A 251,436-nucleotide genomic window follows, 5' to 3' on the forward strand; every position below is an offset into this window, starting at 1 on the left:
GTCGTAAAAAATACACTCAAGCATACTTATGCAAAGAATAAAAATAAATGTCTAATTAGTTTGAAAACGACTGAAAATTAAAGCTAAATAACAATGAAAAAAAGTTTGAAACGTTCAACTCAAAATGAAATATTTTAAAGAAAAAAACGAAAAGATACTCTTAATTATCATGTATAAATATATACTTTACTTGATAAGCGTATGAAGGTCCATACATATACATACCATCGAACTAAACTCGCATTAACTATATGGTCACAATCAAACTAGAATATGAAATAAAAAGTGAGAAAACAATAAAGAAATGAATGAATAATAATATGTGTATTGAATTTGCCAACATTTGCCACCAACAACCCCAACTGTCCTTCACCAAAAGAAGAAGAAAAAAAAAGAGTCAATTTTTTCAAGAAAACTTTGAATAATTTCTTCTCATTTAAGATCTCACCTTCCCATTTATTCTTTCCCACGAAAAAAAATTAGTAATAAGCAAAACCCATCACTCAAATGCCTTTTCATCTTCTTCCAAAATTCCGATTCTCCTAAATTCCCTCTCACACCGCCGTTTGCCGGCCAATCTCCACCGGAAAACCGCCATGGCCGCCGCTCTAAAGAAACCCTCGAAATTTCGGCCAATTACCAGTTGCTCCGGCACGGAGTACGAGTCCATCGCCGCCGATCTCGATGGAACGCTACTGATTTCTAGTAGTTCTTTCCCCTACTTCATGCTGGTGGCGATTGAAGCCGGTAGCCTTCTTCGTGGCCTCATTCTGTTGCTTTCGCTTCCTATTGTGATAATCGCTTACTTGTTCGTGTCTGAAGCCATTGGAATCCAGATCCTCATTTTCATCTCATACGCTGGCCTCAAAGTTCGGGATATTGAACTCGTCTCCCGCGCCGTCTTGCCTAGGTAAGATCAAGATCCAATCAGTTATTACAGAAATCAAGCTATTGATCTCATATAGGTTCTTCAGGAAACTGAGCCATGTACTGTTTTCATTTCTCGATCGCATTATACATTTTTCTAACTCCAAATTGAAGGAACCGAAGTTCGATTATAGTAGTTAAGTGTCAACTCTGTTTTGAAGTTGGAGGTTTCTATCTCCGTTCAGAAGTTTTGTTTATAATTCTAAGAATGAAAGAAAATTAAAGATCACAGAACAGAAAATGCTAATATATTTTTCTTAGAACAATACTAAAAATGTGCGATAAAAAACTCTTCGAATTAAAAGTGTATTTCTTAGACTGATGGATAACGGAAATTTTGCGGAGGTTTTACGCGGCGGATGTGAGGGCGGAGAGTTTTGAAGTGTTCAGCAAATGTAAGAGAAAAGTGGTGGTGACGGCAAATCCGACGATAATGGTGGAACCATTTGTAAAGGATTTTCTCGGGGGAGACAAAGTTTTAGGAACAGAAATCGAAGTCAACCCTAAGACGAAAAAAGCCACCGGGTTCGTCAAGAAACCTGGAGTTTTGGTCAGCAAATTGAAGAGATCGGCTATTTTGAAGGAGTTCGGTGAAAATTTGCCGGATCTTGGCATCGGCGATCGCGATTCCGATCACGATTTCATGTCCATCTGCAAGGTATACGCCCCCTCATTACTCCATTTATTTTTGCAGCCCTAACTATATTTAGGGTTTGTTAGCCTATGCATATGATAATATGTGTAATTAAAATTGTAGTTAATAAGATTATTATAAATTTTTAAAATTTTATATTTTAAAATTTAGAAAACACCTCTAAGAATCTATCACTGAATATAATTATAAATTTACTAATCATTGAGTTTATCACTTATCAAAGTATCAACTTTACTATATAAATTCACCAGTTGTGTTTGATTAATTAAATCATACAAACAAAAACACAAAATAACACCTAGAGAAAAAAAACCCAATAACAACATCCTTTTAAAATTATTTTATTTCTGTCTAACTTTATTAAGATTGAACAATTAATGATACTCTCAAAATCAATTTTATCCATCATTTTCATTCTAATTCCTACATTAATTAATATTTTAGAAAAATATTAACTTAAAATTATAGAAACAATTTGAAAGATTCCCTATCTTATTAGCTAAAAAAGTTATAATATTATGTAGTATTTGTTTAAAAAAAGAAAACAGAAATAGAAATGTGAGGGTTCATAAATGCTCGAGAATCATGGAGTTGTAGGCATCGAATTGAATCTTAACGGACCCACCGATGTAAAGTCTGCCCATCCCCCTAATCTCATATCCACCTCATGGGACGCAACTTTTTAACAAAATTGAGTGGTTCAAATTCAAGTCTTCAATACAAAATGAAAAAGACAAAAATAACTTTGACAATTTTTTCTTTTTAATATAATACTTTATATTAATGTAGCCCTGATCTCTATTAATAGATCAACTAGAGGAATGAATGCATACCAACCAAAGTAGAAAGTAGATTAATATTAGTGCCTCAAGTCTTCTATTTTATTTATTTATATTTTCTACCAAATATACATTAAAAATATTTTATTAGTATATGAGATGTAATAGAATTAAGATCAGTTCAAAATAGAGTAATTATAATGCCTTGCCATTTTAGAAATAATAATTAAAATTAGCTAAAGTTTATCTATCAGTAACCTATTTAAAATTTTGCTATTTTCTTTTATAAATATTTTGATTCATTTAATTATGTTTTCTATGTCTATAACTCTATAATATTATTTTGTGATTAACAACTCTAAGAACATAATTAAATTGGTAAAAATTTAGGGTACTAAATTTAAATTGAAGATTATGGGTCTGATTCAGATCTCATCTCCTTAATTGGACAATACTTCATCTCCATAGACCTAACCCTTACTGAAGATTTGTTCTATTAATTCCGTATTATTCAATATATATATATTGCAATATTCAATGGAATCTTGCTAAATATTTAGGGAAGTATTGTTTTTGAATAGCAATATATATATATATATATATATATATATATATATGAACTTTGTTGTGTGTTGGATACTTTTGCAGGAAGGGTATATGGTGCCCCGTAGCAAGACAGCTAAGCCAGTTCCATTAGATCAACTTAAGAGCAAGATTATTTTCCATGACGGTCGCCTAGTCCAGCGCCCGGACCCTCTCAACGCTCTCATCACCTTCATATGGATCCCCTTCGGCTTCATCCTCTCCATCATCCGCGTCTACTTCAATCTCCCTCTCCCCGAGCGAATTGTCCGCTTCACCTACGAGCTCCTCGGCATCCATCTCCGCATCCGTGGCACCCCTCCTCCTCCCCCATCTCCTGGCACTCCCGGCAACCTCTACGTCTGCAACCACCGCACTGCCCTTGACCCCATCGTAATTGCCATTGCCCTCCGCCGCAAGGTCTCATGTGTCACCTACAGCGTCTCTCGCCTCTCTCGCTTTCTCTCCCCCATACCCGCCATCGCCCTCACTCGTGACCGTGCTGCCGATGCTGCCCGCATTGCCGAACTCCTCCAGCATGGGGACCTCGTTGTCTGCCCCGAAGGAACGACATGTCGTGAGCCATTCCTCTTACGATTCAGCGCACTGTTTGCGGAGATGAGTGATAGAATCGTCCCAGTAGCAGTGAACTGCAAGCAGAGTATGTTCTACGGGACGACAGTGAGGGGAGTGAAGTTCTGGGATCCGTATTACTTCTTCATGAACCCAAGGCCGGTGTACGAGGTGCAGTTCCTCGACAGGTTGCCGGAGGAGATGACGTGCAAGGGAGGAGGGAAGACGTCGATCGAGGTGGCAAATAATGTGCAGAGGATGCTGGGGAGTGTGTTAGGGTTTGAATGCACATCGCTGACGAGGAAGGACAAGTACATGTTGCTTGGAGGGAACGATGGGAAGGTAGAATCTATGTACAATGCCAAGAAGTCATAATGTAATAATGTAACAACAAACCATAATATTTGATTTTAGAGGAGGGATATTAATATTGGCAAACTCAACTCAAGTACTGATGAGATGTGGGATTTGTTTGTGTGTTTGGGATTTTGGTTAAGAAAACACTGAAAAATGTATTGTAGGTTTTAGCGATAGACGATATGTTTTTTCACTAAAGTTGGTCCAAGGATTGCACAACTATATCAATGTTTTTTCTCATTGTTTTAATGATAAGTTTGATGCTTTTCTTTAATTAATTCGTTAACATTGATTTTTAACTCTTTTTTTTTTTTTTTTTAATTTAAGTAGGGTGGTTGAATAGTCCTTTTTAACTTTTTAGTTTTTGAAAGTTAAGATTATAAAACTCTATCAACTTTTAGATTTTTTTTTTTTTGCTTGGCTATCTCTTTCCTTAACTATCTTTTAAAAAAAATAAACCAACTTCTAGAATTTTTTAAAAAATGTGTATTTTTTGAAATCTAGCTAAAAATAAAATTTTTATATTTTTAAAATTTTAAAATCTAAAAACAAAATACTTTCCACTTTATTGTTTAACTTAAAATTTTATTCGTAACCCTAAACTGTACGAATCAAACCGTTTCTCTTGTTTATGGTTCCATCATTTGCACAAGTTATTAATTAATATATCAACTCGATTTGTGGAAGGATGAAGAAATGTGAAATTTGGTGGATCATGAAGTTTAAGATAAAAGTGTCTTTTTTGGTTTCTAACGTTATATATATATATAGTCATTTACTTACTTTTTAACCTAAAGATTAGGGATTGAGAGGAGACAAACCTCTTTCCTTGGCTTAGCTTCCTGCCTATTGTATTTCTAAGTAAAATTTTCAAACTAAAGTATTAAAATTAGATAATCTATATAAAATATTATATCCTTAATTATTTACATCAATACAACTATTATCGATGATTTGATCTTTGCTCTACACATTATCTTGATTAAACTTATGTGTGTATATATACTTATATAATTTTAATTTTTTATTAATTGTCGAAAAGCCGTATGGGTAAAAATATATATATTTTTTTTTATCATAATCGCTGACAACGACGAGCATAGTCTTGTTAGCTTAAGAATGAAAAAACACACACAAACCTCGACTCGACATGCCATGTTCTCTCTTTGAAGGAATCCAATGATTCACTTGTTTAATTGATATACATAAATACGGATACAATATACAGAGAAATATATATAGAGAGAGAGAGTTAAAAAGAAGAAATTATATTTAAGAAAGTTGGTAGGGAAGTGTGTGTGTGTGGCCACTGGTACATTACATAATTCCTACTCCCCTCTTCCCCTTATTTAAGGCACCTTTTAATAAAGAGAATACATCATACCATCAAATAATATAGGGGATCTACATATATTGTCCTTATAATTATTTAAATATAATACAATTTTAACTAAAAAAAAAATTACTTCTTTTATATATATATATATAATTTACCTCTAAACTTGGTCGATAGTACAAATTTTGTTTCAAGTTCGTTGATTGTTTTCTTATTTGATGGTGAAAATGTAATAATAGTAAAGTCTTTGAAACTATTTTTTCATTGCAATTTGTCGTTATTCGTTTTCCAAACAATAATACTAAAAAATATCAAGTTAGGTTTTTGGAAACTTCCGAAGAAAAGTTTTGAAAACTTACTCTTGGTTTTAGAAGTTAGATTAAGATTAAGAATTGAAATATTTTGTTTGAAAGGTGAAATATCAATTAAAAATGAAACTTCTATCCACGAGAATTCAATAATTCAATCAACCTTACAAAGAACAAAAAAGTTAAAACTATTTGATAACGTTATTTTTTTGGTCTTATTTTATTTTGTTTTTGAAAATTAAGTTTATAAACAAATGCATACACAAGGAACCATCACATCACTAGATTGACTCAGTAAATTACTTTTATCTATAAATTTCTTTGTTTTGTAGTCCACTTTCTGCCAATATTTTTAAAATATTAATAAGTCTATTGTTTTTTTTTAAAAAAAAAAAACTTGTTTAAAAACCATTTTTTGTGTCTTATTTTTAGTTTTTGAGAATTGCTTTTGTTTTCTTACAACTTCTTCCCAATGGTTTTCATCTTTTTCAACTAAACATTGGTTTTCTTTACCTAAGTTCATCAACAAAAACAATTTTTGTAGAAAAACAAACTATCAATCCATCTATAATTCAATCACTTTTTGATTTTTTGTTAAACTAAATTAAATTTCATCGACACCTATAATTTTGTTTATTTTATTATTCATTTTCTAACCATTGTCTTGAAAGCCAAACTGATATTTTGAAAACCAAGAAAATAAGTCCAACACTTTTTTTACTAAAAAGAATATATATATGTATGTATTTTAAAAGGTTTGTGAAAATGATCCTATAAATTTGAGCAGTAAACAAGTCATTAAAACAAAAGACAAAATAAATATACTTTGTCAAACTTTACCTACATTTTTTAGTATTTTTTTGAACTTGACTTAATTTTTTAAAAAACTAATTTTAAAAAGTATATAAAAGAAATTAATGCCTATAAGATTTAGCTAATATTCAAAAATAAAAAATAAAATAGTTTATCAAATGAAACCATGATTTTAAAAGCCTTTTTCATATTTGAAATTTGACTAAAAATACAAGTATGTATTTGTATGAATGAAGATTAAAAAGAGAAAAACAATCAAAACTCCAAATAAAATCAAAATCAAAATCGAATTTTGACTTAAGAATAAGAATATATATTGTGTAGCTCATGAAATGAAATCATGCATAAATTAATTTCTTCAAATTATACCATTCAAAACTGAAATCAAAATGCAAATCAAGCTAGGAAGAGAAAAAAATATATATATATAAATAAAGACAAATCAGTTGATTAAGTTGATAAAAATCAACATCTCAGTATAGAAATAAAAATTTGCTAAGAACAATTATTACAGAAAAAAAGGGAAAAAGAAAAAACATTCAACCCATTTTGAATAAAACAAACATGAATTAAATGGCTATTTAAAAAAAGAAAAAAAGAAAAAAAGAAAAAAAGAAAAAAAGAAAAGAAAAAGATTGATGAATATTTTCTTCCCATTAATTACCACTACCTCTTCCCCTTACATGACTGACTTTCATCACAGTCATGGTCACTTTATCCTTTTCCCCTTCAATCCCGTGTAATCAAACACACTTTAAATACCTGACCGGCGCGTGTCCCCCATTCGCCATTGCTTGGGTCCACATCATTATATATTATTATATTTTTATAAATTAACCTCTTAAATTTACCGAACCACCAATCACGCCCTTAGCGTTCTACTTCCTTCACTCCGTTACATCCCCCGTTACAGTTCACAACCGCGATTAACGGACCATCTTTCCCATGCGAGTTTCCGTATTTGCCCCTCATACTTTCCACCATTCCCTCCAAATTCCTCTTGTGAACGTTCACCTTCAGCCCGTACTTCATAAACAGCGTCAACGACATTTTTTGTTCCACCTTATGCCCTGCCGCCACCGTCAGCCGGTGCCGGAGTAGCACAGCCGCCGCTATCGACTTCATCTGTAAATACGCTAAATCCTTCCCTAGGCAGATTCTTGGCCCTGCATTGAACGATACGAATTTGTACGGATCATACTGTATGAATTTCTTTCCATCCGCCGTTAACCATCGCTCAGGTCGGAATTCGAGGCAGTCTTCTCCCCATGTAGACTTCATTCTACCCGTGGAATAGATCGAATACGTAACCGATGATCCCGCCGGAACGAAGGTTCCGTCGGGGAGAATGTCGTCGGCGACGACGTGTTTGGAATCTTCTGGTACCGACGGGTAGAGTCTTAGGGTTTCGGTGAGAGCGGCTTTGAGATAAATCAGACGGTCGATCTCTTCGAATCCTAACGGTTCATCGAGCCATGATTGGATGTTGTTGCCACGTGTCTCGAGCAGAACGGTGCAGATCTCACGGAGGATTTTTTCTTCAATGAGTGGGTTTAATGTTACCAACCAGAAAAACCAGCTCAGCGCAACGGATGACGTGTCACGTCCAGCTAGGATGAAATTAAGCGCCACATGGCGAAGAAACGCGTTGGAGTAATTACCATCCTTTTTCTTCATGAACCGCGACAATAGATCATCGTGTGGCGTGGAGTCCTTAGGCTGATTCAGCAACTCGAGCTTACGTGAATCAATCACACTAGATAAATACTCCTCAATATGAACTAAACTTCGGCTCAAGCTGACTTCCATTCCAAGCCGAAGCCACTTTTTGAATTTCCAAAGCACTTCCGGTAAAATAAACCGTTGCAACGAAGCTTCTGTGGCTCGATCGAAAGCCATGGCAAAGCCATTTTCGGGGAAACCTGGGGCACAAGTCATTGGATCTTTTCCAAAAGCCAAACCACAAATATTATCAAAAGTAAGACGTAACAACACGTCTTGAAGATCAATCGGGTGCGAATTCAACTCAGCTTCTTTGAGAATAGGGCAAAATCGCAACTTAATAGCGCGGCTAACCCAACGGGCCATGGCTTGACGAAGAGTCCTAGTAGTAAACTCCAAAGCAGCAGTTTTTCTTTGGAAAAGCCAGGTGTCACCGTCGGAGTTAAAAATGCCTTGACCAAGCAACTCGTGAAAAACAGCTTGCCAAGTGGGGCCTTTGGGGTAATTGTCGAATCGGGTCTTGAGAATATGTTCGAGATTTCTCGGGTCACACGTGACGGTCACGAGGCCTTGCTTTTTAGCGAAGAAAGGGAAAGCCCAGATGCAGGTTTGGTAGGTACCGCCACAGGCGCGGAGGTTGTCGGAGATCCAATCATGTAAGCGGTCGCAATTTTCGATTAAGCCAGGGAGGCTGCCGAGCAACGGCCACATTTGAGGGCCTTTTAACGACCGTGAAATGAAAGTAAACCAAAGAAGATACGCCGTTACTGCTGTTACTATAACTAAAGCGAATCCCACGTCCATGTTTGTTGCAGGATTTTTGTTGTTTTTTATTTTTTTGTTTTTTCTTTGTTTTGCTGTTTGGTTGGTGAGAAAATGTGGAGATAAGATATGAAGAAGAGAAAAAGATTCAAACTTTCTTAGTTGGGAAATTGAATGTTGATGAAGCGTGGGAAAATGGGTTATTCACAAAAATGAAAAAAAAAATTGTAGAGAGGAAAAGAATGGAAGAAGAAGAAGAAGAAGAGAGAAGACACAAGAAAAGGGTTTAAGAAGAAGTAGGTTTTATAGTTGAAATGGCATTGAAAGCCAATTACTAAAGCCAGACTGTTTTCTTTTTTCTTTTCTAATTTTTAGTGAATATAATGAGTATGAGTTTTCTCTCTCTAAGAGTGAGAGAGAGAGAGAGAGAGAGAGAAAGGAAACACACCTAATTATGCAGAAAGGAGGAGGAGGGTGTTAAATTGGAGCATTGAATGAAGAGGCCAAATTTAATGGGTTTAGTTGAGGAACTAAGAGCCAACTACACATATACCACAACACAACACCATGGAAATAAGAGATTTTGTAAAACAAAAGTTAAGTTAACCAACTTTTACTAAACTCTTTCAATTTCTTATTTAACTTAATAAAATAATCACTCAACAACTATATATGTCTCTATGGCAAACCTAATCTGTATATATGTCTAATAGTTTAGTAGAGATGTGAGAATGTAATTATTAATAAGAAAACCTTCCCTGGTTTCATCCTTTGTCTTCCAATTTATTCAACTAAAAACATTATTAGAAGAAATGGTATTCAAGTGCATCCTAAAGTCTACCGATTAAAGAAAACATAAGTCAATTGATATACAAAAATGTTATTGAGGTATGTAGTCCAAATCTTTCTACGTCTATCATATTAAAAAAGAAGTTTTCATATGACAAATATAATTGAATAGAATGAAAAATATAAGATGTAATGCCTAAAAAACACATAAGTGGGCGTTTGGTTGCTCGTAACAAGATGAAATTGTAATGTAATGTAATCCAAAACTAATATTTAGATTGAACTTCTGTAAGCTCAATTATAATATAAAACTTATTTTTGTTTCGAAATTTTTCAAATCCAACCATCATTCTCTCTGCCTACACACTTCACAATCTCATTTTCACTCCTTCAATTACTCACACTTAATTTCCAACATTTCTATTATTCTTAGTAATCTCCATCACATTATTCTAGAGCTCTCCAAATACGCCCTTTACTTAAGTTCAAATCATGTGTTAAAATGTTATAGAATTAAGAAAAATTACTTTCAAGTCGATCACAAACTATATAGCATGAAAATATAAACCCAAAAAAGATAGATGTAGCATAGACTACAAGAACAATATGATTTTGATGTTATTCATATATAAATATAAACAACTATAATTCTTTTTTTTTAAAAAGGAAAAAAAGAATTATATATATATATATATATATATATATATATATATATATATATATATATATATATATATATATATATATATATATATATATATTTTTTGAGTAATTGTAAATAATATAATTATTTTTTTGAAAAAAAAGAATGAAAAAAGTGAAAAAATGAATGGAAATGAGGTTTATCATGTGGGCTATAGGTAATGGTTGGTTGAGCCATAACCCACCAAACTAAAATCAACCATTTATACCTTTACTTTTCCTCGTGAATTAAACTCTTCTTCTTCTTTTTCTTTTTTTATATTAATTTCTTATAAATATTATTTTGTTTTACTTTAGGATATATATATATGGAGGGGGCTATATATCCATTTATTGAATTTCTGTAGATTATTATAATGATATGTGTGGGGCTACAAATATAGTATAATTGAGAGATAAAAATATTATGAATTATTGGGGTTAGCAGTTAGTATGTAGTTATGGTTAAATCAATTATTATATTTGAGTTTTTTTAATTACAAGTTATTATGTTAATTATAGCCTTGGTTATTAATCATTATCAGCTTAGCCCAATTTTCATTATTATTAAGTTAATTGTTTTTTTTTTTTTATGATTATTCTTTTCTCCATTTAATGATTTCAAATATGATATTTGAGGAGGAAATTTTCTAGTTCAAACTCCTCTTTTTAAGTTCAATAATCATCTAATTGATAGGAGCGTTTAAACTACTTATTTTAAGCTGTAATTCTTGGGGTGTTACGATGTTTATCTTTATTTAAAGCTCGTAATAAATATAATTTTTTAAATTAACATTTGTTTTTATGAGATTTTAGTTAGACTTAGTATGTGTTTTTAGTCATAATTTTCTTTTAATTTGCGTGGGATTTGAGGACGATGAGAGTGCTAAGATTGTGTTAGCTAGTTGATATGATCAAGTGCATCTTTAGTTTCTAATCTCGATCACTCACTTACGATTTATTAAAGAAATTAAAGTTATTATACATAGATATATAAATTTAAGTATTTTAAATTGAAAATAAAAATATATATTAAAGACAAATTATTATGGATAGAAAAAAATTGAAATTATTTACAAAATATAGCAAAAAAAAAAAAAAAAACCTTAAATAGGTTACGAAGAATTCGATAGATTTTACTATATTTTGTAAATATCTTCAATTTTATTTTCAAAATATAGGATCTATTACTAAGTGACATGGATAAAATCTGAACTTTTGTAAATATTTTCAATTAGTTTTTTCATTTACAATAATTTTTCTATATATAATAATAACAAACGGACAATCCAACCAAGGTTACAAACCTAATTCATATAATCTGGAACAGTTGAGTTCAAACTAAACCGTAGATTTCTGCAATGGATGTCTTATCCATTAATAAATATTTCATGCAAAAACGAAGGTAGAGGGTTGACTTTGTGATCTGGAACCAACTTTTGAATGTTTTATTTTATTTGAAAAGAGGGATAAAACTGTGTGCTAACTGAGGAGTGAGAGTAAAAAGTCAAAGGGGAAATAAAAGCCAATTGAAAATAGTAAATTTAGTTATTACTATAAAAGCTCGTTTTTCTAATAAATATTTTTCTCTTTGTTTTTTTCGAGGCAGACTGTAATATTATGAATATGAAGAAAAGAGAGCGTCAAACCCATAATATATATATATATATATATATATATATTATTCCATTGATTTTTGCTTTGCATTTGCATTTCCTTTTTGTTTATTCCACGTGTCTGCATGTGCATGCATTCAATTTATAGGTCAAAATCTGTATTCATTACAAATATATGTGTGTGGTTTTTTTATCATAATAATTTATCGTTGGAGGTTGGTTCGATAATATGTTTTATTTCGGATATAATTAAGTTTGAAGTATTTCTATTCTCTAACAAAATTGATGATTTAGAAAAAAAGAAAAATAAGTACATGTCTATGGATACAAATAAAGTTTGAGTATTGCTATTTCTCTATTCAACTTATAAAGAATTGATGATTTAAAAAAAGAAAAAAAAAGAAAAAAAAAGTGCATCTATATGGGTATAAGAAAAATTTGAGAAAAGAAACAGTTGTTTAACTGTCGGTTTGGGTCTTATATTGTTTTGATTTGGTAATTCGGTTTTCAAATAAAGAATAATATTGTGTATGTTTGATCGGTTGCAAGTTTGACAAAAATAATTTGAAAAAGTTTGACATCAAAATATATAGTGAAACGGATAATAAAATTATATATTAAAGATAGATAATATATTGAAATAATTGCATACATGATTAAGTTGTTTTTAACACACCTTTTTAAATTTCAACAAATAAATAGGCACAAATTCGAAAAGTTAAAATTTTGGAGGTTGAAAATGTAATTTAATCCGCAATTGTTGAGAATTTTTGGTATTGAAGTATTTGATACAACCAAGAAAAAAAAATATGACTCTAGAAATATACAATATTTTTAAATTGAGGGGAGCACATAATCCTTTTCTATATCTTTTGTTAATTGATGATCATAGAGCTCAGTCCACGTGTTTTACGTAAATGGATGACCAATGAACCAGATCGAATCGACTAAACCAACTAATAATTTAATTGTTTAAAACAGTTCGACAAATTGCATGTCATGTATGGCTAAAATAATAAATTGACCGAAGTATATACAAACAAAATTATATTTTAAATAAGCATAAATATGGTCAATATATACCCTTTTTCTACAAGATTGTAATAGGTAAGCTAATTAACCTATGTTTTCTTTTTATTTTATCTTTTAGAATATGGTATTTTATATTCAAAATTTCATAGCTATGGCCATGACCATATTTAATTAATTGATATATACTAGTCAATTTAGACCATTGATTACACACCAATTATATTTACTAGTCTAATTTCAATTTAACCCATACACATATTTATTACAATTGTGAGTATTTTATTTCATGGAATTAGAATATTTATTGAGGTTAATTATTTATTCAAGGACCATTACTTATCCATTAATTAAGGTCTAATTTGAAAATTTGAAATAAAAAAAAAATAATTAAGAAGGTTAATTAGATTGGGTTTGATTAACAACCCAAACAAAATTTGACACAAAGTTTGAGTAGAGAAAGTTGGAAACTCCAAATTGATTTTATTATGTAATTAATTAATTGGAAAGTTCTTATTTAAATATTGATATCTCTCTTTTGTATATTAAAAGATAAAAAGAATAAAATAATTAATTAAAGTCAAACTTAGGAATCCAAATTTATTCAGACATTGGTCTTTCGTGCACACAAGATTATTATCCAATTTTGTTGTAAAAGTTAGGTCAAATTTAATCATTAATTAGAAATCTTATAATATAAATGCTTTCTAGTTTTGATTATATTTGCAATTTATAATCTAAAGTCCTCATTGACCAATAATTTCCTTTTAAGAGTAATTACCAAACTAATAAAACATCCTTTGATTTTTCCAAAAAGAGAGAAAAAATGGATTTCTTAGTGAGATATGTTGTATGATTCTTAAGTCCTAAATCAAGAAATTATTTAAAGGTGTTTTCTTTTTTAATTAAAAAATCTATTTATGATGGAGAAATAATAGCAAATAACATTAATTGGTTTTTTTAAAAAAATCAACAACGTCCTTAATTTTGGCTCGTTCTTATTATACGACACTTAATATAGACACACTCATGATCAACTCATAACTATAACTTTATGACTCATGCATCATTTAATTTACGATATGCGTTTTGATACTTCACGTAAGAGATTTATTCATCAAAATTTACTTTATAATTTCTTTAGTAAGAAACGTTTGTTGGTTAACACTAATAGATCATATTATATTGTTTTGTTCTAATATTCAAAAGTATTATTAAATCCAAATACATATTTACTCAAAATAAATCATTTTATAGGATGGAGAAAAAAATCACTGGCTTGGATTAAAAATATTGAAAAAGAAACTATTGAATTTATTTAAAAATTGAATTTTGTGAAAGAAAAAAAAATTAATTGGGAGAAATTGTATTTACAGTGAGACTAGGAAAAGAAAAGGAGAGATTAATATAAGAAAAAACATGTTAGGTAAAAAGCACTTCTAGAATAGAGAGAGAAATTTATTGTTCTTATATTATCATTATTTCTATTGTTACCTATTTTTGATATTTTTGTTACCTATTTTTGATATTTTTGTTTTCATCGAAAGTGGTTTGTATAATATAATTGTTGGCAAAACATTGAGGTCAAAATTATCCCTTGTAAGCACTTCGCATTTGCTCAATTCACTCACATTAAGAAGGTCGAGCTTAATACTTACTGTCTAATCACAAGTTTACATGTGACAATTTTTTTAAAGTGTATGTATGTATATATATAGTTTTTTGTCCATTTTTGATTGATGGAATGTATAAGAGATAGATACACCTAAGTATTACTTTATGCACTTATACATCTTTACTCGAAAGTTGTTCATATTCTTTCGTTCTTTTATACTTTAAAATTGTTTCAAAATAACTTTTCCAACAACTTTGTCGTTAAAATGAAGTCGAATAAGAGGTTTGTGGTCAAAGTGGATGAGCTTAGCTTGGGCGTAATTGACACTCAACTTCCTCTCCTTTGAAATCAGGGGTTTGATCATTCATTTTTGTAATTGTTGTGTAGATATGGGGAGTGACTTGTAAAATTTAGTTGTCGTTCATCAATTATATATCTTCACACTATTTTTCAATTATGGTTTTGATTTTTAGGGGGTAGAATTATGAAATTGTAATATTCCTAATTTAGGAAGGGGACATGAATGAATAGATATCATATTCAAATGAGAGATATTATGAAGGTATGAAAGTATTAGTTAGGAAAAGCTTAAAAGAATATTTAAAATTATTATGTATACCAACAAGATACGCTTTCCTTTTCATTTATTCGATCATAAGAACTTCAAATTTAAGCATACTTAGTTTGGAACAATTCTATATTCGGTGACCTCCCGAAAAATTTCCTAAGTTATAAAGGATACAAGAAAATGTCAAAATCGTTAAAGTGTCAAATTCTCTGATAAGAGAAAAGCCATATTAGATAAATTAATGAAGAGAAGAATCAGCAAACAATAGAAAAAAGCTTTCATTGAAAAAAAATATATGTTAATAAGAGAAAACGTGTAAATGAGGAGTCGATCGAAAACAAAAAAATGAAAAGAAAGAATTCACATATGAAAGAGAAATATCAACAAAAGAAAAATATTTGAACTTTTGTTAATTGATCCTAAATTTCAACTATCATTCTTTTGGTGTTCTTACCCTTCATAATGTTTATATAAAACGGTAAATTTACTCCGATCCTAAATTCATTCTCTACTCTCAAATTATAGTAATGTCGTTTCAAATAAGACGAAGAAAATGATATTTTTTAAAAGATCACAGTCACATCATATTTTCATCTTCATCGTAGTCTAAAAAAGCAATGAAAATTTTAAAATAATAATGATGTACTTAAATTATACCCAAAAAATAAAATTCAATGAAGTAATTAAAAAATATTATAAAGTTTAAAGACATTATTAAAACTTACACTCATTGTCACGTATACACCACTATTTTTATAACTCATTTACAGCATCTTTAATCTTTTGTTATAACAGAAAAGGTCAATTGAAAGAAAGTAATATTACGAAACATATTCAATATATAAAAGTAAAAACAGTTTTAAAAGGTCGAAGGTATTATTGAAACTTATCCAAATTCTTAAAAGACTATTTTGGTATAATCTAACCAATATATTATTTATTATTGCACCAATATCAGAGTTTAGATTATGGTAGCAAAGAAGATGGCTTTAGTGATCAAGAATAAACAATAACTCTTAAGGTAACCTACTTGAGAAAAAGGTTGGATAGACTTGTAATGAATTATTACATATGTCTTATTTTATTTTTTATCTTTTTCTTGAGACAAAAAAAAAAAAAGAAGGAAAAAAAAACTTCTATTTCTTAAAAGTATTTCACCTATTTATTAAAAGTCACATTCATATATAAAAAGAAAATCTGAGTGAAAAAAATGGATATTTGAGAATTGAAGGAAACAAACTATATGAGAATTAGTCATGATGAACATTTGTGTACATTAAATAATATTATATATAGATTCTATCTTTATTTGATTCAAACATTTACTTGTTTCTTAATAGAAACCAAATTATTGAGAGAAAATTCTGCAGACTATTAACCCAACACTAACAATATTCAACTACCCAACAAAATAATATTAAACTAAACATTAAATACTAAAGTAGATCAAATGTTATCATCAATGGTCAACTAAATTCATATTTTCTTTTTAATATAAACAAAATAGAAAATCATTTTAAATCACAAAAGTTTTGAAAATGTTTATAAATATACCAAAATAGCACAATTCAGCTCTTCAACTAAGGGATGTATAATCTCATACTAATGATAATAATTAATTAATTTATTAAAAAAGAGATGTTGAAATATTTTCCAGACAATCCTTTTAAAAGTGAAGGGCTTTAAAAGCAAACAAGGTAGCTATGAATTTCACAAAAATGAAAATATCTACACAAATCAGTAAAACAAAATTGACATTTTACTACCCACAATACAATATTCAATACACTTTAAAACTTTGAACAAAATAATTAAAACCATTATTTCTTCCCATACACAATATAACTAAAGGGCTCTCCCATGATGGAACCTCATTTTTTTTTTCCTACATCCAATCAGAGAAGAAATTAACTTGGGTATCAACATCAATGGCATTAATAGCATTTCATATAGCTCAGTAGTAACAAAATAAAGCAGTTCACAAAAGTACTTCAATGCAAGATGGGTAAAGAAAGCAATGCATTAAATGAAACAGCATTATATTTTTGTCAAAGAGGCAAATGAAAAAATAAATAAAAATAAAAAAAAAAGTTACCAATAGATTTTCATGGACAGTAGGTTCTAAGTTTTGGAAGATGGAGCCAAAAAGGGGGCAACATTTTTGAACAACTGATAATTAAAGTACATATCTACTTCCTTGAAAAGGTAGGTGAAAGTCTAATCTCTCTTCCCATTCTCTTTTAATATATTCTCAACTGCTGCCGACGGTTTTGAGAGCCAAAAGGAATAGAATAGGTGACCTAAGACATTGCTAAAATAATCCACAGTTTTTCCTTTTTCTCATATCTCTCTGTTTTTGAAGCCATACAGCAATAGCTGGTAACTAACCAGCATCAATGATTTTCCAACCATGGAAAGTTGTTTCTAGATGAATATTCAAGTTTTCAACACATGTCATTTTATGGTCTAATGCTCTTAAAAAGAACATATTATACCACCTGCTGTTTCTTTAAGCCCCCCACCCCCCACCCCCCACCCCCCACATCCCACATTTCTAAATTAAAAAAGGAAGCTTCTGAAAAGTATTGTATTTTACGACCTTACTTGACAAGATCTGTCCAGTAGGTTGTACAACTGTTTCCATAGAGTTATAAGAAAGTACTGTATTTTTCTTCTTTTGTGCATTAGATGCAGTCCATTTCTTCTCTCAAGCTCATCATTGAGCCATTGTTGTGCCGTCGAGTTCAGCCGATAAGTTGTTGACGCTACTTGCTGTGAAAAAATGAACCATGTTCAAAGGAGGTTGATAAAGAAGCATGATATTGGAAGAGCTTTCAGTATTACAAATTAAAGTTCCATCAATAATACATTAGGTAACATTTAATGAACCATTGTAAAGCAAGGTGGACAATGGGAAGATTCCATTTATCAATAATAGATTAGAGGACGCGTAAGCAAATACAACAAATTATAGTGAGCTTAGGTACAGATTAAATTACTCAGCATCAATATCACAACCGTAAAAATTGACAAGCAAGCTAAATTTAGAGATCGTACAAGGATGGAATGACCTACTTGGCTCAAATTTCTTTTCCTTAACATCGTTTACTAAAAGATGACTAGTCCATGGACTAAAATGTAACCATGACATTCTATCGTCAGTGGGGGCTTTTGTAAATTTGTAAGTATTACTAAAAAAGAATATTAGTTTAGACTGGTATAAACTTTTAGTTATTAGTCAATATCATTTCTTAAATATAGTTAAATTCCTAGTTAGCATATTTTCTTGTATTACAATTGCGTTAATTTGATCCATTGTTGAATACAAAAACTTTTCCTCCCATCAAAGCCAAGACCCTTGTCGTCAGAAACCCTAGACACTATTCTTTAGTTGCTACTAGAACCCTAGTCCACGCACACAGTTATCCTTTCGACAACGTCAATGTGATCTTTGGAACCCAAGCCAACACAATCTCAAGAACCTGCATACACTTCTTTGAGAACGCCAAGGAAGAATGCATTCTTAACACTTGAAGTTGATAAATCAGGTCAACCTGATTTACAGCTTTAAAAAAACACGCAATATTCAACCTGTTGGCATTGAACTTGGGAACTTAAGGTTTTGTAATGAAGCTCTTTTGGCAATAGGATGAAATTTTTGGGGTGTGGTTTTGTGTGTGTGTGTGTGTGTGTGTGTTTATTTTTCCTTTTTAACTCCTTTTGGAAGTTTATTTCTCAAACTCTTATCATAACAATGGAAGTTGCTTCTGTCAGAAAAAGAGAAGAGAGCCTCAACACACGAAAAGAGAACCTTTTGGTGGTCTACAGCGTTTACGCTCTAATGTAAAACTTGCACAGCAAAGAATTTCACTTCCAAAAAGTCGAAATATTTCCTTGGAATTAAAGTTGATTTTTCTCAACAATGCATATTCTTATAACAACAGAATTATGTAATTGGCTTATTTTCTAAAACAGGAAAGCTCCGTAGATCAAAATCATAGATTATGTGCCATCAAAGAGGGTCCTCCAGTAAATAAGGAAGTTTACCATAGGTTAGTTAATTAGATATATATCTCTCTTATACAAAGACCAAACGTTGTTTATGTTGTGAGAGTGGTAATTCAATTTATGCATAACCCAAAGGAAGTTCACCTTAAAGCAGTGTATCAGATACCTCATGATTTAAAGAACTTCAATGAGAGAGAATTGTTGGTTAAGAAAATCGAGAAACTCAATTTAGAAGTTTATACCTATGTGAACTATGCAGGTTCAATAGATGCTAGAAAATCGAGCTTGTTGGGGCTGTTGTACGTTCCTCGGTAGAAGTTTGGTTACATGGAGAGTAGAATGCAAAAATGTAGTCACAGGATCGAGTTCAAAACCAAAAAAAATTTCAATACCTAAAATTTTCTTTTATTAAGACTGCAAGTTGAGAAAGTCTTTGTACATTAGAATAATCTCTGGTCTGGTTTGACAGGTTTCACAAAGAATCAGTAAAAAGTGATTAAAATAAAATGATTTTATTAAAGCTGCAGTCTTCATGATATAAGCAGATGATACCTACATAACAGTGGATGACTCAAGAGAGATACTCAATGTATAAAGTATGCTATCAACTCAATTGAAATCAAAGAGCTACAAAGTTTGAGATAGTTTTTGGGAATGGAGTGGGAAGACTCAAGGACAGCATTTTAATTTTTTAGAGGAAGTACATCCTCCCAGAGACGAGAAATCTTGGTCTAGACATACTTGAAAACACTTGAGCATCCAAAACCAGTACAACACCAAAGTGAATAAGTTATTCCAGTTTATTAGGGCATGAATCAAAGACCAGTAAGAATGTTAATGTATCTCTTACAGACTAGACCAAACAATGCATATATTTTGTTCACATGGTTGGCCCGTCTATAAATAGTCCAAATGAGCATAATCTTGGGCATTTGAACAAAATTTTGAAATACTTAACCACACTCATTGGATCGTGTTGGATATTATATTAAATTTACACTCACCTATCAGCTTAAGCTTTTGGATCACTTGGTGATTTAAGATAGTACCAGAGCAAGTTGCTTTAGGATGTCCCAAGTTAAAGCCCCTGCAACATTATTGCCTCCCCATTTAATGTTAATTTCCACTTCTTTGACCTTTCTTAATATTTCAAGCCCACAAGTGAGGGAAAGTGTTGGATATTATATGAAAGTTACTCTCACCTATCAGCTTAAGCTTTTGGGTCAACTAATGATTAAGAAGTTGTCATCCAAAAAAACTGATAGAACACTATTTTGGTGTATGTCGGGTCAGAGAAATAACTAATCAGAGATCTACAATCTGCTACCGCTCCAATATTTTAATAACTTGCTTACTTGGAGAAACAAAAGACAGGCAATTGGAACATCAAACACTTGTCTTGGGGATTTTTTTTTCCTTTTAGATATTTGTAAGTGGCTAAGCCAACTTGCGCACACTTTGAGTCTTCAACTAATCTTATGATATAACTATATGACTCTACTACATTTAGTTACCAAGAAAATTTGTAGGATATTAAATCCTTAGTAACCAATATAGTTTAAACATTCCCTATAAGCCCTATATTATTTACATCGACACATGGTAGTTCACTTGCTTTGGGAATTGTGAAAGGATGCAAATTCAGAAGCATTTGAAGGTATTAGAGATTAAGATTCAAAATTTAATCAAAATAGTTGAATATCCCATGAGTTTTTTTGACATCCAAATGTTGTAAAATCGAGCAAATTGTTTGATAAAATTAGTTGAGATACACGCAAGCAAATTGAAATACTCACAAATAGTTTTAAAAAATCAAATCAAATTTGTTTTGTGATAGTTAATTAGCAATAAAGATATCACAAAAAATCTCATACATCACGACAAAACAAAGCACATTGAGATAAATCGTTAACCCACAAGCATATGGACTCAGCGATATCTCCCACCAAATTGATGACATTCTCACTAAAGCATCACTGAAGACAAGTTTTGAAGAATTCAACTTCAAGTTTGGCTTATATTCTACAAACAATCTAACTTGGCTAAGCCAATATCCTTTCCCAATTATAGTTAGACTACTTACTTGAAAATTCTGAAGTAAAATGTTTGATCAATGGCCAGTAGTTTGGTCTTTTCTTGAATTTTCTTATTAAAATAATAATAATAATAATAATAATTCTATTCCTTCCAAAGCTACAACTGTCAGGTGCCTGGAAATCATGCTTTCGTGGAAGATCTTCAAAGAATAACTTAACATAATAATGCAAAGCAAACATACCTCTCGGTACCTGAGAATCTGGAATCTGGATTCTTTTGACATGTTACAAATACATTTCTTTGTCACATTTTATCTTCTGTACATGTACTTGGACAGAGGGAACTTAATACTCCTTGCCACCTGATGATCAGGTCGTACAGAAATAAGATATAAACAAATAATACTCAGAACTAATGAGGAACAAAAAATACTGGCTTAATCAGTTTTTCTTCTTTTGTAGACACATAAACACACACACACACAGATATATATATATATATTACCTTCAAAGCCATATCTTCAGACACTGTAGAGCGATATCGAGTTGACCCTTCTAGTGGGCAACTTCCTCCTTTGACCACAAAGTTTGCATTGCAGAGGCTGGAAAGTTGCAGAAGAACATCAGACATGAGTTCACTATCCTCATTTTGACTGTCCATTGCAACATTTCCTTGGTCGTCTTCAAGTGAGATTTCTGCCACAGATGTAATGCACTGAAATATTGCAAGCAATCGCTCCAGTGGAAAAGTTCCTGGTCCTTTCATAAGCAACTCCTGTTCAGAAATTTCCTTCTGCTCGATTGATTTTTCAGATGGCCTAAAGCATTGTAACAAATTACCTAAGCTATTAAACTGAAAAAAAAAGGCTGTTTTACATGAACTAGATGTATCCAACAAAAAACATAAGAGCCAGAAGCTTCAAGCTTGAAGAAATTTCTGTTAAACATCCAAATAGAACCTCTCCAACAAGAGAGATGATAATCTTCATCTTTTGTATAAGAGAAAAGAAAGTCAACTGGGCTGTAAAATTAAGGATGAAGATTTCAAGGAGAACCTTAACATCATAGATACTATCATAACTGAATATAAGTTCACAAGTAATCCTCACCCAAAGAGTAACAATAAATAAATGATATCCTGCATAGGTTAACTCATTTTTTTTCTAACGTTAGGTTGCATGAGGAAACTCTTGTGAATAAAAGATTGAAATATTACCTCTTCTTTCTTTTTCTACTGCTAGAGCCGCCAGTTGAATCAAACAGTGATGCATCAAGTGTAGCTGGGTTTCTTGAAGCAAGGAATGCTGAAAGAAGAAGATATTTTGCGGAAGTAGACATGTGAAAATCCAAGTGCTCTGAAGAGTCACACCCACCAAACTTCTTACTACCAGCTTTTCTCTTTGCTTCCTTCAAAGTATTAACCTCAGAAGGTGGAGATGAAATTTTAAATATCTGATTCAAGGCAGGGGAGATATGTGGCTGAAAACGACTGAAACGTGCCCTCTTGCTGGACTCGTTGGGAACGTCATTCAGATCATCTGAAGCTTCACAATATATTTTATACAATGATGAAAACGCTATGGATAGCTCATTCACATGTCTAGTAATTCTATAGAATGGCCCCAATACAACACTGTTTCACAAGATACAAAAGCTTGTTTAATGAGAAATTCAGACAATGCAAACTTGTTCATACTTTAGGAGAGAATGGAATTTTTACCTTAAAAAGGAAGAATACATCTCTTGATTGGTTTGATTCCTTATAAAAATTTTACGAAGATCATCTTCTGTGTACTCAGAGAAATACACAGGAATGGGATCCAAGTAACCCATATTTGAATAGTATGTATCAGGAGAAGTATTACTGATGAAGAGAAATCCAACCTCATTCATGTTTAAAACTTCGTGGAGATTAAACAGAAAGGGCAATATGCTTGAACTCTTGTCCCAGTCTCTAACAAGTTCCAAGTTGTCAACAATCAGGTAGATCATATGTCCATGCCCTTGTCCAGTCAACTTCTTGGTGCCTATCTTTCCTGGGTTCCCCTGGAGAGTTTTTACAACTTTAACTAAGGCTTCACGTAGAAAGTTAACAAAATCTGATGTTTTTTCACAGCGTTTTGCACTCAAATATCCATTGTCTGCATCTTTTTGATGAAGTAATAACTGATTCAAGATAGACTCAAATAGAGTTCGCAAACTATAACAAGTACGACAGCTCGAGTAGACAAAAGGACGATTGAGATGACGAAATATTTGTAGAATGACACTGGTTTTCCCCGTTGACGTGCCACCATAGACAAAGAGGGGAAGCATGGGAGAATTCAGGGGACCTAAAAGGTTAAGGAGTTCAAGAATTTGAGTATGACGTCCAGGAAAATTAGATAGGAGATCTTCCTTACTAATGGTATCTTCTCCGAAAACGAGATCATTAAAACTTGGAATATGTGGATCACATTTCTTCTTTATTTCACCAGAATCCCTTAGAACAGCAGCTGAAGAGGACCGGGTTGTCCTTCTGGTAGCTTTGGTGTCTTCTTCTTTAGACATTCTTCAGAGTTCCTACAACAGCAGCAAAAATCTGAAGATTCAAGAAGAAAATTTGAGTCTAATCTTCATCAAACACGTTAAGAAAAAAAAGTAGTGTTTCACAATCATTTTCCCAACAAATTTATAACACCAATGACTAAAAATGTTATAATACTAAACTAAGCACTTCCAAATTATTTTTTTTCTTTTAAGTTAATTCAATATTTCATTCTCTCTCACCATGGGTTGATATGCTCCGCAAGTGCTAGTTATTCTGTATCCTGTAACTAATACTCCTTAGTCCATTATATTGAGGACTAGTTAACTTACAGCGACCCAACTTTATATAAAAACAAAGGTCTGCAGATATACGGTCAAATGTGGAAATCAATTTTCTAGGTATCAAAGCGCTTTCATAGCTTTAAGCTTCAAGGGGACCTAGGGCATAATGGCATCTCCATTTTCTTCATCCATAAACACTAGAAGCAATATAATCTCCTCTCTGACACGTAGAATACGGTAGCCAGCCAATTTGCCAGTCTTTCTTTTTGAAGAAAATTTTGTAGTTTTTGTCTAACCAAAAGGTCCATAAAACAACTCTTATGACATTACACACAACTTGTTAACCTCAACTTCGAAAGCATGCCAAGAAGAAAACTCTTGGAGTTGGTGTTGTTGAGCACAATGGACCAACTAAAGGCAAGCAAACAAATTCTGCCAAAAGAAAGAGGTCACAGGGAAAGTGAATAGTCTTGAGTTTCATTTCTATCTCTCTCCTTCTTCGGGTAAGGGTTCTTCCAAAGCCATTAGCAAAGATTTTGGTTACAGGCATGAAAGTCACTATTAAGCTCTTTAAGGTCCCAACAGTCACCATGCCAGTGAATAGCCATTCTTGTACAAGTTAAAGAGTAATATTACAAATCATATCTATTAGATTTACCTAAGAAAGAGTTTGAAGATCACTTAGGTTTTGTGTACTTCCGAGATCCCATAAAAGAGAGGTTGACTTCTAAATTTTCATTGGTATGAATGATTGAGCGATGGTCTTTACTTTCAGGGATGCACAAACATTAGGAAATATAGAAAAAAAAGGTTCGGTGCCCCAGCACCGGTCCTCCCAAAAATCAAAGTTCTCTTCATTCTAAGATATTTTGGCTCACTTTTATAATAATGATGCTGGTTTTCTGCGGCCTGCACCTATTTTGAGAGATTCTTATAAATTGGCTTGGAGATATACATGTTCAACTATAGATCATATTGCTAGTTGTATTAAAAGGATTGGAGATGACTGTCATACTTCCTTTTGGCATCACCCATGGCTTGCAGGTGGTGTTATTCAAAGGATCGAAGATCAACTGGAGAGGCTTCAATAACGGTCAACCTAACACTATCAGATAAATACTTTCCCAAGTTTTTCGCCAAAGTCCAAATGTTAACTAAGATAGAGGTTGAGAATCTTTGACCTTTGGGTTTCCATTGAGAGGAAGATCAAGGTGAAGTTCAAAAAGTACAACTGGAGAAGGAAGCTAATTCACCTATGCCACAGCCACACTGCAATTAAAGCCTGCTACCACCGTTTTAGCCAAATTGACATCCAATCTGAAGGGAACATAATTCAAAAGTTCAAATGATTTTAAGGAGATTAAGAAGAGAAAAAAGAAAGGATTGTTTCATTTGCAAATTGTTGATGGCTAATGAAGAGATTTGCTTCACTTCCGTTACAGAATATAAAAGCCCAAACCATGATCTTCGATTTTCCATATGCAAACAGAACATAACTATTTTTTTCTTTAACCATTGTGGGTTAACCTAATGGTAAAATTGAAAACATAGTCTCGATAAATAGCTAACAAATAATGAGTTCAATACAAAGTTAATATCTTACGAGCTTCTTTAACATGTAAACGTTGTAAGGTCAATTAGATTGTCAAAGTGCACTAAGTTGGTTTGGACACTCATAAATATTAAAAAAAAAAAAAGAACAACTTATATATGTAACTTTGCACATCATAGAATCTAACCCCAGATTAGATTTCCTATTTTAGCAATTGAAACCAATTTCCAGGTTTCCTTCTTGAACAATGATGGGAAACATGAACCTTAAATAGAGCTAGTAACATGATTTAGATAGTGCATAGACTCACTAACACATCAATCACATTTAAGAAAACAAGGGGAAAATGCAGATAACAAAATGTCAATCAAACAAATCGAGGAAGGGGAAAGACTATGAAGCATAAAGAACAAAAGGCAAGCGAGTATCAAGAGAGCAACAAACCAAAAACATACAACTTCGAGATTACCAGTTCGAGGAGGAGAAAGGAGAGGTTACGAGGGATGGTGGTCCGGTGAAGTTCAGTGTAATGTAAAACCCTATCTCTTTCTTCCGTAACTGCGCCGACGCTTCCTCCGCCTCCTCTATGGCCGTCGGCCGACACACCCGGCAGCCGGTCGCCTTCTTCTGTCCATACAATACGGTATTTGGTCCAAAATAATAATCAGAATGACTTCTCAATTTTTGTTTAAAGGCAATGATTAGATTTCTTACTCACATGGCGGGAAATTTCCATTCACAATTTGGCTTATGAACTAATAGATTCTCCATTCCTAAAGCTTTCCATCTAAATTAGTTATAAAATTTTAATTTTATATCGAGTTGATTTCTTTATATACTTTTCTAAATGATTGTTTTTTTTAAAGAGTATATGAAAACAACAATTAGACGTCTGAGTTTTATAAATCTAAGCTTAAAACGGAATGTCTGAAACTTAACTGGTCGTCTACACCGTACTAAGCGTAACACTGCTCTCTTTAAATTGTTTCTCGACTTCACTCGGAGTGCAAACAGTTATTGATATTGTCACGCCGCTTTCGAGATAAAAGCAACCTAAAGCTCAATTGGAGCAGCACCAAAAAAGATAGAAATCCCATCACTAATGATTTTATAATGCCTCAACAGTCATCAACGTTTAAATGGTTAAGTCAAATTGTGTCGTTTCAACCTAGGGATTTATTACCAATGTCTTAACCAAGTTGTAACTTCCTTGAACTTAATTGGTGGATGGTATTTATTATATCATGTACTCCAATTCAATTAAAGACAATGGATAAGACCAAACAAATAATTGTTTTATTAAAAAATTGGTATAAACTTAAATCAACATTTAACTCAATTGACAACTATATGTATATGAAGACCAAAAGGTTTTGAATTCAAATTCCCCACCTCAAAAAAACATGAATTGTTGAAGCTTTGGCATAAAATATATTTACTTATTTATTGAACAATAGGAATCAACAACCATAAAAGTTATATGGGAATGATAAAAGTTATATGGGAACAAATTGCATGCTAACCTAAACAATAAGATCTTGCAACTCCAATGTGATTTATTAAATACAATGCAAAATAATAAACTCTGTACAAAAATAATTAGACTTTCTACCTATTGGTGAGTAAACAAGCTTTTCCCAATTTTATTCCAGAAATAGAAAAAGTGGCAGAAAAAAAGAAGAGTTATGCCAGAGTATTTATATGCATATACTAAAAATTGGAGAATGAAGGTGAAAATTTTCAAATAGTAAAACTACTATTGTTGAGTACAATAATTCAAGTACGTTACGTTTCTTCCATCAGTTTTGTGGCTTCTATCTTGTGTTCCAAAGCCTCTATGTTGTTAGATTAGATTGTGTCTGTCCCTCCCCCTTCTCGCTCGACTACAAGATCCTTTTCGTGCTTTGGGTACTACAAACTCTACCATCTGAGGTAACACAGGCATTTCAAGACAGGGGACTCGATGTTATTAATTGCGAGTGTCGAAGGAACTAATTTCTTTTTTATATCTAAATCAAAAACTCAAGACTACAATTATGTATTTGGTTCTCGGATAAATCTAAATCATCAGACAACTCGAACATACACAAAACTTTTCCAAACAAGAGTTGGAGAGGAGCACAGCATAAGCTAGGCTGAGACTAGCCGCTCTTTTGCCTTTCTAAACCAAATCTGCGACATCTTCCTACCATGGGACAGCCTCCATCCTGTGAGTTAAAATTGCATTTAGTCAGCATCAATCTGGTGATATAAATGCAAGATTGAGCAGATTCACACTACACCATGCAGGTACCATTCAATCAAATATCAACCATGGAAACTGAAAGGGTAAATTCTCGGTAATGTGAAAACAGATTAAACCAGAAAAATAGGGGAAATAATATTGGGATTTGAGGATGGAGTATTAACTCGGCAAGACATTAGAACTTAGAGAAAGAGCTGTGTTTGCATCGAGCAAATGACTGTTTATGAGATCCGAAGGTGGAAGGGTAATTTCTTTTACATGGTCGGGATGTTTGTTGTGTACTTTCTGAAAGGTTTTACAAACAATTGGTTTTGAAGTATTAGAAACTATAAAATAACCCCAAGAAACTAAACAGTTTTAACGAAGTAAAATAATAAATGGAAAATAGAGCTGGTAAATATATTAAACCAAGCAAAATGAACATAATTCAACCAAAATAGTGCTTATATTGTCACGCTCGAAGTCATAGGTTTGATTGCCCCACCACACATATTAATTCTATGACTTTAAGGACTCTCTGTTGTTTAAAGACCATCAAACATTGTGTGTGTGTTTTTAAGAATCTTGATCAATGTTTGCAATCATTATTTAATAGTTAATTTTTTGTTTTATTTATCTCATGCTTTAGGTTTGTTCTATATTATGGCTTTAGGTTTATTATTTTTTCTTTTTTTAATATTGAGTGCATATTCCACATATCATACATTTCATCTAAAAAAAGTCCTAGTGTCTGTTTGTGCTTCATGTATGGTACGTTCTACCTCATAAAAACCCTTGTTCTTTTTAACCTTATGCGTAATATTTAAGATTCCTGTTATCTTGGTGTAAATTGTCTAAATTATTCCATTCATATAGTTTTGATTCACTATTGACTAATTGGAGATGTCTTCTGTGATTCCTATGGTTCAAGGCTTCTTTCCCCATCCCCCCTTTTCTAATTTCATACATCAATGAAATTGACTCTTACAAAAAAAAATATTAAAAGATAAATAAACAAGGGGGGCTTTTTAAATATAAAAAAATGGACCAAACAATTTCAAGTTCAAAATTTTCTACATTTTTTACAATTCAAATAGCCGTTGATAGAAGTCTATTAGCGTTTATCAGTAATAGAAACTAATACAAGTTTATCAGTGTCTATCAATGATAAAAATTTATAGAAGTCCATCATCGAAACTATTAGTGATAGAAATTTATATAAGTCAATCAATGATAGAGGTTGATAAACGTCTATCAGTTTCTAAAATTTCTCTAAGAAAGAGGGTTGTTTCACTTTACAATTCCAAATTATTTTGCATAGATGACCCAAGTTAGAAATGAAACACATGAAAGGAAAAAATACTACTTTACCTTCGTAAAGAAAACCGAGTAGTAGCCAAATAACAAAAAGGCAAGGAATCTTTTAAACGGGAAAAAAATCACTAAAATAGTGAAAAGAGACTAATGGTAAAAACTTTAATAACCATAAAAGTAAATAAATAAATTAAATTAAATTATTGTTATTCAAATAAAATTGGCATTAGAATGTAAATCCACACCTTAAATTTAAAAAACTTGCTTCTCCTGCACCCTCACGGGAGACTTTGTCTTTTCATGGCCTTCTTTGTCTCGAGGCTTAGGTTTCCCGGCTTGCCTTGATTCTGGTTTCCAATTAGCTTTTGTCAAAGATTGACCTAATAATTCAGCAATATCTGTTGCCATCACCTCAACCTTCTTAACATAAGGAAAAGTTTCTTCCTTAAAGTGTTGGGACAGCCAAAGATACATCGACAATACTTGATGCTTCGTTTCAAGATCCAATAGCTCCGAATCATTTCGAGCAGAACCCTTTGGCATGCCCATTGCAATGCTCACAGGAACATTGTGACTATACGACGAAGCAAACCTCAAAAGATGGTACATTGCCTTCGGATCTCTAACATTAACAGGGGCAAAACAGAAGTTATAACGATCTTCTAGAGATAGTCCTGGGACCTTCTCCAACATGTTTGCAACTTTCTTAATATTGTCATGCCGACACAAAAAGTAAGAACCATCTAGTCGACAATTTTCACTAAATTTTTGCAATAGATCGGCGAATGCAACTTTAGAGATTTGCCCTGCAAATAGCTCAACTTGCTCAAAGGAAGGAAACAGACCAATTTTCTTAACATCATCGAAAGGTTGTTTCAAACATTCAATCAAGTAATCAAGATCATCCAAACTAAATGTGGTTGTAAGTCCATCTGGATAGCGACTTCCTCTGCGCCCTGCTCTCCCAGCAATCTGCTTAACCTGTGAAGCAGGAACGGGCACAATCTTGTCCCCATTGAACTTTGAAAGGGTGTAAAACACGACTCTCCCAATATTAAGATTTAGACCCATTCCCACTGCATCACTAGCAACAAGCACATCAAATTCATTATCTTGATCATTAAACAAAGTTGCTTGATGTCTACGAGTCTCCGGTGGTAAAGATCCATAAATAACACAACATCGATGATTGGTGAATTTCTCAATCGCCAACTTAACCTCAAATATCTCCCTTCTTGAAAAGGCAACAATACAATCACCAGATCTAACATTTTTAAAATCACCTAAAAGTGTTTTAGCTTCAACAACCAATGGCTTAAACCTCTCATAGTGTTGTTCATGCAACTCATCACCAGTTTCGGAACAGATCTTTCGAACAACATTTAGAACACTAGGATCCCCACATAAGTGGATCTCATCAGCTCTCAATCCAAGCAAGGCCCTCGTCCATGCAAATCCTCTACAAGAATCTGACATCATCTGAATCTCATCGATGACAGCAATCTCAAATAGCTCATCTGTTGACACCATTTCAACTGTACAGGCTATATGACTAGAAAATGGTAGAAGCTTCTTTTCTTGACCTGTGAGAAGGCTACAATAGACACCATGAGCATTCACCTTATCAAACACTTCCATGGCCAATAACCTAAGAGGGCTGCAATAAATCCCCTTCTTTGCTTCCATAAACCTCTGCAAAGCATTGTAAGTTTTACCACTATTAGTTGGACCACAATGGTATATAATTTTACGCTTCATTGCTCGTGCGAATGGAAACCAGGTGTGTGGCTTAGTAAGATCAGCTGATTTAACCATACTTTGAAACCGCTTAATCTCATCTGGAAACTCTTCTAAACAATATTCAACAAATATTGGAAAAAGGAATTTGACTGCATCATCTGAAGGGCCAAGAAACACCAAATACTTGACAATGTCAGTAGAACATTTCTTAAAGAAAAAGCTTCGAAACTTACTGACTGCCGTTGGAAAAAATGACATGCCAATGTAAATACCAAGAGCCTGATTGCTAGCCCAACCAGAATGGAGAAAGTACCGAAATATCTCTTGAAGGGTTAACTGATCAGAAGGTTCTACCTTCGAACCACCCATTTCAACACTACGAAGCTCACTGTATAGTTCAACAGGATCACATGATTTGATGTTCTCGTAGCTCCTTGGTTTTGATGACCTTAGGTCATTATCACCATTAACTTCTACCACATTTGAACTGCTTACACTATTACCATCTTCGTTGTCTTTTTCAGGCCCCACAGGGATTGAGATTCCTCTTACATTGAAACTACTAAAAACTCCAAACCTTGAGCTCTGAGAAAGCAATCTAAACCAAACTTGGTTCACAGTGGTTGAGAAAGGACGCACTGGATTACTTTGGAGAATTTTATGATCATCATATTGTCCAACAGAATGTAACAATCGGTTCCCTGTAAAAATCCTAAACCGGGAGGCACGTTTTCTTGAAGAGGAAATCCTTAAGAGAGTAGTTGCAGGGCCTCTGAACATTGTTTAATTCCAAAAATTGCCAATCTGGATTGAAAATTCAAATTTTCAAGACGTAAAAATAAAAATAACCAAGACTAAACCAGCACTGCCATATTTCAAACACCAAAAGAAATATCTCCATCTCATAATCAAAAACTTCGATCTTAGGATCAAATGTCTCAATCTTACCACTTATAACAAATCAAGGGTAGTGTGTATTTCACCTCTTGTTAACAGAATAAAAAGACCATGTTCTTCGGTCTGCCATACATGCAAACAGAACCAAAATAAGCTGGATAGAAATGTTGGGCTCATAACGTTGTACATTAGAACATAACCCAAATTTGATTTCACGTTTTTAACAATTTAAGCCCATTCATAAATTTTGCTTTTCGAGAAAAGACAGGAAAAACAAGAAGTTAAGCTAGTAAAATGATTTAAATAGTGACATAAACTCACTGAATATCGAACTACCAAATCAATCATAGTTCACAGTTAATAAAACGGGGAAACTGCAAAAGTAACCAAAATTCGAATCAAACAAATTGAAAAAGACGGAAAACGGTAGAGAACATCAAGAAAAAAAAATAAGAAAATGGGTACAGAGAGAGCACGAACCAAATAAATTACCAAGAAAAAAAAATCGATTTTACCAATATGTTAAAGGAGAAAGGAGAGTGGATGTCGCGAGAGGATGGTGGCCCGGTGGACTGAGTATAATGTAAAACCCTACCTCTTTCTCCGGCTAGCTCACTCCCCGTCGCTGCTCCTCTGCTTTCTACCTCGACGCCGACCGACGCACCCAGCAGCCGTGTTCTATGGAAACGTTTCGGCACAACCCCGCGTTCTCTCTATTCTCAACAACTTTACAACTTTTTCCATATGTAAAAAGACCGGTTTTAAGTAGGGCTGTGCAAAGCCGGTCCGGTCTATTCTTTCTCCTTTTTTAAAAAAAATGGTTTATTAATTTAAAGGTTGAGTTACAAATTTCATCCTTTCTAATTATATTCTCTATGGTCCAATAAATTTTTCATAAATAGTCTTTGGCTAGTTTATATGATTTCATAGTTTAAATTCTAGGAGTAAATCATTTGGATTTGATTTTAAGTTTTCTCTAAACCACGAAAATTTTGTTTTACTGCCTTAAAAGGGCAATAATAAATTGAACATCTTTTTATTTTTAATTTGCAGACATTCTTGTAACGTACAACAAAATAATTAAGAAAAAATGAGTAAGATAATATTCGGAGGATAATTTTTGTAAGGATAATTCACACTCGTTTACTTCTTAAATTCATTCACTTTGATCAAGAGATCACTAAAATATATATTAAGAGAGGAAAATAGTTACCTCGCCATTCAACAAATAAAATTATTGAGATTCACGTGAGTTCCATCTAGTAAAAATGTCATATTCCTATCGATTTAATAATTGAGTATTAATTAATATTAAACAAAAATGACATACAACATGCCTAGAAATGTCATTGTTTAATTGAAGACAAAGATGTTGCGTAAAACACAATAGTGATGTCGACGATATCATCTACGTCGAGTGCAACTATCTCAACTCGAAATCAATGAATCAAGCTAATAGTCATTCAATAATTAACTCATGAAGGGGATAATCTTATTGATCGATCAACTTGACTGATCCATAAGTTTAGCATGATCAAATTTTTGCAAAAATAATACAAACCAACTATCGATATTGATATTAAGCGTACTAATTACCCAAAGAAAGAAGGAGATCATGCAAAAACCAAGCTAATGGTAAACAAATCTCTCCAATTGACATGGTGTCATGTAGGTAGGTTTAATTCTAGAGATCATTTTCTTGGTAAGGATATGCAACTTAATTGTGATTAACTCGATGCCACTCGACCCACGTATTCGTTATAAACCTATGCATCCAAACATTGTTAGACGAAGCACAATATCTCTACGTAAAAATTCATGCATCAAAGCCGTATTAAGATTTTAGGTAAAACTCTACGTTAAACAGATCACGTAAATTTATTCCCAACAATGAGTAAAATATCTATAAACACATCTCATTTACAAATGGAAAAGTTCAACACTAACATAAGAATTAATTGTTAAATTTGATAATTTTATACTAAAGAAAAAAAAAAGATCTATTAATCTCAATATATTAGTTTTTATTTATTTATTTATGGAAAAGAAAACAAAGAGCAATACCCACTATACACGTGTTGCATTATGGTTGGAAGTTAGAGTAAAAAGAAGGGACCCACAAAGAAAGATATCTTTTTCAAACGAGTTTCTTAGTTTACGATGGCGGGTAAGCGAGAAAAAGAAATAACAACAAAAAGGAGAAAAAAAGGAAAAGGAGAAAAAAAGTTCGAGTCTTCTATCTATTATCCGATCGATTGGTCGGTGAGAAGCCAAGCAGAAGATGGGGGATCTCTATGCTTTGGACTTCGATGGAGTTCTCTGCGATAGCTGCGGTGAAAGCTCTCTTTCTGCTGTTAAGGTTCTTCTCTCTCACTTTTCATTTCTGCTTCTTCTCTAAAACCACTAATTTCACTCGATACGAGTTAATACGACTCTTTTTTGCCAATGGGTAATGATTCGTTCAATTCAATGATGTGGGGTTCTGAGTTATGGATAGACTGGAGGTTTATAGATGCAATCGGTTCCCTTTCTCTATTGTTTATTCTGCAATTGGGTAGGCGTTCGAATGTAGACACTTATTTTTCAAGAGAGTAATTCATGGGTTGATTGGTTGTGCTTTAGGCTGCTAAGGTAAGATGGCCTGGACTGTTCGACGACGTGGATTCCAGTTTGGAGAATTGGATTGTGGATCAGATGTACACGGTGAGTCTGTTGGTTCCCTTAAATTGTTTCAATCTGTGTTTTCTTTCTTCTTTTTTTTAATTTTTTGATATTTTCTTAATCCAAAAGACGCTGATTCTATCTCTTATACAAGTACGTGAAAATTTGTATAGTGGGTTTGATGCACATTTTGTTTTTCTGTTCTCTTATTAAAAATTACTTGTATATGTAGTCTGGAATTCAAAAGTTTTATTAAATTTTGTTGGTCAAAATTTGAAAACTTGAATAAAAGAGAAAAATGTTTCTATGTTTTAAATATAGGTCAGTCTTTTTAAAGATCGAAAGACATAAAAGCATCGTTAATATTACTAATATCCTGTAATGTGGTAGGTCCGCCCTGTGGTTGAAACTGGATATGAGAATTTATTGCTGGTGAGGTTGCTGTTGGAGATGAGATTACCCTCAATTAGGAAGTCTTCGGTGGGTATATTTGGCCACAGCTCTGTTTCAGTTTATAAAATCAATTCTGTTGACATTCTTAGGAAATACTGCGGACACTATATTTATTTTTTCAACTAGAAAGGTTGCAGAAGGGCTCACAGTTCATGGAATATTGGAGAATTGGTCAAAACTCAAACCAGTTATCATGGAAGAATGGGGAGAGAAGAATAGAGATGCTCTCATAGACCTTTTTGGAAAGGTTAGGGATCAATGGATTGACGAGGACTTGGCAACTTGGATCGGTGCAAATAGGTACTTTGGACAGGCTTTTCAAATGGATTAAATATCTTACTTCAAAAGAATGATGGTTAAAGCCACAATAGGAGTTTGAGTACTTTTTGATAGCTTTTGTTTCCTTTATTTGAGCTCCAATGTCTTGTTGTCCAATTGACCTCTCTTTAGCGAGGGGGAGGAAGGCTGAGGTGTTGGGAGTTAATGAATCTTTAAGCATTTAAAATTAACAAAAAAAATTAAGCTGAAGCCACGGAAGACACAACTATGGAAATGTTTGAGTCTCGTTCAATTACTTGCCTCGAGTATCTGTTATTCATCAAGAGGATGATAGACGAGTCTTGCTACCTTTTTTTTTTTTTTTTTTTTAATTTAGTCATTACTTGCTTAACAGTATTCTAGAATAATTTCAGGCTTGTCCAGATGGGATAGTCAAAAAGTTAACTCCTACTCATGAAATCATGTTATTTTACCCAGAATGATATTTAATATATCCGAGCTCTTCTTGAAGCTTCACAGTAAGGAAATGTGAATTTTGAGTTCCAGTTGTTCTACCTTTTCTTTTTCCTCCTGTTATATAAGTTGTGAGTGAATTAAATCATATTGACTCCCTTCATTTCTCTCTAATGAGAGGATCATATCGAGGAAATGAAAGGTCCTGACATATGGGCATTCACTCTTGGTCAAGATTGGCATACTGTCAATTATCATATACTAATTATTTCCACCTCTAGATTTCAAGGCTATAGCATTAACATCCTTTACAGATTTTATCCAGGTGTTTCTGATGCTCTGAAGTTCGCAAGCTCAAGGATATACATAGTTACCACAAAGCAGGTTTGGTCCACACCTGACACGTATCTTTACGAAGGGTGACCATTCTTTTCAGGTTACAGAAATTAGTTCACTGAAGCGCAACCCTCTCATGAATCTCATATTGTACTCTTATCTTTTCTTGATGCAGGGTCGATTTGCCGAAGCTCTACTACGTGAACTTGCTGGAGTGACCATACCTCCTGAAAGAATATATGGTCTAGGGACGGGGTTAGTACATTACTCCAGCGTAATCTTCACTAAAATATAGTTTTTTTGCTACAAAATGTATGTTGCCCTAACTTGTTTGACATATCATGAAAATTCATTCCCTCTTTTCTTCTTGATAATTGCATCGATGATTTCTTTCAGCCCAAAGGTAGAAGTGTTAAAGATGCTTCAAAAGATGCCTGAGCACCAAGGATTGAAACTGCAGTAAGATATATGACATCATATTTTCACCCATTATTCGTAGCATTAGCCTTCACAACTGCCATTATAAATGTGTTACTCCCCCTGATATTTTCTCTCCCTTTGACTAATTATCAAAAGGAAAGTGTTTGTATGCATGTGTGTGAGAGAGAAAACTAAGAATAGTTGTGCTTCGAATATGGCCAGCTTTGTGGAAGATCGATTGGCTACGCTAAAGAATGTCATCAAAGAGCCTGAATTAGATGGGTGGAACATATATCTGGGTACGCCTCTCCTCTCTTTCAGTCTTTTCTTTTGCACATTATGGTACTTTCATTCTTCTCTGCTGTACTTGGTCCCTTTTTTTTAATCCATTCGTTCTTTTGAGAATGTTTTAAGGGTAAGAATCCACTAAGCAGACGTATATAACCAAGAACAAAGGGATGCCACTTACTACCCCTTTAATTTATCCTAGATCTAGAAAATTACAATATTTTGATTTTTTAAAATTAAGTTTATTAACATCGTTCGTGAATAAAATTATTGAATTCTTAGCCAAATTTAAAAAGTAAAAATATATTTTTAGAATCCACATTTTCTCTCTCCAAAACTTAACTTGGTTTTTGAAAACATTAGTAAAAATAGATAACTAAGTAAGATACCTAGAGTTGGAAATAGTGTTTAGAAGCTATCGGACCTAAAATTGGACATCGGCATTCATTTGATGATCAATAATTTTGAGTTATTGCTAACAGTGGACTGGGGATATAACACACAAAAAGAGAGAGAGGAAGCAGCAGGGATTCAAAGGATTCAACTTCTTCAGCTATCTGACTTCAGTACGAAGCTCAAGTAACACTCTTCATTTTTCCCAGTTGATATTGATGTATCCTTCTTGCAGATGAATGCTATTCCTGATTATTTATCTAAGACATAATCCGAATTGATATTCATCTTTAATAATTATATTTCCTTTTACCCTTTCTTATTCTATTATTCTAACAATTCTATCTCTACTTTAGTTAAGGTTATGAGAGTACAGGTATTTGACTTTTTAGTTATTCTACTTCCAAAATTTCTATCTCGTTCGTGGTGGAAGGAAATTTAATATTTATTATTACTTTTAGTTCAATAGGGGAGTGAAGGGATTTGTTCCTCTGTGGCCTTTTTGATCAATTATGTTACGTTAGTTTAGATATGCTAGAGAGAATGGTTTTAGATTTACTTATAGTTTGGTTGGACATACGAGTTTAAGAAAATATACATATACTCTCCTAACCCACTTTCTAAACTTCTATTTCTTAGATCTATACTTTTAAATACCGGCGGACTTAACAAGATCCAGAGAACGTGAACCTACTCCATTTTATATTCTTTACATAATATATGTAAGAACTGTAATAACATCAATACTAGTGCCCAATGATAAAATTGTTTTTCAGCACTTTATAGACCTTAGGTACAAGTTCTACTTCTTCAAAATTTCTGGAACAACTATTGCTTTCAAAACCATTTTCCTTGACTATTAAACTTATATTACATGCTTGACGAGTTACGAAACAAAAACCATTCAGTGTGATATTATTGTCTCATTAAATCTGCAAGGAAAATGTGGCGTTGAAGTTGTTAAAATACCATACTTATGACAAACTCGTTTCATAATAACATGTAATACAAAGGAGTGAATGGGTTGTAAATAAAGTATTAACATGATAAAATCCTAACGAAAAACTTTTCACATGTGAGAGTCCAGTCCACAGAACAATCCTAATCAAACTTGGAGTTTGACGCAAATAAGTACAAAATGAGAAAGTTTGGTCCTGTTTCAATCTTTTTCAGTCCAATTTTGTAGCTTTGCTTTTCAGTACCCATTCTTGAACTCAAAGGCCAACCCCTTTCTCTCCCTCTTTCAACTCAAAGTGTGGCTTTTCTTTTCTTCTTCTTCTTTAGGGACACTTGCAAATAGAAGTATCCATAGAAATGTCTAAATCTAGGTAGTCCAACTTTGAAAATGTCTACCAGTTTGTTTCAAACTCTAACCCTCTATTTCTCCTCCGTATCACTTGCCCTTTCATGCGTATGCGAGAGAAAGAGCAAGTGAGAGAGCACGACAACGAATTAATACACAATTTATTAAATAACTTGCTTATTCTGTTCATGATTTGATCCAGTTTTGTTATATTTAAAAATATTTGTAGTGACCTTATAATTTAGAATAATTTTTTTAACTAATTATTTTATTTTATAAATTAAATTTATTTAAATAAAAGTGGATGAAATTAAAAATTTAATGATGTAATCATAACAATCCCATAATTCGTAGATTCCATTAATTTTAATAGACTTTTTTTGACCGTTGGTCTTAAAAATATCAGCCGCCACCACAACATACGCTGAATGTGACGTTTAAAAAGAAAATTTTAAAAATCGTTTTAAATTGTTTAAAGTGGCAAAATCGAATTGATTTCCACAATTCACTCTCTCTTCCTTGTTTTGTTTGAGAAGGGAAAGAAAAAGAAAAGAAAAAAAAATCTAAATAATTATCAACATGACCATAGGTTTTGATTGTTAAGATGTATAAACTTTCAGATAGATTAATTATAATTTTTAAAAGTTAATGACACCATATCTGTCTCTAATCACCTATTAAACAAAGGATAAGGTCGAAAAAAAAATGTTAGAAAATGAAATAGATTAACAAAAGTAAGATTAGGACAAAAAGTAAATATATATATATATATGTAGACATAACGTAAAGGATGGCCATATGGACAATAGTCAGGGTGTGACTTGTGAGCCGACTCGTCTCCGTTCATGCATCTTCTAACTTCAAAGATTCCTTCCACTTAAACTTTCAAACCCAAATTCCAATTACTCTCTATCATATATTAAAATAATAACAACAACATAACAATTGTTAATTATTGTTTTACAAAATCCCCATCTTTTAAATTTTCCTCTTGTATGTATGTGTTATATATATATATATAAATTTTTAATCTACATGATTTGTTTTATCAATATCTAATAACGTATCGTTCATCTGTGTTCTAGGATATGAGTTGGTTTGAGTTGAGTTGATAATAATACTTATAATCATGTTGGATTATGAATATATTTGGTTTAAGAAATAATTATAATATATAACAATTTTAGAGATTATAATCAAGTATATAGTAATATATTTAAAAGCTTGAAAATATCACAAACAAATATTGGTTCATCTTGTTGTAGTTGAAAACACAACCCAACAAAATACTTGAAATCAATTTTTGGAGATTTTTTTTTGAGTGCTTAAGTGTTAATTATCTATTCTTAATTTGTAAGAACGGCCAAAATGCTCGAGCTAGTCTTCTACCTCACTTCCTTTTTGTTATCATCGACAACTATCATCCTTTATCGGTCAGCTCCAACGACAACCACCAAATACTCTCACTATAGTGAAAATTTTGACAACCATCTCCAATGATCTCCACTAGCAACCAACTCCAATGACCACCACCGATAGTAGTTGGAAACTTTGACAACTATCTCCAACTACCAACACGAACTTCAACGTAGACGACTCAAAACAACTTTATTAATTTATTTATAGTAATTTAACATTAAAAACACTTCTAATACATAGAAATCAAACAAAACTTTAAAAAGCACTTTTTTTTTGAGCTTAGGGCTTTGTTAGACCTATTAAATCTTAAAAAGATTCGAATTTGTTGATAACCCATTAGGAAACTAAAGACCAAAACTTCGAAAATGAACAATTTGAAATATATTATATAATAAAACAATATATCAAACTTTAGTGACAAATAAAATAATAATAATAATAATAATAATAAACGAATAGTGAAAGGGAGAGGCGGCAATGAGAGGGAGAGGATCTCCCCACCAATACAAAAAGCCCGAGAGGAAGCAATCGAGTACCATCACTCCCAATCTCATCTTCTTCTCTCTTAATTTCTCCTAAGAAGCAGCGGTCCTGTAATCCACATCAATGGCTGCCGCTGCTTTAAGGAGTTTGGTGAAGCAGAAGGCAGGGATTTCATCGGACGGTTGCTCGACGACGGTCAGGAAATTGTTCTCCACCCAAACAGTTCTTGACTCTTCTTCTTCTTCTTCTTCTTCTTCTTTCGCTCAGAGACTTAGAGATCTGCCTAAGGATCTTCCTGGAACTAGTGTTAGACGAGATGCTGCTCATGTAAGTTCCTCGATTCTTCTTTCTTTTTACATTTTCGTCCATGAACTCTGATTATTCTTTCTTCCAAATTTTCTTTTGCTTTGAAATTGGAATTTAGTTTTGTACTAACGTTGATTCTTTTTTACTATAGAGAATTGAAATATATATATATAAAAAATCCTATGGATATTTTTTAAAAATAAAAATAACAATTATTTATTATTTATTAAAAAGGAAACAAGGTCATTCAATTAGTACGCAAATTTTTTTTTCTTAGTTGATTCAATGATTCTTAGCTTTGGTGATTTGAAGTTAATTAAATAATAATAATGTTTATGTTAAAAAATACACCGTAAAAGTAAGTTTACAAAAGTGAAAAGTGATATTAATAATGAACTTAGGCTTATGCATATTAAAAAAAAAAATTAATAATGAACTCAGGAGATTAGAGTGCAACGATTGCAGGGGTTGGAATCCAACCTTCCACCTAGAAAGTAGAATGTTATATGAATTATTATGAAGTTAAGCTTACTTTTTCGATTTGTTGGGATTCTTTTGATGATATCACGTGTCACAAACTACGAGAGAGTTTTTTTTTTTTTAATCTTATTTATTGGATCTTGGGTTTTGACTATGTTAGAAATTTACTGTCATTGGAAATTAAACAAAAATAGGTGATAGAGAGATCTGATTCCGTTTTCAGATTCATTGATTTCAGAGAATATATCTCTTGTTCTTCGTCAGAACCTAAGATCTTGTCTCAAAGTAACTATTTTGTTTTTTTTTTTAATTTTACTGGTTTTAAAATTTATGTTTGCTATTCTTTTTCCTATTTTTCTTACTATAGGTTTGACATTTGTTAAGGAACATTTGAATTCTTAAATGAATCCTAAAAGTAAAAACTAATTTTTTTAGTACTCAAAATTTGGCATAGTTTTTTAAAACATTAATAAAAAAGAATAATAACAAAACAAAACAAAGGAGCTTAAGGTGAAATGATGGATGGAATTACAGCTTAACTTTTGGAAAAAAAAAAAAAAAACGAAAGACTAAAGAGAGATAGAATCTTTTAAATTTAAAAACTACATAGACGAAATACTAAAATTTAAGGTAATGTTGTTTAGAATTTAATCTTAGTATCGCAATGCCCATATCAGTAGATAAATCGTAATGTTGTTCTAAATCTTCATTTTCAAACTCGAATTGTCAGCTCATTGGGAAAACTCCATTGGTATATCTTAACAAAGTCACTGAGGGCTGTGGAGCTTACATAGCTGTTAAGCAAGAAATGATGCAGCCTACTTCCAGCATCAAAGACAGGTAGAGCCACTCTTTTCACAATACATTCTCTTATCAATTTCTTTGATCGCTTCCATTTATATAATATGTTCTGTTTCCTTTTGTCATCAGACCGGCCTTCGCGATGATCAACGATGCTGAAAAGAAAGGCCTGATTACTCCTGGACAGGTCAGCTTTATCAACTGATAGACTACAAAATTTTACTAAAAAGTTTTCTTTTCTGAACTTTTGAAACTCTGTTTTACGATATAGACGACTTTAATTGAGCCAACGTCGGGAAATATGGGCATCAGTATGGCATTTATGGCTACCCTGAAAGGCTACAAAATGGTTCTAACCATGCCTTCTTATACAAGCTTGGAGAGGAGAGTTACAATGAGAGCATTTGGAGCTGAGTTGATTTTAACGGATCCAACTAAAGGCATGGGAGGTACTGTCAAAAAGGCTTATGATCTTTTGGAATCCACACCTAATGGTTTCATGCTCCAACAATTCTCAAACCCTGCCAATACTCAGGTACCTAACAAAGTCCATTTTCCTTAGTTAATTTCTAGGCAGTTCTTCGAAAGCACGACAATAAGGCACTGGTAGATATATGGTTGACCTGAAGATGGGTTTTTTTAATTAAAAAAATTGAACAAACAGGTGCATTTTGAAACCACTGGGCCTGAGATTTGGGAGGATACAAATGGACTAGTTGATATTTTTGTGATGGGAATAGGCAGTGGAGGGACTGTCTCTGGAGTAGGACAGTATTTGAAATCCCGAAATCCCAATGTTAAGGTATGTGATTATGTGATGATGTTTTGGTGAACATCGATTAGAGTTTCTTATTAATGGTTGAGGTTTTGGTTCATTACTGAAGATTTATGGAGTGGAGCCAGCTGAAAGTAATATACTGAATGGTGGTAAACCAGGTATGATCACAATATTGCTTTTTCAAGAAAAATTCTCTGACTTCTTAAAAAATGTGCTAAGAAATCAACGATCAAAGATAGAAAAATGATCGACACATATATTTACGTGGTTCACTAATAGTGTTCACTACGACCACGACAAAAGGAGAGTAATTTTATTATTAAATAAAAAAATTCAAATTAAAAATAAAGAAACACTTCCAGGGTTGGAGAGTTTATATAGTGCACTCCACTACAAATACAAAAACAAACCCTTGTACTTGGTCATTCGAAACGCCAAATTAGTCCTTGCAAAATGCCCTGTTTTTACTAATCTAAAAAGTAAGGAAGCTTTTGTCTGGATTAGCGTATCTGTGCTGGTTACATTAACCGTGAAAAATAGACATGAAATCTAATATAAGCCATGTTTTTGAAGAAATTTCTTTTAAAGACATAATTAAAAAATGGAGACGCTTTGTTTCCTTTTGCCCATATTCACGTTCTAATTTTTCAGAAAACAACATGTCATTTGAATTGTATCATGCCGTGTCTGTGCTTCTATTGGGATCAATGTGAAATTCTTTATTGTGGCTTTTATCAATCGCCTATGATTGCTACCTCAGTGGTGAAGAAAACTGATGGGGCCTGGTGTTGTCAATTGGATTAGGTCCTCATCATATTACTGGCAATGGGGTTGGATTCAAGCCAGACATATTGGATATGGATGTTATGGATAAAGTTCTTGAAGTAAGTTACTAAAGTCTGACAACATGTTAGTCAAGGGCCCCTTGATAATGAGACCCTATTCTTACTTTTTACATTCTTCATATATTGTTTTCTCCTTAAAATTACAAATTTACGTATTCTCAAAAAATTTACTTGGCAGGTAAGCAGTGAAGATGCTGTAAACATGGCTAGGGAACTAGCAGTAAAGGAAGGACTAATGGTAAAAAACCAAGCACTAAACTTTTCCCTTTTCCCTTCTAGAATCATCTTATAAACTCTGATTAAAACAAACTTTCTGGCATCATTTCCCCCTTTTGGTTTAAGATTATTAGAGCTTCAATTTTCTGGTTCGTTCAGGTGGGAATATCATCCGGAGCCAATACCGTCGCTGCGCTCAGACTTGCGAAATTACCCGAAAACAAAGGCAAACTTATTGTGGTAAGTAAGAAAAGAAAAAGCACAAAAAACCTTTCCCCTCCTACTTTCTTAAACAATCTCTAGAGATAAATCTATATAGCCTAAGATGATCATAACCAGTTGTGAATATTTTTATAAAGATGACCGAACCGATATCGAAATAAGAAGTCGGTATAACTTGCTATTTGGTTGCATTTTCCAGACCGTTCATCCAAGTTTTGGGGAGAGATATTTGTCATCTGTTCTGTTCCAAGAACTGAGGAAAGAAGCTGAGAACATGCAACCAGTCTCAGTTGATTGAGTCAATTATGGTAGTTGACTTTGATGTTTCCATATGATGGGGAAATTACAAATTCATCCAAGCTTATGTTAGATGAAAGTTTGTGGTTCATCTTGTATTTGCTTGAATAATTTTCCCTAGAAAGTGCATTTGTGAGATGTCTCTTGTAAGTTGTAATCTCTATAGACTAATAATGTGAAATGGCAAAGTTTAATTCCCCTCATCAACTTTGAAAGTGTGCGATAGGTGTTTGAATTTTCCATATAGGTCAGATTTGTAAAAAATTAGTTGATTTATTAGATTGAAATTTGATGTTAAATGAAATTCTAAAAGCTCCTTTGGTATCTCATTCTTTTTCTATTTTTGGTTATTAACTTTTAATTTTAAAAAATCGACCTCTCTAGCAACTAATTCACTTTTTTTTTTTTTTTTTTTTTAAATAAGAAATTTACTTTTTAAATTAAGAAGAAAAATTTTTAAAAAGAAAAAAACCAAAAGTTGGAATGCTTACTGAATCCGACCTAAATTTACGGTTTTGTATTTTATAATTTCGTGAATTAAAAATGCTCACCCGTATATCTTAGTTATTTTAATTTTAGTCTATATATTTTCAATAAATTTTAAATTTAGTTCTTAGATATTATTTTATTGTTGATTCTTTAAATAAATTATTACATTATAAGTAAAAAGGAAAGATTTTAAATACAACAAAATGAACAAAAATATTTATAAAATATAACAAAATTTTAGATTCTTGGTATAATAGGCACGTTTGACAACTAATTTTACAATTATGAAAAAAGTGTAAGAAGTAAGATTTAAAGTTAAGTTTAAAGGTGGATGAGAGAGATTTACCATTGGACTAACTATAAATCCGACAATGATGGCATAGATAGTAGCTAGGTATATAACAACCTATTGTAGATAGATTGTGATGATATATTTTACTATATTTATAAATATTCTAGCAATTATCTCACTTAAAATATTTTTTTTTTTGTTGTTATTTGTGCTTCAAAATATTAACATCATTTTAACTTCTAACAAAAAACATGTAAGGTCTAATAAACTATTTGTTCAAATTCTTAAAACTTTCTCATTACCGTATAAACAATAACATAGCTACAAAATTTCAAATTACAATATCTAAACCAATTTATTAAGTGTATAAAAATCTTTTTTTACAAATAAATCTAAATTTAATATATCAAATATATAATAAAGTTACATCTAAAATATAAAAATAAATAGAGCTTTCAAAAAACAATTAAACTATATCTTAATGGTCGAAATTAATAATGCTTCAATTAAACTCTCACAATTATTGAACTAAATTAGTTTTAAAAATAAATTATAAGAAAACCATAAGATAACCAAACCAAATTCTCGAAGAAAAAACACTTGATTACTACATTGTACGGAACTCAACATCCTAAAATAAATAATGGCACCGGCACTGTCTCACTCTTTTTGCAGTCCGAGCGATTGCCTTCTTTGCGTGGGAGCAATAGGGTTTGCCATCGGAGATGGAGACCGAGACTACGTATGAATAATATGGTTTAGGGTTTTCAGTTGGAGACGTTGTATTAAGGGTATGGTTAATTTAGAGAAAGATTTAATGGCAAAGGGAAGGAATCTATGGTATTGTTTGGTGTTGGGATAGTGGTATGGTTTAGAGAATTTTATGGGACATTTCTTAGAATTTAGAAACGAAAATAATTATTGAATAAGTTTGTTTCTTAAAAAAAAAAACGAAGAACAAAAATAGAAAATAGGAACCTAAATGTTATTAGACGACTCCATAATGGGTCAATTACTCTCACCCTCAAGCTCTAGAAGCAACTCGTTTTACTTCTTTTACTTTTACATATATTTGATGATGAAATTTTGATTGATTTAACTGGGATAATCGTTTTAAATAACAAAATTGGAAAAAATATTTTTAATAAAACAATATATCTTAGTCTATTAGTGATAAATATCAATAAACATCTATGGGATAAAATTGTAGTTGTCAATATTGAACAATATACTTTAGTCTCTATCACTATTAGTAATCTATCTGTATCTATAACTTTCAGTAGTCCTATCAGTAATAAAATTTTGTTATATACGTAGATATTTTGATGTTATATATATATATTTTTTTAAAAAGCTCATTTAATCATTTTTATTAAATAATTTTGACTAAACCAACTAACTTGCAATTTAAATCACAATATTTTTTTAAACAAAATTGAGGGTGTGTATTATCTAAATTGAGTTGTTTAACACCAAGTTGTGTAGGTGGTGAGCTAAACAACCAAGCACACTCTAACCTAAATCGAAAGTGTCTGGTTCACAACTTAAACTGATAAAATCTATCCATTCAAGATTCAATCCCTCCACTCTTAAGTTGATCTATGCCAAACTTACTTTAATTCACCTCAATGCTTTATATATAAATCTTTTATTTCAACTCAACTTCACATTCCAACATAAACTACTGAACTCCAAAATCATTTGTAACGAACTCAACCATATTCTATGCCCTCTAATGCTCCCTAAGTAGGCATCCATAACAACACATATCTTCGAAAAAAAAAAATCCAAACCACCATAGGGTTTAAACTGTGATTATAATCTTTTTAAAGGGTCATGCTTGCACGTCTTTTCACATGTCAACATCAGCGACAGCAAATATACAAAGATGAAACTTTAGAATGAACAGAATGGCATCCCCTTCGCAACTAAATCTATTTGCCTTCTTTATGAGGGCCTTGCGACCAAGATCCTTATCGTTTCTAGGAGACAAATTCTAGCAAAACAATTCATCAACACTTCAATTTGATCCAAACTGAACAACACAACCCAATACCAAAATTGCTTGAGCCTCTGAATCCAGCTCGTTAACGTAACAATGACTCAGTAAATCATGACGCCTCCATCCCCTTAGCTTTCCATTTAGCAATAGGCTACAACTGCAGCTTTCCATGTAACATCACAAAAGAATTTTCCATATCCCACTTGACAAAAATGATTAATCAAAAATGCAGATTTCCAAAATCAGAATCAACGTTATCAACATTGGTACTCTATCAAAATCTGTTTTCAAGCGATACCCCAAGCTTATCGTGGCTTCTTAGGAGAATAGAAAATGATACCCCAAGCTTATCGTGGCTTCTTAGGAGAATAGAAAATGGAGCCAGGTGAATTATGCACTTCGTTTCCAAATCTAATGGTTGCAGTTCCGGATTCTGATTCCTCGTCACTGTCAATTTCATCTGGTGTAACTCGATTTTGGTGTCCTCTACGACGCAAAAGAAAGACATTATAGTAGTAGCTAACAAGATCTGCCTTGCTCCTAGAAGGAAATGATTCAATGATATCTTCCCAATAAGATATCCCGAGGGACGGAGGGTTTGATGACACTATGTCCTCGAACTTTTTCTCATCCTCCACCGTCCAAGCTAACGTAACATCCTCCCCCATCTCATCAAATCTCCATCGGAGGAACGCGTCGCCCAACTCAAGCTTCAATCTCTGCCTTTTCTCAGAAACGTGAAATTGGACACAGCCAACCGAATTGGCGTCCATGCACCCACAAGGGTCTCGCCTTCCTTTTCCAATGGGATCCCTTTCAACTAGATATCTGTTCCTTCCTTTCTTCAAGGGCCAGTCTTGGGTCCCCAACCACTTTAAATCACTCTCGGATATCACACCATTCCATTCTGGGACTCGAGCTTGATAATCTGACCCCAGAAGAACGGGCTTGTAATCATCCAATGAATCTGTAGGTGACGAATCATTCGCTTTAGAAACAGGTTCTTGAGAAACATCCTTTTTATCCAAGCTTAATCTCTTCCTAAGATTGTATATCGGAACTGTATCATCATCGTACATACAAGGATGCATCCTCTGATTTCTCTGCAAATAGAGAAGATAAAGTGAACCAGACAATAATAGACTTTCAAGCTAAAGTAATAGAAATGATGCGGTCAACTTGGAAGGAGAATAAATAGATGGAGAAATAATAATCTGATCATTATGTCGTTTACATCTGTTAAATACCTTTTTTCTAAAAAAAATATATACCTACGTTAATCAATTTTTCCTACATAGAAATATTAACTTTTTGTTTCATTTATTCTTCCTTTCCTTTGAATTTAATTCGTTTCTATACACAGTATAATAAATTTTCAAACACCAATGCAATAAGAAATTATTTAAACTCAACATCAATAAAGGAACTAATATAAGTTCTCAATTTTAGGGCACAGAAATGATTTTAATCTTATTTGATCCCGAAACTTCCACAATCATTTGCTTTCATTGTTTTGTTGTCATTTCTTTCATTTGCTTTCATTGTCTTCCTGTCAATTCTTTTGTTGGTCCCTAGACTTTGCATACTATCTTTCTTTATCATTATTTAATTTCTACGATGTAATACACCTCTTATGTAGTACACATATAAAATTTAGTATTAGGACTAGAAATGTAGCCTAAGATTTAAGTGTAAAATACATTGTGAAAATTAACAAGGAAAAATCATAAAATAGTACACGTTCTCAATTGCACAAATCATGAAGGGCATTCTCCAAATTATGAAATCTCGAGTTCTTCAATGGTCGGAATCAAATTAAAGAAGGATAAAATGATCAAAATGGTCAACTTTTCTTTAATGACCTTTGTAGCTACTATGATTGACAGAGACTATCTTTAGTTGGTATTAGCTTTTGTGATAGCGATAGGTTGCTATTTAACTAAACTTTGGGTGCTTTTAATCTCCTCAATTTTGAGGCTAGATTTAGATATTTCAATGGTCGGATAGAAATATTTTTAGTCTAGATTACAAACCATCATGGATTGGTCTAGTTATAAAAAGAAAATAAAAGACAAAAAGTCATAAGTTCAATCCATGGTAACCATTGATTAAGGTATTAATATGTTGTAAGATTCCTTGACATGCAAATATTCTAGGACTAGGTTGGTTGTCCCGTGAGATTAGTGTGCACATAAACTGATCCACTCATGGTCATCGAAATGAATTCTTAGTCTAGATTACAACTGTCTTCTTTTTTCCTTTTTTTTTCTATTTTCTCTTTTAAAGGAAATGAAAATATACTTTGAAAACAAAAAACAAAGAAGGATTTTTGTGTAATTGGAACTAGACTATAATTACAAAATAATATTTTGTGCTTCAAGGCACCAAAGAAAAAAAATAGAATTAGTGTTTGTTTACCAATTGAATTTCACATAATTAAGGTAATTTTATCCAACAATAAGGGCTAGTTATGAGATTTTTCAAACCACAATGACTATTTATGAGTTTCCATCGAACCATAAGGACGATTAAGTTTTAAAACCACACAGCTTTCTCCAAATTATAGGGACCAGTTACTTTCTAGAAAGAATTCTAATCAAATTTTACTAATTCACTAGATTAATATTTGGGAGGCTCTAAGGGTATCTTTAGTTTAAGTTTTCAATTATTTAATTTTGAAAATGAAAAAAATTTAAACGCTGAGCAACTATTCAAGATAGATTTTGAAACACTTTCAAAGTTTATTTTAAATAGTTTTTTTGATGAAAATTGGCTACTTACCTAAGAATTAGTTTCCTACCAAGTTTTCTAAACATCAAAATGTTGTAGAGGCAGATAGATTATCCCATGAAATTAATTGAGGTAGGCTTAAGTTGACTTGTACACTCATGAACATAAAAAAAATAGTTTTATCAGAAGGGGTTGTTAGATAAAAATGTTTTTTTAAATGGAAAAAATTGAAATGTTAAGCAACCATTCAAAATAGATTTTAAAACAATTTCAAAGTTTATTTTAAACAATTCTTCAGGTGAACACGGACTAGTTACCTAAAAATTAATTTTCTAAGAGTTTTCTTGACACCAAAATGTCATGAGATTAACTGAGGTGTGCTTAGGTTGACCAGTACACTCACGAATATTAAAGAGAAATTTCAATAGGGTTTTAAATAGAGTAATTATAATAGGTAGCAATTTTTAGAATAATTATTAAGTATGTAGCAATATTTTAAAAAAATTGTAAATATAGCAAAGTCTATCGGTGATAGACTTCTATCGTTGATAGACTCTTATAATTTATCAATGATAAACCAACATTTCCTACCTGATCTATCAGTTATAAATCTCTATCATTGATAAATTTTGACAGATTTTGCTATATTTGCAAATTTTTTAAAATGTTGCTATATACTTAATTATTTTGAATATAATTGCTACATTTGCAACTATCCCTTTTAAATAAAAATGACTTTTTAAAAAAACACTTTTTTCTGGTCCATCGAATCACCCTAAATGTTAATCATAGTTATACTTTGGTATTTTATTTAGTGTAGGTGATGCATGTCCTTTTGGGTTAACTTGACAATTTTGAATACCTCATAATACATCATTTTGGAAAAAAAATTATAGTTTTAGCAACCATTGAAAATAGATTTTGAAGCACTTTTAAAGTTTATTTTAAACAATTTTAACAATTTTAATGGTGACCCCGACAAGAATTAATTTCCTACAAGTTTTCTTAACACCAAAATATTTTAAAATCAGATAGGTTGTCTTATGAGATTAGTCGATGTGCACTTATGTCTGCTAGAACATTCTCAGACAAAAAAAAAAAAAAACAGTTTTATCAAAAGGGTTTTAAATAAAAATGTTTTTTTCAAAAACTTTCTTCTCTAGTGAATCAAATAGGCCCTAAATGTTAATCCTAGTTATACTTTGGTATTTTATTGAATGCATATGATGCATGTCCTTCTGGGTTAACTTGACAATTTTGGATATCTGATAAAATCTTAAGAATTTGTAAATACCACATTGTAGCTACTATTCTATTTCATATTTCTAAAAAAGGCAAATATTCTACATTTCTTAGGGTAAAATAATTCCAAATTAATAAAGTTTTTTTTTCTTAGCGTTTCTATTAAAGTACTTCCTGTCAGAGTACTAAAATCATTCACGAATCTGCAATCAGCCAACCTAAAAAATGTGCTCAATGCATTTTTGATACTCTTAAGAACATTTTCAAGCACACTCTGACTAGTGACTACAAGCAGATCAAAAATAAAAAATGGCGGCTGAAGCTTCAAGCTATTGACCACAACAGAACAAGGCTAAATGAAATCGATGTCTTAAATAGTTTAATTTTCTTCTTAATAAAGGAACCACTATTTTAAACAGCTAATCCTCCACGTATCTTCTTAAGGAGACATAATATTCAGAACTGATAAGATGGATTCTTTAGTTTTATTTACACACAAACATACAAGGTCATGGAACCATAAAAACAACATAAAGAAAGGCCACTGCAGAAGTTCCTAAAGACTAAAGAGGGGCTCATAACATTAAAAACTAGCACGATAGATATTATGGTCAGATAAAGAAAAAATAATTACTGCAGTGATTCAGAGATAAATTCTAAGATTAAGTCTTAGCTTCATTTTGGCTTTCACAATGAAGATCTTCAGTTTACAATGACCAGAACATTATTTAAGATGTAAATATATACTAATCAAAATGCATGGTATGAAAATCATTTCAAGATGGACTGATAATATGAAAAAACAAAAAAAGACTAAAGCAGCCTAAAAACCACCACAATCAGCTTTATCATGAGACAAACTTCATACATGCACAGAGATAGACATTTTTTTTATAACCATGTCATGCAAATCAACAATTTTAAATGAGTAAAGATCTAAATGCAAACAACATGAGCATGCATGTAAAGTACCTGCACGGAAGATTGTTCGCTACTTGAATCAACTTGTCTTTTCACGAACATTTCCTCTCGAACCACCAAAACCTGTTTCCAAATCTCTTCATTTCCATATGATTTCCATTTTGACTTTTCTGGTAATGAAGATATTGAGGAATCGCAAGGGTTTCTTGCAATAACTTTAAGCCAATCAAGCAATCCCAACATTGGTTCCTGCTTACTCTTCTCCTGGACAACATTTGTTTCCTTGATTAAAGGTGGATCAATAATTTGTACGTCCTCATTTTCAATATTGCGATGTTCAATATCCTTGAGTTTCTTGCTTCTGCGAGGAAATGCATCCCCAGTCTTCATCCTATCACTCTTCATATCGAGTATTCGCTTGGAAAAATCTGAAATGGAATTCTCGTCAAAGGCAACACAATTCATGAACTCATCTGACAACATGACTGCCGTTCTCTTCTGGTTTCAACCCAACTCTCAACCATTACGAGACACTACCACTCCTTTCGCTTAATTTTCATACAATAATTCCTAGTTGCTAGTTCCATTCCTGCCCCACCGTCCAAGCACTACAACACGCAAATCAAACCTAGATGTAATCGAGAACCCCTGAACTCCGCAGCCCTCTTTCAATTCCTGTCTTGTAACATCCAAAGTTCAAACTGCAGAGTATTTTTTTCACACAACTTTCCCCAACTCTCTAAATCCAAATACTTGAGTTAAAGTAACTTCAAAACAGAAGAACATTCATTCCCGATCAAGAATCTAACAAAGTCAATTCAAAACAACCTCACCCTTTTATCTGTCAGAATCACTATGTCCTTGGCCAAATCGACGAGGAAATAAAGAACAAGCACCGTTGATGTGGAACAGAACGATAAAAAAAAGAAAACCCAAGCAAACTTTCGAAAAGGATACCAAACAGATCTTCAACACTACAACCAATTAAAACGAATCCAAGCGATACCCATTTTGTTCAATCTACTTCGCAGCACATTCGTAAGCTAATTCAGACCCATCAGCTAACATCCAACATCCTGCCATAAATTGGAATTTAAACCCTAAAAATCAGATGCAATACTAAAAAGAAAAAACAAAAACCCCAGGTGATAAAATTTCGAGAAGACGAAAAGACATGACACAAATCAGGTGGATGAAAAGAACAACCACTTGGTTACCACATATTGGACTATCATCAATTGGGTTTCGACGATCAATGTTTTGGCGGGAAAACAAGATTGATCTAGGGTTTATTTTTGAAAACAAAAAGTTAAATATCCAATCCATCCCGCCATTGGCGTCATATTTGCAGATATATTGAAATGTCATTATACAAGAGACAAAAAGCGAAGATGAAGTATTTCTACTTCCGTCCCTTGACCATAATAAAAGAGTAGAATTCAAAGTGTATGAAGAAAATACAGAGACCCCAATTCAATGCAGGGAAAAAGAAAGAATATACCGCCATTTTTAATGGTGATTGGAAGAGCGAAAAAAGAAAAAGGGAAAAGAAAAGAAAAGAAAAAAAAAGGGTACCTGTTAATAATTCTTTTGTGTGTGTTTTTGGTTTTGGAAGGAAGCGTTTTCTACGCAACTCTGTCTACTTCTACTACTAATCTACCGCCACACATCCTTTAAAGCTTCAGTAGTTTTGGTTTTGGCTTTGGTTGGTCCCTCTCTCTCTCTCTCTCATTTGGTCATTTCATTTTTAAATGTTCTTCTCTTTCTATAAGGCTTATTTTATGAGGATCTTGGAAAAGAAAGGAAAGATAAAGAGAGATTGGGATTTTGGAAGGATTTTTAGTTTCTAAACCAAAAAAGAAATAGTGATCTTTTTTTTGTTAGGGTTTTGAGGAAGGGCTAGAGCCTAAGAAAGGTCACCCTTATTTATAATCAAATTGATGAGCTAACCTTGGTTTGAAATTAACCTTGTGGTTGAGTTAAAGGTAAATAATGAGGCTTGCTTCTTTTTTTTTTTTTTTTGTCAAAATACCATTTTGGTTACTTTAGGGTTCATTTCATTTTAGTTTGATTTTTTTTTCTTTCGGGTTATTTGAGCCTCTAACTTCAATTGGTACATTTTAGACCCAAAAAAAATTAAGTTTTTTATCAGATGGTTGCAAATATAATAATTAGATTCAAAATATTTGCATATATAACATGGTTTTAAATCCATCAAAGTCTATAAATGATAGAAGAGCATCTCTGATAGACCATGTTGAAAACATTAATCTATCATTAATAGACATAGTCTATTAGCGATAGAAGTCTATCACGGATGGACTTTGCTTTTTTTTTTTTGCAATTTTCTTAAAATGTTGTTATGCCTTTAATTATTATTCATAATATCGCTACCTATTATAATAAAAAAAAATTGCAACCACTCAAGATAGATTTTAAAAAAATTAGTTTATATGATAGGTTAGTGTATGATAAATTATTGAAATCAATTTGTAGAAAGATCATTTAGAGTGTTTATAGTTAATCTCTATTTAATTTGTATAGTTCTTAAAATTACCACAAGACCAAAAGTAATCTACCTCACTATCATAAAGTTCACATGACTACCAACCCTCTTTGTTGACTAACTGTAGTCATTGTCACATTGGGCAACTAGGACAACTACCTGGAGGTAGGGGTGTAAACGAGTTGGGTTGGGTTGAGGGACATTTTCAACCCAACCAATATTTTTGGGTTGGTTGGGTTGACGACCCGAATAACCCATATTATATTCTCAACCCAACTCAACCCAGCCCTTAAAATATGGGTTGGGTTGTCGGGTTGTATTATTATTTTTTTATTATTGATGTTTGTACGGTTTAAAATTGTTTTACGACGTCGGTAAACACTCGTATCCAAAGTTTCAAACATCTAAAAATTTAAAGTTTCAAATATCCATAAAAGTTCAACATTTTAAACATTATCCATAAATATTAAATAAATAATAAAATATCTATGATATATATATATATATATATATATATATATATATATATATATATAAATTATTAATTCGGGTTGGGTTGGGTTGACCTGAATTTTTCAACCCCCAACCCGAGACCCAACCCAACAAAAAAAAAAAACCAAAATTTTCAACCCAACCCAACCCATATTAGTCTGGGTTATCGGGTTGTTCGGGTTATTCTTACACCTTTACCTGGAGGAGCTTTTTTCGATTACCTTTGGCCATCGTCACCGGTCAACTTTGGCTACAACAACTAATGGCCAACTCCAATGACCACTTCCATTGATTCCGACAACCATTATTTAGAATTACTAATTCATGGAAAATTGTCAAACTTAGCATCTAAAAGTTTTTATCTTTCAAAACTAGCACTTTTTTCGAAATTTTGTGGAAATAATTTTTATCAATGCATCTAGATTGGGTTTGACTATCGAGGTTTTAATAAAAACTTAATTTTTATCTCTTATCGATTGGTTTAGATTTTTTGGATAAGCTCTCTTGATTCTCTTTTAATTATCTAAAATTTCAATTTTCTAAATTTTCAAGTGGATTTACCCATTCTCTAAATCGATTTTCCAAATGGATTTTGCATGCAGTGTCATTTAAAATTTTTCGAGTTCAAATTAATAGTAAAAGAAAAATCGTCATAGATAGAAAAAATATTTACAAAATATAGCAAAAAGAAATTTTTTTAATTAGAAATAAAAAATTTAATAATTTTGTTATAGTTTGTAAATAGTTTCAATTTATTTATCATATTTGAAAATGTTCTCTTTTCAAATGAATCTTTCAATTATCCAAATTTCCAAATACCAAGATTTTTCACATGATTTTTTGAAATATAATGAATCTTTCCAAATATTGTACGAAAATGGTAAAAAATAAGGCATATGAGGTTTCACTTTAAGAAACTAGTCCACACCTTAAGGGCCGTTTGGGGAAAGGGTTGAGTTATGAAGGATTAGTGTTATGATAAATCTAGTTTTAACCTAACATGTGTTTGGGGGAAGAGTTTAAAAAGGTAGTTTTATGTAGATGTGTTTAGTGGAAGTGTTTAAAAATGTAGTTTTATGGGGGGAGTTGAAGAGAAAGAGTTATGGGAAGTTGAAAAATGTTTAAGAAGAGGAGAGAGGGAATAAGGTTTATGATAATCCTTCCCTCAAACAAGGGTTAGATAACCCAACCCAATAGTGATATTATGAATAATAATTAAATATTATAACAAATTATAATGTAATTTTTCAAATCTTTAGCCATTTTTTTGCACCAAATTATATGAATTTCCAAAATTTTCAAATGATTTTCCAATTATCAAAATAGATTTTCCAAATTGATTCAACATTTTAAAATTGTGGAAAAGGTCAAATTTTGCATATCTTGCGGTTAATCTTGGTTGAGATTTCACCCAAAAAGCTCAAATATATAGAATTTTGGCATTAAATATGCCCAAAATCTCATCAAAAAAGTCCAAATATATAAAATCTCGGTGTTATTTTGTTCAAGATAAACACTAAAATTCACAAACTTTTTTTTCTAAATTAGAGAGATTGTGGTGATTTGGATGTTATTTGTATTTTGTGGGCACCAATATAACAGAATTTGGATTTTTGAAAGTTCGTAATTTAGAATTTGGATTTTTGAACTTCTAAATTAGGATAAAGATTTTTAAAAGATTAATTTTCATAAATATAACATAAAATATTTATGGTTCATATAATAAAACATATAACCATTTTTTAAATATTTTCTTTCTTTCTTCTTTTGTTGCAATTTCTTTCCATTGTCTTTTTTTTATGTGGTTTAGATTATAGTAATCAAATATAAAGATCAAAGAATCTTGAAAAAAAAAATCGTTTAGACTTGGCTAGATTGGAGTAGCAAAATCTAAATGATCGTATAAAAAAATAAAGTGTAGACAAATCTAAACAATCTTTAAAAATCTTGAAAAAAAACAATCTAAACTATAGTGTATAAAAGAATCTTGAAAAAAATATTTAGCCAAATCTAAACGATCGTCTATCCAATCTAGACGATCAAATCTAAATGATCATGTACCAAATAATAGCCAAATCCGAACAATGGTGTATTAATTTGATATAAGCTTTAATAGAGAGTTAAATTTCAAGAAGATTTGAAAAATTAGTTAAGATTTATATGATCCGGTATAATTTCATTTTTTTTTTGAAAAATTATAAAATTCCAAGGTTAATATTGGCGAAGATTTCAAAGAGAAAGGCAAACGAATCGATGATATTGAAAAAGTTAGAGGTTTATCTCGGACAAGATGTATCGAGAACAACTGAATTTTCCAAGAAATGTGTTAGTTTTTTAAGATGAAAACTTAACTTTAAAGGTTGATCTCGGGCGAGATCTACCAAGAATAACTATTGTAACGAGTTTCTAAGGAGTGTGCTAATTTTTTTAAGATGAAAACTTATGTGTGTTATTTTTAGGGCTGATAAGAAGAATAGCAAAATTAGAAGTTTTACTTTGGATAAATGACAATTTTATTTTTAAATTGAAAAAATAGCAAAACATTTATTTTTTAAATAATAAATAGGAGAACAATGCCTTAAATGCCCCTACCTAATTGACAAATGTGATTTTTAAATACAATTGTAACAAATATCACAAATACCCTATAATTAATACAAACTATGCACCCACACTTGAATATTCTAATTTCCCCTAAAGAAAATTAAACATCTTCTGCATGCAATCACTTCACATATTGTGCATTTACTCTCCACTTTTGAACACCCTATAATTTTTTTTTGTGCATCTCCTTTCCTTCATATCTTTGTTCATTTAGCATTTTCGTTGCTTCAAATCTTCGATTAGCATCTTCGTTGTTTCAAACTTTCGTTCGTGCGGCCATCTCTGTTCTTTCCTCCGTTATGGTGACTTTTAAGATCGCTTTCCACCTGCCTTCGTTCAGGTATTCAACCGTTTGTTTTGTCTTCAACCTTCTGTTCGTTTTCAACCTTTTATTCGTTCTTCAACCTTCTGTTCTTCAATCTTCTGTTCGTTTTCAAATCGGTGAGTTATTCTTTGGATTTGTCTCCTATTCGTTCGTGCGGCCATCTCCGTTCTTTCCTCCATTTTGGTTGATTGTTAAGATAGTTTTCCACCGTTGCTTCCAATTGAATCTTTTAATTTAGTTTTCCTTAATTAGTTAATTTTTATCCTAATAATTAATTATTGCATTGTATTTGGTACTATTTTAGGGAGGGTTGAATTTTGAATTTAAACTTAACTAATTTATGATAATTATTTGTATTATATTTGACATGATTTCAGGAAGGGATTGGTACGACGTAAAAAAATTGAATCTTTGAAATTCTTTTTCGTTTATTTCTTAATGTTTATCCTAATAATTAATTATTGCATTATCTTTGACTAGATTTTAGAGAGGGATACAATTTGAAACTAATTTGTTGATTTTTATAGTGATAATTAGGGGATGTTGAAACTAATTGCATATGTTTAGGGATTGTTGAAACAATATAATAAATTTTTGATTTAGTTAATAATTAACATAAGTGGGTAAATACACTTATTTTGTTTGACTTTTTGATCTCAACAAATACACTATATATGGACAATTGTCATCCGTGGAGGGGTAATTTCGGGCAAAAAAGAAAGTGGGAAAATATTTATGGCAGTTAGTTTTGCCATAAATCAAAATAATATAACAATTTGCTATTTTTCTTTTTTCTATTTTCAGCTATTTTTCTTTTTCCTATTTTCATATTTGCTATTTCCACGTATATTTATAACCATTTCCTTACCAATTATTTACTTTTTTTTTGAATTTTTTTTAAAAAGAAAAATTGAGTAAGATCTGGTTATGTATCTTGATCCTCAAGGCCCACCAAGAAAGCTCAAAAGAATCAATTACTTGGATATTAGTCGAAAATGTTAACTTTTTATACAAATATCAATTATCGACCAAGACGCATAAATTAACGAGTTTTAAAAGTGATGCTAATCGTGAAAAGGGATAAACTTAAAAAAAGTTATTTCTATCGATTTTTCATTCTATAATCCCCATTTATAGTAAATTGATATCAAAAAAAAAAAAAACTTTAGGTATATTAACAAACCAAACCAAACAAATTTGTAATAGAAAAACAGTATTTTTTAAGCTAATCCATGGAAGATGAATTTGATGGCCCTAACAAGGAAATTTGAGTTCTTAATCTTTTACTTAAATGTGAAACTGCTCTTGTATCTAAATATGTAATATAATATACAAATTAAGAGACATTATCCTAATTTTAATATAGCCTCTTTTTTTTTTCAACGTCGCCGACGTATTATATGTCAATTGAACTTTTGCTCGTTTTCGTTTGGAATGTTTTCAAAATTTTAATCTTTACCTTAAAAATTTCATTCAAATCTCTACCTAGGGAGAACAATGAAATGGGGTAACAAATAAGCAAAAGCTTTAACTAAATTTTTAGTCTCAACAATCTGACCATATGAGAAAAGAATATATTTGCAACTGAGGACCTATATGCAAATTTACAATGTCAAGGTATACCAAAAAGGGAAAAAAAAAAAAAAAAAGAAAAGAAAAAAGAATTTGAATGACTCTCCCAAGGGGTTGGCCAATGTTCATGTTGGATTAGGGGCCATTGTATCATCCTTTCCCATCCACCTTTTCATTCTTTCCGAGGTTTCCTCCACCTGATAAATTTTAGTAATCGATTTAATAGAAATTACAATAATTGATATTTTAACACGATATAATAAAATTTTAGAATCTATCAAAATATTGAACAATTAATTTAATAATTACCATAAAATTAAATAATAATACAGTGGTAAACTCACCTCTTTATTCCAGTTGGTTTTAAGAACAATTAACATAAGAATCATTGTTTGCAAGAACGTCCCACATATCATACCAATCCATATTCCCTAAAAGAAATTTTAAACAATTAATATAAACTTTAGGTTAGACGACACATTAAAACGTCATTAAAAATGTAAATCTAATCAATGAAATTAGGGGGGGGGGGGGTGATTTTACCTCCACTCCTAAACTTGTTTTGTAGCCAAGGAGGAAGCCAAAAGGAAGGCCAACAACATAATAACAAAACAAATTAATGTAAGCCACCAAAGCTTGCCATCCTCCTCCAACAGCCACACCTGAAAATTTTACCATATCATAATTACGACACGCATTTTTCTTTGGAATAAATTAAGAAACAAAATCATACCTGATATTACTGGTTGAACACTATTGAGCACCATTGTTATACCTAAAAGGTAAGCCAAACGAGAAACTGCTTCTTGCATTTTTTTACTATCTGTAAATATGATCGCAAAATAGTTTTTCGTTGCCAAGATAAGCGCTGCGAAAAAGAGTCCAATGCACAACGATTCGACGATTGTCACGATGACAGAGTACTTCGCAGCCCTCGGATGTCCCGATCCGAGTTCGTTTGATACTCGAACGCTGAACAAGAAGAGAGAATGAAAAGCTACCGAATGAAAGAATTTTGGTAGGAGTTTCGAAGTTCTAACCTTATTGCTGCATTGATCCCTATGAACAACATGCCTTCCCATCCATTTAGATTCATGCTGAAATAAGATCAAAAGAATAATATGTGCAGAGGTTGAGATAATTAAACAACAATAGTTAATTATCAAAAATTTTAATTAGCATTTTTCAAAATTGGAGAGAGATGTGTGTGAAAGTTACCAAATAGAGAGTGAACCAACAGCAATAATAGGATCATCAAGGTGGCCAGTAAGGACAATAATGGTCATAAAATACCAAATCTCCAAGCAAAGCATAATTGCTGAAGCAATTGAAAGCTTTACGAAGTCCCACAAGTCCTTAAAAGCCAGCAACGAGAGGCCTTTCCAACACTCAGTACACCACCCAACGATATAAACCACCTGAGCCAAGGAGATTCCCCACGCCGACACGTTGTACGCTGCGGCTGCCCCGCTTGTGCCCCAATCAAACACTTTGATAAACAAAACTAAAAGCCCCACGTGGAAAATTAGACCTCCAAATCCGATCCAAGCTAGAATCCCAACTCGGCTTTGTGCCTGCAAGAACTTTTGGGTTGGAAAGTTGATGGCTAAAGAGAACATTTGGGGAATTATTTGGATCGAGAATTTCCCTGCCATGTCTGCGATTTTAGGCTCTTGGCCAAGAAGCTTGAGGAGTGGAGAAGCACAAATGTAAAGTGGTAGTAGAGCGATGCATGCACCGAAAAGGATTATCCATGAGCGTTGCATGTAGATTCCTAGCATGTTCATTTGGCCTGCGCCAAATGCCTGTCCACATAGTGTCTCAAGGGCGCTCCCCATACCAAGCTACGAGGTAATGAAATAGACAATCAATAATTTAGTCATATTCAATGGTTATTATACTGCAAAATTGACAACAATTTAATTTTTATACGAGCGAAGCATGCATTCTTGTTGTATTATCATCTAGTCTAAAAACATTTTGCCGCTAAACCATTCTAGTTCATGGCTAAATAATTAAGATATTAGATTTTTCTTCGTACCTTCTTTGAATTTCAAAAGAAAAATGAGGCGTAGTTGGAAAAAAAAGGAGTTACTAACCAAGAAGCCAAAAGAGAAATTGGCAATAACATTCAAGGAAATAGCAATGGCAGAGAGCTCCAAATCACCAATATGACCAACAAAGATGTTAGTGAATGAGTTCATCCCATAATTGCACAAAATATTGAAAGCAATAGGACCAGCAATCCCCCAAAGCTTGGTTGACTCAATCAAACAAATATATCTCACATCCTCGATCGTCCGCACCGGCGGATAATCTTCGTCGATCGATACGATCAGTCCTGTCGGAGCATGGTGGAGTTCTGTCGTCTCCATGGCCTCAATGCCATCGAACCTTGCCACACTTGCCGTTGCCTCTTCTCGAGACTCATTTTCTTCTAATTTGGTCCCTATGTTTACTTGTGGGGTTCGTTTTTGTTTTCTTTTCTCTTCTTGTTGAAATGTGTGGGGTAGTTGTTGTCGTTTGTTGTGTTTTTTTTTTGGGTTGATGTTTGTTTTATATTTGTTTCCTAAGATTTAGGATGACCATTGAGAGAGAAAGGAGAGGTAGTAGTTTGCTTTTACATGTTTGGGAGATGGTTGTTTTTGGTACAAATCTAAAAGCACTATTCTATCCCAAAAAATAAGCAAATTTCCACGGTTTAAATCTTACTTTTAAGTCTAATTTCCTTTTTATCCTAAAAATTTAAAATGTACAAACTTACTCTTTTGCACCTAATTTAAAACCTAATAAATTTATTTTCAATGAAAATCGTTGGATATAATTATAAGAATATTTACAAAAATTATACCAAAATTTTAAAATCTATCAATATTAGTTTCATCAAAATTCATCAAATTCGATCAAATTCCAATAAAACAAATCATGAAATGACCAATTCAATCGATTTCCAACCAAAATTAATGAGTTTCGTTTCACGAACTTCGTTTCACGAACTTCGTTTCAATGATTTTAGAAAACACAATCATACTTTTTTTAAATATATGTATTGAGCCAATTACTTATTTAATAATTTTTATTTTTATAATTAAAGCACCAAAATAGGACCATTATTTATATTTTGTAGAAAAATATTCGTCTTCCAGTGATTTTGTTCTATAAGGTGTAAATAATTTGTTAATTTCTTCTTTTTTTAAAAAAAAATTCCTTTAGTAATTCGTCTATAAAATTTCATTAAAAAAATTATATTTTAGACATAAAAATTATTTGAATTAATGGAATTACATAAAAAAAATTTCAATTCTACAAATTTTCATTCAGAATCTTACTGAAGAAATTTTGACGAATATTCTCTTCTACTGTATTTAATAGATGAGGTCACATGATGGTAATTATGTATCTAAGAATACTACGTGAAGGGTTAAAAACTCAATTTCTTTAAAAGAAGCTTGTTTTTCAAATATATAAATATTTGGAGACTATTTTTCAAAATAATCCTATAACTTTTGGTCAAACAAATTCATAATCAAACCAAATGATACGTGCAATTAGTTCTCACCGTAAATTAACAATAACAAAAGCCGATGCTCCAGCCTCCTAAATGTCCTCCGGTGGTCGTCACCGTCCATTTCGATCTGCCATTATTCTTCTCGCCGGCGTCTTTACGCCACCGCTAGCACTGCATGAACTTCTCCCCAACTCTCAGATTCGAAATGCTGATTTGGACGTCGACCCACTTTGGTCGTTCTCGTTTGGTCCATTCATTTTCCTTCAACGTCCTGAAAGCCACCGCCCCGGTGAATTCCATTCCCCGAGATACCCTATTGCACAGCGTCGTTGTAAAGTTGGGATTGGCTAATGAACTGTCTGTACAGAACAAGCTATTGAAAGTTTATGTTAAGTGCAGGGATTTGGATAGTGCACGGAGCCTGTTTGATGAAATGCCTAGGAGAAATGTTGTGTCGTGGAATACGGTGATATGTGGGCTTGTCGATGGCGGGTATGGAGGTGAGTTTAAAACGAGGCAGCGCTTGATTTTTTTATATTTTAAGAAGATGTTGATGGGTTTGGTGGACCCAGATGGCATCACGTTTAATGGGTTGTTTCGATCTTGTGTTGTGTTGAATGATGTTGAAAGTGGCAGGCAATTGCATAGTTTTGTTATGAAAATTGGGTTTGATTTGGATTGTTTTGTGGGGAGTGCATTGGTTGATTTTTATGCGAAATGTGGGTTATATGAAGATGCGAGATTAGCGTTTAGCTGTACTCTGTACAAGGATCTGGTCTTGTGGAATGTGATGTTGTACTGTTATGTGTTTAATTCTTTGAGCCGAGAAGCGATTGAAGGCTTTCGTTTGATGCAGTTGGAAGGCTTTAAAGGTGATGAATTTACATTCAGCAGCCTGCTAAGCTCGTGCAAGTATAAAGGATCAGGAGAATTGGGTAAGCAACTCCATGGTCTTCTTATAAAACAGTCATTTGATTTAGATATTCTTGTGGCAAGTTCACTTATCGATGTGTATGCTAAAAACGATAATTTATATGATGCTCGCAAGGTTTTTGACGAAATGCCAACTAGAAATTCTGTGTCTTGGACCACTATGATTGTGGGGTATGGACAGCAAGAATATGGAAAAGAGGCAGTGAAACTGTTCAGGAGAATGTTTGGGAAAGATTATTGCTTGGATGAGTTAACTTTTGCTAGTGTGCTGAGTTCGTGTGGCTTTACGTCTGGGGCCTCTGAACTGATGCAAGTTCATTCCTGCTTGATAAAACTCGGTTTTGAAGCATTTTTGTCTATTAACAATGGTTTGATATATGCATACTCGAAGTGTGGTATCGTTGCCGCAGCATTACAATGCTTTAGATTAATTGCAGAACCAGATTTGGTAACATGGACATCAATTATATGTGGACTTGCATTTTGTGGCCTTGAGAAAGATGCTGTTAAGTTATTTGATAAGATGTTATCATATGGCATTAGACCAGATAAAATTGCATTCCTTGGAGTTCTCTCTGCCTGTAGCCATGGGGGATTTGTAAGCATGGGGCTTCACTACTTCAATTTAATGACAAACCAATACCAACTTGTTCCTGATCCAGAGCATTTAACATGCTTGATCGACCTTCTTGGTAGAGCGGGTAGTCTAGACCAGGCTTTTGATCTTTTGAAATCAATGCGAAAGGAAGCTGGACCAGATGCTTTAACGGCTTTCATTCGAGCATGTAGAACTCATGGGAACTTGAAATTGGCAAAACGGGCTATGGAGTTCATATCAGAGCCAGATGAACCAGTGAACTATTCTCTAGTGTCGAATATGTATGCTTCTGAAGGAAGATGGTCAGATGTGGCAAGAATGCACAAACTGATTAACGATCGTTGTGAACAGAAAACCCCAGGCCTCAGTTGGGTAGAAATTGCTGGTTATAACCACTTGTTTAAATCAGGTGACAGATCCCATCCACAGTCTTCAGATCTCTATGCCATGCTAGGATTATTACTAAACACTATGAAGGAGGATTACAAGTCCACAGCCTTTTAGGTAGATATTGTCCCCGAATGAATGGCAAATCTTGGTTGATCGCAGGTTGGACACAAATCAAAATCCATTTCAAGGTCCAGCACTTGACCGGCCACATGTGACTTTAATTGGTACATCTAATCAGCCATAGGTACACGATTTCAGATACTAAAACAAGTGTTTGGCAGTAGGAATCAAAATAAAGTAATTTGAAATTTGACGTTTTCTCTGTTTATAGCATTGTAGGTGACCCCACTGTTGTAAAGCAGCGAAGTCGTTCAAACTGCTTTCCCATTATTGTAAAGGAATAAAGTCTTCCAAAATGGTCGTAGTTCACGCTTGAGAAAGAAAAGGAAGCAGGAGTTCATTTTGATAGACCAATGACGTATTGTGGTAAGCTATAGTTCAAATATCCATTCATGTTGAAGTTAATTTGTTGGTCTTGACTTTAAAATACCTCTTCGACTAAAGCTGGGTATGGACCTAGAAACAAACAAAATACTCTGCATGGCAACCCTAAGAAGCATGTACATTTTATTTTGGCTTGCATGACTCTTGACAAAATACTCTTAGACACGTTTACAGTCGTTGAACATGTATTACTTGTTAGCGCAATTGATGCATCGGACACTAGTTCTACAAAGCAATATACGGTAAAGTAAATCTTTGTTAAATATTTAAGTTAATGTGATTTTGTAATGTTTGTATCCTAGATTTTCTAGAAAACAAAGTACCATCATGTCTGTATTGTGTTGTAATAGTGTCTGCTTCTTAGTTTTCAACTCCCTGTAGAGGGAATAAGGATGTAAAATTGGAACAATTCAAGTTAGCTCCCGAAACCAATATTCAGTTGAAAAAATAAACAAACACAGCCGAAATTTTCAAAAGTGAGTCAGACATTTGAATGAAACCAACAAAATCAATCCAAATTGAACCGAATGAGCCAACTAATAACTTCAGTTTTTCTTTTCAGGAGGAGCTTCCTCAAACAACAGAGAACTGGGTGTACATCAGCTGTCCAGATTTGGTGAATAAACTCGTGATAAGATTTGTTCAATAAGAATTGAAATAGTTACTGGGCATGAGCTTAAGCCACTTAACTTTTCAATGATTCCCAAAATAAGGGATGATTTCAACCCATCTAAGCTATGAATATTCACAATTTCATGTCTTATTTTGCCTACCAAAAGAAGAAAGAATCAAGTAAGAAAAATGGAACCTGTGGAACTGTGGACGATAATTTACAGTAAATATGACCCCGATAAATTATACTTGGAATGTCTCCAATCGGCTGGAACTTGCAAAATCGCCTACTATTACAACTTGCTATACACTTCTAGGCAACGAATCCTGCCTAGCCAATTCATAATTTACGTTTGAACCTCTTTCGATCTCACCATTGAGAACGACAGAAGAGTTTTCACCATCCGAAACTCTTGCTTTTGAACAGAGGAAAAAGAATGACGACATGTAGATAGTCAAGTGCCAAATGCTGTAAACAATTCGAGAAATCGAAACTTAGAGAAATACATAGATAGGGAAGAGAAATGAGGGGATTTGTGGTGTACCTATGCCAAATCCAATAGGTTTCAGTGGTTTCCAAGTTCCAGCTTATGGCAGCCATAGCCAGCGCTGTGAAACCTGCCATCATAAACCCCCATCGATATCTTCTGTACAGAGTCTTCAAAAGATTGCGTCCCCATGCTTTGATAGATTCCCATCTGCACAAGTTATTTTAACGGTTTTTAAATCTCTCAAATATGATGTAAGCTTAAATTATGTTTATTGCTAGACAATTAAAATTTTTACAATACCAATTCAGCACTATTCAAGAAACATTTGAATTTTTAACCAAGTTGTAAAAAAAAAAAAAAAAATTGACCACTTCTTTATTTTAGTTTTCAAAATTGACTAGGATTTTGAAAACATTTATTTATTAGGAATAGATAAAAATACAAAGAAACTCACGAGAAGAAATCGTATTTATAAATTTAATTTTTACAAATCAAATGGTTATCAAACAACGTCATTACTAAACATTATTTGAGGTATTTTGTTTATTAAAGAAGTTACTTAAAGTTCAAAATACACAACAAAAGTCAGGTAGAGAAGATTCTCACCTGTGAAGCATATTCAAAGAAATTCGCACCGGAAGGGAGAACGATCGATACTTGGTTGATAACTCAATAAGCCATCCGACAAGAAGACCGAGTGTACCGATTGCTAGCACAATAGCGATATTGGAGGACCTGTAGAAGTTCAACATTTGGTCACCTTAACTGATTACTCCTTTCATCTAAAAGTGCAGGGCAGGGCAGTCCATGTGTAGCATTTTAGTTTACCGTGTCGCCTTGGTTATAGCCATGAGAGCAGTTAGGATTGCAACAACAGTATGGATCGCCCTTTTATGAACTTCGTCGATTGTAGCTAGGTACACAAAAGTGCTAACGACAGCCATGAAAGAGAGCCAGAAGTCCAAAAACTGAAAATTATCAGGTCATCAGTCTATCAGTAGATTGGTTTCTTTGTCCTTTGTTGTTAATTTCTATATCGGTTTGGAATCGTAGTATACAATGGTCTGATAGGCATAACAGGCAAAGACTGATATAAGCAATAAGGAAAAACTTGTACCTGTAATACATTGAATGACAATGGACACCAAGTGCCCACATCACACGCATGGTATAAACCACTTGAAATCCCACTTGAGGTAAACAGCACCCACTCTGCTAGAGCCTGCAAGAACAAGCTTTTATGGCTTGGGGAAAAAACAAATACTTTTGGAATTCAGAGGAAAGAACAAGCAAATTGTTGTTAAACTTACCCTTTGTCGAAGAGCCCAAAAAGCAGGAAAAATGGCAGCAGCATTTGATGCGATCAGAGCTATCGATTGTTGCACATGCCCTGCATCAATACCAAGCAAATGTATCACAGTTGTAGGGTAAATCCTTAGTTGATACTAATTTTTAAATATGAAGCTTCGGAATTGATGATTAAAACTAATGTAATGACAATCTGTGGTTTTCATATAAAGCTAAAAGTAATTTTCACCTCTATGGTTTACAATCTCAACGCTGCAATCAAAGCCTCCATGATTTCTATCACAGGAACAAAAGCTGGAAGAGAAACAATAACGATACTCTCAGTTTACCAAGCTAGCGAATCCCAAAGCTAAAAGATCAGAGCACGAAATTATGTGGTGTGAGGGTTGATAAAGCACACCTAAACGTTGTGGCTCCACTGGCATCAAAAGCATATTCACATTTCCCATGGGATGAGCATCTGTTCGGGCATCGCTCAAGCACAACTGACATAATTGTCCGATCTTCAGCCACACTTTTGTTGACTATATGCCTTAAACCGAAAGCCCAAGTTCCTTCACTGGCATATAACATATGGAAATCTATATTTACATTACTTGAATTGTAGAGGGAAAGGAATGTTGAGCCACCACTGTTGCTGGTTTGGTTTTTATAACAATAATCCCAGTTATCAAGAGATGGTAATCCACCAAATCTAGCATAGACTTCATAATTCATTGTCTTAGATGCTGACAATTGAAAGTGAATATTTCCTCCAGCTGCGCCACGAGGAACATCCAAAACAAAATAAGTCCAAGCATAGTTCTGTTGTCCATGATTTGAAGTGTTGCTTAGAAGCGGTTCAACAGCAAAGTTCGGCTCTTCAAAGTGCTGTTCTATGATTGGCATAAAATACGATTCAAAAGGGGATGAACCTCTTCGAACAATTGCCTGCAGAAATGCAAAAGAATTGAGAACCCATTTACTAGTTGGGAATGGAATATAAGAAACAAGGATCTATCTTGTATTTGCATGTTTGTTTTCATTTACTTGCACGGATACAAAATCAAGCTTAAATCAGAACCTATTACTAAAATAACATTACTTAGATAGATGTAGAAGTTGCTTGGACTTATTTTTTCTCCTTCATTTTCCAATTTAGTAATGGTGCTTTCGCTGTTTTTTTGGTTTTTCCACTATTATAGAGTTCCAATATTTATTAAACTTGACAATGAAATGTTTAGCTTTACTGGACCTAAATGAAAAATGAAACATTAAAAGCTGAAGAACAATAATGAAGGAACAAGGAAGAAGCTATTTTTTCATTTATGATCTTACCTGAAGGACGTATCTGTTCCATGTACAATTGGGTCCAGTCTTTCCATAGGGGCATTGAAGCACATATGATTCCATGGAATAACAAACTCTTGTATTGTTAACCGGAATGCTTCCAAGTTCTTTAGAAAGATTAAGAGAGCCTATGGAGATATACCATCGGCCAACTTTTGGAGAATGGATAACCAAAGGGGCCGAGTTTAAGTTACTGGAATAATCATGCAGGGCAGCTGAAGGAATTGAACCAAGACGAGCAAAGCCCATCAAACTAATCCCACTGACATTACTAGAGTTATCTGACTGAGTTAAGTTGAGCCTCACGTCTGTTGCTGAAATGATCAGCTCTTCTGCCACACTTTCCACATCCAAGTAATACATTTTTGTTTCACCATCTCCAAGACAAGATGTTTTAAATGTACTACATGCAACCAAACTTTCGACTGTTTGGTTATATGACATAGCTTCTAAAACATTTTCAGCTAGATTATGACCATCAGAAAAAGAACATGAGAGCGGTTCGACTGTTTGATTGCAATACTGCCCAAACATTGTGGAGGGTGAACATCCTTCCACTGTAATATTGGCAGTGAAAGTATATGAAGAGCCACGGACTATCTGCAATGCAAGAAGAATAGTTTCTGTCAGTTCATTACCTTTGATGATATAAATGAATGATATTTTCCTCATCATAAAAATTAAAAAAAAAAATTTACACACGACGAGTCAATAATCCCAAAATTTGCAATTTGCATGTGTGCGCAAGCACGTACCATCTTCGATTGTGTTCTTGAAGATCCAATGCCATTGAAAAGACCAAAATACCAGACTCCTGGAGGTATCTGAACTAAATAAATGATATCAATGTCACCAGACAAACAACCAAAAAAGTAGAAAGAGCAATGGTTCGAATCAGGAAGTTTCTAAAACCAAGAAACGTCTTATAAGAGAGTGCAAAACAAAAGCTTGAAGATACTATTTGACAATTAGAGTATACTAACGCTAAGTCTAATAACCATTTGGTTTGGCTTTTGGTTGTTAAAAATTAACCTCAAAAACACTACTTTCTACTTGTTGATTTGCATGTTGTGTTATCCACTTTTTAGGAGTGTTTCAAAAACCAAAGCAAATTTTGAAAACTAAAAAGGGTAGTTTTTAAAAACATGTTTATGTTATTTGGAATTTGACTAACAATTCAAATGTTTAGTTAGAAAAGTTGAAAACCATGGTAAAGAAGTTATAAGAAAATAAGCACAATTTTTCACAAAACCAAAAACTACAAACCAAATGGTTCTCAAACGGAGTCTAAGCTTTTCGTTCCCAAAAAATACTCTACATTTTTAATTGAAAAAAAATTCTCAGTATACCTGCTCATTTGTCAACTGTACTTCGATATTTCGCTGCATTGGATAGCATAGCTCCAGATTTTGATGACCTTGGATTCCCTCAATTGAAACGTTGGTCAAAGGAGCTAACCCTGTTGCAGGAGATAACTTCTAAAAACCACTTAAAATAAAAATCATAGCCTCAAATGGTTAGTGTAATTTAAAGTGGTTAGCAGCTAGAACATGTTACTAAATATACATCCTAGAGATAAAATGCTCAAAGTCAAACACAAGGCTAAGACAGCAGACTAGAACAACAAAATGAAGCTTGCTTTTAAGTTATAGCTAAGTCAAATAACCTGAATCTATAATGGAAGTGTTTGAAGCATCCGGCAATGGGGGGCTGCCTTCTCTGAAGCAAATAATAGGCAAAGCACGCTTCGGTATCTTTCTTGCTTTTGTGATGTCCTGAAAACATTGCATATAGTAAGAAATACTAGATCAGAAAACCGAGATACAAAGAGAGATTGCAATTGTAATGACTGATAACATACTTGCAAATCTAGCATAAAGTTTTATAATAGAAAACAACTACGGACTACAACTGCAGCAGCAGCGTCAAAATAGCTCAGAGCGAGCATATAATAATCAACACAGGCAACTGGAAGTCAGAGGACAATCATCATCAGATATCAGAGTTTAAGCAGTTTTAGTTTCAAACTCGGTTGGGTACTTACGAGATCTAGATCTGAGTTCAATGAAATAGACAATGATGAGAACCATGGCGGCAACTCAACTGGAACAGGGAAAGAAAACAACAAAATTACAAACATAAAAAAGGGTGAAGAGAAGAAATTTTGCATACTCACCTCAAACAACAAATTAAATTCCTTAAACTCCTTATCATTTATCCATTTATAAAAAACCTGAATTTGCTTACACAAAAGTTGTAAAAGCATGAATGAATAAAATCTTTCCATAAACAAAACCCTAATTCCTAGACGACCACACTAAGGCTTGAAAATCCTTTCTCAAGACCATTTGATCGTCCTCTCCACTGTTAAGTGTTCCGCAGAAACAGAGCTGACTTTGTACAGACTACATAACCTCCATTCTTTAATCGACTTCAAATTTGTAACTCTGTCGTTAAATACAGTTGAAGATCGATAATTAAAAATCACATAATTTTCAGACAAAAAATTCGGCAACACGGGCCAAATTTCAGGATTACATTAAACTCAGTAGCGATCTATTTCATCAAACAGAACCTGATCATAAACTAAAACCCCACCAAAATTCTTCAACACCCAATCTATAAATGGAAACTAACCCAGAAAACACGAGAAAACAAGATAACAAATCCCACAAAGTTCCAAAAATAACTCAAATTTAAAATTCCAACCCTGACCTACCACTAATCAACATCTATCCAGTGATCAATTCACAGCTTAAATACACAAAAACAAAAAACAAAAAAACAATAAAATAAAAACAAAATCGGTGTCACTACTTCACTAGCTTTGAACAAGTAAACAAAAAACTAAGAAATTCAACAAATTGTTCAAATTGTTCAAATTGTTGACGTAATGAAGCAATCAATCACTCAATAAAAAAAAAAAAAAACCACATGGAACAAAATAAAGAACCCAGGACAGGATTTAAAGATAAAAACACGTACCTCTAAAATAACGGAGCTGAAATGGCTGCAACTGGGTATCGGGGTAAGTAAGGCTAGAAACTGTGAAGGTATTGCGAGGAGGAAAATCGAGGAAGGAATGAGAGGGGCCGATGAAACTGGAGAACAACATGAAAAGACATAGAATCGAAGTGACAAGAGTGGGAAGAATCGAATTCGAAGCCATAACGAAGTTGGAGGATTATACCCCCTTTTGTTCAAAATTAAAATTTTATTGTTTGAATAATATTGGGGTGTTGAAGGATCATACGATTGAGGGGAGGGGAGGGGAGGGAAAAGGAAAACAGAGGATTCTTAAAGGATGATGAAATAATGGAAAAAAATGGGTTATTTGCATCGTAAAGAACAGAGAAATAAATGGGTTTCTCTCCTTTTCCTTGCTTTTTTGCAAATTCTTCGTCTTTATGAGAGAACTCCGGTGGTCTTTTTTCTCATTTCTTTTATTTTTTGGGCGTTTTTAGACTTATAAGTTTGAAGTTGACTATGATGATCTTTGATCGCGGCCTCACTTCTTGAACTCCACGCGCTCCCAATGCCCCATTTCTCACTCTCTATCTTCTGTTTATAATATATATATATATATATATATATATATATATATATTAATTTGATTTATGTGTATCTGAAAAGATAATTTATGCTTTTGAACTTTCTTAATCATTTGATACTTTAGAAATTGAAACAAACAATTATTTGATCTGATTTTAAAACTCAAGGCTTTTCATTTTTAATGTTTCAATAATAACTCTTCTTATATTTTTCTCTCTAAATCTTCCATCTCTTCCTTTCTTCCCATGCTTTTCATCTCTATCAATAGAGTTGTTTTTTCTTCTTCTTCCTTCATTTGACAACCTGCAATGGACGCCAGTAATAAATAGAGCTTCTCTTAGATGCCAAATGGATCATGTGCATAGGACAAGAGTGGAAAAGTGAACAAGAATCATAGTGAAGAGCAAGAAAGAAAGCTAGAACTAGAACATGGATAAGAAAGAAAAACAATTGAATAGATAAATAATCGAGAACAATGATCGGCTACACTACAAAAAGTTGTTCTTTTGTTTTGACAATGAACAAATAGAATGAAAAAGTTGGTTAAATTTCTTTTTCTTTTTTTTACACAAATTTATATACTCCAAATATAATAAGATAGGAAAAAAAAAATGATGGAATGAGAAAAACATTAAGCTAGCTTTGAAAATAATTTGTTTTTTCTTTTAATAGAATTAAAATATGAGATTACTTAATTTGTAATGCAAGATTGTGATCATGTAATTTGAAATTACAACGTCAACAAAGATACATATAGTTTGGATTAAATTTTGTAAAATGATTTGATGTTATGTGTACATAATTCAATGGTCAAAATAGTAATGGAAACAGTATATATATATACTATTTATAGACTTTGGTTATTTTTTTTTTTAAATACATATTGGTTTGGGTTTCAACATCAATGGATGCGTTTAGAAAGAATATGAGGAAATAAATTATATTAATTATGTCAATGTTGTTTAGATATAAGTAATATGAAAACTATGCATTTAAATATATTACTAACATTAATTATATGTTACTTTCATTATTTCAATTCGTTACTTCCCTTCTCAAGACTCTACCAAAATAAAATAATATATTCTTCTTCTTTCTTTTTTTTTTTTTTTTTTTTTTTTAAGGAAAAAGAACTCATGATAAATACTCATTAGTAAATAAATGTTATAAATAACTTGCAATTCTGGCAGATTAGGTTGGATGCTTCACGACAACAAAGGGTTGGTTTTCCATATATGGTTGGTCTAAAGTTTATCTTGCCTAATCTTATTGATTTGTCGTAATAACGATACTATGTTTATTTTGAAGTAAATGGTAGGTTATATATATATTGAAAAAGTCTTCTTAAGTATAACATAAGGGTGAAAGATTTGAATCCGAGACCTATTGTCTTCGAGAATAAAACAGGTGTTAGTTAAGTTGAGTTCATGTTGGTATTATATTTTATTTAAAATTTACATTTGATTGTACACAAATTGACGTGGATGCAATCAAATTCAAAGTTTATTTCTCTTTTTCAGCAAATAAATCTATATTTTAAATCAAATTTTATAACCGTGAAAACAGTAGTAAGTTTGTTTAAAATAACTTTTATTTGTAACATACCTTTTTAACATTCGTTTTTTTTTTTGGATCGAAATATGAGAGTAAAGAAGAGAAAGAGAAAAAAAAATAGATCGATATATCAAATTTTTACTACGAACACGGTTGAAATTCACGAAGTAAAATATTTATCTACTTATTTTGAATACAATAATTATAAAAATCGATAATAAAAACATTCATTTTTAAGGAAAATATAATGCTAATACAAAGGTATAGTATTGATAGAGAAAAATAAATAGAAAAAAGTGAGGATGGGATCAAAATAAATAGTTTTGGAGAGAAGGAAAAGAAAAGGTCATTTTGAGAAAGAATGATATGATAAAAGAAAAAGAAAATAAGTAGGCCTTTGATCACATCAATGACTCTATTTTAAGTTTAAATTGCTATTAGAACAATTTCTAGAATTAAATATTTAGACACTATTTTCTATTTAAAATTTTATCATATATATTTTGGTCAAATGTACATTAATATTAGAAATATTTTGAAGTTTATCGGATAAAAAAATATTTTATAAATAGTTTAAATATTATACTATTTTTTAAAATGTCTCCTTAAATTATTAATATATTTCATTTTGAATTATTTGACTTGCTATGTTTTTATGGTTATTGATATTTTTACTGTATTATAAAATATTTAAAGAAATATAAAAATAGGTAACAAAATATCACAATGTAAATATAATATAAATAAAATGATATACATGTAAATTTTGTCAAGGATCAAAAAATATTTATTTATTAATTTAATATTTAAAATTTTGTTTTTCTGAAATTTTCATAAATATCCATCCATATTGATATTTTAGTAATATTGTTATTTACATTTTGGTCAAATTAAGATCTCGACCAAAAGATCAATATTTTCAGTTATAGTTAAATGTTATTCTACTTTTTACTAAGAAAGAATATATAGAGAGGGAAAAGGAGAAAAGATAGACAAAGACAATCAGGAAAAGAAAAGACTACAAAGATCAAATGGAAAAAAAAAAAGGTTAAACTCAATCGTAAAATTTTATTCGATTTTATTATTATTAAAGATTTAAGTAGAAAAGAAATAGGTAACATGAATATAATAATAGTATTAGATTTTTATCGATATGTCAATACTTTTATTAATATCTGCGTGTTTTTGTTGATTTCAGGGAGTGAATCTACATCTCAATTATATCGTAAAAAATTTCATGAAAAGTTCTACATTTTTTTTTTTATGAATGATTTATAGATTTTAATATCATACTTATTATGTGAAACCTATTTTTTAAAAAGATTAATGCTCATTAGACTTTTCATCTCATCCTTCCCTTTTTATCTTTCTCATCAAACTACTCTTGAATTTTAGCTAGAATTGGCTAATAAGAAGTTGTCGTCCATCCTATTAATACATTGTGAAGTATAGTTAGATTTGGAGGTTTTAAATTGAGGTTAAGTTTCGAGTTCGAAGAGAATTTTGATGATAAACTTATATTGCAATTTATGGTCGCCACAATCCTAAATTCATGTAGAAGTAACACGAGACAAAATATGAATGCAAATACGAATATAATATAAATAGCAAACATTTATATAATTTATACTAAATAAACTCATTCCTTAGCTTCTTCCTCTAACCAGACAACAAGTTTTAATTTTCTATGTTGTCCAATATACTTTTATATACCTTTTGGAATCATGGAACAATAAGATTCTATATTTTGCTTTTATAATTATCTGGGTATCATTTTTAAGTTCTCGCTCTCTCTCTCTCGTTTACCTCCCCCCTCCACACCCTTTTCATCATTCTCCAGAAAAACAAATATTTTTGTTTATAAACAAAAGTCTCCATTAAAATTTTTGAAACCTTACCTCAACTTTGATTCAAAAACAAATAATTCCTAGTTTGTCCTTTGTTACAACTACTTGGAGGTTAAAGTTAGTAACCTTTTCGTATATGAATACGATCTAAACCGAAGACATAAAGCATTGTAATTTAAGGATTGAGATACCTTTTAAATGGATAGTCAAGTTGGTTTGATTTATTACAACTATTTGGATGAAAGTGAAAACTTATTGAGAAAAGTGATCTTGATATAAATACAATAGATACAGAGATACATTTGAGAGAGTAATTATATATCATTTAGCCCTATAAAATTTCATAAATTCCTATTTTGTTTTCTCTTTGAATAATTACAATTGTTTGGTTAAAGCAATGCAAAATATTAATGACTCCAACACTATTCCAATTTCTATGTATTCCATTTAATATGCTATGGTCCTATAGAAGGTTTCTTGTTGCCCACATTCAAGAGCTTTCTCTAACATTTATCGAACAGTTTCATTTAAATATGGTAAGTTAATTATAAATTATGTTCTATTCTCATTTAAGATGTTCACTTTTTTTTTTTCTTTGATATTTTAACACCTATTGCACACGTTTTCTTTTGAACAAGGCCATTTGTGAAATTAATTTAGCAAAACTATTCCCAAACTATGAGCTCTAAAATTAAGAATCACAATGAAATTATGTCAAAAGAAGTAATTTATACTCCAACAAACATTGTCATTTCTATATTATTTTGAATACGATTTATGAAACATTTTCAAGAGATGAGAATGTAAAGAAGAATTTATCTAAGTGGGCAACTATTTTAATTATTTTGAAAAGCATAAGAATTAAAAATGGTAATTTCATGCGGGACAAAATAAGAAAAGATGTGAAAAAGAAAAACCACTTTCATTTAAAAAAGTAGTTAGAAATTAATAATAAAAGAACAAAAATAGTGTTGCCTTTTTCAATCAAGGGAAGGGGTTGGAGTTGCCAACTATTAGTACTTAAACCACCTATCTTTTTAGATAGATATGCATATTTTTTTTTTAAAAAAAGAAAACTATCTTTTTCACTTATTATTATTATTATTATTATTAGAGTTCACCAATCTCTTTCACTTCAAGCATGCAACTGTTCATGAAAATATGTGTCCTTTTAAGTACAGCACCCTTAAAATTTTCCCCTAGAAAAAGTATATGTTATGTATGTTAAAATTAAAATATCTTGTAGGATATTGTGTGCGGATAAGAGTTATCATATAGTACAGAAAAATATAACAAAGACTATGTATGGTTGCTTTATGAGTACCCAACTAGAATGATAATTTTATGGAATAACCCTATTTCAAACACAAATTTAAATTTTAAAATTTCAAAAATGTTGTGTATTTAATCATTAAATTTTCAATTTTCAATTTGGTCTCAATTCAAGCTAAAGTTTTAAAATGTTACCATTTAAATTTTTCTTTTTTATTTTTGTCTTCAAAATTTCTATTTTTAACCACAAATTTTCACTAAAAAGCTCATTTTTAGTCGTTTTTCATAAAATGTTTATTAATTAATTTAAAAATAAAGAAACGGTTTTAAATAATAAAGTCAATAAAATTATTTTTCAAAATTGGCAGACAAAATGGTTGAATGATTTTGTTTTACATCTTTAAAAATAGTAAAACATTAAAAGATTTGTACAAATTTCCTATGACATTTTAAGTTTATATATATACAAGTAAATACCTTCATTTTATATTCATAATATCTTTTTTTTTTTTGTTATTTAGCTATATTTTAAAATAAGTTAATTATTTTATTATAAAAGAAAGTTCCGGACTCAAAATTTAAAATTCACTTTTAATTTAAATAGCGATGAAAACTAATGTACCTTAATTAATACTAAATCTAATTCTATTAGATTAATTAATAAACATCTGACACTAAATTAAGGTTAAAAACGATAAAGTCTGAAATTTTAAAATAAATTGAAACAAAACTTATATCTTACGGATAAAAATAAAACATTTTAAATTTAAAATCTAAATTAAAACCAACTTCAAAACAAACTAAGACCGATAACAATTTGAAATTTAAGGAGACCATATATGGACTAAACTCAAACCTAAAGAATTATATATATATATATATATATATATATATATATATATATATATATATATATATATTTTCCTTTTTCAAAAGTAGTACTAAGACAATTACCTTATTGGTCCCCCAATCTTTTAAAATCATGTCTATGAGTTCTTAAACTTCACAAATCTGTCTAATAATATCTACATTGTCAATACTGTGATTAAGGGTTCTCCAAAATGTTATGTAATCTAACAAACCCATAATATTAGTTTTGTATATAACTAAATGAAAAAGTTAGGAGACAATATGGAATCTTCTAAAATGTATGATGTATAAAGACAAGAGATTAAAAGTTTAGAAGGCTATTAAGTACTTGCTAAAACTAATAACTCACTAGACAAAGAGACATTAAAGTTTAAATAGGAAATTGTAATGTAACCTCTAAAAAAAAAATGAAATGAAATCCAAGATCTCTACGATAGACTTTGTATACGTATATGAGTGTATATATATCATGAAGGTGGAATTTGCTGTCGATGTGGACCCAAGAAGGTAATTGTAGGCCCATTCTTTTTAATAATATTCATATATGGGAAAAACATCACTTGCCACGTCATCTATTACCTCAAGCCCAAAAAAAGCAACCCGAACTCCATTTTAAAAAGAAAGAGTAAAAAGAAATGGCTATAAGTAAAATGACCAAAGTACCCATTAATTTGACTAAACACAATGTCTCGGTCTCCCTAAAACACACCCTATGAAATCTCCTGCTGTCCACGTTCATGAGCTACGCTAAACTCACCGCCCCCCCCCCCCCCCCCCCACGCAAGCCCACAACACAGACAGCATCATCGTGCATTACGCAGAGAATAACAATATCCAAATTAAAAACACTTTTTAAAATAATACTAATAATAAATTAATAATAATAATAATATGTTACACCAAAAAGAACAAAAAAGATAAAAAAAAAAAAAAAAAAAAAGAACGAAAAATCCTTCACAACCCTAACAAACAATTGCTTCAAAGACGAAGAAGAAAAACCCTCACGAATAATTTCCCACCACGAAAACTAAAACCCAAAATCCTAATTCCAAATTCGAATCCAATTCCTTCTTTTACATCAGCGATTTCAATGAGCGCGCTTTTACCGGCTTCCTCATCCGTTTTTTCCCGCCGTCGCCGTCGCCGTCCTCCTCCTCCTCATCGTCGTCATCGTCTTCCACATAATCCAACTCCTCCACGTCAGACGGTGACGGCGTCGTCGCATTGCTCCGAATTCCCGTCGTATTTTCGCTCGATTTCCCTCCCTCTTCCTCTCCTCCCCTATCCCGTCGTTTCTTCCCCCACAGCGGCCCGAATCCAGAATAATAATAAAATTCGTACGGATTCGATCCACCCGCCGCTGCATTAACCGCCTTCTTCGAAGACCTTGCTGGCCGTATCCGACGCGATACCGTACCTCCGGCGGCGGATTTCTTCGAAATCGAGCAATTATCGAGAGTAGAATAATAATTATTCTCGCTAGACCTAAGAAATGAACGGCGGTGGTGGATGTCGGAGCTAAACGAAGAATAATCTTCCTCTTTAAATTGTTTCTTAAATTTCAAATTGCTATCGACTAATTTCTCGAATCCGTTTCCATTTTCATCAAAATCTTCACAATAATCCCCATCCTTATCCGCCATTACTTCATTCCCGTTGGTAATAACAATATTATTATTCGATAATTTCGCCGACTCCTCCATCATCGACGAGACGCTGTGATTCATATATATAAATAAAATTTCAAACACAATAATTTTCAAATCCACATAGACAGACAATAACAATCCAACATCCAGAAAATCTCTCCACAGAAACGATTTCATATTATCGTATGCGTATTTAGTTCTTCACTCATTACGCAAAGGAAAGAATCACACACGAAAAGAAGCCAGAAACAATGCAAAAATAAATATCAGCAAGAAAAGAAACAAGTAAACTCACCTCTCGACAGCTCCGACAGAATCGCCAAAGCTAGCATTTCCATTGAAGCTATCTTCAGCCTCCTCGAGCTGCGAAAACGAAACAAAGAGAAATAGAAATGAAAGTAAGTAAGATTCATTAACCTAATCGCGAGAAGAATGAGGATAATTTTTAGGGTTTTTGTATGAACCCTAAAGTGGAAGGGGTAACGAAGAACCCTAAAAAGAGAGGGAAATAGAGAAAAAAGAGAACGGGTAAATTAATAGCAGATCTAGAAGAAGAGGAAAAGATTGAAGATTTAAAAGATTAAAGAATAAGAAATTTTTCCATTTCTTCATTTTTTTTTCCTCTCTCTCTCTCTTTATTAAATTTAAACCTGGTTCGTGTCGTGTTGGTGAAGAGGAATCACATCCCATGGCGACTGATTCAACTGACAAATGTGCGTCTGAAGAACTTCAGGAACGGAGGACGACTCCATAGCCGAAAACAACAGTGGCGATAACTTGGCGTTCTTCCGGATCCTCATGACGAAGGAGAAAAATCGAAGAGAGAGAAAAAAAAAACCAGAAGCAGATTCCAGAACACACAAAAACGAAAACTGCCACAAAGATTATATAAATTTTTACATAATCCGCTTGAAAACTTTCTCACAGATTTTCTCTCATTTTCTCGGGTGAGAAGAAAAAAAAACTTGGAGATGGAAAAATCTCCCTCTCTCTCTCTCTCTCTCTCTCTTTCTCTTATTCTCTCTCTTGTTTTCTTGCAGATCTCACACACAACTCGATAGTCGGGGTTTAACTTTCTGTTGCTTTCTCGGCCCTTCATATGTATTGATATATATTAATTTTCACTTCACCATTTTACCCCTTTATTCTCCTTTTATTTACAATGAAAAGACAAAATTAAGAAAGCTGCCGCTATTACACGTCACCATACTTGTCCTAACCTAAATTTATTGGTTAAACAATACATATAATCTTTCCCCTCTTCAAATCAACAATTTACTCTCTAAAATCTCCTTTTCTGTCAATAAATTTTGTTAGAAATAAACTCAAATGACTAAATTATTATAATATTAAATTATTACAAAATTCAAATTATAAAGACCATGGAGTGCGTTTAGAGTACATATCAAGGGGTTGTTTGCCCCTAATATTAAAGAAGAGTGGAGTTGGCTATTTCGACTCACTCCATGTTTGGCCCTAGAATTTTCCTAATCCTAATATTACGATAATACTTATTCTCACCCCTGTCTCTCATCTTCCTCGCACCCCAATCTCTCATTAAACACTTGAAGAGCGTTTAAATAAAACATTAGGAATATATTTTCAAGAATGGAAAAATAATTAGGGTTTTTTACAATCACTAAGAAAACAATCGGTTACAAACACAGGTTCAAATAAAAACAATTCGTTTCTCGTAAAACATAGGTTTAAATCCCTAAACCCTATATGGCAATTACAAATTAAAATTTAGAGAGAAAACAATTTATTTTATAAAACATTAGGAGTAGGAGTGATTTTCAACCAAACTTATTATTCTATCTAATAATATATATACATACATACACAGACTACATACATATGTGATATTATTTATATCCTTTTTATGCGGAGAGGGGGATCCTCTGGGGGCGATTCCATAGGAAGAATCTAAATGGATCCTTAATCTGCCGTTGGTTGTAGGTCAAAAGGTTAGTTTGATAAGGAATATGGTATGAGTGGTTGGTAGAGGATAACTCCGGGGGGGGGGGGGGGGGGGGATAAATTAGAGGTGGAAGGGAAGGGAGGGGTAGTTTAGGAATTGTGTTTTAGAAAAGTAGTATTTATATATTTATATATAAAAAATAAAAATTGAATTGGTGAAACCTAACCTTGAGAGAGTAGGGAGCGTGTAAGACACGGGGTTTGGGAAGCGGGTAGTGGAGGAAGGGATGAGGAGTGGCGGACACAATTTGGTCCACAATTAAAAAGGGGTTCCAACCCAAAGTAAAAAACTATACCATGTTTAAGGCCCTAACCCTTCTAACCTTACTATTCTTTTTTCCCTCCTAATTTTTAATTATAACAATTACATTTCCTAATTATTTTCCCTTTTTTTTTCTTTATATATATATATATATATATATATATATATATAATTTTCTAGATAAATATTTTTTAATTTCAATAGCTTAGAAGCCGGCAAAATTAAGCATCCAGAAATGTATTGATTGAATAGAAACAATAAAAGATTAGTTAAATTATAAATATAGCAAAATAGAATAAAAAACTAAATTATTTCAGAAAAATTATTTTAAATGTTAAAAATGTTTTAAAATATAGGAAAATATCACAAATTATCAAAGGTAAATCCCAACAAATTCTTATCTCTATTTATAGCATATTAAAATTTTACTATATTTATAAATATTTTAGTTTATTTTTTTTATAACAAATATTTGAAAACAACTAAAAATGAACTCCATGAATATAAATAAAAATTGAATTTTCCTTTGTTCATGATCAAAAGAAATTATTCTAGGAAATAAAGAATTCATGACAAAACAAAAACAAAATTTTCTTTTTCTTGTATACGATTTATAATTTTAAAATTAAAATTTAAAATTCAAAATTTGTGTTTGGTTATGAATTTGGTTTACTATTTCTAAAAACATAATTTAGTATATAAAACATATTTTAATTATTTTTCTTGAACTCTTTTGTTTTTAAAAATATAAAAACTAAAAAGAAAATATATTCTTCTACTAGAAAATTGCTAATTACATTGTTCGGCAAAAAAAAAAAAAAAAAAGAAAAGAAAAAAGAAAAAGATTAAGAAAAGATATCTTTAGATGAGTAGGTCCCAGGAGGTAGCCAACAAAAATTGACGGTTGTGATGGGGATATAATCATAAGGTGGAGGACACACGATAAATATTTTTAATTCATTATGTTTCCGAAGCAGGTGGGAGTGACGTGGCAACTCCAAGTGTTTGTTTTTTTTTTTTTTTTTTTTTTATTCCAATGTGGGCTTTACTTTTTTACCTTCTAAGTTCTTTCAATTGGGATCTAATTTTAATGTTAAATCATCTTTTTCTTTTTCTCTCTTTTCATAAACAATCAAAATCAATACTATATTCTTACGTTAAATCAATTTAATTTGGAGAATTGGTGCATGTAATTTACGAACAAATAAGTGATTTAAAGTGAGTTCTATAGAAAATTTCATTTGATTTATATTACTACTCAATTGTGAGGGATTTTTGTCAAAAGTCCAATGCATGGATATTGTGTGAGTGAAGAATGATAAATGTCAGTTGTCTTCGTATTCAGTGTAATTGTTGACATAGTTATATTTGTCATCGGTTAATTTAATGCAAATCTCGTCACAAAAAACTACATTGTAGAGGTAGGAATTGGAGTTGTGGATGCGGTTTTTGTGGCTTTAATTAATATATGTTTCTTTATAAGGGAAGTTACTTAATTAGTTCTGATATAGTAAAAATTTAAAAGTTATGTTTGATGAGTTTATGGGATGAATAGTTTGAAAGGTGAAAACATGAATTTTAAATTTAAAATAAGGAGGGGTTGTGTGTTGAAATTGATGGTTGGGCCTTGGGGGTTTAAATTGAAGAGAAGAAGTTAGGATAAAATTATATATATTAGGTTTTAGGGTTTAGGAGTTCTTATTTATAGGGCTCTTTCTCTTTTACTATAGTTTCTCTCCTATGATGGACACGTTGTCAAAAATAACACTTTTTAGGATTCCAATTTTGGTTCTTAATTATTTACTACTTTTGTTTTTGTTTTGTTTTTTTTTTTTTAATTTTACTTTCAAAGTCTACATTATTTTCTTTAATTCATTGTTATATTTTTTTTTTCTTATTTTAAATACTTCTAATTATTTAAGTACCCCATTCTCTCTTTCTCTCATTATATGATTTTCTAAGCTCCATGTTCTTGATCGCAAATTTTAAGCGATTATTTTAGTAATTATTAGTTATCATATGGTTATGTTATATTAGGATATACTTAATATATATTTATATGTATACACGCACAACTAAATGATATGTAAGAATATATACACTTCAAGGCACATAGTTAAGTGGATAAAAAAAATTTCTCTTCATTTCAGTAAGAAGATTGAACCTACACTAATAAAAAAAAAAAAGATGTCAAATGTATATGACAAAGAAGTAATATTTTGAATTTTTAGGAAAGAGTAAACAAGGTTACAATTGAACATGATGTAGTCATAAAACTAATGGCTCTTAATAAAACTTACGATTTTTTGAGATGAGACTCCTCAATAACCGGGGAACATTGGTGGAGGCGGTGATGTATATTGGAAGCCGATATTTGGTGGGAGGATCACGTCTTCAAATGATGGTGGTGGTGAAGAATCGGAAGAGGGAGGAGGAGGAGATGCAGTCGGAGGTGGTGGAGATTGAACAGGTGGCGGTGGGGAGTAAACAGGTGGTGGTGGTGGAGAGTAGATGGGTGGAGGTGGAGAGAGGACTGGTGGTGGAGGAGAGTAGATTGGTGGGGGTGGAGAGTAGACAGGCGGTGGTGGGGAATGGACTGGTGGGGGTGGAGAGTAGACAGGCGGTGGTGGGGAATGAACTGGTGGGGGAGGAGAGTAGACGGGGGGTGGTGGAGAGTGAACAGGTGGAGGTGGGGAGTGAACCGGTGGAGGAGGGGAGTGAACCGGTGGAGGTGGGGAGTGAACTGGTGGAGGTGGAGAGTGAATCGGTGGTGGAGGAGAGGAAACTGGTGGTGGTGGTGAGTGAACAGGAGGTGGAGGAGAGGAGACCGGTGGTGGTGGTGAGTGAACAGGGGGTGGAGGAGAGTGGATAGGTGGTGGTGGGGAACTAATTGGTGGCGGTGGAGGGGAATAGATTGGCGGTGGTGGTAGGGGAGATTCAGCTGGAGATGAAGTAGGTGTTTCAATGGTAGGTGGTAAGGATGGAGTTGAGGTTGGTGGTGAAGACTCAACTGGAGACGGTGGTGACGATGGAACAGAGGTCTCACTTGGAGATGATGGGGTGACCTCCGGAGGTGGTGGAGATCTATATCTTGGTGATGGAGACTGATCATATGGATCCTCAGGAGTTGACGGCACACCAGGAGAACTCGACCCACCACCACAATTGCCACATTCCACTGATTTCTTCAAGATAGTGCTACATTTGTTTGCATCTTTTTGCATTGGTCGATTTGCCAAACAATTTTGGCCATCATCAAAGATCTTCTCTGATCCTTTAGATGCAACACACGTCGCATCTTTTCCATCAAAGTAATTGAAAGAGAAAGTGAAGTTAGCCAATTTAGGCAACTTGCAAATGCCTCCACAGACAGAGCCCCTTAATTCATTGTTGCTAACATCTAAAATCTCTAACTTTTGGAGGCCAGACAAGGATTCTGGCAATTGACCTATAAAGCCATTGCCGCTGACGTCGAAGACTGTGAGATTGACGAGGTTTCCGATCTCAGGTGGGAAACAACCACCGAGCTTGTTGCCGAGAAAGAGAATTTGGTTGAGGTTAGACATTTGGCCTATGGTGCTAGGAATGCAGCCGTGGAATTCGTTGTTGGCAAAGGAGACAACAGAGACGGTGGAATTTCCAATGGTTTCAGGGATTAGAGAATTGAATCTGTTGTTGTTTAGGAAGATGGCGTCGAACTCCTTGGTGAAGAGTGTTGAGGGGATTTCTCCTTCGAAGTCATTGTATCTGAGATCGAGATACTTCGCACTCGGCCATTCGAGGACAACGAGAGGAAAGTAGCCAACGAAGCGGTTGTTACTGACATCAAACTCAAACATGAGTACAAGCTTGGAGAAGCTAGAAGGAATGATTCCACAGAACCTGTTAGAGTTAATATGGAAGAGAGCCAAATCGGTCAAAAGCCCAAGTTCTGGAGGCAAGTACCCTGCAATGTCACCATGGTTCAAATCAATGCCAGCCACAACCTCAATTTTTGGGTCATCAAGCGCTGGAGCACAGAATACGCCGATGTAAGAACAAACATCGGCGCCAACCCAGTTGGCGGTCATGTTTTGTGGGTCTGAATAAACAGCTAATTTCCATGCTTGAAGGGCTACATAAGCCTTCTTCAACCTCTCATTTGGAAAAGTATCGGGAATGTCAAGTTCGTATTTGAAGTCATCAGGGAGTTCACCATGTGCTTTTAGAGCCAATAGTTGACGACGAGTAAGATACGATGCTTCGGCTTCCGAGATAGAGAGAGAGAGAGATGGGAGAGAGAGAAAGAGGAAAAGCAGAAGAAGAAAGCAGGCATGATTAGCTTGCTTTCTGTGAAGAGAAGCCATGGTGAAATGGGTTGTCGTCGTGTTGGACTATGTGACCCAAAGTTTCCCTTTTTAAACCCAATCTCTCTAACCCTTTTTTTTTTCTGTTTGCAAATGATTTTTGTGGATTGAGATTCTCTTTCGCCTTTCTTCCAAATCAAAATCCTATTTTTTTGGATTGTGTTTGGTTGTGGTCTTTCCAATCTTTTCTTTTTGCTTTCTTTAGGATATAACTTCGTCAATTGGATTAAAATGAGAAAGATGGCTGGACTTCATCGAGAAAAATTCTCCTTTGTTTTCATTCCCACTACCATCATTCTTACTCTACATAATCATAATTTGGTTCATAAACATTCAAAATAATATATAGTATATAAATCCCCAAAATTTAGATTTCATATTTAATAAATCCTTAAACTTTAAGTATATGTCAAATAAATGTTAAATTTTACCATTTTTTATTCAATAATATTGAACTTTCAATCAATCATGATAATTTTTCCATGTGAGTTCATAGAATTCAAATTCTTTTAACATTTCATCTAATTCTTAAACATGCCAATTACTAGTAATAAACATACGCGCAAATATATAAGTTTATAGTATAAATATATACATTTCTTCATGATTATTTTAAACATGAAAAAAATTATTTAATTTATAAAAAAAATTGAATTATTTTATTTGAGATAATTATTTTTGGAATTCATAATGGTTAGGTATAATTGAGTTGCTAAGCTAACATAAACAGAGATTCGTTGGATCAAATATGAAACCAACGCCTATAAATATGACACGTAACTCATTAGCGTAATTTCCATAAACTTTCTTACAAAACCTATCGTTTTCACTTGCCGCCGTTTCATTTCATATCGCCTATCTAACAACCGCCGTCTTTCTTCCACCGGATAAAAGCATTCAGAAATCTCTCTACCCGCCGATTCATAACTTTATTAGCTATTGCATTTGTTGACCACTTCCTAAATTTTAAATTCGGCCGATCTGCGATTTAATGAAACATCCTCGATCCGATCTAATCCTGTTTGGCGGAGTAATCTATCTCGATCGAGTTGAATTCTCGTGCTCTATTTTGAAGATTTCGAGTTGAGAAGGAAACATTTACTTACCGATTTATCCCTCGCACAGGTTCTTTCGTTCTTCATTGATCTGATGATGTGTTGTTTAAGTTAATTTGATATTTTATTTTGTGATTCGATCGAGCGGTGAAGTAACTTTTGAGGAATTCCTAAAATAAGAGAAAGAGAAAGTGATGTTTTTGGTTATGACTGTTTGTCAATGGAAGATTCTCAAATTGTTGTTCTTCTGCCAAAAGCTTTTTCCATGTCAAAATTCTGTACTCAATTGAGAAAGAAACTGATATTCCTTTTTTTTTTTTTTTTTTTTCCTTTTTCTTTCTTTTAATTTTTGAAAATATTATCTAGCCCTTTCAGGTTATTACTTCGCAATAATTTCTCCCAATTTCTTTGAACATCGAGTGCCTTTGAATTTTCTTAACTTCAAGGATTAGATTTATGGCAACTTCTATTCAATTCAATGGATGGATTGCAACTCATCTTCTAACACCAAATATTCTGGTTAATTATATTTTCTAAAAAAAATTGAAACATTTTGTTTTGTTTTGTTTTGTTTTTGTTTTTATCATATCAATTACACTAAACTATTCAATTCAATTGTGGGTAATTTCGAAACTATTTACGATCTCCAACTTTTTTTATTTTCTTTTTGAACTCTTTCCTCTTCTTCACCACACGGCAATTTTACCAATCAGTTCAACTCCAATTCTACCAATAGATTAGAGTTTTTTTTTTTAAAAAAACTATATGGCTGGTGAGGCACGATTTGAATTTGATTAAAATTTTACGCATTATTTTCTACGGTGGGGATCATAAGAGTTCATAACTTCTTCGATTCCAAATCTCTCCTAATTCACAACTCTTTATAAATTAGTTTAAGATTATTGCTATTTAGTCATCAGCTGATTGAAAATAGTGATTATCAATTGCCAATATAACTTGATAATACCATGCTTGCCTTTATTATAGGTATTCAACCACCAACTCAAATATGCATATGTATGATTTTTCATAGATAATAATATTATACATAAAATTTGGTAACATGTCTTTCAAGGGATGAACCCGTATTCTTTCTAATTTAAAGGTACGAAAAGAATAACAAAGCTATGTTTGTCTCCCTAGCTATGGTAGCTTATTATAAAATTTAAAACAAAGTTCTCTTTTATTGCTTTTATTATAGTAGCTTATTATAAAATTTTGGATGTATCCATATATTCAAGGTAGGAGTGGTTACAAACATAAACATTTAATTGGTATATTAATTCTTCCATGTACATGTGAAATGCACGAAAAAAGAAAAGGAAAGAAAAACTAAATGAATACTTGCATTTACCTTTCTTAAAAGAAAAAAAAAATATATGAAGAAAATTTATTTGAATGGAAGTAGTAATCAATAATAACATTAAAATATGTACATTACAATATTGACATATTAAGATACAAATTCGGTAATTTAATTATTCGAACAATTTCTCTCTTAATATTTTTGAGAAATCTGTAATTTTAGAACATTAAAATATTTTTTGCAGGTAATTAAACTTGATAATTAAATCAAAATTATATAGTATCTATTTATTAGATGTTAAAAGAATTACTATTTGAAAAATAATTAGAATTGCAAATTTAATGCGTTTTTCTTGACTAACAAAAGAAAGAAAACATAACTCAACTTGCCAAAAGTTATGTTAAAGGATCAAAAAGAGTGTGGATCGAATCTTGTTATCCCTTCGAGTACTAAAGAACAAAAGGTATTTAGTATGTGGTAAAATTTTGTGAAAAAAGAGTAAATTAACCTAAAATATATGTCATTGAAGAAGCCAACAGTTACATTTTTCTCCAATGGTTCAAAATTTTGGAACTTGTAAATTATTATAATAACTAAAATACATTATGAATTTTTAATGTGAACCACATGATATGGGCAGAGTTTTCAACTGATTACTTTTGAAACTAAAATAAAAAGACATGTTTAGTAGTTTGGTAGCATATTTTAAGCAACCATTTTAGTAATATACGGACACAACTAAATTATATATGTGTATATATATACTGCGGTTCAAATAGTTATGTGATAAAAATTTGTGTCTTCATTTCAGTAAGAAGATCAAAACTACACTAAAAAGAAAAATTTAAGATGTCAAATGTATATAAGAAAGAAGTAATATTTTGAATTTTTATGAAAGAGTAAATAGGGTTACAATCGTAGTCATGAAGCTATTGGCTCTTAATAAAACTCGAGATTATTTGAGATGATACTCCTCAGTAACCGGGAAACAATGGTGGAGGTGGTGATGCGTATTGGAAGCCGATATTTGGTGGGAGGAGCACATCTTCAAATGATGGTGGTGGTGAAGAGTCAGGAGGAGGAGGAGATGCAGTCGGAGGTGGTGGAGATTGAACTGGTGGTGGAGGGGAGTAGACAGGTGGAGGCGGAGAATAGACTGGTGGGGGTGGAGAGTAAACCGGTGGTGGTGGAGAATGGACCGGTGGTGGTGGAGAGTAAACCGGTGGAGGTGGAGAGTAGACCGGTGGAGGTGGAGAATGGACCGGTGGAGGTGGAGAATGGATCGGTGGGGGTGGAGAGTGGACCGGTGGTGGTGGAGAGTGGACCGGTGGGGGTGGGGAGTGGACGGGAGGTGGTGGGGAGTGGACCGGTGGAGGTGGTGGGGAGTAAACCGGTGGAGGTGGGGAGTGAACCGGTGGAGGTGGGGAGTGGACTGGGGGTGGTGGTGAATGAACAGGAGGTGGAGGAGAGGAGACTGGTGGTGGTGATGGAACAGAGGTCTCACTTGGAGATGGTGGAGTGACTACCGGAGGTGGTGGAGATCTGTATCTTGGTGATGGAGACTGATCATATGGATCCTCAGGAGTCGACGGCACACCGGGAGAACTTGACCCACCACCACAATTGCCACATTCTACTAATTTCTTCAAGACAGTGCTACATTTGTTTGCATCTTTTTGCACTGGTCGATTTGCCAAACAATTTTGACCATCATTAAAGACCTTCTCTGATCCTTTAGATGCAACACACGCCGTATCTTGCCCATCAAAGTAATTGAAGGAGAAAGTGAAGTTAGCCAATTTAGGTAACTTGCAAAGGCCTGCAGAGACAGAACCCCTCAATTCATTGTTGCTAACGTCCAAAATCTCCAAATTTTGGAGGCCAGACAAGGATTCTGGCAATTGACCTGTGAAACCATTGCTGCTAATGTCGAAGACTGTGAGATTGACAAGGTTTCCGATCTCAGGTGGAAAACAGCCGCCGAGCTTGTTGCCAAGGAAGAGAATTTGATTGAGGTTAGACATTTGACCAATGGTGCTAGGAATGCAGCCGTGGAATTCGTTGTTGGCAAAGGAGACAACAGAGACGGTGGAATTTCCAATGGTTTCAGGGATTAGAGAATTGAATCTGTTGTTATTTAGGAAGATGGCGTCGAACTCCTTAGTGAAGAGTGTGGAGGGGATTTCTCCTTCGAAGTCATTGTACCTGAGATCGAGGTACTTCGCACTTGGCCATTCGAGGACAACGAGAGGAAAATGGCCAACGAAGCGGTTGTTACTGACATCAAACTCAAACATGAGTACAAGCTTGGAGAAGCTAGAAGGAATGATCCCACAAAATCGGTTAGAGTTAATATGGAAGAGAGCCAAGTCGGTCAAAAGCCCAAGTTCCGGAGGCAAGTACCCTGCAATGTCACCATGGTTCAAATCAATGCCAGCCACAACCTCAATGTTTGGGTTATCAAGCGCCGGAGCACAGAAGACGCCGGTGTAAGAACAAACATCGGCGCCAACCCAATTGGCAGTCATGTTTTGTGGGTCGGAATAAATAGCTAATTTCCATGCTTGAAGGGCTACATAAGCCATCTTCAACCTCTCATTTGGAAAAGTGTCGGCAATGTCAAGTTGATATTTAAAGTCATCAGGGAGTTCATCATGTTCTTTTAGAGCCAATAGTTGACGACGAGTGAGATACGAAGCTTCGGCTTCCGAGATAGAGACAGAGAAAGATGGGAGAGAGAAGAAAAGAAAAAGAATAATAAGAAAGCAAGCATGGTGAGCTTGCTTTCTGTGAAGAGAAGCCATGGTGAAATGGTTGTCGCTGTATTGGAACATGGGACCCCATTTTACCCTTTTTAAACCCATTCTCTTTGTCTCTTCAAGTTAGTTATATGGTTGCAAGTACTTTTGTGGATTGAGATTCTTTTTCGCCTTCTGCCAATTCTATTTCCTATTTTTTTGGTTTGTGTTTGGTTCTGATCTTCCCATCATTTTTGCTTTCTTTAGGATATATAGCTTGCTTGGTCAGATTGATTAAAATTAGCAGACAAAGTATAGGTCGTTAATCAATTAAATTATGTTTTTGTCCATGGACACCTTTAAATTATAATAGATCTTTGTACTTAAAAATATCTAATTATTATAATCTAAACTTTTGATAATTCGTAAGTCGTTGGTATGCAAATCTAATCAAATTACTCTTATAATCTAATCAAATCTAAGTATACTATAAGCTAAGGATACAAAATATTATTTTCCTGTGACAGAATAAGACTGTATGATATAGAAGACTAATTTCTTTGGCACTATCCAGATGTTTCGAGATGAGTAGCCTTTTAATTTAAAGTTTTATATATATATATATATATATATATATATATGTATTACAAAATGATTGTTATTTAAGTTTAGTAACATTTTGATTTTCGAGTCGTAAAACTTGACTTTTTCTTTTTTTGTTTGTGATAAATTTATATGATTATACTATAAATTAGAGTTGTAAAAATTCAAATTTATATGCCCAAAGATACTTCAACAATCGCGATAAACTAAATAACTTGATCATTGATATCAACTCTAATTTTGTCATGTTTAAAATAATCATAAAGAAATGTATATGATTGTATATATATATATATATATCATTTTTTTATTACTAGTAACCGGCATGTTTAACAATTACATAAAATGATAAAAGAATTTGAATTCTATGAATTCACATAGAAAAGTAAAAACTAATATTTATTAGATACAAGATATGATATAAAGTTCCGAGTGTTTATGAACCAAAATTTTTTATCTAAATACAAAAGAAATTAGTGGAAGGAAAAAAAAAAAAAAAAAGAGAATTTCTTTGAATGAAGTCCAATGATCTTTTCTTCTTCTAATTATAATGCAATTGACGAAGTTATATCCTAAAGAAAGCAAAAAGAAAAGATTAGAAAGCTCACAACCAAACACAATCCAAAAAAAATAGGAATTTGATTTGGCAGAAGGCGAAAAAGAATCCCAATCCACAAAACCATTTAATTTGCAAACCAATCACCATACAAACAAACAAACAAAAAAATGGTTAAAGAAGAATGGGTTTAAAAAGGGGAAATGGGTTCCATATTGGAACACAGCGACAACCCATTTCACCATGGCTTCCCTTCATAGAAAGCAAGCTTATCATGCTTGCTTTCTTATTATTCTTTTCCTCTTTTTCTCTCTCCCATCTTTATATGTCTCTATCTCAGAAGTTGAAGCCTCATATCTTACTCGTCGTCAATTATTGACTCTAAAACAACATGATGAACTCCCCAATGACTTCAAATACAAACTTGACATTGCCGACACTTTTCCAAATGAGAGGTTGAAGATGGCTTATGTAGCCCTTCAAGCATGGAAATTAGCTATTTATTCCGACCCACAAAACATGACTGCCAATTGGGTTGGCGCCGATGTTTGTTCTTACACCGGCGTCTTCTGTGCTCCGGCGCTTGATAACCCAAACATTGAGGTTGTGGCTGGCATTGATTTGAACCATGGTGACATTGCAGGGTACTTGCCTCCGGAACTTGGGCTTTTGACCGACTTGGCTCTCTTCCATATTAACTCTAACCGATTTTGTGGGATCATTCCTTCTAGCTTCTCCAAGCTCGTACTCATGTTTGAGTTTGATGTTAGCAACAATCGCTTCGTTGGCCATTTTCCTCTCGTTGTCCTGGAATGGCCAAGTGCGAAGTACCTCGATCTCAGGTACAATGACTTCGAAGGAGAAATCCCCTCCACACTCTTCACCAAGGAGTTCGACGCCATCTTCCTAAACAACAACAGATTCAATTCTCTAATCCCTGAAACCATTGGAAACTCCACCGTCTCTGTTGTCTCCTTTGCCAACAACGAATTCCATGGCTGCATTCCTAGCACCATTGGCCAAATGTCTAACCTCAATCAAATTCTCTTCCTTGGCAACAAGCTCGGCGGCTGTTTCCCACCTGAGATCGGAAACCTCATCAATCTCACAGTCTTCGACGTCAGCAGCAATGGCTTCATAGGTCAATTGCCAGAATCCTTGTCTGGCCTTCAAAATTTGGAGATTTTGGACGTTAGCAACAATGAATTGAGGGGCTCTGTCTCTGGAGGCCTTTGCAAGTTGCCTAAATTGGCTAACTTCACTTTCTCCTTCAATTACTTTGATGGGCAAGATACGACGTGTGTTGCATCTAAAGGATCAGAGAAGGTCTTTAATGATGGCCAAAATTGTTTGGCAAATCGACCAGTGCAAAAAGATGCAAACAAATGTAGCACTGTCTTGAAGAAATCAATGGAATGTGGCAACTGTGGTGGTGGGTCGAGTTCTCCTGGTGTACCGTCGACTCCTGAGGATCCATATGATCAGTCTCCATCACCAAGATATAGATCTCCACCACCTCTGGTGGTCACCCCACCATCTCCAAGTGAGACCTCTGTTCCATCATCACCACCGTCTCCAGTTGAGTCTTCACCACCAACCTCGACTTCATCCTCACCACCTACCATTGAAACACCTAGTTCATCTCCCCTACCACCACCACCAGTCTATTCTTCTCCTCCACCACCGGTTCGTTCCCCACCACCCCTCGTCCACTCTCCTCCACCCCCTGTTCACTCACCACCACCACCGGTTTCCTCTCCTCCACCACCAGTTCACTCTCCACCTCCACCGGTTCACTCTCCACCTCCTCCGGTCCATTCTCCACCACCACCGGTCCATTCTCCACCACCCCCCGTCCACTCTCCACCACCTCCCGTTCACTCTCCACCACCACCTGTCCATTCTCCACTCCCACCGGCCCACTCTCCACCACCCCCAATCCATTCCCCACCACCTCCCGTTTACTCTCCACCCCCACCAGTCCATTCTCCACCGCCACCTGTCTACTCTCCACCTCCACCAATCCATTCTCCACCACCACCTGTTTACTCTCCACCCCCACCTGTCTACTCTCCTCCACCACCACCTGTTTACTCCCCACCACCACCAGTTCAATCTCCACCACCTCCGACCGCATCTCCTCCTCCTTCTCCCTCAATCAATTCTTCACCACCACCATCATTTGAAGACGTGATCCTTCCACCAAATATCGGCTTCGAATATGCATCACCGCCTCCACCGTTGTTTCCCGGTTACTGAGGAGTTTCATCTCAAATAATCTGAAGTGTTATTGAGAGCCATTAGTTTATGACTACATCATGTTCAATTGTAACCCTATTTACTCTTTCATAAAAATTCAAAATATTATTTCTTCTTCATATACATCTGACATCTTTAATTTTTCTTATTAGTGTAGCTTCGATCTTCTTAGTGAAATGAAGAGACAAATTTTTATCCACTTTAACTATATGAATTAAAGTATATATATTCTTATATATCATTTAGTTATGTGTGTATATATATTGAGTGTGTCATGATACATGACCATATGATAACTAATAAATACTAAAATTATTACTTAAATAGCTATCAAGAAGATGGAGCTTCGAAACAAATCTTATAAATCACATGAAATCTTCAATAGAATTCATTTTGGTCCTCATATTCCTTTATTAATTACATACACCAATTCAAATTTATTATGAAAGATTATTACTTGATTTTAAAAGTAATAAAAATTATTACAAATTACAAACTAGAACAATAAAATTAACATATATTAAATGTAAAAGCACATGGCCTAAATTGTTTAAATTGAGAATACCATTGATTTCACTTTTTTTTTTTAAACATGATTTAACATTTAAATTGTTTTTCTTTCTTTTCTAAAATTAATTAACTTTAATTTCACCTCAGTTTCTTAAGAGGAAATAACATATAAACCAAGAGAAAACTAATTACAAAGACTTCCCATTAATAATAGTGGACAATGAACCTCATATATATCACAACCCCTTTGAAGCACCAACCTTCATCATCCAAACCAGAAAAAGCCTTATTAAAACATTCAACATAGCCACTGTGTGCATTGCCAAATTACAAGTTTTTAGAACAAAACGGAAACTGAACATCCCCAAAAAGATTAGCGAACTTCAAAACGTCATAACGTAGAAGTCACACTCGATCAATGCCTTGTTTTTTTTTTTTTCTTTTGTTATTTTGCTAGATTTATAATTCAATAGACAATTTTTCTATTTAAAGTAGTCAATATATATATTTTTAATTGTTTCCATTTAATTAATATGTTTCTTGATACTTAATTTTGCCGCTTTAAGTAAAAAAGAATTAAGTGATTTAAACTTTTCAAATTTTAAAAAATATATCTAAAAAATAAGAATAAAAAAATTAGGGAAAATTGTTAGGAAATGTAGTTTTTTTTTTTAATTAATTAAAAATGAGGAGGAAAAAAGAAGTAGAAACTTAGCCATTAAAACATAGTATAGTTTTCATCATCAATCCTTCTTTACCGTTAATTCTTCATTAAAAAATATCTTAAACCTTTTGAATTAAATTACATATAAACATATTGAGTTATTCATATCATACATAACAGTTTACTATCATATATGTGTGTGAGTGTGTGTCTATATATATACATATATATATAATGATAATAAATGGAAAGAAAAACTCGAATGAAAAATGCATTCTTTGTCCATATGTCACTTTTAGCGTGTGAGCAATTTATCTCCACAAGCGTCAAGGGTTCCCGACCTATGAAGAAAAATACATCTATTTTAAGTTTGAGTTTGGTGACATTTTGGTCTCTCATCTGTTGATTGTTTCATTTACGTAATTAAAGTAAATTGACATTGTTTTTTTTTTCTTTAATTAAAATGATGTGTATTTTTTAAAAAATCTAAAGATGCTTTCTTATTTTTCTTCTCTCATTTTATTTTTCACTTTCTCGACTTTTAAAAAACAAAAATTCTTCCAATAATGTCCTCCTAGGGATGATATTAAATTAGTTTGTTTTTATATCGTTTCACAACTACTATTATTAGAGTTATACTAAGATGTCACTCTTGATATTAGTTTGTCTTCAACATTAAAGGCCTATTTGTGTATTATGTTTATAACCTCATAATTATGTATGTATGGTTAAAGTAAGTATAACTCTAACGCTATAATTAGTATAATTTTCTTCTCTAGAGATTGAAATACTTAGTCATTGTTTGTAATATTCGTTACCTATCTTCATTGATGTGAAGTTTCTTTTTAGGAGATTTGACGAAATTTCACGACATTCAATTATTTTATTATTGAGCAAAAATATTAATAGTAATAATTATTTTATTACCACATATTATATTTATTTTCATAATTACTTGAAGGGTAGATGTTGAATGTAAAAGTATTTCATTGTCTAACAATTGTGAATTCAGAAAATAATTCAAATTTATACACCCCAAATATATTTCAACATCAAATATATGATAAATTAAATAATTTGGCCAGTGATGTCAAGACTTTCAACTCCTAAATTTCGTTATGGTTTAAAATAATTATAAAGAAATGTATATATATTTATAATATAAACTTATATATGTATCTCATTATGTTTATTAGTAGTAATGGGTGGGTTTAACGATTACATTAAATGATAAAAGAATTTGAATTCTATTTGTTCTCGATAAAAATTACCACGTTCCTATTAGGAAGATGTAAAAAGTTTAAGGACTTATTAGATATTGTTATTTTCTAGAGTAAAAATAAATATTGCAATGGAAAATTGAAGACAAATTCATTTCAATTACATTCAAAGAAAAATACAGTATTTAAAGTCTTAAAAATAACTACCCACTAACATCATGACCCTAAACTTTCTCCACTAACATCATGACCCTAAACTTTCTCCACTAATCAACATGACCCTAGACTTTCTCCATGATTACAAATCATGAATGACTAATTCCTAAGAAATAGGAACAAACTTGGACTAAATTAACTTAACAAAGATAAACACACATGAGCATGTTTCAATCCTAAAGCACTTTCTTAACACTCCTCCTTGCTTTAGGAGTTGCAAACACCAAGTTTTGACCTTAGAAACTCGAACTTGCAAGTAGGCAACGGTTTAGTTAATATGTCTGCAACTTGATCTTCTGTTTTGCAGTAGACAAGAATCACCTCTCCACTTTTCTGCACTTCCCTTAAAAAAAATAACTTGATGTTAAAATGTTTAGTCTTCTTATAAAACACAGGATTATGAGAAATAGCAATAGCCGCTTTGTTATCAACAAGAATCTCCGTGCTTTTCTTCTGCTCCAGATCAAGGTCAAGTAAAATTTTCCTCAGCCATAAAGCTTGATTGGCAGTAGCTGTTGCAGCAATAAATTCTGCTTCAGCAGTGGACTGGGCTACAATCTCTTGCTTTTTCGAGCTCCAAGAGAAAACACCAGAGCTAAGAGTAAAACAGTAACCTAAAGTGCTTCTCATATCATCAATGGAACCTCCCCAATCACTATCAGAAAAACCAATCAGTTTGAACTCCTTGCCCCTAGTGAACTTAACACCAAAATCACTTGTGCCTTTGACATATCGTATCACTCTTTTTGCTGCCTTAAGATGTAATTCACTTGCACAATGCATGAAACGAGACAAAATACTCACAGCATTCAAAATATCAGGTCTTGTTGCTGTGAGATACATCAAGCAACCAATTAAACTCCTAAAATATCCTTCATCAACTTTGTCAGCACCATCTTCTTTGCACAACTTCTCTTTTTGATTCATTGGAGTGCTTACAGCCTTACACTCATCCATCTTAAACTTCTTTAGTATTTCCTTTGCATATTTTTTCTGGCAAATGAAAACTTCACCTTGCCCTTGCTTGATCTCTATGCCAAGGAAGTAGGACATGAGCCCGAGATCTGTCATTTCAAACATCTTCATCATCTCCCATTTGAAATTTTGAATATGATCTGCATTGTTTCCTGTAACCAGTAGGTCATCAACATACAGTGAAACAATAAGAATGTTAGTACCATTGTGCTTAACATATAAGGTTGATTCTGATAGACTTTTCAAAAATCCCAAGCTCAGTAAATGTTCATCAATTTTGCTATACCAAGCTCTTGGAGCTTGTTTTAAACCATAAAGAGCCTTCTTGAGAAGATAGACTTTATTTCTTTCACCTTGCTTCTCACATCCTTCGGGCTGCTCAACATAAATTTCTTCTTGTAAGACACCATTCAAAAAAGCTGATTTGACATCCAACTGATACAATTTCCACCCCTTTTGTGCAGCTATTGCAAATAGTAACCTGATTGTGTCCATTCTAGCAACAGGAGCAAAAGTATCAGAGTAATCAACACCAAAGATTTGAGCATACCCTTTAACCACAAGCCTGGCTTTGTGCTTGTTAATCGAGCCATCAGCATTAAGCTTGGTTCTAAACACCCATTTAACTCCAATTACCTTCCTATCTTGAGGTCTGTCAACAAGGATCCAAGTTTTGTTCTTCTCTATCATTGACAACTCCTCCTCCATTGCAGCTATCCACCTTTGATCTTTCTTTGCTTCTGCATAGTTTGCAGGTTCACACACAGCAACATTGCACCTTTCATAAATATCAGAAAGCAACCTTGTTCCTCTCACGGAAGCATCATCTACTATTTCATTCTGCCTGTCATCTTCCTCTTCAATGCTTGAATCAAAAAACTTGAATTTCATCTTTTCCAAGGTCTGACCTTTCTTCTCTGCATCATCAAAGTTCCACTCTTCATCTTCCTCGAAGTGAACATCCCTGCTCACGACAATCTTTCCAGTTTGTGGTTGGAAAATTTTATAGGCTTTGCTGATAGAACTATAGCCTATAAAGACACCCGGTGAAGCTCTCCTATCAAGTTTGTCACGCTTGCTCTGTGGAACATGAGTGAAACACAAACAACCAAATACTTTGAGAAATTTCAATGATGGTTTGTACCCATACCATGCCTCAAATGGTGTCTTTTCCTTCAATGCTTTTGTGGGAAGCCTATTTTGAAGAAATACAGCTGTATTTGCTGCCTCTGCCCAAAACTTCTTTGGCAAACTCTTTTCATGCAGCATGCATCTTGTCATCTCCATGATGTATCTATTTCTCCTCTCACTAACTCCATTTTGTTGAGGAGTGTAAGGAGCTGTAAGTTGATGTTTTATGCCTGAATCTTCACAAAACTTGTCAAATTCTGCCGAAACATACTCCTTCCCATTGTCAGACCTTACCATTTGAATTTTGCAACCACTTTCATTTTCAACTCTTGCCTTGAACTTCCAAAAGACATGAGCAACCTCTGATTTAAACTTCAAGAAAAAAATCCAGCACATTCTGGTGAAGTCATCAATAAAAGCAATATAATAGAGACTACCTTTTAAAGAAGGTGTTCTCTGAGGACCTGCAACATCTGTGTGAATGAGCTGCAATTTTTTAGTGGCTCTCCAAGATGACTTGGGAAATGACTTCCTATTTTGCTTTCCAAAATGACATGCTTTGCAGCTTGAGATTTCTTCACTAAGCTTGGGAAAATCAAGTGCCAACTCCGTTAGTTGTAGCAGCCCTTGATGATGATAGTGACCGACTCTTTTGTGCCAAAGCTGTGTTTCATCTTCTTTGAGAGCAAAAACAGATTGCTTCTCCTCTAAAGGATTAAGTGAAAAACTTTTTCCTTTCATTTTTACTTTGAAAATATCTTGATTTGCTGCATCCTTAATCAAGCAATATTCATTTTCAAAAGTAACTTTAAAACCTTTTTCAATAAGTTGACCCACACTCAACAAATTTTGGTTAATGTCAGGTACAAAAAGAACATCTTGTATATGCTTTGTACCTTTACAACTGGCAATCGCAATAGTCCCCTTTCCTTTGACTGAGATGTAGTCTCCATTGCCAATTCTGACTTTGGTGATATTTGTTGGCTTCAGATCTTTAAACAACTCCTTGTCATGAGTCATATGGTTGGTACATCCACTGTCAATCAGCCAGCTTTCATTTGACTCACCACCCACGAAGCATGTTGCCACAAACAATTGATCCTCCTCCTCCTCCTCCTGATAAGCAATTTTGGCCTCTACACCTTGTTGTTGATTATTGTTCCTGCAAATTACAGCTTCATGCCCCATTTGGTTACATTTGGTGCACTTGGCGTTTGGTCTCCTCCAGCATTTAAAAGGAGGATGACCCTGTTTATTGCAATGTGAACAGGGAGGATAGGATCCCTTCTTGACTCCTGCTTTGTTGTAAGTTGAAGATTCTCTAGTAGAAATTTGATTCTTCTTGAAAAACTTCTTCTTCTTATTGTTCCTAACGTTCTCATGATGCTTCGCTGGCAAGGCTCCTTCAACAGCACCTTCTTGCCTCATGGCTCTTCTTTGTTCCTGCGCTTGCAAAGCATTGAGTATCTCTGCAAGAGTGATTTGAGTCAAATCTTTGGTATTTTCTAAGGCAGAAATAGATGCCTCAAATTTTTCAGGCACTGATACAAGAATTTTTTCTACAATTCTTGAGTCCTTGAACACAGAACCAAGTAATCTGATTTGGTTTGCAATGTCCAATAACCTAACAGAATACTCTTTAATTGATTCTGTTTCCTTCATCTTCTGCAACTCGAATTCTCGAATCAAGTTTAGCACACGCATTCCTTTGATTCTTTCATCTCCCTCATATTCTGACTTGAGATAATTCCATATCTCATATGCTGATCTCAGAGTCATAATTCTAGTGAAGATAGTAGATGAGACTGCAGCAAACAGACATGCCTTTGCCTTGGATTTCTTTGTCTTCTTCTCCTTTTGCGCTTTGATTTGTGCCATGGTAGGATTGTCTGGAAGAGCAGGAATTTCATAATCCTCTTCCACTGCTTCCCAAATGTCCAAAGCTTCCATATAAGCTTCCATACGAACTGCCCAAACTTGGTAGTTGTCTCCATCAAATATCAATGGAGAAATTGAAGTGAAACTAGAACTTGTTATGGCGTCCATGACACAACAACTCACACTCACAGATCCCTTAAGAAGAGAGCTCTGATACCAATTGTTATTTTCTAGAGTAAAAATAAATATTGCAATGGAAAATTGAAGACAAATTCATTTCAATTACATTCAAAGAAAAAATACAGTATTTAAAGTCTTAAAAATAACTACCCACTAACATCATGACCCTAAACTTTCTCCACTAACATCATGACCCTAAACTTTCTCCACTAATCAACATGACCCTAGACTTTCTCCATGATTACAAATCATGAATGACTAATTCCTAAGAAATAGGAACAAACTTGGACTAAATTAACTTAACAAAGATAAACACACATGAGCATGTTTCAATCCTAAAGCACTTTCTTAACAGATATAAAATATAAAGTTTCGAGACTTATATATTATATATTATTTGAATGTTTATGAATGAAAGTTTTTTATTTAAAAATGAGAAATTGGTGGAAAGAAAAACAAAAGGAGAATGTCTTTGAATGAAGTCCAATGATATTTTCTGTGTCTTCTAATTATAATGCAATTGACGAAGTCACATACTAATTAAAGAAAGCAAAAGGAAAAGATTGGAAAGACCACAACCAAACACAATCCAAAAAAATAGGAATTTGATTTGGCAGAAGGCGAAAAAGAATCCCAATCCACAAAACCATTTAATTTGCAAAACAATCACCATACAAACAAACAAACAAAAAAATGGTTAAAGAAGAATGGGTTTAAAAAGGGGAAATGGGTTCCATATTGGAACACAGCGACAACCCATTTCACCATGGCTTCTCTTCATAGAAAGCAAGCTTATCATGCTTGCTTTCTTATTATTCTTTTTTTCTTCTTCTCTCTCCCATCTATCTCTGTCTCTATCTCAGAAGTTGAAGCTTCATATCTTATTCGTCGTCAACTATTGACTCTAAAACAACATGATGAACTCCCCAATGACTACAAATACAAACTTGACATTGCTGACACTTTTCCAAACGAGAGGTTGAAGATGGCTTATGTAGCCCTTCAAGCATGGAAATTAGCTATTTATTCCGACCCACAAAACATGACTGCCAATTGGGTTGGTGTCGATGTTTGTTCTTACACCGGCGTCTTCTGTGCTCCGGCGCTTGATAACCCAAACATTGAGGTTGTGGCTGGCATTGATTTGAACCATGGTGACATTGCAGGGTACTTGCCTCCGGAACTTGGGCTTTTGACCGACTTGGCTCTCTTCCATATTAACTCTAACCGATTTTGTGGGATCATTCCTTCTAGCTTCTCCAAGCTTGTACTCATGTTTGAGTTTGATGTCAGTAACAACCGCTTCGTTGGCCATTTTCCTCTCGTTGTCCTGGAATGGCCAAGTGCGAAGTACCTCGATCTCAGGTACAATGACTTCGAAGGAGAAATCCCCTCCACACTCTTCACCAAGGAGTTTGACGCCATCTTCTTAAATAACAACAGATTCAATTCTCTAATCCCTGAAACCATTGGAAATTCCACCGTGTCTGTTCTCTCCTTTGCCAACAACGAATTCCACGGCTGCATTCCTAGCACCATTGGCCAAATGTCTAACCTCAATCAAATTCTCTTCCTCGGCAACAAGCTCGGCGGCTGTTTCCCACCTGAGATCGGAAACCTCGTCAATCTCACAGTCTTCGACGTCAGCGGCAATGGCTTCACAGGTCAATTGCCGGAATCCTTGTCTGGCCTCCAAAATTTGGAGATTTTGGACGTTAGCAACAATGAGTTAAGGGGCTCTGTCTCTGCAGGCCTTTGCAAGTTGCCTAAATTGGCTAACTTCACTTTCTCCTTCAATTACTTTGATGGGCAAGATACAACGTGTGTTGCATCTAAAGGATCAGAGAAGGCCTTTAATGATGGCCAAAATTGTTTGGCAAATCGACCAGTGCAAAAAGATGCAAACAAATGTAGCACTGTCTTGAAGAAATCAGTGGAATGTGGCAATTGTGGTGGTGGGTCGAGTTCTCCTGGTGTACCGTCGACTCCTGAGGATCCATATGATCAGTCTCAACCACCTTCAGTGGTCACCCCACCATCTCCAAGTGAGACCTCTATTCCATCATCACCACCATCTCCAGTTGAGTCTACACCACCAACCTCGGTTCCATTCTCACCACCTATTTCATCTCCGGTTGAATCTCTCATACCACCAGTTCACTCACCACCAACCCCAGTTTATTCCCCACCACCACCTGTCCACTCTCCTCCACCACCAGTCCATTCCCCACCACCACCGATCTCTTCTCCTCCACCACCAGTTCACTCTCCCCCACCACCAGTCTCCTCTCCTCCACCACCAGTTTACTCTCCGCCACCACCAGTCTCCTCTCCTCCACCACCAGTTCAATCTCCCCCACCGCCAGTTTCCTCTCCTCCACCACCAGTTCACTCCCCACCACCACCGGTCTCCTCTCCTCCACCACCAGTTCACTCCCCACCACCACCGGTCTCTTCTCCTCCACCACCAGTTCACTCTCCACCGCCACCGGTTCACTCCCCACCCCCACCGGTCTTCTCTCCTCCACCACCAGTTCACTCCCCACCATCACCAGTCTCCTCTCCCCCACCACCACCGGTCTCCTCTCCCCCACCACCACCGGTCCCTTCTCCTCCACCACCACCAGTCTTCTCTCCTCCACCGCTAGTTCATTCCCCACCTCCTCCTGTCCAATCCCCACCACCACCCCTTGTTCAGTCTCCACCACCACGCGTTTACTCCCCACCACCACCAGTCCAATTTCCACCACCTCCAACTTCATCTCCTCCTCCTCCTCTCGATTCTTCTCCACCGCCATCATTCGAGGATGTGATCCTTCCACCAAATATCGGTTTCCAATACGCATCACCGCCTCCACCATTGTTTCCTGGCTACTGAGGAGTTTCATCTCAAATAATCCCAAATTTTATTGAGAGCCATTAGTTTCCTGACTACATCTTCATTTATAGTCCTATTTACCCCTTCATAAAAATTCAAAATATTATTTCTTCCTTATATACATTCTGACTTCTCTAATCTTTATTCTTTTACACTGATGTAGCTTTTTCTTCTTGAAATGAAGAGACAGAGTTTATGTGTTTAACTTGGTGAACCTCACATATGTCATATCATATTGTATTATATGGTTCTTGAAACATAGTGAATTATTTTAAATAATAATCATAATGTATGTGGAAAATCGTTTTCTAAAAAGAAAGGATGAATAAACCTAAAAGGGTATCGTTAATTAGTATTATAGGAAGATGAGAAGAACATAAAGGCATGTAATAGTAATTTTACAAAGCAATTATATTCAATTAATAAAAAAAAAAATTAAAGCTTTGTATAATAATAATTACTAATTTGTCATAATTTAGAGGTAATTGGAAAAAGAGAGTGAAATCTAATGCAAACAATAAAACGAATTATGTTTCAATAATATGATCTATTTAAAAGAAAAAAAAAAAATTACGACCACCAATAGAGGAAGAACTAACAATTAAATTATGTCTTATCTTATCCTCTTTGAAACTATGGCAATTGAAAAAGAAATTAGATGATTTTTAAATACCTTATTAACTTAGTTGTTCTAAATTTAACTAATCAACATTTAACCTTTTTATCTTTTAAGATGATACCAAAATTATCATTGATTTATTCTTATTCTTCTTTTTATTTTCCAACTCTTAAAAAAATTTAATGGCTTCAAATTTACCATTCATATGACAATAAGTTATAATAATTCACATCCACTTTCATATTATAATCTTTAATGCATTTTCAATACCTAACTTTTGCTTATTTTCAAGATAAGACCATGTGTTAATGTTTAAATTTTAATCATTAAAAACTATAATATTAAATAATTTAATCATATATATAATATCGTCATTTTTACGTGGAAATTTTATTGAATAAATGAATGAATAAAAAATTTTAATGAAAAAAATTTTCACGGACATTTCTAATCCTTTCTATATTGTAATTCTAACATCTCTTAGATTATAAAAAAAGATAAATCAAACCTCAAACTTAGATAGCTATAACAACTTACACGTCTAATTATCTAGATTGAATAATCACCGGATAATTTTGATGTAGCATTTATAAAAAAATCTCCTTTTTATCATCGAGTTTAAAATTGAATAATATATGTTATCATCAAAATTTATGGAAAACATAAGAAATCAAAAACTCATAATTTATTGTCAAATTTCATCAAAATTAAGAAGGAAGAAAAAGGAAAAAAATAGAAATAAAAAAAACTTGTCCAACAACTTCATATCCTAATTCCTTCACCGCCAAGAAATCCCAACGTGCAACCTCCATTGTTAACCGCGAAAATCCTTAGAATTCCATATTGCAGTACCCAATAAGCGTTAGATCCAATTCTCCATGATCCCATTTTTCAAGGAAAACAAACAAGAAATTTTTTTCTTTTTTACATCCATTAGCCAATTTTAGCGTTTGGTCGTTTCCTTCGAGTTCAGTCTCTCCTCTTTGACCCCGATTACCCCATTTCTCAAGTTCCCATCAAAAAAGCCCCTTCTGGGCTGCCTTTTGATTTCTACCTTCGAATTGGGTCCTTACGAGTTCGGCCATGGCGTCGCAAGCTGATTACATGGAGAAAATCCACCTTCGTCAGAATTACAGAAATATCTGGCATACTGATCTCACGGGCACCATTGCTGCCAGTCCACCTTGTATGTGTTTGTTATTTTTTGTTTGATTGCTTAGATTTTTGGGATGAATCGATTGTGAGATAAGAATGTTGGAAATTTTGGGTTTGTCGTTGATTCTTTAGTTGGGTTTTCTTTGTCTGTTTTATTCATGAGATCGGGCAAAAGTTACGTAAATCGAATCACGTTGATTTTGGGTGTAATGACCGTTCAGATTTCTCTGGCTCTGTTCCTTTTCCATGTGATAAAAATGGCGGCTGATGCTTCATTTGCTAACAGGGTGTTCTTTGTTTGAGGGCTTTTCTTATTAGAATACTCATTTGTTCTTGTTAAATATCTTGATCGTGCTTGACCAAGGAAATGCATATCTCAGTTTTCTCACCAACCATGCAAGGAGTTCACCTTTTTTCCATATTCTTATGTATGATCCCAAACATTAACGTTATTTTTATTCATTCTGTTTTGCAGATTGTTGCTTTTCTTTATTCTGGTGAGGTGTTTGTTCTCTGATGAGTTCCCTGTCACAATTTCAATTTCAGTGATTGAAAAGCTTTGTTAATTAAGTTTATGGCTGTCTGTGTTCTTAGTTCTATACAATGAAATATTCTGCTACTTACCTGTTTGGTAAACAAAATTGCGAGGCTATCTAATTGGTCTTTACTTCTAACATTTTCATGGCTTAAAAAAAATGCAATGTTGTGTTTGGTTTAACTTTTCAAGTTTTAAATTTTGATAAAAATTCATCTTGAGAAAATTGAAGTGTTTGGCAACCACTCAATGTAGCTTTTGAAATACTTTCAAAGTTTATTTTAAACCATTTCTATCAAAAAGTTCAAATCAAAAAGAGTTCTTTACAAAACATTTTTTTCTCTTTAGTCAATCCAAAGGGCCCAAGTATGTGTTACCTTTGTATATAGTGTTTAAAATGGCATTGGTTTCTACTTTAAGATGGTTTTTCTTCTAACTACTTTTTATTTTGTTAAAAGTGCCCCATATGCTTCTTACCTTCTGCGCAAACGAGCTCTTTACGATGATATGTCGAGGTATTGTCAATGAATCTTTGTAATCTTACTAGAAAGATAAAGTTTGTATCACGTCTGATCTTTTTGATTTATCTATCATAGATACACATGCTGTGGTGGCTACATGCCTTGCAGCGGCAAGTGTGGAGAAAAGCGTTGCCCTGAAGTTTGTCTATGCACTGAGGTATGGTTGTCGAGCGAGGACCAGTTTCTCCTTTGAGCCTCTAGTTATCTCTTTCTATACATGTATTCTTCTATGTGATCTATGTGAGCGAAGCATTCTGTGTTTTGGTTTTGTATTCTATTTAGGTTTTTTGTTGCTTTGCTAATTCAGTTGCATCAACACGTTTCATGTTGCAAGACGAGTTCAATATACAGACAACAGAGTGTGATAACTGCATCATCGTACCGTCTTCTCTCTCAATCCATTTATTCGTTAAATTGCTCGTACCAAGCTCTTTTCTCCCTTTAACAACTTGGCCTTTACTTTGCAGGCCTTTACGTTGTGCCTCTCACAACTGGCTTGCATATGCTCCATAATTGCTTGCTTGCTTGGAAGTGAAGAACTTCGAGAGGCCTCAGACTTATTGACCTGTTTATCTAATCTTGTATACTGCTCGTAAGGGGTTGCATTTCAATCTTCTTAATCCATAATAACATGTGAAAGTTCTTTTTATATCTTAAATTATATTTTTAATTATGTATTTGTTTCTTTTGTCTTGCAGTGTCTGTGCATGTATGCAGGTACGTCCAAACTTTAAAAAGCTTACAACTTAATGATATCCAATGTTTGTTAAACTCGCAAGATACAAAAATCTTAGTTATGTTTATTTAGACTACAAAACTTACGTTTTTAGTCTTTTTACTTCATATCAACTTTTAACGTCACAAACACAGGAGCGAAAGATGTAAGATTTCTAAATCGCATGCTTCACCATTAATTAAATACAGATATTACACAAACTTGGACCAACTATAATTCAAACCTCCCTTCAAGAAGTTACCCATAACACACTTTTCTTCAAATATATGCTTATCCTAGGGGGCTATTAGGTTGTTAACCTTATGAACCACATAAAAACTTATGTTTATGAAATTTTCTTTTTGTACAACATATTACAACAAGTTGAAATCCATAAACCAAAACCCAACAGTACTTCTTTTCTCTTGAAACATAATTCATTGCTCTAATGATTTTCTTGTACATATATGTCTGTTTTAGTTTGTTATACTTGAATTCTCTGTCTAAAGTAGGATGCATGTATGATTTTCTGATGGTGTTAATTATGGAGAGCTCCAGACACAACACAAGCTTGAGTTGGATAAAAGAGATGGCAAGTTTGGACCTCAACCACCACCCATGGCTGCGCCTCTCACACAGCAAATGTCCCGTATCGTTCAGCCTATTCCGGCCGCTGTTGGTGGATATCCTCCTCCTCCGGTATATGGACAACCATTTGGGCACCTACCCCCTCCTGTTGTTCAAGGCTACCCCCCGGCACGGCCACCACCACCAGCCCCTCACCTGGCTCAAGGCTACCAGCCCCCTCCTCCATTTCAAGGCTATCCACAACCCGGTTATCCTCCGCATCCGCCTCCGGGCCAATACAAGTGATTTGTTCCACATTGTTTCCCAAATATGTAAACTCAAATTTGCATATTCTGAATAAAATTTCCTATGTAATAGGATATAATCGTTTCTATTGCGTAGGAAATATGAATGAAAAACTTGCAATTATCGAAACGGCTTATAATACTCTTTTTTAGATTAATTTCTTATCTTTTAAATGTAAAATGCAACTAAAAGTGGTAAGCAAATTTGTGTGTGTTTTTGTTACTAAAAAAGAGAGAACAAAAAAACAAAAAGTGTACCAAACCTGTTATAAAGTGATAATGTTTTCCATTAGTCTCAAAGGCAAACGTATGTTTTAATGATGATTTTATTTATGGTATTTTTTTTTCTAACAAAAGGAAGTTTCAAAATACCTATTTTGGGTTTTGAAGTTTTAAGTTTATTGTACCAATTTTAAATTATCTATTTTATCTCTAAACTTTTGTATAAGTAATCATTTTTATGAACCAGAAGTAGAAGTAAATATGATAATCAAATAGTTGCTTTTATAGAAAAAAGGTTCGACAAAAAAATTGGTATTCAAAGTTGATTTAAAAAGATAAGACATTAGGTAGCTACATAGGACAAGAGATAATAATGACCCCAACAAACACAATTGTTTGAAGATTTTTGAAAGTTTAATTTAATGATAAACAAATCCAACTACCGAAAATGATACATTGAAAGTGTTTTCAAATAACACAAATAAACTAAAACAGATTTTTTTAATATACATAATCCAACGATAATTGATATATATTTTTTTTCTTGAGATTGGGGACTCAAATTCTTATTACACTAAATATATCATTGAAATGATCAATCTAACCGTCACCACTTACCTAAAAATTTATTTATTGCAAGTTTTTTTGACACCTAGATGTTGTAAGATGAGACAGATTGTCTAGATACATATAAGTTGGCCCAAGACAGATATAAAAAAATGGTAAATAATTTTTTTATAGACATTATATATCATATATTGAGCACCAATTCATCATCAATTCCTACTATAAAAGATACTACTTAAAAAAATGAGTAACATATAATAAAGGGAGTTTGCTTAAAAATAATTTCCTAGAAAGAAAAAAAAAACCACTAAAAAACAAAAATTTATTGGAACCTTATTTTTTTTTCTATGAATAAAAATCTTTGGTTAATTTTTTCATTTTTTACCATAGCCCCTGTAATAAAAGTATAAATATTTTAAAATAACAAATTTGACAAAATATTTGCCAACAATAGTAAAGTTTCAGATTCTATTAATCACAAACATTCTTCTATTAATCACAAACATTCTTCTATTAATTACAAACACTCTATAGATTCTATCAGTGTCATTGATAAACAGTGATAGAAGTCTATCAATTTCTATCCTCGATAGAATCCAAAAATTTTGTTATAGCTTATAAATATTTTAATTTATTTTACTATTTTAAAAAATGCTCTATAATTAATCAATAAATAAAACCAAATATAAAGACTAAAATACCAATGAAACCTAAGAATTTAAACGTAGGAACAATGAAAAGAAAGAAAAGAAGTGATATAAGAATGGATATCAATAATTAATAATGTAATTTGACCATATTATTATTATTATTTATATAATAATTTTTTTTTCTTTTTGCATTAAATTATAATGTATTATGTGGATAGTATAATACGGTACTTTGATTAAAATAAATGTGAATGAACCATGAAGTACCATTTTTTTTTTATTCTTTGGCATGAAGTTGCATTTTCTTCAATAAAAACAAAAGAATAATCATAGTATATTTATTTGATTATCCAAATTAGATTTTTAAGTTTTTTTTTTTTATTATTATTTATCAAGTTTATTCACTATGAAATAGATTTTGTTGACTTTCTAGAAGAAATGCTGATTTTTTTCCATTAGTCAAGTCAAAAAAAAGGGGGGGGGGATTTTTTTTAGTACATGTTTTCTAGAACTTCAACAATTATTGTTTTTATTATCATTGAAAAAGAAAGAAACTAAAATATGGTTTAATTCCCTTCTTATTTATAGGAAATTGAAGCCAAAGTAAAAGAGACACCATCTAAAGAAAGTCAATGGTCAAAATCAAATTAAGAGAGGTAAACATAAGTTGATTTCATTTGTTTTCATTATTCAATGTATTAGAAAACGTTATTTTTAGTACAAAAGAGTAGAAAACCATAATCTAAATTTGAAAAGAAAAGAAAATATTTCTTTTGATTATGGTCTAACATAAAACCTTGAATCTACGATAATGTTGGACGATAATGTTCTTATTATAAATTATTACTATTCGTTACAAAATCTTCAATAATCACAATTGAGTTCAAAATTACATGAAAATTATAAAATTTCAATACAAACGTGCATCTCAATCGAAAGCCTAATTGATAATTTGTTTAGGTTACTAGTGATTTTTTAATTAAATGACCTAATCAATTTACCAAATTTGCAAACTATTCGATAAAAAATGTAATTGTAATGGTTAGCAATTATAGGAATAATAATAAAGTACACAACAACATTTTTTAAAAATTGTAAATATAGAAAAGTTTACCAACGATAAATAATTTTTATCAATGATAGACTCTTATGGTCTATCGTTGATAGACCGATATTCAATAAAATCTATCGATAATAGATTTCTATCGTTTTGAGACTTTGACAAGTTTAACTTTATTTATAATATTTTAAAATGTTATTATATGTACTAATATTTTGAATATAATCACTATATATATATACAACTATTCCTTAGAAACTGATGAAAGTTTGGTTAGAAAATTATACCGTAAGACTCAATTAAATATGGAAAAAGGGGTGTTGGCCACAAAAAATGAGGTTAAGAGCAATTCATTGTATTTGATAAATAGAACATACTACAACTTATTTGGGCCTCGAGAAGACGATAGTTTAGATCAAAATTCCAAAGCAACCTCTACACCCTTAGCTTCGGCCTAGGGCGAGCCCAAGGTTGAGCCTTCCATTAAAAAGAGATTAAAATAATAATAATAATAATAATAATAATAATAATTCTCCTTTTAAAAGAAAGATTATATTATAGATTTCGAACGGATTTAGACACTTGGAATTATCCTCATTAGTCACCTTTGAAATTTTAGTGTATGTATGTGTCAATATATTAAATTAAAGTAATAGTAAATACACTTATGTTCACCTTAAACTAATGTTTTGATATAATTATTAATATGATCCCTTTTTCTTTTCCTATCATAATTATCCAAATAATTTTGTATGCGTTCTAATTAGCATAAGAACAAGAACATAGCTCAACTAATATACTTTATATCTTAATAATTAAAAAATTTTATGGTTTGAATTTTTTCTTAATTTATGAATTAGATATATTAAAAGTTGTTTTTAATCGAAGAACGTAAAATAAGTAAATTGGACTAAATTCTCCGGTAGTTTGATGGAATTTTGTTAAGCATGAAATCAAATGAAAATAATTATAAATCACTTATTCGTTCACTTCATAGAACAACCCATGAAACCTCCAATTTAAAAAAATTGCTTTTATCATCCCAATAGATATATATCTCCAAACCCATTTGAACAAATTAATGAATAAAAAAGTTTCGTTTTTGGGCCAAAAGTGCCCAAAATTCTCATATATATATATATATATATATATATATATATTATATATATATATATGTAATATACACATTATAGATTTATAATTATTATATACAGTTTGAAAAACTCTTCCTTAAAAAAAAAAGAAAAAAAGAAAGTGAAAAAGAAGAAAAAGAATAATGGAAAACAAAAGAAAGAAAAAGGTTCTATCCTAAAACGGAGTTAAAGTCCGTCTCGAAAGTCTCGGCGACACCGGAGGCAGCCCACAGCCGTTGATTAAATTCATCCATCATCCCATCGGGCACAAACGGCGTTCTACAAAGAGGACACGTGTCGTGATCATGATCCATCCAACGGTCCAGACACCTCCGGTGGAATATGTGCTTGCAATTCGTTAGCCACCGGATCTCCTCCGCCCCCTCGAACTCGTACAGGCAAACGGCGCATCTCTCTGGCGGGTTTGGCAGATCGGAGAATTTCACCACCGGGAGGAGTTCGCGGAGGAGGAGGGCCGACGGGGGAGGGTTGAGGGGGAATTGGAGTTCAGGCGGTAGATTGTCGGAGGGGAGAAATTCGGGGAGGCCGAGGAGGCGGAAGAGGGAGAGGATGAGGAATTTGAGAAGGTCGAGGAGGGAGAGGAGGTGGAGGAATATGGTGGGGAAGAAAACTTCGGTGCAACCCACCGGAAAGCCCATAAGGGAGGTGGAAAAATTGGTTGAATGTTGTAGATTGAAGTAAAGGTTAGTTAATGGGGGAGTCTGTGTTAGGGAAGGAGGGGGGAATTTGATTTAATATACAGAGAGGGAAGGAAGAAGGAGGTGTGGGAGGTGATAAAGTCACATGGTGGTGCAATGTGGGTGACGGAAATAACCAATAGACTGGGATGTGAGTGGGTCCCTCCTTCTTTTCATGTTTTTTTGTTTTATACCATTTTAAAGTCCCATTATATATATATATTCTTTCAAATTTGCTTCGACTAATAATAAATTCAAATATATTTTTTAAATTATAGTAAAACATTAATACAAATTTTTTTTTATAAATTTAAAAAATTATATAACATTTTACAAAATATTTATGTTTCATACTAAAAAAATCGAATGTAATAAATTTTATCTTTCAGTAATTTTTGTCTAAAAACTCTTTAAAAGTTATAGATACATAGGGGCTAAATACAAATATAAAATTTAAATTTTAGTGTTCAATTAAAAAAAATTATATTTAATATATCAATTAATTCTTAAACTTTTAAAATTTTCAATGATTTTCGTAGACACAACCTTACAAGTTTGAATATCTATTTAAAGTTTATAGAACTATTAAATATATTTTTATATTCTTGAACCAAATCGAGACAAATTTCAAAATTTGTAATTTAACCTTTTCAAAATTTTTATTGTATTTGATAGGACTCTTGACTCTACCCTTCTATGTTTGATGGGTTTTTAATATATCCAATGATATGTTTTTTAAAAAATTATAAGTTTAAAATTGTATATGATATATCTAATATACGTGCTAGTAGAAATTACTAATATCGAGGGGCTAAACTTTTTTTCTATAATAAAATGTTTGGCGGACAATTTATAAAGTTGTAGATAAGACTTAAATTTTTTTGGAGACGTTTGGCCCAAGGGTTACCAATGTAGTGTAGGGTTGGATTATGATAATCCAACCATGTTTAGGGTTATCATAATTCCTCTTCTCTCTTTCCTTCTTCTTAAACTTTTTTAATTTCCCCTAACCCAAACTCTTCAATTCACCTACTAAACTATCTTTTTAAATTACTCTCAAACACATTTTATCATAAAACTATATTTTAGAACCCTTCTCCCAAACAAATGTTATGATAAAATTATTAAATATCATAACACTAGTTTTATGGTAATATTAACCCTCCATAACTCAATCATTCTCCCAGACGACCCCTCAATGTTATCTATAATAGGATTTTTTAATAAAAAAAAAGTGTCTAATAGTTATTTTAAATTTTAATTTTGAGTCTAATAACAAGTTTAATTGAATTCAATTGAAAATTTAAGTTTTTTTTTATTGTTGATAATAAATTTATTTAATTTATTAGGCATAAAATTCTAAAAATATATTAGACTCAATATTTTATATTTAGATTTATGTTTAAAAAATACTTCAATGTTGATAGTTAAATCGTGCTAATTTCCTATAAATTTGTTGGTTTTTTTCACTATTATAATGAATATATCGAATAAACTTTGATGTTTTAAGTAACTTCTAATTACATCGATGATCGTGTAGAAAATTTCAAACTTTCTATTAGGTTATTTTGTAAGATCTTTAAAATTTGTTAATAATTACTATATGACCATATTATAAAACGTGTAGATATATCGTTGAGATATTCCATGTGATGTCACATAAAATTCAATTTATTTATTTATTTTATTTAATAAAATTAAACTCTTAATTTAAGGAAAGCAATTTGTTCAAAGATGAAGAATTAATAAAATAATAGGTTAATTAAAACATTAGTGAGTAGTTTAACTTTATTTTAGTCAAGAAATCTCAATAGGTTAAAAGACCAATTAGAGAATATTAAAAAGATGAAGAACCAAGTCAAAGAATAATCAGAAGAAAATAGAGTTTTTTTCTTTCCTTTTTTTAATTTGGTTTTATTATGGCGGAATCTTTAATTTGTTTTTTCTTTTTTCTATTTTCTAAAAGAAAAATCGTTTCTATATATATAGTAATGTGTGGGTCCGGGAAGGTCTTACGTGGAAGATGGCTGCCATGGGAGAGGGCAGTGGGTGAGGGAACATGTGGGAGGATATAATGGTCATTTCAGTTTCCAAATGCAAAGAAAAACATTTTTTTTTCCTTTTTGTTTCTTTATTATTAAGAAATATATCATTTTTAAAGTACGGTGTAAATTGATATTATTATCGAAGTTTAGGGTTAAATGGGTGTAATTATTAGTTTATAGGTTTTGATTGATATAATCTCAGAGTTTAGGGTTATAAATTGATATTTGTTATTGTTATTACCGTGGAAAAAATGACTCTTTTTTTTTTCGTTTGGTTTTAAGTTTTTATTTGATTTCTAAGTTTCAAAATATTATATTTATAATTTCAAGGTTTTTCAAGGTTATAAGTTTCATCGAATCTCTCTTTGTTATTGTGTTTACTATTTTCTACTCAAGTCAAAATAGTGTATCTGCACTCCAAACACAAACGATCATTATAACACAGTTGGGACTAAATTTAATAGTCTACACTCCATAGATAAACCATTTGTAACCTATAGAGTACTATAATATCACATGTGTTATAATAACTAGTTCAATAAATTAAACACTCCCTAAGGTTAGAAGAGAAAAAAACATTATTTGGTTCTATAGTTTGTGTGGCTCATTCTATTTTAGTCTTACTTTCAAATATTCAAGTTTATTTTCTATACTTTTAAATGTTATTATTATTATTATTAAATAAACAAACAATTTCCTCGAAAAAAAAGAGAGAAAAGAATACAGGAGGATAGAAATAAAAAACTTCGAGTTTTTCAACTAAGTAAGATATTTATATTATACTTAAGGAATAACTACAAAAAGTATTTGAAAACCGAGCTCAAAGAGAGACATGAAACTTCACCAAGGGACCAAACTTCACTAGGGTTTTTATCCACACCTCTAAACACTCTAGTGACCCCTCCAACATCCCACATAACGTCCGGGGCACACCCACACTAGCAAATCATAAAAAGTATCATTTATCTTTGGAAAGGCGGATGGAGGAGGGAACTCGTGAATCATCAAACGAACAATCCTTTTGGCAAGATAACACAACATCAAACTCTTGAATCATGACACATATAATAATCTATCTAACTTATCTCAATTTATCGTAGATAAATTATAATATTGGACTATATTTTATAAATATTTTGATCCATTTTATTATTTTAAAAACAAACTATATAAAAACTCAGATTGAAACAAATTTCATTGCATTTTAATTATTTTCATAATAGTATCATATGAACAATCATTTGTTTATTTCCATAAGGAAAATTTTATCTTATTTTCAATACCCATGACACTTGTAAAATAGAGACCGACTTGATCTCTATCCATCAATCTCTATCGTTCATAATTTAAGACAAATGATTTCTTAACAAATTCGAACAATTGATATGGTACAATTATTATTCATTTAAGTTACCTTCAAGTTTGAAACCAATTTCTATTTATTGGATCATTTTCAATTTAATATTTTAATTACACATTACTTAAAAAAGATCAATCAAAGTTCTTAAGGTCAACTTATCTATTATTACATTGATTGATGGAACCAATTTACAATTAATCATCCAACTAGGTTTCTACACTACGCTATATGATATTAATTAGTTTGACACAAAAGACTTATATCAATGAAAATGGTGTATCTAAACTTACTTTAATTAATATCATTAATAAATATTTTGTATTTCTTTTCTTTACATGTTTGAAAAGTAGAACGTTCCTATATATGATAAATTGAAGACCATAGAATATATTGTCAACAATACTTTGGTAAACTTCAAAAATGTTTTGAGTGATTAAACTTATAACCTATAATGATCAAATTTGAAACGAAGTAGAAATTAAAATGATAAGTTTAAAAAGAAAACAAAGAGCTTTGATTAGGTTTGGGAAGAAGAAAGCAAAGCTACCAATAATTTCAAAGCAACATAAGGGGAAGGAAAAATTTGGACCTATATATATGTATATGAATTAAAGTGTGATAATCATAGGTTGAAATAATTTAAAATCATTAAGTGTGATATTTGAATTCATTTTATTTAGGCACATACCTAACCATATTTATAGATAAAAAGTTTTCTCCCACTTTAATTAAAATTTGGAAAACTAATGCCCACCATTTTCAATAATAATGATGATATGGTTTGACATTTTTCCTTTCCATATTAGCAAAAATGTGGATTATTGACCCTAGCTATGATCTAATGATGGTTGTGTAATTATATTCCATTTAAAATATTTTTATTATATTTCAACTTTAGAATTAATTAGATGCATTATATATATAAAAAATTGTCCTTCACTCTTTTTTTCACTCTAATTTCTAAGAAATAAACCATACTTATAATATATATATATATATATATATATATATATATATATATTAAAAAGAGGTTTGAATCTATTTTCTTACCCTTTAGTATTAGAAAAAAAGTAAACAATCTTATGTTCTAATTACTTGCTTGTATTTATAGCCGCTACATTGTAGCTACCATTTAGTTGTATGATTCTCTTCTACATGCAACATGTTGGACGTACGACACCAACTTACGGAAGAACAATTTCTTTAAAGAAAAAAACCTTGCTTCTAAATTTCAAAAAAGAAAAGAAAAGAAAAGAAAAGAAAAGAGAAAGAAGAGCTAGAGATGTTGGTTTCAATTTGAAGGAATACCATGCAATATCCATATTGGGTTGGAGACAGCTCCAAATTATCCCCTTCCTCCTCTCTCACCATCACTACTTCTTACCATAATATTCGACAAAAGTATTCATTATAAGCTAATTTGACCTATATTTATATAATTATTTTTCAACTAACAATAATTGAGTTGAAATTACAATAATAATAATACAAAACAATAAGTTATTGAATTAGATTAATAGTACATATTTGAAAATACTTATGATATTCGATTAAAAGACCATTATTTAAAATCTCATATTAAAGAAGAAAAAGAAGCGAAAAATGAAGTCAAAGAAATTCTTAGTCTCCTCGTGAATAATGATCAAGGGATTGATGCTTTAATTACTTTATTGAAGAGGGGTGTATTTGTTCATTCTCTAGTCATTTCAATGAGTGAATATAAGGAGAGGAAAAAAGGATTGGGAGGGGGCAATCAACCAACTCATAATTCAAATTTAGAACACCATACTTCTTTTCAAAAAAAAAAAAAAAACAAACACCCAAAATGCTTTTATGTGTTTGCCATAAAAGAGAAAAAGGGAAAATGTAAGAAAAGGAAAGAAAAGTGTTCTATTAATCTGTATAAGAATCTCCAAATATGATCATAGAGAGAAGGGCAAAGTTGACATTTTCTTTTATACAAATATTCTAATCTTTCAATTTCTTTGATTGAATAATTACTTATTGTATCTTTTTTTTTCTTCTTTTTTTCATATTTAGGTCTTTTGAACTTTAAAAATATGTAGTTAAAGCAGTAATTATATTAGTTTGGAATAGATATTAAAGTGAGAAAAGAGAAAAAAATATATTCAATTGGAGTAGTACACGTAGGCAAGCAAAGTATATTTTTAAACATAAACTTATTAGGTCCCACGGATTTATAAAATCGCCCTATTTTTTTAATGTCACCGTGTTATCTTATAGTGAGGCAAATTATATTATTGATTATATAGAGTGTTGATCATATTGAGTGTTGATCAGTATTCTAGAAACAAAATAACTGGCATCTATTGGATGGATTGAATAGATACAGAACCATACGAACACCGGTTTTATAATTAAATGTCACATTATAGATTAAAGCATTTGTTATTATTATTAGACTTTTAGTGTTATAATGAATCTATATATATCTTATAATGATAAAAAAAAAATGAAAACGAGAATGATAAAAAGGACAAAGATCGTCGGTAGAATGTGAAAGGGAGAAGAAAGTGTCGAGAAACAAAGAACAAGAGCACATGATATGAGAATGGAAATGAATAGGAGAAGAGCACCCATCCCCCACCACACCACACGCTCACCACACCATAGGTTGGGGCCTGCCAATGCTAATGTTCATAAAAATAGAGAGCTAAAATTTTGAAGATTATTTGTGAGAAATGAGTCCGTGAGGGGCATTCTTTGAGATTGGTTTTGGGTTCACTTGTCCATCCACTCCTAGACACTTATGGGCCCTAATTGTCCCTTCTTGTATTCTTTCATTAACGTTGAAACTCTACCGTTAACGTCTTGCAAAAGACAAAAATTAATTGAAGTAGTGTTCAATTGATACAGGTCAGATGTATATGTCTAAACTAATTTTGACGATTGCGTCAGAGTTAGAGTCGTATGTGCTAATGATCAAACTTTGATTGGATGTAAACTAGAGTTTTGAGTAAGTAAGATTTAATGTTGATGTCACGGGCTATTAAAATTAATGATGGACCTAAGTAAAATTAATATTAAATTGTGAGATTGAAAAATGCAAAAGACCCAAGAAATAAGAAACAATACTAATTGATGGGAGGAAATAATATTACAAGAGCTCTAGTAGCATGCTAAATTGTCAATTAACTAAAAAAAACATAAGTTGATACGTGAAGATAAATTTAGTATAGTTTATCCAATACTATTTCTTTTTATGCGATACGACAACTTGTGTTGAGCGTGTATACAACTATGATGGTTAAACTGCACACCTTGTCTGGGTATAGTACTATCGAATATGGGTGATCATCGGTCGATCGAAGTCATTTTTTCACAAAACCAACCCCAAACTGACCACAGTCGATTTAGTAAAATGTTAAACCAATCTCGACATTGATGAGTTAGGGTCAATCGGTCGAGTTAATTTAAAAATTAAAAATAACTTTTGGAAAGTCTCAATTTGAAACTTTTCAAAACCGACCCGTCTCGTTTTCCTACTGATCGATCGAATTCGGTTTGGTCGATCAACTTTGTTTTCAAGTCTATTATGTTGATCCAACCAAATAATGATAAAAATAAATGAGCAGTTAATTATACTTTTGTTACATTTATGAAGTTAGTTCAAAGGTGAGTTGTCACACTAAACAATCTCACAATAATTTTCTACACTCTTCACATGCAATATTTTTAGGGTATAATTATTATTATTTGGAGGAGGCTACAAATTCTCACAACATTTATCTACTTATTTATATATATATAATTGTATCATCTCATTGTGTGACAAAAAGTGAAGGGATATATATTCATGGCAAGTGTCATTTTCTCATTTACTTCTTGAGATCTTTCACGTGCGTGGGGTCATCCCTTTTTTTATTAGTAAAGAAAAAAATTTATAAAAGGGTTATAAAATTAATCCACATTAAAAACAAATTAGGTGAAATAATAGTTTACCTCAAATTTGTTGGTTAATCTATCAAACAATCCTTCTATTATTGTTGTTCAACTTTAATTTAAACAATCATGTTTATAGTATTTTATATAAAGAGAAATTGCATCCAATGTAAAAATAAATAAATAAAAACAGTTCATAACACTTTTTTTATATTAAAACAAGTAATTAAATATATCAAAGACTATTATAAAATTATTCGTTTTTAAATTTACTACTTTTACAATTTAGAGAATATAAATACACGAGTCTATTTTCTAAAAAAAAATCTATTTTTACAAATGTTCGTAAAATTAATTTATATAATAGGCTTAAATTATTAACTGATATTCTTTTTTCTAAAATTGGTGAAATAAAAAAGAAATTTAAAAAGTTAGTTATTGGATAGTGACAACTCCAATTAGTTATGAGTAGTTTTTATACCATAAACATAATATTTATAAATTTATTGCAAATCCCATCATGATTAGTTTTTCTTCTTTTTTTTTTTAAATTTTAATTACATTATTAGCAACTAATTAGCTTAGTTTACTAAGATATACATAGTAAACTTGTAACTATTTTTGTTAGTTAATTACATTGATTGGGAATTTAAAGGAAATAACCCAAAAATAGAATTTTTAATATAAAGTTTTATAAACAAATATTTGACCGTACGGAAGAATATGAGTAAGCTAAGGACTTAGGTGGATTGGGAATATCGCCTACCAAACTTTTAATCATTTCATGTGACATAAGGGAAGAAAGACCCTATTTTTCTTTCTTCCTTCCTTTCTTATACTTTATATATAAATAAAAAAAAAAAACATACTTTTTAATCAACTTATTTTTCAAATTTAATCATTACAAAAGTCTTCAAACCTACTCAATTTTCTTTCTTTCTTTCCCTTTTTTTTTATAATTACCAATTATTCGTCGTTTGCTTTGAATTTTTGTTGAATACTGAAAAATAACTACCTATATTATTAGATTTGAATATCTAAATTTTAAATATTTGAAATAATTAATGTATGTGTTTGGATTCACAAGATAATTAATATTTAAAATTTAAATATTGTAAAAGATTAAATTAAATAATTACTTAATTAGATATTAAAAATGAATTAAATTAATTTAGTGTTATAGTAATTGATTATAATATACGATAAAAGTAAAAATATTACTTTTTGAAATAATTAAATTAATATAAATAAAATAAATTATTTATAGTTAATTATAATAATTTATATTAAATAGTTAAGATAACCTAAATATATTAAGGAAGAAAATATTATTTTAAAATGATTAAGTCTACAATGTATTTTTTATTTATTTAAGAGTTAACTAAGTTAATAGTAATGAATAATTAATATTGATTTGTAAATTATTTAAGCTATTTTTTTTTCATCTCCCATATATAAAAAAATCTCATTTTTATAGCCTATTAAAGAAAGAGTCCATATCTAAAAATTTCATATTTTTGCATAGTATTAAAAAGCCTATGTCTAATGGGTTTTGTAATTATTTGGATAATAATTTTTTTTGAAGAGTTTGATTGATGCAACATTTATTTTATAGAAAAAATGTTTTATTGTTAATTAATTAGAATACAAAATATTAGGCCCTTTTTTGTTATTAAAATGAAGGTCATAGTTATGACTGATTTTTAAAATAGTTAAAATCGTTTTTATCATTTTTAAAATCATTTTGAACTATAATTTAATGATTCAAAATCAATTTTGATAATATAAAAATATAATTTGAAAGTGTAAGATTAAATATTAATTTTCACTCATTTTATCATTTATAATAATTTTTTTATTTTTATTATTTTTTAAAGTAAATAAAAACATTAAAATTACAAGTGGAAAAAATTATGGGTGCGTTTAGATTAATTTTATAAGTGTTTATATATAAAAAAGAAATTTACCCACTTTCAAAGTCAATCTAAAGAAAGAATATTTATTTAAAAAAGAAAGTGTTATATAAAAACTCAAGATAAAAAGAATATTATTTGTAAAGAAATAATTTAGTAAGAGAAGATGGTTAATAGAATATATAATTCCAAATTCTAAGAGTTGGATTTTGTAGTGTAAATGCTACAAAAAAAGGAATTGATTTGAAATAAAGGAAGGTGGGAGAGATTGGAGTTTTTTTTTGGGTTAATGTCAGTTGGAGATAATTCAAAAGGGACCTAATGTTGAAGCAATGAGTGAATAGACCCAAAACCTAACCAAAACCTGTTTCTTCTTTGTCTCCTCCATTACTCTCTCTCTCTCTCTCATACCTACAACTACATAATCACAATCTAAAAAAAAAAAAAAAGAACCATAATTGACCAAAAATACTAACAACACACGACGTCTTTATTAAGCTAACGCTAGCAGATATCTAACTAAGATAAACCATCATCTCAATAATACAGTAACTTTTCTCCTTAGGTTAAAAAGTTTTATCGGATCGGAGCACACACACTAAAGAGTGGGTGGAAAAAAAGAACACCGATACTTAAAAAATGAAAGAAAGAAATCAACCCTAGTCGATGTAGTGGTGTCAACCGTGTTCTTGGTTTCTAACGAAAAAAATCAAGGACGATCGTTAATAACACCTGTTTTTTTTTTTTTTTTTGTTAGATTCGAATCTAATCAACTTACTTTTGTTAAATTCGACTCTAATCAACCTATTTTTGTTAAATTCGACTCTAATCAACATGCTTTCTTCTTTTATCAAATATCATTTTGATAATGAATAGTCTAGAACTAACTTCATTTTAGTCGAAATTTAGTAGACACCCTTTTCCCACATCTTAAATATTTATTTGGTCTTATCGTGAGTATTGAGAAACTAATTTTAAGATGGGGTCTTTTAAAAGATATAACAAAAACGGCGGCAAAATATTTACACCATATAGAACAATTTCGAAGACGAAAAAAGCTCGTAGGCCCATCGTGGAAAATACAAAAATGTTTCGTCAATCACGCCGTCAACAACGTGCGTGTAATATATTTGGTATCGTTTGGTACAAGATCGTTTAGATTTGGCTACAATTTATTTTTTTAATTTTATTGTTTAATTTGGTTACACGATCATTTAGATTTGGGTACGTAGCCAAATCTAAACGATTGTTTTTTCAAAATTTAGTACGCGTATCGTTTTTTTTACACGATCGTTTAGATTTGTTTACACGATCATTTGTTTTTTCAAGATTTTTTAGTACACGATCATTTAGATTTGTCTACACGATGATTTATTTTTTTACACGATCGTTTATTTTTTATATAATTGTTTATATTTGGCTATACACGATTTTTAGATTTTGCTATTTTTGTACACGGTCGTTTAGATTTGATTACCCAAATTTAAACAATATAAAAAAAGAAGAGGAAAAGAAGAAAGACGATGGAAAGATTAAACGACATAAAAAAAAGAAGAGAAAAAAAAAGAAAAACGATGGAAAGAAGAAAAACAATGGAAAGAAGTCGAAGAGGAAAAAAAGAAGAAAAAAAGAAAAAGAAAACGATGAAAGAAATCGAAGCGAAGGGAAAGACGATGAAAGAAATCAGAGGAGAAGAAAGTAGAAAGTAAATATTATAGTGTTTTTTGTTACTTTTATAAAAATTAAGCTTTTAAGCTTTAATAAAAGTTTACATAAATTAAATTGAAAACTTTTAAATTCTATAGGAGAATTATTGTATATATGTTTTCTTTGATGTCCACTCTGACTACATCAATTATGTTAAAAAATTTGAATTAGGTCAGTTTTTGTTGTCATAATTTGTTAGCTAATTCCTGGGTTTGGAACATTTAAAAATGTCTTATTGATGTTTATGGACTTCCCCACTCTTTAATCTTTTTAAGAGTGGAAATTTCAAGTTTGTATATCTAAAGACTAAATAAAATATGGTTTTTGCTCTTCCTTGTACAAGCAATATGCTCTTTTTTTGGTTGCTAAGATTTTGCTATATTTAATTTTGGGTGGTCCTTGTCAACTTCCAAGTCTCCATCTTAAAACTACCTATTTGTGCCCTTAATTTTTGTGATATCTTTGATCAAGACATGTTTCATTTTCATATCCATATTCAATCTTTTTGTTTTCTTTTGTGTTCTTAATTATTTCCATTTTATGGTTTTGAGTTGTAATCCAATATATGTCACTCTCACTTTTCTTACATTATAATTTATTACTCCTTTTTTTCCTTTGTGGGGGTGGGGGGTGGGGGGGAAAAAGATATATGTACATATCTATAAGTTCATTTCTTACATTAATGGGCAACTCTTTCTTCTTCTTTATTTTATTTTTAAGCTTTTACAGCTCAACCATCACCATCTCTAACTGTACTTAAATAGTTCTTTTCCAAAATGATGTTTCCATCTCCTTTTTTCTCAATTAAAATAAAATAAAAAAAAATATATATATATATATATATATTACATATTCTAAGAAAAAACCATCGTTATTAGATGAAATTGTGAAATAGTGTATGGATGATTTGAAATAATAAAATTAAGTATTTATTCAAATTCGAACAGTCTTTGCATGAGGTAGTTTTTTAATAGAAAATTTTAAATATAACAAAATAACAAGTTCGACAATTTAAGTTGGTTGTTGTCTCGTATATAAAAGAAATAAACTAAATTATCTACAAATATGACAAAATATTACTATAGATGTTTATAGATATCTATTTCCATAACATTTTACTATATTTTTATAAATAATTTTTATTGTTTATGTTTTGTGATTAATTAAAACGATTACTCATTTTCTAACCTGGCTCCCATTATTGATTTGATTAATGATGAAACCTAATAATTATTTATCGTTAATTCAGTTTTTCTGGCCACTAATATGGCATTAATTTGATGATCAACATGAGGAAAGGCCAATCATTAATTGAATTTACAAAGATAATTATATTATGATCCCTATTATAATTTATCTCTCTCTTCTTTTTACCATCATCTCATCTAGTTGTAAGAATTATTATAACATAGTTCAGGGGTGATCATGTGATATAATTAAATTAATAATAAACTACAAATCAAATGTTAAAGTGATAGGACACAAAATTTGATGATTGATAATATCCTCACTTGTGTTTGCCAAAATTATGAACTCTCTCAAAATTTACCAAATTTCCAAATCAAACTTCAAATCTTACTATATATATATCTATCCCAAATTCCTCTAAATTAAATCTTTGGAGTTGGGTGGAAAGGTATAGAATAAAGTTTTTCTTGTATTTGGTGAGTTTAGTGGGTTGGGCCATTTATTTGGGCCTTATTATCACTATTTTGGACTTGTTTTTCCTGGAGCCAGCCCATAGAAGTCCTCTAACACTACCTTGTGGTGAGTTAACACATGAATTGATACTCAAATCTCCTACTACATATCTATATCTATATATATTTGTAAGAAAATAAGAAATAATAATAATACAAAACTCTGATTGCATATTGATGCCTGTTTTATGTTGTAATGTATGTGCTCTCAAGCCTTCAAAGATAGTTGGCTCCACTGCTTCTCAAATGTGCAAAATTTCCTTAGGAATCACACTCTCCGACTTGCGTTTCAAATTTGCTATAGAAAGATTTGTTTATAGGAATTGCGATGACGTCGAAATATTATACATGTCTTGCACATACCATTTTTAAAATTAGTTGTAACATCAAGGTACTGCCTAAATCTTATGTATTTTCAAGCATTTGTAGAGTTGAATAACATACATCTATAATATCAAAGTATTCATTTTATGAATGTAAAATTAAGAGAAGGGGCATTTCATATACTAAAAAAAAGTTGGAAAATGAGTAGAAGTTAGGGGGAAGGGAATAAGCTGTGTCTTTCTTACCTGACTTCTCTAAGTTCCAAAAAGCTCAAATAAAAACGTATCACTTTCGTAAAATGAAAACAGACTTCGTTGCTGTTCAAAGGATTTCTGAGATCCACATCGGAACTTGATAATAATTGGGCAAAAAATGCCTTCAAAATTCTTCTTTAACCCATGATTCAGATCTCTCTCATAAGCCCTAATTCTACCTCATTCCATCTCCCTCATCTTTGATCCTTCATTTCACCTCTCAATCCAAGTTTACATTAAGGAACAGAGCAAGATGTATATGGCCTATGGATGGCCCCAGGTCATCCCTCTTGAATCTTCCCTTTGCCCATCTTCTCAGCAGATCATTTACCTTAAGGTCGTTAATCGTTTACTACTCGTTGTTTCTCCCACTCATCTCGAGCTTTGGAGCTCAGCCCAGGTACCAATTCATCTCTTAGTTTACGTTCATGTTTGCCAAAATGGGTTCTGCCCCTTTTTTGGTTTGGGTAATGGGAATTGTGAATTTTCGATTTTGACGTTGGAATATATTTGGGTTTGTCCTGACCTCAGCATAGAATAAGATTGGGGAAGTACAAGCGAGATTCGGATTCAGTGCAGAGGGAAGGAGAGAATATTCAGGCTGTGTGGAGTCCTGATACCAAATTAATTGCCATTCTTGTAAGTGTTTCAACTATTCTTAATATATATGTTTCCTTTTGTATTCTAAATTCATTCTGGGTGAATATTTCTTGCGTGAATTGCAATGCCATTGCTAGTTAACTTAGGTTCTGTATTTTTGTTATTTGTAATTAGGAACTTGGCAACCTTTCTATAGATGTCCGACCTATACCTGTTAATTTAATGTATACTATTAAGTGTCAAGTTCTGATATTTTAAAGTGAAAGCATTTGTGGAGCTCATGTTAATAGCATATGTAGACACTTAATAGCTTGTGTCTTGAATGGAATTTGGTTCAGGTTAAATTCATCCAATCTGTAATTAGATATCCTCCTATACTATGGTATTGCTTTAGTTGTGACACCGAGATTTAATTTTCGATATTGATAGCATGATTAAGGTTTGGAAAAGCTAAATACTTCTGGCCTTTTATATATAAAATTCGTTTTTCTAATTTCTTTTTGCCTGTCTTTGAATTTGCTTGTAGAAACAGCTAATTTATCTTTGTAATTATCAGTTAGGACTTATTAGTTTGGATAGGGGCCTGTTTCTTAGTTAGTGTTAAGACTCCTTTTTGTGGTTTCTTGCATGATCTTGTATATTCGTTTCTTTTTCTCAATCAATTTATAGTTTCTCAATGAAAGACATGGAGAAAAGATTGCGTCATTTATTATTGGTTTTAGAATAAGCTTCAACAATGCAGGTGTTGAATTCTTTTACTTAAATATTTTCCTTTAATAAGTCTCTTGTTTTAATTTTTCTTGCAGACATCATCTTTCTTTCTCCACATCTTTAAGGTACAATTCACGGATAGAAAGATACACTTTGGGGGAAAACAGCCCTCTGGTTTGTCTTTTGCCACCATCTCTTTGGTTCTTAGTGAGCAGGTGCCTTTTGCAGCAAGGGACTTGACAGTGTATGCACTCTTCTAATTTTGATAACAGGGCTATCTCTTGTTTTTGATGCAACTGAGTTGTCATTCTTGCTAACGAGAAACCATTTAGCACCCTTTGGAACTTGGCAAAATTTTCGCTGTGTTTCTATGCTAAGTGATTTAAATCCTCAAGTTGGCAATGATAGACTTTCATTGATGAAGGAGGTACAGTTGTGAGGTGGAGAAAAATTCCAAATGGATCAGATCAGGTTCATTCTTGAAAGATGCACATATATGTAGTTTCAACCAAACACACTAAGTATGGCTAAAGGTCCATAGGGTCATTTCCGTCATCAATCTTGTTTATCTCCATGAGGAACATGCGCTGCGAAAGCTTATTCAGGATATCACCATGAAGCGAATATTTGGTCTTGAAATGCAACAATATTTAATAAACATGTTGCTTAGTGGAAAGGATTTCTAAAGGCCGACAAATAAGCTGAATATTTAAATTTCCAGCCAAACTCTTGCAAGGTTTACCTTATTAAGGTTAAAAAAATTAGCAAGGACTTCTTTCTTCAGTGCAGTCATTGGCATTATTCTTCTTTTAGCTACCGACCAAGCTAGGTGCTGGGTCCGTCTTAGGAACTTGATTTTTCAAATAGTTCTAAGAAATGAAGGTTAAGTGAGTAGATGCAAAGTAAATAAAACTTCCATGGAGGATTCAAAAATAATGTACGAGTCTAGATTATTCCTGTATTTGATGTTTACCAAATAAATAAAATCTCATTTATGATAACTACATGATAGCTACATTTTCCCCCTCTCTTGTCCAATTGGCTGTCTTTTGTAACTCCTTTAGATTGGGGCTTCTTTCCCCGCTTTTGTAATTTCATTATTTCATATCATACATCAATGAAATTGTTTCTTATTCTTATCCCAAAAAAATGAAGACTTCCATTTCAAATGTCTTCCCATCCCAAGAATAGTTCTTGTTCTCTTTCTTCAATAAAAACTTGTATTTGTAAGATTAGTGAATCACTTTACCGTAGACGTGATATTGCAAGATTCTTTGGTTGCTAAAAACTTGTTTACTATGATACCGGACCACCAGAATACTCGTCAATGAGCAATGTAATTAACAATCCACACTTCTAGACGTAGAAGTACTATCCTTAAATGGAATGACAACTGTGGAATTGCTGCATCCCTTTTTCTTTTTCTTTTTTTTTTTTTCTTTTGAAAAAGGAAGCTTGTCTCTTCATTAAGACAATGAATAACAATATAAAGATATAAATTATAATGAAGAGACAAGACTTATGCCCTAACGATCGGCAAGTGGACCTTGACATTTCAACTAGGTTGACACCCCTGAACACTCTCATCATATGTTTGCTGGAAGCGAGGGCATCCCTTTTTCTCTTAAACTAACTTATTAAGAATTAAATGATAGTTACATCATACTAATATCTGGCAATTCATGTTTATATATATGTGTATGGTATTTATATTATATTTATCAATTTTGAAGTTTAAATTGTTTATGCAGTAGCAACATTGTAAGCGACAGCAAGCATATGTTTATTGGGCTTTCTAGTGGATCTTTATACAGTATATCATGGAAGGGAGAGGTAATGTAAAGGTTTTCTTTTTTGGACCAGTTAGCAAATATTTTTCAAGTACATTCTCATATGTTTAGTTTTGTCAATCATCAGTGTTCTGTAGGCTGAATTGCAATTAACTTTCCCTTTTCTTTTGTCTGACTTTCTTCTCATTACATATCTTTCTTAAACAGTTCTATGGGGCCTTCGACATTGATCTTCAACCCCGTGATCACAATGAAATTGGCCTACCTTCTCTTCCTCTGGATAATGGTCTTGCTTATAAAAGTTCTCCAAGGATTCTCAAGACCAATCATGATGTCAGGCCAAGGTCCGTTATCATAAAGTTGGACCTTTGTCTACCTCTGAGGATGCTCCTTGTGCTTTATTCTGATGGAAAGCTAGTACGATGTTCTGTAAGCAAGAAGGGCTTAAAGTACACTGATGCTATTAAGGCTGAAAAAACTTTTGGTACTGTAGATGCTGTGTGTACATCTGTAGCTTCAAACCAACAAATTCTTGCAGTTGGCACCAGAAGAGGGGTTGTCGAATTATATGATCTGGCAGATTCTGCCTCCCTCTTTCGTTCTGTTTCTTTGCATGACTGGGGGTAAGCCTGGAGTTATCTTTTTCCAGAACAAAGAAATTGTACCGTCAAGAACCAATGTCATTTCTGTAGGGTGTCCCTCTTTCGTTCTGTTTCATTGTTAGTAAAATTTGTTAATTACTTTAAGGATGGAGTCTCCTTTAATGTTGCTGGTTTATTGGCCATGAATTTGAGGGATTCAAGAATGTCTATGCTCACACTAATTCATTGTATCTAAGATGATTTTGGCATCATGCAGATATTCTGTAGAGGACACTGGTTATGTTAGTTGCATTGCCTGGACACCAGATAATTCTGCTTTTGCAGTTGGGTGGAAATTAAGAGGGCTAGCTGTATGGTCCATTTCTGGTTGCCGTTTGATGTCAACTATCCGCCAAGTTGGTTTAAGTTCTGTATCATCTCCAATGGTTAAACCAAACCAAGATTGCAAATATGAACCTTTAATTAGTGGTACTTCGCTGATCCAGTGGGATGAATATGGTTACAAGCTTTATGCTGTTGAGGAAAGAACGTCAGAAAGATTAATTGCATTTTCTTTTGGCAAATGTTGCCTTAACAGAGGCGTTTCTCGCACAACACACATACGTCAAGTAATATATGGTGATGATCGACTGCTCATTGTGCAATCAGAAGACAGCGACGAACTTAAAATGCTTAATGTTAACCTTCCGGTAGGCATTCAGATAACCAGCTAGTTTAATTGGTTATTTATTTTTATATTTCTATCTCTGAGAACATTTATCTTGGTCCAGGTCTCTTATATTTCTCAAAATTGGCCTATTCAACATGTCGCAGCTAGTGAGGATGGTATGTATTTAGCAGTTTCTGGCCTACATGGTCTAATCTTGTACGATATTCGGTTGAAAAAGTGGCGCGTATTTGGGGATATTACTCAAGAACAAAAAATTCAGTGTGAAGGTTTATTATGGCTTGGAAAGATTATAGTAGTTTGCAACTACACTCAATCTTCTAACATGTAAGGAACTATTTCATACTACTCTCTTCTTCTGGCCACGGCTAATTCTAACATGTAATGAGTTAATTATATGGCTGTATTTTTTTGGGCATTCCCACGCTCTTGTTTGACTTTTGTGTTTGGCTCTCTTTTTTATGGATGGACAATCTTTTGTATAGATTTTGTTATACTCATTTGTATCCTAAGCACATACTTATGCTCATTTGTAATCGTGATTAATCCATTTCAGGTACGAGTTACTTTTCTTCCCAAGGTATCACCTTGACCAGAGTTCTTTACTGTGTCGGAAACCACTGCCTGGAAAACCTGTGGTGATGGATGTACATCAAGAATATATACTAGTCACCTATCGACCATTTGATGTTCACATTTTCCATTTGACATTACTTGGTGAATTGACATTATCTAGTAACCCGGAATTACAGGTAAATGAATATATTTAACTACTTTGATTTGAGGATTTCTTTGAGAATGGTAGTACTTGCCAATGTACTTTCTTCTCAAGTGTTCAGTTGCCCTTGAGTGACAACACTTTGATTAATTAATTCTTCATTCATATTTTAAGTGATAAAATGACAAACAGCTTTCTACAGTAAGAGAATTGTCAATTATGACTGCAAAGAGCCATCCAGCATCAATGCGGTTTATTCCTGAACAATTCCCAAAAGAAGGCATTTCAAACAGTCATATCTCTTCTTCTCCTATGTTAGTTCGAGAGCCTGCAAGGTATTCATCAACATGTTATGAAAACTGGTATTCTTCATTTGATATACTTCTAAGAGGATTAATACGCTTTGCTAGATGTTTGATTCTGAGAGCAAATGGAGAACTTTCTCTTCTGGATTTGGATGATGGGCGAGAAAGGGAGCTTACTGACTCTGTTGAATTATTCTGGGTCACTTGTGGTCATTCAGAGGATAAAACAAATCTAATTGAGGAAGTTTCTTGGTTAGATTATGGTCATCGGGGACTGCAGGTGAAGGATTCTTGGATTTCAAATATTTATAAATATCTGTGTTAATATTACTCATCAATATTTTAGTCTTTATGTCTCTTTGGGGACATCCGATAGAATCAATATTTTAGTCTTTATTTGTTCATATTGTTTTCTTATGCTATAGTGGGTCTTTCTCTTAAATGGGCGTTCACTATAAAATGTAAAGTAGAGGGTAGTATTTAGTGATATAGAACTTTTCGCTAAAAGCTTCATTCAAACTTATGAAATTGATTATTAGGAAACATTTGTTCTTAATGCTAAAATTTATACTTTTTGAGGGGTTTTATTTTTTTTATCTCCTGCATCTATTTCTGTTTCTTCTCTAAGAAAGTTATGAAGAAATTCATAATTAGATACAACTTTTGCAAACTACTTAAACCACTCTCTTGAAGACTATTTAGGCCTAAAGAGAATTCTTGGTATCAACATTTTGTTGATCCAAGTTTCTTTTCAAAACCTAGTGATATGTACATAAAAACTTCTTCCTCAAGATCGTCAATGAGAAAATTAATTTTCAAATCGAGGGGAGACTCTAAGCATCTATAGGTGTTTAAAAACTAAAAAGGAAAGAGTAAAAAGTTTAAGGGTGTGTTTGGTCCAAACAGTTGAGAAGTAGAAGTTGTGAACTCGACTCCTTGTTTGGTACAAGGAGCTTTTTTTTTTAATGTGTTTGGCACAAGGAGTTGGTGGTCCCACAACCGAAAAAAACATCAAATATATACTTTATCTCCTTACACCATGTCCTAGGAGTTTACAACTCCCTAGACTTAATAACTCCTTGGAGCTCACTATTCCACTCCTTGTCCCGACACTTCATAGTCAAGCTGTTTGTACCGTAAGTTGTACAACCTATAGAACACATACTGTTCAAGTAAGTTTGTATTTGTGTCTAGATATTAGTTGTTGAACTTTTAGTTTTTATTGTACCTTATGTTGTAGTGGGTCTTCCTTGCACATTTTTGAATGGCGTAAAAGTTTACTCCCAAAAGTTGCAAGGAATTTTCTTCTGTACTCTTATCAGTTCTTATATGGTGTAGTTGACTTTTCTTGTTTCTCTTATTTGGAATTGGCTGATATTTATTCTGGTTGGAAGCTTTTTGCAGGTTTGGTATCCTTCTCCAGGCGTCGACTCCTTTAAGCAGGAGGATTTCTTGCAGGTATGGCCATGTGGGCCTGTGACTACTAAATTATTAATAGTTGTATAGTTGCAACTTGCGAATTCCTAAGCGATGCAAGAAATTGAAGTGTTAATCTTTGGTTCTTCACAAATATTTCCCATTAGATTCTTCTAATTTTATTTGTTCATTTTAGGTTACTGTATGCTCTCTTTTGGGAGGCGCTTTTGATTTAGTTCTTTTGGGGGTTTTTAACACCTTGCAATCTGCCCTTAGGCTGTTCGTTTTGTGAGTAATATAGCCCACTGTTTCTTATCTAAAAAAGGTTTCCTAAAGATCAATGCATAACATTTTGGTTCAGATATTCCGTCATCTCGACTGGCCCTTCTGTTTGACTGTTTCTATATTTGTATTTCCCTATACCTCAATTTAACGATGAAAAAAAGTTTCTTTAGACTTTGTACAAGGTGGTAGTCTTTGCTGCTTTAACCTTTTGTATGAGAAGATGTAATCTATGGTTATTCTGAGTCGTCTAAATGCAAAATAGTTGTTGGACGTTGCCTGACTTGTTTAAGGTATAAACCTGCTTGTAGCTGGATCCAGAGTTGGAATTTGATCGGGAGGTATACCCACTTGGACTTCTCCCAAATGCTGGTGTTGTTGTAGGTGTATCTCAAAGAATGTCATTTTCTGCAAGCACAGAATTTCCATGTTTTGAGCCATCACCTCAAGCCCAGACCATACTGCACTGCCTATTACGGCATCTTCTACAGGTAGCTCATTATTCTTCTCATGTTATCGAAGCTTCATTGAGTTCAATGGTTACATAATGCATGGATGTGTTGGCCCTATTTTAGAACTTGATACTTTCTGCTTCATTTTCCTGAAAGGAACAAATTGAATATTACCTACAATTGTAACTATATTGATGGTTTTAACTTCATTATCTCTCTATTACTGAAGATGAAGCTAACCAGACATACTGTCGGAACCAATCCAACATTGTTGGTATTGGGACTTGGGAGAGAGAGAACACTAGCTAAGGGAAATTCCGACTATGCCCACAGTAACTAACTTGGGCCCACTTTTCTAACAAACTCTTATCCCACTCAAGTTCCTGATACTTGCCCTTCCCCTTCCTAGCCCCTCTTCCTAGTATTCACCTTCTGAAATGGGGGCCTATCACTTCATCAGCATGAAAAGTAACCCACAAAAACTTTTGAAGAAAGAACTTCCATTGGAAAGAAAAGAAGAGAATAAATTCATCCCAACAAAACTCTCTCTTACAGTCACAATGCATAGTGAAGTTTTTCCTAGTTTGTACCCTATCATTATTCCCTGGGTCAGTGTGTTCCAGTTGTCTTGCTTTTTTTTTTCTTGTAGGTTAATATCTAATAGTCTCATGCTACTACTATACATCCAATATAGACGTTTTTTTAAATCTTATTGTGATTGGAAATCTGCAGAGAGATAAAAGTGAGGAAGCTTTAAGGCTGGCACGATTATCAGCAGAGAAGCCTCACTTTTCTCATTGTCTAGAATGGCTTCTTTTTACAGTTTTTGATGCTGAAATATCCAGGTAATACCTTCAGGAAAGGAAAATTTGCTTAATTCAATTCACGTATTACTTCCTATCATTTAGATTTTCCTCGTATAAATTTATGCTCCAAAGCTGCTATCTTATAGTTTTCAATTTTTTCATTTCATTCGTTCTTATTTTGTTAAATTTTTAATAAATTCCCAGTTGTCAAATTCAAAACAGGAACTAAACGTATCCCCAAGTTTTTGTGATATTGGCCTTGCATCTTTTCTTTTTCTACTTTTATATTGTCCCATTATCTGTAGAACAATGTTTAAGGCAATTGGAATATTATCAGGCAACAAATTTCTGGCTTGTCTGGATGTGTTAGAGGGCGTGTAAAAAGTTGTAACCTGGGAGGAAGTAACTCATTTCTTTCAAAAAATTTGGTAGTTTTCTAAACACCTTCCTTTTAAGCCTCTAAGCACGAGACACTTAAAGAGAAAATATTAACCTGTGTTGGAAAAGCCATTTTGGCAAGAAAAATTGATATTAATTATGGTGATCACCTAGTTATATTCTATGACTTACCTTAGCAACTAAATGTAGTAGAGTTAGATAGTTGTCTTGTGAGTTTAGTTGCAGTATGCGCAATGTAGCTCAGATCAGACACTTGGATATTAAAATAATTTGATATAACTAGAGGGAAAACTTTTTAAAATAAGTTTTTGAAATAAAAGGAAATAGAAAAGGTAACACCTCAGGTCCTTTGTGTTGACTAAGGAACATCCGGATGGAATTCAATTTTGCTCAATTTCCAACCTTCACGTCACTGTATCTTTTACAAGAGTCAATTGCATAATTATGTCCGAGACTGTCGTATTCAATTTTACATTGAACTTTACATCATGAATCGTGATTTTTATTGTAGGCAAAATGTGAACAAGAACCAGAATACAGCGGCTAAATATGCAAACAAGCTGTCACTTTTGGAAAAGACATGTGAACTGATAAAGAATTTTTCTGAGTATCTCGATGTAGTTGTAAGTGTTGCAAGAAAAACTGATGCTCGACATTGGGGCGATTTGTTCTCTGCTGCTGGAAGATCAACAGAGTACAACTTTTCTACTCTTTACACATTGGTTTCTTGTACCTACTTTGTAGTGGTATGTTAATTTACTACAGTTTCAATTTTCAGGCTGTTTGAGGAATGCTTCCAGCGGAGGTGGTATCGCACTGCCGCCTGTTACATACTTGTAAGAGATGGATTCCTTTTTCTGAAACAGTGTGAAGATCATAAAATAAAAATAACAAAAGTCGATCTTTAAATGCTAAAAGTTACTTTGCTCACACATCATTAAGGATACTTCTTTGAACTTTACTGCAGATATTTAGATCCCCAAGCCTGAGAATCCGGAAGAATTTAATGTATTATCTGGTTTGAATTTTCATTTAGGATTGATTAATTCTGTAGGAGAACTAACTAGTGGGTCTATTACAGTATATGAAAACTGATCAGAAGTTTCCATACTCTAGAATCTCATAGTTTATTTTTTTCTTCAAGAACTAGATAGGAAATATGTTCTGTTTGAGCTGCACAACATAAATCTATCACATCCTAGTGAACTAAAGTGAAGAGCATATCTTGAAGATGATGAGTAGCTTTTTGACATGAAATATGGAATGTGGACCAAATTTCAAGGTAACAAGATATGTTTTGTTTGAATATCACAGGTGATTGCAAAACTTGAAGGCCCTGCGGTTAGTCAGTACTGTGCTTCACGCCTATTGCAAGCAACACTAGACGAGTCCTTGTATGAGCTTGCTGGAGAGCTGGTAATATTGGACATATTTTTGTTTCTCTTAATTGGGTATGCTAGCTTAATCTCGTTGAGGATTTATGTTTCTTCCATTATTGAAGGTGAGGTTTCTGCTGAGATCTGGAAGAGACTACGAACATGCATCGGCAGATTCAGACAAACTATCACCTCGATTCTTGGGATATTTTCTTTTTCGTTCTAGCAGGAACCAAACCTTCGATAGAAGGTGATTAATATATTGATAAGTTGTTTGCATGTCTCAAAGTTTTTATCAGCGAAAGCTGTTTCCTGACCGGAAAAAAATCTGGAAAATTTTATTTGGAACTGTGTTAACTCATATTGTCTTCTTTATTTGCAGTTCATCGTTCAAGGAGCCAAGTGCACATGTTACTTCTGTCAAAACCATTTTGGAAAGTCATGCTAGCTATTTGATGTCCGGGAAGGAATTATCAAAGCTTGTAGCATTTGTCAAAGGAACTCAGTTTGATTTAGTGGTGGGGAAAAGCTTTTTCTAGTACATTCTCAATAGTCAGGTTGATTTCTACATATGGGAGTAGTGTTCTAATTATAATGTTTGCAGGAGTATCTCCAAAGGGAGAGATATGGAAGTGCTCGCTTAAAGGATTTTGCATCAGGGCTTGAACTAATTGGGGAGAAGGTATTAAAATGATATGGTCATCAAATTCTGGACTTTGTTTTTCAGTATAAGAATTCTCTCTTTGTTGTCACCAGTTTCGGTCATGTTTCTTCTGTGGCAGAAACTCTCTTCTCGCTATATTTCTGTTATCACATGAAATTAGTTGCTACTATTTCCATAAAGTGACAACTTGATAAGGTTGCGATTCAATAATATTTATTTTGGATTATTCTTTAATATTTTCATACATCATGCAAAATTTCAAATTTAAGGTGGTTGCTTCTTTCTTACCGTGGTGCTTATCTTTCTTGTCCAGCTTCAAATGGGAACACTTCAAAGCCGGTTGGATGCAGATTTCCTCTTGGCTCATATGTGCTCCGTTAAGTTTAAGGAATGGATTGTTGTTCTAGCAACTCTTCTAAGACGGTCTGAAGTATGTACTTTTCTGTTGACTACATTTGCGTTTATGTTGGGCAACTTCACCCATCGCCGTTTCATACGAGTTCAATTTAATAACCCTAGCTCAGTTTGAGAAGTATTATACAAATCCTAAGGTAGTTTACCAGAGAAATGAAGGGGGCGTTTGGTCAACGATAAAATCAAAGAGTTGAGTTGGTAATAATTATAGGAAAATTATTGGGGGAATTGACACAAATAACGATGGGAGAAATGTGAGTTGAGTCAAATAACTAGATAGTAAACCTCTTTGATTATTAGTAAAGCAAATAGGAGTTGGTTTTTTTACCCGTCCAACCCAACTTTCCCAAATTACTCATGTTGCCAAACACCCACCAAGGAACATGTTTTCTCCCAAACACCCACTAAGGAACATGTTTTCTCCCAAATTACTCACGTCATAAAAATAAAAGATCTCTCCATTTCAAACCTTTGTGCACTCTTATGCAACAGAGTCAAAAAGTATCATTCTATCACCTTTTTTTTAAAGAAACTATCAGAAGGATTTTCTTTTCCAATAAAATGAGTAGAGCATGAAAGATAACACCTCCTTGTGATGTGACTCAACTATAAATATAACTGAAATTCATCAAAATTTGTTTAATTTTCACAGGTTCTGTCTGATCTGTTTAGGCATGATCTACGATTGTGGGAAGCATATAAGAGCACCCTACAGGTAAATTTTGTGCCGAACTTTTAAGACTTGCTTCTTTCATGTTAATTCAAGTAATTAAAAGATAGACGGATTCAATACTGTTCTGATAATGTACTGTTTCATGTGTTCCCAGTCATCATTTGTAGAGTATCACGATCTGCTTGAAGATTTGAACGAAAAACTTATGTCAGCAGAAAAATTGGAGGAGTAATAGCCAAGATTAGCTTCTAACCATTGTTTCATCCTCATCAACCATCTGCCACCAAATGAAATGGTACATTCATTTCCATATCCATGTCCAATGGGATTATCTCGTTGGTTTTGGTAACAGATCGCAGATCGATCGAAGTACATTTGATCAAGCAAGCATCAACATGTTAACAGAGATCAAAGCAAAGCAGTATTAATCAACCCCTTTCGACATAAGCATTAGATAATAATGAGCGGAGTTTCAATAAAATCTTCTTGCTTCTTCTTAACAGCCTTGCCGATTGGAGGATATGGCTTTTCTTCTCCTTGTAATACTAATTCAATCAATATTTGTGTATATGGCTTTTCTTCTTCCCCTTTGTCAAGAGTTTTCTTTTTTGGGGTTTGCTGGGTGGGGTGATTGAGTAATGTTAGGAAGGGAATCTGTAAAGTTCGTGCAAATGGTCATTATTGTAGGAATTATTATTTCTTTGCAATATTCCTTATTTAAGTATTCTTTTGGAGAAACGTGTAATAGTTTAGTGCTTAGATCTTGTACTACTTAAACGTTGGTCATAAGATGTCAATTATTTGTAGGGGCTCTACAACGACTAATGGAGTTCAATATAGAAGATAATAATGGGTTGTTTGGCCTTGATTTGGAATGAATTGGATTGGTTATAATAGTCCATTGTTTGAGGTGTGTGTTAAGATAGTGAGGGTAAAGTAGCACTATTTTCTATACAATAATTGTATTGTAAGCTCACTCTAAAGCCAATTATCAACGACTTGTTCTAACAACTAACTCAATAGCTAAATCAAACAATCACTCCAGTAGTCAACTCCATTGAAGACTACCTTTGGTGATCAATTAACATGTCCACCTTTGATAACTACCTCTAACGATTGCTTTTGATAGCCAACTTTGATGATCATTCTTTGTGATTTTTTTTTTATAATTTCTAACAAGTAAAAGAATAAAACAAAGAAATCAACCATTGAAAATGTTTTTGAATATAGGTATGAAGTTATTGGTTCAAAGTATTAAATAGTTCCTTTTAAGTATGTTTGGTTTTAACTAAAGAGTGTATAAAGACACTTTTATAAAATGTAATTAAACACTAGTGTTAGTTGGATTTCAAATAGTTTTTACACATCATTTTCAAAATGAATGTGATTTTCTAGAGAAAAAAAATATATTTTTCTTCTAACAATTTAAACATGGTAATTCAAGTTTTTTTTTCTAATGTTAAATGAACAAACAGTTGGATAAACAAATCATTTCATTGATACTTTTTAAATTATGTTATTTAACATATCATTAATGTTATTAAAAAAAAAGAGAGAGAAAAGCCAGCTTGAATGACCAAAAGTGTTTCAATGATTTGAAATGATTCCAAAACATCCACTTATATTGTTTAATTAAGGGAATTAAAAAAAAACAAAGCTTTGTTGAGTAGTGTTATGGTCAGTTAATAATTTATCATAGGATTGATTGAAATTCCACCGAGAGGGATGGAATTTAACGACAAACCCGGTCTAGGTTGACCGTTAATCCTAATAAAGTTCAAACTAATTGATAATATTTATGTTCACGTAAAAAAAATTTTCAAAATAGAAAAAACGATAAATTATTCAAAAAAATTTGCACTTAGTTTTTTAATATTTCGTCAAATTTTCTATTTTTATAATTCTCCTTAAATCTACTTAATAAAGCGAGATTACATTCATTTACTAAGGGCGAGAAATTTTGTTGTTTACTTTTTATGTTTCATAATTTTTCTAGAAAAAAAAATCAATTTTCATTCTAAACTTAGGTTTTAATTTAAGATTTTGAATGTCATCAAAATCATCGTGTACTTATTTCTTCATGAACACATCAAGCCATTCCAACAACACTACAAAATGTTTCAAGCTTCTAAATTAGAAACTTTCTAACAATATGTAAACTAAGTGCATATATATATAATCAATGTGAATTCAAAAATAGATGATGGTTTTATACTAAGAAAGAAAAAATTAAAAAAAAAATGCATGAGATGAGATTTGAACCTAAATTTAAAGAAGGCTAGAACATGCCTCGACTTAAATATACTCTTTATATATTGTATTTGAAAAAATTAAAAAATGCATGATGATGGTTTCATATTATATAAGTGCATATATATGTTTTCTGAGTAGACAATTGAGAGAGCTCATAGATAAATCCGACTAAAAAAGACTTTATAAGATTACATAGATATGCCAATTTCTTGAGATTGTTTTCTCTCAATAACTTACATAATATCATTACAGATTACAACAATGTATATCACAAATTCAAAAGAAACAAACTCAACAGTCAATACTCAAAACAAACTTTATGTTACATATTTCTATTAGCTTACTTGCTTTCAAATACAATAATTCCGTCTCCTTTTATATCTAAACATTGAATAAACTTTATGTATCCTCAAGTTTGAACAAAGCTTTAACTAGGAATTGACTATTCCCATGTTAGATTTAACTTTCCAACTATCCACAACAGGCAATTTCGACCATGAGAAAGAATCGTCCCTCCTGATTACCTTTCGACGCAACATCAGCGACACAATTACGACCAAACACAAAATCACTATATAAGGAACTAAATTAATAGTGTTTCCTTGACATCTCTTCAAAATCATCTCAGTAGAAAGGTTACCAACAAAGCTACCCAAAGAGTTATTCAACTTCATGATCTCAATCCCATTTAGAAGACCATCTATAGCATATGGAACACTATGGTTAGAGCTTCCTATACTAATTCTAAGAACCCCTTGTTCATCACCACTGACCATGAAATCAAGATAGAACGGGGAAGAAAGTTCCCAATTAGTAGCGGTTGAGAGATCGAAATTCTCATATGCATTGTACCCGTTAACATAGATATTGAAAAACAGAAAACCAATTGATATACTTGCAATATCACAAAAATGCAAGCGAACGATGTAGTTGTATCCATTGATAGCGGGGAAGGTCCATGTCATATTCATGTTCGGAATCGATGAATTCGTACTCTTGATCACTCGAGCAGTGTTGTAGACATTATCAGGACAAACTTCACGACTTGCCCCACCTTCTTGATACTTAATTCTTCCACTAGAATATACTTTCTTTGATCCATCATTTGATTCAAAGTGTTCATCATCAGGAACCCAAGTCCTCCAAAAAGAATCATTGAAGGGAGTAACCTTAGGCCCCCCAACATTGACTCTATACAACACTTCACGCCCTTCCTTGGACAACCCATCAACATTTCCACTATGTTCATAACTCAAATATTTAGCAGAATCAGCAACAAGATCTTTAGGTGCAGAAATAACTTCAATCGCATTAACAAACGCGAATTTCGATTTCTTAACAGGGACGAAGGTAATTTCAAGAGTTTCAGTTCCAACCCAGATAAGAAACTCCTTAATTCTAGGGTTTACAGCAGAGACACCACTAAAATTACTCAAAACCACATACCCATTAACCAAAACGTGAAATTGAGCACGAATGAGATCCAAATTTGAAGAGGTAAAAGCTTGGAAATGGAGACGTACCATATGTGTGCCTTTGTCATTGATCTGCAACTCGTACTTGGATGGCATCTCGAAAACGCGAGCTGAATTGTAAATTGGGGGCAAACCTTGAAATGGGTGTTGATTTTTGAGAGAGAAAGAGCGGGGGGAAGAGAGAAAAAGTGAACTTGAAGAGGAGGAATCGGAGAGGAAGATGCGATGATCGACGGTGGACTTAAGGGTTGACCCACAATCGATGAGGTAGTGATCGATGGGAGAGAAATGAGAAAAGGAAAGAATTGGAATGGTTGATGAAAAAAGTATGAGAACAAAGAGAATTGGATTCAGAAACTCCATTGGGAGAGGAATGAAAGTTGAGAAAGAAGAAGAAGAAGAAGAAGAAGAAGAAGAAGAAGAAGAAGATGAAGCCGCGTAAGAATTAATGGAACCAACCAATCACTTCATACAGCTAAGATTTAGAAGACGAAGTCCACTTCTACATACTTTTACTTCTCTACAATGAATTTGGAATAGCAAAAGTGAACATAACTCCAATACAATCGAGTAGGAGCGATCAAAATACATCCAAAAATCAATTTAACCGACCCACCGATGATCACTTCTTCTACCATTGACAATGTTTTCGCAATTAAGTAGTTTATATACTTCAAATATTCCAAAAACAATTTTTGTAACCATAAATTGGGGCCCCACTCATAGAATTGTCAACATACGAATGAATAATTTAAAAGAATTCATATAGATAGCATGTAGGGTGGGATATGAAAATTGACTTAGTTTTAGGCTCTTAAAACGGTATAAACACCGAATGTTAAGTCAGTTCTAATATCCTTATCTATTATATGTATCTTTGAAAATTGTCCACTCCAATTTTGCACTTTTGTAAGTGAACTTAGGGCCATCAAAAACTTGGTGTACTTTTCTAGGTGTATTTGAAATTATAACAAAAAAACAATTAGTTCAATCTTACAAGAGCAATGAACTAGGTATCTTTTAACCTTTTGATGAATAGTACATGTTTTGACTTATAAAACTATACTTAAATTGGTAAAATTGTAATTCGATGATGTTAGAATGATATGATAGTACCTTTTTTTAAAAGAAAATGAGGGTGTGTTTATATTTTAGTGAATTTTCAAACACTATATCTGATCGGTGATTTAGAAATAAGGTTATATTTGTTTAACAATGGTGGAGGTAAATCGACAAATTAGCGAAAGTATAGTTGTACATATTTACGACAAATGTTTATTGAAGTCTATCGATAAACCGACAAAACTCACGTCTATCAGCTAATAGATAGTGATATTTTGCTATATTAATAATTTCAATAGTTTTATCATTTAAAACAATTATGAGTGGATAAGTTTAATAGTTTATAAAGATATTATCAGGTTGTTTAAATTGAATCCCAATGTCTAAATCTACTACGAATACATCTGAAAAATACGAAATATAGACTAAATCCCCTATTTTATATTTTTTTGTTTCTGAATGGCCTGCCTAATAAGCTTTTAATTTTTCACACCATTCCATTCAAATTAGTGTTTCAATCTTGACTTTTCAAAGATTTATCAAGTAATCATGTCTACATCATCTTTTAACTTTAAAAATCACTTATAAGGGATAATAATAAACAAATAAAATAGTATTAAAAAATATTAGTATAGCTGAAAACACGTAATGTATACATGGTTGCTTAAGAGATCAAAGATTTGATTCTTCGTCCTAGAAAAATTAGTATGAAATTCTTTATTTTAAGCTAAGAAACTAAGGTCATAACTTATTATATCATCAGTCATCTCTATCAAGTAGACAAACTGGCATATGATAACTGCACTAATCAAGAGAGCTTTCAAGAATGTCCAAAGACTGATTCACTTGTCTATTTTACATCCCAAAACAATGCGACAAAAGAAAGAAAATGGGAAAAGAATGGACAGCCGAAATCGCCCAATATTTTGTTACAGACTACAGACATTTACACCAAGTTGGTTTCTGGGAAACACTTCATGGATCTTGTCCTTCATCAGTTAAAGGAATACAACAACAGACACATGATCCTCAAAAAGCGGGATCGGGGTTGAACGCCAAGGATTCCCTCCATACGAGTTCCTTGATGTTTTCTTCGGTGTACGTTGGTTGCTCGAAATCAAAACTGAAAGGCCTTGGACATACTGGCTCCTCGTTGATATCATGAAGAGGTGCTAAATATGGATGGGACAACGCCTCATCAACTGCAAAGCATCAAGGTTCAATGTGATCATCCAGAAAAAGTACAAAAAAACTTTAGAATTCAAGGACAGTTACACAACCTATAGAATAAGTCTGCTCAAGCAAGGTCGTAAAAGGGAGTCTTTATATCATGAGAATATATGTAGTACCAATGTGACTATTATATGTACTACCATTTAAAACGTATATCCTCATAAAAATCTGAGGCATGGGAAACTTTCCCAAGTTATCTTATATTTAAATTATCAAAATCAAGCAGATAAAAACCAAATCTCATCTTGTTGAACAGTGTTTTAGGCTACAATTTTCCAAATATCCACTGAGCTAGAAGAGTTGGTTTAGTTATATAAGTCACTGAGTTGAACTATACCTGTAATGCGCTTAGTAGGATCAAAGACTAGCATCTTCTCAAGCAAGTCAATAGCAGCAGGAGACATGGTGGGAAATTTAGAGGAAAACTGTTGCTTGGGGAAGTGAGGAAGATGTCTAAAATATCTTTTTGGATTGTCACTTCGTAAGAATCCAAGACTCAATTCATCTGGTGACCCAATGAGCTTAACAAACCAAAAGGAAAACAGGCGTAAAGTCAGACTGGAGGAATTCTCAAGGCTGTGCCACAAAATTGATCTTTAGTTTATTGTCATTCAGTACCCGGAGATGGGAAAGAGTGATAAATACGAAAATAAGACATTTTGATAACTGGAAAACACACCTCAGTGATAAGTTTTAGCTGATGAACATAGTCTTTTCCTGGAAACAATGGTTGTCTGTGCATAATTTCGCCAAGTATACAGCCAACAGACCAAATATCTATTGCTCCAGTGTATTCTGAACAATTAAGGAGCAATTCGGGTGCACGGTACCACCGAGTAACAACATACTCGGTCATAAAATCAGTTTCAGAAGTTGTCCTTGCAAGGCCAAAGTCTCCTATTTTTAAGTCACAATTTGCATTGAGGAACAAGTTGCTTGGTTTCAAATCACGGTGTAGAACATTAGCAGAATGCACATATTTTAGCCCTCGTAACAACTGATACAGAAAGTACTGCATATCGAAAAATTGAAGTACTGATCAGATTCAAAGAAGCATCAACAAAATTATACTCTTAAATGTAGGGTAAGAATTCCAACTAAGCTCAATTCACCCCACACAAAATACAGAACTTAGGAAAAGGATAACAATCATTAATACTTTATGTAGGTGTTTCATCTTTAGTCAAGAAGTATCATATCCCACCGACGGGAAAGGGTGTAAATTTTCCATTTTTTCCTCCTACAGAAAGATTAAAAGGAAAAAGTGATGATGATAAGAACAAAACGAAGTTGAAAAAAGATTAGAACACAAGTTATGTCAATAGACCATTCAAATCGTAGGCTTTCTTCAGTTCCTCAAAGGATATTTGAAAGTCAGCTTTTGATGGAATTGGTAAGAGTTTCTAGAACTAACAGATATGCCATAATACGATTATTGGCATTGATAACTTCGATCTTGTGACGTGAAAAATTTTTCAATATGATAATAAAGCGTGAAAGAAGAAAGTGAACTGTGAAGGGAGAAAATCTTTTTGAAAGTAACATTTTTAGTTGTTGAAATTCATAAACAGTACAATGTCTAATTAAAATGTTTATAGTACTGTAATTGCAAGAAGATGAGAGATGCCAACCCGGCAATGGTCATCAGTCAATGATTGGTTGGACCGTATAATCTGATTTAGATCTGTGTCCATCAATTCATAAACAAGGTATACATCATTGAAATTCTCCCTCTGAGGAGGTCTTATAATATCTCTGAGAGCAATAATCTGCAGTTGAGAGGAAAAAAAAGTTAGCCCACGTGGTCATATAATTGAAGTAATAATATCATGTTTAGAAAAAGAACCAAATAAACAGTGGTTGTTATATTGAAATGTGAATAAAAATGTACAAAAAAATTGCTGTTTTAGTGTAGGAACTAAAAATGATAAAACTCACTGGAAATACTTGGATGTAATCGTGATCAACCAATAAATTTACAGAAATCAGAGTGAGAACTGAGAACATGAAATAGACTGCTTCAATTATTTGTTAAATCTCTTCGACTAAGGCTCATACTTTATATGGAGATGGATACCCCCCAATAGGGAGAAGACTAAGAGATATAATTATAACAAGTTAGATAATGTAAAAAAGATCTAAAATGATATAGATACTGAAATTACATTTTCATGATCCATGTGTCGAAGAAGCTTGATTTCTCGTAAGGTCCTTTTAGCATCAATTCTATTGTCAAATGCCTTGCCAACCTTCTTAATTGCAACATCTTCATTCGTTTCTGAGTTCAAAGCAGCACTGAACAGGACAAACATTAAAGACATTAGAATTACTAAAAACTCTCTAACTCAGATTGAGTAAAAGCTAAAAGCTGTTGTGGTTAAAAGTTTAAATTTACTAATTTAGTTTAAGCTTGTTGGTGTTTTCGTGATAACTAGGGGGTAATGAGTTCACACTCCTACGATGTCTCTCCCCAACTCATACCGATAGTCCACTTCTATATCCTGACGTTAATTCTTGAGTACAAAAGTGAGGAGCATGGAGAGTGTTAAAACTTCATATATATTAAAACATTAATTTACCTTTAAATTAATCAATATTGACTTAATTTTTTGGGTGATATATTGATTTAACGAAAACCTCAATGAGAAGTACATCTGAACAAGACAATGAGATACAGCAGAGCAGGAATAAACAATATACACGAAAGCAGAAGATCAAATCTCACATTGATCGTTAAAACAGAAAGCATTAATGTCTATAGTGATTGCCTAAACATGTTTAAAATTTTCTAAATTGATCTCACGATTCTTACCAAGACAGAACCTAGTAAATTGCAGAAAATAGAGAAGATGGGATGCTTGAATAATGATATAAAACAAGATAAAAGGGAGAATTAAGGAAACTATCAGAATCGGCAAAAAAAGAAAAGAAAGTTTCATCTTTTACAAATAACACCCTTTTAACTGGATCCATACCGAGATTGAACAAATATAGAGAGAAAAAAGAAGCGACTCAAAACTCAAAACAGTCTCAGAATCAGCGCAACCTACTAAACTCATAAACTCAAAAGAACAAAGGAAATCAACAAAAAAAAAATTAAATATATATCAAGAATTCTACTTAAACTTAGAACGGTCAATTTCAATCCAGCTCAATTCTCAAGCAATAGAGATCAAATCCATCATTTCAAATGAATTGGCAAATCTCTACAGAAAGAATCCAAAAGATTCATGAAAAATCTCCAGAACTCCCAAGTTTAACACAATGAAGAAGAAACGGTAACGAGCAAAAGCAAAAGGAACAGGCAGAGAAGAGAAGCTTCATACCACACAATTCCATAAGCTCCTCTCCCAACTGGCCTGATGGGTGGAGTATACTTCCTAGAAACTTCAAACAGATTCCCATACACATTGTATTGAATGTATTGACCACCATGGGTGGGCTCTCCCCTGATGTTCTGATAAAAAGAGCTGTTCTCCATTAACGCTCCCAATTGAGATTAAGGGTAAAACCCAAATAGCAAATTGGAAAAGGAAGATGACCCAATTGAGATTAAGAGTAAAAGTGAAATGGGGTGTTGGAGAAATGGGAGAATTTGAAGGGGTGGGTTGAAATTAGCAGGAAAAAGCACTATAGGGGAACAGTTTGTGTTGAAGAATTGAGATAGTTATAAGAGAGATGGTGAAAGAGAGGAAAATGGGGAGAAGTTGAAAGGAATACGGAGTTTCATTAGGAAGACTCGGAGGAGACTGGGCGGCCATCGTGTGTATTTGCTTTCTCGTTCGCACTTCCATGTACGACTTTGATCAACTCTCCTTTTTTAAATTTGAACAACACTTCGATTCCTTTTTCTTTTTCATTTTCATGATTGACTACCTGATCTCGAGTTTACTTTTTTGGATAATCATTCGATTGGAAGATTGGAATGTGATCCGGATTGATGTAAATCTAGAGTATTACATGTTTAGCTTATAACCTAAGCATGAGTTATGAATTATATATACATACATATGTCACTAGATTTTGAAATTTATGACTTTTTGATCATTGGGTTTTTAAAAGATTGGAGCAACTTATTTAATAGCTTACAAATATTTGAAATTTCTAAGATATAAATTTGATAGAACTCTAGATTTTCAATTTTTTACTTGTCTTCGTGGTATGGAAATTTAAATCTTTCACTTTTACCATTGAGTTATATCTACTTTGACTTTTCTCAATTTCATATTTAGTTTAGCTTCTCATTTTCAAGTGAGTAGAAGTAAATAATACTTGGTGATAACAATTAACACGGACTTCAACTCTAGAGGCGAAAAATTCGATCTCTAAAATTGTAAATTCAATCTCTTTATTTTTTTTACTCTATCGAGAAGAAAAAGACAGCTGAGTCAAATAATAAACCTAAACAAAATATAATTAATAATGAATGATTAATCGTGAGCGATGGTCTTTAATAAACAAAAGTTATGTAGTTATGATGTTTTGTGGTATACCATAAGATAAGAAAATTAATGTAGTCATTCAACTCATTAATGCTTAAAATGACATAGATATGTCTTAGAAAAATATGAAAAACATTCTAAAATTTTTGGAACAAAGTTATAAATTTTAATCGAAAAATTTACCCTTTTTAACATTATAGATATAATTCTCCCTTCTAAATTTTCATGGTTACACATTTAAGAAAAAGTTCATAAAAATCTATATTTTACCTAATCTTTTTAATTCAATACAAACTAAGATTCCAATATATGTATATATATATATACTTTTTAAATTTGCTTAAGTGGGATGGGACAAACGTCAAAAGTGGATGATAAAAAAGAGAAAAGGGAAACACGAATTTATATTTTATAGCATATATAATAAAGATTAAAAATGCAATTCTTTAACAATATAATAATGTTGTTAAATTATGATTATAAAAGAGAAATTAATAAGAGGAGTGGAAAAAGGTGAATGTAAATGGTTGACCAATTTTGGTGGAAACCAAATTGTAAAAATAGAAAGTTGGAATTCAACAAAAGAGTTGGAATTGTGGAAACTAATAAGGGAAGTTCGACAGAAATTTCACTTCATTTGAATGAAATTGACTCTTAAGTTATTTAATTGGGTCAAAATCAACTTTAAACTTCAATTATGAATCTTAACCCCAAAGTGAATATAATATAATATAATTATTTAAGAATTGGCATTTTTTAAAAGTTAAAATTATTAAATAAAAATGGAGAAATTTGTATATAATATATACCGGCTAATATGTTAGGGTAGAATGGAAGGTTTCGAACATTTGACATCTTAGCTAAAGGGGATATATGTTAACCAATTGACTTTAATTCGCTGTGGATTGAAAAAGTATTAATAGAATTAAGGTAAAGGTAGAATATCTATATATAACATGTCTTTGTGCTAATCTTAATGGATCGTTCTAATGTACATCTTCGAGAATGATTACATCTAAATGGGTTAGATTCTTTTTCAAAGTTCAATTAGACTAAAGGCCATATACAAAGTTATACTCTCAAAACTTAATTTAGAATCAACGTAGATAAAATTATATTAATAGATATAATCAACCATTATATGCATAAGTTGACTTTCATATAAGTGATCACGTTCATGAACCTAATTTGTCACTAATATATCTTGCTTTCATATTATGTCAAACACGCATAAAGTCTCAAAACATTATATATATATATATATATATATGATTTGGTTAGAGGATTTAATATTAAGCAAGAGATGATCATAAAAGTGATGTTCAATTAATTTGATATAACTCGTAACATCACAACTCAATCAAACTATCATCCTAACGTAAATTATATGAAAAAATAAGTATATCATAAGAAAATTATAATATAGGTTAAAATATCACTCCACTTCTTACTTTATTTGTCAACTTTAGTCTTTATACTTTCAAATCTTAAACGTCTCTCGTTAGACTATTTTCTAATATGAACATGATTGTTATAATAATCAACTTCAATAAAAATTAACTTCAAAACGAAGATGGTATGTTATTGTATAAGTTTCATTGATTTCAAATTTGAACGAAGGACGCATGTATTTTAACCTAAAATTTATTACCCACAAGTTTCATTCCTATTCCTATTATCTGTTTAGTCACAACTAAACCAAAATATGCCATCAAATCATACATTGGAAAAACCATACAAGATTAAAAAAAAAAAGAATATTAATCACAAATTCTATGGCTTTTCTCCATTATGACACCACTTGCAAAAAGACCCAAATCTTGATATGACTTTGCCCACTTGCAATTAATTTTTTTTTTTTTTTTTTTTTCATTTATTATGTTTTCTAAATAATGTTAAAGGGAAGAGTCCAATGCTCTTCCAAATTGTGGTTTTATTTGCCAACCCAACAAATGAACTATACCTACACCACACGCTTTCACAGCACGTGTGCCAACCAAAAGAAAGACTATGGAGAAGTCTTTTGTATTTATTTTATTTAAAAGATGTAATGGTTCGATAAATTCTCAAAAATACTTTCCTCTAAATAAACTTTCAAGTAAATTCAATGATCATATCAATATAGATGGGATTTCCTTAAGTACTGTGATGGTGTGCAAACATTTTGCAAAAAATTAAGGCACGTAAAATTTTGATTTCAAATATTGAAGATTATTTATTGTTATATTTTGAATAGGTTGATGGGTGTCGGTTTTAAGGTCGAAGTGGTATTAACTACTGACACGCCAATTTAAGAGAGCATTTTAGAGTTTAATGCAAATTGTGTGATACACATTTTGACAAGAATAATGAAATCTTAATTAGACATGATACCACATGTGAATTTCCATTAAACCGTAAAAATGAAACAGTTCCTCCAGATGCCATCTCTAGATCCTTCCAAAGCGCCACCATCAAAACCTGCATTGGCTTTCATTAGATATTTTCAGTTGAATATTATATAGACTACTTCAAAAACGAAAGGAAAATGGAAAGACAATGAACAATCATATTAACAAGGGCCAAACAGAAGAATATATAGAGAACAGATGCTCAAACATAGAAACAACCCCCATATTACACATTTCCATTTCAAAGTTCAAACTTACAACACCGTAATTAGCAATACAACCCAAAAGCATTTCTAAATATAACTAAACACTACATTATTACGCTACACTATGGTTAGTTAATATATTTCTGTAGTAGAAACACAAGAGACACCAACCCATCCCTGTACACAGGTTTAAGTTAAGCTCTGCCAAGATCGTCTGATTGCTTGTTTGACTTGTTCTATTCCTTGCTTCGACTCCATTTTAAGTTTAACAACCCCTAAGGTTTGATAGCAAAGCATCGCGCCCTGCCAAAACAATTTGGAAAAAGTTGTCGACTTCCTTTGTAAGCGAATGTAGATCTTCTGATAGTTTCTCTGTCTTTCCTCCCAATTCTGATATGCTGTTCTTCAGCAGTTGAGCATCTTCGACTTCTGGTTTCTCTGGGATCATTTGATGAAGTTTGCCTACACATTGATCGATAGCTTCAAGCTCCTTCAAAGGGGTGAACTTTCCACTTGTGTATATATTTCTAATTTCACTATTTACATCATTCTGCAAGGAGGAGAAAGTTTGTCCCCACAAATATGTATTGGCTATATCCAGATCAAAGAGCTTTGGGGAGCTTAAGAAGGCGGAGGCAAAGACACTGCACACAAAAACTGTCTGTACCTTCACCCCGTACAAAGCCCGCATCAGAACCTTGCCTTTGGCAGAGTTCTTAATTTTTGGAAGATCAAGTGATTCTACAAGGCTGTCTAAGATTACACAACAATTCTTAATTCTAGAACTTGTGGTGCTGATGTTCTGTCTCCATTCTTCTAAGGAAGTACGAGCTCTAGTAAGTCGTTCTGAATCAGCAGAATCCAGGTTATGGATGACGCACCGAAGCATGAGGTTGCTTTGGTTCAAGTGTGAAAGCTCTGAGCTAACAGCGTTACAGACATCAAGTAATTTCACACTGATGTCCAGATAGACATCGATCAACTTCTCATTCCAATCAGGGACAGGGAGGTCTAACTCCTTGATAAGATTTTTAACATCACTATGAGTTTCACAAAGCAATTCCATGGCTAATATCATCCACGAAAGGCTAAGAACGTCATCCTCACTAGATGGATGGAGCTTTTGTAGTCTTTCAGCAAGGCTTCTTTCAAAAGCATTCAATATATCTACAAGTTTTGAAGGCAAATTTGAACCTTTGGGAGATCTCATGCGGAAGGGATTCCCAAAGGGGAAAAACTGCCTGTTTGGCGGTTCACGTAATCGGCTCATCGTGCACTAAAGTAGTATTTATGAGATCTTGATGTTATGTAATGACTGCAGGAAAGATCAGATCATGTGGTAAGGAATAATTTCATTGAACCTGAGGTAGAATGCTTCAGGAGTAATTACACAACAGGAATTAAAACCATATTAATCAAAATATATCAAGTTTGAATCGAATTACATGCAAGTTCATTCTTCAGAATATTGTATTTCAAAAATTTATCTACAAGCAACAGCAGTAAAATCTCCATAGACAATATGCTTTAAGATACACATAAAGATTGAGAATGGTACTGTAGTCTATGCATAAGAAGTCTAAACCTTCTTGCAAGTTACCAGATCTCAAGATTTTAAATTTTCTAGCAACAGAAGAAAAAGTCAAACCAATTATTTACAGGATTTGCAGAGCATCGAACAACAAAAGACAAGAAAAATAATCAAATAATTCTCAACTAGGTCAGCAAATTAGATATGAGGGTGGTGGATACCGCTCTAAGAAACAACCAATCGCAACATACAGCATAAGTTTCAAATACAATATAGGAAAGCAACAGAGATTCTTACCATCTATAAAACTTCATAAAACATAAATCTTCAACAATAGATCTACAGATCTACAGATCGTATATCAAAACCAATATTGACCAAAATATATCAAGTTCAAATTACATGTAAGTTCATTCTTTAGAATATAGTACTTGAAAAATTCATCTACAATCAACAGCAGTAAAATCTCCATAGCCAATTTGCTTTAAAGACATACATAAAAGATTAAGAAACGGAATTGTAGTCTATGCAAAAAAGTCTAACCCTTCTAACAAGTTCCCAGATCTGAAGATTTTAGGATTTCTATCAATAGAAAAAAAAAAAAGTCAAACCAATTCTATTCAGGATTTGCAGAGCATCAAACAACAAAAGACATGAAACATAATCAAATAATTCCCAACAAGGTCAGCAAATTAGCTACAGAAAAGCAACAGAGATTCTTATCATCTAAAAATCTTCATAAAACATACATCTTCAACAACAGATCTATAGATACTATATCAAAACCAACACAAAATACAAAAACAGTAAACAAAGTCTTCAGATCTAAAATTTTACCAAGTCTTTCAAAGTCAACACTTCCATAAAGCAAGCGAATCCCATAAAGCATTAAACCTAACAATTACGATAAACCGAAAAGTATGATAAAAAATGGCTCACCTACGCGTTAGAACTACAAATTGTTAGAATCTAAAGATAAACAGCACCGGAATTCTCGACAGTCGGCACCAAATTCAACAACGAAAAGAGGGGAAAAAAAAAAGAAAAGGAAAATAGAAAAACTAAAAGAGCTAAAAAGGATCTCAACAAGCTAAGAAATGAAGCCAATGAATCAAAGATATTGAAGAGGAATGAAATTATACCGATTTTTGTTGAAGGAAGGGAACTGGAAGTATCAGCGGCGTTGAAATGTCGATATAGAAAAATCGGGATGAGGAGAGTTTGATAACGTTACTAATGGGTGGCTGAAGAGGATATGAGGTGGCGAGGCTTGATTGGGGGTTGGGAAGTGGGTGAGGGGGAGGTGGGGTTATGTTTAATGGTGATAATGGGAAAGGGTATTTTGGGAAAGTTGAAACGCGAGGGGTGTGATAATACCGTGTGAAAAGAGACGGAATATGCTAACAAGAAAACGAACAAACAAACACGGAAGCTTTATTTTTATTTATTAGGGTTTCTTTGACAATTTGATTTTGCCTAACTTTCCTAAATTACCCTTTTAGGGTTTTTTTTTTTAAATGTTTAGAGTTTAATTTAGTTGAGTGTATAATACTTTGGGGTCTTCTCGTAAATATAATAAACAACAAAAGAACAATTTTAAAAATAGAAAAAGCTACAAGTCGGAAATACCAGAACTTTCTTTCACCAGCATAGTATATTTAGTAAACGATCGTGTGGATTTGAGTATTTTTTTTTCAAGATGTTTTTGGTACACATCGTTTAGATTTGATTATAAAAAAATAAATCTTTTATATTTTGTACACAATCTTGAAAAATTGCTTAAAAAGAATGAAAAGGAAGGACAAAAGAAAATATTTAAAAAAATTGCTGAAGAAGAGAAAAAGACGATGGGGGTGGAAAAAAATTGTAAGAGAGGAAGGAGAAGAAAATGATGAAAAGGAAGTTAAAAAAATGGTGAGCTTTAGGGCTTTTTCATTGAATCGTAAATACTTTGACGGTTTGATATATTTATAAAAATTGTTAATAGAGGATGATATTATGAAATTGAAGCATCTAAAATAATTTTAAAACTACATTCACTCTTAAAATAATTTTAAAAAAGGTACAAATTGTGGGGGACAAAAAGGTAATTTGCGTATATTATTAAAAAATGTTAGGGTGAGTCTATTCAAATTGTGGTTTTTCTAATTCAAAGCTGTCGCCACCTTTGACAAATACACATTTTCCCTAAACTTTTCGAAATGGCTACATATTTTCTTTGAACTTATCAACTTTAATAATTCTACTCCTCAAGAAAATAAAAGAAAAAGACAAAAACCATTGAATAATTGAGTTTCTTCATTAAGTGGGCCATTTAGAAATATTCTTTTTAGATTGAATTTGTCTTAAAATGTCTGCATTAACTTTGGCCTTTATTTCTATTGACCCCAAACGCCAAGTGTATGGAAATGAATGGAGATAAATGAATTCAAACTTTAAACATGTGATAGTTGTTTAAAAATATTAACTATAATGATAGACTGTGATTTTTCATTTTCGGTGGCTCAATACCACGTCGATCCATTAGATGACTTCTTGAGCATTTATCTTAGGAATGAATCTAAGATTGATGTTGATTCGAAGAGACTATCTTCGATCCGAAGAAATATTGAGGTTCCAATTTTATAAAAATGTTAACAAGCTTTATTGAAAGTTAAAAAAAAAATTGTTATTTAAGAGAATTGTAACTAATTGCAAAATTAAAGAGACATCGAATATTTGCATGGAAAATAATTGTATATTGTTTATTATAAAATGTATGTCTAACAAAAAAAAATGGGTTTGAAACATCTAATCTAGAATCCTAATAATTTTGATAGAGAATAAAATATTGTTACCAAGGTATTCATATTGAGAATATCGAAGATAGTTACCTGAATGAATCTAGTAGGATTCATAAGGCGAACATATAGATCTTATTGGTGGATACATCTCAATAATCAATGATCTTGTAGCGTATTACTATAATTTATACACTCATTTCCATACCTAAATTTAGATATACATGGACAACATATGAAGAAACAAAACAGACATGTCAACAATATTTTAAAGATAGGTGTTGTCATAGTATATCGTTATTTAAGTGGAAGGATATCAACAAATTTGTTGAACTATCACAAATATATCTAAAAACAATATATCAATGATAAATCATAGATTTTAGAAAGAAAAAGAAGTAAAGTTACTATCTTTATTGGTTACTTGATGCATAGATATTTTGGCAATACTTTGCAAAAAGTTGTGATGTTCTTTGATGACTTGCGTAACTATAATATTAGATAGAATGAAGACCATAAAACTATAAAAGAAAAGAAAAACTTGAGCCAAGCTAAGGTAACTAATTAAAAAAAAAAAAATTCAAAAGTTTGAGGTTTCGAAGAAACTTTATGGAAATGGGAAAATGAAGTTCCCCTAATGAATTTTCGAACCTTTCGAAATCTCGAAATTTCATTCGAAACTCTAGACTAATAACATCTCCACCTTTCATGGCTCACCCTCATATTCTTAGTCAACTAATAACAAATCTCCATTCTTCCATGTTCTATCTGTACAATCTCTTCTATAAAACTCAAGAAAAAGAAAAACTCTATTACATATAATTTCATCATATTACCCCACAAAATATATTTTCCAAATCTATAAAATCTACATGAAACTGATTTTAAGTCCATACTCCGAATAGGTTTTTGTTCTAATCAGTGTTCTTATCATAATGAAAAGTCAGGTACCACCTGCTTTCTTAAACCACAACCAATCTCGAGTTGGTCTCAAAATTTGTTTCAGTAAAGCCATTTTAGGAACATTCCAGTGTTCTACATGCCTGAAATTTTTCCACAAGAAGAATTGGAACGAAAAGGAGATTTTATCAAAAGAAGATTCACAAACAAAAGGGTTTAGAGTGTTCTTACCTGCATACTTTGCCAGATCTTGCATCAAAGTAATAGTCTGTATATCCAGTTGCTGCAATATTTTTTTCTTGTCATATTGTTTAGAATCCAGCCAAGAAGATGTTTGAACTTTGATAATATCTCTATGGAAATTTACTATAAACTTATCTCAATCACAAGTTTTCAGGGCACTGGTGAGTTGCGAGTATTGTGTGACTTTTTAGCAGTGAAAAGTGCTTTATTAAACGAAATCTAAAATCTTCATACTAAAAAGTGATTTTGTAAATTCCAGAAATACTTTTAAGTACTTGCACTTAAAAGTCAAAAGTGAACATGAGATGGTTTTTGGAGTAGTGTTTCTAAGTGAAATACCTTTTCCAATAAGTGTGTTTAGAATAAGACATGGTTGGATGGGATGTTATGAACTTGTTTAAAGTGATTTTGGAATGGTTGAAATCATTTTTATAATGTTTAGTATCACTCTAAAACATGTCTTTGATAATTCAAAATTACTTCCAAAGGTATAAAATCACTCTAAAACATACTTTTTAGCAATTTTAATGATGTAAAAATAACATATAAAAGTGTCTAACCAAACATCCAATTGATTTTGAATTATTAAAAACCATGTTTTAGAGTCATTTCGAAAATGCAAAAGTGACTTTAACCATTTCAAAATCACTCTCAAACATACTCTTAAACTACACGAAAGCTTTGAAACGTCCGTTTAATCTGTCAAAAATACTTTCTATTATAATTTCAAAAGTCATTACAAAACTTCGTAGAAGAAAACTTAATTACACTCACATTGTTTTTCTAAATTTGTGAGTAATTGTGCCAATTTGAGCATAGCTCAACTAATCACACAAGACAACCTACCCGGTTAATTAAGTTTTTCACTACAAGAAACACCTTTCAAAGAAATTTTCCCAAACTCTCTAATGCAAAGCACAGATTAAATGTACCAGATAGAATTGGTCTCCAAGGAAACGACAAGATACAACTGAACTTCCAATGTCCAATGCCCTTATCCTGTATTCAGACCAAACAACAAACAATTCAACATAACCTAAGTAAACAAAAACAATAGCACTATAGAGTAAACTTACCTCAAAATCCTCCCATTTGGTAAGTTTCATGTTTGACTTATCCACAAGAGATCCGAAATTTGTACAGTTTCTTTTAAATCGGCGAAGCCCTTTGAAAGAACCAGCCGGATCAGCAAATTCACATTGCTCTTCATAAGCTTCAAGAGTGAGGTTCCCTATGATCGTAACCATTCACCGAATACAACTAATAAACAAAAGTTGCAAAAACTGACGCAAGTTCTGCAATTAAACACCAAAAGCTAATATAAATCTAACACTTCTTAAGACCAAATCGCCCCAAGCTTAAAATCGATCAGTTGACACTTTTTAAAGTTTAAGCACTAAATAGACGTAAATGTCTAAACTTGTAATTTAACCAATATATAAATATAACCACATCGGTCTTTAAACTTTCATAGTTCCACCTAATATCTACCTACACTATAATCGATCAATATTGTTCCTTGTATGCCCATGTTAGAAAGTTAATATACATACTTGAGTTCATGTTATTCGTCTATTACACAATTAATGACAAAACAATATTGGAACAAAAATAATTATTTAGGTTTATTACGAAATAATAATAATTAAGAAAAATAAAAAATTGTATAGAGAAGTAGAACAAGGAATACAGACGTTAGAGTTTAAAAAATCTAAAGAGCTTTTTGAGGCATTGTCCCCAAATTTCCTGTACTTGTTTGTCCGTAGCGCCACTTAATGATTGGATTTGAAGATGAAATTACCACTATAAGGAAAGAACTACATGCTTGCTCAACTATGTTCACTATAAAAAAATTGAATTTGGTCTCTATAGTATTACACGTTTCACTATAGTTCCTATAAGTAAAAATTTTTAGTTTCTATTGGAGTAATTATATAATTGACTTGAGCGTATCCGAGTTTGTGAGTATTTAGTTTACATTTCTAAAGTGTTTAACTTTGGAAATAAGTCATTTTAGAAAAAATTGAAGGGTTTAAAAAAAAACAAAAGAAGCAACATTGTTAACAACAAATTAAAGAAGTTTGATGATCACTCCAACTCCACACAAGTGTTTTTGATTTCCCATTTCCAAACTTTAACAACTTCTCCAAACGAGCGAACTCTTAAGTAATAACTGACTAAAAACAATTTGAATTGGACAAAACAATCTTCATTTCAAAAGAATGTCAGAACTCAAAAATTTCCAGATTAAAGAAAAAAAAAAAAAAGAATACCGAACCTGTGACAAAGTAGGACCGCCGAAAATCCTCCTTAATCGTTTCAACGATAAGCGGGCGAGGAATTGCACCGGACACATCTGTAGTGAGCTCCTGAGCCCTAACGGGAGTTTGAACATCCGACGGCGGGCGGAGAAATGAAGCGGCGATCCCCAAGAGCTCGGAGCCATACCAAGCGACCTTCAGCACCGCATTCTCGGGCTTGGGTTCTTGATTGTTGGGGGAATCGGTAGTGGGATTGTTCCCCCGGCAGTGGATTCTGCAGATCCTGAGAGAGGGATTAGGTCGAATGGAGTAGAGAGAGGTTTGGAGGGATGAATGTAGTTGAAAAGAGACGATGGTGGCCATTGGAATTTAGAAACATGGAGTCGCCGAGAAAGATGGTTTTGGGTGTTGAAATGACTTTGGAGCTTTGGCGCGCCTAAACGAATGGCAGCCACCACAAACGGTAAAATATCTAACTTATTCTTTGTTTCCCTTTCATAATATATATATATATATATATATATATATACTTCCTTTTAAAATATTAAATTTATAAACATTTATCTCCAAACCAGGATCTCAAATTTTTTTTTTTTCGAATTTGTACTGAAAAAATGTGTAATTCATTTCATGTGAAGTCTATGTGTGTTTGTTATGAATTCACATCTATATTGTCCACCTCATTCCACATTCTGAGATGGTATAGTTGAACATGAGTACTCATATAAAGCGTACAATATCTCTATTCCAACAAACCATGAAAACAACATTTCTCTTTGAAAGCAAAAAAGGTGGATGGAAGAGGCACTCTTTGATCCTCAACCGAACATTTAAGATCAAACTCTCAAAAAAACTATTTGACATTAAATTATATTTAAAAGAATAGGTGAAAATGATTAAACTCAGCCAAAATGCCAGTTACATTTACAACAGCAACAAGAAAAAAAGGCTTCGATACAAAATGGAACTGTAGCTAATTGAACAAAAGCAAAATTACAACTTACTTTGTCTACACTAATTTGAAAAAGGAGTCCACTTGAGAAAATAAAGGATGCTACGGCTATGAAGCTTTTGCTTATTGTTTTCTCTCTCTGCAAAAGGAAGCTCATATTCAGCATATCATTTCAATGGCAGCTGGTAGAATATGGAATTTCCTTGGAAGAAACCCCAAGTGTTCCCCATCAGATTGAACATATATGCTGCCGCTGCAAGAAACTTCTTCCACTTCAATCGAACGAATGCTGCTTGAACAACAAAACGATAGACTGATGATAGTTGCATTGCAGACAAACAAACCCAGAGGCAGTAATAGGAAGCTTTGATTGAGAAAAGAACACCATTGCCAAACAATGAATTTTAATGAGGTGGAGCTGAAATGTGAAATCATGCTCAATCATATGTTCAACCATGGATGAGTTACATTGATATCAATCAAAAATTTCGAATTGAGTTCATGAACGTTAACAAAGATTTAACAAGGAGAAAAGGATAATCATATAAGCTTTCTAATTTTGGTTGAGGACACATCAGAATGCCAGAAGCCAGAAGGTTTACCAATATTACTTTTTTTATGGCTTCTCTGCTAGGTAAATATAGCATCTCCAATAGTTTGAATGTAAGTTTTTCTCAAGCAAAAACTTGACAGAAATGAACGTTACAGTTCTCCATGCAAATCCAGTTCAATTACAGTTTCTTCACCTTTACTTCCACAAGTCTCCAGCATAAAACAGATGTGGAGAGAGAAAAATGAAATACAAAATGGAAAGCTAGGCACAATATAATTTTCAAAGAGATGACTAACCTTTTTGATGTTACGTTTTTCACCGTCAAATGTGTCCCATTGTATATTTTATGTAAATTCAGAATAAAGTCGTACCACTTGAAATCCTGAAGTATTACTACCTGCAAAGTAATCAGAGGGAAAGCATTACACTAGTTAAGGAGACAACGAAGGAAAAAGTGAAATTAAACAAAATTCCACTCAAAACGAATTATACCTCTAGACTCCCATTGGAAGGATCAGCATTTGGCACAATTTTCATACCACCACCAAAGTATTTAGCATTTCCAATGCATAGAGCAGTTACTTGTGGATACAGCTCCCATTCACCGTCATCAACCTGTAAGTTATGGCATTCTACATAGATGAAATTAAACAAAGCTGGTAAAAATGCAGTCACCCCCTCTCCAAAATGGTCTACATTTTGAAACCACCTTGAGGCTGATAGGATCTGTATTAGGGTATTAAGGGCATAACAATAAATAGTGAGGAAGTTGGTTACATTTGTTGGTTACAAATAAAGGGATAGGGGAATGGAGAAGATAAGCAATATTTGGGTTAGGGAATTAGGGCTTGAGAGTGTGATCTCAAGAAGGGAGGGTCCAAGTACCTCGAATAATTTGATTTATTGTGTATTTCTATTATCTTTTATATTCAATATATCCAGGTTCTATCAAAGGCAGCGCACCACAGTTATTCCATAAAATAAATTAAAAATTCTGGAGTTTCTTTCTATATGCTTACCTTAATCTTAAAATCTCTATTTTGGTGTCCCATAAAGCCTTGCAAAGCACCAATCACATAGCATAAGTTTCCAAATTTCTTGTATCTAGCAGCATAAAAACCAGCCTTTGCACTCCTGCAAAAAGATCCATGCAATACGAAAATTAGATGTCCTGAATTAGCATAGTTTGTTGGTTAGCATCAATGATACTGTTTAGATTAACCTTACAAATGAATGTCTGCAACATTTGCAAAGTAATGATTCTCCCCATTATCTTCATTGACAACTCCAACATCAATTCGGGTCCTCAACCCTGCAGAATATCTTACATGAACTACCAATGGTAATGCAGTGTTTGTATGAACAAACAGAGCCATTTACAGTATTTCATCGACGGACAAATTAGAGGGAAAGACAAAAAGGTGAAACAAGGGTACCTTTGGCTATACGGTCCACAGCTTCAAAAGGATTGTTATTCCTAATTAAAAAGAATGTTGACCAAGTTTGCTTAACCCCATGCAGGAAGTGATAATTGAAAGTCTCACATCGTACAAAAACACAATGCAGTGATGTCCACTTACCAACCAAATGTTCTTGCAAAATCTGAACCTGTCCCCAATGGAATAATCTGCAAGTAGGCACAATAATATATGTAATCCAACAATTCAATAGCATAAATTCATGAAAATAATCTGAAAAAGTTAGAGACCGATAAACTAGCCGCTAGTGGATAACGGAAATAAGCAGCTTAATATAGTAACAATGAAGGAATCTCTTACACCAAGTGCTGTTGATTTACGAGCTTCTCCATCATTATTAACAATAGGCTTTCCAGCCCAAAAGAAGCCATTAACCACCTGTCAATCAGAACATATTAATCCCCTCATGCATCAAGACAAACATATACAACCAAACATCAATCCTAGAAACTTTCATTAAAAGTTGTAAAATGCTTGCTTATATCTAATGGACATTTAATGGGCCATACAAGAGGGTTGCTAGAATCAAAGCCAAGTTAAAAGTTACTTTTAATGAAAACAGACCTTGATAACTAATCATTATTAAGTACTAAGTAGGAGAAGAAGAAGACATAATCAAGTAACACTAATGGTTAGATGTTACCACTGGTAGCTTCAAAAAGTTTGAAGGCGTTCGAGAGAAACAAAAGGAAACACTGTTCATATACCAATCGGTGGGCGTGCAAGCAGTTTGGCTTGGTTTACTGGCTTAAACCAAAGATGACTAAAAAGAAAAGGTAAAACCAAGCCTGAACCAAGCATTGAAAACTGAACTAATAGAAATGAGTCGTACCTCATGAAAAGTTCCATCTCCTCCTACAGCAATCACAGCATCAGCACCTTCCCGAATTGCCTATAAGTCATCAAGTCAACAAAAAGATTGATAGTAACTATTTGAAGTTCCACAAAAAAAGAATCCAGACAGACCTCCCTCGTTATATCAATGGCATGGCAAGGACCTGACGTCAGAGATTCACATATCTGTCCACAAAAGTGAATTGTCTAGTTAGTTCATAGATTAAATTTCAAGCTACACAAATTAGTGCACACGGAACTATTCACTTATTTACTCCATTATAATATGATAAGGAGCTATTGTGATTTTCTGGGCTCCTCAATGAAATTTGGAAAAAAAATCAAAATAACAAAAAGAATCAATGAAGGTACGGATCATTAGCCAGTTTGAAATTTCAATAAAAGCAAATAATAGGTCCTTTAAAGAAACAAGAAGTCAGATCAATGAAAAATGTACAAATGAGTACAAATATGCCGATGATAATATAAGGAACTTTCTTCTTATTATCTATTTATTATTTTCTCAAAATAAGACATATTCTAGCATTTCATCAATGAGAAAGAATATACAAGGAAGTAGCAAACCCTAGCCTTAGGATGCTACAAAATTACCAATTGGCCAAAAGAGTATTCAATGTAGTCATGAAAATAAGAAAAAATTGTACGCCAAGAGAGAACTAAAAGGATATATTATCCACAGATTTATCAAAAAGGTTTTCCTCTGTCATTGAAGATGCAACCCATGAAGATTAATGCAATAGCACACTGGCGGGTTTAATTAGAATCACATGGTTACTCAATTAAAATGGTGGGTCGTTGGACAATTTTTGTGTGAGTTGTACTTAAAGAACGGAATACTTGATCCATAATAAAACTAGATTTTGCACTCTAAGCTCAAGCAAGCACAAATTTGTGGTCCTTTATAAAAAATTGGCAATACTTTCCTTTCGTCAATGCCAAGGCTAGTTGTCATGATGTTTGAAGGGAGAACAATTATAGTTATCCTTATTTACTTAAAATTCTCTAGAGAGATCATATAACCTATCAGGTACGGTCAATTTAAGAAGGGCGCAATCATAACCAACAAAGGAAGTTATAACTTCCAACACAGCAAATACTAATAACTACTGACAATCCTAAAAATAAAATCTGTCCTAGCAGCTAGTGACAAAAATACTTCTTTTGTCCCTTCTGGCACAAACATTCACAATTGGAGGTTTAACAAGCAAGTTCAATTATTCTAATAAACAGGCCAACAAATAGAAAGAAAAATAAGGAAAACAACTTCTAAAAAACAGATATTCTAATTCCAAACATGTTTAACAATGTCATAAAAATAGCTCCACCCAAAGTCTTTGAATCTAGTATTTCTTTTGCAAAATCAGTTACTCCAATAAGCTCCTTAAAGATAACTCAATATGCTAGATTTACTTCAATGGAGATGTGAAATTGAGCCCAGGAACACAATTAGACTCATACGCACAGTTCCCTACAGATAACAAGAGAAAAAATTCTCACATTATAATGTTCACCAAGCCGAGTGCGTAGATAAGGAACGAGCTTCTTCCATTCCTTCGCGGTCTTACCATTTGCACCTGCATAAGGGCTAAAACATGATCAAATCCATGACTAGAAATCACCCAATAGGTAATAACACAAGAACTAGAAAACCCCACAAAAAATTACAATCTCCAATGAAGTTCCATTAAACTCAAAGCATTACAATCTTCAATTACGACACAAATACAAGAAACCCACATCCTAAATTTCCAATTTCTCAACTAAATTCCTCTCCCTACCCAACAAGACTGAAAATTAAGAGACCAGAAACGAACCGCGGGGATTAACAACAAAAACAAGATCGCGACGGCCAGAAGAGGAAGAGAAAGAAGACGACCCACGATGAAAAGTTGACCGATCGACATAGAGATCGGGCGCAGTGGGCTGTTCGGCCATGGTGATAAAGGGTTTTGTCGCCATGGAAGATCCCAATGCTAAGTGATAGCAAAGGGAAACAACAACCATCTTCTTAATCGCTGAAATTTCCTTGTCCGATAGATTAGGAAATTATAGACTATGATTTGGGGAAAATAGTAATAATTATCGGAAAAGGACATGGGCAATGACATTAAGGAGATGATTATTAAAGCTTCATATCGACAATAACGCAGTTGCTTAATGAAAAGATTCAAAATTTCATGGGTTTTTTCAAGATTCGCGCCGATTCATGTCCATTTAATCTCGATAAATCAGAATTTCATTGCTGGGTGCCGTTTGATTCGGATTATTTTGAAGAAAAAAACTGTAGATTTGGATAATGTTTGGTATTAATTTTTGTGTTTCCAACACCATATTTTAGAGCTTAACAATGGTGAGAGTAAAGATTTTTTTTTTTTTTTTTTTAAATTTCGGAGATAACAACATTAGAACTTTTGGTGAAGAGTTCGTAACTCTTAATCGCAACCGAAAACGTTAATGGATGAAAATCACATTCTAATTAGAAAAACTTAAATAACTAAAAACTATTATTTATACCAATAAGGTATAGCTTTCTATACTATTCAAAGAATAGTGAGTGATTCGTCACGGTCTCGTAAGAGATGTAATATAAGAATTATTCATAATTTGATGTTAGTTGACTTAAACTCCTGTTGATAAGTAAAAATTCAACTATTAAACTTTCAAAATTGAAGATATCCCTTTCGTATAAATAAATTCTTTTTTTTAAATAGATTTTCTCTTTCATTCAAAACGATAAATATCTCTCTACTGAGTCAAGCAGATTGGATATAAAGCGAAGAACAAATGATTCTTCTTGCTTAGTCGCAAGAAGAAAGGAATGCAGTAGAATGACTCGAATAATTATTGGCTCAAACATCAAACTAAGTTTGATAAATTTAATTAACGAATATTTAGATCTCATCGGGTAACAATTTGATTTTTAGTTTTGGAAGGTTAAATTTATTTCCTCTCAAAATTCTACCATGGTTGTTCTAAATTTTAAAATTATGATTTTCAAATTTTTTTTTTTGAAAAAAAATGATTTAGTTTTTTAAAACACCAACAAAAAAAGCATATAATAAATCTGAAACTTTAGAGTTAGAAATGGTGTCTATAAATCTAATTTTTGATATCTGAAAACCAAAAATCAAATTATTTATCAAACTAAGTGTTTATTTTCTAATTAGATTTATTTATGGTAATTACGACTCAAAAATATAAGATTATTAGATAACATTTGCAGTGGTAAGACATATAACACAAAATAATTAATTTCGACCCAATTTTACTTTTCAATTTATAATGAATCAATTTGGTTTTTGGACTAAAATTGTTTTTGAAAATAAATTATACCAATTCTAATAGTTTCATGTTTGTTAATCCAACGTTTAAAGAAGTTTAACGTATGTTTTGTAATTGAGCATTGACGGTTTTCAAAATAAACTAAATTAATAATTTATTATTTTTTTTTTTTTTTTGATGATTTAGAAGTTTAATTGAAATCACTCTAAATCGGAATTGATTTCTTCAAAATTTAGAAATATAAATTGGTATATCTTTTTATTTTCAATTAATTTAACCTAAACTCTAAATCCTAAAATTATTATATTACAAATAAAAAATGACAAAAGGATAAAAAATTAAATATTTCCTAACTAAAGAATATGGAGGTATAGATTTACAAATATATTTCTAATTAGTTACTTTTTAAATATAATAAAATAAATTAAAATATTTAAATAATATAACAAAATTTTAGATTTTATTAATGATAAAAGTTTATCATTATTATCGGTATTCTTCGTCCAATAAAATTTGAAATTTTGTCATCTTTTTAAATACTTTCAATCGTTTTTATCATTTAAATTAATTTTCTTTTTAATAATCACCAATCTTTGTTTTGATTTGATTGAGATATAACACCAAAGATGACATAATATTTAGCTTTGAAGGGTCACCCATAAAAGGCAATATTTTTCTTTTTGGAAAGAAGATAGTCAAAAGAAACATAGATTTAAGGCTCAAATTTAAAGATATTAATTTAATTTTAGAATGTGACATTGGTTTGATAAGTGTTATATATATAGAGTTTATGGTTGAAATTTAAAGGCAACCTTTGTGGGTGAGAATTTTAGGTCAATAAATGAGTTATTGATCACAATAAAATTTTAAACAGATTAGGTTGTAGTGTGTGAGGTGAAAGATCCTCATCCATTCACAACTTTATTTGAATCAAATTATGTTTTCTTTTCTATAAATTTGTCAAAAATTGAAAAATTAACAAAATATTTAAACATCGATAGATAAATCAAGTATAAATATAAATAGTTTGTCAATTTTTCTATTTTTTAAAAAACACATACTTTTTTATAATATTTTTCTTTTAAGTTCAGAGTGTTGCTTGTCCAACTAGCTTTTGCTTGGTTGTTCCTGAACAACAATTCTATCATATAACACCTCTCGAGTTTAAAAAGAGGACGTGAATAAATCAATATCACGTTTTAAATGGATTCGAGTTCAAGTGAAAAATGTTTAAAAGAATTGAAAGTTACTACTTCAAAATTAAGCATACTCCGAAATGAAATGTTGTGTTGAATAACTTAGCTCAAAATTTTTCTAAGAAATCAGATATATTTAATGCTTTTCATCCAAATACACTAACCGCTACTTTCATCCTATATATTAGCCGACCTCTGAATTCCACAGGCTCAAAGAATGATCGAAGGAGGGTAAATAAATTTTTGAACTCTTTTTTTTTATATATATAAAAAATGTAAAAATATTATATTATTGTAACATTTGAAAATTCAAAAGATATTATTATCAAAACAAACTATATAGAAAGTTGAAGGATATGTATTATCTATATTATTTTAACCTTACTATTATCAATATGTGACGTATAAGAGACTTAAAGGTACCTCTAATCTTAATTAACAAATTGAAAGGTTTAAAATACAGTCCATTTAACATAATCTATTAGTAAAATAAGTCACTAAAAGCACATATCAATGAAGTAGGTCTAAAAACTAAAAAAGAACAAAGGGTATACTTATATCCAATGTATCCACACATATCAATTATAAATTATAATACAACATTAGTTTATAAATGAAATCAAGTTCTTATCCATCACATCTTGAATTAAATATATCTTTTTTATTGTACGAAAAAATTTAAGAATAATGTAGCTTTTTAAGTTGATGAGAAAAATAGAATAGACGACTAAGTACTCAACTTCATGTATGCTAGACAATTGACAGTCAACATTGTCATACTGACAAATCAACTAACATGTTAGCATACGTATACTGTATCTAATAATTTGTGTAATCGTGTATCAGGTACATGATTTTGCTAGTCGATATTGGTCAAATGTTGACCGTCATATTTTTTATGATATTTACCTTTTTTGAAGAAAAAAAAATCAAAACTTAGAGTTGTGAAAAGAAAATTGCATGGTTAGATTGGATGGTACAAACAAAAGAAGTAAGAGAAATCCATATGAGAAAGCAAAGGTAAGTGTGTTCTCAATAACTTTACAAAAGGAAATATATCAATGTGACATTGACTATGCCCAATGTCTTTGCAAATAGCTTTACGCAATATATATTTTTACCAATGATATATACTCCCAAAAAAAAAAAAATTCCATTATTGGTTAAAATAAATAGTTCCTTCTATATATCAACTTTAGCAAAATAGCAATTTAGTCCTTCATTCTTCATATATAACAATTTAGTCCTATATACTTTCATATTTACAATAATTTGGTTGCGAAACTTTTAATATACACAACTATTTATTTAGTCTAAACCATAAAAGTTGGTCGAAAACAATAAACCTATAGGTTGTGTCACTATTTAAATGAAAAGTTACAAAAAATATATTTAGGAGTGGTCTTCGTGTTGTCAAAATCATTTTTCTTTTTCTAAAATTGATTTTGAAATTTAATAATTGATTTTTCAACAATTGATTGATCGAGAAGCACACCCCAAAAAAGTAGCCTCATTGGTTTAAAGTGAATATTTTGGCAATACTTAATGTTATGTATTAGATTTGTAGTTTGAATGCTCGCTCCACTCTATCATACATAGGAAAAAACAAAAAATTATAAAAGGAATCAAACCTTATCTAACCAGTACAAATATCTACGATAAATTTTCATCTAAAAAAAGTTTTGTCTATAAATGTAACAATGTTGGATTCATAAGAAAAAGAAGAATATACTATAATTTTTATTTCCGGTACCATACATTAATAAGGATGATAATAATGATGATGATATAATACACAAATCTTTCCATTTTCTTTTTCTTTCTTGTAGATATATATATGTTGATCATGCATTTGAAAAAATAATACTAACTATATAGTTAGGATGTGACGGTCACACCCTAGCAATATATATTTTCCTAAAGTTTCCACCACTTTTGTTCTTGGCCACAAAAAGTTTAGGTTGGATGATGTGTTTGTATCAATCAATCTCAAAATAGAGAATCTCAAAAAGTAATATAACAAAAATCAACAAAATTACAAGATTTTTGAAAGTTAAGACGAATTTAGAGACTCCCATGATAATATTCTTGACATCGTATATTTTATTAAAATCATATAATCAAATATATCATGTTATTAACTTGACAACTCATTAATTAAAACGTATAATTTCCAATTTAAAAAAAATCAAATGAGAGCTATAATATATATATATATCTGTGTTAGGCTGTTAGCTAACCCTAATTGTTTTCAACACAAATGTTGTAGGTGTCCCACATGTACGTATGAACAAAATTTTGGCAGCCTAAACTTTCAAGTTTCGACCCATGAAAATCAGTTGTGTTTTGCTTGTAATGTGTTCTGGAATTGTTTGTTTGTATATTTATATACATATTTTGGTGGGTATGAATTAAAAAGAAAGTGCTTATTATTTTGTTAGACAAATTGTGTTGTTTAATGTAAGAAAATAAGTCAATTTTCTTATTAGGGTATACGAGATGAGGCCGTGGTTTAATTATATTAGGTTAGAAGATATGAATCTATCCTATTTACTTAATAGTAGTGGTTTGAGTTATCCGGTAGCTAAGTTAAATTGTGAACATAACTCAATCTAATAAAAGTATATGTTTTCTCAATCAATATTTGATTATCCACCGATCCTACTAGTTGAGTGTTGTCGTGAATGAAAATATCATATATCGAAAAGATGAAAAAATCTTAAAATTAGATTAAAAATAGATAGGGAGAGAATATGGATTAGAAAAAAGATTACAAATTTCAAATGGAAAGAAGGGAGAAAATTGCATTTTAACCTAAATCCTTATTTTGATTTCTTTACCTTTTGTTTTTGATTGCAAACAAAAGAAATAATTGTATAGCGTTTGATTCTATAATACACAACATAGAAGGAAAAGAAAACATTAAAATTAAATATAGAGTTAAATGCATTATTACTTTATATTTTATGTATCTTAAAAAGTTTTAACTTTTTAATTCTTTTGGAATATAGGGCATGATCCATGCATCTAAAAAGCCATCATTCTTTTCCTCTAAAACATTATCAAATTAATTCCTTTTTCCCTTCGAAAAAGTAATTAATTAATCTTTCTATAAAAAAGAAATACCTTTATTGTATATCTTTTTCATATATATTTTCATCTATAATCTCGTTAATATATGATATCTTGTAAAGATCGTGAGATCTTTCCATCGTTTACGATGCTTGTGCTCATATATAATACTTAGATAATACATTCCCAAAATCACTCATGTTTGTTCATTCCTTCTCACTGCTCATATAAAAATAATATTAAAATATTCTTAAAAAAGAAAAAAGCAAAATATGTCACATAATAGGTTCTAATGGAATGCACGAAGATGAGTGATATCCATGATGCATATGTATATATAAGTATTTTTCTTCTATGATAAGCACAATATATCAAAGTCTGAGAATTAATTTAGAAAAACGACGGGTTTCCACTCTCTCGTGAAAGCTCCAAAATAATTGCAATACTGACAATGTTAGTAGCAACACAATTTTGAATTCGTCCAATATAACAAAAGTTTGATTGAATACGTACACGACTTAACTAAAACGAACCAGCATAGGGATGCAAAATATTAATTGTTGGTTAAGTTCTTTCTCTTTTTAAAAAGAAAGAACTTTAATTAGTGTGTTGGAGTATTTTTGATCCAAATGAATCAAAACAAAAAAGTAGAATGGAGAGGTTGTGTAAGAGAATTTAATATAATCCATATTTGTAGGTAAGAGATGAGAAAGGCACTTGTTTTTTGGCCAAACAAAATTTGTCTTTAATATCATTGGGTTGGTTCCTTTAGAAGGGAAAATGCTCTTCCCACTTTTAACCCTATTTAATTATTTCCCCCCTTCTTCATAACCCATCATTCCTTTGGGCACATTATTCTTATTCTTATTTTTTTAAAATACAATTTGACATTTTTTAGATCTAAAATCTCTCACCTTTCCTTTTGGACTTATTTTAGAGATTATTGTCTTTACAAAACATTAATTTATCATTTTCTTTTGTCTTTATCTACTTGTTTTAATTTGTTTGGCCCTTTAATTTATATAAATCATGAAACAAACCTTTAAAACCATTTTTTATTAAGTGATGACGAAATTATAAATTTAAGGATAATTAGGATGGATAGAATAATTACTAAGCATGTAGTAATATTTTTAGAAAAATTACAAATGTAGTAAAATCTATCGATGATATACTTTTATTGGTGATAGACTTTTATGATTTACCAGTTATAAACCAACATTTACTACATAGTCTATCAGTAAAAAATTCTTATCATTAGTAGATTTTGATAAATTTTACCATATTTGTAACTTTTTGAAATGTTGTTACGTACTTAATTATTTTGAATATAATTATTATAGTTATAATTATCATTTAATTTAATAAACAATGATTTTTTTATGACATTTTATCGAATTGAATAAATGGAGTATTTCAATGAAAATGTTCACTTCATTTAATTTTTTTTAAAAATGTGGAATAAATCTTTAATTTTTTTTATTTATTTCACCATTTAAAAATTTATTCCAAGACCTTCACAACAAAACAACCCAAAAGGTTACTTAAAACATAAATTCATAAAAAGGTTAACAACAACGATAACTAATACAACTTATAAAATGTAAAATCAAAACTTTTTCTTTAAAGAGTAGATATTATAATTTTTCTTAAATGACATACTTTAATCTAATCTACAATTAGTTATACAATGAGGTGGAACAACAAAAGGAACAAACGTGTGACTTATATATTTTTTTTCCCACCACACGTGTATACATTATGGTGTATACACACACACAAACACACACATGATTACATAATATACATTATTTCCCTAGCTCAAGTTGATCCTACGTGGCTAATTTCCAATTTCCCCATCATTTATATTTTTAAAAAGAAAAAAGAAAAAAATTAATAAATAAATAAAAATATATAGGCATCATTCCTTTTTATATATTTTAGAATGGAAAACGACGTCATTTCTAATCAGATCCGAACTCAATTAAAATTTTTACACCCAAAAGGTAAAAAAAAAAAAAAATAAGTTTTGGTACAAAGCAATCGGGTGGAGGCGAGTACAATAGAAAAGATTCCTAATTTTACGAATCAGGGGCATGCGATGTTGACACGTCAGCTATTGAAGACACGTAAAATGAAAAGAGAATGGCAGACGTGGCGGAGATCTACGGTGGGTGGGGGGAAGCGGGGCCCTGTGTTAGCCGCCCAGATCGGGAAAACACGTGGATGAGTTTGTCTCTGACGATGACCATAAGAGTGGGGATCCACATAAAGTGAATTGTTTTATTTTGTTTATTTATTATTCCTATAATGATATGGCCTAAAATGACTGCTACTCTAAAACTCCCCCCCCCACCACCACCACCACCACCACCAACCGCCATTAAAAACATCCGTTGCTTTCTTACGCGCCGCCGTCTCTTGCTGGCTTCTTCTTCTTCTTCTTTTTCAATTATCTTTCTAATGGGTGGCGCGTGGTTTCATTAAGGTTTCCATTTTTTTTAATGTCGACATTTTCTTCATTTTTGGGTCTTCTGGTAAGAAATAGGGAAATCATAAAAAAAAAAATATAATATTTAGGCTTTAAAGAAAAAGTAGGTGCGATAAATTTTGTCTTTTTTAATATTTTTTTTTTCTATATAGTGCATATAATTTGTCAATTTTTTTTTTATTTTTGAAAAAAGAAATTTAAAAAAATAAGTGAAATTGGTTGAAACATAAAAGAAAATCGACGTTTTTAACTATAATAAAATAAACTAAAATATTTACTAACATATAACAAAATTTTGAATTCTACTAATGGTACATACTGATACATGTCTATCAATATAATTGATAGAAATATATTAGTATCTATTAATGTCTATCTTAGATGGAATTTGAAATTTTGCTAGATTTTGTAAATATTTTGTCAAATTTGATATTTTTAATCATTTTTCTTTAACGTATTTATTTTCTCTTTTATAAGTTTATTTAAAGTTATTATTTTTTCTTTAATAACCATTTTAAAATAAAATTTGACTATTATTAGTTTTACATTAATAGTATTTTGTTATTACAATTGATTTCAAACTTTTTCGATTTGAATTATCGTTCGAATTTTTACTTCATACGTAGAATTTAAGAAAAAGTAAATATATCAATTCACCTCTAATGTCGATAGTAAATCTAGAGTATTTAAGGAACATTGGTAAAAATATCTCGACAATAAGACGACATATACTTATTTAATGGCCACAAAACAAAATTTTGGTCCAAATGTTTGTTTATTCCTAATTTATGAATTTGGCCAAAGAACCCCTTCATGAAATAAGATAAAGAAAAGAAAAGGGAATCTACAAGAAATCAATGGAAGTAAATGGAAAGAATTAAGAATTTAGAAGAGAAGTCAAAGCAAGATCACAAATTCGCCATTTCTGACTTCAACAAAGTTGACAATATCAAAATTTTGAAAAAGATACTTAGACTTTGAAGATGTAAAAAAAGAAATTACCACTTTGTTGTTTGTTTTGTTGGGACACTTATAATCTCTTGATTAATAAATCAAACTCTTGCATAAAAGTTTAAGATAGTTTAATATTTTGTTTCTTATTTTTTACCCATCAAAGAAAAGTATGAACAAATATAGACAAAAGTATTGACTGCATGGGTGAAAGTTTAGCTCATTTTGATTGGTCAAATCTTCAAAGAACAAAGTATTAGACTAAAGGCCCATCGTGGTTTCTCACGCGCCGTCGCTTGATGCTTGATTGATTGCCAGAACTTAGAATTAAGAAAACGAATCTCAAAGAAAGGAGAGTGGGAGCAAGGCGGCGCGTGGAAGTCACGTAGACCATCCCACTAAGCATTATGTCAAGAAAACAATTAGATTGGCGGTGTCGGTTTTAGCTGATAGTTAAAAGTGCATGGGGGTTTTGAAAAATAAGGAGAGAGTGGCCCTCTCAAATACCCTCAAATCTCCACCATCTCCCTCTTTCAGTACTTTCTCTCACTAACGTTTTCTTTTTCTCTCTCCTACTCTGCCAATTCTTGTTTGGACTCAAAATTTTCCTCTTCTCTCTTTTTTATTTGGTACTACAAAGGCTGCCCAAAAAATAAACCTCACACTCTCCATCTTTTTCAACAAAAGCATAATTCTACTTGTGCTCTTCATCTTCTTCATCTTCATCTCTCTCTCTCTCTCTCTCTCTCTCTCATCAATAACCCATTTCTTCTTATCCTTTTTCTCTTCAATCTTCATCCATTCATCTCTCTCGCAATAAAACTCAACAGCCCAACTATGAAGGTTTCTTCTTTCTCTATCTTTTAATTTCTTGTGTTGATCTCAAATTTTTTTTTTCCTTTTCTGAGAATCTAAGACATGGGTTCTAGAGCTTGGATTCTTTCATGGTGGATTCCCCCCCAAAAAATTGATCTTTTTTAACTTTTTCTTGGATTTTGATTATGTTTCTATTTTGGGTTTTCCCTTTTGGTAAAATTAGGATATCTTTTTTAAAAAAAAAAAAATTGATGATATGTGAATGGATCCTTACTATAGATCTCTTCATATTCTTATTCTTATTCTAATTCTTTTGTTTTTTGGATTTGGCAGAAGTTAATATTGAAATTGGATTTACATGATGACAAGGCCAAGCAGAAGGCTTTGAAGACAGTTTCTACACTTTCAGGTTCCTTTTTTTTTTTTTTCTCTATTTATTTATTTATTTTCTGTAAAGTGAAGCTAATTAATTAATTTTGAATCTAACTTAGATTGCTTAGAGACAAAATTTCTTTAAACTCTTCTTAAAAATTACATATAAACGTCTCTCTCATAAGGAATTCTGTGTTGGGTGTGATGTATGTATATGTTGATTGTTGAGAGATTTTGATCCTCTAACTTACCCCAACCCCACCACCAAACCTAACCCACATACCCTTTCCTCTGCCTGCTTTAATCTTCACTCTTTATTAATTATTATAAACAAGAATGATTAAGATTTTCTTTAATCATAAAAGAAAAAAAACCCCACTTCAAATATTTCCCATCCACAATATTATATTTACTACATAATCACTGTTCAAAAGGTTGATTTGATCTCATAAGGAATATTCTTCCTATAGAAAAAGATGTCTCATCTAATCTAACACAGATGAAATTATTTAAGTTTTTTTTTTTATAAAGAAGTATTTTTAATTCAAAATCCATCTGTTGGTATTATAATTACTACTTCTCGTGTAAAATGACTGCTATTATCAAATCACAAAAGCTTTAGTCGATGAGTTTGGGTTAGAACTTATTCGTTTCAACGAAAATACATAACAATGTATAAAGATTTTTGTCACTAATTCGACTCTATCAGCCATATAATCGATCAGTGAAAGGACTCTAAGAAATTGACCTAAATTGGATCTCTGATCGTTATATATTTGCTGTCTTTCTTTAAATAAACTTTATTTTGATGGGATTGTAGGGATTGATTTAATTGCAATGGACATGAAAGAGAGAAAGCTAACAGTAATTGGGACAGTGGATCCGGTGAATGTAGTAAGCAAATTGAGGAAATATTGGCCAACACAAATAATATCAGTAGGGCCAGCAGTAGAGCCCAAGAAGGAAGAACCAAAGAAGGAGGAGCCCAAAAAAGAGGAAGCAAAGAAAGAAGATGAAGGCAAGAAGGAGGAGCCAAAGAAAGAAGGAGATGACAAAAAAGACGAAGCAAAGAAAGACGAGTCCAAGAAGGAAGATGACAAAAAAGACGAGCCGAAGAAGGAAGGTGAAAAGAAGGAAGAAGAGAAGAAGAAAGAGCAACCGCAAGTGGCTGTGCCAGTACCAATGCCGATGCAGATGCCAATGCCGATGCCGATGCAAATGCAACAGTATGACCCAAGAATAATGGAGATGGTTAAGGCTTATAGAGCATATAACCCTCATTTGACCACTTATTATCATGTTCAAAGCATGGAAGAGAACCCAAATGCTTGTGTTATTTGTTAAGTTCTACTTTTCTATCTATGGAGCCTTTTTGGAAACATTTTGGTGATATATATGCATTTGAAGCTAAAGCTCTCTTTTGTAAATAAAAAACAAAAAGACACAAATATTATGCCATTTTTGGTGTTTTGTTAATTACCCAAATATTTTATTTTCATGTGTCTAGAAATATTCAATAAATTTTGTTCTCTTTTTCCATCTATTTGCAGAAACGTTGTTAATATTGTTTGGTATTCGTCATTTCTTTCAAGAGGAACAAATTTATTCGTTCTCGATAGTATTATATATCTTCCTTCTTCATGTTTAGATGTTTTGGAAGAGTTGGTCGTGGATGGTGTTGTGTTGGCTGTTTGTCTTATGGCATTTATTGGATTGAAAATCTGCAATGCATATCTTAGTATTTGATTAAACAATATATGGTTGTGTTATTAAAATAGTTATATTAATTATGAAGTTGTAAATTTCTACCTCTAGATTTTCAAAGGTTTCCTTCCATGAGTTAGTCAAATAGTCAAAAAGTAAGATCGACCAATATATATACACACACAATATCTAAATATATATTAATGTTATTGTGACGTGTCTAATGTGTCATCAAAAGGGGTAGCGGTGTGTGTGGAGTTAGGTAGTTGGTCAAAATTAAACATTGTCAGCATTTATTTGATAACAATTAAACCATATGCTTTTGATATAAAAGAAATATATACTATTCCAATTTAAGTTTTAAAATGTATGAGACAATATTTGATATATATCAACGTCTCAATTTTATAAAAATTATATATATCGATAAGTTGATTTATATATTTATTTATATTTTTTAACAAAGTTAAAATGATTAGTATATATATTAATACATTTTGTTATATACAAAATATCGATTATCACTTATTTATGTGATCAGTCGAATGTATGAAAATGTCGATGAAAATTTTGACATTTTAAAAATCACTTACTATTTGATTAAGCTACGCTCATTTTTATCCAATTCTATATCTGATGAATCTCTATGATAACCCATATATATATATATATATATACACACACGAAAGATAGCAAAATTAATTAAAATTCTTTCTTTTAAGCATATATGGATATGGTTGGTAATTGCTAATTAATGTAACATTGGTTGTTGTAGTGGAGTTTTAGTTAATGATGTTTATTTTGAATAAATATTTGTTGGGTTTTTTTCTCCCTTTTTTCTTTGTATTCTTTGTGTTATATTTTTCATGCAATGAAGGTTTCAATAATGCATATCAATGGAGGAAGTTGGTGGGTTATGGCAATCATTGTATTTTTCTTCTTCCACCCCAGAAAGAAATGGCATTATTTTGTTGGAAAAAGATGCTTCCTTTGAGAATTTTTTCTTTGTCAATTAATAGTTCAATAATAGATAGTCTCTATTCATTTTTCTCATTCAACTCAAAAAATAATATATTATTTTAGTACATTATTTCCTTTTCATGTCTTTCCAAATAAAATAGAGACAATTTTGTACCCAAAAATTTCAGGTACCACATCATGTGAGAGGGTGTAAAAGTTTAGTGAAAAACAACCGATAAGTTAGAGTTATAATGTTGGTTCCAAAAGTTATTACAACGAAAATAACAAAGTGAAACAAGTAGAGAAATAATTAAAGAGAAACAACATAAGAGAATTGGTAACCAAACACCTATCTTTGGGAGACTATGCCTGAAAAGAATAAGAACATTCACTAGAGCAAATGAAAATTAGGATTACAAATGACAAATCTTTCCAGTACTAATTTTGATAGACGACAAGATTAGACTAGCGATCACTAGCTTAGGCTACTCCCAAAATAGTTAAAACTTATGACTCTCCTTAATAGTATTAGGGTCCCCTGAAATATTCACTCTAACATTATAGTGTACGTTGTTAGGCTCCTCCTAAACACTACGACCTCCCTTCTCATAAAATGCTGTTCAACTTATCAAACCAAACTTGTCTCACAATATCATATCAATATTGCAAACTCTCCAAGAATAAACCGAATAACACATAGAGCAGAAGAAAAACTTTAATAGTTGTTCTTCCCCAGAGTAGAAAATAAACTATTTAGTCTTCACCCAAAAACCACACCCACCTTATTAAGCAAAAACCTAATTAACCACTAAGATAATACAATTAACCCACCATAATGTTATTTAGTTTGTGATATTTGGTTTTTCATTTTATTTTTAATTTTTTTTAAAAATATGATTTTTTTAAAAAAGAAATTATGGTAAAAAGTTGTCTTTTTTAATGCTCTCTTTTCTTATTTTTTTTTTCTTTTAATGCCACTACTACACTTATGTTTGTAGTTACACCTTCTTTTCTTTCTCTTTTACTACGATGATAATCAATTTAGTATTATTTCAATTATGGATGCGATATACTCAACTTTAACAAAATATATATTGAATTTGTTCGTTGTTCAATTTTTTAACATTCTAATAAAGAATCACGTACAATGTACGTGAAATCTTGTAGTTTTAGTAAGTTGTTTAATAGTGAATTTTTAGTATTCAATAAGTGAATATTATATAATTTTGTTTGAGATACCATCAATATTTGAAAGTTAGATAATATGAAAAGTCACTTTTGCTGTCTTTTATTTAAAAGTTAGATATATATATATGTTTTGTTTTGTGCTTTTGGCACGTGTGAGAGGTTATATCCAATGAGTGTTGTGCTTTCCACGTGTCGTCATATCCAATAATAGATTTAAAAGTTTTCACAAGACATTGTTTAATAAGCCCAAAAGGCCTTTGAACTATGAAAAGCCCAAAATTAGTTTGGTAAAAACTCCGTTCATTTTGTATACTAGTAATTAATTTCAAAATATTAACAGTAAATTTTTTTAAAAAAAATTATAAACATAGAAAAATTTTATTAATTTATTAATAATAAAAGTTTATTATTGATAAATCATATTATAAATATTAATCTTTCACCGATAGACAACAAAAGTTCGTTTGAGACAAGGGATGAGTTATATTATAGTTGAGTTATAATAGTTAGTGTTCGAATTGTATATTGGTTTTGGTTATAATAGTATATGTTCAATGTGTAAATTATTTTAGTTTGAGAAGTAGTAAACGACACTGTAACAAAGAATAAAAAAAATGAAGAATGTAAAATAATAAGAACGGTAGCAAATGAAGATTTTAAAAGAGTGTTTACAATAGCTAATTGAAGACTTTTAAACATTATTTATTATAACGAAGAGTGGTTATTATAGTCTTACATAGTCTTGATCTTAAATGCCCACTAAGAGTCAATAAAAACGTATCATTGAAAGATTTTGCTATATTTAAATCTTTTTAAAATGTTTTTACATACTTAATAACTATCAATCAAATTGTTATCAATTATAATTACTAAAAAAGCACAAAGTTTTTTTTACCATCACAACAATCTCACTAATTGTTAATTAATTACTTGAATATATTTATGTCAATCCAACATTACTAATTTTAATTTAATTTAAAAATATTATGCTATTTTTCCTTTTACAATAACATAAATCTTACTTTTAAATTATCGTTTGATTCAAACGTGGATGATTAAAAACAAATTCAATAGATTTATTTTTATTAACAAGTGCATTTCTATTTTCTTTTATTACATCACGTTTCTCTCAAAAGTATGTACGTATTTATATCTCTCAGTTAAGTTTTACTAAATGTTAATTTTACACGGAATAAGATAATTTGAAACTTATCTCATTAATTAATAGTACGTACGTATTTATGTCTCTCGATTGAGTTATAGAAATTTTTAATGTTTATCTCTCTGCTAGAATGGATATGGTAGGGTTTCAATAATCATCAAAATCCCATATAATTATTTGTGAGGTAATTTTCTTTAGAAAAGAGAACATATTTCAAAACCAACTAAAGAAATGGTATAAATGGATAAAGTAATCAATTTAAATTCATAATTTTCGATTATATCCATAGGAGTGGGAGAAGAAAATTTAAACTCAAACATCATTTGAAGAAATGGATGAGAAGGGCAATCTACTTTACAGCTAAACATTTTGACTATTGATTGTTTATATATATAAATATATATTTATATTCAAACCTATGATCCTATTTTTTCCAAGTAATTAATACTTTTAATTGAAAAAAGATACAAAAGACATAGACTTTTCTAATAAACCAGCATGATATAGTTTTAATTTCTTAGAATGGAAATTTTGGCAGAATTTTGATAAGGATTAGATGTCTTTTAATATTTAGAATTTAGAACTGTTTTATTCTATATTAATGTTTAAAATGTGCTTATATTAAATAAATTATAGTATTCTTTTAGGTTTTAGTCATTTAACCTATAAATTTTGAACAAATTTTTAATTTCATTTGCATTCCTTAATTTTGTATTATAATTTAACAATTGATAAAATAATTAGTAAATGAACTCAATCTTTCAATTCTTTTCTTCACATAAAAAGAAATTTAAAATATTATCATACAAAAATAAATAATCATAATGAGCACTCTATTTATAATATGGTGTAGCAAGAAAAATTAGTTGTCAATCCTAACACATAAAGCAATTTAAATTAAATAAACCTAATGTATGTTTTTAAAATCAATGAATAATTGTTTTACAATCAACAAACATCTTTTAGGTTTTCTCATACAATCTAACGTTGTCTGCAATCTAATGTTGTCTGCAACATTATTCACTTGCTTGGAGAATTTTATATAAATTAATTGGAATTGAACTTTGGAATAAATTTTTATTTTTCACTTAATTTTTATTTTTATTTCAATGTTAAATAATGAAACGAAAATTAGAACTTGAATAATACCGTATGCATTCAAAGTCCTAGTAATTTTCATCCAACTTTCTAACCATTTTCTACTCTAAAACATATGATCTAAAAAGTCAAAAAGAGTAATTTATTAAGAAACTTAAAAGAATAGAAATAATTCTTTTCCATAGTTTAGCTAACTTCTTATATAATTTACAAAAACGTATATTGAAATATTCCAATCCAAACTAGACACAACAAGATAAAAATTCGAAACACATGATAATTTAAGGAGAGTTTGGTAACCAATTTGATTTTTAAAAACTATTAAACCCTTTTTTTTTCTCAAATATTTTGCAATACTTTTTGTTTTGAAAACTTGATTTGATTCCAACATTTTATTTTTAGTTTTAAAAAAATTAAGTCTATTTACTCTCGCCTTCATACGATTAATTTGCATTTTTTTTTTAAATAAAAGACTTAACTTCTTTACCAAATAAAAAAAGAAAGATTTAATAACAGAAACTAAACCTTAAACCCTAAGCTTTGTCAGTTTTGTTTTGATATCTACTTATTACTTATGTAACAACTAAAAAATAAATCTAAAAAACTTGTTTTAGTTTTTAAAACTTAACTAAGAATGCAATTTTTTTTAATCTAAGGTTAAAAAAATTGAAAAGAAATAAACTTAATCAAAATGATTATCGAACTAAACCGAATAAGTTACCGAATTGACCATAAATTTGTACTAAAATCATCAAATTAAAGAGTGTTGGATGAAAAAGACAGGCATTTGATATATATTGTTTTACGTCCAAACTTTGGTATGTTTTTTAATTTGGTTTATATACATATAAATATCCACTTGTCTTCATCTAAATATAATTTCTCCATAACGAGAGAGAGAGAGAGTTTGGCCACAAACACACACATAACACATACACACTGTCCACTTTGCTAACAAATGGCCGGCGCTGCCTTTTATTTATTTCCAATACGCAACAAACACACACACACATATCTGTATATATATATATATATTGACCTTTATATATACATTACACACTAAAACACCATAATTCTATTTTTCTAAATCTTAGTCTTACTATTTCATTCACCAATTAGGGTTTCATTTTATACGTAACCCTATTTTTATTACTATAATATAGTCGTAAAAAATAATGAATTCAACCCTCAACCTTGTGTGTGATGATATAAACTTGTCTTGTCCGATTAAACCATGTTTCGATATGATTGACTTTTTCTTTTGTTTTTGTTTCTTAACTATTTTTTATTTTCTCGCTATTGCATCTTATTTAGGTAAAAAAGTTGTATTCTTATTCAATGGTTAAAATAAAAACTCTCTTTTTTGTTTGAATTTTTTTTCTTGTTAAAGTGAGAAATTTGGAGATAAAAAGAGTATCTTGAAGGCTAGTTTTTGAAAACTAAAATGGATAATAAATGAGACTTTAATTATTCGAAGTTTGAATGAATCTTATATTAGAGGAAAAATGTTCTCGATCATATCTATTTATGAAAAAGCAGTACCACTTGGAAACATCACATAAATGCAATTCCCCAACCAATTTTGACTTTCATTTAACCTCATTATTATTAATTAATATTACCTACATCTCTTTAATTTTGCTACTATTATTTTTTAGATAAATTAATATTACCAACCCTTGAGTAATTTTTTCTTTTCTTTTATTGATAATTCATTATATTGTGATTTTTGCATACTAAATGACTTATAATTAAAGAAACCAAAAATGGCTATGAAGTTTTACTACAAAATACTTGATGACTTATTAAAATGTTGTATTAATCTGTGTAAATCTTCTAACTCAACTTTCATATATCTAAACTTAAAAGTTCGAGATAGTAATGAAAGTGTAACATTTAAAAGGAATTGCATTATTAAAAAAAAATGTATATGCAACCCAACTTCTAATAGAGATAAATCAATATTTATGATATGTGATAAATTTCTATCATTCGTAGATTTTGACATATTTTATTATATTTGTAATCTAGAAAAATATTACTATATATGTTAATACTTTAAATTTAATTATCATCTTTACGATTTTCTCTTTATTTAATATATTGTTTTTGTTAAATATATTGATTTATAATAACTTCTACAAACATTTTAAATTAAATTAAAGTTAAATAACGAGGTTTAAGAAAAAAATTGGCAAACTATTTATACTTCATAGAACAAAACCACTAAAAGACAAAATTAATTACATTTGATTTTTTATGAACGGTAAATATTTTGTCAAAAATTCTGTTTTTGATAATTTTCCTTAAATATTATAATTATCATAAATAAATTCTACTTGATTTTTTCTTTTGACAAAATCTTTACTACGATTCGAGCCAGACTGATTTTTGTGCTTGAAAATTTAACCTTTTTCAAACCAAATCTAAACTTGACTAAAATCTATATATTCTAAGAACTTAACTTACAAAATTGTATTGCTTTAGATGGACCAACTAATATTATATTAAAAAAAAATAAATTAGGCAAAATTCAACCAAATAAAACACATCCAACAATTATAAAATATTGAAAAAAACTCAAAACATATAAAATAACTTTAATAACCTAACCACACAACTTCATTCAAATCTATCTTAAAGAAAAGAAAAAAATTAGAAGTCTAGTCCAATCCCACTACCAAATGGTCAAAAGTCAATTACACACTTTTTTTTTACAATAATATAAAAAATTCATCTAATGGAAGATCTTCCATTATTTTACCCTTTACTAAAGTTATTATAATTAAAAAAAAGAGATCAAGAGAATATTTTAATTAAGGAATTATTTGGGTTCTCCTCCCCATTAACAAAGGTCTTCATTGATACATTTTTTAGTCCTTTATGGGGCAATAGTTGGCTCTAGCGTGTAATAGTACTCTTAATCAGTGTGTGCTTCTTCAACAAGTGTGTTTAATTAAGGTCGGTGACGAACGTTTGTTCATATCATAAGTTCAATTGTTAAAGAAAATCAAATATTGTATTCTTCGTTATATCATTAACGATGAAGTATTATTTAATCAAAAGTCCAATTAATCTATCGAGCATGCATGCATCACACTATTTGCAAACAACCCCAATTTCTTCATTGTTTTAATAACGACGACAACCTACATTTTTCTATTACCAAGCTTGCAACGATATTTTTCTTTTGTCACTAGATTTCTATCATCAAATATCATATTTCTCATAATAACTTTTTAAAATTACTATTTTTACCATTTACCTAACTTCCTAGTTGAATTAAATTAAAAAGGAATCAATGCAAAAGAATTTGTAAATTTAACCAAATTTATATTCGACGGTTAGAATGATAAACCATACCACTAATAGTAGTTCATCAGTGTTATAGTTTATCACTAATAATATAAGTTTATTAGCCATTTAATCTATCATTAACAGAATTTACGATATTTATCCTTCTTTAAAAATATTATTAACCCTAAAATTGCAATTATTTGTAATTACCTTAAATCAAGCCACTACAATCAACAATCTTACTTACATTGGATTCACCCACATTGGATTCACCCACATATAGCATAACTCTCTAATATGAAGTTTTTTAAAAAAACAATGTTTCTTTTCTTTCTAGAATGAATTAGAAGAAAAATATTTGTTTAGGGACAAAAAAGTGTGCCAATGATGACACACACAACATGACACAACGATATATCGTTATCATTATAGTGACTAATCCAACAAACGTAATAATCTTGAACATACCATACCTTTTCTCAAAGTATTTGAAGTCAATAAAGTTTCTTTATATATATAATATTTACATCCTTTAAGTATGAACACTTTTGGATTTTGATGTTATCAAGAAATTTCCATAACAAGAAATATATGTATGTATATTCCCATTTGACTATACTTTTTCTATTCAATTGTAATATCTCATAATTGAGTACTTATTTATTTTTGTATTAAAATGATTTAAGTTAGAATATACACAATCCCACTACATCAAAATTACTCTTCCCTTTCTTAGTAGTATCTTCTATGAGTATTTAAACTTTACCCTTGTTTTTCTTTCTATTGCACTTACATATAATTGGAAATTTTTCCTTGAACTTGAAATAAAAATGGGTATGTAAAATACGAAAAATTGATAATACGTATACGGTGATTAGAATATTCATTAATTTATTAAATATTTGTTGTACGGATTCCACACAATTCTCTTAATAGCTACTTGGATGATCGACAATAAAAGAAGCTAGGTAGATAAGGTAGTATTGGAAAATTTTCATACTGTTGTAATACTAGAAATTTTATCGTAAAAATACAACAATGAAAGAGTTCGATCGTAATTATAATTAAGGAAAGACGATTTATTATTTCTCTTCATTTAATAATAACAAACACACATGAAAATTCAGCTTATAATTACATTAATAAAAGTGTTCCCAAAGGTTAGCTATCCAAAGGGAAATATAATACCCATAAAAATACAACCAAACCCTTAGCTTATGATCAATCACATTTTCTATCATATCCTCCCACCAAAAAAATATGAAGGGTTAATCATATTCACAGTGGGAAAAAAAATATACTGTTTTCCTATTTCTATTGCCAAAATAAACCAGAAAAATAAAATAAAACTTTAAGACAACACTAATTATGTGTTCTCCTTGAAAGCTACACATTTGAATTTATGTATGCAATATTTTCTTTTTTCCTCAGAAGTAGGTGGATTGTTGATAAGTTTAAGATGACTTTTGAAAGAAGTGCTTTTGGAGTGAAAATACTTTCTTTCACAAAACCTTTTAAAAATTTCAAAATCTCTTCACGATATGTATGAAAATTTTGAAAAATGGTTATTGATTAACACCAAAAAAACACTTTTTTAAGAAGTCAATATTCTCAAATTAGCTCATCCTCATTAAGTCTTGGCTCTCACTAGCGGGGAGTGAGGTGACATCATGTGGGGAGACTTAAGAACATTGCCCTCCTCATATCTTCTCCCAGAGAACGAGAAGCTTAACCTTAGCTTATTCTCTCGATGCTTCTTCTTTGGCGGCATTGGGATGGTACTGTTTTCCTTTTTGTCTATCTTTCCGACGAAGCTATGGATTCTATCGAGAGCAACACCGACGGTATTATCGTCCATGTTTGCGAAACAAACTCGAAACCAACCTGGCTCAGTGACATGAAAGGATGAGCCAGGAGAAACATTGAGCTTCACTTCATTGATAATCACTCGCCAAAGCTCCATTTCTGATTCAAAGCTTTGGTCTTTTAGTAGCTTCCTCAAATCCATCCATACAAAAAGTCCTGCATTGCTATTCAAGCAAGTGATTCCCATTTTCTCTAGTTCTTCTGTGAACCTGAAAATATGAATATATGCACATCGTTAGATTTACAATAAACCTATTGACTTGATTGCATCTAATCTTCATGTTTTCTCTTATCTTCATATAATAAAATTAAAAATAAAAACAATCCAATTGTAAAAAAATTGACATATGATAGTTTAGTTATTAAATATTATTTGAGCTAGATAAAAGATAAGTGTAATTCTAAATATACAAAAATAGTTATTAATGATCTTAATATGTTTACTTTTTGTATTATATTGTCATTTCTTCTTTTTGACAACATATATAGTGACATCTTGGATTTTGTGCAAAATTTCAAACCTGCAAATGGAGGGTTAATAAAGGTACCATAAAAATAATTAAATATTAAAGTCTTATTTTATTTCATTCAAAATTTGACTTTTTTAGAAAAACTTTCACATATAATTATCTTTTTAAAAGATTATTTTGGTCCATATAAATATAAATTAAAAAATTAATTACTCAAGATGAAGATTTTTCATTTTTAAAAGGACAACATGCATAACCAATAAAAAATTAACCATTTAAGTTTAATGATAGTTTAACAAACCTTGCATGTCTTTTTGCTAGCCGTTTTGAGTTCTCAACCAAAAAGTTGTCAACAAACTCCTCATCGGAGAGCATAGCGGCGAGCAAATGTTGTGTTTGGGATGAAACCAAGCCAAAGCTCGACATCTTACGAGCGATGCTCACAACGGTATCGTTATAAGAATAAAGAATTCCAACCCTAAAGCCAGGGAGTCCCATGTCTTTGGACAAACTAGAAAGTATATGAATGAGTTCCTTCTTGCAATGGTCCATATCTTCGATGATTTCAGCAATGCTAGTGAAGCTTGGGGATTTGAAGACCGTGGCAGAGTAAATTTCATCACAAATTAAGTGAATATTATTGTCATTTACAAAGTTGACAAGGCTTTTGAGAGTGTCACGATCGTATATTGTGCCTAAGGGATTTGAAGGATTGGTTATTATAAGACCCTTAACTTTGATATTGCTTTCTTCCGCCTTTTTATAGGCTACTTCTAAGGCTTCCCTTGTGATTTGGAAGTTGTTCGAGCTGTTGCAATGGACTGGAATTATTTGTGCTCGTGTTCTCCATTGGAGATCTCGATCAAACCTGTAAAACCATTCTCGATTGTCAAAATACAAGGATTTCTCATATATTTCTACAACAATATGATATTGTCTACTAACAAATTTTAAATTTGTAAAACTTTATGGCTATTTAATCTCGACAAGAATAAAATGAATGGTGGCTTATTATATTTGAGGTATAATATAAAAATGCAATAAAATAGATGAATGAATGTTACAAACACTAATAGATATTTTCTTGGAGAAGAAGGAAGTTGGTCTAAAGTCATTAATGGAGAAATGTACAGGCTAGACTTAGTGGACAGTGAGTTGTTGGAATTATTAATATAAGTAAATAAATATTTAGGAACAACATAAGTTATTTTATTTAAGTGGGTTATTATTATCAAAGTCAAAAGGGGTTTCATGAATAATAAATAATTTAAGAAATAATGTTTTTACTTTTGTCCATACAAAGCATTATTACTAAATAAATAGGTTTAACATTTTAAAAGGTTGACTTTAGAGAGGTCTAATTTTTATTCCTCATTAAAATTATGACTTCATTTCTTTGAAGAGGATGGTTGAAGATTTGACCTTATAAGAATTTCAAAACTTTCATATAGAATTTTTGTACAGTAATTAATTTTGTCAAATGGGTTCTCTCTCTCTCTTCTCTTTCTAGATGGAACATAAGGAATATTGACTCTTAAAAGCTTCCTCTCTCTTCTTCTCTCTCCATGGAAAAATGAAAAGGAAAGATCTTTTTTCTCGAGGAAAAATAAATAAATAAATAAGCCAATTCTTACAATGGTGAAAAAATTAAGGGAAAAACAAAAAGATGAAGAAGAAGAAGAAGAAGGAGAACTCACGCTGCATAATATGGAGAAGGAATCAAAAAGGCATCGCCCGGATCCGCTAAACAAAAGATGACGGTTTCGCTCGCCCCAGTAGCACCGCCGCCCATTACGATCCGACTCGGGTCGAATTTCACCCTCCCACCCCTCGCCTTCCCCATAAAACTTGCAATCGCCTAAACAAGAGAAAGAAAAACAATACCGTAATTCATCAGCTTCAAAAAACTCTTGAATAACTCGAGATGTGTTAGTATATGTATGAGGTTTTATGTATAGTACATTTCGAAACTCTGGCAAGCCGTGGTAATCTTGGAAGTTAGCAATGTCCTTGAAGTTCAGGAGACCTTCGTCGGTACAAATCGAGGCTTTCGGATGTTTTCTAATCCAATCGACAATCAAATCGGGAGAAAGCTGTTAAAATTTCACAAAAAAAGAAAAAAAAAAGTTAAAACCAAAATTCAAACACTACTGCTTGAGATCAAAACTATGAAAATTACAAAAAAAATCTTATACAAAACCTGATTTTCTGCTAAACCCATCTGAATAACACCTAAAGGATTATTCTCCGGGTGAAACGGATCGTTATCGTACGCTTTCCACCCGTCGAAATACGGTGAATCCTCGCCGTGACCGTCGCTGATAGCAATCTTAGAAAGAAGAACTTGGTTTGTTTCATGAGTTTGATGAAACCCCATTTTAATTTTGATGTTATACTTCAAAAATTGTCTTTGTTGGTGGGTATAAAACTCTCTCTCTGTGAAAGTAGTTTTTTTTTAAAAAAAAAAATGAGAGCTTTTGGGTGTTTCTTTTTTGAACATACGAAAGGAGGAAGAGAAGGGGAAGTGAATTTATAAGCAGTGAGAGGTTGGATCAAATTCTTTACATGGAAAATCAAACGTGAAGAAAATTCAATTTTTCAAAGTTCAAAACATGGAAAAAACAAGAATAATAATAAATAAATAAATAGTGATGCTTTTTTATTTTCTTCTTTTGTCTCTCTGTGTTGGAAATAAAGGAAAAAATAATTTAAAAAAAAAAGGAAAAAGAAAAAGAAAAAAGAAATTAGGAAGAGAGAGTTAAAATGAGAATTTGGTCAATAAGGCTGAATGGGTTTGCGTGGAGAGTGGCGATTGAAGGAAAGGACCAGACGATGACACAAATAGCCGACCGCACGCTCCCTCGTGCGTGTGAGACAATTTATTATTTCCAAAACCAAAACTAAACACATAATAAATGTTAGGTTACAAAAATATTTTCTTTTCTTAATAACCTCTCTCTCTACATTCTTTCCTAATTCTCTTCTTACTTTGTTATGAACTCAAAAGGGAAAAAAAAATGAATGAAAACAGTCATAAGTAAAATTGGGATAAGGTGGAGTTTGATGTGATCTACCAGTGTGATAGATATGAGTACGAATCTAAAAATCATCTGTTAGAAAACTAGATCCGATTGTTTGATTCAATCTCTTTTTAAGTTGAAGTGATGTTCTATTGACACATGGTTTTTCTAGTTAATACGTATTTCTTTTAACCTGATATACGAAAAGATTGGAATATATCATTATATATAGATGAATCCGAAATAATTGAGTTCATGGTAATACTTCTATCAGTGATTACGATACACTCAAGTATACATCTACTAGTGCTTATTACTAAATAGATGTCTATCATAGATAGAAAATAAAATTTGGTTATATTATAAATAAGTTAGTTCATTTTGCTATATTTGAAAACATTCTTTCGTTATAATTCTATAAAATTTACTATATTCACAGTATTCTTGACCACTGACTTAAGAATTGGAACATCCTAGATTGATGTAAAATTTCTATTGTTTTATAGGTCATCCTTTCTCCTAAGATTATAAATTCATGATTGAATTACATATAAGTTTTGATAAGTCATCCTTACTCAGATTTTTCTACGTCAACAATGTCTATTATTATAATATTTTTAAACTTTTATGTTGATTCAAAATGAAAATATTTCAGTCCTTTGAACTTCCTTTTGAAAGTAATCATTTCGAGATTGTGATATTTGTAATTTTGATGATATAATATACATACACAAGTGGTCAACTTGATATAATATATGTGTATATTATAATGTCCAAATGTGTGTTTTATGTATATTAAAGTCACTAGGGTTTGTGGAGGTGAGTATTTGAAAATTAGATATATGGGGTGGGCAATGACCCAAACATATTTATTTTATAATTACTTTTAAGTTTTGCGACACTAACATTAGATATGAGTTCAAGAAGCTTAGAAATTACTAAAACAGTTCATTTTGAAAATTTTCATAGACAAAATTTCGAATAAAATATGATATTTAAGAATTGATTCTTTTATTTGAATTCTTTCCATACCAATATTCTACTCATTTTTGGATGTGCAAGTGTTCTTGCATATGTAAATTTATTACACATTTGGAGGATGTTTTTTTTTTAGTTTAAAAATTGTTGCTTTGGTCTAAAAACTTGGACTAGATTTCTGATTTAGTTTTTAAGGATTTTGATTGGTGTAATTAATTAATTTGAATACAAATTCCTTAAAATTAGTTCTTGATTAAGATTTGTCATTAAGAAGGATGTGCTTACTTTAATCTAATTATATAAGTCAATTTGACTAAGATATTGGAAATTTTAAATAAGGAAAAAACATTGTTGAGGGAATCTTATTATTATAGAAATAAAAGTAGGAGAAGATTGATTTTAATTAGAGTGCATTATCTTCTTACTTAAAGTAACTAAGCATTTTATTGTCGATTATATGACTTAATTAGTTAAATTTCATTGATTCAAATATATACATTTTATCTTCTTTGTATTTTGATTCGTTGGATCTCTTTTTTATTTTGAGTTCTAATTAACTTTTAGTTTCTTTTGTAGAAATTAAACGATTTAATAATTAGTGTTATAAGTTTAATTGCACATATGTTCATAACAAAGTAGTTTTGACCACGCTTAATTGATCTAGATTAATCATCTTTAATTTGAGTTATAAACTTACTCATCTAGGAAATTTTGTAAAGAAATTTCTAACTTCCAAGAAGTAAAAGTTAAATCTTGCATGTGTTCTTTGAATTCATTTACAACTATTTTTGTATTTCAATAACGTAACGTTTGAATTCTTAGTCAAAATTTTTAAAAACGTTTTCTTATGTGTCTTCGTTTGACGATCATTTAATTTTTATAAATTGTGTTTGCTTTCTTACCGTTCTCTTACATAAATCATTTCAATCAGATACCTAGTCAAATTGGTTATTTCTTAGAAACTACTTTTTTTTTTAATTTGTAATTATTTTTAACGTTCAAAGTTTGAACTTAGATTTTGAAAATACTTCGCTAGATTATAGACAATGAAAACCTGTAATCAATATTTATCGGATTTTTGTTTTCATTGTCCACATTGTTAAAAAAATGTAAACAACGAAAAAACAAAACCAATATAACTGAAAATATTGGTTATAGGTTTTATTTTGAGTCGTAATTGTGTGATGAATGACAATTTTAGGGATAATAACCAAGTATATAGTAACATTCAATTGAAAATATATCAAAGTTTATTGATGCTAGCTAGACTTATACAACTGATAGATCTTTATGATTTATTAGTGATAGATCACCAAAGTCTATAACTTATAGACTTTGCTATAACCATAGTTCTTTTAAAATATTGCTAATAAATAATCCAGGAGAGAAAATAGTTTGTTTATAAATTTAATTCTCAAATATATTAAAATGAACTAGTTGTTATAAATTCCCTAAATGTGAACTCAATACCATTTCTATTATAATGTTTCGGAGAAGTTTGTCTCATGTAGATTGGTTCAAGTTGAATTGAGTTTAATTAATCTTTATATATATCTTAAATAAAAATAAAATTATTTTCTCACATTTCCAAACCTAAACGAAGAGGTACGAATTTTTTATAGTCTTAAAAAGATATAGTAACATGAAAATATAAAGACAATTATCTTTGATAGTTGAACTTTCAAACCGTCAGCTCTCTCAAAAGATTGTACAATAGATATGAATGGAAAGAATATGTTTTTGACTAAATCAAAATTCATACCTGAATCACTAATCTAATCTTAAAAAAGATTTAGGGACCAAATTGAAGAGTCAAAAGTTTGAGAGGATGAAATGGAAAAAGAATGAAAAGGTGGAAAGAAAAATAATGTAATTGGTGGTGAAGAAGGAGTAATGAAACTTCGTTGGAAGCATCATAGTGTAGATTATTAATTCCCACATGCTTTTGAATTGAAAGATTGACATTGAGTAAATTCAATAATCCTATAGGCACATTTTTAAAAGTGCTTTTTGGAGTGGTTTTGGACTTTTGCACCTTATAGAAATACTTTTATATATTTATGTATATATATATATATATATATATAGTTATGCATTCATAATAATTCTCACATTCAATATTATTACCTGTGAAATTATATGGAAAGATGGCATGTGTCATCCTTTTATAGTCTTGCATTTTTCTTAATATTTAGACATAGAGGGTCTCGGAATTTGGACTTAATGTGGTGATGAAATTTGATTGTTGTATCCATTTAAAGTTTCAAATTAAAGTTTCTCTCGATCAACTATAAATGATCTTTACTCAACATTTAGTATAATTGTTGTTTAATTTAAATACTTGATATACGTCTAACATGTTCATTAAACCAATGATAAATCATTTTGATTAAAAGAGATGTCAAAATATATAATAAATACTTGCTATATATATATATAGATAAGAACAAACTAAACTATTCGAAAAGTTAAAATATATATAAAAAAAAAAAAAAAAAAAAAAAAAAGAAAAAACTTGTAAAATTTTATGAAGTTGCACAGGGTATAAAAATACTACATTCTCATTGACGTCATCTCTCTCTTTTGTTAAGAAACGTTTGAGTTAAAGTCAACAATAATATGTCATACAACAGTGTAAAGATAGATATTGTATTTTCGGTGACACCTAACTTTTTATTTTTCTCTTCTTGTGCATGCGTGTAAGGTCTCAAACTTTCTTGGAGTAAAGAAGGACCGTGTATGCATAGTTCAATAGATTCGGTAAGATTCGAGAATGCGGTGGGAGGAGGTAAGGGAAAAGAAATGATATATGGTTCACACATAGATTTGACTCTGAAATAGGTGACAAAAATAGATGTGGGGTAGTAAAAGTTAGGGTTTCATGGAGGTTTATGTGGGGGCTAAAAATGGCAAGAAAAGTGTGGGACATGAGACTATCACAAACACCATTAGTAATAAAAAGAAGAAAACGCAGAAGATAAGCATGAGATCTTCGTTTTATTTGCTGTAATAAGAAGAAAAGAATGTGTACTGTGTGTGTGGATTCACATTACATAAAATACTTAATTCTCTTTGTTTCTTCTTTCATACTTAGTGTAGTTTTGAGCTACGTGAAACACTTCCCATCTTCTTTTTAAATCTACTTTTATATATACCTTTACAAAAAAAAAAAAAAAGTGAGATCTTTGATTCTCTCTGCCAAAATTTCCTTAGTCAAACTTAATATATCTTATTTTTACTTGTACATACACTCATCAAACTCAAAATATTAACGAATATAATACAATATAATTTCTTTTATAAATAACTTTATGTCAAAATATCGTTTTGATCTCCATACTTTAGAGTTTGTTCAATTTCGATTCCTAAATTTTTAATAAATCTTAAATTTAGTCCCTGCGTATAGATTTTTCGTTACTTTTTATTTTTTATTAATATTTTTACTATAAATTTTAAAAATAAATTCACATATTGTATTTTTTGCATGAAAATTATTATTGATTATTTAATCAATTTTAATAAAAAAAATTAACGTCGAAGAACTAAATTTAAGATTGATTAAGTATGAGAATTAAAATTGAACAAATTTTAAAATACAGTGGTGACCAAAACGATATTTTAAACGATATCACATTAACATTTTACTATATTTATAATGGTTTGAGATTTTGAGAGTGAGGAAGAGGTCGTAGTTAAGTAATGGAAGCAGCCAAATAATAAATAAATATTTTTGAAAAGAAAAGAGAAATCTTAATTATGAATTTTATAATAGATTTGTGTGTCTCTCTCACTTATAATGTGAAATCATTTAAAGTATTATTACTCTTTTTTTTTATCTCACTAATTTCAATAAAATCAAGCCGCTTTAAACTCCACAACTTAGTAGTATATATACACACACACCCTCTCTCTCACAAATTATCTCTTCATAAACATTAATAAACAAAGTTGACTTTAATTATAAACATATATATAAAATAATAGAATTTAATATTGGAAAATGACCCATGTTAATTAAGGAAGAATAATATTTATATTCACATTTAGTTATTGAAGACATGATTTTGTTTAATACTAAATTAAAATTCTTTCATTAATAAAAATAAAGAAAATCTAGTTTGAGTTTGAATCATATAGAAAAAGGGGAAGAGAGGAGGGTGAGATGAAGTATTCAAATTTGCAGTTTACAAAGTTTATAATAATAATATATGGATTTGGTGAAAAGTAAAGTTGGAAAAAAAGGTGTCACAAAGAATTATATAATTAATTATTAATTAAGTTTCCTAATATATGCATGCTTGAATAACAAGTTTGGATTAAGTAGATGGTAATCTTGTTTATCTAATTAAATCAAAATTTAATTAATGAAGTTTGTAGGAATTTTGGGGAATGAATTAAAGCTTGACAACTCTTTGTTTAATTATTATCTCCTTCTACCATGTCCAAACCAAAGACAAATAATGAAAATGGTGTCGTCTCTTCCTGTATGTTGCGTGAAGAGATTGTAAAGCTTTTGGACTTTTTTTTCAATGGCAAAGAGACAAGTGGAGAGAGAAAGTCTTTCTGCCAGATAGTTGGGTTACCATGAAATGTTTTTTTGAATCTATCCACCTAATTAAAAACGACCCCGTAAAGTTGATTTTACTAGTTAGGGTATATATATACACGTATGCAAGTATTTTTGTTCGAGAGATTAGATGTTTGAATTTTTCGATCTAATAATATATTTGAAAAATCGAACTTTAATTTTCGTTGGATTGCTGGTAACTTAACATAACATATGATCGTTGATATGTCCGAGTTTGATTATGTGTTATAATTAATATGTCTTGTTACGGTTGTAGGGTTTTTTGTATGGACAATGTTCCTTGCTACCCTAAACGAGGATAATAAAATGGATAATATGTTTTAAGCCTGTTTTCATTTTTTATTTATATATTCAAATATTTGTGTTAGAACACAAATATTTGAATATTTAAAAATAACATAAATATTATAAATAACAAAACTATTAAAAATATTTACAAAATATAATAAATTATATATATATATATATATATATATATATATATATATATATATATATATATATATATATATATATATATATATATATATATATATGAGTGATTGATAGAATCTATCGATATGTATATAAGGAAAATTATTGTAAATAGCAAAATATAAAATCAATCAATTATTTTTGCCTCTTACTAGTAGAAATGTATTAGTGTTTGTCATTGATGGTAGAGACATTAAAAAAAATGATGACCTAAAAAACTCGATCAACTCAACCTAATTTGTACGGTTTGAGTTATTAGGTTACTTAAGTACGGTTTGAGTTATTAGGTTACTAAGTACGGTTTGAGTTATTAGGTTACTAACTTATTTCGATTGGATCGGGTTCTGAAAATTTCATAAGTTGGACATGGGTTGGTTCATGACATTGATAAAAACAATCCAAACCAACTCCAACCAAGATAAACTTATTATTAATTTTAAAAAATATGTTTTTTTCTACTCACCGTACTCTTATATATACATATATTATATTCATCCTAATTTCACGAGTTATTTTTTGATAATTTATTCTCCAACAACTTCTAAAATCAGTATTTTAGACTTTGGAAAAGAACTTTTCTTAAGGTAAATTTTGATTCAATTAATCTTAACTCAATACATGAAAATAATTAAATAATTTTTTTACATGCTAGTATTTTGCTTACTTTTAAAACAAAATTTTAAATAAGTGACTCGTGGTTGGGTTTATTATTCAATAAAGATTATTTGGATCGAAGAAATGTACAACCCGAACAACTAGATTTGGTGTAAAATTAAACATGAATTTTCATATAATATAATGTCTAAAAAACTGTCGTTACGAAATGAATAGTCATTTATACCGACATATTGTACGTCCTACTCCATGGTTGGATCTCATACTTAATTCTCAACCTCAAAAATACAAAGGAAGAGTATCAAAATCAAATCAACCATAGCCACAAGTTTCTAGTCTTTTGTGTTAATCGTAAATTGTTTCAAGCTTTATTTTAACTATTCTTGTCTTTTTTTCTTAATCAGTCATTAATTTTTCTAGTATCGTGTCCTAATCTCAAGCGTTTAAATCCCTTAATTCTTTAACTAATATACCTAAAACATTTCACCTCCAATAAGGATAAATCCATACTTTAATTAGGTTAAATATTTAAATTTACTAAACTCCATATCTTGGAATAAAGAATAATAGTGTTTTTAAATCGATGGGCTTGACTAAGAAAAGGTGAAACAAAAGGGTTAACTATTATAAGTCGGTATCATATGGATTTTCTTAGTGGGTTTTCTTATACCTATTTATAGTATAAACGTATATATATATATATATATATATATATATATGTTCTAAGATTTTGTTGGTGGGAAAAATATAAAAGAAAACTCAATGGGACTTTGTATATATAATCAACCCCACGTTTCATTTAATGGATAGATATGAGAAAGGTCAAAGGGATGAATTTTGGGGAGAGGTGGTTTATTGTTAGTCTAAGTGTGTGATTATTTTGATTTTGTGATTGGAAGAGGAAATTAAAAAAAAGAAGATAAATTCAAAATGAGTCGAATTAAAGTAAAGTTTGGCTTTTGAAAATTTTAGATATATAGTCTTTGTGATCCACTCTTTTGTTTTATGTGAATTATTGTTTGGGAATTGAAAAAGAAAAGGAAAAGGAATGGGAGTAAATATTTCAAAATATTTGTCAACAATTAGGTTGAAATATACAAATAACTTACTCCTCAAAAAATTGTGTACTGTATTTCTTTATATAAACTGTCGGTTGTGTGAGTGAGTTTGTAATATCCTTCTAGTAGAGTGATCCATTCTATGGCTACCATGCTTTTGTCATCTCTCATCTCTCCTATTGTAACTTTCTTACACCGACTTTCCTACGTTGCTGGGTTGAAGATGATGATTTGGACACTCAGTAATGATATACTTTTATGGGTATTTTTTTCAAAATAATAATAATAAACTCAAGAAACCCTTTTTTTTGTAAAAAAATTTAAAGATGTGGGGTAGAAAATTAATAAATAATTAACCACATGTTCTTGAACAATTCTAGCTTATCGAATTTGTATAGTACAACTATTATACCGACAAAAGATTGAACCTTCGATTTTTAGAAGAAAGGTTATAGAATAACTCTCTTCCACGACACTCTAATTTGGGAAACGTTATCGAAGCACGTCAAATTATGGAATTGAAAGAAGGTGGTGAAAAGTAGTGTAGATGAAAAGAGTAGATATGTTGCATTTATGATGAAAAGGATATTTGGAAGATTTGAGAAGGAAGGAAACTAAAATTTATTTATTTCTATATTTATTTTTTTAATGTTTTCTTTTGGGTACAACTAGGAACACGATTAGTATTATATTATTTAGTAGCATGGTCTTGGTCGGTGGGGAATCCTTAAACGAAATTATGTAAATATGATGTTTGTATTTTGTTGTTTTCCTAATTTTAAGAAGAAGAAAAAAAAGTTAATTATATTATATTATTTTGATATAAAAGTTTTCCCCTTTTTAATAATGTTTTTGTCATTTCCCTATTTATGTGTTTCAAACAAATTTTATTTGTTATTGTTGGCTTTAAGCAAAATTCATTCATCTCTTATATTCTTCTTTCTTTTCTTTTTCTTCCTTTGAAAATAAAACGATGATGGTAAGACCAGAGTTCTAAATTAACTAAATTAATTTAGACATTGATCTCATTCATTTGAGAAGAAATCCTAACATTTTTTTTTTTTTTTGGACTATGAAGAAGATATATCTTTTTAGCATTCCTACAAAAAAAATATGTTTAATTTATATATGATTAAGAACAACCTAAATGACAGTAGCAACGTGGCATTAGAAACATAACTTAACTGGTCAAATTTGTGATATCTTTAAAGTTAAAGGTTCATTTTTTCAAACTCTATTTGTTCTAAAAAATCACAGTAATAATACATACAAGAAGAAAAGTGTATATATATATATTAAAAAGGAATTGCAAATATAAAAATAAAAAATAAAAATCTATCAAATTAGTCTATCATGTTAATACTGGTCTAGAACTAATAGAACATAATAATACTCTATCGATGTATGATAGGGTAGAAGTTTATCGTGAATAGGTTTTACTATATTTGTAATATGCACTTGATTTATTATTGTTAAGATTATAACTCATTATAATTATTATTATTTTCTCTTCCTTAAATATTTTCTAAGTTTTTTTTTTCCCATGATTGTAGTAAAGTGCCAAATAGATTATTGGTGGTGGACGTTCAACCTAGGATTTATTCAAATATATATGGCTGAGACAACAAAAATGGGATTTGTTTTGTTTTATTATGTCAGCCTAAAAATGAAAAGGAAGATATAAGCATATATGATAATAGCCCAAATAACCAGCCAAAGAAAAATATATGAGTGTGATATGAAAGGTTGATGGGAAGAAATGACAAGATATAGCCTACATTCATCCATCCATCCATTATTCTTGATCAAATCCAACCAAATTTGAATTATCCAACACAAAGTAAAAAGATATACCCTAACAATTAATAAGATATTTGAAAATAAGACTGTTATGAATCAAGAATTAATGACGTATAATTACAGTTAAAATTTTATAAAATATGTTTATGGTTGCATTTGAGTCGCAAACTAGAATAGAAACACACAAATGTAAAACAAAAAACAAAAGAAATGGATCAAATAATGTTGGAATTAGGAAGCAAAGGGAAAAGGAGAGAATGAAGAGGGGACAAAACGATGGAGGCTAGAAAAAGGTTGGAAGGAGGGAGGAAGCTGATGGAGAAGAAGGAGGAGAGGATGATAAAGAGGAAAAAGAAAAAATTAAAAAAGTATTTTAAAACCATCAAACTTCCAAAGTTGAAATGTGGAGTTTGATAATTAAATTTACCAAAATGCAAAGACTATTGTTGTGTTGTTATTTTATATTTAAGTCTAATTAACCACTCTATTGAAAAAAATACGTATATACATAAAGAAACTATTTTTGGTGCAGGAAAGAGAGAAAAATAAATTACTGTGAGTGATGAAATATTATGGTTTAGATAATGTATGACAAAGTTGGTTAAGTAAAGTGTTAATGTTCTTTGTTAGTTGTTGTTATTATTATTATTATTATTATTATTATTATTATTATTATTATTATTATTATTTCTTCCAATTACTTTTAGAACAATAAATTATTGAACATATTTTTCTAATAATGAGATTGGTGTCCGTCACAATTTCGTAAGAATGACTTCAATTATTAGGATTAATTAAGAATTAATTGCAAAATGTAAATATAGCATAAATTTTAAACATGATTTTTAGGTTCTTTTCTTTATTTTAATTTTGATCACATTTTGTGCATGGATTATGTGTGTCACATTTACTTTATTCTACATATATCAATTATTATTTATGTAACGTAACTTGTAATTATTACAAAAATAGATGTTGATACACATTTATCGATGTATATATCGTTATTAGTATATTATGAAATTTTGCTATGTATGTAAATATTTTAGTAATTTTATCATGAAAATAATTTTTTATATATCATTTTATAACAATTCCTATACCGTGATTTTGATAATTTAATAGTAAAATTAAATTTGCTTTTTAGTTTCATCTTGATACTCGATTTGTTTTTTTCATTAAATTAGCTTGATTTTGGTGATTTGATTTAGGTTTTTGGCTTTAATTTTGTTAGGTTGTTAAATTTGACGTATAATTTTAACGGTATAATAAATAAATTCTAATTTTGTCAACTACATAACTAATATAAAATATATAAATTAATTTGCTAGCTATATCTTTTGAACTTTTGATATAGCTTGCATGTTAATTATTATTAAGCTAAGCTAAGATCGCTTTTTTGTCGTACTTATTTGCAGTGAATTATGCATTTTTACATAAACACAACAAATATCGATTTGGTTTCTTAAAAAAACACTAATCAAATTAAAATTTTAATCAAGAGTTTTTTTAGATAAAGTTTCGTAGATATAAGAAAACTAAAAGAATAAACATACATGATTTTAAAGAAATTATATGAACATACAACATTTAAAGATGAAAATTAAAGAAAACGTTTTTTTTTTTGTAATTCATTCATGATTTTTGCTCTTATCCTTTTAAGAAATATAAATATATATATATATATATTTATTTTTTTTTTTTTTTTGATAGGAGACATGATATTTTGTGGATTAGTATTGGAAAGTTTATGGTCAAAGCCAAGGGGACAAACTTCAACACAATTGTCTGTTTTGACTTTTGAGTAAATAATAAAAATGGTGTAGTGAGTAAAAATGTATTAGCTGCCCACGTGGATGTGTTTGGTCTATTTTTCCAATTATTTGGCCTAAATTCTTTGTCCACCTCATCCCTACGTTGAACTTCATAGACACGTGCACACTCCTCCTTCTACTACCATTTCCTTCCTACTCATACCCACCTATTTTCTTCCAACTCTACTTGAACAAAATTATTGAAAAATACAGACATGTTGAGATTTAATTTCAATATAGCAAGTATATCTGTTTCTGATAGTATCCATAATTTATCTATAACTTGAAAATATTTTAATTTATTTTGCTATTTTTAAATATGTCTCTCTTAGTAATTTAGTTTTCTCTCTTTGATTTCATTTGAAGTCTGTTAATGAAAATGTAAATTGTAAGATCGGACTTGACATTTATGTTTACGAGAAGCATAACGGAATTTTAATTTTTAACGTAGTTTTTCTTTTTTCTTTTCTCTCATTTGTGTTGTTAAACTTCAATCTAATCCATAAGGTCAAAAATTTACAACCCTTCTTTTCTAAAGTGTAGTCGAGCCCTTCTTTAGGGATGGTGCGAGAAAGAGCTGATTTTCCTATTTTCTTATGTGGAAAATAGAGTCAATAAACAACTTCTCTGTCAACGAGGACAGCAAAAGAAAGAAAAAGAGATTATTTGTTAAATCTTTCAAAAATAGTTCTAATATCACCAAAATTAGGCGATGTATAATTTTCATTAAAAAGAGGCGTTGGATTTAAAGTGGTTGATGTAATTTTTGGAAATCTACATTATTAGATTTAATCAAACTACAAAAACTAAAATACAACACCAAGCTAATTAACATGAATATAACTCGACTAACCTAAACTTGAACGTACTATCAATTTTGAGGTTTACAATTCGATAATTTATCCTACATATTGTGAAAACAAAGGTGAGAATCATTCACATAGTCAAAACATGGAGAAGAAAACATTTATTACGAGGCATGTGTCGTAAAGTGATTGGTCGAGACAACAAAAGGGAAGGGAAGGGAAGGGAAGGGAAATTCTATAGATGAGAAAGGGTCACGTGTACCATAATGGTAGAAGAGAGTAGGGAGGATCACATTGAAATTTAATTGCGGTCAGCTAATTCATCATCGGCGGGCAGCAGACAGAAGAGAGAGGGTAGAAAGATGTCACTTTCGGGCAGGAAATAGAAATAGGCCGGGGCAGTCAACTTAAAAAGTCAAAACCGTGTGTATGCCTATAGAATTCCACGGCAACTCCCGATTACAAGACAAAAACTCGGCGGTTTTCTGTCTCGTAACTGTCAGATAAAAGGTTTGGGTTTTTTCTTTTTGTTTTTTCGGTAATCGTAAAGAAAATGTCGAGTTCTCATTTTTAGGATATGGATAAAAATTTTAGATTTATTATAAATAAGTTAAATAATATGTTTATTAACTAAATTAAATTAAAATTTTCTTATATTTTTATGCTTTTTTTTATGTCATATTTTACTTCTCTTATCACTTACGAATAAATAAAATTGTGAAAAATGCTTTCTATATATATATAATGATTAAATAATATACTTTCAAATGTTACCATAAAATCAGTAGCAATTTTCCTTAATAATAAAAAAATTGTTTAAAATTTAATCAAAATTTCTTACAAATCAAATACGCTGATTTCGACTAAATATTTATAAAAAGTAAATTGACTTGATTTGACATTTTACATTTTTAAATTACTAATTTAAGTTAAGAAAATATTTTAAAGAAAAATTATTAATCAAACATAGTTTTGAAAAGAACATATTTTACAAAGTAAAGTAAAAAAGAAAAAAAAAATCAACGTCTTTCATATAAAAAGATAACCCTACTCTTAATTTCTGATTATTATTTATTTATTTTTATTTTCAAACTTTTTGTCAACATTTAATCATTAATTATTCTTATCGAGTTGATTAGACATTTGATATTTTTAAATTTATATTTCAAATTGAGAAAACATTTTTTTTTAAAATATTAATCAAACATAATTTTGAAAATACTTTTTATAAAGTGAATTAAAATAAAGAATTTTATTTGAACAATCTCAACACCTTACTTATCTAGATAAATCAAAACCTCCCAAATTATAATAAATGGAATGTCAAATAATAGGAAGAAATTGAAATAATGAAATAAATATAACGCACAAAATCTGAAAAGTAATAAATAATTTATTTTAACAGAAAAAATAAATAAATAAATAATCCCCATAGGATGAGGAGAAATGGGAATATGACTTCAAAGTTCAAATCTTGGACCATAAAAAGAAACAACCTTCTTAACTTGGTTACTTTTTTTTTAAAATGGATTTTTAAATTAGGTTTAATTTTTTTAAAATATATAATTATTAGTCCAACAATTTGTATTCAAAATAACACTATAAATCATATAAAATAGATGAACTATGGTCATTGACATATAATTGAAATACTTGATTATATAAATAATCATCTAATCTAATCTTTGTTAGAAGTTGGAATTCCTACCTCAAAAAACAATCTCAATGACCAAAGATTTTTTTTTCTTAAGATAAGAAATTACAAACAAGCAATGAAATACATTATCAGACATGAGGATGAGCAATTGGCAAAGTTATATTATTAGTCATCAAACCACACCCGTGTTGGCTTTGAGAGGTAGTACTCAAGGTCATATCTACATGATGAAACTAGAGTAATTGGCACCTAAAAACCAAGATGACCGATCAAATTGAAGGCAATTGGTTGGAGATAACAAGGTGTTCAATCGGTGTCGATTGAAAAAAATCCAAACTAACAATGACTAGTTTGTACTTCTTCATGGTCGAAGTCGGTTTGAATATTTACTAAAGAGATCATAGTCGATCTGAGAACATTTTGGTAAAAAATAGACTCCAATTGATCGATGCTCGTCCCCTACTTGTAAGAACAAAAATTCTCTCTTCAAATGCCTAATTCACTTATCTTGCCTTCTTCAATCTGTTATGAAAATGACTAAATTTACACATACAAAACAAGCTATCAAATAGCTAGCACTTTGAAAAGAAGTTCTCTATTCGCATATTAACATTTTTTACTCCATTCTTGAACCTCTTTGTCCCTGCTGATGTTGCGTCACTCTGCACAAATTCACACACAATATTGATGGTCAGATATGGTTTGTTGAAAGCTGCACATGAAATTGAAATTTTATGTTCTATTCACTGAAGTCCATCTAGAATCTCTTGAGGGATGTTTGACTATCAATTTCCAAAGTTGGCGTTAGATAACTTTTAACTCCACCAATCTTAATAGTATTCATTACTGAAGTCTGTGAACCTATTGATGAACTCTGTCTTCCTCACCCTATTTTGCTTATTTTTCGAGAAACTCCAACTTTGCTCCCCAAACAAACTTCCTAACTTCAACTAAACAACTCTAGCACAAACTTTCTAACTTCAACATATTAACTCTAAACTTTAAAGCTCAACTCAACTTTCCAAACACCCCCAAAAGTGAAATGATCCAATCATCCAAGAAAAAGAACATGAAAACTAGATATATTTCAGAGAATGACAGAAAAGAAGAAACAAATTCATAAAATTACCAGTGAGGATTCATTTTGAGATCTCAGGACTTTTATTTGTCCACCTCTCCCGTCAGCGCCAACAGCAATCAGTTCACCTGAACGTGAACCTTGCATTGCACTTGAGCCATTGGTTTGTCCACGTTTGCACCATTTACCCAAATACATATTTGATCCATTAGGGCCAAGTAGTCCACCAGAAAAAGATATACCTCCTGGATATTGTATTGTCACCACCTCAAATATGTCAGTTTTTATCTTTCTTTGGGAAAAAGAAGAAACCGAGTATGTGTTACCAAACTCTACGCTTAATAATGTTCCGTTACCTGGCTTATTGAGTGATATGTGGCTAGAGGATTCTCGCCTAATGTTAATAAGGACAGCTTCAGGTTCTGCTGAGTCTTCAACCAACAAAGGCATGCCTTCATCCCCCGGGACAGCAGTTCTGACTGTAGTTGTTGAAGGCATAGGATTTACTGAGTTGGTTGTTTTTTCTGACGCCTTTTTCCGGACCAAATTGCAGCTGGTCAACTGCGGATGGTAAGACATTCGGTTTCCTTCCTCACTTATTTGGCTTTCCATAGTAGAATCTTTGGCATTCTCAACTTGAGAACATTCTGAAGTTTTCTTATTCACTGAGGAGCATATGTTCTCAGCTATATCTACCGTGGTCAAATAGCTTGTATGAGTACCGCTTGGAAAGTCATAAATTTTCTCTTTTCTAGAAGATAACGGTTCGTTGATCTGGCTTGCAGTTGAAGGTAAAGTATCTGCTGCAGCAGCGGACTTATTTTTTGCTGATACCATGTTACATTTACAACAAACACTACCCTGAACTCCTAGTTTTTTTGCGTCTTTCAAGCCTCTCAGAACTTCATTATCTTTATCTTCAATGGCTTTCTCTAGTTCTTGGACCCTTACCTAATAATAATCATACAACGTTAAATCGGAGCCAAAGAATAAGAGGAGACTTTTTGTTATGAGCTCACCTTTAGCTTATTTATTTTCCCATTTGCCTTCTCAAGTTTCTTACAAGAACGAGCCTCTCCCCTTCCAAGAAGATTGCACTTTGCCATCAATTCTTTATAACTCCTATGGAAAAATTAAGATTTTGTCAAACATTGAAAACGAAGAATTAGCCAGAGAAAATACAAATATATTCCTAGCATTGGTCTGATCTTCAAGAGTCATTATTATATACTTGAACAACACGGTTTTCTATTCATAAAAGTTGCTCTAAGATTTGATTTAAGGCCAAATAACACAATTTCGAAAAAAGCTCCATTATTTCAGATTCCTTAGGTGATTTGAGATAGTTGACCTATTACGTAGGACCAAGGATTTCCTTAGAATGTCAATTGTATCTTTATTGTCTGCTCCACTACCCAATGAAGAAAGCTTTAGGACCTCCTCTTCATCAAGATCCACTTCAGATATTCTGTAACAAAAATGATAACACTGTTGGTATGCAAAAACACAAAAGGGAAAAAAAAACTTGTTCCTTTTATTTTCTAATAACAAAACTCGCACTTACAACTTGAAAGCTGCAAGTTCTTTAGCTAAAGCCATACTTCTTTCGTGCAGCCTTTTGCACTCAACAGTTGAGTTTTCAAGTTCCTGCCAGATAAGCAGGCAAACACCATGAATGTATAACATAATCAGTTCGTAAAGGAAGAGATTGCAAGGGGAAAAAAGACATAGAATCTTAAAAGGTATTGAAAGTAGAGACAAAGAGCAAATACAAGTTTTACGTGAAAATCCTAATGAAAGGAGAAAAACATGCAAATCCTTCTTATTATTTTTTTATAAAACTAATGATACAAGGAACATTAATTTATAGGCAATAGAAGTCTAATTAAAATAATGAAAGATAATTAGGGCAACAAAAAAGACTAAAAAACCTTTGGACTTTCAATATACAACAAGCTCGCTAATTCTAACAAAAGGGATTGTTGACCTCGGATTTTAAATGAAGCAGTTGAGACATTAAAATTTTTTGTTTCATGGCATCATTCCTCAAGCCTACTTCTTTCTTCAGTTCATCCTGGCAAAGTTGAAGCTGAAACAAGATAATTTGATTAAGTACCACGTGTGTATATGAACCCATCAATAGTTAACATGAGCCAATAATAGCACAGATAAAGCTTTCTCTAGGAGCTGAAGAATTGAAATTTTGATGTTAAGAAGAAAATCATTGCTGAACGTCTCAAGTCGAGTTGTTTAGGACACAAGTAAACCAAGAAACTATTAGTTCGGAAGTTAGATTATACTGATCCAGTGTAGAGAAGCCTCCTTCCTAACTACTCAACGAATCAAACAAAATATGCATTATTATAATAAACCAAAATGTAGAATAAAAACCAGTTAAAAATCATACCTTCATAAACCAAGTACGTTTTTAACTTTCATAAGAAAGATTAATCAGAAAGTACAAAGCTATAACTAGAAGCGGCATCGCCATAAGACATCATCTAAGCCCCAACGCAACTAAAGAAATGCCAACTCAATTACTATCTTATGATATAAGAGGAATAGTTACAAACAGAAAACTCCTATCAACCAAGCTCCAGTGAGAAGCCTATAAAAAAATATTAAACTAAGTATGACACCTATTTTCTGTAGCTACCTTGCAAAGTCCTAGCATTGCTTTCCTATCAAATGTTCCAAACATAGAGTGGTAAAATCATCCCACCACACCAGATATGGTTGAGGATCCCACGTTGAGAAAAAAAACACCGCATTGTTTAAAAGATACATGAGTTACTTCTCTCCATGCCAATTAGTTTTGGATGGAATCTCCTGTTACCTAATATGATATTATAGCTCATGAAGGCCAAACAGGCATGCAGTCCAAAAATAAAAATTGAGACCAATCTAAAAATGATGAACCCAAAGACACTACTTGAGTGGAAATATTGAGTATATCACATTGGAAAAATCAAGAAACCTCACAATTTCATAAGATGGATTACTCCTCTCATTATCAATTGATTTTGATATGGAACTTATATCCTCCCAGAACCACTTATAAAGACCTAAAGAAAGCACCACTAAAACTAAGCACAACCAGATGACAATTAGCCCAAATTCTACCACTGTGTGAAAAGACTCAATGCTAAAGACAAAGTGAAGACTAAACCTTTTCAAAGACTGCACATTTCTAAAGTTGTAAGCATCTTAAAGATTAGCAATCAAACATCCAAGCATTCAGCATCAAACATCTAACCGTTCTAGTTTTCTCAACTACCAAGCAGAAATACCTCCTCGTGAAGCTCTTTGATATCCTTCCCTTGAGTTTCCAATGTCGAATTAAGCACTGATACCCTCATCTCCAACCTCTTGATCTCACTTCTCAACAACTCCGGATCTTTCTCAATCCAATCGGCAGGTTTCTTAGCCAGCATTGGATCATTCGCATCACCCACAGATTGAAAATACAACCGCGCAACATCTTTTCCCACACAGGTCTGCTTACACATAGGACAACTGTATTTCTTCTTCCCATTCGAACAATACTCAAACCACTGCTGTAAACTAAAGAACCCCAATTACAAATTTACAACACCTCAATGTTCCACACGAACAAAAAAATAACAAAAACGCCAATACAGAGCGAAAAATCAATAAATGGATTACTTACCAGAGCTCGTGGAAGACATGGCCACAGATTGAGATGGATTGAAGATCCTCGATGATGGGTTTTAGATCCTCGTAGCAAATTGAGCAAATGGTTTTGGCAATACCGCAACCATTGTCCATTGATTATGTTTCTGTAGGTTGTTGAATGATGAATTTGGGAAATTGGGTTTTGCTATGTGTTATGAGAAGAGAATTGGAGGGAAATTTTGGAGCGGAAAGATGAGAATTTTGAAAAAGGAATTGATTAAAACCATTGTCGTAGAGCGGGAAAGAGTTGGAAAGTTTTGACAAAAGATGAAAATTTTCTCCGTTGTCTTTTCTGGGATCTAATTTATATACTTTTTTTTTTCCAATTAAAATAACAACTCCACAATTTTTTCTCAAATTCTCATTAAAATATTTAACCTTTGAACAAAAATAAACAAATATTCGTGAGTAATTTTGGATAGAATGATTTAAATCAAATATCTCTTTCTCTTCATAAACATATAAGTATTAGTCGAATTGAACTTATATTTGTGGTTTTTGAATTTTTTGTTAAGAACTAAAATTTTACTTTACTCATTTTGTTGGTATCATCCATATTTTTAATGAATTTTATCCATATTTTAAAATTTTATAGATTTGAATATTCCGTTAATTTAAATATGTGGTTTTTTAAATTACTTAATTTTCGCACGAAGAAGAAGAATATTTGAATCACTAAATATTAGAAAATATTTTATATTTACCCTATAGAGTTGTATCATTTATTTAATTTGGATTGCAATTTAAGTTTACTAAATAATAATAAGCTTCATGTTTTGCCTAAAAGATAAATAAAAAGGAAACAACTTTTGTAAAGCCTATTCATATAGAACCAAAAGAATTGAGGATATATAAAAAGATTAATTAACATACTATGAATTCCAACACCCTTCAAATGGAAGAAAACAAATAGTATTAAAGTTGTCTACATCTTCATCTTCCTCTTGCATTTCTGATCCTCAATTGACTTACTGAATATATTGATCACGAATGTACAATTCATCTTCACAACAACATTTCTCCCTATAAGATGCAACAACTTCACTTTTCCTGGGATCCTTGAAAAGCTTCTCAGTCTCACCTTCCCCAAGCTCACGTCGTTGTTGAGGTTCGACAAGACTCGATCGGCAACGATGTCAATAGTGACATTCATTCGCACTGTTTGTCTTGCCTTGGCTTTCCCCGGCGGCCCTCGTACCTCCCCTATCACTGTCTCATTGATGAATAGAGTTGTAGTAGTATTACTATACTTGAACGATGCCATGTTGGGATTTTTTACCGACACATCGGCAGTCAGTGACACGTTGGATCCTGGCTTTGGTATGACATTGTTGATCAACTCGAGTTTTGTGATTGAAACTCTATTCATTCGGATTATGGGATCCTTGATTTGAAATAGAGTGAACATCAAGATGATGATGATTACTATCGTGGGTATTATGAGAAGAGCTGCTATGAAACTGCAACATTTTATGAATCTTTTTCGTTGGATTCTCTTTAGATGTAGTTCTGTTTCGCCGTTGTCGCTACTCAAACGATCGAGGGTGGCTGGGGTGAGAGGCTGAGCTTGGTCCTTGCCCACCATATTGGTTATGGAACAGTGGAGAAGAACTTGAAGGTTTAAGAGATCTTAAGTAACTGCTTATTGAGTTTTGTTTATAAGGCAATGATTTTAGGGAAATGCCCAAGATTTGAAGCCATTGAGCAATGTTGAATTAAAGGCAAGCAAAGACATTGGATGACTTTTAGGTTGTGATATAGTGGTTGTAAATTGCAGTTAATAAAGAGAAGAGTAGAAAAAAAGATGGAAGAGTCAAGCTGTTCATATTGTAATGTGTGTTTGTGTTAATTTGTAATTGGTCCATGTGTGTGTTTTGTGGGATAAGTAGGGACAATATGCTTTAAGTATGTGTGAAAAATATTGTTTCCAAATAAATTGGATGGGGCCTAAGCTTTGACAAAATAAAAAAAACAAACATAGAATAAGTTAGGAATGAGTTTGATGTCAATGGAAAGCAAATTTATCGAGAATTAATTATACCTAAAATGACATTGATTCATGAATTAATTATCGCAACTCCTAATTAATTTTGGTGGTAGAAGTCATGTTTTGTATGAGTAACTGACCTTGATCTTGAATGTCATTGTCCCTTTGATGTCAAATTCTGACAAAGAGATAATACATATTACTTACACGTAATACCAACAGTGAATTTATTCGAAATGAAGAAAACGTGATCTATAAAAGTCAAAAGTTTGATAGTAAAAATAAAATTACTTCTTATGAAGTTATATTGATGTATTATAGAGAAAGTTGACCTAAGATTTTTCTATGGTCTCGGAATAGTCTTAGGATAATTAAATGACCTATCGAGCCAAGAGGTGGACCTTATTTTATGTTTGACTTAAGTTGGCGTCAACCTTAGTCAAGGCTGAACTTCTTGTTTGGACAATATCATAAACCGAAAACGCTCTTTAGAGTTGAGGCATGTTTAAAACACGCTTCATCAAATATTTGACAAGCTATATTAAACGTTCAACCAAATCCAAACCAACTCGTTCTTCTTTGATCCATTTTAGTTTTTAGTTTTCACATTTTAACTCGTACACCTATTTTTCCATCCCTATCTATATTAAATATCAGGTGGATCAAAATTATCCATAATAATTCTCATTCATTCTTGTAGTTTTTTAATTTCAACTATCTTCTTAAAAGATTCAATTGGGTAACATTTTAGGAGTTTATTTATGTTTCTATTAAGTAGTAACATTTTGAAAGTAGAAGCAAAACAAATATATATTCTCCCAAAATGAATAATTACAAACCAAAATTTGTTTGATATTTATCTAAAAAATCCACAAATTTAGTTTGTTATGTGTCCTAAAAGCTTCACCGCCACGTGGAAGATCTCGGGTGAAAACAGCCGTCGTAGTTCGACACTGTGGCATAGCCACGTACCGTAGAAACGCCACCTCATTCACCCATTTATATAATCACTAAATTTCTCTCTCGTTGCTTCCTATTGCATTGTCAATGGCGGACCCTTCAGAAACCGTACAACCCAAGGCGGTGGAAATCGCCGATGATAATATTATTAATGATCAACAACCCATTACTCCTTCTCCCCCGCTGTCCTCTAATTCCGACAAAGTGGAACATTCTCCGCCGGAGGACGAGGCGGCGGAGAGTTCTGAAATGTTGAGGAAAAAGCAACCTGTTCATCGCGTTCTTGGCTCCGGAAAGCGTACGGCTAAATCCCTCTTCGTGTTTTTCCAATTCTTGTAGTTTTTTTTTCCTTCCTTTCTTTAAATTTAATCTCTAAAAATTACTGAAAATATTTACGAAAGATATTATTTACTATATTTAAAAATAGCCGAAGATATTGATCGTTTTTGAAATTATTGTTTTTATTAACATATATCATCTTATATATATATATATATATATAGACATGGAACTCGAATTTGTCTTGGGGCATCATATAGTGTAATAACTACACGCCAATCACTATTAGCTACTTTTCAAAAATACAACTTTTGTTGTTAGCTTATTCATCTAAGCTTCAAGCAAGAACTGTTTTGGTTTACACAATAAAATGTTTAATAAATAAATGAATCATCTAATGATGTTTGTCGAATAATAATTAATGGAGGTGGCACGTACTTTACATATTGATTATATAAATATTTGTCTTCCCTTTTAAAGAATGGATTATATAGGTTTTGGTGAACTTATAATCTAATAATAATTGTTATGGTTGTTCTGAGTTTTTTTTTTTTTTTTTTTTTTTTTTTTGGAATTATGTTGTACTTTCATAAGTTTTATACAATAGTTTTCATATTCTAACATTGGAAATTCAAAACGACATTAGTGCTTATTTTTATCCAAACCAATGGATATTGGAGACACCATCGAATGATCAGGTCGTGCATGTTAACATTTGGCATTGTGTGTAATGATTTTGTTTTGGGTAGTTGCGGATGCGTTCTTATGGCGGGACAAGAAGGTCTCGGTTGCGTTTGTTGGCGGAGCAACGATAGTTTGGGCGTTTTTTGAATTGCTTGAATATCATTTGCTTCCAATTCTATGTTACGCGTTGATCGTGGTTGTTGCTCTCTTGTTTCTTTGGTCCAATGCTCATATATTCATCTACAAGTACGTTTCAATACCTAAAATCTCTCATTTTTATCAAGTACAGTAATGTATGCTTGAACCTAGCTCTTCAAAAATAATTTGAGTGAATTAATAGGAGCCCTCCTCATCTTCCGGAAGTTCGTATTAGGGAGGAACCATTGCTACAGGTAGCTTCTGCAGCAAGGATAGAGATCAATCGGGCCATTGCGATGTTACGTGATGTTGCATCCGGGAGAGATGTGAAGAAGTTTCTTGCTGTAAGTGCTGTTAAAATAAATTGGCCAATGCACTAATCGCCTTCATATATGAACTTTCTAATTTTAGGGCCTACTTAATTAGATTGATATGCATAATCTTCTTTTGTTATTATTTCTTGATCCAAGAAATGAATTACCTCCGTTCATTTGATAGTTTCAGATAATTTGTTTTAATTTTTTTTAGAACCTTTGTTGTTCTTATTATGAGTTTCATAAAATCAGTCCTACCCCTTAATTTACCTACATGATGATCATATTTATAGTTACGTATAAGAGCAATAATTAGGTCAAAAAAGCACCATATGGTGGGCTATGCAGTCCGGTTAGTAACCAAGTATTCTCATACTTATAATATATATGAAAAAAAGAAAGGTTGTAATATGTCCGCTTTGACCTGTAGATTGATCAAGCTAGGAAAGGCTGACTTGGAAATTTGGTCCGTTGTTCGATATAGTTCTTAGTTCTTATGGTTTGATTATCCGTAAACAGTATCTGTAATTTGACCCTACTTACTTTACAATACCAGTTGAAACTACATGATCACTGGCTAAAATGGGTACTAGTAGGTGCATCTTATTTTTGATGTTTGGTTGCATCTACCGTCTCTATGGTCTTATCTTTTCTGGTTCAAATGCAGTTTACTTAGTTGCCGAACCAAACAAGTCCGAGCAAATAAGTCAAATAAATTTGAAGTATACGACATATTAATGTTTTTATCTCTAATAGTTGAGTTTTACAATGTCAGGTGGTTGTTGGCTTGTGGTTCCTATCAGTAGTAGGAAAACGGTGCAATTTTTTGACCCTGTTTTACATAGGTAAGATACTTTCACAATACACCTCAAAACTCCCTTGCCATTTCGACATTACCCAACTTTTTTCTTTCTTTTTTTCAGTTGTTGTACTGCTGCACACGGTACCGGTCTTTTACGAGAAGTACAAGTACAAAATCGACTCATTTATGGAGAAGATCGTGGCAGAGAGTAAAAAGAAGTATTCGGTTTTTAATGAGAAAGTGGCGAGTAGATTTTCCAAAGAACCATTAAGGGACAAGAAGGATTGAAAGAAAGGGAGGAAAAGGGTATAATGTATGTTCTCTTTTGGACTTGAAAGTCTCCTTTTTCTTTCTGGCTAATGTGTAAATGTTTTGATTTGATGTTCAAACTCAAGCTTATATGTGTTTGTACATATTAAACTTTGTATAAGGTTACTTCTTTTCTTGAATTTGATTTGGTAGATGGGTTTCTAATAGTGTGGTGAATGAATGTGGTTGTATCATGTGGTGATCGAGACTTGTGTTTGACAAAATTGATTTGGGAACGAATGTGAATGGGTTGATACTTCTGCCTATCGCGTCTTGATTGTCTGGCAAGTAATGTATACGATCTATATGGTACGTTGGTTGTGAGTTTGAAAATTCAGGTCGGTGCTAAGGTTGTATATGTTCCCCTTCATCAAGTTCGGTTTCTGACTTATTTGGACTGGCCCATCTAACTCGAGTAAGACACCTTTTGTATGTACTCGAATGGGACGGTCGGTCTAACTCAGGAGTAGACATACATATCGCTATTTCACATGTTTGAAGAATGTATTTTGGAATTAATTAGCTCACTTGCTACGTGTGTCCTTATCTTTGATGCATAACATCCTATTTTACTCGATTTCGCGACGTGTTTGTTGTCTGAGGAGGTGCTAGCTCATATGTTAGTGTTTTTGTCATTGTCTATGATAACATATAGAAAGTTACTGTTAAGTAACTGCTATATCCAACAATGACAATTGGAACGTTTTCATTTCTTAGACTCGCATATATCATGAGCATAGTTGCGCTATTTTGTATACTAAATTGTCGGTCTTGAAATGCAAATGTGTGAGCAAAGAATGAGAGCCTTAGCACGCTTTGAGATCAATCTTTTAATGATCGATCAAAACAGAGAGATTGTAATTTCTAGTTGCAACTTTAAAGTGGAGAAAATATATCAAATTTCATCTGTGCCTTTGTAAAAGTGGGATGCTTATGAAGCTTATAATCAATTAGCACAAGAGTTGTGCTCTAGATTCGTGATTTTGCTCATGACAAACAAGAATATTCAAACAAATATGAACGAAAACACCCCCTTTATTCGTTTTTTTTGCACAACAAATGAAGTTTCAAGATATTGAAAACATAAAGATGTGAAACTTGTGACTCCTCAAACGACTGCACTCGATTAACCGACACTAGCCACCCCAGTAAAAGAATAAATTGAACATTACATGGCTTTATCATTAACAAATTCCACCCTGTAGTTTGACGACGATAGAAAATCTCAGTATTTTGGAAGCGGTCTTGAGTTATAAGTGTTCTCCGATGATGATGTGAGAGGAACTGTTGAGAACTCCGAATCGGAGTGGTGTCTTGAAAGGCGAAAATCATTACCAAAAGGAAGGTGAGTCGATTGAAGATGAGAAGGGAAAGCTGTTCTTGAAGAATTGGGTGTTGAACCAGTCGTCTTCGTTCTGGGATCAAGTGATGGTGAACCAGTAAGGGCGACATCTGGGCCACTGGATTTCGATTCTTCCCGAAGCTTGAGGCTTTCCTCGGCTTGTCTCTTCTCTCTCTCTTCATTTTCCTTGAGAAGGAAGTCGACCCATAAATCTGCAAAGGACTGAAAGGAAAATACAAAGCTTAGAACAGACTTTTTCTTTTATTGACAAAGTTAAAAGAATAGAATGTTACCACTTAGTGGAGAACCCAGAACCATATAAATAAAATGTTAAAATTCTATATGATAGGTTTAACCATATACGATGGCCATCGTGCGTTTTGGATGTGATCAAAACTGATGATGGAATTATAATACGAACCAAAGTAGGTACTTTCGTGAAAGTGTGGAGACTGAAAAGAACTTGAACACAATCAATTTGAAAACCCAGAGACCAAAATAGGATTTCCTCGCCCAAAATCTCAATATCTTACCAAAATAGAAGTTGCAAAGACTTTTGCCAGAGAGACACACCTGATTATCAGAAGCCATATTAGCTGGTGTCTCCGCTGCGCTTCCTCCCAAAATCCCACCCACCAGGCGTCCAGGAAGGCCTAAAACTCCGCGTACAACACCTTTGCTTGGGCCTTGTTTAGCAGCTCCTATCCTCAGCTTCTCATCTTCAGAAAATCCAAGCATGCGGACCATAAGATCCAAAACCTGCACAAGCAATGCACGACTAAGTGGATGAAGATCTTTAAGAGGGGAAAAAGAGCATTTTGGTTCTAGTCAAACCATTATCTATTCAAATATCATCCCAACTAACCAAGTTGCCTACTCTAAGACAACATATCGGTCCACATATCTGCAGACACAGTCAATACAGGGAACATAACACGAAGCTTATATAACAAATATGTTAATAAATATAAGATAAAAATACCTCTTTACTGTGGTTTCTCTGGAAGTACGTCACCAGTAATTTGATCACAATACGCCTGTCAAAACCTCCCAATGATCGTCAGTATCACAACTCCACATGGTCGAATTGCAAAGAAACAGCACAATTGACGGTGGGGGTTCATGAAGTACGTAATTATTCAAAAGAGTAGAGACAATGGGATAACCGGAGTTTCAATTTGAAGAGACAATAATGGCTAGTCAACCTAACAATGGTTGGTAGTTATCTTTGTGGAACTTAACAACAGATCTCTCATTTGCAATTTGAAAAGGCAAGTACCGTGTGGATACATCGTCTTTCACAATCCTAATGCATCTGATATATTACTACTTAGATGATATGTCTTAAAACCATCTTGGTGTTCTCTTTCCAAAGGAGTGTATCATTAACTAATAGTGTTCCTTTAGCTAGCCGATATGTGTCGACACAAATTTCAGCGACAAAGTTTCAGCTGTGATCAACTCCTAATTGCTCCGCAGATGATAAATTGCTAAAATTGTTGTGTACTTCATTTTAAGTGAAAACCAAAAAATTTGTGGACTATAGCTATCTGTTCTTTTTAAAAGAAAACACTTTTCATTGAATTAATGAAAAGAAACTAATATTCAAATCACAAAGGACTACAGCTATCCTGTTAAACCTTTGGAGCATTGAAGCTAGAAAGATGCAACAAAATTTTCAACAAGGTCAACGTTTGAAACAGGGATGCAGAGGTATATTGGAACAAGGCTAAAGTAACTTTTCACATATCACATGGCAATGAAAAATTAGTCTTTTTTTTCCATAAAAACCAAAAACAGAAGCAAAAGGTATCCAGAAGTAGACTATTCGAGTGAAATGTGAGTGGGTGAGAGAAATGAGCAGTGGTGTAAATTCCCAACAACAAATATTTACGAAGATTTACCTGTCAACAAGAAAATCTGAATCCACCGACATCCTATTCAGCCTTGTCATACTCTGATCAAGAGCACGGCGCAACTTTGAATTATCTTCTTCAAGTTTATTGACTCTGCTTTTCCATTCTCCCAATGCTCTTTCAGAAATTGAAAGCTTTGACAAAATTTCTTCCTTCTCCTTCTTTAACGCATCTTCTCTTTGGTTAGCATCCTGGGTAACGAAACAGAGCATTAAGCAAAAATGAAAAAAATGAACAAAGAAGACCTATGAAATCAATGTGAGTCGTTCATCCAAAAAAGTAATCTCGTAAAAGTCAGATGCGAGATGATAATTCTGAAAGTCTAGACACTCAAAAGAGTACGAAAATGATAGGTTGATGACAAGTGAGAACTAACAAATTTCTAAAACTATCTATTATAGACTTGCTATATATTAACACTTAATTAGTTCATATTACGATTAGACGTAAAGATTAAAAAAATTATGGCGAGGGATCCAATCCCCTATTCGGCAATATTCTCAAAAACATGAAATGGATTTGGATAAAGTTCTAGTTTACAGAGAACAAGATTTTCCTTATAATATTCACATAAACAGAATTCAAAGACAAGCCCCACTTAGAAAACTAAGAGCTAAGGCATGTTATTGATAAAAGCATGTATAGTTGACATAGTCAGAAACAGCATACCTTTAGCATTTGAGACAATTTAGCTTCTTCTTCTCTTTCCCGAGCCAAAACACTCTCCAAGTGTTCCTAAAGTTCAAAGTAAGAATAAGATTGCAGCACAATCAAATAACAGCACGCTTGCATATTGCTATAAATTGTTGCAAATTTAATTTAAATTTCATTTTTCTTTACCTTGGCTTCAATTTCTGCATAGTACTGGCCAAGTGCAGTTTGAAGATTCAATAGTTCAATGTTCTTGGAATCTATAGTACTCATACAGTTTGCAAGTTTTCTGTTAAGATCTTCAATAATTTCTTTAGATTTCTGAAGTTCATTGTTACCATACATCTCAGCCTCCTTCTGTGTCGCAATTGCCTGATTCAATGCTTTCTCTAAATGCAATATCTGACCCCTCTGATACTCATTATTATGACGAAGTTCTTCAATTATCCTGCTGTCTTCATCCATCTTTTCTGATTCCTCAGATTCCTTGACAGGATTCCAGAAATAAAAAAAACCACTCAGCCACAGTAGGTTCTAAAATAAACAGTAGCACACAGAAGATCCAAAGGTTTGCAAGATCCCTTGCAACAAAAACAATATAAGTAGAAACAATGATAATTAATCTAAAAACAGCTAGGCTGAATTAATACAATCACCAAATACAATCAAGTTCTCCATTAAAAAACCTTTAAGCAGTTATATTTGAACACAGGCATCTAGTTCCTCCAAGAAGATTTGAATCATTGGAGAGATCCCAGTACCCCATTAGAAAAAAGTAAAATATAGGAGAAACTTTGTGGTTTTATGCACTGACCTTAACCAGATCCTAAATTATCTGACTTCTTGAATGACCAGGATAAGATTATAACACATTTAAGCATTTAGGAGCCCAAATTCACAACCATATCACAATTAGTTCAAATGATGTAAACTTGAATATTGTCACCCACAAGACTAGTTAAGATAGGAAACCTTTTCCAACAAATGCTGCTTGAGACGTGATAGTTCATGCACAGCCTTGTCTCTCTCTTGCTGCATTTCCTTCAAATCTTTCTTCAATTTTTGCAATGATAGGTCCCTATCTTCTTTTCCAGATGGACCTAATTTCTACTTAAAGAAAAAGTAAAAGAACATAATAAGAAGTCACCCTGAAAATTTTGACAAAAAAAAAAATCAACCTAAACTACATTGACGTATTTAACAAGTGTATGCAGGCAAATTATCGCATGCAGAGGATACAAGCAGACCACATCGGCAGTGATTTCATGAGAAATTAAACAATCTGAACAGCTGGTAAACAGAACAAACACTCTTCCAGATTACGTGGATCAGAATTACCTCACTAGAACCACTTAGGTGCCTATTCACCATTTCCAATGATTTTGATGGGGTTCCAACACCTGACGACTCTCGGCTCTTTTCCAATGTATCTTTGAGTTCCTTCTTTTCCATCTGTACATGAGAAGCATTCAATATTAGAGATTGAGAACACAGAAATGTGTATAAATAGAAAACACATTTTTCACTTATTCCAACCAAAAACTAAAAATGATTTAGTGACCTCCAGAGTACTTTTTTCTTTCTCCAATGTTGTAATTAATCTCTTCAATTCCTCCACGTTATCATCAGACTTCATCTTCTCTCTTCTATTCAACTCAACTTGCAATTGCTTTACTTCTAGTTTCTTCTCATTCAATTCTCTTAGAATGTCACTCATCTCCAACGATGCCTGCTTAAGAAAAGGAATAATTTTAACAAGCATAAAAGAAACCAAGGATACTAGATACAGTGACAAACAAACATCCACATATTTGACATATATAGACATATTAAAAAAATGAAGTGACCTCCAGTAAGATGACTAGAAAATAATCTAATCAGTTCCACTTTAATAAGACAGCCCTCTCCAATTCATCCTCTAACCCTAGAGAATAGTCAGCAAAAGCGTCCTGCTTGAATGGTTGACTTGCGCTGAGTTACGCAAATCATATATTGGTGATGCTAGGTATTCCTGTAGTCAAGTGAACGCTAGGCTCACCTACACTCTACTGGCACATTACATCATAAAAACACCAAAAAGAGCGATCTCCTAGTACTTTCATCAGTGTCTACAAAAAGAACAAAAATGCATATAAAACTGTGATTCACTTCACACCTGTTCTTTTTCTCTCTTGCAAATAGCCAGCAAAGGATAACAGGGACGTTCTATGAGTTGGTTGCAGAGAGAACAGGGAAGTGACATTATGAGTGTTACAAGATTATTTTCAGAATAGAATCATCAACGGCCACATTAATGAGACTTATGTTTGCCATATTCCTAAGAAAATGGATACCTCCATGGTAGCCGACTTTCCGCATATTAGCTGCACCAGTTGTCTTCACAAGAGTGTGGCCTGTGTTCTCTCAAGACACCCTCTCCACAATGATCCAACATACCTCTCTTTTCAATTTACCGAGTCAAGTGGCTTAAAAGGTGGAAAGGCTAGGGGAATTTTATTTGGGGAGGGGGGCAAATGTTCGGGCATACACCTAAAATTCTTTTTGGTGATTTATTTGCTTTAGATGATTCCCGAACTAGAAGGGTTCCAATAACAGGCTTTTCATTATAAAATCTTTTTTGCAGGATATGATAATCTTCATTGACCTTATACACTTCTCTTTCGACTCAAGCTATTTGAAAAAGAGGCTACCCAAAGAAGATAAAATTCCTTTTGTGAGAAATCCCTTATCGGGTGCTTAATTTATTCAGACCTCTTACAGAAATGCATGCTCTACACAGCCATCTCCCCCAATTGGTGCTCCTTGTGTTAGACTCAGGCTGCAAATTAATCTCAAAGCCACATCTTTCTTCATTACCCCTTCACTCGGGTTTTTTGAGACTAGAAGTTAATACAGTTCGTCATCAGTTTTTCTATCATCTTCTTATGGAGCTCACTTTCAGAAAAAAACAAAAGTTTTTCCTTCAATGAGCATCTCTAGGCCCCAAATTGGGAAAGAAAGGTTCTTCAACTATTAAAGAAAACCTTCTGATGAGTTCTTTCATCTTGTTACTTACCATGTTGTATCTTGGTGTAAATTGCCTAATCTCATCTCTTCTTGTAGCTCTGCTACCCTTTAAAATAAATCAGGGTAGCGTTTCGTAATCATCAAGGATTTTCCATTCCTTGCTAAATTTCGTTCTTATTAACAAAAATAATAATAATTTATCCATAAAAAAGGAGAGTGCCATGATTAGTAGTTCTCTTTGATATATGGATGCATGGGACTTTTGGATCCTTACAAAATAGAAAATAACAATTTACACAGGAGAGACTAAGTTAACTTCAAAACGATTCACAGAATACGTGAAACTAAAAGAGAAGCGGAGAACAAGTTGTGCATAAGATATACTTCAGTTTGAAACTTCAACTCCAAGTAATAACTCATACTAATATTTAAATTTCAAACTTACTTTGTCCTTGTTCATTTGTAGAGAATTCAACTCCTCCTGGAACTTTTTGTTCAATTTCTGCTCCTCTGTAATAGAGGGAGATAAAATCAGATCAATGATGGTAGAAGAAATTGAAAATTGCAATAAGCAGGAACATATCAAAAATAGTAATGATAAAATTTTCAATTTTAAGGAGAAAAATGTAACCTCGCAATCTTAATTGCACATCTGCCAACTGTTCCCGTTCTTGTTGAAGTTCCTTCCTTAATTGTTTCAACTCAAGAGTAGCTTGCACATCTTGCAGTGATCCCATATTCCCTTCTTGCAAATCTGCAAGCTCCTAGAAGGCATTCATATATCTGTTTGTCAAGTTCATTCATCATTAACAAATAAAACTAAGTACTCAATTCAAACAAGTGATTGGTTTTTTTAATAGAAAAACATTATGAATATGTTATTGTGATAATAAACAGGCATTAGCAAAACAAGAAATATTAATAACTATTAAGCCAGAGATTGAATGTGGTATCAATAGAAATATGTTATTGACATTACCAGGAGAAAAATTACACAGGTGCTCAAGGTTCAAGAAGATTAATTTTCTTCCAATACGAATCCCAATATATGCCTACCTTAAATTCCTCAAACCCACTCACTTTATTATAATTAGCGAATCCCCCAACAAATAACCTAATGGCTAGGATGCTCCTACATCATTACCGTATTCTGATTGAACAACCAAAACCATATAGCTCGCCCCTTTCTTGACTGAAGCCCAGCTAATGTTTTTTCCTCTTTTTTTTTTGGAAGAACCAGCCACCATTAATTTGAGATTATTGTGTAACAATAGAAAATCCAAAATATACTTGAACATAAGATTCTTGATTATTTAATTTTGCCTGCATAAATTGGCAAAAATGTATCTCCATAACAGGGAGTAAAGAGTTCCATTACAGCATCCTTTACCTGTGAAGTTGAATGTTCTGGTACCATCTTACTCAGGGAATCATGTTTTCCAGAGTGTGAAGCTCCATTAGCAATTCCATCCTGCTTAGACACCATACCATTACGCCGGGTCTTCCCCCTAAGCAGTCGGCTAGGTGATTGATCGCTTCCCTGCAAAATTATTGAAATACAGATAAAACAAAAGGCAAAGATAAATCAAGAAAATTACAACAAGATATGTGGCCATGACATCATGATAATCTTTTTAAAAATAAAAACTAAAAATAATATCGATAAACTATAATATAATAGCCAAAAATAACATCTCCTGAACCAAACCCCAGTCTTCTCTCTCTTAATTTTGGGCAATCAATCTGGTTGACAATGTTGAGGATCGAAGATCTAATGGTGAAAGAACCGTATCCTTCAAAGGACCATGCTCTTGAGTCTTATCTATTGTGCAGTGAAAAGTTGCTGTGAAAGAAGATGACAAGGGTCACTCCCCCACTTCTGCAGTGAAAAGGTTTCTTCCAAATTTAAGGCCCCAATCCCCTTAAGCAACAGACTGCCATAAGATATAACTCTAGATATAACAGAAATCCTGGAATTAGCCACTTTGTATTGATGTAAGAAGACTAAGGGTTAATTGGGTAATTAGGTAATATTCTAGGTTAATTCCCGTTTTACCCCCAATTGTAATAGAACTCTATAAATAGGAGTCTTCTCCTCTTGTATGAAGCATATTATTCATTTTATCCACAATCTTGGTTCTTGGAGGATTTCTCCTTGAGATTACTTAAGCTACATCATGTATATTCTAAAAAACACCCGATCAAAGAGGTGCACTCATGAGCCAAGGATATTTCTTGAAGAGAATTTCTCCCTTACCAACCACTGAGGTGTAAGCTAAGAGGATAAAAGGAGATAATTCTTCCTGAATCAAAATTTAAGAACTTTATTTTGAATCAATTGTCAAATGCATGGGAAAGTAATACAAAGGGCAGTAAAAATGGAATTAACATAGATTAACCACAAATCCTCCCAACACATCATCACACTGGTTTATACCATTTGTGCGCCTTAGAGAAAGACTTAGGCCTTAGCAATATTCAGCCATGGCCTGTCCAATTTAGAGGACCGTTTCTGGGTGAAGATCCCTTCTTCCTTGGCTGCTTGGTATTTACTGCTATTATCATACTCCAATTAACATTCTTCTCATTCATAAAATGCCCCACATGGCTAAGGGCAAGGAATGTTTGCAGAGAGGCCCCCAGTTCCAACTCCACCAGCAAAAAGGTGGTGTTCCACTTGATGATGTTAGTGGCTCCCTCGCTACCTCGCCAAAATAAAGTCTCTACGTTTTCTCCAGCTTCTTGATAGTCTCTGACAAACACTTGAAGATGAATATACAGTAAAGTGTGATTTTTAAAAGAACTCAATTTGCTTGAGTCAACTTTCCACCTCTTGAGAAGCATAAGCTCTTCCAATTTACTAATTTTCTAGTGACTTTAGCTTTGCTGAGATCCTAACATTCCAAGCTATAACTCTGTATACGACTACAGAAACATGAGCCTGTGACAAAACTATGTACAGGACACATCCTCAAATATCATTTAACGTCATTCGATGCAGAATGAGATACTTAGGCAAAATCAGGGAGTGGAATAGCATTGTAACGCAATTGACAAAAATATGATAACTCTGACACACATAAGAAAACAAAATCAAACACCAGTCCTACATGTAGTGATCGCTCACAACTTTCTTTCACAAGAGTCAAGCTCATGATTTTTCATCTGCACTCCAAAAATTACCTTCATTTCACTAGTTCCATTTGCTGGTGATTTGGAACTTTCAGATTTAGGTGAATTTGTAGCATCCAAGCTTTGTTTTAGCGAGCCGTTTTCCTTGTTTAATCGTAAGATTAGCTCCTGCCAAATGAATATGAAACAGAAGATAACAATAAAGGCTTTTTTAGAACGCAGATTTGTTTTCTAAAACTATTTCTTGAAATTGTGATCCAAACTGTAGAAATTTTGGAAACAACATTTTTAAGTTTTTAGTATATCCAAATTTTGAATTTGAAATTTCAAAATGCAAAATAATATTAAAAAGAATAAACAACATCAACTATTATTAAGATTTGTTTTGAAAGTACACAAACTCAAATGGAATAAGATCCATAGTATAGGGACCAAAAAACCTGATTTTGATTAAGGAAAAATGAAAGAGTGCAAGCATACAAAAAGAAAAAAAACCCAAAACGGAGACAAACTACAAAAAAGGGAACCAACTAAGAGAAAAAAGACCTATAAATTAACCATTTATAAATAACATAAAATACGTTTATAAATTAATTTTTTAGAACTCAAGGACACAGCTATCCAATCTATAGAAAATCCCGTTAAAGTAAGGTCATTATTCATAAATTAATAATAATTACTGATAGTTGAGATTTGACCCAGTATTTAGTTGATAACTAAAACTATTTTTATGGTTTACAAATATGTTATCACACATTTAACCAAGAAAACCATCAGAAGCATTACTACATACAAATTACATTTAATCATTGGATGAGTCAATTAGATTACAAATTACATTTAATTACTCATTTTATAGAAATGGAACTATGAATCAGAATGTAAAACTCTAAGGAGCAACTAGAATACCTCTTTTTCCTTTAGCAAAGCTGCATAATTCATTGATAATGATTTAATATTCCTCTCGGATTCTTGAAGCCTCTTAATTTCTGCTTTGTATTGTTCAATCTACAAGAAGCACAGTAATTAAAAATGCCATACATAAATTAAAGTTAACCAGTTCACAGGAAACTTAAAGAAGACAAAACATAAAAATAGAGGCCAGTCAAATAATGTCACACAGAGGCACAATATATGAACCTGGATAACTGTTATGAGTTTCAAACCAACGAAAATGGCATATTTAGAAGGTGCATGACCAGCTAGAGGAAGACAATTCACAGTCCCTAATTTATAAGAAACAAAATTCCTGGCCTTAGACACAAAGGAACAGTGAAGAAACAAATGGTTGATATGTTCAACCTCTCTCAAACAGAGTTTATAGCCAAACAGACACATTGTACAAGATCTAAACTTTATTTAGAGCATTCCATCAGAGTTAAGCTTCTAAAACCCATTCAACTTCAACCTTTTCAAGCATTTGCTCCTCCGGACTAACCAAGCAGGTGGATATTTGCCTTTTAGTGGCCTCAAATTTCAATGAAAGGTTGTTTCTCAAAATAAATAAATAAAGGGCCTTGTGGTATAGATAAGTTTCTCTCCCGTTCCCCACAACAATGTAAATAAATAGGAAAGAAACTGAAATTCAGTGAAATATCTTTCAAGGTTTTCTATAAGTGCCTTTAACCTTATCAACATTCTATTCAAAGGGGAAACAGCATACTTGTTAACCATAACCTTAACTCACAAAGTGTCAACTTCATGATAGAACCACCAAAGACATTTAGCCAACAAGGTCGTGTTTCTCACACTTACATTATCTGTGGAATGCCTAACCACTCTCCAAGTCCAACGGCCTAGAAAACACCTCCCATCCCACAAGATGGGAGCCATAAAAATCTCTCATAAACTTTTCAAGAAGCTTGCTAACCAAGGTATTCTCTGCTTAATTTAGTTTATATCATTATATCAATAAAAGGTGTTGTTTTAGTTTCTGTATTATTGTATTTCAAGCATTATACTTTTTTCATTTGTATCAATGAAAGGCCTTGTTTCCTTTTCAAAAAGAAGCTTATTAATCAAGGTAGGGATTCTAAATAGGGATATAAAACAGGTTGGAATGCCACTCAGAATAGATTGAAGATGAGTAAAAGTAACAAGCTAGTCTTACTGGCTGGCTTCCGTTTTGGTCTTTTCGTGGCATTCAAGGTGTTAGTCTCTCAAGTTGGCCTTTTGTTCTGGTCCTTTTGGTGTAGTCGTGTTTAAATTGCTACTTTCTAGAATAATTTTTTTTTAAATGTTGGTAAAATTATAAGTATAACTATTATTTAAGAAGTTTTTTTAATAGGAAAATATACACACACACACATGCGCGCACATATACATATATAGGACGGCTTGTTCAAAACAATTGAAGTTGTTTTTCTTCCAAAATTTATAATTCCAAGTATAGTATAATAAGTCACCTGAAACTGTCCTTCAAAAAAAATTTCAAAACTACAACCAAAAAGTTGTATTTTAGAATTAGCTACACAGGTAGCCCCTAGCCTTAAGTTCGATTAGAAGTGTCACTAAATATCCTTGAGAAGAAAAGTTTACGAAGTAACAAACATAGACATATATATACATTGATGGAACACCCATGACTAACCAAGTAAGCAATAGTGGCATGAAGCACTAGATCATCCAAAACCTGTAGCTATTCCCAAACCAACCAATTACTCTTTTCCTTACTTGAAATTGAAATTGAAATTAGAACCAGACTATATGTTCTATTACATCATAATGCAATGCACTTAATTTATTAAACCTTAGACCTTAATTAGATGAATGTTCAAACCCAATCAATACGCCAGTAGACGGCAATTAGCTCAAAATAGTGTTCTCGATTTGTAATCAAACCTCCCTGAACCCAAACCTGTACCTTACCCTCCTATATGCCAAAACTGATAATTAACTTATAATCCCATTGCAATTTCAAGATAAACTAAACCAAATCAATTCCCAAAAACATGTTCATAAACCCCTAAAACCAAAATGCATCATCTCCCCAAAATTCAGCTATAAGAAGAAAACCAAGTCCATAAACAAACATGCACCTCAGGATGACGGGCATCTTCAATCCCATTGGCAACCGGAGACCGCGTTACAGGATTCGAATGAGCAAATCTATGCGAGTTCCTCCGATCAGAGACCGAAACGTCAGCATCACCTCTATTAGAGCCATAGATCGCAAATTCCTCCTCGTCGTCATCATTGTGCACATCGAGAGCTATCTTATTTAGATTTTCTTTCAAATTAGCTATGGAGCTCCACATCATTCAGACACCAGAACCCCCAGAGACTCGAAATGGCTCCTGAAAATCCGGTACAGTGCCAAGAACAATGGAAATAGAAGGATTTTGCCCCGAATTTTTGCAAGAACTGGAGAAGAAATCAGATGTCGAAACGGAAGGAAGTGAATTTTGCAGATCTGAGTCTATAAGTTGGTGAGGGCGAAGACGAAATGTAAATTTGGTTCAAGAAATGGAGAAAATTAATTCGAGAGGAGAATGAAGAAGAAACGATTTTGGTTTTTCGTTTTGTGCGTTATGAAATGTTTAGACTTTGTGAACAGTTCGTCGTCAAGCGCGGCATTCTGTCGGTTTAGATCAGTCGACATGTCGATATTTGAATAATAAAGGATAGAGAAGTAAAGAACATATAGATCCTAATAAGGGTCATAGGATTTGTTTGTATTACAAGGTATAGGTTGAAATTTTACACTTCTTACCTAAAGTAATAATGACAATTAAGAAATAAGGTATTGATAGTTGAGTCAATAAGGTATTAAGTTTTGTTTTAAAGTTTGAGTAAGTTTAGTTCGTTCGACTGTGAATAACAAATATTTCTCCTTAAAAATTCAATGGTCAATTTTTCACTTCTTAATTTTACTAAAAATAACATATATTGTCCTAAAAACGAATGATTTGTTGTTAGCTTAGTAATATTGGCTATCAACTAGTACTTCATAAGCTAAAATTTACAAAATTAGTGAATATGGTTTTACACTTTTTTATTGGTTCCTATAGTTGGAGTCCAATTTTCAAATAGTTTTACGTGGTTTTTGTAGCGTTCTTATAATCATAGAGATTGTGATGATTTAGATTGTTTTGCTTAGTTAAGCCTCACAAAATATGATCTCTAACAGGCACTTATAGTGTCAAGTTGGTTTTTAAGTTGTTGGATTACAATAGTGTTGGGTACATGACTATTTTAGTCTAGTTTAAAATAGTTTGCGTTTACGAATGTAGATTATTTTTATTTTGATAAAAAATAGTAACATTGTAGAAAAAAAAAAGATTGAAAATAGTAAACATATTAGTAAAGAGCATTTGAAATGGTTATATACAACTTGTCTCAAACATGGAATGAACTACAATAACTCACAACACCAATTTCTAATTGGTGCCTTAGATACATAATATGATCCCTAATATGTATCAAACATCCACAAACCCTCTAATTTCCTTCCATAGGCAGAGGATTCGAACCTTGCTACCCGTTTTGCTTTCACACCCTTCAAAACGATCTCAATTTTCAAGAAATTAGTTTCTCTATTTTTGGGTAAATTTGCAGTCGTCACTCAAAAGCATCAAGACCTTTGATGATCACAAACAATCCAATACAGTCTTCCTCCACCTTCGTCGTTCGATCACACCTGATGGACATTAAGTTTCCAACAATAATGACCGAATGATTGGAGGGAAAAGGGAGAGATGAGGAAGCTTGAAAAAACTAATGGAGCCAACTAAGCACACCAACAACATTCGCTCCGCCCAACACTATCAATTGTTATTCAATCCACAATGTGAGAGTTTCAATATCGATAGTAGATTTGTTGAAGAAAAACTCGTAGAGAAGCTCCACAAGCACCACATGATAATTAGCATACAGTCAATCACGTTCCTTGCACACAAGGCTCTCCATAATGGTCCCATAAATCCAATAGATAATACGAGTGAAGGTTCCATCAAAAAATGTATAGACACTAGTTTAAGTTTTCAACCATTGTGTCACATTTCACAATCATTTGATCTTTGGCATTTCTTTTTTCCTTCTTTTTTAACTAACAAATTAATAAACAACAGTCAAATATTTTTAAAATAAATTAAAGTATAGATTTCATTTTGTTTTATAACTATTTGGTTTTTTCATTTTTTATTTTTTAAAAAGATTACAAACATTTCTTACATCTATTCATTTACTTACTTTTGCAAATCTATTTTAGAAAAACAAAGTCAAATTTCGAGACCTCCGATCAGTAATCATTTGACATTTTTTAAAAAAATTAAGCCCCATAAACGCTTTTTTAACTTGTGTTTAATATATATCAAATTAGAACAGTCTTGTAATTATATTAATCTTAGTTGGTAGCCATTTTGCTTTGGTTTCTTTCTTTTAAAATTAAACTTCTAAACTCCACTTTCAACCTTCAAAAATGTCTACATCACATCATCTCCATTTTGAGAAATCTAAAACTAAAAACTAAAGGAAATTGTTTCTGAAAACTGGTTTTGTTTCTAGTTGTTGGATAGGAAGAAAAATGCTTTTTAAAGAAAGGTGAAAAGCATAGCTGAGAAATGGGGAGAAAACAAGCAAAAAATTCAAAATAAAATGGTAATCAGACCTAAATTAATGCTTTAAGTGAGAAAAAAACAAAATAATGCCTTGTGTTCATTTTACTGCCGTATGTGTTTTAATAATCCAATCAAATTGTGTCACATATGCATATCGTGTCGTGAATCAGTTCCATCAAAGTTCGTCATGCGTGCATGTTAACACTATGTGAATTGTATTTTATCCCTTACGGCATAATGACATAGAAGTATCCAATAAGATTATAGCATAAAAGTTAATCGAGTCTACACGAATTTGTCCAATTAGATTAAACCATGACGCATGTCACTAGAGATGGAATTAATCCAATCATATCTATCCTCGACTCAAAAGATAACCTCTCAATTCCACGTATAGTTGAACAACATAGATTCAATTAACATTTAAAGAATATAGGAGTCATTGAAAGACATGGAAACAAATTTACCTGTATTTATACAAGAGATCAAGAAGATTTTATTTTTCTTCTCTAAATTGGAATTGGAATTGTAATTAATTTACTCATAAATGCAATAAAGCGCTTTAGATCTGTAGTATGTAGACTTGGAAGTCTCATTTGATTGGACTATGCAATTTTCTAATGAGTTCACTCGAACCAAATCGAACCATCGACATTCAAACCATGCTCTACACGAGCCCGGAAGTGACCTAAAAAGAAGAGAAGGGGAGTGGTGAGCCACACCTTAGACAGGCCAGAGTAAGGCAGTGAGGTGGCCATGTGTGAGGTAGGGCCAAAACTCCCAATGGTAAAACAGAAACAGACCATTTTCAACTCAAAATCTCAACAAAGCAATACAATGGGGACATAAAAGAAAAGATTCGAAATCACAAGACACAACTGCCAAATGGGGACAGTCCCCAGTTCCTTTTCACAGTAAACACACAAATCGGATCTTTAAATAAAAATGGCATATTCTCTTCTCTCTCAATAAACAAGAAGTTAAAAAACGCCATTGCTGTATATTCTAAAAACAGGGAAGTTCAAATTCAAAGAAACCCAGATCATGGATTGGATTTTATATAGCAGTTTTTCATTCAATTCAGAAGTTCAGCAGAGAGAATAGAAAGGCAAATTTATGGTAATCAAATAAAAGAACCAACAAGAGGAAGCTGAGTGTAATGTTTTAAGCAGAGTTCAAACATATCCTAAGAGGCCCATAATATGAAAAATAACAGTAAGCCCATCAAAAATAAACAAACAAAAGGGAGGAGAAAAAAAATTAAAAAAAGAACCTGCTGCCGTTCTTGAGAAGTCTAGATAAGAAATATGAAGGATCTGACCTCATCTTTAACTTCATCTTCATCCATGAGTGTTCACGGCTTCCCAGAGCAAGTTCTTAGGAACAGGATTGGTCAAGTCTCTAGCTTGCAAAGCAGCTGTTCTAAGAGTTCTAATGGTGCGGACATTAGCATCCCAAAATGACAAGCTTCTGTATGGAAGATTGTGTTTCTTGCAAAGTTCGACCACGATTGGAGAGATTTTCCTCAACTGGCATCTGGGCATCCTTGGGAATAAATGATGTTCTAACTGAAATTGCAATCCACCAAAAAACCAATCCATCCAAGATGAACAAGAGATATCCAAAGTCCCACTTGTTTGCTTCTCGAACCAATCATTCCCAGTGGGCTTCCCAACATAAACATTAGCAGAGAAATGGTTGAGGCAGAATTGGATGTGCTGTAGAGAACATACAGCAAAACTTGCAAGAACAAACATGACTCTCTCAGGCCAGTTAGGGAGATAGGAAACTAGAAGAGGAAACCATGTCCAAAACACAAGAATCCCCATTATGTTCAATGCTCTATCAGGGACTTTTCTAGTGGAAAATAAGAGCAACAATGTCTGCACAAAGAGATTCACTCTAGCCACACACATCACAGGGTAAAATGTGAAATGCTGGTAACTAACAAAGAATCTAGCCAAGGAATCAAACTTCAACTTCCTACCATAGAAATGAGATGTCAAAGTCCGGAAGAAAGTAGCAGAAACGGCAAAAACAGGGATGTGTTGAAGATCTGGATCATGGTCAAGACTATTGCAAGAGATGTGATGAGCATTATGAGTCCATTTCCACCAGGCTATACTAATCCCCGTCAAACAATTTCCAGACAAAATTTGAGCCAATTTGTTGAATCCACGACTCGACATTACATTAGAATGTCCAGAATCATGACCCACATAAGCACTTTGGATCCAAAGCATACCCAAAATCATAGCACAACCCAAATGAACCAAAACACTCTCAGATTTCAAAACCCCATAAACCACAAGAAACATCATCACGGCAACGGAAATCAAAGAATACATAATAACATGCCCCTTCTTCTCAAACAAACCTTGTTTGGAAAATTCAGAAGCAAGCTTTCTGTAATCCTTAGAAATCTCCGAGACCTGAAAATCCTTGAGATGAAATCCAGTGAACAACCGATCCAAATACGCCCAAGCGGTGCCAGGATGATAAGCAATGAATGCATCGGTAACATCATGACCCGCCAAATTGAGAAAAGGCGTATCACCACCAGGATGTACTTTAGCCCATTCTGTGACATTATAGACCTTACCCTGAATAGAGATCCATAGATCTCCTGGTTTGTTGTGCTTGAGAAGCTCCTCAGAGGTAATGTACTTCTTCTCCACCTCCATATCCAAACCAGACCTTCAAAGTTTGGTAAAAGGAGATCAAACAAAGAAAACAGAAGAAACCCAGATGAGAATCAAAGCGAGAAAGGTTTTCTTTGAAGGTATAAGAAGAAATTTCTTCGTTTATTTTTTATCGTGGGGTTGCTTTGGATGGGAAAATGCAACCCACTATTCGGAGAAGAGAGGGGGGGGAAATTGGGTTGGATTGATTCAGAATCTAGAATAGTGTGAACCCCTCTTTCTGAATTGCATGTTGCATTTAGAAGGGTTTAATATAGAAAAAGATGAAACGGATACGAATGAAGGAACAGAGAAGAATGAGAGGTCGTGATTGTTAACAGCGAAGTACACGGTACAAAAACCAACCTGGGCTTTAGGCTTTAGGGGCCGTTTCCCCCGCATCTCAAATCGGCTTCCCTCCTTTTAACCTCACCCGCGGCTCACTCAAATATCATCCCCTCTATCTTCTTCTTTTTTCTCTCTCTCTTTTTTCCTTCTTCTAAAATTACAATTGAAGTTTAAATTTTCATCTTTGTCCCTCTATTTTAATACACTTTTTCTATAAATTATATTAACTTTTTTAAGAAAAATATCCCTTTTATCCTATTAATTAAAATTATTAATCCTAAAACATAATATCATATCAATTAAACTCTCGAACTTTCATAAACTAATAAATTGTTTAGTTCAAGTCATGTCCCCAATGTGAATAAATAATAAAAAAAAAATTATTTAGTAGTTGGTATTTATGTTATACTAAATCATCTAAAGAATAGTAAATAATTTTTATTTGTTGTAATTTTAGTTTTAATCTTTTTAATACGAATTTAATCGAATATAATTTTGAATAGTATTATAAAACGAAGAAAGTTCATTCTACTTGTTATTTGTGGTATAATTACAAGTTTTTTTTAATGATATTTCGATGTTTAGCTAAAAAAAGAAGAAGAAAGAAAGAGATAAACACAATGTTTAGATTTCTTAATCATAAATCTTCTCGATGATATTTTGATGTTTAGCTAAAAAATTAAAGAAAAAAAAAAAGTTCTAACCCAATGTTTAGATTCGTTTATTGTAATTATTTACTTCTTATACGAAAAATTCCATTGAAATCCTAAATTTTAAATCGAAGATGATAAAGTGTTCTCTTATTGAATATATAGAATGATATTGATATAAATGGTTATGTACAAGTTTATCATTAAATTATAGAAAAGAAACATAATTATATGAAATTTTTTTAACATTTAAATATTGTAGAATCAGATAGTTTTTCTTATAACATTAGTTTGAAATACTACATTTGATAAATTCATTTATCAAACTATTTACTCAATAACTTTTAATTATATTTTATTAATTAATTTAAAACCTAACTTAATTAACATAAAAATTATACTATCAACTATGAAGGTAGATGTTACATCATGTGATCGGCATTGACATAGTCATTAGTATTATGTTGTATTGTGGGGTAAAATTGGAGAAGGGGAGCGCTCTTAACCTATGGTTCGAAGATACTAATTAATATTCGATCTGACGCACACTTATTAAATTAAAAATATATATATATATATATATATACGGAGTTTAAACGGAAACAGCGATTAAAAATATAAATAATATAAGGAGTCGGTTAAAGAAATTAAAAAAAAAAAGAAAAAAAAGAATGAATTGTCCGTAACGTGTAGCGTCATGCGTAGTGAGTGAGTGACGGGTGGAAAAACGACCCCGTCAAGGTAAATTCAAATGGACGGCTAAGATGCGAGGAAAAAGAATATTACTGTGGATGAACCACACGTCGTTTTTTTTTCTTTTTTTGAGTGGAATGATATTTTGTTTTCTCTTTTTTAAAATATGAATATTTCGAGAGATATTTTTGGAGGAGGTGCCAGTCTTTAACAGCTGTTCTTTTTTCTTTTTTTCTTTTTTTATTTTTTTCTTTTATAAATTTGTTTTTAATTTAATTATTATATTCCTCAAATTTTGCTTATGTATTTATTTATTTCTTGTTTTGCTTCCGATTTTTTTTTTTTTATTATTTTTTTGTTCTACGTTTGGAAATGTCTGTTTTTGTAAATTTATGAATTGGTTGATGATATAGGAGAGGAATTGAACCAATTTGAGAAAAGAGTCAATGAAATTGAACGTTAAAGATTGAAATTGACGTACGTGACAAAATTTGTACGTTTTCGTAATTTTCATTACCTATTTCTTAAGAAGTAAGATTGTATCTTTTTTAGTTACTTCGTTTTTTAAAGGATGGTATTTAAATGTCAATATAACTTAATAAGTAAGTCTAAAACTTAATAATCAAGAGATGTGATACAAATTAAAGGATTGAAACATTTAAAAATTATAAAAACATGATTTTCTCAAAATTATAAAAAGAAAAAAAAAATGAAATAAAAACATTATTCAACGGACAACGATTTCAAAATTTCGTAAATAACTATGATTTGTCTTTTAGTATGAAAATTGCTTTGAAAAGTTTAGTCAATCTTTTTAGCATAAATACTTTTGACCTAGTTTGTTTTTCTTTTTTTCCCTAAAAAAAATCCTACAATTTTTTAGTTTCTAGAATTATTTAAAATGTCTTTTTATAACATTTAATCTAAAAAAAACGTTCATTTTATTTAAAATTATTTTAGAATCTTAAACAAAATTTTAACTAATTTTATTTTTAGACTAAAATATCATTTTGTCCTATTTGGTGCCATTTTGGAACAATTTCTTTTTTAATTTTTTGTTGAAAGCTATTTGACAATAGGTATATGGTTGACATTAAAGTATAGAGATTGTAAAATAGTGCCACATGTGTGGCATAGATTACAAAGTTTCAATTGTGTTTTTTTTTTTTCTTTTTTAACTTCGATATGGATTTTTTTTTTTTTAATTCTAATATCATTTGGGTGTCATTTTAAGTCCTTTATTTTTTTCCTATTTAAGTGAAGATAAAAATATGATGTGTCAATTAGGTGTAAGAATAAAGGTAATACAGATAGACACAATTGATGGTGAGTTGTAAAAATGGAAGAGTTTTTAATCATATTTGAAATGGTGTTGATTAGAGAGGAAATAGACTTCTTTGTTATTGTTTTAAATTGAAAGGATGGGACAAATCATGCATTATAAGAAAGTGCATCACTAAAAAAAAAAAAAGTAATAATTTTATTGGCTTTGAAAAAGACTAAACGAGTAAATGTGTTTACAAGATAAAATTATAGAAAAGTCATATGATCCGTAAAACTAATATAGGTTAAAAACTAAAGAGAGAAAGCACCTCCGAAGATAAATTTGTTTACAAAAGAAAATTCTAATCAAAACGTATGACTAATGGAAATTAAGATGGCAACAAAGAAAAAGAGATCGAATAACCAAATAAGAAAGTTTTAAACTTTAAATATATATAATTTTTCAATCAATCATGACTTCCAACGATTAATTATTTTGTATTTTATTTATTTGTCCGTTTTTCCTTTTCATTCACATGCTTTAATCTTAACTTTCCGAAAACATCTAATCTTTTCTATTTTTTATGGTTTACTTATTTCTTCAAACTTTTATTGTATTTAAAATCATTCAAACATGGAAGTAAGTTGAAAATTTTATTAAAATTTGTGTTTGTTTCAATTAATCAAGGGTCAAATCAATGCAACACAATTTATTTCTTTCTTTCTTTTTTGTTTTTACTTTTTTTTTCTATCATCTCTCGATGAAATCAATTAGGTTGAGTTACTACTTTTGGAAAAGATTCGAAAAGCTACCACTTAACAACTTTTGAGATTTTCCATCAGATAAAGAGCTCACAATAACTATAAATAGTAGAGGAGAGGAGAGGATTGAATCTAGATTTTATAATAGCATCACTCATAATTATAATCGATCAACCTAACCATAACTCAGTTAGTCAAGACATGTTCATTGACAACCTAAAAGTCATATGTTGTAATCTCATACCCTATCTATTGTTGAATTAAAAAGAGTAGACATTGCTAACACAAGCATAACTCAACTAACATATACTTGTATTATCAACTTTAAGGATGGATGTTTAATTCTTCTATTTACATATAGAGAGATTGAAACAGTTAACTTTTTGGTCAATGGTACATATTAATATCGAATGACATTCTGAGCTATGGTTTAAATCTCTTGTTACAAAAAAAAAAAATGTATAATATTGTGTAACTAATGAACTAAATGAGAACAGCCAACAAATTTGGGTTCACAAAAAAGATCCAGCTGGATATCTGAGGTGGCAAAGGCATTGCATTCCATGTTCTATATTACTATCATCTTTTTTTATTTACTTTTGTGGTCCAGTCCCTTTACTTTTGTTTATTGCCCAATTGACCCCACCCCCAATTTCAAAAAGCACGTGAGTCCCACCACCTCCTCCTGTCTCTTCCCATTCCCTCTCCCTCCCCCTAGAAGTAGATTTTCTTCCTCTCGAGGAATTCTCTTCAAAAGCCATTCTTTTTCTTTCTCTTTCATCCACTACTCCCATCTATTTCAAATCCTACCTAACATCATAAAACCACTTCTCCTCTTTTGCCCTATTTTTAGTTTTTTCTATTTTAGTAACCTTACTTTCATTCATATGTTCGTGTAGTTTTTATAATTAATATTTTGATCTTTTGACTTGGAAAAATTATGATGATGTAGCTTAAAGATATCAAATTTGAGCATTTGGTTGACCTTGAAAAATAATTAAAATGGTGTATAGCCCAATGTCAATGAAATGTATAAGTCAACACGTGGATTGAAGTGATGTTGAGTTGAGCTAAAGCAGTATTGTATACCTCGATATTGGAATATGATAATAGGCTATGTTTCTTGTCCTCTTTTTGGTGAATACATACCTAACAATAATATAGAGAGTTCTCTCTAGTGTGGTACGAACACCTTGTTTTGTTGTCTTTAGGTTGGTCTCATTTATGAAAAAATAAATATTTTTGTGAATTTTAGGAAACTTTCAGCTTAAATATAACTTAGTTGATTTTATACTATGGATATACACAATTGATATGCAATTAAAATTTTCTTTTAGAGAGTTTACTTCATCAAGCAGATTTGTCATCTCATTCTCATCACATTTTGCTTTCCATTGAAAATGTTAATAGCTATTGTAGGCAGTCTAATTCAATGATTAATTATCTGTTTGTTGTAGTGAAGGGAATCAACTAATTCCATACCTTCACATATCACAAATATTTCTGCTATTGAAGGGGAAAAATCCATCTCATAACGTAGGACAAATGTAGCATAAAGTTGATCTCGTAACTCTTGGTCGTAATCGACATCACGAAATGACTCAATAGCATCACCAAGCTTTCTGGCCACGAGTACTCTTTTTTGAAACCTAAAATGCAGGTCTAATAAGCAAATCCAAAAGGCTACACTTCTGAATTTTAAATCCGATGGTTTCAAGTCAAATGTGCATTTAATAAAAGTACATAATCTAAAGGTCAGAAGTATTTTATTTATCATTATCTATGTAATATTTTTCTGATTTCTTATTAAATTGATATTGGTGGGTGATTTACATCTACCATAACATAAATTTCACTTTACTTCAATGTATTTGATTCAAAAAGTTTACTACTAATTTAAATTAGGAGACCTCCATGATTTATGAATTTGTAATGAGGATATTGTAAAATCAAAACGGGGATGTAGCTCAAATGGTAGAGCGCTCGCTTTGCATGCGAGAGGTACAGGGTTCGATCCCCTGCATCTCCATATCTATTTTTTTTTTTTTTTTATTATTGTATGTTTAAAGTAGTGATATAAGAGAATAAATAATTATCATATAAAAATATACTCACATGCATCATATTAAAAGATTATAATATAATAAGTTAAACATATGAGGTCAACTGGGAGGAATTAATGGCATTAGAAAATTTAATAACAGGTATCAAATTAATTTAATTGAAGAGAATGTGGTTCCCACTCCTCCCATGCTTTTGAATATTCTCTATTACTTTAATTCTTTGAATAAAATTCAACTATATATTTGCTTCAACTTTAAAAAGAAAAATTATGATACATAGCAGCAATAACTTGTACTCCTAATATTAAAATAGGTCTTATATACCTTTAAATTATTTATTAGGAGAGGTAAAAAGAATTTAGCTATAAATAATGTCAAATTAGAGTTTTTTTTGGAGTGGAGAATCATGAAACACCATGAAAAGTTGCATTAACACGTCAACTTATTTTAGTATATAATGTCTTTAGTACTCTATAAATTATTGAAACATTAAGTATAGGAATATTGTTTCAGCATTTGGAGATTTGCTCAAATGAGTTCAATAGATAGATAATTGTCATTCTAAAGGTCTCTTCCATACCATGACGCACCCTGTAATTACATATCCAAGTATCGTAAATGAAAATGTTTTTTTTTTAAATTAAAATTTGATATACTACACTCTTAAAAATGTTAATTAGGACATGAAAACGGATTAAATTTTGAGAAGAGAGAAAAATACCAAATATACTTTATCTGATATGTTAAAAAATGTAAATAACACGACATTCTACGTATCCAAAATTAAGATTGTATCATTATTTTACATGACATTAAATATAGCAAGGAATAATGGTTGATCCATAAATTTGATACAGGGAGGTTATATAATAAACACACTAAAAAAAGTCTAAACAAATCCACAACCTGGTAACTATAAGAAAGGGGCATAACCACTACACTACAACCATATTTTGTTTAATGTTAAGCATTATTTAATATATTATAATATAATACTTCAAAACTAATATTAAAATACAAAAACTAATAATGTGAGGAGTACATATGTCCCGCTGGCTCTTACGTAAATCTGTTGGTGGTAAGAAAAAATTTCAACTATAAAAAAAATAATAATACGTGATGGATGTTATTACTTTATGAATTGAACGACTTTTTCAAAACATCAATGTCTACAATGGAAATTATAAACTAAATGAACGTAAATGAAAATTTTAATATAGATAAGAGGGCCTAGTTGCTGGCCTATATATATATATATATATCAATACAATGAACAGGATGTTACATAAAATGCTTTAAATCTAGAAGTGGTCAATGCAATATATAGTGTACTAGTCGAAGGTTGTTGGATGTATGAAGAGAAATAACTCTCAACTTTTCAACACCATAGACATTTTAAGATTTTTATTTTCATTATTATTATTATTATTATTATTATTATTTGGTTTGGAAATCTTAAATAATATTATTATCGTTTTTCTCACATTACACAATTTGAACACTCTTTTGGATGTTCGAAAAGACAAGTTTCAAATAATAATAATAATAATAATAAAGCTTTTATTTTTTAATAAAATAAAATAAAAAATATAGAGACAATTAGTTCCAAAAGTCCGTACCACTCATTCATTGGGAATAACTCCAAACAAATCTCAATTCTCTTTTGAAATGAAACTCCAAACAAGAAGAAAAAAAATATCAACTTTGCTAGAAAATTTCTCATGACGTTTTAATTTTAATTAAATAATTAAAGGCTGAATTTAGGCTTCATTATTTACAAGAACATGGATAGTTGGATTTGTTTATTCTAATAATAATAATAGTTGTAGGCTAGTTGCTAAATTACGTTTTGATTATAATAAGTGTTTTATGTTTGTTTTAAAGTTGAACATTTGTAGGAATAGAGCATTCAAAACTTTCACGATCAAGTCTTGAATTCTCTTTTGTGTCTTTCTTTTTAGTGCGTTCAAACTTATGAGTAAAATGTGGTATTTCGTTTCTCTTTTTTCATTTTTTTCTTTTTACTTGAAAATAGGATCTCAATTCTTTTAAAATAAAGTAGAGATCAGAAGTGATGGATAACAAATGCTTATAATTATAATGTACCATTCTAATTTTGAACTTCGAAATCGTGACTACAATGAAGATATCAATAGATTACAACGTTGTCTTAGTAACTTTGAACTCTTAAACGAAGAGATTTGAGAATAATTGCGATGCACATGGCACATTTCAAATGCAATTTAGTTAGCTAGGTTTTCCTTTGACGTACTTTATGTGAAACTCAAAGATGATCTAAAATCTCAAATAGGGGATGTAGCTCAAATGGTAGAGCGCTCGCTTTGCATGCGAGAGGTACAAGGTTCGATCCCCTGCATCTCCATTTTTTATTTTTTATTATTTCACTGTAATAAATCAAGATAAAGTTACTTTAAACCATTATAGATAAATTGTGATATTTTGTGATCTTAATCACTTATCATAAGTTTGAGTTTATACTCGTACTAAAAAGATGTTAGTTTTCTTGTAGATTTCAAGTTGCTATATTTAAATTAATTGTTATAGCATAAATAAAATTGAACTTTTATGTTTGATAGTTTGCATGGGTTACAAATTTAGAATTTAAAGGTTTGTTTTTTTCTTTAGGATTTTAAGGTTTTTGCTCATAATTATTTTAAGTTATTACTCGATTTTCTTTTCTGCAAAGGTTTTGTATTAAAACGTGAGTTTGGGAGAAACAAACCTTTAGATCTCGAGAGGTTCATCGTAAAATTAAACAATAAGTTAGTTGAGCTATGTTTATTTTGGCAATTACCTAAACATAAATATAAAAGATATGAGCTCTTGACCACGTTGAAAAGAAAAATAACACATCCATATTAGTGCACAAATATCTCTTTCTTACGAGTAAGCTCGATCGATCATGTGACTGCCCACATCAGCATCAAAGTTGACGTGGAAACGTGGTTAGATTCTTAGACAAGTGGGATTTAAAAGTAAAGAAAGAGTAAGGCAAATGAGCAATGTGGAATTTGTAGGATATATTATATGCCAATAGAACAATAATATATACCCACAAAAACCCTAGATATATCCTTCCACATATTTGTATGGTTCACAAGCCTAGGCCTAGTGAAAAGTGTTGAGAGCAGAGTATATTATCTGCATTTGAATACAATAATGTTATCCTTTTATAAAGAATTAGTAACAACAAAAAGAGAATTTAAACTTGAATATCAACTACACAAAGATAAGATGGAATATTGATTATATATATATTGACACATAAATGCAATAATTTGAAAAGAACTTATTCTTCCCATCATAGAATTTGACTCAACTCCAACAACAAAGCAGCAACATCAAATCATATTATACTCCAATATACGGAAGTTTTGAAAGAAAACAAATATAAGAAAGTAGAAGCTAAAAACAACAACATTGTTATAGTGTATATTACAACACACCTTACCAAACTTATTTTAAGTCTATCTTTTTCTCACGTAGAGAATTTACAAAAGAACACGTGACAATTTATCTAGTGTGTTTTAGTGAACGAGTACATTACTCAGTACCTTTTGTTTCTGTTTAGGGCATCTATTATATGTAAAGTTTTGTAGTATTGAACGTGATAATTCATTCTCCATGAAAGATCTAAGTTAGATAGTGATTCTACGACCTAGCTAAATAGAATGATTGTTTTGAACTCGAAATATTAGTTATTCTAATCTACTACTAAAAAGAGATTCATAATTTAGAAAAATAAAAACTTGACGTGTCTATTTATATAACGATGAGAATAGTAGAATACTATAGTTGGTGAGAATAGTATAGTTGTTGGAAATGGTTAGAAAAAGTTTACACAATGAGGAAAAAGAAAAAAAGATTCTATAAAGAACAAATATAATCAAAGGGTATTTTCTATTTCATTCTTTTATATCATTGAAAGGGTTTTCTTGTCTTTTTCTTTTGGAAATGGCCCAACCCCACCACTATGAATGGAATAAAGTTTTTAAATTTTGTGTCCCAATTTACAAAAAATTCCAGCAATTTCCAGCAAATTAAGGGACTATTGTGGTCCTCAAATTTATAAGCCTTTCCTTGCAAATATATTCAAAATGGGAGGCCACTCAACCCTAAATCAAAAAGATATCACATTAATAACTTTTTAGGATATCATGTTGTCGTGGCTGTGCCTCTCAACTCTATGTGAAATCATATCATAAAGAACAAACCACTTTCTTTCATCCCCCCATGCTTATCATCTTCTAGAGTTCTTTCTTTTCCTTTTATACATTTCAGTGTATATTCTTTTATCTTTTCAAAATCTAATGTATATATTTAGCTCTGATCAAATTCATTTGATGTATATCAAATTTTAGTGACGATCAGTTGACTTAAAAATTACGAAGTAAAAAAGAGAATAATACATGAATGGAATAAGTAAAAAAGAGGCAGTCTCATGAAAACATTTGGATTTGTCTTTGAACAAAACTTTGGATGAGTAAATTTGCACTTCCGATTACAAATACTTTGATTTATGTTTGGAAGAACAAGAAAATGGGTTGGTTGATTAGCACTTTTATATATGCTTTATTTGTCCATTGGACCCAATTGTTTTATGGTGCTTTCTGTTGGACCTTGGTGTTGGTGGGCTTTTGCTTATTGCATCCATAATTCAATATGCATGGAGAATTGTGAATACTTAAAAGGAAAACAAAAGTTAGAACTTAAAAAAAAAAGGCAAAAATATTTTCCCATCGTTACTTACGTATCCGTATTTATATCGATAAGATCTAAAATTTCGTTATATCTTCTAAATATTTTTAACAATTATATAATTTATCACTTCTTTTTTTATTGTGATTAAAAAAAATTAAACTATCAAAATAAAATATGATACTTAGTAAAAATAAATTAAAATATTTATCAAAATTTTGAATTTTATCGATAATAGAAATCGATAAATTTTATAAATAAATGGATTTAGTTCGTTCCGAAACTAAATTTGTAATTAATTTTATAATGTCCTAACAACACAATATTATTTTCAGAAAACCCCTAGAAAATATCATAATGTTACAATTAGCCCACATCTTCTCTATTTTATTTAGCTTATTATTAGTTAATAAAAACTGCTAAAACAGCTCCCCGCCACCGCTTGCTCCATTGCTCCCCTTCTCAGATCCTCACTCTTCATACTCCAACTCCTTCCACTCTTCAACAACCGCCGGTGGAGCTCGACTTTCCGCCGACAAGGTAAAATCTCTTACAAATTTTGATGTACAAATCATGTGCCTTTTGTTACTTTTATTAGCTTACCAATTCATGTTCTGAATCATGCCCAACCAATTTCAGATCACATTGTTCCATTGGAATTTCCCCTGGTTAAGTGCAGCTGATCTGTATTCCATTGCCAATGCTGTTTTGTTTTCTCTAATTTCTGGTTGATCCCATTAATCGGCAGGGAAATTGTGCCGTCTGGTCTGCAGTCATTTAGAATAGGCCGTTAATTGGTTTTTTAAGCTTGAGTTTTGCTTCGAGATGGAATGAGAGTTCTCATGTTCAATGAATTCTCTAATTTTCTGATTGATTTTGCAATTTGTCTCTTGGACGAATGATTTGTGGGTAGTTTTTTTTTAATCTTCGTCTCTCTGGTCAAGGTTGTAGAGATTTACTTGAAAACGGTTTGGGACTGTTCTGGGTTTTCTTTTTTATGCAAGAAAATGCCGTCGGTCTTGCACCAAAGATCCACTCACAGCTCACTTGCAAATTCGTATCCACTTTCTCCTCGTTCTTCCTCGAGTTCTGAAAGATCATTTTCCATATTCAGTCCTATAAACCTACTTGCTCTGCTTTCTCTCATTGTGATTCTTGGAGTCTTCTTGCCCTGGATGAATATACAAGAGAGTATTTTCTCAAGCTCCAAGGTCTCAAACTCTAAGTGGCGAGAATACTCATTGGCTGAAGCTGCATCGTTCGTTGCAAAGAATGGGACTGTGATTGTTTGCGCTGTCAGCCAACCCTACTTGCCCTTTCTCAATAATTGGTTAATTAGTCTTACTCGGCAGAAGCACCATGAAAAAGTTCTCGTTATTGCTGAGGACTATGCAACGCTCTATAAAGTGAATGAACGGTGGCCAGGGCATGCAGTGCTTGTCCCACCAGCTCCTGATGCTCAAACCGCTCATAAATTTGGTTCTCAGGTGTGCTTTTAACGAATTTTGTTGCTATCAGTTTTGATTGGTTCTTTCTGTTTGAAATGATAAATTTGATTGCTTATATAAACGTATAATCAGTGTTTGTTGCTTCTCTGTTAAATATTTCATCGCATTTAACATTGCCTGAGCAAAGATGTTTTGTTAATGGCAAATGCAACACTAGTCATGAACATTTCGTACTTGAATGTGTTTTCTAAACTTAAGAAGATTATTTCATAATTTTTATATCCGGCCTTAATTTATGATTATTAATATTACTACTGGATAACTTTCATATTATGCCTTCAATTTCAATTGATATTATGTGAAAGCACTTCTGTTGTGATACTTACCCCTTAAAGTACAGAAGCTTCAATCTTATTGCTCCTTCCAACACTTACTAATTTGACTATCAAGTCTGGACATGATCTCTCTCTTTGTTCTCTTTGTATGAAGCATGTTATAGAACTCAAGAAACTCTTTATTGAAGCATTTCTTTGGCCATCGAGAGCATGTTCACTCAATTTCCTTCCCATCAATCCTGCTTTGCCCTGTCTCCTTCTAATTTAACTTCTCCCTTCTCATGCTCCGTCCTTAGGTGTATATGTTTTATCTTTAGCCAAATTCATTGCCTGTATGAAATGAAAATGATTGCATTCACTTTTTAGGGATTCTTCAACTTCACATCCCGGAGACCACGACACCTACTACACATTTTGGAGCTTGGCTATAATGTCATGTACAATGATGTTGATATGGTATGGCTGGCCGATCCATTTCCTTATCTGCAAGGGAATCATGATGTGTACTTCACAGATGACATGGCTGCAGTATGTACAACTTTTCTCTCTCCTCCTCCCAGTGCAATGTTGGTGGAAATGGATTGCTTGCAGGCTTGCATATAAACTCTAATTTATTATCTTTTATTCTTTGAGCAAGAAAGAGCGTTCATATAAGTTTGAGATGTTTAAATGGAAAATGTTGGAGGACTTTAGCTTCCTGATGAAAATTTGTATATTTGCTTATTTCTTTGATCAATCTATCGATTTGACTTGAACATGTGGTACATACAGATCTCCAGTTTAATATTACAAGAACTTGAGAAATATGGTCACTACTTAAATTTTGATGAAAAGTGTTCAGCATTGTTGTTCATTAACATACACTAAGCTTCCTTTTAATTTTGCCCTCACCTCGTTACAGGTAAAACCTTTGCACCACTCTCATGAATTGCCACCTCCGGGGAAAAAGGGCCGCACTTACATATGCAGCTGCATGATTTTCCTACGTCCCACCAGCGGAGCAAAACTGGTCATGAGGAAGTGGATTGAGGAACTTAAAGCTCAGCCATGGTCCAAGGCGAAGAAGGCAAATGATCAACCTGCTTTCAATTGGGCACTAAATAAAACTGCTGGAGAGGTTTGTTTTTCTAGTCTTCTATTTTTCAATATCATATACTAATTGAGCTGCTAGGATCCCATATGATAGCAATTAAGCTTACAATACATGCATATATTTATATTTGAAGGAGCATAAAATTTACACCATGCGAGAACAATAAAGAAAGTGAATTATCAAATTATCAAATGATTACATTAATTTAGTTAAAAGTTGCAAACTATGATACTGCCAGTTCCAATAGAGTGAATATAAGGAAAGATTTTGCTTTGTTTTAGTGAATGCACTGTGAAAAACCATAATGATTCCAGTGGTCGTACCAGCTTGTTGGGGCTACCCAAAGGATGAAAGTTTGGAGAGTCGGATAGAAAATGAGGTTCATTTCTGAATTTCAGCTTCCAAATTGAGTCTTCTAAAGTCATGTCCCATGTGCTTGTTCTTAGTTTTTAAAGACTAAGCTTTTCATTTTACAATTTCTTGGTCTAGATCTTTAACCTTTTAACAACTTTTTTAAGCCTGCAGAGTATAAGTTTTTGGCTTATTTCGTTTCACCCTTCAAATTTTGTTTAATCTCCAAACAGGTTTCTGCCTGACTCTCTGATCTTTACATTCTTCAAATTGGCAGTGGAAATCTATCTTAAAAACTTCCAAAGGGGACTAATTTTGCAGTGGGGACTGGTTGAGAAACAGTTTTTTTTCCTTTTCTGAGTGAACGTTGAACGGGATATTGCCCTCCCCCACTTTATTTTCCTAGTTTAGTCTTTGGCTGCTGGGTTTCTAACACCCATCTTCAACTTTTGGAGCTCCAGTCACTGCTCTTTATTGGTGTTAGTGTGATAAATGAAAACATGCTTTTCACAGAAATGGTATTTCTTCTTTAATTTTCAATTTGGGATCTTTCACGTAATACACCGTTTCGTGATTGGGGTCGGTTAACTCCGTCTATTTTATTTCTCTACCAAATTGGTTTTTCCTTTTTTTAAAAAAGAAATAAAAAATCATCACGTACTTGGAACCTTTGAAAATGGGAAATCTTAGAGTAGGTTTTCCCTTGACGCTCCCTTCCTTTTGTTTCTAGGATTGAACCAGACAATTAGAAATTTCTTTATCATCCTTTTTTTGTAGGCATTACTGATAAAGGTGGGGTGGATAATCCCTCCTCTTCCATTTGGCATGGAAAGCTCTTCAAGTTCCCCCAAAATTACCAAACTCTGAGTCTCTGAGTTCCCCCAAAGTGTTACATTTTCTTTTGAGTTTGTTCTTGGCAGGATTAGCAATTTTGTCTTAGAGAAAAGTCGTCATTTTCTTTCCTTCTTCCCTGGCCGGTCTTACATGTGTAAACAGAATTTGGAGACTCAAGAGTCGATACCATATGATCCTCTCATGCCCTTATGCTCGTCTTATATGATCATAGTTTTTGCAGATTCTTAGCATCTCCTTCCTCACAAATTGACAAGTTTGCTTCCCATTTTCGTTGAAGCCTTTCCTTTAAAAAATTAAAAGACATTCCTGTGGCTTCAACTCAGGAGGGCAAGGGAATTCTTTTTGGTTAATTTGGTTAGAAAAAAGCAATGAGAAAAAATTAAAGGCTATTTTTTGGAATAGTTCGTTGTTATTTGCTTTCTTGGTGTAAATTCTGCGTTCCTTAAAAAATTTGAGTTCTCTTTTTGCCACTTGGAAGACTCTGTAGTAACTTCCTTTGATTGGGGCTTCGGGCTTGGCTTTCCTCCCTTTTTTATTTTTAATTTCTTATTTTATATGAAAGGGTATATTTCTTTAATTTACAAAACTATTAATATGTAAAATTTTGGTTAGGATTTTGAAAGTAGATTATATCCCTCTTTTGGTCAACTAGTATCAGAATCAAATTTTCCTATGAGCTAACAATCCAGTAAGCAACTAAAACCAACTGATCCAGTAGTTTGTTCATACAAGGCCCTTATTACTTGGATTAGATCTCTTAGCTATTCCACGTATGAGGGAAGAATCCTTCAATTTTTAGTCAATATGAGGCTGTATATTAGATTTTCTAATGTAGAGAGACTGTGCATTTTAGATAACTACCTAAAAATGGTTATATTGATGATACACAGGTGGATCTATACCTGCTTCCACAGTCAGCATTCCCAACAGGTGGATTATACTTCAAGAACCAATCATGGGTTCAGGAAACCAAGGGAATGCATGTTATTATACATAATAATTATATCACAGGGTTTGAGAAGAAAATTAAACGTTTCCGAGAATTCAACCTGTGGTACGTGGATGATCATACTCTTGAGTCTCCTCTTGGTCGAATATGAGAAATTAATAGATGTTATCACAATTCTTCCCGCAATACAAGGTACCCTCTTTTAGAACTGTTTAGCCTTAGCAAGATTTTAGTTCAATTTTCCTTCTTCCTGGGATAGTCTTGGGAGTGCGTTTAGGTTGGTGCTATATTTCATTCACAATTTGTTATCATGACAACACTGTAGCATATAGTAAGACTATTATCATCATCATTCATTGAACATTAAGTATTGATTATTGCAATTTTGCTCTGAGAAGTTCTCTCGGTCTCTTTATCAAATTCCTTTGAAATATTGTGTATAGTAGTTGTATACTTGGAACTTTAGGGAGGTGCTTTCCATTGGAGTACATAGGAATCTCTAACATTCTTGGTCACATTTTTACTATGTTACTCCACCTCTTACTAGAAACCGAAAACTGAAACATAAGGTCATTTTTTAGTTTTAATAAATGAAGTTTTGTTCCTCTCCGAAAATGATTTGCATATTTCTTAAGTTTAATTTCTAGCCAAATTTCAAAAACAAAAACAAATTTTTAAAAACTACTTTTTTTAAGTTTTGGGTGCTTTTAAACTTATTAAAAAAAAACAAAAAATATATTATTATTTGAGGTACTTGAACTTTCCCCCTACACAAATGCATTCATATTCGTACTCTCACAATGTCACATACCTTCATCTCTTTCTACTCCTCATTCATAAATAAGTTCTTCCATACTAACTTTTAGCTAATTTAAACTTTGAAAAAATAGGGTGAAACTTTTGTTGAACTATCTTATAGATCAAACGATGGATCAAGTCTTTTGTTTCTAATTTTGACTCCACTTGGCTTTGAGATCCAGATTTTAAACTTTACTCTCTATTTGATTAGGATAAATCTTGTTTCTTATTCATGATTTGAATGACTTCACAGATCAAATCCTACAGGTAAACTATTCTCAACCACGAACTATTATCATGGCAAAGACATTTAGCTGAGATAACTTAAATGGCCTCGATGTTACTTCAATCCAAAGTGGTTTCCGCAAGAAGAAACGATGTTTATACAACCTTCAAATGAACCAACAAATGTCTAATAAGTAAATAAAATTGTGCAACTCCCTAATACATCAAATGACATAATGGATTACTAGCTCGAGTAATCTAATAAATGTGTATAAATGAAATATTTTGATTGAAATTGCTTGTGGAGAAACTTTCTGCCGAGCAAGCGACCAAAGCTCCACATTGATTAGATATGAGAGGAAATTTCGTCAATAGATAAGACAATATCTTTATTGATATGAGATATTTTTCGTGAAACTAAATGCAAAAGTCATTAGATTTTATGATTGTAATAAACAATTTTATTTTCTAATGTATAGTAAGAGACTTCAGCAGAGACCTTAGATGGGAAAAAAAAAAAAGGAAGGAGATCCCAAGTAACATATTAACTAGAGATGGAAAAGAATCGTGAGTAATGAGAATCAATATCTCCTTCGCAACGACATTTTGGATGAAAAGAAAAACATAGCAAGGAGTAATTACGCCTAAAATCGACCATGTTAGACACTTTGATAAGTTAGGAGGAGGATTATTTTCAGTTGAACTCTAGTTCTACAAATAGTGTTAGAAGCTTGAATTGCACTTGACTTCATTTAATGTTAGCTTAAGCTCAACTTTACGTTTATTCAATACAACTTGACTTCAACTTGAATTCATCATAAATGAAGTTAGAGATGCTCTTGACTTCATGAGTTTACTATTAAAATGAAGCTTGATTGAGTTGATTTAATGTGATCTTCCTTTACAGTTCTCCATACAAAAAAAGAGTGAAATGAACTTCTCGGATTCCATGAAAAAGGTATTTAGGTATTATGAAAATAAGATGTTAAAACAGACACCATTTGAATTTTCTTCTTCTATCAAGGAATTAACCATCGTCAATACTTCCTCTTTTTATCATATTCAAATTGAAATCAAGTTAAATTTTGAAAACCGAAAAATATGATGGCTTTGTTTATACTAAGAATTTAAAACTTAAAAAACATCCAAAGCATTTTAAAAATAGACTTATTTTTTTTTTCAATTGAAGATTTAAAAATTTGGAAAATCACATAATTAAAATTAAGGAGTGTTTCAAGGCCTTGGTTCCAGCTGTATGATTTGATCTCATATAAGTGGATTTTTAATAATTATTCATGAAGTTGATTAGTGACCATAGACTAAGTTTTCTCCCAACCAAATCCACCTAATTTTTTGCCCATTTAAATAATTCTATCATTTCTTTTCTTAAAATAAAATAAATAAATAATTTTTTTTTTTTTTTTGTTTACACATGAAAGATAAGTGAGTTAATAAAGTTGCTACTTTTCTATTTAGTGTGAAAATGACATCCAATGATTTTAATTTAAAATTTTGAATCCATATATAAACCTTAAATGTTAAGTGTTATTGTTGTAGAAAAAGTGTTAATGTTTAAGAATATTTAACTATATTAAGGGAATAAATTAATATTGTGGTAAGACTAATTTGTAATCTCAAGTACATAATAACAAAGAATATCATTCAATTTTATAATTTGTTTTAAGAAAAACGTGAATCACGAACTTTTACAAGTTTCAATAACGTTAGACAAATATTATGATCACTGTTATTTTTGTATGGACGTAATTAAATCAAGTGTGGTTTTGACCAAATTTGTCACTTATTTATTTATTCTCTTCTATGATCAAAATTGTAGAAATTATACTAATTGAGAAATAATCGAAAGAAACTTTGATCATAAAGCTATGTAATTTCGATGGTGACAATCCTCTTTACTTGTCAATTACATAACTGCATACACGAGAACACAAATAGTCCTCTCACTTTCCCTACTAGGAAATTTGAGCCTCTACAAAAGATATTTTTTTTTCCTAACACATCTCATAATCTCATTATCGATTGTCACTTTTGTCCACGACTTTTGGATACAACAATTTGAAGTGGAAATATCTAAATTTTGAATCTCTTGATCGAAAATGATAATTTATGTTTCAGTTGAATTACACACTCTTTTTTTTTCGATAATTAGTACTGTACAATTAATTTTATTTAAAAGAGGTTAACATATATAAAAAATAATGAATATCAACTATGTTTCAATTAAAATGTCAACTACAATGATTGGATATTTATAGTGAACACAATAATATTGACTTTTGATAAAAATGACAACATTGACTCCAAATACTTTAGTGTAAAAATCGGTCGTAAGTTTATTATAATTGTATATGTTATTTTTTTCTTCTTTTATTATTATTATTATTATTATTATTTTGTGTTTGAAAAGATCCCATTCTTTTTATTAAATATTAGAAATAAATAAATAATAACGTTCTCTTGGGTTCTCTTTTCTTTTAATTGGTTCGTGTATTTTTAAATGTCTAAATTCGATCTAATTATTTTAGCATAATTGAATAATGTTATTGGGATTAACTAAATAACAATAAACATTTATATATTTTTAATAAAGACCATTTGGTAAGGAAATATATCAATACACTAATAGTAATAGCAATTTAAAAGATGTAGGGAAGGTATGAGAATAAATTTATGAACA

At 31.9% G+C, this 251,436-nt stretch overlaps 30 protein-coding genes and 2 non-coding genes across 66 annotated transcripts; 13 read left to right on the forward strand and 19 right to left on the reverse strand.

Moving 5' to 3' along the window:
* Positions 1 to 280: 280 nt before the first annotated feature.
* Positions 281 to 4,147, forward strand: LOC103497712 (probable glycerol-3-phosphate acyltransferase 8). The gene is made up of 3 exons (XM_008460003.3): positions 281 to 910; positions 1,273 to 1,585; positions 3,010 to 4,147. Exons 1-3 carry the CDS (start codon positions 597 to 599, stop codon positions 3,889 to 3,891), a joined length of 1,509 nt encoding a protein of 502 aa, XP_008458225.2. The 5' UTR covers positions 281 to 596; the 3' UTR covers positions 3,892 to 4,147.
* Positions 4,148 to 6,965: 2,818 nt separating this feature from the next.
* LOC103497711 (cytochrome P450 86A8-like) lies at positions 6,966 to 9,291 on the reverse strand. Its single transcript, XM_008460001.3, has one exon. The coding sequence runs from the start codon at positions 8,854 to 8,856 to the stop codon at positions 7,201 to 7,203; it is 1,656 nt and encodes a 551-aa protein (XP_008458223.1). The 5' UTR covers positions 8,857 to 9,291; the 3' UTR covers positions 6,966 to 7,200.
* Positions 9,292 to 17,187: 7,896 nt separating this feature from the next.
* On the reverse strand, positions 17,188 to 26,282 carry LOC103497710 (origin of replication complex subunit 5). Of its 8 annotated transcripts, none has more exons than XM_051091975.1 (7): positions 26,238 to 26,282; positions 25,989 to 26,146; positions 22,877 to 23,718; positions 22,373 to 22,789; positions 21,662 to 21,974; positions 21,399 to 21,518; positions 17,188 to 17,884 (listed from the first exon to the last, which is right to left on the reverse strand). In XM_051091975.1, the coding sequence occupies exons 3-6, from the start codon at positions 23,704 to 23,706 to the stop codon at positions 21,468 to 21,470; spliced, it is 1,611 nt and encodes a 536-aa protein (XP_050947932.1). In that variant the 5' UTR covers positions 23,707 to 23,718; positions 25,989 to 26,146; positions 26,238 to 26,282; the 3' UTR covers positions 17,188 to 17,884; positions 21,399 to 21,467. The 8 variants fall into 8 exon arrangements, with proteins under 8 accessions (XP_050947932.1, XP_008458217.1, XP_008458218.1 ...); XM_008459995.3 differs by lacking the exon at positions 26,238 to 26,282 and adding an exon at positions 25,221 to 25,284 and having other exon boundaries at positions 25,989 to 26,227; XM_008459996.3 differs by lacking the exon at positions 26,238 to 26,282 and adding an exon at positions 25,221 to 25,284 and having other exon boundaries at positions 22,877 to 23,737; positions 25,989 to 26,227.
* Positions 26,283 to 27,236: 954 nt separating this feature from the next.
* Positions 27,237 to 32,426, reverse strand: LOC103497709 (DExH-box ATP-dependent RNA helicase DExH18, mitochondrial). Of its 6 annotated transcripts, none has more exons than XM_051091977.1 (5): positions 32,290 to 32,418; positions 32,016 to 32,068; positions 31,746 to 31,817; positions 29,303 to 31,601; positions 27,237 to 27,726 (listed from the first exon to the last, which is right to left on the reverse strand). In XM_051091977.1, the coding sequence occupies exon 4, from the start codon at positions 31,575 to 31,577 to the stop codon at positions 29,310 to 29,312; it is 2,268 nt and encodes a 755-aa protein (XP_050947934.1). In that variant the 5' UTR covers positions 31,578 to 31,601; positions 31,746 to 31,817; positions 32,016 to 32,068; positions 32,290 to 32,418; the 3' UTR covers positions 27,237 to 27,726; positions 29,303 to 29,309. The 6 variants fall into 6 exon arrangements, with proteins under 6 accessions (XP_050947934.1, XP_008458210.2, XP_008458211.2 ...); XM_008459988.3 differs by having other exon boundaries at positions 32,210 to 32,412; XM_008459989.3 differs by lacking the exon at positions 32,016 to 32,068 and having other exon boundaries at positions 32,290 to 32,426.
* A 1,439-nt stretch (positions 32,427 to 33,865) lies between these two features.
* Positions 33,866 to 37,299, forward strand: LOC103497707 (uncharacterized). The gene is made up of 9 exons (XM_008459986.3): positions 33,866 to 34,053; positions 34,317 to 34,397; positions 34,746 to 34,835; positions 34,939 to 35,108; positions 35,855 to 35,924; positions 36,052 to 36,131; positions 36,273 to 36,335; positions 36,519 to 36,595; positions 37,067 to 37,299. The coding sequence occupies exons 1-9, from the start codon at positions 33,976 to 33,978 to the stop codon at positions 37,165 to 37,167; spliced, it is 810 nt and encodes a 269-aa protein (XP_008458208.2). The 5' UTR covers positions 33,866 to 33,975; the 3' UTR covers positions 37,168 to 37,299.
* A 2,862-nt stretch (positions 37,300 to 40,161) lies between these two features.
* On the forward strand, positions 40,162 to 44,334 carry LOC103497706 (bifunctional L-3-cyanoalanine synthase/cysteine synthase 1, mitochondrial). The gene is made up of 10 exons (XM_008459985.3): positions 40,162 to 40,509; positions 41,699 to 41,808; positions 41,899 to 41,956; positions 42,041 to 42,304; positions 42,434 to 42,571; positions 42,654 to 42,705; positions 43,352 to 43,431; positions 43,571 to 43,630; positions 43,768 to 43,848; positions 44,030 to 44,334. The coding sequence occupies exons 1-10, from the start codon at positions 40,306 to 40,308 to the stop codon at positions 44,126 to 44,128; spliced, it is 1,146 nt and encodes a 381-aa protein (XP_008458207.2). The 5' UTR covers positions 40,162 to 40,305; the 3' UTR covers positions 44,129 to 44,334.
* Positions 44,335 to 46,679: 2,345 nt separating this feature from the next.
* On the reverse strand, positions 46,680 to 53,682 carry LOC103497705 (AT-rich interactive domain-containing protein 1-like). 3 transcript variants are annotated; one of them, XM_051091984.1, is made up of 4 exons: positions 53,379 to 53,682; positions 52,761 to 52,879; positions 51,855 to 52,231; positions 46,680 to 48,013 (listed from the first exon to the last, which is right to left on the reverse strand). In XM_051091984.1, exons 3-4 carry the CDS (start codon positions 52,206 to 52,208, stop codon positions 47,258 to 47,260), a joined length of 1,110 nt encoding a protein of 369 aa, XP_050947941.1. In that variant the 5' UTR covers positions 52,209 to 52,231; positions 52,761 to 52,879; positions 53,379 to 53,682; the 3' UTR covers positions 46,680 to 47,257. The 3 variants fall into 3 exon arrangements, with proteins under 3 accessions (XP_050947941.1, XP_008458204.2, XP_008458205.2); XM_008459982.3 differs by having other exon boundaries at positions 51,855 to 52,879; XM_008459983.3 differs by lacking the exon at positions 53,379 to 53,682 and adding an exon at positions 53,021 to 53,313 and having other exon boundaries at positions 51,855 to 52,879.
* Positions 53,683 to 59,238: 5,556 nt separating this feature from the next.
* LOC103497704 (protein DETOXIFICATION 34) lies at positions 59,239 to 61,894 on the reverse strand. The gene is made up of 7 exons (XM_008459980.3): positions 61,402 to 61,894; positions 60,521 to 61,146; positions 60,343 to 60,399; positions 60,036 to 60,274; positions 59,846 to 59,964; positions 59,647 to 59,733; positions 59,239 to 59,499 (listed from the first exon to the last, which is right to left on the reverse strand). Exons 1-7 carry the CDS (start codon positions 61,675 to 61,677, stop codon positions 59,428 to 59,430), a joined length of 1,476 nt encoding a protein of 491 aa, XP_008458202.1. The 5' UTR covers positions 61,678 to 61,894; the 3' UTR covers positions 59,239 to 59,427.
* Positions 61,895 to 62,822: 928 nt separating this feature from the next.
* On the forward strand, positions 62,823 to 65,998 carry LOC103497699 (pentatricopeptide repeat-containing protein At2g46050, mitochondrial). 3 transcript variants are annotated; one of them, XM_008459971.3, is made up of 4 exons: positions 62,823 to 64,750; positions 64,891 to 64,975; positions 65,063 to 65,217; positions 65,798 to 65,998. In XM_008459971.3, exons 1-2 carry the CDS (start codon positions 62,986 to 62,988, stop codon positions 64,944 to 64,946), a joined length of 1,821 nt encoding a protein of 606 aa, XP_008458193.2. In that variant the 5' UTR covers positions 62,823 to 62,985; the 3' UTR covers positions 64,947 to 64,975; positions 65,063 to 65,217; positions 65,798 to 65,998. The 3 variants fall into 3 exon arrangements, with proteins under 3 accessions (XP_008458193.2, XP_050947937.1, XP_016902280.2); XM_017046791.2 differs by having other exon boundaries at positions 63,161 to 63,310; positions 63,667 to 64,975; XM_051091980.1 differs by having other exon boundaries at positions 62,823 to 64,975.
* On the reverse strand, positions 65,754 to 72,417 carry LOC103497700 (uncharacterized). 2 transcript variants are annotated; one of them, XM_008459972.3, is made up of 14 exons: positions 71,961 to 72,417; positions 71,020 to 71,078; positions 70,642 to 70,750; positions 70,325 to 70,434; positions 69,731 to 69,799; positions 68,964 to 69,575; positions 68,047 to 68,576; positions 67,876 to 67,940; positions 67,649 to 67,728; positions 67,456 to 67,560; positions 67,167 to 67,306; positions 66,945 to 67,073; positions 66,393 to 66,545; positions 65,754 to 66,316 (listed from the first exon to the last, which is right to left on the reverse strand). In XM_008459972.3, exons 1-14 carry the CDS (start codon positions 72,142 to 72,144, stop codon positions 66,151 to 66,153), a joined length of 2,511 nt encoding a protein of 836 aa, XP_008458194.2. In that variant the 5' UTR covers positions 72,145 to 72,417; the 3' UTR covers positions 65,754 to 66,150. The 2 variants fall into 2 exon arrangements, with proteins under 2 accessions (XP_008458194.2, XP_050947936.1); XM_051091979.1 differs by lacking the exon at positions 71,020 to 71,078 and having other exon boundaries at positions 70,325 to 70,453; positions 71,961 to 72,110.
* Positions 72,418 to 78,969: 6,552 nt separating this feature from the next.
* Positions 78,970 to 80,789, reverse strand: LOC103497701 (uncharacterized). The gene is made up of 3 exons (XM_008459977.3): positions 80,370 to 80,789; positions 80,015 to 80,082; positions 78,970 to 79,786 (listed from the first exon to the last, which is right to left on the reverse strand). The coding sequence occupies exons 1-3, from the start codon at positions 80,517 to 80,519 to the stop codon at positions 79,144 to 79,146; spliced, it is 861 nt and encodes a 286-aa protein (XP_008458199.2). The 5' UTR covers positions 80,520 to 80,789; the 3' UTR covers positions 78,970 to 79,143.
* Positions 80,790 to 84,082: 3,293 nt separating this feature from the next.
* On the reverse strand, positions 84,083 to 91,619 carry LOC103498004 (pollen-specific leucine-rich repeat extensin-like protein 3). The gene is made up of 2 exons (XM_051079294.1): positions 89,712 to 91,619; positions 84,083 to 86,334 (listed from the first exon to the last, which is right to left on the reverse strand). The coding sequence occupies exons 1-2, from the start codon at positions 91,530 to 91,532 to the stop codon at positions 84,283 to 84,285; spliced, it is 3,873 nt and encodes a 1,290-aa protein (XP_050935251.1). The 5' UTR covers positions 91,533 to 91,619; the 3' UTR covers positions 84,083 to 84,282.
* Positions 91,620 to 92,710: 1,091 nt separating this feature from the next.
* Positions 92,711 to 95,023, forward strand: LOC103498003 (pollen-specific leucine-rich repeat extensin-like protein 3). Its single transcript, XM_008460453.3, has one exon. It carries the CDS (start codon positions 92,809 to 92,811, stop codon positions 94,822 to 94,824), a length of 2,016 nt encoding a protein of 671 aa, XP_008458675.2. The 5' UTR covers positions 92,711 to 92,808; the 3' UTR covers positions 94,825 to 95,023.
* A 7,302-nt stretch (positions 95,024 to 102,325) lies between these two features.
* Positions 102,326 to 104,681, forward strand: LOC103497703 (pollen-specific leucine-rich repeat extensin-like protein 1). The gene has a single exon (XM_017046758.2). It carries the CDS (start codon positions 102,365 to 102,367, stop codon positions 104,474 to 104,476), a length of 2,112 nt encoding a protein of 703 aa, XP_016902247.2. The 5' UTR covers positions 102,326 to 102,364; the 3' UTR covers positions 104,477 to 104,681.
* Positions 104,682 to 105,858: 1,177 nt separating this feature from the next.
* Positions 105,859 to 109,023, forward strand: LOC103497697 (uncharacterized). Of its 4 annotated transcripts, none has more exons than XM_051091986.1 (8): positions 105,859 to 106,281; positions 106,726 to 106,747; positions 107,244 to 107,300; positions 107,382 to 107,463; positions 107,589 to 107,684; positions 107,774 to 107,898; positions 108,005 to 108,023; positions 108,534 to 108,706. In XM_051091986.1, exons 1-8 carry the CDS (start codon positions 106,179 to 106,181, stop codon positions 108,552 to 108,554), a joined length of 525 nt encoding a protein of 174 aa, XP_050947943.1. In that variant the 5' UTR covers positions 105,859 to 106,178; the 3' UTR covers positions 108,555 to 108,706. The 4 variants fall into 4 exon arrangements, with proteins under 4 accessions (XP_050947943.1, XP_050947944.1, XP_008458182.2 ...); XM_008459960.3 differs by having other exon boundaries at positions 105,862 to 106,281; positions 108,572 to 109,023; XM_008459963.3 differs by having other exon boundaries at positions 105,865 to 106,281; positions 108,580 to 109,023.
* Positions 109,024 to 112,535: 3,512 nt separating this feature from the next.
* Positions 112,536 to 113,271, reverse strand: LOC103497696 (brassinosteroid-responsive RING protein 1). Its single transcript, XM_008459958.3, has one exon. It carries the CDS (start codon positions 113,182 to 113,184, stop codon positions 112,696 to 112,698), a length of 489 nt encoding a protein of 162 aa, XP_008458180.1. The 5' UTR covers positions 113,185 to 113,271; the 3' UTR covers positions 112,536 to 112,695.
* Positions 113,272 to 126,377: 13,106 nt separating this feature from the next.
* Positions 126,378 to 139,200, forward strand: LOC103497695 (uncharacterized). The gene is made up of 22 exons (XM_008459957.3): positions 126,378 to 126,829; positions 126,961 to 127,068; positions 127,836 to 127,984; positions 129,492 to 129,573; positions 129,738 to 130,153; positions 130,389 to 130,821; positions 130,903 to 131,126; positions 131,356 to 131,551; positions 131,710 to 131,852; positions 131,928 to 132,102; positions 133,227 to 133,280; positions 133,832 to 134,011; positions 134,705 to 134,817; positions 135,689 to 135,871; positions 135,956 to 136,013; positions 136,492 to 136,593; positions 136,679 to 136,803; positions 136,936 to 137,071; positions 137,158 to 137,235; positions 137,531 to 137,647; positions 138,284 to 138,346; positions 138,459 to 139,200. Exons 1-22 carry the CDS (start codon positions 126,683 to 126,685, stop codon positions 138,534 to 138,536), a joined length of 3,360 nt encoding a protein of 1,119 aa, XP_008458179.2. The 5' UTR covers positions 126,378 to 126,682; the 3' UTR covers positions 138,537 to 139,200.
* Positions 139,201 to 140,712: 1,512 nt separating this feature from the next.
* LOC103497692 (probable receptor-like protein kinase At5g24010) lies at positions 140,713 to 142,672 on the reverse strand. The gene has a single exon (XM_008459951.2). It carries the CDS (start codon positions 142,393 to 142,395, stop codon positions 140,989 to 140,991), a length of 1,407 nt encoding a protein of 468 aa, XP_008458173.2. The 5' UTR covers positions 142,396 to 142,672; the 3' UTR covers positions 140,713 to 140,988.
* Positions 142,673 to 143,885: 1,213 nt separating this feature from the next.
* On the reverse strand, positions 143,886 to 148,185 carry LOC103497693 (mitogen-activated protein kinase homolog MMK2). Its single transcript, XM_008459952.3, has 6 exons — positions 147,654 to 148,185; positions 146,493 to 146,622; positions 145,959 to 146,096; positions 145,007 to 145,339; positions 144,665 to 144,848; positions 143,886 to 144,296 (listed from the first exon to the last, which is right to left on the reverse strand). Exons 1-6 carry the CDS (start codon positions 147,806 to 147,808, stop codon positions 144,124 to 144,126), a joined length of 1,113 nt encoding a protein of 370 aa, XP_008458174.2. The 5' UTR covers positions 147,809 to 148,185; the 3' UTR covers positions 143,886 to 144,123.
* Positions 148,186 to 151,368: 3,183 nt separating this feature from the next.
* LOC103497694 (protein BPS1, chloroplastic) lies at positions 151,369 to 154,305 on the reverse strand. 4 transcript variants are annotated; one of them, XM_008459954.3, is made up of 2 exons: positions 154,039 to 154,305; positions 151,369 to 152,680 (listed from the first exon to the last, which is right to left on the reverse strand). In XM_008459954.3, exon 2 carries the CDS (start codon positions 152,633 to 152,635, stop codon positions 151,631 to 151,633), a length of 1,005 nt encoding a protein of 334 aa, XP_008458176.1. In that variant the 5' UTR covers positions 152,636 to 152,680; positions 154,039 to 154,305; the 3' UTR covers positions 151,369 to 151,630. The 4 variants fall into 4 exon arrangements, with proteins under 4 accessions (XP_008458176.1, XP_008458178.1, XP_008458175.1 ...); XM_008459956.3 differs by having other exon boundaries at positions 153,734 to 154,079; XM_008459953.3 differs by having other exon boundaries at positions 153,836 to 154,062.
* A 1,958-nt stretch (positions 154,306 to 156,263) lies between these two features.
* Positions 156,264 to 159,738, reverse strand: LOC103497690 (uncharacterized). The gene is made up of 5 exons (XM_008459950.3): positions 159,098 to 159,738; positions 157,896 to 158,050; positions 157,752 to 157,818; positions 156,808 to 156,859; positions 156,264 to 156,719 (listed from the first exon to the last, which is right to left on the reverse strand). The coding sequence occupies exons 1-5, from the start codon at positions 159,441 to 159,443 to the stop codon at positions 156,620 to 156,622; spliced, it is 720 nt and encodes a 239-aa protein (XP_008458172.2). The 5' UTR covers positions 159,444 to 159,738; the 3' UTR covers positions 156,264 to 156,619.
* A 184-nt stretch (positions 159,739 to 159,922) lies between these two features.
* Positions 159,923 to 165,109, reverse strand: LOC103497689 (sphingoid long-chain bases kinase 2, mitochondrial). 4 transcript variants are annotated; one of them, XM_008459949.3, is made up of 12 exons: positions 164,733 to 165,109; positions 164,416 to 164,492; positions 163,030 to 163,083; positions 162,896 to 162,955; positions 162,364 to 162,441; positions 162,166 to 162,212; positions 162,022 to 162,062; positions 161,813 to 161,897; positions 161,605 to 161,719; positions 161,078 to 161,200; positions 160,882 to 160,982; positions 159,923 to 160,321 (listed from the first exon to the last, which is right to left on the reverse strand). In XM_008459949.3, the coding sequence occupies exons 1-12, from the start codon at positions 164,920 to 164,922 to the stop codon at positions 160,192 to 160,194; spliced, it is 1,101 nt and encodes a 366-aa protein (XP_008458171.1). In that variant the 5' UTR covers positions 164,923 to 165,109; the 3' UTR covers positions 159,923 to 160,191. The 4 variants fall into 4 exon arrangements, with proteins under 4 accessions (XP_008458171.1, XP_050947939.1, XP_050947940.1 ...); XM_051091982.1 differs by having other exon boundaries at positions 159,923 to 160,450; XM_051091983.1 differs by having other exon boundaries at positions 161,078 to 161,311.
* A 9,252-nt stretch (positions 165,110 to 174,361) lies between these two features.
* LOC103497688 (heavy metal-associated isoprenylated plant protein 39-like) lies at positions 174,362 to 176,556 on the forward strand. 2 transcript variants are annotated; one of them, XM_008459946.3, is made up of 3 exons: positions 174,362 to 174,753; positions 175,060 to 175,135; positions 175,919 to 176,556. In XM_008459946.3, the coding sequence occupies exons 1-3, from the start codon at positions 174,748 to 174,750 to the stop codon at positions 176,440 to 176,442; spliced, it is 606 nt and encodes a 201-aa protein (XP_008458168.1). In that variant the 5' UTR covers positions 174,362 to 174,747; the 3' UTR covers positions 176,443 to 176,556. The 2 variants fall into 2 exon arrangements, with proteins under 2 accessions (XP_008458168.1, XP_050947945.1); XM_051091988.1 differs by lacking the exon at positions 174,362 to 174,753 and adding an exon at positions 174,758 to 174,857.
* A 9,069-nt stretch (positions 176,557 to 185,625) lies between these two features.
* LOC103497687 (1-aminocyclopropane-1-carboxylate synthase 1) lies at positions 185,626 to 189,321 on the reverse strand. Its single transcript, NM_001297535.1, is given in 5 exon segments — positions 185,626 to 186,582; positions 187,145 to 187,711; positions 188,541 to 188,701; positions 188,805 to 188,936; positions 189,044 to 189,321. Coding segments are annotated over 5 exon segments (1,482 nt in total). The 5' UTR covers positions 189,221 to 189,321; the 3' UTR covers positions 185,626 to 186,137.
* Positions 189,322 to 203,941: 14,620 nt separating this feature from the next.
* On the reverse strand, positions 203,942 to 208,718 carry LOC103497686 (uncharacterized). Of its 3 annotated transcripts, none has more exons than XM_008459944.3 (9): positions 208,402 to 208,718; positions 208,022 to 208,295; positions 206,719 to 206,820; positions 206,296 to 206,378; positions 206,083 to 206,199; positions 205,751 to 205,853; positions 205,088 to 205,682; positions 204,783 to 204,976; positions 203,942 to 204,315 (listed from the first exon to the last, which is right to left on the reverse strand). In XM_008459944.3, exons 1-9 carry the CDS (start codon positions 208,518 to 208,520, stop codon positions 204,226 to 204,228), a joined length of 1,677 nt encoding a protein of 558 aa, XP_008458166.1. In that variant the 5' UTR covers positions 208,521 to 208,718; the 3' UTR covers positions 203,942 to 204,225. The 3 variants fall into 3 exon arrangements, with proteins under 3 accessions (XP_008458166.1, XP_050947947.1, XP_050947946.1); XM_051091990.1 differs by having other exon boundaries at positions 208,022 to 208,285; positions 208,402 to 208,717; XM_051091989.1 differs by having other exon boundaries at positions 208,022 to 208,288; positions 208,402 to 208,717.
* Positions 208,719 to 209,234: 516 nt separating this feature from the next.
* LOC103497685 (uncharacterized) lies at positions 209,235 to 210,173 on the reverse strand. Its single transcript, XM_008459942.3, has one exon. The coding sequence runs from the start codon at positions 210,010 to 210,012 to the stop codon at positions 209,353 to 209,355; it is 660 nt and encodes a 219-aa protein (XP_008458164.1). The 5' UTR covers positions 210,013 to 210,173; the 3' UTR covers positions 209,235 to 209,352.
* A 1,162-nt stretch (positions 210,174 to 211,335) lies between these two features.
* On the forward strand, positions 211,336 to 214,040 carry LOC103498001 (reticulon-like protein B2). Its single transcript, XM_008460450.3, has 5 exons — positions 211,336 to 211,672; positions 212,403 to 212,583; positions 212,678 to 212,819; positions 213,565 to 213,634; positions 213,713 to 214,040. The coding sequence occupies exons 1-5, from the start codon at positions 211,462 to 211,464 to the stop codon at positions 213,877 to 213,879; spliced, it is 771 nt and encodes a 256-aa protein (XP_008458672.2). The 5' UTR covers positions 211,336 to 211,461; the 3' UTR covers positions 213,880 to 214,040.
* Positions 214,041 to 214,917: 877 nt separating this feature from the next.
* On the reverse strand, positions 214,918 to 227,545 carry LOC103497684 (golgin candidate 4). 2 transcript variants are annotated; one of them, XM_008459940.3, is made up of 15 exons: positions 226,986 to 227,545; positions 224,857 to 224,955; positions 223,999 to 224,115; positions 222,206 to 222,355; positions 221,447 to 221,579; positions 221,261 to 221,325; positions 219,371 to 219,538; positions 219,148 to 219,261; positions 218,782 to 218,916; positions 217,999 to 218,295; positions 217,828 to 217,893; positions 217,147 to 217,349; positions 216,225 to 216,279; positions 215,816 to 216,001; positions 214,918 to 215,464 (listed from the first exon to the last, which is right to left on the reverse strand). In XM_008459940.3, the coding sequence occupies exons 1-15, from the start codon at positions 227,205 to 227,207 to the stop codon at positions 215,126 to 215,128; spliced, it is 2,349 nt and encodes a 782-aa protein (XP_008458162.2). In that variant the 5' UTR covers positions 227,208 to 227,545; the 3' UTR covers positions 214,918 to 215,125. The 2 variants fall into 2 exon arrangements, with proteins under 2 accessions (XP_008458162.2, XP_008458163.2); XM_008459941.3 differs by lacking the exon at positions 223,999 to 224,115 and having other exon boundaries at positions 226,986 to 227,521.
* A 2,198-nt stretch (positions 227,546 to 229,743) lies between these two features.
* On the reverse strand, positions 229,744 to 232,690 carry LOC103497683 (delta(8)-fatty-acid desaturase 2). 2 transcript variants are annotated; one of them, XR_007824931.1, is made up of 2 exons: positions 230,779 to 232,603; positions 229,744 to 230,193 (listed from the first exon to the last, which is right to left on the reverse strand). XR_007824931.1 is itself a non-coding variant. In XM_008459939.3 (1 exon), exon 1 carries the CDS (start codon positions 232,187 to 232,189, stop codon positions 230,846 to 230,848), a length of 1,344 nt encoding a protein of 447 aa, XP_008458161.1. In that variant the 5' UTR covers positions 232,190 to 232,690; the 3' UTR covers positions 230,609 to 230,845. The 2 variants fall into 2 exon arrangements, 1 of the variants encoding a protein (XP_008458161.1); XM_008459939.3 differs by lacking the exon at positions 229,744 to 230,193 and having other exon boundaries at positions 230,609 to 232,690.
* A 5,168-nt stretch (positions 232,691 to 237,858) lies between these two features.
* TRNAA-UGC (transfer RNA alanine (anticodon UGC)) lies at positions 237,859 to 237,931 on the forward strand. The gene has a single exon. It is a non-coding gene; the product is annotated as a tRNA-Ala (tRNA).
* A 2,344-nt stretch (positions 237,932 to 240,275) lies between these two features.
* Positions 240,276 to 240,348, forward strand: TRNAA-UGC (transfer RNA alanine (anticodon UGC)). Its single transcript has one exon. It is a non-coding gene; the product is annotated as a tRNA-Ala (tRNA).
* A 2,711-nt stretch (positions 240,349 to 243,059) lies between these two features.
* Positions 243,060 to 249,432, forward strand: LOC103497682 (UDP-D-xylose:L-fucose alpha-1,3-D-xylosyltransferase MGP4). 4 transcript variants are annotated; one of them, XR_007824932.1, is made up of 6 exons: positions 243,060 to 243,224; positions 243,324 to 244,171; positions 244,834 to 244,995; positions 245,369 to 245,584; positions 245,842 to 245,939; positions 247,657 to 247,805. XR_007824932.1 is itself a non-coding variant. In XM_051091991.1 (6 exons), exons 2-5 carry the CDS (start codon positions 243,692 to 243,694, stop codon positions 247,864 to 247,866), a joined length of 1,068 nt encoding a protein of 355 aa, XP_050947948.1. In that variant the 5' UTR covers positions 243,060 to 243,224; positions 243,324 to 243,691; the 3' UTR covers positions 247,867 to 247,907; positions 249,218 to 249,432. The 4 variants fall into 4 exon arrangements, 3 of the variants coding, with proteins under 3 accessions (XP_050947948.1, XP_008458159.1, XP_008458160.1); XM_051091991.1 differs by lacking the exon at positions 245,842 to 245,939 and adding an exon at positions 249,218 to 249,432 and having other exon boundaries at positions 247,657 to 247,907; XM_008459937.3 differs by lacking the exon at positions 245,842 to 245,939 and adding an exon at positions 248,767 to 249,141 and having other exon boundaries at positions 247,657 to 247,907.
* The last annotated feature ends 2,004 nt before the right edge of the window (positions 249,433 to 251,436 follow it).

Source organism: Cucumis melo, chromosome 11 (assembly GCF_025177605.1).
Source record: "Cucumis melo cultivar AY chromosome 11, USDA_Cmelo_AY_1.0, whole genome shotgun sequence".
In the NCBI taxonomy this organism is placed as follows: Eukaryota; Viridiplantae; Streptophyta; class Magnoliopsida; order Cucurbitales; family Cucurbitaceae; genus Cucumis; species Cucumis melo.

Excerpts from the sequence above, each read along its gene's own strand:
- LOC103497712 (XM_008460003.3), top strand. The coding sequence starts at position 597 with ATGGCCGCCGCTCTAAAGAAACCCTCGAAATTTCGGCCAATTACCAGT. Across the intron at positions 911-1,272 it reads TCCCGCGCCGTCTTGCCTAG|GTTTTACGCGGCGGATGTGA; the intron begins GTAAGATCAAGA and ends AATTTTGCGGAG. Across the intron at positions 1,586-3,009 it reads ATTTCATGTCCATCTGCAAG|GAAGGGTATATGGTGCCCCG; the intron begins GTATACGCCCCC and ends ATACTTTTGCAG.
- LOC103497711 (XM_008460001.3), bottom strand. The coding sequence starts at position 8,856 with ATGGACGTGGGATTCGCTTTAGTTATAGTAACAGCAGTAACGGCGTAT.
- LOC103497710 (XM_051091975.1), bottom strand. The coding sequence starts at position 23,706 with ATGTCTAAAGAAGAAGACACCAAAGCTACCAGAAGGACAACCCGGTCC. Across the intron at positions 21,975-22,372 it reads AGTAGAAAAAGAAAGAAGAG|GCCATCTGAAAAATCAATCG; the intron begins GTAATATTTCAA and ends ACAATGCTTTAG. Across the intron at positions 21,519-21,661 it reads CTGAAGATATGGCTTTGAAG|GTGGCAAGGAGTATTAAGTT; the intron begins GTAATATATATA and ends CCTGATCATCAG.
- LOC103497709 (XM_008459989.3), bottom strand. The coding sequence starts at position 31,577 with ATGTTCAGAGGCCCTGCAACTACTCTCTTAAGGATTTCCTCTTCAAGA.
- LOC103497707 (XM_008459986.3), top strand. The coding sequence starts at position 33,976 with ATGGGGGATCTCTATGCTTTGGACTTCGATGGAGTTCTCTGCGATAGC. Across the intron at positions 34,398-34,745 it reads TTGTGGATCAGATGTACACG|GTCCGCCCTGTGGTTGAAAC; the intron begins GTGAGTCTGTTG and ends GTAATGTGGTAG. Across the intron at positions 36,596-37,066 it reads TGGGTGGAACATATATCTGG|TGGACTGGGGATATAACACA; the intron begins GTACGCCTCTCC and ends TATTGCTAACAG.
- LOC103497706 (XM_008459985.3), top strand. The coding sequence starts at position 40,306 with ATGGCTGCCGCTGCTTTAAGGAGTTTGGTGAAGCAGAAGGCAGGGATT. Across the intron at positions 42,706-43,351 it reads ACTGAATGGTGGTAAACCAG|GTCCTCATCATATTACTGGC; the intron begins GTATGATCACAA and ends CAATTGGATTAG. Across the intron at positions 43,432-43,570 it reads TTATGGATAAAGTTCTTGAA|GTAAGCAGTGAAGATGCTGT; the intron begins GTAAGTTACTAA and ends TTTACTTGGCAG.
- LOC103497705 (XM_008459982.3), bottom strand. The coding sequence starts at position 52,286 with ATGTTGTCAGATGAGTTCATGAATTGTGTTGCCTTTGACGAGAATTCC. Across the intron at positions 48,014-51,854 it reads GCGAACAATCTTCCGTGCAG|AGAAATCAGAGGATGCATCC; the intron begins GTACTTTACATG and ends CTCTATTTGCAG.
- LOC103497704 (XM_008459980.3), bottom strand. The coding sequence starts at position 61,677 with ATGGAGACGACAGAACTCCACCATGCTCCGACAGGACTGATCGTATCG. Across the intron at positions 60,400-60,520 it reads GTTGGTTCACTCTCTATTTG|CATGAATCTAAATGGATGGG; the intron begins GTAACTTTCACA and ends ATCTTATTTCAG. Across the intron at positions 59,734-59,845 it reads AAACAAGTTTAGGAGTGGAG|GGAATATGGATTGGTATGAT; the intron begins GTAAAATCACCC and ends AATTTCTTTTAG.
- LOC103497699 (XM_051091980.1), top strand. The coding sequence starts at position 62,986 with ATGAACTTCTCCCCAACTCTCAGATTCGAAATGCTGATTTGGACGTCG.
- LOC103497700 (XM_008459972.3), bottom strand. The coding sequence starts at position 72,144 with ATGGCTTCGAATTCGATTCTTCCCACTCTTGTCACTTCGATTCTATGT. Across the intron at positions 67,729-67,875 it reads TGAGATTGTAAACCATAGAG|GGCATGTGCAACAATCGATA; the intron begins GTGAAAATTACT and ends GTATTGATGCAG. Across the intron at positions 67,561-67,648 it reads TTTGGGCTCTTCGACAAAGG|GCTCTAGCAGAGTGGGTGCT; the intron begins GTAAGTTTAACA and ends TTGTTCTTGCAG.
- LOC103497701 (XM_008459977.3), bottom strand. The coding sequence starts at position 80,519 with ATGAGGATCCGGAAGAACGCCAAGTTATCGCCACTGTTGTTTTCGGCT. Across the intron at positions 80,083-80,369 it reads ACCAACACGACACGAACCAG|CTCGAGGAGGCTGAAGATAG; the intron begins GTTTAAATTTAA and ends TCGTTTTCGCAG. Across the intron at positions 79,787-80,014 it reads TCTGTCGGAGCTGTCGAGAG|CGTCTCGTCGATGATGGAGG; the intron begins GTGAGTTTACTT and ends TATGAATCACAG.
- LOC103498004 (XM_051079294.1), bottom strand. The coding sequence starts at position 91,532 with ATGGGTTTAAAAAGGGTAAAATGGGGTCCCATGTTCCAATACAGCGAC. Across the intron at positions 86,335-89,711 it reads CACCACCATCATTTGAAGAT|TCCAACACGACGACAACCCA; the intron begins GTGCTCCTCCCA and ends TGGGTCACATAG.
- LOC103498003 (XM_008460453.3), top strand. The coding sequence starts at position 92,809 with ATGGCTTCCCTTCATAGAAAGCAAGCTTATCATGCTTGCTTTCTTATT.
- LOC103497703 (XM_017046758.2), top strand. The coding sequence starts at position 102,365 with ATGGCTTCTCTTCATAGAAAGCAAGCTTATCATGCTTGCTTTCTTATT.
- LOC103497697 (XM_008459960.3), top strand. The coding sequence starts at position 106,179 with ATGGCGTCGCAAGCTGATTACATGGAGAAAATCCACCTTCGTCAGAAT. Across the intron at positions 107,301-107,381 it reads CTTTACGATGATATGTCGAG|ATACACATGCTGTGGTGGCT; the intron begins GTATTGTCAATG and ends TATCTATCATAG. Across the intron at positions 107,685-107,773 it reads AGTGTGATAACTGCATCATC|GCCTTTACGTTGTGCCTCTC; the intron begins GTACCGTCTTCT and ends TTTACTTTGCAG.
- LOC103497696 (XM_008459958.3), bottom strand. The coding sequence starts at position 113,184 with ATGGGCTTTCCGGTGGGTTGCACCGAAGTTTTCTTCCCCACCATATTC.
- LOC103497695 (XM_008459957.3), top strand. The coding sequence starts at position 126,683 with ATGTATATGGCCTATGGATGGCCCCAGGTCATCCCTCTTGAATCTTCC. Across the intron at positions 126,830-126,960 it reads AGCTTTGGAGCTCAGCCCAG|CATAGAATAAGATTGGGGAA; the intron begins GTACCAATTCAT and ends TCCTGACCTCAG. Across the intron at positions 127,985-129,491 it reads GCAGCAAGGGACTTGACAGT|TAGCAACATTGTAAGCGACA; the intron begins GTATGCACTCTT and ends TTGTTTATGCAG.
- LOC103497692 (XM_008459951.2), bottom strand. The coding sequence starts at position 142,395 with ATGGAGTTTCTGAATCCAATTCTCTTTGTTCTCATACTTTTTTCATCA.
- LOC103497693 (XM_008459952.3), bottom strand. The coding sequence starts at position 147,808 with ATGGAGAACAGCTCTTTTTATCAGAACATCAGGGGAGAGCCCACCCAT. Across the intron at positions 145,340-145,958 it reads TGACTGATGACCATTGCCGG|TACTTTCTGTATCAGTTGTT; the intron begins GTTGGCATCTCT and ends TTCGATATGCAG. Across the intron at positions 144,849-145,006 it reads AGCTAAAACTTATCACTGAG|CTCATTGGGTCACCAGATGA; the intron begins GTGTGTTTTCCA and ends TGGTTTGTTAAG.
- LOC103497694 (XM_008459954.3), bottom strand. The coding sequence starts at position 152,635 with ATGAGCCGATTACGTGAACCGCCAAACAGGCAGTTTTTCCCCTTTGGG.
- LOC103497690 (XM_008459950.3), bottom strand. The coding sequence starts at position 159,443 with ATGGCCACCATCGTCTCTTTTCAACTACATTCATCCCTCCAAACCTCT. Across the intron at positions 158,051-159,097 it reads GCGGTCCTACTTTGTCACAG|GGAACCTCACTCTTGAAGCT; the intron begins GTTCGGTATTCT and ends TTACGATCATAG. Across the intron at positions 156,860-157,751 it reads TTGGAGACCAATTCTATCTG|CAACTGGATATACAGACTAT; the intron begins GTACATTTAATC and ends AAAATATTGCAG.
- LOC103497689 (XM_051091981.1), bottom strand. The coding sequence starts at position 164,922 with ATGGTTGTTGTTTCCCTTTGCTATCACTTAGCATTGGGATCTTCCATG. Across the intron at positions 161,720-161,812 it reads AATGTTGCAGACATTCATTT|GAGTGCAAAGGCTGGTTTTT; the intron begins GTAAGGTTAATC and ends ATCTTTTTGCAG. Across the intron at positions 160,451-160,881 it reads AAAAACGTAACATCAAAAAG|CTCCACCTCATTAAAATTCA; the intron begins GTTAGTCATCTC and ends TTCACATTTCAG.
- LOC103497688 (XM_008459946.3), top strand. Across the intron at positions 175,136-175,918 it reads GACAGTTTCTACACTTTCAG|GGATTGATTTAATTGCAATG; the intron begins GTTCCTTTTTTT and ends ATGGGATTGTAG.
- LOC103497686 (XM_008459944.3), bottom strand. The coding sequence starts at position 208,520 with ATGGACAATGGTTGCGGTATTGCCAAAACCATTTGCTCAATTTGCTAC. Across the intron at positions 208,296-208,401 it reads CATGTCTTCCACGAGCTCTG|TTTACAGCAGTGGTTTGAGT; the intron begins GTAAGTAATCCA and ends GGGGTTCTTTAG. Across the intron at positions 204,977-205,087 it reads CATATCACTCAATAAGCCAG|GAGGTATATCTTTTTCTGGT; the intron begins GTAACGGAACAT and ends TACAATATCCAG.
- LOC103497685 (XM_008459942.3), bottom strand. The coding sequence starts at position 210,012 with ATGGTGGGCAAGGACCAAGCTCAGCCTCTCACCCCAGCCACCCTCGAT.
- LOC103498001 (XM_008460450.3), top strand. The coding sequence starts at position 211,462 with ATGGCGGACCCTTCAGAAACCGTACAACCCAAGGCGGTGGAAATCGCC. Across the intron at positions 211,673-212,402 it reads CGTTCTTGGCTCCGGAAAGC|TTGCGGATGCGTTCTTATGG; the intron begins GTACGGCTAAAT and ends TGTTTTGGGTAG. Across the intron at positions 212,584-212,677 it reads GCTCATATATTCATCTACAA|GAGCCCTCCTCATCTTCCGG; the intron begins GTACGTTTCAAT and ends GTGAATTAATAG.
- LOC103497684 (XM_008459940.3), bottom strand. The coding sequence starts at position 227,207 with ATGATGTGGAGCTCCATAGCTAATTTGAAAGAAAATCTAAATAAGATA. Across the intron at positions 218,296-218,781 it reads AGCAGCATTTGTTGGAAAAG|GAATCTGAGGAATCAGAAAA; the intron begins GTTTCCTATCTT and ends AATCCTGTCAAG. Across the intron at positions 216,002-216,224 it reads AGAGAAACCACAGTAAAGAG|GTTTTGGATCTTATGGTCCG; the intron begins GTATTTTTATCT and ends TTGCTTGTGCAG.
- LOC103497683 (XM_008459939.3), bottom strand. The coding sequence starts at position 232,189 with ATGGAGGTGGAGAAGAAGTACATTACCTCTGAGGAGCTTCTCAAGCAC.
- LOC103497682 (XM_051091991.1), top strand. The coding sequence starts at position 243,692 with ATGCCGTCGGTCTTGCACCAAAGATCCACTCACAGCTCACTTGCAAAT. Across the intron at positions 244,172-244,833 it reads CTCATAAATTTGGTTCTCAG|GGATTCTTCAACTTCACATC; the intron begins GTGTGCTTTTAA and ends TTCACTTTTTAG. Across the intron at positions 245,585-247,656 it reads TAAATAAAACTGCTGGAGAG|GTGGATCTATACCTGCTTCC; the intron begins GTTTGTTTTTCT and ends GATGATACACAG.